The sequence below is a fragment of the Channa argus genome, chromosome 3 (genome assembly GCF_033026475.1).
Source record: "Channa argus isolate prfri chromosome 3, Channa argus male v1.0, whole genome shotgun sequence".
Taxonomy (NCBI): domain Eukaryota; kingdom Metazoa; phylum Chordata; class Actinopteri; order Anabantiformes; family Channidae; genus Channa; species Channa argus.
This window is the reverse complement of record NC_090199.1, coordinates 5,271,623-5,559,980: the sequence shown is the minus strand read 5'-3', so window position 1 is coordinate 5,559,980 and position 288,358 is coordinate 5,271,623. Positions and strand designations below refer to the sequence as shown.

General features: G+C 40.4%; 1 protein-coding gene and 1 long non-coding RNA gene across 2 annotated transcripts; one reads left to right on the top strand and one right to left on the bottom strand.

Annotated features, from left to right (window-relative positions):
• Positions 1-74,274: 74,274 nt before the first annotated feature.
• Positions 74,275-270,722, bottom strand: LOC137124309 (protein phosphatase 1 regulatory subunit 29-like). The gene is made up of 7 exons (XM_067499165.1): positions 270,566-270,722; positions 205,483-205,747; positions 127,742-127,790; positions 85,416-85,923; positions 84,423-84,572; positions 83,020-83,999; positions 74,275-82,807 (listed from the first exon to the last, which is right to left on the bottom strand). Exons 4-7 carry the CDS (start codon positions 85,617-85,619, stop codon positions 81,277-81,279), a joined length of 2,865 nt encoding a protein of 954 aa, XP_067355266.1. The 5' UTR covers positions 85,620-85,923; positions 127,742-127,790; positions 205,483-205,747; positions 270,566-270,722; the 3' UTR covers positions 74,275-81,276.
• On the top strand, positions 221,603-224,305 carry LOC137124159 (uncharacterized). The gene is made up of 2 exons (XR_010913922.1): positions 221,603-221,796; positions 222,835-224,305. It is a non-coding gene; the product is annotated as an uncharacterized lncRNA (long non-coding RNA).
• Positions 270,723-288,358: the final 17,636 nt, after the last annotated feature.

Sequence of the window (288,358 nt, the reverse complement as noted above, 5' to 3'; positions counted from 1 at the left end):
GAATCTTTCTGCCTGCTAAATGTGAACTAGACAGGACCGTGTGCACGGTGCAGAACCACTGTAATTAACAACTGCAGCCGTTAAACCCACGTGTCTTTACTGTACAAGTGTGTGTGCTAAACTCGATCCCTCATTAAAGATCATGTAAAGATACATTACTGCACTTTGCATTCACAATGACTCAACTGCACATATTGCACACACTTGCATCAGTAGTCACAATCATAATGAACCCAATGTGTCTTGTTGTTAAATTAATATAAATCTAAATAAGTTTTGGGCAAAAAGTCTATGAGAATCAGGGATTCAGTTTTAAAATTCTTGCAGTGAATTATGCAGCCGCCTTGATGTGATAAGCAAGATGTTCTGATTAACTTAACACCAATCTTTGCTATAAGTCTTGTTGACAAATGAACTCATCTAAAACCAAGTGCAATCACCACAAGTCATTAGAATCATCCTTGACTTGCTAAATTAAATATGAATATTGTTCATTTGCTCGGGAGAGGGGTTCCTTTCCAAGTAATGAGGGACCATCTGCGAGACTTACTCTGCAGCAGCCACACTTCAAAAACCGAGAGACAGATACTGTTAAAGGATAATAATAAAGATCCAGAGGAGACCAATACCTGTAGCACAACTGCTCTTTGTCCAGCTCCTGATTTAATATTTTTACTGTTTTTAATGAAAAGTCTCATACATCTTGCACAAATGCTGTTTGTTTAGCCAGATTTATAGTCACTAAGAGAATTTGTTTGACCTGGCTTAGCCCGTGCTCTAAACTCTTGATGGGTAAAACAATACGAATCTAACTGACCCCTGCCCCGAAAAATAGCTGTTTTTCACTCGCTTAAAAGAAAAAAAAGAAAGAAAGACCACAAGCATTCGTCTCAAATTTGCAAACTAAAAAAAACATTAAGGAAACTAGAACTCTTAGCACTTGGTGCTAATGTTGTGCTGTCAGTCTGAATTCACAACTTTAATTTCAGATAAATCCAAACTTAATCATTTCTACCAGGAATTTCTATACGAAAGCACGAAAGTCATTTTTTAATTGGGAAAACTTTTATGATCACAGCACTCGCCTTTCCCCAAATCACAGCAAGAAAAGGTCACAGGTGTAGTCACTCCGGACCATGATTGTTGGAAACATACCACATGGAAAATGTGAGAAATAGGAAAAGCAAAAACGGAAGCATGCAAAGACCACGCATTGGCTTAGGAACAAAGTTAATTTCATTTACAAAAACTATGACTGAAACGATAGTTCAGTGCATAACTTAACCACATAAATCTGGTTTAAAAGTTGATTTAGCCAATATTTTAAAAAAGTAGAACTATTTCTGGTACCCACTGCTAATTTGTTGCACTAATTAGACAAAACATTGCAAAAACAGTTGGACATGAAAATGTAAAATGATTTACCATTTAACTATTGCTATTTGCTAAAGAAATATGTCTGTATAATCATTATCAAATGGTTTAATTGGGCCTTTCAAGCTTTTAGACAGAATTAATGAAACTAAAATACCTTTTCAACACAGGCCTAAGACTGAAATAATATCTGGTGCAAAAAAATTAATAGTGTAAAGTATAATGCACCTTTCGGAAGTTACTAGAGGTGCAAAATGTAATCCGCCACAACCTTTTCAAAAAAAAAAAAAAGAAAAACCAAAAAAAACCCTTTGACGCAGTTATTTCAATTATAAACATCCTCTGAAAGTATTGAACGCGTCACCAAAGTGGAAAACAAAAATTGCTTGCGGACAGAATTGTGACGCAGTCAAGGTGGGATATTTCAAATGGATTCCTTTGAACAACACTAACTTTCTAGAAATAATGAGCCTGAAATTACCAGGCTTTAACTTTAATTGGAAAGCTGTCGCATCTTTAGCCCAGAATGGGAGAAATAGTGGTTTTAATCATTTTCCATCATGTCAGCATTTGTTGCTGATGAAGGAAACCTTAACACGTCATTTGAAAATGCAGGTAAACAAGAGGCAGCTTCTTTAGCAAACCGATTTGCAGGAATGAGGCTCGTTATGAATTTAAAAATAGCATCCATCTTCCTAACAAAATAATTGGATGAGATCAAGCCATCTGTGGTTTTGAATATGCAACATTCGTATTATCTTGTGGCACTTTTCACGTATCCAGTTTTTTTCCACCTCCATCACTTTATTTCAGACGAGCAGATTGTTATCTATCACCTGATAACAGTTTCTTTGAACTGGCACCATACATCAGTCGATAAGGCTGCAGGGCTTTTGCGGAAAGTGACAACCATCTATAAATGCTTTATTTCCTTCAGTTAAACATCACATTTTGAAATTGCCATGTTTGTTTTGTAACAGACTGTATTCCGGAGCATTCTGGAGTCCCTGAAACTCGTTGAGAATGGAAAACAGGGAAAAGGGTCCACAACAGCAGCCGCAGTATCAGCATTGTTTTATGGTATTTAGGCTTAGCGGTTCTTGGGGTTGTGCACTATTTTGGCCGTGGCAGCATGTTGCTTGTTTACGAAGAGAAGGAAGAAGAAGAACAGCAAGGGTTAGCAGAGATGCTGTGATAAACATTCAGTATCCATGCTGTTGGGACATGTTGTATCTTGTTTCCATGCCACACTGAGCCTTTGTTCCAAGGTGGCCTAGGAGGCAGATGCTGTGCTATGAGTGGAAACTATGCCAACCTGGCCAGGTTTAAGGGACAAGTATTGTATTTTTATAATCCCAGGCCTGGTGCACATGGGAAGATTTTTAAAATATGGGAGACAGCAACAAATATCTAACTTTTATTTTATCCTACACATGCATACAATATAAGATGCAATCAATGATTTAATTTACAGACTTGCCATTTGCACTAAACGATTTCAGAGTGGCAATTCAGGGAACCAGGAAATTGGAATTAGCCAGACAGGCTGGTAAAGTAAGGTGGAAATAAAGTTTTATTCTTAATCTTAAGTGAGGCTGGTGGAAGCTGCCTGCTACAGCTGGGGCATCTGTAGCTCAGGAGGTAGAGGGGTCGCTCACCAATCCTGCAGTTGTTGGCTCTTCTGGTCACACTCTTCTGAAACCCAACGTAGTTGCTCCCGGTAAGTGTTGGCTGCACAGCAGCTCCCCCATCAGTGTGTGAGTGTGTGTGAATGGGTGGATGAGAAGCAGTGTGAAGCGCTTTGAGTACCACTTCCCAGTCAGCTCACTCTCATTGGCTGTAGATGCTTTCTGTTAAATCCATCGTTGTTCATTTTAAACCTTGGGATCTTACAGTTCGAGATTGGGGAGAGTCCAAGACTGTCGGGCGCATTGAGATGGTGTTGGAAACCCTCTCAGACCACAGGGTCATAATCAGCTCTGACCAGATTCCGGTTGGAATGCCCTTACAAATGTCTGCAGGGGCAAATTGGGCCAAAACTCAAACCCCGATTATCCCCAACCTGAACCATCAAACATCTAACTGAGAGTAGTGACAGCTAAACTGAAGCTGGCGTTATCCAACTGACATACACATTCAAATTTTTTGATCCAGAACAGTCACACGGACAATTATTTGGATTCAGAAATGTGTTGCTGCAAACATGGACAGACTGATAAAATGGGTCCCTGGGCACCAGTGTTGGCAGTTGACAAAATAATCCCCCCAAAAATCTCCAGAATAATCATATTTTAAGGAAAACTATCATGTATTCAAAATCCAGACTGAGGCCAAGCGCTTGAAGATCCATCCTGCTGCGGTCTGCAATAATTGTTCTGCAAACCCTAAGAGAACCAAATACTGTGGGCCTTTTGCTCCTACCCACTTAGCTTTTGTTCAAGCAAGGTTTTTGCTGAGAGCCCATAGTGGTTGAGTTTTACTGCACTGCTCTGTGTGTTTACTCCACAATTGAGAGCTGGATCTTCTCTGTGTCCTGTCATCATTCATAATGATACTATAGAATGTCATCTGGGAGACCGATAGTAAAGCAAGAGAGAGAACAGATTGAGGAAGAAAAGGTGAGAAAGAAAGAGTAGGGCAGTTAGTTAATGTCTATTGTCCTTCTGGTGCAGTTTTTTCCACAGCAGTTTCTAGTAAAGTCAATGTCTGATGGCCTAGTTTGTTGGTCAAGGTCAAGGTCAAGGTCAAAGTCCGACCTGTCAAGTTCTGATGGGTCAGTATTCACTGGGTTACACCCTTGTAGGGGTGGATCTCCTGGATTCCAGAAGATCCACTGGGAGGCTTGCCATCTATGAGATCTTCTTTGCTGGACTTCCAGATGGTTCTCACTCTAATACAAGACTTGACCTGCATTTATAAAGAGGCTCATAGTCTCTGTTCTGTTTCCTAAGATATCTCCTGTGCTTGTTACTGTATGTTTCTATATACGCAACTCTACAGCATAGTACATTTACTCTAGGTGCTGACTTTACCTGTGAATACCAGTGTTAACAATTTACCTCGTCTCAAGTACACAACCCCTTGGTTAGAATTATGATATTTCAGTACCTCTTCAAGCACTTTACATTACAGGGTGGAACATTAAAATGACTAACAACCAAATTTCCATTCAACTGCATTCAACTTATTAGAACAAACCTATGAGTAAAGTTAGTGATGAGATTTACAGCAGTACAGTCAAAACATTTCAACTATTAAATCCTCACAACAAAATTTGTAATTTACACTTTATCATGAAATTACTGTTATGCTCCTTAGATAGTGCGTTTGTCTAATTTTCTCACAGAGATAGTATTTAATATTGCTATCAAAACACTCTTTACACTTCAGTGAATTCTCCCAGACATGTAGCATCGGCACAGTGCCAAAATATCCCAGTAACTTCGTAACTTCCAGTTTCTACAGAGCAAACGCCAAATAAACTTGGGTTGATTATTTTTGGACAATTTGCCCAAGTGCAGTATAATGTATGTATGGGAAACTCAGAGTGGTAAGAGACACAATGACCTGAACATAGTGTGTAAAGGGCAGCTGCAGAGGAGGAAAGGTCATTGGTGTGTTTCGCCCACCTGACAAAACAATGTAAAACAGAACATGACTTGCCTGTAAAGTAGCCACAGTAGATATGTAGTTTTGATTGTTGGGGAGATGGGAGATGGGATGCTGAAAGAGTTTGAGATGCAAGACCTCATACAATATACGCCCCCTTTGTGAATTAGAAAGGTAACATCATCATCGTGGCTGCAAGAAGTCATTGATCAGGGACAACTGACCGTCCTACACATCGCGATAAAACACTGGATCCTTGTTGTCATTCTATCTAACACTATTTAAAACTACCAAATTTTGAATAAGCAAAAAAGCAAAACAATGTGCAGTCATGAGATTTGGGCTAGCTTGATCCAGATTGAGTACATGTTGGACTGCTGCAGTAATTCACCTACCAGCTCTGCGAGAAGCCACAGTGCCACCCTGTATCCTAAAAATTAGGTCACTATACAACTAAATTGCTTTTCCGAAAAACAAATCTCCAACCACATTAAGTTTACTGTGAACATAAGCAGAATATGTTGACATAAAACATAAATGGTGAGTTGCAAATACTGAACATATGTATACAAACATATACATACATACATACATACATGTACACATGGGGCGACTGTGACGCAGGAGGTAGAGCGGTCGACCAATCCAACGTAAGTGCAGGGCATTTACCTTAATGTATTTTTATCTGTCAAAATAACCGATCTTGCATTAGAATATCTGTTTTCGTTTTCTGCCCTAAAATGTGATCCTGCAGTACAACATCCAGTTTTTGTGATTAGAGAACAAAGAATTTTATAGTTGTATTTAGGCTAAAGCAGCTGGTTAGAGTCAGAGGAGGATCGAGGGCTGGTGTAATGTATGAAAATGTTCATTTTAACAGCTAATCTACACAAAATGTGTTCTATCGCTTGTTTTTGCCTGAACCTAACCAGAAACGAGACTCTGAAATCAATCTTGGGTCTTTTGCTTTTTGACAGTCCGGTGCTTTGTGCACCTGCTAGTCTCCCGAACCACCTCCTGGCACCTCTGATTTCCTTAATAAAAGTACAGGTTGTGTCATTCACAAAATACGCTGGATCAGAACAAAATGAAAAACTTTGCTAAGAATCGTAACCACATTTGCAGTTTAGCTGTATAACAACGCAATCATTAAAAGACGGTACAGGGACACATAAACTTCCCTGTCGGAAATAGAGGAAATTGGACTGAGCTTTGGCCCAATTTCCGAGGACCCACAAATGTATATTCTGTTGTAGGCTTTTTAGGTTTAATTTGTATGTCTGCATATTTTAATCCTTTAATCTCTCACCTGGGGTCTAAGTGATACTGTTAACAACAGTTCACTTCGAGCAGTTGAGTTGTTGACATGAGCATATTTGCATGTGAGTGTGTGTTGGCGAGTGCAGTTCCTTTCTGGACCCTGCTCTGATGCAATGCCTCAGAGTCTGTTCCCAAGTGGATTTTATTCATGTTGCTCGGTGTATAGAGCCGCGCTGTGTCAGCTGGATGTAAACAGTCACACGGCCACTGGTCTGCAAAGATTGTGGTACACAAGGAAAAGTCCTTCATTATCCAATCCTGCAGATTTTTGGAAGAAAACCATTTGACAGGTCAACAGGTAAACTTGCTTACATTGGCATGCAGAAGCTGCAGCTCAGTCTTCCATCCAAATCCTACGGGATTTATCTGCAGTCTTTTTCACTGTGAACCCCAGATCCTCCTTACCTCTCTGTACGAATCATAAAGGTATCTCGGCAAGGGTGAGTTTGGAACTCTGACTCTCACTTTCCACCAACATGCCACAGGGCTCAGTTCTTCTTTTTTCTATACTATACTACATCCATTGATTCTACAATCAACTCACACGTCTTTTCCATTGCTATGTCGATGACACACAGCTCTTCCTGTCATCACACATGTCTGCATGTCTCATGAAACCAACATCCTTTGCTTCAATGTTTTCTCCTTGACAGCTGGGATTTTTTTGCTCGCCTTGCACTTCACTTGTGGGTTTCGTTGGATAAAAGCATCTGCCAAATGACTAAATGTACCTGACCTGTAAACAGAACCACAAGAAGCTAATCATGGCCAGGTCAGGCTAAGGTAAATATCCTTTCTATCCAAATTTATCAAATGCATTGAGAAAACATGGTTTATCCCACAAGCATGATGCAATATCAGCATACAGTAAGTTGCAAGGAACTCTTTTGTCAGCTATTCTGCAGACAAATTCACTCATCACAAAGGGTAATAACACAGACCAGGCCTTGTTATTTGGCTGGATATGAAGTTTGTTTATGCAGTTATTGTCACCTTGAGTCCTTTATCTGTTTTATTTCCGTGCTCTATCTGCATTAGGCATAATGGCATCTAAAAGCACGTTGTTGTATAAATTTATTTCATTTGTTGAGGTTCTTGAAAACAAACATTTCACACTTTAAATGTTTTAAAAGCCACACTGCCACTAACAGGAAATCACTGTTTGAGTTTAACTATAAATATGAGAGTTAAAATAAATTACAAGGTGTATGCTTTCACTTTCAGCTGGCTCACGAAGACAAAGCTGGGAAAAGTTGCCCCTGTTATTAATAATGCACTGGTCATCTCTGCCAAACGCACGTCAGCAATGCTCCTGCCAGGATTTCATTCCAAAAAAAATATAAAAAATTTGGCCCCTGCTCTTAAAACCATGTCTGTGTGAAAGCAAAGCTCGGTTTAGTTGTTAGACGTTGTCAATCACTCTAAGTCTAAAACAGTAATCTAACACGTTGGGATATTTTTGAACATAACTAAAGACATTTTGACATGGACTCCTCTTCTCGCTTTGCTAATTATACTGACAAATCATAAAATCAGTTGCTGCTTACACGCAGTTTGGAGGATTCAAGCATGTGCTATACTACTGGTTCTTCAAAACATTCCATGTGCTTCGGCCATTTGCATCCCAGCGTCCCACAATGCAGTGCACAAATAACGTCAACATCCACTGCGGTCACTTCGTACACATGGATGATGTCCTCCAGCCTAAATGCCTATTCAAACTGTTTGTTCCTACGCTCTCAGGAGTTTGTTGAAATAGCAACAGAAATACATCTGCCAAACCAGAGGCTTCCACATCATGGAAATGATCAAGAACACCCAGTAAACATTGTGGATACATCATGATTCGCCTAAGGCTGAGAAACAGAAACAGCTCGGCTAACCGATTTAAGTCTACATGTCCTGCTTCTGTCAAAATGAACTACTCTGTCTAATGACTACTAGTTCCTGGTGAGGTTGGCAGTCTGCCATTTTTGTCTGTAACTGAATACTCCTTATTAAATGGGGAAACGTGGATGAAACAGTCAGTCTAGAATGAGAATCACTTTATTTTTTGAACATAGAAAGTATAACAAACAATTCAATTTGCTTACATTGGCATGTTTATAGCGTGCCACTGGCTTTTGTCATCAAGCAGTTCAAGTAATAGTAAAGGATACACACATAGCAACAGGTTTGCAAGCACAGCCACACAAGGATGTCCAGAATAGTAACTTTGATCTTTCTATCTAAAAACAATGTGTTCTCAGCCTGATATTAAAGAAGTGATTGAGATCTGTGATACACACATCAGAGAAGACTGAGAAGTGTCTGAGCAAAGAGGGACTTGGGTATCAATTATAGCTGGAGGCACGCAAAAGTGTTTCTCTACTTTGAAACCCAGCTCCGGTCCTCTGTGCGAAAAACATTTTCTGCAAAAAAGAGAAAGAAAACAAGGCAAAAATCTGTGAGGAAAAGTGTCTTTCATTGTGTATTGGGTAGACAGTGCTTGAAAAAGCATTAATACCCCTTAAAATTTCCACATTTTGTCACATTATGACCACAAACGTAAACATAATTTAGTGTGATTTTATGTGATGGACCAGCACAAAGGGCCACATCATTGTGAAGTGAAAGAAAAACGATGAATGGTTTTTGATGAATGGTGAATGGTTTTCAAAATGTTTTGCAAAGAACTATCTCGATGGCGTCGCAGCCAAAGTGTTTCACACTGAAGTACGACTAGAGCCTCAGTGACAGGATACACTCTGTACCGAGGAGCGTTACTTTGTGTGTGCTGTCATCATGCTTACCTTACCTTTCCAATTTTGCTGGCATGAAATTGGAAAGGTAAGCGTAGAATCTGTGATTGCTTTTCGTTGTGTTCCATCAGTAGCTTTCGGTTTTTATTATGTGATCACGTGTACATGTGTGACACGCAACCGCAAAGAATACTTACTCGTTCAACACCAGTTTCACTCGGTGACACTGTAAGACTTCATGCTGCTGCTTCTGTACAAACATTACCTTGACACCGATCAGTCGGTTTGCATGGGACCAATATATTGCAGGATATGATATAGTGCTGTCAGCTGTTGTCAGAGATTTAAAAAGCTTTTTGTTTTTGTTTTTGCTTCTTTTGCTTCTTTGCAAGCTCGCATTGTCTCCAAAACCCTGGAATGTCTGGAATTTGTGGTAGTGCAGGTGATAACATTTCTCACAGATATAATGATGCAAAATTAAGAAATATCATTATTTCATGCAGTTTTTGTTGCAAACATTTGCATTTTCTTCAGTTTTTTTGAGCATCTTCTAAGACATATTTAAACTTCTTCTTTCTTCTTTTCCTTTGGGCTGTTCCCTCTCAGGTGTCTCCATCTAACCCTGTCCTCTGCATCCTCTTCTCTCACACCAACTAACTTCATGTCCTCCCTCACTACATCCATAAATCTCCTCTTTGCTCTTCCTCTAGACCTCCTGCCTGGCAGCTCCAACCTCAGCATCCTTCTACCGATATATGCGCAGTCGCTCCTCCGAACATGTCCAAATTCATGTCCTATATTATGAATTCTTACATCTGGATTTTTTTGGGTGAATGAATCTAAACTGCCACAAACATGTGGTTCTCAACATGGTTAACACTGACATACAGTAAATCACATTGTTGGCTGCAAGTGTACAATAGTGCAGATTCTCAATCTATGCTTTATTGGAAGTAGAATTATATTGTTTTATGCTGTTCTGTGCAGATGATGCTTAGCTTACTTTGCCAACTACTGAAGTGAAGAGTAATTTCATATTAAAAACAGCCACATTTGTAAATGTGTAGCTAAATATTATGTGTGTATTTGCATGCAAAAGTAGACATTTCTTCACTGCTTACATAAGGAAAGTGTATATTTTGTAGCTTGTATTAATTCATTGGCAATACTCATATTTACACTGCAAGTTAAATTCGCATATTCTGCATTATTTCATTTGTTTCTGCAGTCAACCTGTGTTTGCATGTGTTTTTATGCTTTAAGGTTGTGAGCTTTGAAGGCAAGGTCCTCATTTCAAAGAACATTTTGGTCAGAAAACAATGTGTGCATACGTGTGTATAAGAACGCCATGTGTTTACCATGGGTGAGAAGCTGACTATCAGCCAGAATGTACTGAGGTAAAGGTAAAGTACAAACCATACTCTCTCGTCTCCTCACTGCTTCTTACTTTCTTGTGTAATCACAGCAGTGAGCGCACCGCGAATGAGCGGTGTCTCACTCTATTTTTCTAATTGGTGTGCAGCATCCATCCACCAGCTGTCAGGAGAGGGCCCCATCGAGGAGCTCCGAGCCAGCCAATTACTGTCTAGGCAGGCTTATGCCATGAGGACTCGGTCAGACATTTGGAACCTCCCGTAGGCTCTCAGCCATGGCTGCCCGGTGATGGGGAGGGCAAAGCAGGTCAAACGCTGGGGCGGCCTCTCTTCAGGTCCTCTACTGCGTGTTCCTCCTAATGGTTTTGACAAACAGGAACAGCTCAGAGCTATGAGGTCTCAAGGGGGGGAGGGGTGGACAGGAGTGTAAATGCGGGGTGGGTAGGGCAGGAGAGAAGATGCAGTGAGGAGTGAGGAGACAGACAAACAACACAGAACAAGGAGTGCAGAGTGTGAGCGGGTGGTAATGTAGCTGATTAAACATCACGCATGTCCACTGAATGTGAGGAATGCAGCAGCCTGGAAGAAAGACATCACAGGATGCTCATAAGCTAAAATAAACAAAGGGAAAAACAGTAAAATGAGAGAAACTTACAGGTGGGAAACGGGTTCACAAAGATCGAGGGGATGGAACAAGATGGGCTGGGGAAGGGAAGGTGTTGGAGGGTGTTTTAGTTATCAGTCTGATGAGACAAACACTTGAATTTCAGTTGATGCAACTGTGCAGACTGGATCACGAGGCCAAACTGCGAGTGCAGATATGTGCAGCTTAAAAACATTGCATTTTATTTCAGGGTGAGCCATGAATTAAAATGGAACAAAGAAGAAAAATTAAACTAGTTAGATTTTTAATTTTCGTGACTTTGCCAAGAGAAGTAGGAGCCCTGACTCTTAAAATCTTCAGTTGTTTACTTTGCTTTTAGAAGTGTATAGTACAAATATCAGTATCGTGGTAAAAATCTGCGAGGCTTCCCTGCAGCATCTCAAGGAATTAAATGTTAAACGGCAAAAGGAAATCAGCAGCACGGAGGAGACTTAAGAGGTGGTAGCTTCAGATTGACTACACAACTATTGTCTCCAGTCAAACGCACAATTGAAAACAATCCGTGTCTTGATTGAGAGCCACTATATTTGGACCTTCCACATTAGAAGTGTATTGCATCACAGAAAGAACAAAACATCCAACAAGGCTGTTGAATGAGTATAAAGGATGTGATGTCACGTTATGTCATGTTGCGTTAAGATTTGGGAACACGGGCGCCATGTCACTGCACGAAGAATCCAGTCTGCATCTGGAAAACTGCAAGTGCAGTTGCGCTGACAAACGGGAAGCAGCGCTCGTCTACTTTCTGTGGCAACTCTGTGCAGAACATGACTAAAAGTCAGCGCAGCCTCCAACTTACCAGCAGAAAGGCAGTGGGATCCTCACAACACGGCACACATGATAACAAAATGGCGTCATGTCAAACAAACATTGTCTATAAAGTGAAGTGTAAGATTTGAAAACAATATTTAAAATCTTTAGTCTCCCAAGTTTTGGAACACTGTATTTTTACTGCTGGACGTGGGAAAATGCAGATATGCGTCCTTTACATCCTACTAATGGTATGTTACCTCATTAGGGCGGGAACGGGTGTCTGTGAGAGGAGCGAGCACCACAACCACTTCATGACTTCAGGTGCAACCTGCCCCTAAACTTTAATAATAAATTCCATTAATCAAATATAATAAAAAATTTTAATCTAATGTAATGTTTCCAATTCCAATCAGTGATTGTGCTCATATAATTCACAAAGACCTGTGCAGGTTTTTGCAGCAGTGTGCGAGTCACAGAAATGCTACACAACAAGCAAATGCATTTGCCTAGTTGCCTAATTATGAATGGTGTCATTTATTCAGCTACAAGACAACCTCAAAGTTTATTGTATGCACGTTCTGAGACGTGGATACTGCTGAGATTGAATATGTACTGTTAGTTATAATGTTGAGGAAGACATGTTGTTGCTGTGTGATGTACATCAGTACCGTTCTGATGGGAGACGAGTCTGTTTCCTCATCACCAGTGTGGTTAACGCTGCGTCAGCTCATACGCCTTGAGATAACACCGTGAGAGTGTGGAGGTGCTATCCAGGCAGCACGGACCTCCCAAGTGCACCAAGTGTTGCTGTGGGGAGCCATGAGGGACAGCAGCAGTTAAAGGAGACATGGTGACAGGACCAAAGGGAAATTTAAATAGAAATCACAGGGCTGTTTCACATACAAACACAAACCTCTGCAACACTGTGAGTTCACCGAATCCGACATTGTATCACATTTCTGTTCGTGTTCTACAAGGTCCCTGTTGGGTCAATAAATAAAGATGCGAAAGGGGGAATGTCACTCCCTTCATGGTGGATTTATTTATGGGGACGTCGTAGTGTGACTGAAGTAAAAATACACAAAATAATCAAAAACAATCTGAAAACGTCCAAAACTACACTTCAAATGACCAGATACAAAATCACAAATCGTACACAAAACTTTAAAAGCAATTTTACCATTTCATGGAAAATATCAGCAGACAGTTCAAAAGCTGCCATCAAATTCTAAATGAACTGATATTTTCCATAAAATGTTAAAATGTCTCAGTTTCAACATCTGACATGTTGTTTATGTTCTATTGAGAATAAAATATGGGTTGATGAGATTTGCAACTGAAATATGACATAAATCAGCCACAAATTACACTTAAATTTCTTTATTGTAGAAAAAATATCCAATCTTGAATATTTGTATTTGGCAAAACTATGTGAACCTGTTCCTTGGGAAACTGGTGTGAGGCCCTTTTGAAGCAATGAAATGTGTCCAGTAGCCAATTGTACATTGACAGCCCAGTTATTTCAGCCCATTACTTCCACAGCTTCAACTCAGGGATGCTGGTCAACCTTCTTTCATGAACTGTCTGCTTCACGTCCATCCACAGCTTTAACCATATCGATATGACGGCCTGTCAGTACTTGAAAAACACCCATCTTTTCTACTGATATTCTATATGCTTCATGCTACTCTCATACACCCTTGGAGCTGTGTTGGACAGAGGTGGGTTTATCCTGGTGCATTCATATGTATGTGTAAAAGCATGTGCACACAATATTCAGCAGAAACACAAATGCTGCTGAACTTCTTTGTTAATGGTTGCAAAGTTTGTCTTAAGTGCTAACTACTGTTCCACGAATCCCACCTACTGTCTTCTACCCACAGCTTTTCCCAGTTATACGTCAAGACAATTTCCACCTCCATTTACCACACACAGCTCGGCAACAAGCATTGCCCTGTTGGCTTGCACACTTCTCCATCGCTCACGAGTGCATGTAATGACATACACATTAGCACACCACAACGGAAGCCATGATTAGCACACTGTAAATTGATTACCTTTACAGATATCTTGCAGTGTAGCCCCGGAGGCTGGCAAAGTAACCGCAATAAACAAGAGAGTGAATGAAGGTCTAAAAGGTGCTTTTTGCCTTGATGCATGCATCTCGAGTAATCACCCGAACCCACGGTTTGAAATCACTGCAGAGGACACACTGCAGCTGGCTGCAGACTTTCTGCTGTGATGAGGAAAGCTGAGCCTCACGTCTGCTAGAACAATAAACCACCTGTTTTCAGAGTGCACATTCATTGTTTGATACTTGTGGATAATTGCTCGTGCCATTGGTTGTCTCTTTAGTGTGACGGTAAGTGGTAGGCAATAGAGCTCGTAATCAAGGTCTGATTATCTACATGATGTGAGCACATTTTAAAAAGGAACATTCTCTCAGATTGTGATGCATTCAGGAACAATGAGGTCCCAGTAACATTTGGCTGTGGGTGGTGATCTGCCGTTTAGCTGCTGCTGAGAAGAGAAGCAGGCAAACTTGTTTCACTTGTTTCAGTCAAAATTCTTATAGTAAAAATTAGATAGTAATAATCAGATATGTGGATCCAAATGGTGTTGACACATGCAGAGGCATCTCCTGAATAAATGTGCTTGCAATCGGTAAAGTCATGGAGGACGAGGGTCAGCAGCCACACAGCTCCTACAAAGCAAAATGTTATGCACAGTGGAAAGAGGTGGTAAACAAACACAAACTGATTATTCAAGTAAAAGTACTGGCCTAAGGAAAAAAAAAAAGTATCACATCAAACATTTTACTAATGTACTAAGCAGGATATTTTTACTATAAGGAAATGAAACTCAGTAAACAAAGTATTTTAAAATAATATGGATTATAGTAATTAGTAATTGCAGTATATATTAAAAATGGGGACAAAGGTCACTGTTTGTAAAGGCTGGTAAAGTCTGCATTTATTAGAATATATATATATATATTTAAGTTTAAGGCCAAATGGTTTTGCTCTTGAAATTGTAAAATGCATATTCTGGCATATTTAGACTGATATACGTGTTTCACCTAGCTGGTTTGTATACTGCAATCCGTCATGTCCCACTTTCCACAGCATGCATCACTTAAAAGTTGACCAAAAAAACTGCCAAGAGCCACAAAGTTATTTGCTGCGACATTCATTGATTAGCATCAACAGCTCTCTTCTTCCCCGTCCAGTTTGGCCGAACTGTTTGCCAGGAAACTTCAGAGCAAACATGATGTGAAGTGATTAAAATGAAGTAGACTGTCAGCTTTATCATTTTCTTTGACAACTGTACTGTCACTTGGTAAATCTGTTGTGCTTCTTGCAAGGACATCATGCCAAGCTGTTGGGTAATAAGTGCTTGGATTTCATCCCCGCATTAAAAAAATCCTTGCTAATCAAAATAAATCATGAAGGCTACAAATCATGAAAGAATGGTTTCACCTGCTCAAGGGTTTATCTGGAATGGAAACGGACATAACAAACAGTTTGAATAAGCTGGACAAAAGTCATGTGGTCTGAAAACTTTTCTAAAACCAGTGTCTACAGTTTTTTTGTCCTCCTGACCGTTGCTCACCCCCGCTCCCGTTTCCCTTGTTCTGCTTTAATGAGTCCTTCCAGCTTCTCTCCTTTGATGCCCTAAGCCGAGCAATTAGCATTCAGCAGGAGCTCGGCTAAAATCCTGTAAAGAAATTGGCCTGTGTGTGTGTGTGTTTAAGTGGTCTTCAAAACAATACACACAAACCAGCGAGTGGGTGTTTCTTTTAAACCCTTTTTAATTAAGACATTTTCTTTGCCCATGCATCTTTAGATACTTCACAACGAGTAACCTCAGGTATGCCAGTCCCCGGGCCTTTGCCATGAAAAGGTTTGTTCTCATTTGATTAAATCTGAGAAGCGACAACGTTTTTGGAGTTGAGCTCAAAGTGCACGGAAAAGAAGTGTAGCCTCGTTGCTCTTAAGTGGATAAAACTGTCGATCTTCCTACAGTAGGTCTTGATTTTTCTCCATGTACACAAGTGACTCTAGACCGTGAAAGCTATATCAAGGACTCCCTGTAGCTGGAAGGGGCCACACTGACAAGGTCTTGGGGCACTTTATGGGGGGTTTAAGGGAGCTTTATAGTTTTCATTCCAAAAGATGTTAATATGAGACACCATTGGCAGCACCTTTTCCTAAAGCCTTCGAGGGGACCTCTGCACGTCGTCTCGATTTAGCGAATCTTATTTCAAATCTTTTGAGACTACAGCTTTGTGACTTGTGGTTCTGTAATCTAAGATAAAATAATGTTTAAGTATTTTAATCCTATGGTTAACATCTCGATGGTTTAGTGGTAAACTTGTGCAACACACTCCCTAATGTGTTTCCTTTATACATGCACGATTCACCCACAGGGAAAGACACAGACATCATAACCAAACAAACGCAAAGCGCATAATCCTCCCTGGTTGGGTGTCACTGGAAAAGCTACCGTTTCCTTTGAATGCAACATAAATTAAGCCAGTTTTAATGAGGATTAGCACACACAGAAAGAAAAGTTGACGCAAGTGATTTTAAAATGCAAAAGCACCTACACACACACACACACACACACGTGGACAAGAGCCAACAGACAAGATTGCCAATAAAGAGAGAAGAGAGCAAAAATGAAGGATTAAGAAGGAAATGATGGCAGATTAATTTTCATAAGAATTAATTTCAAAACACACATTTCCCAATGAAATTTATATCTGAATATTTTGTTGGTAGAGTGGCCGCGTATTGACCTTAGGAGGTCTATATATATATATATATATATATATATATATATAAAGAGAGAGAGAGAGAGAGAGAGAGAGCAGGTAAGACAAAGCAGGAGGGTGTGACGAGTCAGTGAAGGGACTAATTTACAAAGATGAACTCCAGGTGAGGGTAGATGGGGCGAGGTGAACGGAAAGACAATAAAAAGGAACTGCAGGTAAGAAAGGTGAGGGAGTGTGCACGAGTTTGGTCGGCGAGGTATCAGGTGAGAGGCAGCAGCTGAATGTGGCCTGCAGGCGATAAGGGGAGAGAGACGGAAAGCAGAGAACGTAAGTGTATGAGTGAGCGAGCACACTGAGGGCAAACAGATCAATAGCTGAAGAGGTCAGGACCAGGTTCACGACACAAGTACAGCTGGACAATTAGCATGTAAGACGGAGGATGAGATCAAAATTTAAGTTTTGGCAAAGTGACCAGAGGCTGTGAGGGTAAAGATTTTTTTTTTTTGCTTTGTAAATTATGTCAATAAAGTTAATTCAAACCAACCTTGATTCAATGTTAAAAAATAAAAAATAAAACTTTCCTAGACCTGCTTTAGTTATTTAATTCATTGATGGAGCAAAACTACAGATCAGCAAAGCTTTAAATAAATCATGCTGCGAGGAGAGAATCTCATCCATTAACTATAACCGTGATTATCATCCACTTGTTCATTGTTCATTTTTTTAGAGCTCATGGGATCCATAACTTAAGCCGCCATCGATCCAACTTGTTTCTAGAAAATCACCTCCGGCATCGAGGCCCACGCTCCCTGGATTTCCTTCGAGCTGGACCACAGCTTGGCGCGGTGGCGTTTTCCACGTGACAACACGAGACGGAAGTGAGTGTGAAGTGATTAACGGAGGTGATAAAAGATGAGGGGCTGAAAGAGAGACGGATTATGTTTGATTACTCATGTCACATTCAATCATATTCATATCATGGGGCTGATGAACTCGTATAGATATTGATGGCAGTGAAATTCCAATTTGAATATATTATAGTTTAAATTTGAGGGCTGAAAGTATGCGCACGTGCTTCACTTTCTGTCTATTGCTTCCCAGTGACTAATGAATGTTATTACTCTCTCTTTGTCGGAGGGCTTTAATTTGTTCTCAGGTAGACACACGCACACACACACACAACCGCACACACACACACCCTTCAGGCTACAGTACTAACTGCAAAACCCACATAATTAAAATGTGAGAAGAAACTTTAGGTGTTGTGTTAAGCACAAAAATACAGGTCCACTGCTGCTTAAATCAGCGCACTCTTTCTAATTGTCTCTAATGCTAACGTGTGCAGCCTCCAGAGACACTTTGCTTTTTTCAGTGTCAGTTAAAAAATTAGCTTGGTTTACTGCACAATTGGCTTTACTGCAAATGTGGCTATGATGATGGTTTGTCAGTAATATTTTAGTCTGTACGTCAGTTTTGTGACTCATGGCTTTCCCCCCTCCCTCCCCCTCCATCTTACTCTCTATATACTTTACGTCAGGTGTCAGCAACCTTTTCGACATAAAGTGCACGTTTCAAATGTTGGCTTTAAACAGCAGACCTCTTTTCTTACACTCAATCAAGCGTCTTGTGAAACTAGCGCGCTGTATTATTCACATTCACATTTGCGTCAAGTCAAACCCGGCTGCTCTCTTTGACATTATCCGCCATTTCTCTGATGCTGAACACTTCTGGCTGACACAGGAATATCTCTTTGTTTGGCAAAGCTTATACTACTTATATACTAAGCTTCCTTAGTGTATAATATGAATGGTTCTGTGGCAAATACTGTGAAGGGTCTGGCTTGCTACTCAGACCTGGACATGGCATGTTTGGTGGATTCTGCCTGATCATTTGAAAACGTTCTCATGCTTCGTCTCAAAATCCAATTTTATTTCTGACGTTGGGGAAAACAACAATATAAAACTAAAATCTTCTCTCCATGATGTCTTGAAGGCATGATCCTTGAGTTTAATTTTCTTAGCAAGTGACGTTGCCATTATTAATCTCTTTCATCTTATTCACATTCTTTCCTTTCAGTCTCATCCCATCTCCTTGACTTCTTGGACTCTCTGCTTGTTGTCTTGTTTGACTTGCTTTCTGTGGCTTTAGTTTAGAATGTGAATGTACTTTAAAGACTTCCCTTCATTAAAACATTTCTCCGCTTCTAGTTGAAAAACTCCTCGGGATGATGTCATCTGGAGAAGTTTTTTTAGCTAGAAGAGGAGTTTTTCATCATCAGGAGTTCAGATGAAGTCATCTGCAGGAGCTCTGGAAAAGCAGGTTGACCATCATTACCAACTAAAACCAAAAGTTGCCTTTTAAGTGTCCTTTTACGTATCGAAGGAGAAGCCAGCTGTCTTCCTAAACAACCAATCAGATTGCAGCATCACTGTTGGCATAATGACATCTTGTTATTGGTTAATAGGTAATATTACTTGTTACTCTATACGAAGAATCATAAACTATTTCACTTGTTATATTACTATGATACTGCTCCTGGAGAAAGTGCTGGGGGATGATGGGGGCCTGAAGCCGATGCCGGCTGTGAGACAGCAGCACTAACCACTCTACAACCATGCTGCCTGCAGGACAACATAATTGGCCTATTGTTAAGTGGTTTTACATTGTCAGACAGTAATTTTGTCCCCGGACAGCATGGTTATTTTGACGAAATGTCCTCATAGTTAGGTTACACACACACACACACACACACACACACACACACACACACACACACGTTTCACTTGTACTTGTTGTAAGTCACTACCTACCGTAGCTCTCTACTCTGATCTTGACCTCAACTTAATACTACTTTTAAACCTAATCTTTTGTTTTGAGAGGACTGGCTAAAAATCATTGTCCCCGCAATGTAGAAGATTCACACACACACACACACACACACACACACACACACACACACACACACACACACACACACACACACACACACACTTTACCACCACTTTACCATAATGTGGACAGACCTTTGGCCCTGACGGCAGACATTTGTGTTAAATAGCATCATTGTCAGAGTGCAACCTGAACTCCACATTTATCCACAGCACAGCTACACAGTGCTGGTGCAGCAGTAAAAAAAAAAAAAATGCTCCGACATTCCCACCACCTTCACCACTCAAGGCTATGTTCTACATGTTACCCTTGCCATGCCCTCCTGTTATTCTGATTATGTCACTGTACGAATGGCTGCTGAGAATGTGATGCACTGATGCAAAAGCTTTTTGCTGAACCACAAAGCATTATTACCGCAGCCGTGTACGGCACTGCACCTGTTGTACCAATGCAGCGGCCTCATTAAAATGAATGAGATGCAGTATTTCTATCAGTTATAATCAACTGCAGGGATGTCAGTGAGGCACCTTGTTCAAAACAGCTCGTCAGCATATTAATTCCTTAGTAAATATGGGCCAATTTATTTTTCATATATATAGATATAACACATCAAAACTTGTGACCAGGGCACTTTTGTTTAACCTTGCAACTTTCAGTCTTAGAAAGAAACCTGCAATAAGGCTCTAATCACAACTTAGACAACTCAAAATGATGCCATTGTCTTTCAAAGACACACACAGGCTCTGTAGCCGGTCACATGATAAGATTAATACATTGTTACAAGCTGTCTGCACCCGACTAGTATCAGACCACTTAAAAGCGGATGTTTTTATGTGCATAGTTGCAGTGTGAGTTTTGCGCTGCTTTACTGTAAATGCACAGTATAATACAGCATTGCATTGCAGAAATAGTTACTTTGGATGAAAGTAACTCATAGGAATGAATGATATGTTAATAAAATTAACTCAGACAGACAGGGTTCAAAGGTCACAAACAACATGTCACCTATGGTTTCTTTTAGAGAGAAAAATGACTGTTATCTAAAGGGATATTGTTGCAGATGGATATTGTTTAGTACCCCGCTTCATTTTGTTACCTCGGCTGTTGCAGATGAGAACACGTTCAGAGTCGAACTGTCTGTTGCAAAAGCTGTGGAGGAAAACAAAAATAGAACTTGGATGTGTCAGAGTGAAAAAGGAAAACAAAATGGAAATGAGAAGAGAGGGATAGAGAAGGCCCGAAGCTGCTTAAAAAGCAACAGTTGACAAGAAGGGAGAGGAAGATGGATTAGAACAACAATAAAAAAAGATGAAATTGTTTCAGCCACATAGAGTGAGGAGTGGAAGAGACAAAGAGTGACATTCTTAACCTGGATTCATAATTCTGTTCAGAACCGAGTTCTTGAAGTAACCTAGTTTTAGGATGTATACACACCTTCTTGAGTGATGATGATCGCCACAGCGGATCATTGTCTGCATGTTGATTTGGCACAGTTTTTACGCCGGATGCCCTTCCTGACGCAACCCTCCCCAATTTCTACCGGGCTTGGACCGGCACTGCATCGCTGGGGAGGGGGAATGGGCTGTTAGGGGTTCAGGGTCTTGCCCAGGGACACTTCGACATATAGCCAGGGCCGGGGATCAAACCACTCACCCTGTGGTCCGTAAGCAACTGCCTTTACCAACTGAGCTATTGCCGCCCCTATTATACACACCTTGAGTAATCCCGTTTATTATTACAGGCTTGGTACCATTTATTTTCTGAAACAAGCCCCAACTTGATAGATTTTAATCATTTCTGACATTATTTTAATAACACATTACAATACTCCTTATAGCAATTTCTAACTTTTGTGTGTGGCCGCTTTTAATATCTACTAACATCTTTGAAAATTTTAATTAGCAAACAATTCAATTAGTAGTGAATAAATGGTCCACAACAAATTTGAACTATTTCTTATAACGGTTTTAATTTTACAGCTAATTGGCTTGTTAGAGAGCTGTGATGTTAGAAGTATAAACATTAAAAAATGGGTTCAGTCTGTTTTAAAAACATTATTCATGTTCCAATTTGCACATGAGAATAGATCTTTTCCCATCAACCCTGAAGCTTTTCACCCAGAACCCAACTATTATAAGAAATTAAAGTTGCTTCTGTGAAAGTGCACTCCAAAGTTCAGCTAAGTTAATGCGAAGCTTCAGCTAAATTAGGCATCAAAGTCAGTATTCTTTAGACAAATGTCCCTATTCTCTTTCCCCTAGATTTCTTCCTAAAGGTTCTAGTTTAGAGAAAAAAAAAAAAAAAAACAGAATTAATATTACTGCACGTTCACGTCAGCATCCAAAGCACATTATCCGTTCATATCTGCAATGTGTTTGTTGTGAACCACTATCATAGGGAATACTAAATGAGGGAACACTTTTTGGAAAATGGCATTAATTGGGGTAAATTGCACCCGGGAACATTCCAAAGCTTTGGAGAATCCAAAGCCATTCTCCATAGTTATTGAGTTTGAAAGAGAAATCAACAGAACTTGAAATCAACAGAACTTGAATGTGATATCATGCCCAACACTGAAAGACTAATAGTTTCCGAGGAAAGATGCTTTGCAAGATGAAAGAGGATTTGATTCCCAACACACAATAACAAAATAATCCCATTGTTATTGTAGACTTTGATAAATTACTGTTTGTATTAGCCGAATTTGATTAATTTGGGTCAAAATATTTCACTATTATTCTCAATGAGAACACTGCTTTTTTGGGCCAGTGTGCAACATGTGACTAAAGTGGAAGTTGCAATACCCCTGTTGGCCACTGTGCCAAAATTTGTCCAGTTCTGATCCTAAAGGACTCGATGAGAGAAGAAGAAAAACGCTACACAGTTTCTCTCTGGGAAATACAGCTTCCTGTAATATTTAGGCAAATAGGAGCAAAGCGCGAAACTCCACACCAGTGCATGGGAGTAACAGTGTTTATAGGAGTATTCCAACAAGGAAACACAGGAAACACAATACACCATGTAGCAACTTGTCTGAGTGTGAGTTGGTCAGTGCTGAGCTCAAGGCTCAAGGACCAGAAGGCAAAACACAGGTTTTCACTTGCTTAACGAGGGCACTGTGCAAATGCAAGGGGTCGTGAGTTGGTAAGCAGACGCTGAGCTGCCAATCGCAGTGGGGAGGAGGGTGGAGCTCTGTGTGCTCTGACATGACAATCTAGCCCCATGTGTGTGTGTTTGTGTATGTGTACAAATCACCTACAGTGACCTGCAGCACATCTGTACAGTGCATAGGCCATATGGTATTGAAAAAGCAATTTGACGCCTTAGGAAGTGTCATTACCTGATGTTGTGGGCTGAGAATGCGTTGGAACATCGAGGGAATATCAAATAGACGACAGTGCTGTGACAGGATCCTGTGTTTTTTGTTCCTGGTCCATACTCAAGACTAAAAGACAAAAGAACTTGGCCTCTGATGCTTTTGACTTCGATGTTGAAAAAATATAGTTTGCAGTTTTATATACAGTTTAACTGTATAAACTACTCATTACTGGGATTTTACTGCGTTCTGAAGTGGAGGCAAAATCAAAGAGTAGACACATCAAAACCACTTCTTCAAAAAGTGTCTGCACGAAGCCTTAAAATTATCACAAAGCTGCTACATTTGTCAGCAATTTTAATTTGCCGCAGAGTTGCAGAATGTGCAGAATGTGAAACAAAGGCGAAAGCTTTAATGATTTGTTTTGTGCTTTCACTGGAGCTCACAGGAGATTTTTATTAGAAACTAGTTGAAGCGCTGCAGATCCAACTAGTCCTGATGAATAATATAGAGGATGTGACTGTGGTTTGTCAAACCATTTACATTTCCAATGTCAGACAATTAGATGCTGACTGTGCCTCCACTGCCCATAAGGATCCTTTCTCTCCTCAGTGTGTCTTGAATATCATTTCTTTTTAATATCTCTTCCTTGTCCATGCAAAAGAAGCTGTTAGCCCAGAGATAGAGCATAATTACCAGCAGAGAAAGCGCCTAAATTGACATTCTCACCGCTTCTCAGCTTGGAAAGGTCCTCCAAAGAGGCTTACAGCATGACAAACCTGCTGCGTTAATAGGTTAATCCTTAAGCCTCCCTGCCGCCTTCGCTTTCTCTATACCTTCATGTATCTGTTGTGAACGCACTCGTTTCCCCCTTGTTTCTGAACACTTCCTCTTTCTTTCATGCTTACTTTCATAATGCGGTGCCCTGTGCGCTTGCTTTTTGTCTCGGCTTAATTAACATTTAACTAACACATTATTGTCTTTGTGAGATTCTCTGTCGCTTTCCTGTTCGATGCTTTCTTTTATTTTCCTTCGCTCCCTCATTACTTTGTCTTCCTCTTGCCTCTGTTTTTTCGGCGTCTTTGATTTCAGCCCCGTGGCAAACTGTTGAGTCGCTGTTGTCCTCGAATGGATAATTGGAATTGCACCCATGCTCTGAGTAACCGTGGAAGTGTTTTATATATGATTAATATACTGCCAAACCGCTTCCATGACACTCACGCTTGCAAATAGTCCCACAAATTCTTAGCTCTGGATTTTGAACCACCCACATTTCTTGATTGAGGACAGACTTTATCCCTTGTTCACACAGACACTTTTGTTCAGCTGTCTTTAGCTATTGTGCAAGACATGCACTTGGACCACTGCAAGTGAGAATGCAAATTGGCCCCGACATTAAACAGACGTCACCCCATGCGTCCAGGTCCCTACTCTGAGGTCTGTGTAATGTCCCATTGGTGTGTCAATACAGCAGGGAATTGTCCTGACGATTCACATCGAGCGAGCGGCTATGTTGACAATGTTGCCTTAAAGTCAATCTGCTGTCTAAGATGCACAGAGGGGACCAGGGTTGAGAACCCAGATCAAAAACTCATGCGTTCCCCACGATGTACACACTCATACAATTCTACTTTCCACCGCATCAGTTTCTTTTCTCTTATCAATATCTCTCCGAAGTCAGTTCTCTGCTCCTTTAAAAATAAGTTGCTTACATTAACATACACAAGAACATCTGCTCCCTTCCTGCCTAAACTCACTCAGTGACACCAACTCTCTCTGTTGATGGACTGGCTAGTCCCATTTTCTATCCTTCATCAACACCCTCTTTCCTTGTCGTCCTCAAGCTTATGTTCCCAAATGAGGACTTACTACAAGCACCCCGTCCTCAGACTGGTGTCTCAATAATGTGATATCCATGTTTAGTAGCATTGTAGCCATTCCTCAGCCCCCGAGGAAGCTATCTTTCCGCCACCATGCCTCAGGAATCATTGCAGCATGTTAGCCACCTCTCCTCTTGCCTCACTTCACCGAGGGCAGTGATGTTCAAATGAGTATTTTATGAGGGACCTTGTAAGTTCCAGACGGGTCCATGGAAACATGTGGGTTATCATCCACCAGGGCTGCTTTCTGGTGCCAGTGCACATTTGATGTTAGAAACACCTTCCTCTTTGGTATCTGAGTTTTCCACCATTTCACACCAATTCACTGTAGCTATGCACTTGCTTTTATTATCTTCCATTATAATCATAATAATGCTTGAACGACATCAGGAGCTTAAGCTAAGATGTCATATGATTATTTTGAATTCATATGCAGTTTCCAGGCACCTTATTTCAGTTATACATGGATAATTTCAGCCCATTCTCATTCCGGGGTTGTCAAAAAGCATTACTTTGTCCGGTCCCTTCTGTGTTACATGCTGTCGCCTAGGTTGCCCGTTTGCGTCGGTGATCAGAGCTGTCAGTGTAGCGTGACAGAGACCCTGATGCTTCAATGGTTGATGCCTAGAGCAATGACTTAGTATAAAAAGTATAAAAGTCTCATAGAGAGGTGGACAAGGCGGTGGATGGTACAACAAAACAGGAATTTTCCACAGGAGACGGAGGTTTGACTCTAGTGCGAGATGTTTTACGCATTAATGACGATCAAAACCCAACGTGGCGCATGTGGTTACTATAGTAACAAGTACGTGGGTCTCGTTGTCACTGTTTGTTTTTATTTAATATCTCTAGTAACTTTTTTTTTTCCTAATGCTAATGCAGTGTTTGGGTGTATATAAAGTCTTTCCCATGGCATCAAATGGCAGTGCTCCTGGAGCATCCAACAGTAACACAGACACGGCTTTTCTAGTGCATTAATTTCACACACTCTAAATACAGAAACAGCCAAGTCCGTCATGTTCAAGGCCTTGTAATAGTTTGTGAGGCTATAGGGGGAGAAAGGGAGACCCAGGAAGAGTGTTCATTAATTTTGTAAGCAAAATATGGAAAATAAATGACCTCAAGCTGCCTTTTTATGTTTTTATTTCTACGTTGCATAATTGTTTGGATTATGTAATTTTAACAATTGTAGATTAATGCCATCACAGATTTGTGATAATTGTTGTGGTGCTTTAAAAACAAAAGCATGTGTTCTTATTATAAGTCTTATGAACATGTGAGATTTGATATTTGCTTGAAAAAAACAAATTATTCATATCAGATGTGATGTTACTGGTGCTGCAAAGTTGCAAATACACGTCTATAGTTTACAACATAGCTGTTGCTATCATCTGTCCTGTAGCAAGAATAGTTACCACCCATCCTCGAAGCTCATTTGGGTATAAAAAGGAATTTGATATTACAATGCAATACATTAGCAGCCACTGTGGGCTCATTTAGGTCTTAACGTCAACCCCCATTGTTCATATTTCTAACATTTATTCACTGTTTTATTTAATTGATGGTCATTAGTTTACGGTTTGCTACGCGGGAGATTCATCAGCTCTCTCTGGGATTAATTAAGTCTTCCTCATCTCATGTCTTCTGTGTAACAGCAGCCACTTCAGCCTTTTCACTGTCAGAACACACCGAAAGTAAAAGCAGAAGTAAATGTTTCTCCTGAAAAAGTTATGCCTCAGGATCCGCAGCACATTCCCGGTTCTGCTTGTCACCATTTTTTCAGGAATGTCATAAACCAGTACTGGAGCTTAAAGTGTGATTCCTGCAGAGATCATGTTGCAGTCTGTTTGATGCCGTTCATTTGTTTGACTGTGAATGGAATAGTAGTGCAGAAGCAATCTGAACGACTTTAAGATTATTCACATAATACATGATAAAACATGGTGACATTAATTTCATTGAATTAAAATCTACTTCTTGCATTGCTGTTTTCTTCCATTTCCTGTTGTCATCCAGCTTTACCACTCATCACCACTCCTAATCGTTTACACCTGTTAACCTCGCGATTTGAGTTCAGCTTTGCTCACAGTTCTCCGCCAGATCGTTTGCATTCTCACCGCGACTTTCCAGCCCTCATCAAGTTCATCATGGCTATCTACGGTTTGGACCAGGCTACGTTTATTGACCCGACTCTTCCTGACGCTCTGGTCCTGTGAGTAATCACTTCCATCTCTGTTGCCGACCAAATTGCGTTGCTAAGGATTTGGAATACTGTTATCTGCCCATGAAGAGTCAAGATAGTCAAGAACCCTAACCACATCATTACTAAGAGAAGATCTACCACTCCATGTTTATGCTTTAGTCAATCCAAGTACACATTGTTACCAAGCCGTGTGAATACACGAGCTCATACGAATGTCTCCCACACGTTTTATGGTGACGTGTACCAAGGACTTCACCAAGTAAATATCCACTGACAGGATTTTCATGTGTTTCATGGATTCTCATGTACACCAATGTTAGGAACCAAGTTTATGTCCCAAAAGAGAATCATGGAATCCAGAGCTAAGAGGCTGTTGCACTAGTGCACTGTGTCACTAAAAGGGATGTGGAGTTGTTTTCCCTCTCAGGGAGTGGAGATTTACCACAGGGAGGTTCCACACACTCATTACCAGGCCTGCCTCTGTGTTACAGACTGAGACCACTACATATTCCCCAGGCGACAACCCCCCACCGTTCCCCTACCACTTCTTCAAGTTACTCACCCTCGCTGCATCTATAAGGATCAGCCTACACTGCCAGGACCCAACTCGCTCTTCCCCGTAAAGACTCCTGCTTCTACTCCAGATTAAGCTCGTCTACCCACTCACTTTAGTAAGTCTTGATTCATGTTTAGACTGACAGGTCTTTGCTAAGTTACTCATCTGCGTGTTCTCTCTTATAGACTGGAGTTCAGCACCACCTTGTGAGTCGGAGGACTTATTACATCTCCATCCTGCTTTGCCAACTATTAATTATATACTATTAACTATATAATCAACTTAACTGAGATGTTGGCCACTCTCTTTTCTCACAAACAGAGTGTGGATTGCAGACTGGATACCAACAGGTTCCAGCACGTGTCTTGATAACTGATTGTGTCTCACTCTTTGTAATATATCATGTAAACAGTATGACTCTGTTTGCTATATAAGGGGGTCTGGATAAAAACACAATACCATTTTTACCCAATATGGCCACGTGATTTTATTATTACTGGCTTTTGGATCCATCTTGTGTTTAACTATATGCACATCACGATGGCCAGGGCTGAAACTCAAACTAATCAAAATATATAGTGGTGTATTATAACCCTCATAAATTCTTGTTATTCCTCAGGATTACTAGGACATGAATCAATGGAGTCGAGTGGCAAATGACAACAGCATCTGCCTCACATTATAAGATCCAGCTTTTCTCGGCCAAGGGCCCATTTCTTTCCTTCTGCACTCAGGTCAAAACATGCTAATAGCTTAGCTCTAATTCAAGAGAGAACACCAGACACACAATGATCACCCATCGAGGGGCCAATAGGAAACTGGTGTGATGGGCACTCGAAAGATCACTAGTCACGTTTCTGTACACCAAAAAAAGACGTGTGTCAATATGATTCACATAGTTAAGAGCTGGCAATACTAAAATTGTGATTTGAGGTGGATGAAAGTGGAGCTGCTCTGCTGCTAAATTACTAAACACTATTATAGCTATGTTTTAAAAATGTATTTTTGAAACTATGCTCACTGTGACAACCAAGCCAGCCTGAAAATCAGAGACTTTCTTTTACTCAGCTGCGAACAAATCTAGACTAATGCTTTATGTTTGTGGTAAATCTAAGTTGCCCTGCTTATAAATGCATAAAAAAATGGTTTTGTTCAGAAACTTGGACATGATCTTAACTGTGCAGCAGCAGGTTCGTCCCCTTCACATTCAGGATCAAAGTCCAGTTTACAGATATGACTCCTATGTAACTTCTCTGGTGGCTGCTATGTTCTATCTAAGATGCTCTGCTGTGCGAAGACGGTTTACAGTAATCCTGGCTGCCCTTTCCCCTTTTTATCACACAGCTTGCTTTCAGTGTAGTAAACAGTAACGCTCAGCTTGTTCAGGATAAACCATGCATGTTGTTTTATTCTGTTAATTAATGAACTCCACACAGCATCGCAGGTTTAAATTATTTCCTGATGAGATGGCCAACAAAGTTGCTCTCTGATATGTTTGTTGATACGTTTATTCTGCATTCCGGTCAAACAAAGGGCCACTACAACAGAAGAAGGACACTCATTTGTTGCTACAGAACAGAACAATAAAATGTTCCCAGACAACATTTCTTTTTCACAACAATATCCGGTTGCTCAGTACAACATCCAGATTGTCTGACTACATTGTTGGTGCTTTTATAGTTGGGTTTTGGCCATCAGCACTTGGCAAACGTTAGGGAAACACTGTGGCTAATAAGTAAAGATGACATAATGATTTCATACACGTGTCTAATAACTTTCAAACCTAACTAGAATCTTTCTCTAACCTTATCCAAAATGCCTAAACTTAGCTACACGTGGGACTTTGGAGTTAGACTCCAACTCATGACTCACTTTTTATTAGTCATACTGTTAATTTTAGCAATCCAACTTTTTTGCGTTACAGTATGACACTATTCACTATAATGATTTTAATGCATTATCATTTAATTGACATTTCAAATATTTAGTTTGTTCTGTGGAACCACCAAGAGGGAATTAAAAAATCTTCCCTGCAACTGAAGACATTCAGTAGTTCTCATCAGCCACTCAGACAGCAATAACCATAATACCCAGAGAAAACAGATGGGACTGCCAAGCAGAGACATTTTACTGGAAAACCTTTCTCCCAGTAGCTTGTTGTGTGCATTCCTGACTAGACAGGCATAATAAAGACAACACACACAGCTCTAGGAGCTAATTATGTCGGTGCTGTTAATCTGTCTGGCTGCCCGACTGCGTTAGATTGTCTTGTTTGTTGGGACTTGCACTGTCTGCCCTTTGGCTTTGGCTTTCGCATTGATTGGACTCATAAAAGGAAAAAAATAAAACATTTGAGGATCTGATAGCATCTACTGGGAGAGACAAAGAAACCATACAGCGGTCAAAAACTTAGTCCTCAAAGTATCAGGTAGGGGTATAGAAATGTCTTTGGCTTGTCTCAACTAAGAACTACTCAGGAAAGTAAAACGTATCTTTACAATGATGGCACAAAGATGTGGTTATTTAGTTGGAACCACGTTGAAGGTTGCTGACAGCCATCATATATAAATCATTAAATTACAATGAGGTAAGCATTTAGCTCAACCTGTCACTGATCACCACAAGTACAGTGACACTGAGCAGGTGGTAACAGGCTTTCAGAAGTGGAACTGCAGAGGCTCGAAAGAATTACAAGTGGTGAAGGCAATGAAAGCCAAAAAATCGAAAAGGCCAGGGAAACTGACTTTTTATCTGGAAATGGTCATTTCTTTCCTTGAAGGCTCTGTAAAAGTTGTTATTCAGGCATGTGAGACACTGTGTTGAATTTATCTGGTCTATGTCAGCTTTTGAACAGATGGGTGGAAAGGACTCTCTTAATGACAATAGTTGAACTGCCGACCACTGAACATGTCTGTTGCTTCAGTGTCTGTTGCTTCAGTCTGATAGAGGGTCTTTCATCAACCCAAATTTGGGTTTTATTTACAAGGAAATCCATCCATCGCTTTTTTTTTTTTTTGGTAAAGCTTATCATGATTAAGGCTGTGGGGGATCCACAGCGTGGAGCTGTGGGGGAGCCAATCCCAGCAGACACTGGCTGAGAGGTGGGATACACCATGTACAGGTTGCCAGTCTATCACAGGGCTGACACTACAGTACCGTTCATGCCCACATTGCCATTTGGTATTCAGTCATTCACTACCTTTTTGTCTCCCAGTCAATTCAAATGGGACTAAACATGGGGATACGGAAACTAAATTAACTGAATTTGTCTTTCACTTTCTTCTTCTTTTCCTTTCGGCTGCTCCCTTTCAGGGATCGCCACAGCGAATCATGTGCCTCCATCTAACTCTGTCCTCTGCATCCTCTTCACTTCACTTGTCTTTCACTTTCTATAGTTTCCTTTCCTGCCACCATAGACTGCTGCCAATCAAATTAATTACAGACGTTTCAACATGGCTGACAAACGACTCTTCTCACCATCCAAACGTCTTCTATATGGATGAAAGAATTAAGCAAGAAGCAATTACCTATCATCTGCATATTCACGCCTGCTCGCATGTGCTCACACTTAAACACATTGTGTCCACACGCTCATATAATTACACATTTGTGGGATTAAACTGATGCAGACTTGAAATCAGGCATAGAAACTCAGAAAACAAGTGGCACACACTGCATCGTGATAAACATATACATAAAAACGACACTGGCACACACTCATCATAGCCCCGTGTGCTTTGCATGCAATTGCTTTACCTTATAGGCAGTTGCCAACAGCAGACGAACCAACATAAAGGTAAACAATGCAGTAACCATTAAAGTCTGACAGCATGGAGGAAAATCCATTTTCTCCACACAATCAATCCTTTTTCCATTATAGATTATCCCGAAGCTACTGCAGCAGTTTACACACAGAGAGACCATGGATCTCTTCCTCGTACTCTAATTAGTTTCCATGAAATGTTTGTGTTTCTTTCTGCTATGTTACTCATTGATTTACAGAGTGAATCGCACAACTCTCTTACTTTGCAGAGGGATCAATGAACACTTGGTACAGCAATGCTGTCCCCAAATGGATGCTTCTTTACAACTAAACTGATATGCAAACATGTTTTTGTGGGCAACGTCATTGCAATCTGAGGTTGTTTTCTATTAAGTTAAAGAAGATATGTTGACGATTATCATAAAAATTCTCTTTGTTGACATTTAACGTATTTATTAAGATTTTTCTACACACCAATTATTTCCATTAAAATATCCCGTCTGACAACAGCAGCACTGTTTTTATGGCTGTGTTCAGATACGCAGAGCACTCGGATTGTGGCAGACGAGCTGAGTTTTTCAACTCAAATCTTTTCCTGTTTAACACCTTTCATAAAGATAAATGCAATTCAAAGTGCTTTGTAAATGACAAAAAAAAAACAATAGTATGTTTAGTAAAAAAAAGAAAGAAAAACAAAAGGCACAGGATCTAATGGCAATGGGAAATTACAATTCATCTATTTTCAGTTTATACTGGGTTTAAGATCAAAACATAGACATGACAATAAGGTTCAGGATTGTAGCTTGCATTTGGTGGTATTTGTTGTGAGCCCCTCTTGTCGGTGCACCTTCCCTCCCAGTTAAAGTTTATTAACATGTGTGTGTGTCTCCTTCGTAGTGGCTGATGGCCCGAACAGGCTTACGTGGGAAGCAGGGTCACCTGGAGGGTTAAAAGGTGGTAAGGAAGCAGCTGTCGGGTACCTTCTTTTTTTCTAACACCACCAGCACATATTATGTTTTTGGGTTGCAGTGTGTAGATCTCCAGTTCACTCAGCTGCCCCAGATCATATTGTCACCTCCTCACTCTTCTGTGTATTTAAGGACTCCAGTGTGTTTTCCCATCTTGTCAGCTTGTCCCTTCCCAGTGTCTTGCCCAAGGACACTTTGACAGGTAGCTGGGACAGGGGATCGAACCACTGACACTGTGGTCTGTGGACAACTCCATTTCCACTACATCAATAAATATCAGTGGATCTATTCCAGAGCAGCCGTGGCCAAACAACACACCTCCACTATGCTTTAGAGATGAGCTTGTATAGTTTGGATCATGAACAGATTCTTTCTTCCTGCACACTTTGTCCTTTTTTGTCACCTTGGTAGAGGTTAATTTCGATCTATAAAGCTTTTGTCCCTGTCTAAATTCCAATCTGGTTTTCCAGTGCTTATAAAGGATTTGCATCTTGTAGCATGGCCTTTCTATTTCTGCTCAAAAAAAAAAAAAAAAAAAAAAAACTTTTGAAAGGTGAACTGTGATGCCTTCTATCCTGCTTTGTGAAATTTGTTGCTGAGTATTTGTCCTTTCCTGTAAATATGAAGTTCAATAACAAAAACATATTATTTTTAATCCACAGGCTACTCAGCCTCTCTGAATTCTGACTGACGCACTTTACAAGGAGCTGCTCCATTCAAGAGTTTGTGTGGCAAGCAAATAAGCACACATATTTATATATTTCATAAATCATTTCTGCTGAATTGATTGTCTTAGCAATTGAGGTACTTGTCAAAAACTGCTGCTCTGCTCTGTTTCTTGAAACTTCAAAGAAAACCCATCACACAATGAGCTTCTTTTAGAGAAACACTATTTCAGCTTCTGTCTGAAAAAAAAAAAATACAAAGGGCTCCTCCTTTTTATTGGTGGCAGTGCATTAAAATATCTTGGTATGTTTAGCAGACACGTGAAGGAAACTCATTACTAAATCTGCTGTTTATTATTCCACTCTGTAGCTGCTGCCTCTACAGTGGTGCACTTTCAACATTCCTTGTGTCTTTTCACTTGCAACACAGCAATGCACAGAAGCATACTGTAAACAAAATTGCATATTATATTCGCCCAAATCAAGCTTGACTCTTGGTTATTTGCAGTGCCACTAAATTCTCAAGGCTGCATTGCTTCAGCTACTTCCTTCAGCATGTGGGTAATAGCTAATGTGCTTTCTAATAGTACTTTGGGAGGTTAGGCTATATTAGCTTTCTAACATGACTATAGGATGTGGAATATGTTGTTTGGATAAGTACCACATATTTTCCCGAATGAATCGCTCAGTTAAGTCGTCTTAATTATGGGGGAAATGTCATACAGGCTGGTTTCCAAACACATTACCTCTTCTCTGTATTTACGAAGGATGCATGTGAGATCTGTGTGTGTGTATATATATTATAGAAGAGACAGAAATGAAATAACAGGGGGAATCTGCAAACTATGCGCATTTCAGCAATCAGCTCATTTATGTGCAGACAGTGGTCCCTTAATAATCTGAATTCTGTGCCAATTGCACTTCCTATCCAGTTCCTATTCTGAGACAAAGGGGTACATTAAGTGCTTGTATGATATGTGAGGGTGGGAGGTGTTTCCAAAAGTCCTGGTCATCGAAAACACACCCTCGGTTTCAGATTATTAACAAGCATTTTGACAAGTGATTTCTTTATTTTTGCAACGTTTACCTCATCCGTCACGACACTAAGCAGTAGTTTTAAGACACAGAGGTCATTTCTGAATTATTTCCTTCGGGACGATACTAGTACAGATACCAACAATAATGCCTCACATATCTCCAACAGTACAGTATAACTGCCTCCAAGTATCTTTTGTTTTTCTTAGCACTACGTTTAAACTTCATATTTATTTTATTTCTGTGCTGCTTCTTGTGTGTTCTCCCGCCAGGATCAAATCATATTGCTTTTAATGCTGTAAGAATCTTCCCACAGAGCTCATCAATCGTCTAATATGATTCCACTTCCCAGTGCAAAACTCGGGAGTGGTCTGAATTACAAGGATTCAGCCAGAGGGTGATAAAAATGAACCTGGCATGTCCGATTCAACTTAAAATATGACTTGTGTTACCACAGAAAACACATAAGCCAAAATTGACTAGACTTTATTTGGCAATTAGATCCATATTACCCCTGTCTGCAGTGGGGTAGCTCTGCTCTGAGCCCTTCATACTGTATATTCCCCCACCCGAGTAGAGATGCAGGTTTTGAAAAAGTAAACACCCAACTCAAGATCCAGGTAGATGTGATTTATTTCCTTTTAAAAACTTTGCATTCGGAACATAATAAGCCACTAATTACATTCCCTGTAAAACCTAATCATGCATTTGCAACTTAACTGAATTTGCAGTTAATGGGATTTGCAGTTAATGGGATTTGCAGTTAATGGTTGCATGGGACCATCATTTTTAGTAGAGGGACTTGACATTAACACTCGATAACATGCCAAATGTGGGTGGATTCCAGCAGTAACAGTCACCTCCACTAGCCACTTTGGTGGGCTTTGGTGGGTTTTAGATACTTTTAGATGCTGTCGCATATTCCTTTTAGTTTTTGTTAAATTGACCCGCTGCCTCATAAGCACAGTACAGGGCTCGACAGTGCAAGTAAGTCAACTCTCAGCATTTTATTTGCACTTGAAGAGTGCGCTGATTGTAGCACGAACACCACAATTACATCCAGTAGTTTCGCTTTGTCTAACAGAGGGTGTGGCAGCTCCTCTAAACACAGCTGAGCTGCAGCTGTCTGGGGGGGAGAGGAAACGGAGTCCAGCTGAGATGAATCACTCAGGCTGACAATGCGTATTTTGTGATTGCAATTTAAAACCGGCCAAATAAAAAGTCAATAAAAAGTCATTTTAGTTGTCAAACATGCGTTTGAAAGATTAAAATGCCATCAAAGTTTTGTCACCTAATCCCCTAATAGTTTCATTACAACAGCAATACTACACTGCTTCAGATGACAAGAAGGTCACGAGACAGCAAAAGGACAAAGACAAAAAAGAAACAGCAGAAGAAAACAGGTAAATAGTCATATTCAAGAAAATACTGCTAGATAATATTTCTATATAAGGAAATGGCATAATTGGTATGGTGCTGGATCCCCTGACAGACTCCAAAGAGTGTTTGAAATTGGGCTCCTGGTGTGGCAGGCGGCAGTGTACGTTTCACTATCCAGGCAGCAGTAACAAGTTGAAATGAAGAGAAAATGCTTCTTAATTTGGGAATCCATCTTCCTGACACAAATCCCAACACAATAGTATGAGCACGGTGCAGGCAACACCACACCCTGCCTCTTATCACCCTGGATAATTCAATAAATCAGAGTGAGGCACAGTTAGAGGCCCACGCAAATACTGCACAAACATAGACACGTAAACGGATAACGAGTCTGACCAAGACTGATTTCATGTGAGATACATGCATTTTCTCCATCGCTTTGCTTTTCTGTTACATGCTCATTGTCTCTGACACAAATGAAAACACACACACAACCCTGAATGCAATTGTTTTTATGTTTTTCTGATACATACAGTGCATACAGAAAGTATTCGCATTAAAAATCAAAATAAATCACATAATGTACATAAGTATTCACCGCCTTTGCTTAATAATTTGTTGAAGCACCAGTTACAGCCTCAAGTCTTTTTGAGTATGATGCTACAAGTTTGACACACCTACTTTTGGGCAGTTCCTCCCACTCTTCTTTGTAGTACCTCTCAAGATCCATCAGGTTGGATGGGGAGCGTTGGTGCACAGCCATTTTCAGATGTTTCCTGAGATGTTCAATCTGGGCCACTCCACTAGACTGCTGCAGAGATGGTTGTCCTTCTGGAAGGTTCTCCTCTCTCCACAGAGAAACACTGGAGCTCTTTCAGAGTGTCCATCGGGTTCTTGGCTCTCCTCCCTGACTAAGGCCCTTCTCTGTCGATTCCCCGGATTGGCTGGGCGGCCGCTCTAGGAAGACTCCTGGTGGTTCCAAACTTCTGATGGAGGCCACTGTGCTCATTGGGACTTCAATGCCACCCTAGATCCTTGCCTCGATAAAATTCTGTCTCAAAGGTCTACAGACAGTTCCTTGGACTTGGTTTGTGGTCTGTCATGCACTTTTAACTGTGGGGCCTAATATAAACAGGTGTATGCTTTTCATGTTCGATCAACTGAATTTCACACAGGTGGACTCCAATCACGTTGTAGAAACTGTCAGAGCTGAATTTTGAGTGTCGCGGCAAAGGACATGAATACTTATGTAGATTAAATATTTATGTTTGTTATTTTTAATACATTTCAAATTATTTTAAACAAACTTTTTTAAGTTTCTAGATGCAATGTACACACAAATACACACGTACACAAACAGATGCACACACACACACACACACACACACAAACATGCAGAGTAAACACACAAACAGGCAAACACACAGTTTCACCGGTAATTTATAACAGGGAAGCCCTTTAATGATTGATGCAAAAGCTTATTACCTAGTCACTGATACCACTCCGTTTGTTAGCCTACCAGACACCCAATCATCAACAGATATACACAAAAAAGATCAAATACAGGAGAGGGGTGATTACAAGAGGCAGCACATATCATCAGTGGTAAAAGATTTATTTTGTAAGAAGATTCATTTTTCTTGAACACTTTCCCTTGTAGATTGTTTGCCTGGAAAAATAAGGTCCAGTGGTTGTCTGTCTTTAACCATCATACCTCACTGGGCCAGTGACTTACTATTTTCAGGCATCTGGTCTCCTTTTAATGACATAAGCAATGGAAGAAATTGAGATTACCAAACCTAAGAGGAGGTTGGAGTAGATGGAAGTAAACAATTTCCCAGTAGATAACTGTTTGAGTGTAAAAGTCTTCTTCTTATTATTTTTATCTGTGAGCTTTTAGAAACCTTATCCATTTACATATTACGGTAGCCATGGTAACAAAGGCCATCTAACCTTAAAGGGTATTAGGTTTCTGTCTGTCTACAGGCAGATTGACCAATTGACACATCAGCCATGATTCTAAGGGCATGTTAGCCGCTGAAAGATCCTACGGTAAAGTTAAGGACTTGACTTCGCTCTAATTGTCCCCGTAAATGATAATCGTTCCGCACAGCGCAGAGACAAGCAGGAGAAGTCAAGAATTGATAGAAATGTTTTGTTGGTTCTTTTCAATTAAACATGGTGATCTAGAGAAATTAGTTACTAATGTAGTTAGTTACTAACTATGATTTTACTGCCCGGAAATGTGCTATTTCCCTATGAACCACAATAATATCAACCCCTGTGTAAGGTGTTATTATTATTTAGCTATTGTTATATTTTTTTAAGAACCATCACACTTATAAGCATTGTGACCAAACCAAACTGACAGAACTGAATCCCATCATATTCCAACCAAATTCTATGGATCTGTATGTACGAAAGAAAAATACTGTTGTTTATTGTTTATTTATTAGGAACCTAATAGCTGTGAGGTTGTTTATTTCATTCAGAGGATGCTCTGAATATAACAGAGCTTCTAAGAAAAATAGATTTTGCTTTGTATAACAATAAGTAACATTTATTTATTTTGTGTATTTTATTAGGATAGTGCAGCTCAGCAGCAAAGAAATGTGGTAAATCTGTCAATATATCTTTGTTTATGAATAACAGTAGGCCATAAAGAAATGCCAAGCAAGTCCTGCCCTATTCTGAACTAACTGAAGTCTGCTTAGGTCTGTCTTATTAGATGCAGGCCAGATAACTGAACAGTAATCCCAGTGAGATAACACTAATGCATTGATAAGATCTTTCATAACAAATGATGTGCCAGCGCTATACCCTTTCCCATTTTCTTCATAATCTTGTCTACATGCTGAGACCAAGAAAGATAATGGTTTAAAGTGACTCCCAGCAGTTTGAATAGATTTACTTGTTCTAATTTTGATCCCAGTATATAAAGATTTAATTGTGGGTTGTTAGCCAACTGTGGTTGGCTCCTGATTATCATAGAATTCGATTATGATGCATTTAAAATCATTTTTGTCAATCCAATCAAGCACCTTTTACAATTCTTGTTGCAATACATTGGTTAATGCAGAACAATTATTAGCAGCATGACACATAGTAGAATCATCAGCATACATTACAATGCAAGATTACCGCCACAATTTTACTTAAGACTTCTAGAAAATGATTGAATCGGCTATTTGCACCATTCAAATTAGCATTTCTATGTTTTGGTATTGGAATTATTTTTAAATCTGTTGACTGTGAAGCAAAAAAAGCACCTGTTAAATATGTGACATATAGGACAGGACACACATTTAGCTACGGCTTTTAGTAATCTGGCATCTATATTATGTAAACCTAGAGATGTGGCATCAGGCAGTGAAGTTAATAAACCTTCGACTATTTCAACACTGACTGTCTCAAAGTCAAACAAACAATGTTTGTTCTTTATAACTGTATCCTGAATAGGACGGCATGACAGGGTAGAATCGCCCTTGCTCATGATAGACTTTAAATGTATTGTTGTATTGCTATACAAATTAATATTAATGTATTATTATTATTATTGTTGTTGTTGTTGTTGTTGTTGTTGTTTTGTTATTTTTGGATTGCTACTCTGGGAGAAAAAACTAACTTCAATCTAAAACATGATCTTTTCCTAAACCTAATCAGGTTGTTTTTATGTCTAAACCTAACCAAATCTGCAGTGGGTTGGCAATATGAGTCATAATATTGTTACCACGATGACCAAGATCCTGTAGGTGCTATTTGGATGCAGAAACCTCAGATGTACAATGTTGTTTTGGTTGGAATCGAGGACTGATGGTTGTGGGTGACTGCAGCCAATTCTTTAGCATGTCACAAGTTTATCATATAACTCGTGGCCCCGAGACAACAATCGGAACGTCAGACCTAGCAGCAACAAAGGTCAAGTGCAGGACTGGCCCAGGTCACCTTTTCAGGCTCTTGAACATTGGATATACGAACTGGAAAGCAGATAGGAAGAGAATCAGGAACGTCTTGATCGGAATCCTCTCCCACCCTATAGAGTACATACAGAAGATTGAACTGTAATTTATTGAAACCTCTCTATGTTGGTTGGATATGTGTGTAAGAAATGCATTAACTAAGTTTTTTTATTGCTAGAGTATTGGCATATTGAAGCCAGAATAAAATGTATTTGACATTTCCACTGGTTAATCACTGTGTTTTTGCCTCACTCTTCACATTGCCAGGTTTGGCATCCAGAATCACATGACCCACCCACTGTACCTGCACAAAGCACAATCTTTTACCCAGAGAGCAGTGTGTGAAGGCTGTGTCAGCCTCGTTTATCCATTGTAACAGCGTCAAAGTGCATTACTTTGAGATCTGCAATCACTGCTTTCGCTGATTGGCGAACAGTTACGTCGCTGTATAAAGCAACATCAGCATTTAGTTGGAGCTCTGATTAATGTCACGTCATTTTAGTCCTTTTTGATCCACCGACTTTTGAGGAAACTACCTCTCAACTATTAATTTGCCTCTTTCTTATCTGTAATAATGAACTCATTATCTTTATTTTTGTTTCACGGTGATTAAATATTGATAGCAGCTCATTTTAACAGAATATATCATTTAAATATGTGATCTTATCAAGCCCTACCATCCTGTATAGATCCTATGATGATGTAACACTTTGCATTTTACTGCTGACATTTAATATGCTCACTAATTTATTATATTAATGGGGCCATTGTTACATTGTCAGCTTTTCATAATCTGCAGAGCCACAATATTCGATGTCTTACCTTTTGTTTAATTTTTCCACAAGACAACCTGCTTTGATTTCACTTATTACAATCTTTGAGCTGTGGAGTCACAACACCAAGGTCTCAATGGTCAACACAGATATCATATGACTTTATTAAATAAGGTTAGAGCTTCCCTGGCCTTTAGCCTTTGAATCACTTTGCTCATGACTGTAATATAGATTGTTCCGCTTATTACAAGGTTATCTCTGGCGTGTATCACATAGTAATCCTTTAATATTCAGAAATTCACAGTCGTACTGTGACTCTCTCTCTCACATTGTTGAGGGGAGCAGAGTTCAATTATACCATAAGGAGTAGAGAAAACGAGACTTAGAGCCAGGACTGTTATTTGTAGTCGTGAAGGTTTTCTTTCTTCAGGCAGATTAAAGTTATTCAGACACTAAAGCAGCACATATAGAAAGACATATACTTTTCATATATATGTCAATGAAGGGCACTGTTTGTATTATTCTATGCTCCCAGGCTGAGTATTTTGAGAAAGCCCCATAGCAGTACTTGGTGCTCCATGATGTCATCGACGAAGGGCCCACCGATGTCCCCACCAACTGTCTCCACACTAATAAGCCACACTTTTGGCCAGAGTTTAGCCTCTTTAGCTTCCCTGCCCACCAGGGTTCATCTCTTACAAAAGCTTTGTGACAGATCGCCTGTGCGGGCTGTTCCGGAGGACCGCGCCATCCCAAGGAGCCACCTTCAGTTGGAAAAACCCGGGCAATCATAGGTAAAAATAGGCGTCGGTGGCTGCCTGTCTTCAGATCATTAGATGAGTGGGGTCAGTTTAAAGCGCCCTTTTTAAACAGGCACCAATCACTAAGATGAAGGACCTCACCAGCAATGGGTTACAGTCCCTGTTGCTGCCGTCTTCTGTGTCATATGTAACCTGCGAACCACACAGCACCCTACATCTTCCGCTGTAAAGGTTTGTGTATAAATTAGGGACCCAGGAGAGCTGACGGCGAGAGGAGGGATAAATATTAAAAGGGTTTATTTAACAAAAAGGCAACAAACAGAAAATCACTCCAAAGGGAGCACAAGAGAACACACACACACTAACAGGCCACAAACTAATAATCAAACAATTCTCTAGGGTAAAAACTGACAAATAGCGACAACCTAATAACTAAACCAAAATGCGAAAGCAGAATCTAACAAACTGGGACAAACAAAGCAACAAATTTCAGAGCTGGCGAGAAACTAGGGGGAGAAGTGGGCTTAAATAAATAGGGCAACAAGTGAAACAAATCAAGACTAACAAGGTGAGTAAATTGTTGGGAGAACTGGGAAAAGGAAATAAAGTGAGGAAGTAAAGTGACAAATGAAACCAAACATAAGTCTGGAATCATGACATCCCCTTTTAAGAACGGTCTGACAGGTTGAATCATTGACCGCACGCATCACTGTGCATTTCAAGTTGTGGGAGCCTCAAACAGCATTTGCATCCTGCCCAGTTGGCTATTCTCCCCCTGCCAAGTGTTCAGAGGAGATCAGAAAGCTCTCCACCTCCATCCTCACCATGTCTACCATGCTGGCAATTGCTTTAGCATGCATTTTGCCACGGCAGACTGATCACAAGGAACATATGGCTCCACCTTGCCCTGATCCTTAAGGCTGTCAGGAGAGACATGCTGAACAGCCCGATTAGCCCTGACAGGCTGTTTGGACCAAATTTCTAGCACCTGGTTAAGGACATGCAAGTGGCTGCTGAAGTGACAAAAGATGCACTGCCATGTTACGGCAAGCCCTCGTTTCTCCCGTCACTGGTGTGACCGCTGGGATACCGCTCACAAGCAACCATGTCCTGCTGTCATAAACAATCATAATCTATAAACTGGACATAATCATTTGAAAGGGTTATTCTCTCTTTGCCACCTCAGCACCAAGGTTCACAGGGGTTTTGGAACCTCGGCTGTTATCACTGGAACCAGATGACAGCGCTCTCCATGCTCATCGTTGTGATCATGCCAGGAGAAGTGGACCAAGATTTTACTCCCTTTACGTCCTTGTTCCCAAAAAGTCCCAAAGGGTGTGGCCAATTTTGGATGTGTCACTGTTAAACCAGGGGGATTAGTTTATCATGTTACAGACAGGGGGCAAGCAACATGGGTCCCAAGACTTTTATTTTACTATAGTTCCTACAAAACATTAACAGCAAATCCATAACAAAGGATTTGTTGTAGTTCAGTTTTAGCATTTTATCGGCAACAACCAAGCAGATATTCAAAATCAGTGTTCCTGATTCAAAGGAAAAAAACAAGTTGCTGCAAACTTTTGCTGACAGAATGAATGAATGATGTTTAATAGATTGGGTACTAGTTTATAGGTTATGCTTCTTCTTTTGACATTAAATAAACGAGAATGACGCTATAATTTCCATTTCCATTTCCAAAATAAAAAATCTGAAAAGATTCAGAGAAGGCGCGTGCAGTATTTTTGTTAGATGGGTACGTAGACATCTCATTTAGTTCAGGTTGGAAATATTTTTTAAAAATGTGAAACACACACAAAGATTCAGCACCCACTCATATTTAGGCGTCAATACACAGAGAAAGGTTTACAGAGGGGAAGCCTACTGTGTGACTGACATTGACACAAATGTCATTATTTCATTTTGCTTTGTTGTCCCTCAGAAGAGAATATAATATTAAATGAACACAAAGTGTGGATAATTACACATGAAATGAAAGTTATCAAGAACATATCTTTGGTCCATGAACTTTGGGTCAATTCAGGGAAAAAAAACACTTCAAAACAAAACATAAAATGATGGTTCAAAGGTTAAAAGAGGACACAAGAAAAAAGAGCAAAGAGAGTCTGATATGGGCTGAGGGATAAAAGATTGAGGCACTATGCTGTCAGGTCAGCTCTTCGGGGAACAAAAAGATGAGTCGAGTGTATGAGATGAAGAAGGAAGGGCTGGAAGAACACTAATGGAAATGGACACACAGGGGTCAGAGATGGGTTGCGGCACAATTGTCAAGGGAAAGATCTAGGGAGGAAAAGAGGAAGAAAGACACACACGGTGAGGATAGGGGACAGGAAATGGGACAGAAAATAGTGACAGTGAGGTAAGGGGCAAAAAGAGATATAATGAGAGGCGGCTAAAGTGAATACAAAAAAGCAAATAGCTCACCAGGCTTCAAATGTAGACATAAAGGCAGGTAGCCACAGAAGGTCGGGTGAGGTCAGAGAAAAACTAGCCCATTTCATTTATGGAAATTCTACATACAATTCGAATATTTGCAGTGCCAGAACATTTTTGAATAAGCTAGGAAACAAATTCTGGGTTCTTTTTTAGCCTAAAATGTATTTTAAATTCCACAGTAGGTAACAGCATGATAGCAATGCTAGGGAGTATTCTTTTGGCAGTGTTTTGAAACATTGGTTACTGTTCTAGGGGTCGTGGCACTGTGTTCATAAACGGGCTAAAACATAAAGCAGGAATAATTATTCAGGTTCCATTAATCCTGCAATACAAAACAGAACAGTTTTCAGACGGTGACTAAACACACTAACACTTCTATATATACTTTTATGTAAACAAATCACCACTTAAAATTTTCAGAAGTCATATTCAAATCTTTAGCAAAATATGTGAACCCCACAGACATTTTGGTACATGACTAAAAATTTCTGACACCTGGAAGTGAAAGTGAAGAGTGGTACAGTAATTTCTGCTGGAGAATATGTTGGATTGGTGTTGATATCGTAGAATCCAGCATGTTGGAAGTATGGCTCCAAATTTGTTGTAATTGGACCATTTTTGTCTCCACAACATTAAAGGTGCATCGTACTAATAGGGTTTCCCCATTATGGCGTGTTGTCAAAAATGGCCACAATTATGTTCAGAGGAGCCAGTTTTGGGCAAATTAAGCTCTAAATGTATCAACTGCATCAAGGTGACGGAGAGGTTATCAGGGTCACGGTGTATAGAACATAAGCATAACGTCACAGACAAATATTCACATCCAAAATCACATCTGTGGTGTGTTTTAGACAACAAGATCACATTGGGTGCAGTTAGAGAAATATTCTAATTTCAGTTAAATGCCTTGAGTGGATTTGGCACAAACAAACACTTAGACTGCAGGATGAACTGATTACATTTTAATGGTCAAAGACTCTGCTGGATTGTAGAAGCCAAAAGAGACCCACAAGAAACAAAGTCAAGTTGAGAGCCAGTTTCTCTTTAGAAGCCATTCTTTGCTTCTCATTTTGTGAGAAATCTTCTGCTCTCTTTTGATTCTTTGGGGCTATGGGACCATGCAGGAGCAGTCAAATGGGTTAGCACTTCTCCCTTGATTGTCGACTCGCTCATAGTCGACTCGCTGTCTGCTTGTGTGGGTTTCTTCTGGGTGTTCCAGTTTCACCCCACAGCCCAAAGACACGTGTGTTAGTTAATTGCCCGTTGGCTTAAGTGTCTTTCGGTGTCCTCTCTGAGACAGACTGGCGACCTGTCCATGGCGTATTCACCTAATGGCAGCTGGAATAGCCAGTCAAGATAGTGGATTTACTTTTGTTTACTCTATATTTCAAACTGACCTCGCAGTAATGCTTTCTTCTGAGGAACGACGTAGGATCGGTGAGCAGGGGGAAAAAAAAGAAGGGGTGAAAACGATGGATGGAAACACCTGACCTCAGCTTCTGTGGACAGGCTGATTCAGACACAAATCCACGCCCTTAGACTAATGCGCAGACAAATTCTCATGTCAGCAAGACACCATCCATCCAAATATGCAGCCAATACTGAGTGTAGACTCGCTTATACCACCTTATTCACAAACACACTTAGGGAAACATTAGGGTCCACTTCCTGCCTTCATCTGACCATCTCTGAGGAGGCACAAACAAGTACATGATATTTTTTAGCCCATCTGTGACTTGAACAACATCCTATTGCTTTTTAAATTGAGTGTTTCCTGCTGTGAACGTGAGCGGCACTGTCCCTATGGCTTTTGCTGGCTATTGGTCGGTTCTGGTGATCAGTGATGTTGACAATAACGTGACTATAACGTCAACGCATAGGTAATCATTCATACACAAGGTCTCTTTCTACGTGTCTCCTTCACACGCTCACACCCACGCACACATCGGGATAATAAGAAGTAAATTGGAAGGCTGGTTCCAGCGAGACTCAGGTTGAGTCGAACAGTCTGCTGCAGACTGGATATGGCCAAAAACCAATTAGGGTTTGTTTGACCCAGACAGAGGTAAAATTAAAGATGTTGACACCTGTGTGTGTATTGGTTATATTTCCAACCTGACCTATGCTAGTATAATAACTTCTAAGTCAGATGAAAATTGCTTGTCATACAGATGGGAAACACCCTGATGCCAATTGACAATTTCATTTTAAATTACACACAAAAAAAAATGTTTTGTAGAATTTCACATCTAAAGTAAAGTAAAAACAATGAGGTGATTTATTGCTCTAAAGGTGGCTATCAACATCTCGTATGATGGTGCCAAAATTAGATAATTTCAAATAATGTCAGAAAGTAAGACTTTTATGTTTGGTCATTATAATTATGATTATCACTATGCTAACAATTGATTTTCATGGTTGTAGGCTTGACAGAGGCTGACAAGCTCACCCAACCTATAGGAAAACAAAAGAACCTTTTAACAGGGACCTTTTCGAGCCTCGATCCTAAAAAGAGAAACTTTTTAGTTTAGGCAGCTCCATGATTGCATCATAATGCAGGATTCCCACTGACAGATCTGTAAAATAAGATTCAATTCAATTAAACTTTATTTATACATCACAAATTCACAAAAAGGTCATCTCAAGGCAGTTTACAGAAAAAAGTCAAGACAAAAAAATTGTATAGAGAAAAAGCCAACAATTCCCCCTTGACTAAGACGTAGGCAGCAGTGGAGAGGAAAAAGTCCCTTTAACGGAAGAAACCTCCAGCAGAACCAGGCTCAGGGTGGACGACCACCATTTCAACATTAACTGCACAGCTGCAAGTGACATGAAGCCAAAGCCGTTGTAATTTTGTGGCATTTTGGCCAAAAAAACTGTTTCTTCCAAATAGGGTTTGCATGTCTTTGGGTCTATATGAGCCATGAATTAAAAGCATCTCAAAGTGCAACACTCCTCTGAGTTATTTATTATGAGTAAAAGCTTCCCTTTTTAGCAGCAACACTTGGAAACAGCTTGTCCAGATTTTGAAACATGGAAGTTGTTTTCTTTGTCAGCTCAAACCCCCTCACTGTGTTATTTTCCTGTCTCTTTTGGCCTCTGTTCCAAAGCTACTTTGATTGTATTCTGAACTGGGACATCTCAAGTGTCAGTGGAATACAAAACCAACATGCACCATGAAATTTGCATTAGTGTAAATTTAGCCTTTCCTTGTTATATACAGTACATCACTGTGCAAACATCTCTATTTTAAAAAGATTCGGTCTCCTAAAAATTACGTTCACACACAGAACTGCAAACGTGATTATGCTTTTTTTAGCAAACGTATTAAGTTAGTCATTAAGTTCTGATGCAACACATTTTGTCAATGACACAAATTGTAATTAAGGAAAAAGCAGGTGCAAGGAGGTGGTTGTGGGCGGTGGGCGTACAAAGCATTGGAATGTCATGCCAGAGACAAGACGATGACTGTAGAGTCCGGTGTCTGGTTAGGGTTAGACAAAGACCGTGGATGTGTTTAAAAGTGTTACAACACATTTTGTGCAACGTTGTTCGTGTATTACACCAGCTGTTGATCTTACTCTGACCTTAACCAGCTGCTAACTGCATAAACACAACAATAAAATACTTTAAAAATGCTGTAGTTACACAAACTGGACATTGTACTGCAGGATCACGTATTACGGCAGAAAACAAACCGGATATTTTGATACAAGATTACATTTCAATCGCATTTGTCTGTAAAATGTTATTGCGTTAAGTTGTAGAGGAATGTCATTTTTAGTAAACAGAGTTGTTGACTAACCGCAAAAATCATTATTACAGTGATCCATGTAACATCTACAGTGCACTAGGAAGGCAAAGAATTGTAAGAATAAACATGAAACAGATGATATATCTGTAAGAGATGAATATGTATTTCCACTGAAATGATTTTTAAAAAATATAGGCTGTTTTGGGATGAATTTGAGGATGTAAATTTGTGTTCCAGATGTCTTTTCCATTTAAACACATGGTATTAAAAAAAGGAAATAAAACTTATTACTCACTAGCTTCTCTCCATTGGCTTCCCATTAAATTTAGAATAGAAATTAAAACCCTGCTTCTTACATATAAAGCTCTGAGAGGTCAGGTTCCATCACATATAGAAGACCTCATAGCACCGTATCATCCCAGTAGACCACTTCCATCTCAGAATACAGGCCTACTTGTGGTTCCCAGAATTTCCGAAGGTAGAATGGGAGGCAGAGCCTTTAGCTATCAAGCTCCTCTCCTGTGGGACCAGCTCCCAGTTCTGATTCGGGAAGCAGTTTTAAGTCCAGGTACAAAGCCTTCCTCTTTGATAAAGCTTAGAGTTAGTTATAGTTATACTGCTATAGGCTCAGACTGCTGGGGGACCCACCCGCCGATGCACTGAGCTACTTTCTTCCTCTTGTTCCTCTCTCCTCTCCTCTCATGGCAGATTTATTTTTCAGCACTATATGACATTAACTTTTTGTCCTCTTTCTCCTGTAGTTGCCCTTCTCCTTTTCTGTCTCCCTCTCTCTGTCCCTATCTGCAGGTGTCCTCAGCAGATGGTCGCCCACCCTGAGCCTGGATCGGCTGGAGGTTTCTTTCGTTAAAGGGAGTTTTTCCTCTCCATTGTTGCCTAGAGCTTGCTCAAGGGGGAATTGTTGGGTTGGGTTCTCTATACATCTTTACAGGCCTTATTATGTAAAGGGCCTTGAGATGACTTTGTTTTGAGTTGATGATACATAAATAAAGTTGAATTGAATATAATTTAACAGTTCAGGCTTGATCTGATTCTGCTGTACAAATTAAGGGCAATAAATAACTGAAAACTCATTCGGAATCAATGGTATCATGGAATGTGAGCCAACACTCGCTCAGGCTGTTGTTGCTGAATGGGAGCGATTTGCTCCAGCCAGGTTCCAAAACCTTCTTGGATAAGTGGAGGCTGTTGTAATGTCCATGCTCTTGGCCTGAGGTAATGCAATAATCATATGATGTTTATATTACATCATCTCTGATTTAAAAACTTGAACATGAGCTAAACTGACAGACAGTAACCACTGTACCACAGAATAGAGGAAACTGGTTTCTCTTCCAACCAACCACACAAGAGGCTCCATGTCAACACTTGATTCCCTGAAACACCCTTACTGTTAGAAGAGAGGAGAAGAGGCCAGAGTGGGAACAGAATAAGAGAGTGAAGTAAGACTCGTGCAGGTAAAGTGCTTTCAGGATGAGGAGGAGCTGGGAAGTGCAAGTTCAAGATTCTGAAAGAATAGATAAGAGGAAAAAGGGTAGAAGGGACAAAAGTGAAAGATAGGAGGATATACTCCAAACTGATTTCCCCTAATTGGTATTAAAGTCACAGAATCGTCGCTCTCAGCATGGACGGTCTCATTTCAGAGTAAAAGAACAGACGTTGCAGAATAACGAGATAACAAATCAGCAGGAAATACTGCTGGATCTGCAATTAGTGTTTGGGTCAAAGTTCTGTTTAATCCTTGCTCTGTGACCGTGTGTGTGTGAGAGTGTGTGTGTGTGTGTGTGTGTGTGTCAGTGAGTGAGTGATGTTGTGTATTTGTGCACATTACATGTGTGTGTGGAACAGATCACAGAGTCAGGTCAACAACTGTACCAATAAGCCATGAATTACAGGTTTGTGTGTGTGTGTGTGTGTGTGTTTGTGTGTGTGTGTATGTCAAACTGGCACATTATTAGTGTGTTGGTGTGAAATGTGTGCATATCTCTGCCACAGTACTCAAGCATGCAGAATACATACAGTAACTGGAAAAAAAATACAATATATTCCACTATGTGGCGATAACATTCGGACACATCACACCAGCAAATTATTGTCAAATGCATCATCCCAAAACTGTTGGGTATTAATCTGCTGTCAGTTAATCTGTCAGTTCTACAATACTTGTGCTTAGATGACAATTGCGGTCAAACAAAAGGTGCTGTTTTCTAAGCTGTGTATCCAATCCAGATGTAAATACCTGAAAAAACAAAACAAAAAAAAAACTCTGAAATGTCTCTCGTGTCATATTCATATTTTAATGTCAAACTCAAATGACTTCAATCTAAGGCAAAAGGCTTTGGAAGTCCTTAGGTGTGTTCCCAGCTTTAGGGGACAAATATGGACTTTATCCCTAGTTATAACATTTGGGAATTTTTTCCTATTTAGCCACTAGATAATAATGAGGGCGACCAATGATTTTGGACAATAGGACCCGACTCACAGTCAAAGACTCCAGAGGTGAAGGATAGAATTAGACCTTCTTGTGGGACAGTAAAGGTCTTCCAGCATTAATGCAGACAAACTATTCTTTATTGACTTTACATAATCATAAGGGAACAACAAGAGGCCTTTGCCAAACGGCTCCCACAAAGTGGGAACCACATTATTGTCAAATCCCTCTTAGCTGGAGCAAAAACACCAAGCCCAAAGTATAAAAAGCAGCCCTGAAAGTTGACGGGTATAAAATTCAGGATATACATTTTAATAAATCATCATTTCATATTCTCTGTGTGTGTGTGTGTGTGTGTGTGTGTGTGTGAGTGATCGGCTTAGTGAGAACTTTGGAATGAAACTAAATTTGCAGCTCTACTTATAAATCTTGTCTCTCCAAGGACGTGCTCCACTGTTGTCCATGTTGCTGGGCAGTTATTACCTGTCAGCTGCTGTCAATGGAAACACTACATCACGATGAAACAGGGCTACAAACCCCCAAAACAAGTCAGGCTGTAGCAGCAAACCTCTAAGAACTGGCCCTGGTAGACTGGGTGACTGTTAAGGGGAGTTGAAGGGAAATTTGGCAAGAAAATGTACACTTAAGAAAAAGCAAGGATGGGCTGGGGCTCACTAGTTTTTGCCAAACTTCATGACAGAATTGTCAGTTTAAATAGAATATTTCTCAACTTGAAACTGACTCACACACACACAAATCTACATCACATAATATTGTGAAAAGATTCAGGGCGTCAAGAAATTTTAGTCCATGGGTAGAAATCAGTCGTGATTCTGCCTCCTTTTAAAAACGAATGGTGCACCACGAAGAGGCGACGTAGACTGCAGCAGCCGGACTGTTGGGTAGCTGACATCTGACATCCAGCAACAATGAGGAAATTTTAAAAATATTTCAAAAAAGAAGTGATGTGACACACCAGCAAACATTCTTATATCCCCAGCGGTGATCCTAGAGTCTGCTGAACTCTGACTGTGTTGCAGATGTAAAACTCTAAATTGGATTAGATTTTACAAAATATGATTATTTGCCTGCAAAAACACTGTGAACCTTTGTACTTGCTAGAAAGATCAAGTGAATTAATGAACCACAGATTAGAGTTTGTCAGAAATAGCTTCACAGTAGGACACAAAAGCAGGTTTAAGGAAGTATGTTAAGGTCATTGACGATTACATGCAGACCAAAAAAACAACAAACCTAAACAGACTTTAAATCAAAACGCCAACTGTCTGTTGGCTGTGTTTTACTGCAGATTTACTGCAGATTTTTATTTTCTTAACCACGTTGGCCAGCATCCTAAAACTATGGGTTCTTAAACAATTATAACATCCTTAATTTTTCTGCGGTTTGATTCATTGTCGCAGTTTACCCTCCTTCATGTCCGGTCGCCATCTAATAAAAGAATAGAATAAAACCCAAGCCGACTATTTCACGTGTGGCTCAATCTCTCCATGTATTTCAACCTTCGTGAGCACCTTCTAGAGTAACTGCTTAAAAGAGATATATAACATCCCTTTATTAGGCACTTTATTATGCAGAAATGACTTCTTTTCATACCAACACCTGGCCCATAGTGAGAGAAAGTGCAGCTCATTTCCTGAGATGGATTTTGAAATGACACCCTTTATTTTGCCTATTTTCACAGTGGAGGCAATTTTCAGAGAGCAGTCTTGTGTGAGTGGTCATTTCAAACGGATGACCCCATTAAATGTTTCAGTGCCTGGCTTTATATCTGCTGACATAGCAGCGTGAATGAGCAGGTATGCATTTTACCATTAAATTATACAGGCACAGTTCACTTAAAGAAAGAGCCGAGCTCGTGATGCATCTGTAAATATCACCAAATAAAACAATGCTTGGCCTTTAATGGAAGAACCAACAACACGTTATAGCATCACGCATGTACTGTTCACACTTCCTCATATAAACAGCAAATACAGCACATTTGCAGCTTTTCATAAAATTACAAACGAGCATAAAGAGGAAAGACCCAATACAGAATGGGATTTGTACCTCACTGTACCAAAGCGTTGCAAATACAGAAATGCTAGATATTATAAGCAGAAGCATTACATCATTGAAACAATTACGATGATGGGAGCTGAAGCTGTTTCGATTCCTGCTGATGAAAAGTCGCCGAAAATGAAGGATGGGTTTAATCATAAAAAAGATATCTGCCGTTGGAAGCACTTGTGTCTGTTAGTATTTATAGACAGTTTGCTTACATTGTATTTTCCTGGAAGGCAACTGAAACAAAATTACCCAGTAGAATTTCATTGTGGCGCTTTCACCTATCATGGTTTGTTACATCAATAAAAACTAAACCACAGAGACTGAGTAGGAACCTGTAATCAATTGATGCAACAGAATCTTTGAAGAATCCTTTGTGGGCGAAAGAGGTCAAAGCACTTAATTAAAAGAAATTGGAAAAGCATCTCCTCTGGGTTGTCATGATGTTGCGTTGGTTCAATTCTGAGGTCACAGTCTCTAATGGCGAATAAATGTCCGGTTCGGTGATATACAGTGTGTGTTTTGTCTGACCTCCTGCTGCGCGAACTTAGGTTTGGTGACCATCTTTCACAGGTAACACGATAATCACAGTGTAAGGATACATGATACATGATTACAGTTGTTTGGTTCCTTGTGTCTCTTAGGAGGAGCCATTACCGATTTGTGCCACACAAAGCAAAATAAAGTTACTGAAAAGAGCTGTAAGGTAAAGAACTGCAGCCCCTAAAAAGACTGAACCCTCACTGTGCCTGGAAATTCAATATAGTAGTCACTTCTTCCACAAACTGTATTGCAATGTTAGAATGAATTGCAGCGTGCACCTGCAGCACATTTTAAACTTTAGAGCTGCGTTAGACAATTTGGTAAGAGGCAAAAGGTATGCTATTGTTTTCTGTGCACGTGGGCTTTGCTGTTCTGAGGGCATTTTGAATTACTTTGATTTAACTTCCTGCCAACGGACAATGTTGCTTTGTCAAATCAAATGAACGCAACTTTTTTCTGTCGAAAGCCCATGTCGGGCATTAGCCTGATGAGATTAGCGTAGCAAAGCACACTGTCAGGTAGCTCAAAGACAGTTCAAAGTAGAAGCAGACAGACTTGTGAGTCGGGGGGATATAAATACAGAGGTGGAAATATAATAACTTTTGATTTATTGGTTTATAGTGAATAATGACTTCTGAGTCAACTAATGGAAGTCGCCCTCAAATTAAACACCTTGTGGTTCTCATGAAGCTCGAGACAGGCCTGCAATCACACGTATGTGAATCGGTACAAATGAGTAGCCCACATACATGCAGTGACAATTCCAGACTATGAGGGGACCCCAAACCAAGAAGCACATAAAAACCCTCTGGTCTAGGGGAAGCCGAATTGAGGGTTTTTGTGTGGTAGTAGTCGTACACGATATCGGTGGTTTAAGGGGTTTATACAGTACTCGTCATTGCAAATTGTAACAATAGGAGTGTGGTTGGGGGATTTTATGTCATAGACCAACACAAAGTGGGACATAATTGTGAAGTGTGAGGAAAATGATAAATGCTTTTCATAAACTCTTAACAAATAAATACAAATTTCTGAAAAGTGTCAGTCTAGTTAACCTGGGACTTCCCAGGGTTTAACTAAACTAAAATTACATTTTCATTTAAATGTGATCAGTGACTGGATTATGCTCCAGTGTGGCAGACTAACTAATTTTTCAACTAAAACAGAGCTGCAACGAGGTGGATAGTATAGATAGATGGTGGTTGTACAAAGCACATGAGTTACAAACCGATCACAGTTTGACTCCAGAGTCCCATGTTGTCGTTTAGCTTTAGGGAGCAAATGCACTTTGATTTTGAACTTTTTTACTTTACCATAAGCTTTTAGAAAGGAGTGTTTTGTGTGAATTTAATGAAGCTATACAATTAGTTAGTAGGCGAAAACTACAGCTTTTGTTAAAGCAATGGCTTAGCAAATGGTAATGGCCTCTTATATAACGCTTTTATCCAAAGTGCTGTACAATGTTGGTTCTCGTTCACCGATTCACACACAAACAAACACACACACACACACAGGCCGATGGTGGTAGCTACCATGCAAGGTGCTCACCTGACCCTTGACTTGTGGTTCAGTGTCTTGCCCAAGTCCATCATCCTGAAATATTCCATACACAACAGTAGAAAACTGTTTTGATTATTCTTATTATTTAGACATATGGAATGAACCACACAATGGCATATTGATCAAGGTTATTTTCAAGTAATGTTTTCCCCGTGTGTGTGTGTGTCTCAGAAGAAATATTTAAAACCTGTTTAGATTGAAGTTTAGTTTTTCTTTATTTCTGAAACAGAACCTTGAGCAGAATTTTTAGGATGTCTGAGTTTGTTTCACGTAGGAAACTCCAGTTTCACATTGGTGTGTGCATTTTCAATAACATGGCTCCATCCTGGCAAGTTCATAAAGAAAAGTCACAAAGAGATGATGAAGAGATTTTAAAAGATGTATTCCATGTGTCTGTTGTAACACCAACACCTTTGCCCGATCACTGCCCTGTTAATAAATGGAGAAGGGACATGGGCCCATTTGTAGAACACATGGGCAAAAAAAAGCAAAGAATCCATGTGAGAATGTTAGCTTATACTATTCAAAACCATCCTGGATTATGTTCAATTTCATGTTAATCAGACCAAGTACATTCTTTTTTTCTTTCTTTCTTTTTTTTTTTTTTTTTTTTACAAATGTTTGCATAAATCATTAATTAAAGCATGTTCAATTGACACCAACTATGATAATGATTATTCAAATTGATTGTCTCCTTCTTTCTTTCTTTATGCCATTAAAAAAAAACAAAAAACTAATGAAATGTTCATGAACTGTCTTTGGTTTCAATCCTCAGTCCCATCGTCCTGAGCAGCCATTGTTTCTGTGGCCTAGATATCAGGTTTATACAGAGAGAGGTGGTGGATGGTCTGCATACTAATGTGCAACTCTCACACTTCTCTCTTTCTCTCTCTCATTAAAACAATGGCAAAAGGGAGCGAGATAGGCAGCAATGAAATGGAAAGAGAGGGACAGAGCTGAAAGGTAAGAAGGAGAGATAGGAGTGGAATCATTAAACAAAACCCTGATGTCGCTGCAGTCCTTCAAATCAGCTGTCAAGTTCCCGGCCTTCACGGCGAGAAAGACATGGAGGGAGATACCGAGGGACCTTAAAGGTCAGAACACAATGAGTTCCCATCAAGGAGGAGGGCAGAGTCAAGTGCTGGCATCTACCAGCACATCTCTGTTTAATGCTGCGGGGCATTGCTGTCGCTTCCACCACAGGCAGCTTCACACCAGGAAAACAAATCTCTCAAAGCCTCCCAGCAGTTCCGAGTGCAATTCAGACTGCCAGGAAACATTAGCCACATATTCCACTTATTTCATTTCAGCCTGGTGATAGACGTAGTGTATTTCTAATTTGTGCCACCTAATATGAACAGATAATTTCACATGTTGCTTTATTAACACATAACTTTGCATTTATATTTGAATTGTGTTTTCCAGAGTGAGAAAACATAACTCTAATATTGCTCCCTGAACAACACCAGTCATTGTGCAGCATTAAACTGGAAGTAAATGATAACAGTTTCCCTTGACTGCGATCAGCTTATCTCTTAAGCTACAGTATCACTATAAACTGTCTTGTTGGTTCACATGCTGGTTGCTGAATCTTGGGGGTATCAGTACCAGGTACATTTGTTCTAATCACTTAAGTTTTTTTTTTTTTTTTAAGAGTAATTTCACTCATCTATTTCCTAATTACTGTTACCATTTGAGCCAAGTTCTGACAGTAGCTTTTCTTCTTTGGTTATAGCTTTGGTGTTTTTGAAGTGGTTGCAACTCTTTCTCCTAAAAAGTATCTTCCTGTACAGTAAAACTGCAAACATGTTTACATGGGGAAATAATTGAAATAAAATTTTCTGTTAACATAATATGGTTTTACAATTGCTGTAAATGGCAAGTTGCAAATACGTCTGGATTATATCAATATGTTGCCTGACAATGCCCAAATATCTGCTCTTGTGTTCCAACTTGCTGTTTGTTTGACTACAGCCTCATTAGATTTTGACTCTCACAGCAAATGGTTAAGATTAGAGAAAGATCACGGGCTGGCATCATAGAGAAAAATCCAATGTTGTCTAAACCTGATCACTCACGAGAGTTGAACTCGGACTGGGGGCATGACAACACTATGCTTTACCCACCGGCCTTCTGGCAACTCTATTTCTGTTATGCTTCTGTTACGTGCTTAGATCTTGAAAAAGAACGTTGCATCAGAACATTCCTCATTAAATGTAATCATAAAATGTTTCCACATTTTCAGATTAGTTGCATTGGAAAGTTAATTTTTAGGAGACAGGAATTGATCTTGCTGCCTATGGATGGTTAGGTTTGGGTTTATATATTATAGTAACTAACTTTTTTTGTCTTCCATTTACATCTGTCTACTCCACTTATTTGCTCCCGTCATAGTTTATACAACACTATTATTATATACTACACTGTTATTTGTTTTTCTTTCTCGCTCTTTTTTCAGTCCACAAGACCAATATCCTGATTTTTAATGGTTATTACTTGTTTTGCATGCCTTCAGTCTTATCAATACATTTTTTAGCAATTTTGATCAATAGTAAGACAAATTGCATGATAGGTTTTCAAGTGTTTCCCAAGTCACAAGTCAGATTCCTCAATACTGTAAACAATGTTTAATGGTTTTGTGCAAGTTGAATGAGCTATTTATAGCTAAGTGTTATCCTGAAATTTATTGTACATCGGAAGGCATACAAAAGTGACAGTTCAGAACAAAAATCAACAAAAGCAAAAAGTCCATTCCACTTTCTAATTAAAAGCCTGATCTTCTGATACTTCATTCGCCTTCTATAGTTGCCTTTGCTTTTTGGATCCCACAATTTTTTACTTTTAAACTCAGACAAAACTGAAGTCATAGTATTTGGGCCCAAAAATCTCAGAGATATGATGTCCAACCATATTGTTACACTAGATGGCATAAGTCTGGCCTCCAGTACTACTGCAAGGAACCTTGGAGTTATGTTTGATCAGGATCTGTCCTTTAACTCACATATAAAACAAATCTCTAGAACAGCCTTCTTCCATCTACGGAACATTGCCAAAATTAGGAGCATCCTGTCTCAAAGTGATGCCGAAAAACTGGTCCATGCATTTGTTACCTCTAGGTTGGACTACTGTAATTCCCTACTTTCAGGATGCCCCACTAACTCCCTAAAGAGCCTGCAATTAATCCAAAATGCTGCAGCAAGAGTGCTGACTGGAACTAGCAAGAGAGATCATATTTCACCTTCACTAGCTTCTCTCCATTGGCTTCCCATTAAATTTAGAATAGAATTTAAAACCCTGTTTCTTACATATAAAGCTCTGAATGGTCAGGCTCCATCATATTTAGAAGACCTCATAGCACCATATCATCCCAGTAGACCACTTCGCTCTCAGAATGCAGGCCTACTTTTGGTTCCCAGAATTTCCAAAAGTAGAATGGGAGGTAGAGCCTTTAGCTATCAAGCTCATCTCTTGTGGAACCAGCTCCCAGTTCAGATTCGGGAAGCAGACACCCTCTCTACTTTTAAGTCCAGGCTTAAAACCTTCCTTTTTAATAAAGCATATAGTTAGTTATAGTTATGCTGCCATAGGCTTAGACTGCTGGGGGACCCACCCCCCAATGCACTGAGCTCCTTTCCTCCTCTTGACCATCTCTCCTCTCCTCTCATCCCGCAATTGTCACCACTGTATGTCATTAACTCTGTGTGTTCTCTCCCGTAGTTGTCTTTGTCCTCCTCTGTCCCCTTCTCTCTGTCCCTTTCTGCAGGTGTCCCCCGGCTTTGAAGCTGTGTGTCTTCCAGCGTGCAGCTACTGGTCCTACCAATCTGCCCGATGTTTTGTTGTTACTTTTTGTTGCTCTGTTCTTTTCTCTCTCCCCTTTCCACTCACCCCAACCGGTCGAGGCAGATGGCCGTCCACCCTGAGCCTGGTTCTGCTGGAGGTTTCTTCCGTTAAAGGGAGTTTTTCCTCTCCACTGTTGCCTATGGTTTGCTCCAGGGGGAATTGTTGGGTTCTCTTTATATATCTTTATAATCTTGACTTTATTCTGTAAAGTGCCCTGAGATGACTTTGTTGTGAATTGGCGCTATATAAACAAAGTTGAATTGAATTGAATTGAATCTTTTAACACAACAAAACGACTGTCAGAATAATTTGTATACTGCAGTTCCATGAACAGAATGATGTTGAGGAAGCACTCCTCCCCTGTGGCAGCAATTTTAAAAGGGGAAAATCTGCTGTAATGCATTTGCAGGTTCTTCATGAGGAGGTGGCGTTTGAAGACAGAATCCAGAAATGTAAATGTCTCTCTCTCGTGGGAGGAGGTTTAAAAAACGTGGGAAGGGGAGTTGTAAGGGCGGTATGTGAAAGCTCAGCGGAACATGCTATCTTTGGTGCCACGGAGAATAAACAGTGCTGCGGGGTTTAGCATTGTCAAAGATATCACCTTCGCTGACGGAGGGTTCAGATACTTCAGCAGCACGACAGGAAGACCATAATGGAGGGTTCTAGCAACAAGAAGTATTCAGCAACAGCTACTGTAAAGTTCGTCGTAAAAGAACTAGAAAACTGTTTTTCATTTTCATTATTAAACAGTTAGTAATGTGACATAGATACACTCACTCACTATATACATATCCATAAATATCCGCTTGATGAAAATACAGGAAATCATGCAAATATAACACTTTATTTCATTTGTCATAAGGGACATTTTGTTTCACCTATATACTCTGGAATCTCTTAATAATTACAAGTAATCATTGCACAGACCCTGACCATTGACAGAAAAATCTACTCTCTCCTTCCCCACAATAACCCACCACCCCCCACCCCACCCCACCCACCCTCGACACATAAGAGCGCCATCCCTCCCTCTCTCCCCACAGTCACCAAAGAAACATAGAGATAACAGGCTCAGTAGAAAAACAGTCACTTGTTCCTACAGTTTGTACAAAATTCACAGATTTATCTTGTTTGTTTGCCTTCAACATTTTGTTTACACATCCAAACAGGCAACCAAACTGCTGTAAAAATCACAAGAAATAGGATAGAAAGTACACAAAATGAACAGCTAACAAAACGCACATGGCGGTGGACAAAGATATAGCTACTGCTGCTGATATGGAACCAGTCTTGGTGGGTGCTGTACACTGAAGACAGGTGATAGTCGCATTGTAGCACATTGTCTGGTTTTCATCCATCTCCATGCATATCACAGTACATGTCATATGAATGAAAGTCATGGTTTCCCTCTGATCTGTTGCTTCACATAACAAGACAAACTAATACAACAGATGCTTTTGTAAGTGGTTAAGTCTATTACTTGTCACTGTGCCTTTGTTGTTTTGTCTCAGTGTTGACGAGTTGTATATTTTTCTGCTGAAACGTTAGATGCATAAAAATCTGCCTGATAGAGCAGAGTAAAACAAAAGACTCCCAGCGTGTAGTGTTTTTATTTGCTAAACGAAGAGTAAAGCCAACGATACTCAACTTGTCGAGAAGCTGAAATGGAAATTCTGTAAATGAGTTATCATTACTGGTCATGACAAACTCTTCCCAGCGTTCTGCCTACCCTTCATCCACAGACAGTGATTCGGACTGTAAATACCGTTAACAAGACTCAACACCACACTAACGGGCCTTCGAGGCTCCAGTAATCACAGCAATGCGTTGCAGTAAATGAACAAGACTCTGCTGAGGTTTTAGAGGAAGGTCTGAGGGTTTCAAAATGTAACCGTTTCTCTATAAAACGTAGCTTCCTGTGCAGCTAACCCACAATCAAAATGTCTGTAGGGAATATAATGGAGTGCATTGATTTATTTTCTATTGCACTGAGGGAAAGTGAGGCACAAAGAGGTTGTTGGGGTGGGTGAAACTGTCACACTGCTGACCTGAGTTTGACTCTATTCCCCTGTGAGTAGGCTTAGGCAACAAAAGCACGTCAGTTAAGGGTAGAAAATAACGTTTTTTTTCCCCTAAAGTTTAATAAATACGCTATTTTTTAAGCCACAATACCGTGTTCTCTAACCTAAACCGAGTGCTGTAACTAGCTTACTAAACACAACCATAACAAGTGTAACAATGCTGTAGTCAGACAAACTGGATGTTGTGCTGCAGGGCCGGTTATTACGGTGGAAAAAAATATGATGTCTGGGAATATTTTACTAATATGTTCAACATAAAGCTATGTGCAATTTGCCATTTACAAATAGTTTACAATCAACATGTTAACATCTTATACTCATAGAAAAGTCAGTTTCCAACTAAATGTCTTGCAGTTTAGATGTATAGAAAAAATAATAATATAATATTTTGTGACACAGGATTTGTAAATGTATATAGGTTCATCCCCTTGGGAACATGCATTTAATAAACTAATTTAATAGTTACATTTGTCAACTATTGATTTATATCTTATGAACAATGGTGATATTATGGGCTGAGGGTGGTGGTGGAAAAACTGTACTGACTGTCCAAATTCTTCAGGATTCTGGACAGCTTCTGTGTCCTCAGAATATTCTACAGAAATCTGCCCACCTGACCATGTCTGCTACGTTTTTTTAGTTTATATAGCAAAAAATATGGTGGCAGCAGAAATAACAAACTCTCGCTGTGGCAAAGGTCATGACAGTGTCAAAAGTAGGTCTAAATGCTGCTTCTCATTTGCCCGTTCCCACGGAAACACACACAACGATGACAGTGGTTGACCCACCAGGAATACCAGGGTTCAGTGCCTTTCCCAAAATCTGGAGCCTGGAGTAATTAAATAGCAATAGCAGTGGCTCGATGCAAGATCTGTTAAATCACAGCCACCTCACTAACGAAAAGACAGTGGGGGGGGGGGTCCTCACAAGATGGTGCCCACAACAAAGACACGGTAAAGTGGTTAACAGGCTGCAGGCACACATACACAATAGGTTTCACACACAGTGACATGCAGTTATCATGATTAAGGCAATTAACCCAAACACACACTCATATGCACCACTAATATAATGTGACTGCCTGTAATAGCCCCCCATTGTCCACACACACTGACACATTACCAGGGTAATTTGGGTGATCAAGAATTTACTCCTCTCTCTGCTACTAGGTCCTAATCCTGCAATAGTAAAGACCTAATGTTGTTTGGTTTTGGCGCAATAAATCCTTAACCGTGCCCTCCACAGTTGTGTGCCTAATCCTATCACACCCATCCAAAAGGATGTTGGATATTATTATTTCTACAGCCACTAGATATAATCTATGATGACTGATAACTCACTGTTTTTATAGCAAAATTGCAATATAAATAAGACTCCTAGTGCCTTTTACATATATTGCAGATGAAGAAAGAAGAAAAAACATTTTCTCACACATTTACATAAAATTTTTAAATACAGTATTTGTTTAAAAACCTGACTTGAAAAATGGAATTATAGCTTTACAAAAGAAGAAGCAGACTAAACACTAAACTGCTGTGCAGTGTTTGCTGTGAAATGTCGGAACTAGAGTTTATACTATACCCATTCTGAAAAGCTTTGAACTCCCGCTTCTATCCGTGATTTTTGGAAATGAAAACTGAGCTGAAGAGCTTTTGAGCAGCCTAATAGCCGGAATGACATTCTTCGGGTTTAAAATGGCAGTGATTTGCCTTTTTTTTTTTCACAGTTAAACATGAAGGGGACAAAAATGAAGTGCAAAGCCAAAAAGTACAATAGAGGAAATGAGGGGGAGGCAAGAGGGTGGCCAGAGCGTGACACTGCTGGAGAGCAGCGGCGGAAAGCCAACATCTATCTCGGCCTTTCAAAAAGCAGAATTAAGCTTTGAACAGCTGGCAGAGATGGAAAATGCTCCCCAAAGACGAAAGGCGGGAAAAGTGTTGATCGGTTCTTTCAGCAAATGATCACTTCAGACAGACTATTGTTGGCAGCTAATTGAGATGGGGATGATTGCTCAGCAGCGTGAGAAAATGTGGTGGATTTGTAGCCCAGCGTTATATCACCTGGGGCTGTTGCCATAGCAAAAAAAAAAAAGTGCTGATTAGACTGATTAATCATACAAAAGCTCATGAAATGTGATTGTTTTCTGATTTTGGTTTTTATCTGGTGAGGGATTTACTCAAACTGCAGAGATGGAAACCTTTTAATAAGGCATGTACTTTGTATAAATTGACACATGGGTATAAAATTCAAATGGGTCATGGAAGCAGTGAGTCAATTATAAGGCAATATTTTCCCAGGCCTATCAATCGCTTCTAAGTTAACGCACAACTGAAGTAAAACACATACTTTTCATTGCCTTCTGAGACTTTGTAACATCATTGAACATTGGATTGCCCCAGTTAATTTCCCCTAATGAAACCATTTCAAATATTTTATATTTTATTCATCTTATCCCGTAAGTTCAGAGTTGCCGAAACAGATCATTGGTCCGCATGTTGATTTGGTACATTTTTCGTCAGAGCCCCTCCCTGACACAACTCTTCCCAATTTCTACGTGGCTGGGGGTAGGGATTGGGATGGCGGGTTGGGGTTTCAGTGTCTTGCCCAGGCACACTTCGACATACGGTCAGGGGAGAGCGCGGCCACCCTATGGTCAGTTGGCCAACCCTTTACCAACGGAGCCACTCATCACCCGTTTTGGATGATGAGCCACAGGTACCAAGCTTGGGCAAACAACTACTGTCCTGCAGCCTCCTCATCACACACATTTTCCTTTATGTTTCAGGAAAACAATGTGATCTAAGAATATGGATGATGACTGTTAAAGAATAAATTACATGATTTTTTTTTGTTGTGTCTAAACATATGATTATTCCAGTAACACAAAGGTGTCACATCCCCTCGTCCCTGCCAATTTTCTACCCCCTCTGAAGATTTCATGTCTGTTACACGCAGGAAAACCATATGTTTCCTAATACAGTTCAGTCACCCGCGGCTGTTTGTCATGCTGTCACATCGCTAAAATTTAATTTCACAGGTTTCCAGAGGCGGGCGCCAACAGTGACATGTCATTTTTGGTGCGATCGCTGTGGAAAGCTGAGAGATCACATTTTGGTGACACGTTTAAGTAACATCTGTGGGTGACGACAATGTTAATGGTGGCTGAGATGGCAGAACTGCTTTACTTTGCATTTACAATACCATGCTTGTTATATAGTGGACATAGATATTATATACTTTAATTTACTTTGTTTCCCGAGGTATGATATGTTTTGACTTTGTTTTTTTCTATATTTAAATTTCACCCTGGCAGTGTCGTACAATTTTTCATATCCAAGATTTTTTTTTCTACAATGTAATTATAGACAAAAGCCTAATTAAAACTAAAATTCCTTTTTTTCGACTTCGTGTTTTAATGTCAGTTCTACACAGATGTCAGTTTCACACAGATGTTGGTATGTTAGATAATAAAGCCATCATCCATACATCTTGTCCTGTTAAAGGTCACATGGGGGCACTGGGGCAGATCCCAGCTGTGGATACGCCATGGACAGGTTGCCAGTCAAGCACAAATGGAGAGAGACTGTGCACGAAAGAACCCACGCGAGAACAAGCAGAACTCACTTGATTTGAAGCTGTGACATGGCTGCGATAACCCCTTTAATACTGCGCTGCCCCAGACAGTAAAGCCCCCCATGGCAAATCATTTGTGACACTGGGTTAAATAAAAAAAAAAAAAAAAAAAAAAAACAGTGTTAACATCTTCAGTGACACGTGACATTGAAGTTATTAGAGTCCCCTGCAACCTTTTGGACATCAGGTCCGCTTAGACACTGTGGACCATCATTCACATTCCATCTCATAATAATATCCTTTCTAATTAAATGTCATCACAATATTTCGTGCCTCAGGATTTAGTTCCATTTCCTAAAATCCTCTTATTTATTCCTGAGAGGCAAGTGTGTACTGCAGCTTGACACACAATCAAAATCACATTCCCACAAAGGTCAAAATTAAAAAAAAAAAAAAAAAAAAAAAGGAAAACACGAATTAGAAATATGATTGAGTACAAGTATGCAGTGTAACCATTAGTAGTTTTTTAGGTAAAGTACACACCACATCGCCACACTGTTACTGTTTGGATTACAACAGACATTTTTAGTCACATTCCATTTTTGTCTTGTTTACTGAACATACTGATTCCAGGTCAGGTAAAATAAGTGAGTTTGGCATTGAGGAGCTGACAAATCACTAGTTTTGTTCTTGTAGTTTTATTATTACGCTTCAATAGATCTGTGTATATTTTTTTCTGTCTCTAGTGGACAGAGGTGTGTGTGTGTGTGTGTGTGTGTGTGTGTGTGTGCATTGTGTTTTACAGGTATCACTCAGCTAACTATCCCTCCCCTTAAGAACATCCGTTAATGGATCAGCCCACGCTCCACTGCACACTGTCCTTTGGTTTTATCAGCACATGCTCCCCCCTCCCCCCTCCCTCCTCCCATCCCATCCTCTCTCTCCCTCTCTCTGTTCATTTAGTCCAATCTGTGTAAGTAGCCTTCACAACAAGCCCCGTGTCAGGATGGAGGGGAGGATCATTGATCAAGTTAAACACCCACATCCTTGTGGATAAAGAGGAAGCTTGGAATGCTTGTGCACACACACAAACACACACACACACCCATACAATACCTCACTCTGTGATAGCAATGTATGTGGCACTACATTATTTATATTCATAAATTTGCACATGGAAATGTTTTTTTTTTTATGGTTATATAAGACAGAACAGGCACTGTGTTCCCGTTGTTACTACGGATGCACACGTACAGGTTTCTGAACACATGAACATCCGTACGAACGTCCCTTCAAAGATGCTAAACAGGCAGAGATGGGACTGGCGTTTAAAAAGAGTGGGAAAGTAAAAAAATCTTAAAGAGTTAGCCCGTTTTTGGAAAATCTTATCTGTCTCCACATAACTGTCCCGTCCTCTTCCTTACTGTTCATCTCTCTCTCTCTCTTTCTCTGCCTGCACCCACCATCTCTCCTCATGCAAAGTGTACAGTTTTGCCTGCAGCACGACAAGCTCCCTCCAATACGTTAAAAAGCGCTTCCTTTTTGAAATCCCTGAATGCCTCTTCTACTGTCCCTCCCCATCTTTGACACGGTCCCCTCTCCTACTGTGATGAAGAACTCAATTAGAAAGGACTCATCTGTGAAAGTGAGGGATTTCTTTAATGTTAACATTATCAAACCATTAAAGGGTCTCTCGTCAGTTTTAGAAGTATGTGTCTGTATTCAACCCAGTCTCAATATCTGCTTGATAAGGTCACTCAGGATCAAGCCTCACTATTGTCTCTCAACTTCTTTTCACTTAAAGATACAGTGTAGTAAGGTTATACATGTCAACCACCCACAGCTGTCAGACTATTGCACTTGAGCAATCAAATGACTTGTATGTGCACTTTTGGCTCTGGAAGATATTTTCAAGGTTGATCTTTATACACTCATCTCACAGTCTTAGTATCTTGAAAGGCAGAGAAATTTATAACAACTGGCTTCATAACCTTTTGTGTAGAGGGAGAGCAGCAAAACGAGCATTGATTTATATGAAAATGTCACAGCTACTTGAACATTGCCAACTTTCTACAGTAGGTGTAGATAGCTTCCAAAGGCGAATGACAGCAATGATGAGGGGTAGCAGGGGAAACGATCTGCCAATCGACCTGTTAGTAACACACGGCCCACAAGGCTCCCCAGGCCAACTGAGGAACCAACACAGTCCACTATGTCCTCTCTCCTTTATAATGCAGTCCTTTTGTGGCACCCGCCTTTTGCATATTGTACCTTTCTCTACTCAGCTCTGTACCTGGTCAGAAATGATGAAAAGAGGGTTGTAGGGCTTGATGCCGCTTTTCTCACACCTCTGTTCTTGTCAGTAATCTCTAAAACAGATGTCCAACAGGATATCCGTCAAGTCATGTCCTTTTGTGTTATGCCCCACTCATTTCTTTCTGATTTCCTTTGCCCAGTGCCCTCCCCACTCTCACTCTTGTCTTAGAACAATTTCCAAGCTTGCAGCCATGAAGCTGTTTTTCCTTTTCCCGCTATTAAATTTTCTTTAGCTTCTCCGACCTTCTCCAACTACGATTTTAGAAATAGTTGTACACACTGGTGTATCTCATTCTCTGGATGACATTCTTAAGCCAGTTCTTATTTTCGAAGCGTCAAAAAACGTTGCTTTGTCCAGTTGCTTTGCATTACATGCTGGAGCTCAGGGTACCCGTTTGTGTTCCAGATGCTTCCATATTTGACACCTAACGAATTGACGTAGTATATAAAGTAACAAACAAGACACAGGATTTTTCCACATGGGACAAGCGTAGGAGTTCGAAGCTTTGCGCTGACATGATGATTGTAACAAATCGTATCACCGTTTGCAGCATTGTGTTTTAACGGAATTTAGCATCTAGCGTAACCTTAACCTGAAATGTTTTCCCTAATCTTAACACAGTTGTTTTGTGTGTTCCACAGCGCCACATGTTGGTGCCAATAGCAATGCCAAACGGTACCTGTGGCATCAATATGATACGCCAGAAAAAAGTGCAGCAACTTAACAACTTAGGAACTTAACTTTCTTCTGATCCCGAAAACAAAGCATCATTGCTTTTTGGCTCTTATATAGAATTCCTCCACCATGCTTTCCCCGCCTGCTTTACTCTGCTCTTATCTTTTCTTTTCTTTCCTGCTCACCTCCCATCACCTAAGGATTTGTGCTCCAGACCATCTTTTTCTATCTTGGCTTCAGTCTAAAGCCTCTTCATCCCCTTTTCTCTTCATCTCAGCCTATCCCACAGTATCTCTAGCATCTGTGTTTTAGTTTCCTTCTTCAAACCCCTAGACATCCCTGCTTCTGTTACTCCAGAGTTCACATTCATTCTCATTCCTCAAGTGCAGTCCCCTCCAAAAGTATTGGAACTGCAAGGACAATTTCCTACTGCTGTTTTTGTGTACACTGAGGACTTTTACATTTAAGGCCAAAACATGAGATGAAAGCTGAGAAGTTTAAACTTCTTAGTTATGCCTAGGTATGTGAAACCACATAGAACATGGCACCTTTTGCATAAGAGTCCACACATTTTAGGCATATGAAACGTCTCTCTTGTTACCCAGGCATCTTCTGTGAGATGTAATGTTCATTCAGTTAACACTGAAACCCCACATGACTACCCCTGATAAAAGTGACCAGGTGAAGGAGACCAGGATTAAGTGATGGAGAGGCGAAAAGTGTACAGGAAGAAAGTGTAGAGGAAGAAAAATCTGGTCCTGATCTAAATCATACAAACTTATCTGTAAAGCATGATGGAAGTAATGATATAAGCAGAAGATTGAATTCAAACATGCACAGAAACATTTTGTCTGATAATTTACAGATAGATGCATCCAAACTAATTAGAGGGAGCTTTATCATCCAACAAGACAATCCGAAACACACTGACAACTCAGAGTGGAAAAGTGGAGCAACTGGTCAAATCCTGACCTAAACCCAACCTGATGTTAATTCCACCTGCTGTAGAAGAACGTGAAGGAAGAGCCCCTCCAACACCAACAACAACTGAAGCATCCAAGCACAACCTAAGAAGAAACTACTGGCTCAATGCGATTATGGCAAACCAGCCTTGCTGTTCTTATACCTCTGGGGAGGCCTGTGCATTATATGTGACACCCGGCAAACAGTAATCTGAGGTGAGATTTGTGCAATTAAAGCAAAAAGTCTTGAGTTGAGGAAATTGGAGCAAGAGAGACCTGACAGGCCTAACAGTACTTAAAGCGATGCTGGTGTTTATTGGTGTACAACATGCTTAAGACTACCTTTCTGTAAGCCAAAAACGCCAGTCTTCGAGGCTTAGCGTCCTCCCTCTGAGCTCAAGCAAAAAGGTTTTATTGAGCTTTTATCTGGCCACAAAGTAACACCGGCTGTGCGAGACAACCAAATCTTCAATGAGTAATGTGAGGGTCACGAACCGATGATTCATTTTTAACAAGTCAGAACTTGAGAGAAGCTTAGTTGTCTAGTGTTGTGTTGAACTTTTAATAAGGAGGTTTTACATGAGAGAATTACCAGAGAATTGCTCTGTGTTTAATCAGGCAGGTTTATGCGTTATAGGGCAGTAAAAAAAAAGACAGTTGTCTTTTTAATCAGGCCACTTTACACATAATACGGGTTTAGGAGACAACAGATGCATTCCGTTGCGTGCTTAATGAGGTAGTTTATAAATCACAGCCGAGTACAAGAGCAACAAAGCAGCAATGATATTACATTTTTCACAGTGCAGCCTTGATGAAAGTCAGCCCAGCACATGAACACAAAGACTTTTCTTATTGAGTCAAAGTAATCGTAGCTTGGTTGTCAGAGGAGCATGCAGATCATGTCTCTGACCGCAGCTAATGGAGACGACATCACTGCCTGGAAGCTGCAATTTTCAAATAAACTGTCCAAATTAAACTTTAAGTGCAAAAGTAATGATGCCCACATTTCATCTCGTGAGACAGATTTTAGTGAAGCCGAATTCCCCCCTCAGGCACAAAATGTTTGATGTTTACCTCTTTGAGGCTACTGATCCAACACTTTCATGGCTGTCTACACAGGTCAACACCAGACATGCAGAAGCAAATGCAACTTTACACTTTCAGATAATAAATGACGTTGTTGAACCTTTCTTGGCTTGTCGCTGGGGCTGTATGCAACCTCTTCCTAACATTGCCCCCCCGTCTTACTCTCTGTCTCCACTCCACTCAGTCCTCTCGTGTCATGAAATTATCAGACATGTGTGCACCTGTAGGAATACACATACCGTGTGTGTTTTTTGGATGTGTGCTTGCCTGCATCCCACAGCAATATCCACCATCCTGTACTTTCTGTGCCATAGTAGCAGAAGGCAATTAATGGAAGCCTGTGTTCTTATCTGCTACCTAGCAACCTTGACTATTCCACTCGTACCCCCCGGCAACGTCTGCTGCTGCCTGTAATCGATTGCTCAGCAACTGGGGACCATTGGATGGTTGAACCACTCAACCACAGCGCTGGGAGGGATGAAGATGCTCCAATATGTTCAGCCTGAATGGAGTTTGGCACCAAGGAAAACAAAGAACATTTAACAGATTTCTGCAAAAATGGTGGATTTTAATTCATTTAGGGTCAGTGACTGTTATTTAAGTGCCAGCGCCTTATCATTTCTCCCATGACAGTACACAACAAGTTTCCTGTGGGAATTCCACAAAACCTAATGGGCAAAACTATTTCAGAAAAGAGAGGTCACAGATTACATTATATTCTGAATCAATTTCCTGATGGCCCACCATGTATTTTTTCCCTCCCATCTATAATAATTGCTGCTTCCACCTACACATATGGTGGCTACAAGTGCAGGAAATTGCCAAGTGAAAGAGGGAAAGAGAGAATAGAGAAACAAAATATCTATTAAAACACCAGACCTGGTTTTCCAAAAGGTAAATTTATATAATACAACCCCAGAAAGACACAGAACACACTGGACAGGACAGTCACAGCAGCATCCCACTTAACAACATCTCCCAAGCTTTCTAGGCCCAGACGAAAGATTGTTGTACTGCTACCTTCCACATCTCTCTCTCTCTCTCTCTCTCTCTGTGTGTGTGGGATGTGCACTACTTGTTTGCCCCTGGGAGCCAACAAAAGCATTTCCCTCAGATCATGTTCTGGAGTTAGTAACTGCCAAAGGAGTTGTTAGTTAAGTGATGCTTATGGAACAAGCAGTGTCATACTGCTGCTGTTCTCCACTTTTGCTAATATTTTAATACCGTACACTTCATTCAGCTGGTACTGAAGGGCACTGGTGTTGTCTCACAAACTAGATAATACCGTCTTTTGGATAGTGTTTTTCAACATGCACCTGTAACTAACAGGGAGATGTTTGTGAATCATTGCTTTTTGGATGCACCTCTGACACCTGAGCTATGACATGTTCAAAGCAAACACAGGTACTGAATGTTTTACCATAAACTTTCATTTCTGGACTTACACAACTATGAATCTGGATATTTCTGACGTTGTTTCATGTATGTGGACAGAAATTGATAATTGATAATTGGAAACTCTTCAATTCAACTTTATTTATATAGCGCCAATTCACAACGAAGTTATCTCAAGGCACTTAACGGAATAAAGTCAAGACTATAAAGATGTATAAAGAGAACCCAACAATTCCCCCTTGAACAAGCCCTAGGCAACAGTGGAGAGGAAAAACTCCCTTTAACGGAAGAAAAGCATCAACAAAACATCCGGCAGGTTGGTAGGACCAGTAGCTGCACGCTGGAAGACACACAGCTTCAAAGCTGGGGGACACCTGCAGAAACGGACAGAGAGGGGGGGACAGAGAAGGAGAAAGACAACTACGGGAGAAAACACACAGAGTTAATGTCATACAATGGTGACAAATGTGGGGTGAGAGGAGATGAGAGAGGGTCAAGAGGAGGAAAGGAGCTCAGTGCATCGGGGGGGGGGGCAGGCTAATCCTATAGCAGCATAATAGCAGCATAACTATAACTAACTAGCTTTGTCAAAGAAAAAGGTTTTAAGCCTGGACTTAAAAGTAGAGAGGGTGTCTCCTTCCTGAATCTGAACTGGGAGCTGGTTCCACAGGAGAGGCGCTTGATAGCTAAAGGCTCTGCCTCCCATTCTACCGTTGGAAATTCTGGGAACCAAAAGTAGACCTGCATTCTGAGATCAAAGTGGTCTACAGGGATGATATGGTACTATGAGGTCTTCTATATATATTATGGAGCCTGACCATTCAGAGCTTTATATGTAAGAAGCAGGGTTTTAAATTCTATTCTAGATTTAATGGGAAGCCAATGGAGAGAAGCTAGTGAAGGTGAAATATGATCTCTCTTGCTAGTTGCACTCTTGGTGCAGCATTTTGGATTAGTTACAGGCTTTTTAGGGAGTTACTGGGGCATCGTGAAAGCATATATAAAGTAAAAAGTATTGGTCCTAACACAGAGCCTTGTGGAACTCCATAGCTAACCTTTGTGTGCATGCAGGATTCATCATTAACATGAACAAATTGAAATCTATCAGACAGATCAGATTTAAACCAACCTAGTGCAGTTCCTTTAATCCCAATTTCATGTTCCAATCTCTGTAATAAAATGTTGTGATCAATGGTGTCGAATGCAGCACTAAGATCTAACAGAACAAGTATAGAGACTAGTCCTTTATCTGAGGCCATGAGGTCAACGATGAGGTCATCGTTGGTGACTTTTACCAATGCTGTTTCTGTACTATGATGAACTCTAAATCCTGACTGAAAGTCTTCATACAAATTCTTCCTGTACGGGTGGTCACAAAATTGTTTTAGAAGTAAAGGGGAGATTAGATATTGGTCTGTAATTGGCTAAAACACCTGTGTCAATCTTATCAATTGTACCTACAACTAATTGCATGTTTGTACCCTCAGGGACAGAGTTAGAGATTTTGGGGCCCCAGACAAACCCAATGTGGGGCCCACACCTGCTCCACACTCACCGATCTTCTAACTGATATCGTTATTATTATAACTGGTATTGATATCAGGAAGGCTGCTGCTAGGGTCTGTGTATTTTCTCTTGTTTTACAGCGTCAGTGTGCAACCTAAGCTGTCCCCTTAGTCTGAGACTTTGAATACCTGATATTTATTAATCTTTGATAAGACAAATGTTTCAACATGTTTGCACACTCTGACAGTGATATCTTACCTTAAACCATGTGTTTTTTCTTCCTTTTGTATTTCTTATAAAATGCAGATCATGTTCCTGTTATGCTGCGCCTCACAGTTTAAGTGCCCAGGATTTTATGTCTCACTGAATTAGAAAAGTTGGTGTGCACGGAGCTAAAACTAGCTTATAGGTCAGGTAGTTCATTCTCAACTCCTTGCTGCACTCTTTTCACCTGGGGCACAGTAGCTGCTGATTCACTTCAGTTTAACTTTCTGTTTGTACTATTTAGGTAAATCTTTAACATGCTAGTAATAAAATGCCTGTTAAACTGCAATGTTAACGGAACATTTCCTGTTGAAGCTCCTTTAGACCAATAGACTATTTTCAAATGCTGTGTGGCTTTTATTGTGACAGAAACTTGTGTAATCTATTTGTCACTAACACCGGCAGTTTGGGGAACAAACCACCTTCATTTCGCCTTATTTTGGGACACTTTTCAACGCGTATTGTTCTATTGAGCACAAGGAATAGTGTTGGAAAAAGAAGATAAAGTGGAGCTGTTATAGTTTAAGGAACACTATTGGTTCTCGCTGTGCAACAGGAGATGCTCACTTATCTCAGGTAGCTTAAAGTGTGTGGTGTTGGGCTGGGTGATACACAAGGTGCTTTAAGTGCATTTTGTTTGGTATTATATCAAAACATCTGTTTATGACCCCCCCAGGCAATTGCCTACTTTGCCTAATAGTGAAGTTTGCCTCTGCCTTCCCTCTGAAATCACCCACAGGAGGTTGACAAAGCACCCATATGCCGGCAGCACCAAAACACCATTTTTTAAAAATTTCTAAATCCATATACATTTTTTTTTACTCTCCAGGGTTTTGTTAAAATAACTTTGTTTAAACACCTCTTTTTTTTTTAAGTGCATGTTTTTTTTTTTTTCATAGTGAATTCACATGTGGCAGCAGGGAGCATAGTCTGACCAATGTACCCGCATCAGAGACGCTTTGAGCATCAGTATTTGGCTCAAGGATATCTTTGACCGTCAGTGTCCAGCCAGCCAGTATCTGTCACAGTGTTGGGTCTCAAGATCAGTTGCACAAAGGGATTACGATGACCTATGGAGCATCCAGGAGCACATACACTAAGGTGCACAGTTTACTTTGTGGACTTATGTCACGCTGGATAAGCTTCTCTAAACCGTTTTCATTTTTTGTCTCACAGTAAATTTTTGTTACTTTTTCATGACTGTTTGTCTTTTCATTTTTCTTCTGACTCACTAAACCCAAAGGCAGCAAAGACCCGTGATGAAGTCCCTGCATCACAAAAGAGTAAAGGCCAAATCTCAACACCTCCTATTTGCTCTACACAGCTCCGTGTCAGATCAAACAACATGTATTTTGCCTCTGGACCCCGCTGCAGGACAGGAGCTCGGGGCCACCAGCCCATTACACCGTAGTGCAAGCTAACCTGCTGAGCTGGTGTTGGTCAGACACTTATGGGCCAGAAAAAAAGAAAAAAAAACATTTAAGATTGAAGAAATATTATTGATGTGCAGGGGATTAATAGTTGTGTGTCATTTTGTGTGGACCATGCATGAACACTGCAGCACAGTGTCCGTATTATTATTATCTACAAAACATGACAATTACATGTTTGCATTGCAAATAGATACTTGTGAATGAAAGCGTTTAAATGATGGGCAGCATGCAATTATTATTTATGCTTATTTTATAGAGCACAAGAGTTTGTGTGCCAGTGTGTGTGTGTGTGTGTGAGTGACAAGTGAGTGAATGAGCACAGCCTTATTGGAAGGCCCGCAGACTGAATGGCACATTAATTAAAAATTCTTCAGATATCCAGCCTCAGCCGTCACTCCTTCCACAGAGCGGACCTTCACCACAAAATCCTTCAAACGCATGTTCGCAAACACACGCTCGCACACATCCATACATTACGAATGCTACCCAGTGTAATGTTGAGGACGCACTCATGCAGAGCTGCACTGACAGGCACGACAGGTTATTTGAAAGCAGATAAAAATGTGCGTAGACACATATACGGTCACACTCACACTGTCGCAGATAACACTAATTTTCCGCAGAGGAGCCAGTTCAATCTCCCAAAAGGACACACTCAGACTCTCATGCTGTTTTTTTCTCCTCTGTTTCTCCTCTAAGAAGGACTGAGAAACAAGGTCCTTGAAAAGGCCAGTGCTGACAACAGCTTCAGTGTGACAGGCATACTATCATCTCTTCAACCCAGCTCTCGAGGTGTGTGTAGATATTTTCCTGTAGCCATAACCCTAACGGGGAAAAGGAAAATAAAATCTAGAGTCTAAAAAAACCTAGATAGATTTTTGTGTCCAAAAACTCAATTTAATCCTAATATTTACACACAAACATGGATTAAAAATTGTGCTCGTTATCTTTTTTATGCCATTGAGTGAAAGTAAGCGTGGGACTGACCTTATGTGACTATTCCAAGTTGTCAATTTAAAGTCAGACAGATCAGAAGGACCCATGAAAGCTCCAAAAATATGACATTCACAGGAAGCTATTTCATTCTAACATACACAAAGATAACAGTTTTGAACAGATTATAAGCACTGTGACAAAACAGTTGAGAGAAGGAAGGGATACAGAAATTATACAGAAAAGTAAATACACAATAAATAAAACAAAGTGAATAAAAAAAAAAGACACATAGGCTCTTCAGTTCATTTCTACAGATGTTTGGTTCCACCCCACCTGCAAATTAAACTCGCCATTTGGGCACTTTAAGAACATTTGTGTCTGTAAACGTAGAAATAGAAATATTAAGTCCATATTTTTTGTAGGCAGGTGTAAGTTTTGTTAGTGTGCATGTGTGTGTGTGTGTGTGTGTAGAAAGTGCGTGTACAAATGTGTGTTTGTCATGAATATACTCAGTTATGCATGGGAAGTTATATGTATTGTGTGTGTTCTCACATTTCATGTCCATATAGTGTTATTCTAATCTATTCAAACACATACAGTATATTCATTGATTCTCTACATTTGTGTATGTGTGTGTGTGTGTGTGTGTGTGTGTGTATTTGTCACAGTTGGCCACCGGTAGATACTCCTCCACTTTTGTTGTGTGTTGGTCAGTCTCTCTCACTTGGTTGACAATAAGTCAAGTGATCAACGGATCAGGTCAATCCGCAAATGAATCAACAAACTCAGTCTCAACAGCAGACGGCACTGTTTGCAATTAAAGGTCACAGTTCTGCTTCCTCTTTAGGGCCATTTAAACTAGACAGGAGCAAAAAAAAAAAAAAAAAGGTAAAAAAGGATTGAATTCACTTTGAATGTAGCTTTCATGCAGCCAGTAACTCGGGGACATGTGTCCTAAAGGCATTTAATTTAGGCAGAGCCAAAGAGCAATTTAATATCAGAACAGATGGAATCTAAATTAACATGGACCCAAAGAGCAAATACATTTGACAATGTTCTGCAAACTCTAAAGTTAAAAGTTAGAAAACAAAGAAAATAGTGGTCTAGACCTGGTGTGAAGCCTGCAGGAAAACACATACATCAATAAATATGAGATACATGAGCCCCGATTGCACTGCAGAGATAGAAAATACAAATGTAAAAAAATTTAACATTTTATAAGTCACAAATCTTGACCAACATATTCTCCACCTGGTCAACATCTGGCCTAACCCTCCACTAAATTTCACTGTGGGAAATTAGACTCGCTTTTGTCCACAACTACCTAAGTAAAAGGTTTGACAGGTAGTTGACAGGCAGTTGGGCTTTAGTTTGACAAACCACACGTCACAGATTAGGAGAACTCAACTGAGACAGTAACACTAAGACAGACCACTCTGAACATAATTACGTTGCCTTTTCACTGGGTTTTAACTGAATGGAACTTGGACAAAATGTGTGCTTCTTGAAGGGGATTATGCTTGTGGTCTGAACTGAGCCCTTCAAGCACGGTTGTCTCATCAGCATATTACCTCCAGCAAACTGTGGAAACCAAAGGATCCGAGTGATTAAAATGTAGATATGAGAGTCTGCCAGACCAAAAGAGAGATGATCTACCTTTGAGACAATGGAAATAAGCCTCCTGGGCATTTGTCTCTGCCTGTGACACGAAAATCCTTGCACTGTATCTCAATTACATATCCAACAATTGAACTTTGAACCTTTTTAATGCATTCAAGGTGTAAAATGAAATGACAGAATTAGTATTATTGCCTCAATAACAGCACGGTGTGAGAGAAAGTTCTGAATGAGGGATCTAATGAACCATGAATGAAGTCCTGGCCAGCCCATAGTGGAAAGCAGGGCTGTCTCATTGTAGCACAAAAATACTAATCTTCAAATTGCACAAAACTACAGCTTTTCAAATGTGTGTGATGTAAAATATTATATTTTACATGTTTACAACATAAATATAGTCTGTTAAGCTCAATGCACCATTTTGTAAGTGGAGATAAATGCACCAGAGTAAAGTTGGATATTAAATTCTAGGAGGAACATTTGCTGAATTTCTTTTATCACATAACTCCTGTCCCAAGATGCACGTTTTCTCAACTCCAGGAGAAGTGACAAAAATCACAGCATTGGTACTTAAGGTCCTTGGACGTGTTAATAATAAAGGAGGATAGGGGGGAAATGAGATAAGAAGAACACTTCTGAGTTTGCTCCTGCAAGTGCGAAGCCAGGCTCTAACCATGCAATGTTTTAATGATTACATCATTAAAACAAAGCCCATGTTTCCACTGCAGACCTCGTATGGATTCAAAGGTTTAATTAAACAGACCGATCTCTCTGTCATTCCCTGGGAACCATTGCAAGTCTACAGGTTCTCTGCCTGAAGTTTACATTATAGAGCAACTAGAACTCCAAAGGGAGGCAATCAAAAGTGTTGTTCCATGATTTTCCATGACTATTGATTTGTGTTTTTCAATAAGCCCGAACTCCAAAAACTGAAATGAGAAACCTAACTTGTATAGCAATGAGTCCCCGAGGCAGCCAGCAGAAAATGCCCCTGTATTTGTTCAAGGCATATGGAAACTATCCGTCCAGGTTTTGGAAATATTACTTAGCTCACCAGTGTTGGGCTACTAAAAGTAGTTTTATATCCAAGACCATAATTTGGACATTACCTCAGATGTCTTGGCTCTTCTTGGCCATAGCCAAATAAGGCATGGTTGCCTTGTGTCTCATCTTGAAACAGGTCAGAGCACGGTATGCTGAGCCATGCCCGAGCACAGAGCGGAGTGATCACAGCAATCGAAAGAACTGGACTTCGGGGGTCAAATATGCTCGAGCACAGTACAGACTGCCTAGTGAGAGTACGCCCTTCGACTCAGTGTGACCCTAACTCGGGGAAACAGGAGGCCCAGTAAATGGTTTGTTTTAGTTCAAAGCAGACACCACATCCCCAGACAGCACGCTACACGTTATTTGTCTCAACTGTTCCCACCTACTCTGTTCTCCTGAAAGACAGAAATAAAAAAAAAAAATCCTTCATGTTGAATAATCATTGCTAATAACTGGCCAGATTGGAGAGAAGACACACAGGAAATCCCCACTGATCATTGTTCTGGCCCCTGAGGACCGGAGTCAGACAACAGGATTTAGAGAAGGAAGGGAATAGAAAACCTTGCAGTCATTTCAAAATATGTGCTGTATATGATTACAGACTATATAAGGATAAAGAGGAGCAAGGCTTGGCCACCATGGAGGGTCTGCATGTTGTAAGTAAAAAGAATTATGTTCATTCAGTGTCTTAATACACCTGCAGGCCAAATAGGAATAAGGGCTGTTTTCAAACACATTGATCATAGATTTAAATAAAACCAATGGGAATATTGGACACACTGTGCTTATGAATGAGCTGAGCTAATCTTATTCGTTAAATGTAGAGAAAGGACCTTGAGCGTATATACAGGTAACCTCAGCTCGATTCTCTGTTCTTTCAAATGAAGTCATTATTTTTAAATGGCTTCCACCCCTGCGTAGCCTGTGGTAGTAATCTAAAACTAATTGATTTGTGATTCCTTGGCCCTAACACAGAGCGGAGCTGCCAGTGGAATTTGAAGAAAAGGCCAAAATAGAAAACCATGTATTTATTCATTTATTTTTTTCTTTTTTCTTTTGGATCCCACCCACCCAAATTAGGTTCTATTGATCCGAGAGTAAAGTAATGACGCTCCTTTGATATCACACTTTGAATGCTGGTGGGCAACTAGCTGCCACATATAACACAAAGAGGTCAGAAGGAAAAGCCATTACTTAATATGAAACCCAAGGGAATATCAATATTAAAAACACTTGGAGAACAGAGATAGACGCTCAGTTCAGCCTGGTAAAACATATTCATGAGGGTAGCTAGGTGTTCAAGTTGTTTTTAATTCATTTAAGGGTTTTAAAATGACAAATTACTTCCTCCAGAGAGTTCAGTTTGTCCTGCACAGGATTGAAGTGCAATGATATTACCTTTTCATGAGTACCATTAATCTAAAAGGTGTAATATAGACTTATTCCCATGAACGCATTTGTTCACTTTACAACAAACTTAACTCCGAGTACCTGACATTTTAAAGAATGCTCCTTCCACCGACAGATCGTTATAGGCCACAGAGTAAGTGCCACTCTCTATTATCTCTTTTTATTTCACACCTTTGAACAGTGGATGTAATCATAATGATCTCAGGCTTAACTCAGGGAAAATCAAACGGAAATATATAACTTTGAGGCTCGACAGACTGGTCCTGACCGATCAGACTCAAAAGCACAAAGCCCACGAGGTTAAATCCCAGACTAGCTCACCTTGACCTGATCAGAACCTGCACAGTCATGATGGAGCATAAATCTGACTTTAGTTTGTTACACATTCCTGTCTGCAAAAATTAGAGGAAACAGAGAGATGTTCAACGTGGTTAAACATCTGATGATGAATGCAAGCACAGAGAACAAGATAGGCAGCCATCATTAATTTCAATCAGGCTACCAGTCTGCCAGACTTAATAATATCAGCACGGTATTCTGACCTCAGATGATGGTACGACCCTATTAGGCTGTGGTGGTGGGCAGGGGGAGAAAGCACTGTGGGGAATGAATTAATTAGAGATTTCAAAATAGAATTTATACATTTTCAAAGGAGATTTATCGAAGTAGACAAAAAGGGGTCGGGATTGCAGTGGTGAGGACGGAAAGAGTGGGCAGAAGCTAAATAAGATGGCAGATTGAAATGTGTCTTTTCACTCTGGCCACTTGTGCAGTATATTGCTGTATGGATTTCACATATCAAAGTCTGTGCACCAAACCTTGCTCCTGATTGTTTCAATGGATTTCATTGTGTGACGCATAAATTTCCCCCGCAATCTTGAATACGTGTTATTCTCTGTTAACCACGTTGGCTGGAAAACAAGAGCAAAACATAACTAACATATAGGGAAACTTGTGAAATCATACCTCCTAAGGGGCACTTTTGTCCATAGCATCCTTCTACCCAGAGCAAAGCAAGGTCATACATAGTATACTGAGTGGAGAGTCATCCAGAGTATATCCGTCCGCCCATCACACCACTAACCTCCCATTTTATCTCACCAGGGCTGGTGCATGCTCTAATAGGGGCTCTAGGTGAAAAACGGTGGATTTGCCGTGTGCTATAACACCACTAACACACATTAGGTTAATATGCCATACACATACACAGCATGTAATCAGTGGTCACAATATTAAAGTATGCCTGATGCAATGTGCAGCCTTTTCCCAAAGTAAGTTTTACAACGGCGGTTCAAAATGTTTGCAGCAGATTCATGTCAGTGCAGCTAGTTTATCATTAACTTATGCCAATGCATGCACGAAATAGGGACATGCAACTATTTCCTTTTACCACATGATTACAAGTTTGCAAACGACTCATTGAAAACATTTGGATTTCTGTGACGGACAGTGTTTGTTCCCAGCGACAGGTGAGTCAGTGTGTGAAGAGAGGGAGGCTATGTGATCGGAGCGCTGCACGTAACTCTTTGATGAAATAACGTTCCACCAATTTTCTCATCTCACAGCATCACATAATGACGTTTCCCAAGGCGACAAATATCAACTCTTTTCATGCCCTCTGGCACCACTATTTGATGCCATAGGAACAAATGCTCCTGCTTGTCGGACCTGTCAGCATGGCATGCTCTCTAAGGTGTGGCAACATCGCGGTTTAGCTGACTTTACACACAAAAACAACTGGATTAGGCTCGGAAGCTTCAGGGCAACGTTCAGTTAAGACATCAAATTTCTACATTGTGTATCTGTGAAAAAGTTACAGACATATTTCCTAACAAAACATAACAACCATCTTCACTAAAGCACACAGCGCCTCGCACTGGGGTAGAATCACAATCTCCTGTGCAAAATCCATGTGTCTTGTTGTCTCATCCACCAACCTACCTATGAGGACATTTTGTTTTGTTTATACTAGGTCATTGCTTTAGGCATCGCACTTTGAAGTGCAGGGTTTTTTGCTGTGCTTGAACGAAAGCCATGTGTGTCCATTACCGGTGCAAAGTGCTACCCTTAGCTTCAGTATGCAACACAAATGGACTGGACAAAGCAACACTTTTTTTTTTAGCCTTAAGATCTGGTGGCTGCAGCTGTTGCCTGCATTTTTCAGCCAGTCATTTAGTTTTGTAATAGTTGGACCCATATTTTGCTGCCATTGCTGTACGCAGTTCCCTAGATTACTAATATGGATGTACCACCACTGTATCTAACTGTTGTGCCATGTGACAAATTCTGAGTTCCTAGCCTCAGGCAGCCTCAGGTGGAGCTGACCTACGCAGAGTCGAAAATACACGTAACTCTATCTTGTCTCCTTAACACTGGCATTTTCAAACTGAGATGCGTTTGAAGCAAACATCTAACCTGTTCCTAATCTCCCTCTGTTCCTGAATGCGATATCCAGGTTCTTTAACATAGCAGCTGACACCTGTCTCACCAACATGCAAAACCAGCCCTAAATTAATTTCAGCGTGACTTGCACTATTTAAATGCAAATGTCTTAACACACTGCTTCCTCTTATCAAAAGAAATATGCTACATCTGTAAATAAAAAAAGGGCCAGGGGACAAAAATACCTGCAGGTGTTAAAAGGGTTTGCTTCACAATAGACAGGTATGTGGGGCCCACATTAGCACTTAGTGTGAGGCTTAGTGCTGCCATGGAGGACACTGAGAATAATAGACACCTCAGCCCCAACCCTGACCCTACTCTTCCACCTACGCAATCAATCACACCACCATTCACAAACTGTACATACATGCCCACACACTGCCGAACATATGTAGTTAGGTGCCTTGAATCGATAAACATGCTCAACACACAGCCTCCTTGACCTGCTCTTACACTGGCTAACTGCCAGGAAGAACAATTAGCTCCGTGAGTATCACTTAACGTCCTCCTCCGGAGAGCAAGAATCAGGCTATTCTAAAACAAATGCAGGTAATTCCTCATCCTGCACCCTCATTAACTCCCTAAACCATGCCTCTATAGACGGGCAGGTGTTGGCAGTACCATGAAATGATTGTTTTGTAAATGGTGGTTTGATGGGATTAGAGAAAAGACGGATGGGCTTAAGTCTTGAATCGGGCTGCTTCTGGTGAGATAGCTGAGCTACACAGTGCCAGTAATGAGGTAGAAGATATTTCTCACCAACTTTGCTTTGCTCATTATAGACAATTTAGGAGTGTCTATGAAGGTCTGCGAGGACCAAAGTGCCCAGTATGAGGCAGTCTGGTGAACAACTTGACTATTAATTACTACTCAGTATTATAGTGAAATCAATTTCTCAAAATATCAATAAATTACAATGAATAAATTCATAAAATCTGAGGAAATACCTCTTTGACTCAAGCTGTAGAATGACCCATGTCACTGGACATGTCAGAGGAAACATTTTCTGTAGTGCTACATCTATTAAACTCTATACCCTTTAATAGTCTGCTGTTGGCATTCAACCTCACAAACTCCCTTAGGTCATTTTCCATTGCTTTGTCAGCTCACAGCTTCTGCTGGGCAGAAACCCCCTTCCAGTAGTCCAAAATGTCATGAAGGTCCTCGTCCTTGGCAAACTGCACTTTCTTCCGCAGGGCATGGCCTGCCGCTATATAGGATGCTTCCTCTCTGGGGCTTTTCTTGTAAGGTCGGAATCGCTCCCAGATCCGCAGTGTGCTCTCGGATGAATACTCTGGACTGGAGGAGTAGCCAGAGTTGTAGCTGTGGTGATGAGAAGGTGAGAGCTGGGAGTAAGTAGCTGTGGCATCTCTCTTGGAACGCCCCAGTGGCTTGAGGAATGAGACCTTTTGGGCCTGTGAGGGTGAATCATTACCACCCTCGTAATAGAGTGCAGGAAAGGAATGGCGGTGCTCAGAGCTATGGTAGTCTGGCTGAACTTCCAAATGGTGCTGCTGCTGTCCGGGACCCATTGCCCCACCTCCACTCCCATTATTACAGCCTATTCCACTCCCATTCACGCTCACCCCTCCACCATTTATGTTTCCTATTCCATTCCCGTTGCAACCCCCTACTCCACCGCCTCCTCCACTTCCACCCCCTCCACCACAACCCACAGGACTGCTCTTTTCTGCAGGGTATTTGGGAGGATCGCTGCGCTGCTCAGGAATATCCACACTGTACACCCTAGTGCTCTTGACAGATCCTGCGGCTGGCACACAACGGTTCTTCACAGCAGTGTCGGCGCTCAATTGCCTGTGAAGGGGCCGAACTGCGTTGGCTGGTGGCGGGTCACGGTAGGGAGGCGAGAGGAACCCCCCACCACTGATACCTGGTCGCTCAGACAGGGGCGTAACAAGGGACACTGGGGCCATAGAGGGTGGATGAGGCTGCTGGTGCAGCTGAGCATGAGGCAGGGGGTGAGACTGAGGGTGAGATTTTGAATGGATCTTTGGAGAAGAGGCCAGGATCTGATCTCCAGGGTGACCTGGAGACAGGGGCAGAAGATTGCGAGGAAGGGACGGTATGCAAGCAGGAGGCTGGGTGGAGGACACAGAGTTGGCATTGTCAGATGTGGGCGCAACATTAGCAGACGCATCCAGCTTTAGGGCATCAATGCAGTTGTTGATGATCTGGTTCACCTTATCCACCTCCTTGGCGATGGTGGAGATCTCTGATGCTGAGCCATGGCCATCATCATCTGAATCCTCCCCAGCCTCTGCTCCGATCTCAACCCCACCTCGTACAACTACTTCACCTCCTACCCCTGCTCCTCCAGCTATCACTCCCTCTCTGCCTTCCCCTCCCACCCCCACCGTCCTCACATCCATGTAGTTGCTCTTGCCGCCCATTGCCTCAGAGAAGGCAGTGGCCATTTTCTCCACCTGCGGCAATGTTGAGAGTCGGGAGGAGCTAGTATTAGCTGAACCATGGAGCATGCCTGTGCTCGAGGAGGTGGACGTGGGCAGCTTGCCTCCTGCTCCTCCTGAATGGTGGTGCTGGTGGTGAGCCTGCTCCTGGAGACGCTGCATGGCACCTTGGTCATTGGTCACAGCTGCAGCCGCCTCTGGTCCATACCTGAAGAATTCAATATAGAAATATCATCGCTTAAAGCTTCAGGAAAAAAATGTGGTGGTAAAACAAAAGTTTGATTGAAATTCGAACCCATTGGATAAGTGATTTAAATAAACAAATGTCTCATTTTATCATTAATTTTGATAAATCCTAAAGATTGTTGCAAAGCAGTCTTTCATAATTTTAATAAACTAGCATTAAAAATGTTACATTACCTCATCTCCAAAATAGTTTTCTTCACACTTATAGCTTTCTCTTTTTCTTCCTGGATGCGTCGCCGCCTAAGACAGTAATACACAAAGCCCAGCACAATGACCATGCCAAACAGACAACCCAAGATGGTCATGATGTAGTGGGTAGTTGTGGATTGATTGGTTCGCTGGTCCTCTGGTCCAGCTCTTGTAGTAAAGGACAGACAGGTGTGGTTGTAGCGCTGAGATTTGCTCATAGAGGCCACACAAAACGTGTAGTTTGTGTGTGGTTTCAGTTTGTCCACTGTGATTATTTCCTTCTTTTTTTTGAGGGGCATAATGTCTGTGACAAAAGTGAAGTTGTAGTGAGAAAGGACATACATCTTACTGTAGGGTTGTGGGATCTGCACTATGAGAGAAGCAGTGTAGAAGGAGACAGTTTGAAGTTTCATTGAAATCTTGTAGTTGGGGTCAGCCGTGGATGATAGGGTTGGCTGGTGGTACGGACTTTGGTCAGATTTTTCTAAACCCATTCCTGAGCCACCATCATCTGGCGGCTGGGGGGTCATCTCTAATGAATCTCCATGACACTTCGATAGAAGTTTGTAACGGGCGTTTCTTCCGTGTCCAGGCACCGGGCTTAGGAGTGGATAACCAGACATTTCTGGAGGGGTTTCACACTGAAGGCGATCATAGGTGTGGGTGACATTGTTAAACTCCTCCAGCCAGGTGAGAAAACTGTACAGTTCGCACCCACAGTGGAAGGGGTTCCCTGCTAGTTCACACACCATCAGCCTGGTGAGGCCAGTGAAGGTAGATGGGTCAAGACGAGCTAACTTGTTGGAAGATAAATCCAGGCTGCTGAGGCTGGGGCACTCCCAGAAGGCATTAGTGGCAATGACCTCAATGAGGTTGTGTTGCAAGAAGAGGCACTGCATTCGACCCAGACCTCTCAACATGCCCTCCGTCAAGTTGGTCAATTTGTTGTAGCCCAGCTGGAGAACCTGAAAAAAAAAAAACTACCTAATGTTACTATTTGGAAAAGAAAGTGGATTTTTTTTAAAGATACAATCTAAATGAAAGTCAGGGGCAAAGACATCATTCAGTGACATTACTATAACCGTGCAAGATTGGGAATTGTTCAAAAAACATCTTTTAACAGATTCTGGTGTTTTTGGCTTGTGGATGACCATCTTCATTTAGAATAACCTGAATAATTTCTGTTGCCTTTATACTTTAGTAATTACATTTGTATGGATGCACATAAGTGCTATTTAGGAAGTTATTTTGTTCTGTGTCTTATTTGGAATGATAACCAAAGCGTTATTTACAATATAAAAGCACAGAAATGTGTACTGTAGGTAGGTAGGACTCATCTGAATTCTTAGCAAAATTAAAAGCTCCAAATGATAAAAGTCACAGCCCACCTGTAGGTTTGCCTGTCCAGCAAAGGCCCCATCCTCGATGTAGCTGATCTCATTCTTGGTGAGATTGAGGTCAGTTAGGTTTGTGAAGCGGTACATAGAGGTAAAGAGCACAGCCTTAAGTTTGTTCTCATTCAGCCTCAGGTCATGAACCTAAGGGAGAGAAGAGAGTGATTGACTTTCAAGTGGTGCATTGCATCGTCTTGCAACCACAGACGAGGCCAAAAAACAGCTGTCAAGAAAGTATTGCATCTCCAAACATCTATATTTATCACCTAATGAGTAATTTACGCAATTATACATCTGATCAACATTCGTGTTTAGTTAATCACAGCCTGTTTGCAAGCAGCTGAGCATCCCTCCTGAGATATCTGGCAAAGTGATGGTATGAATAGAATGCAGTTGCATGTTAAGATTCCTGTTTGTTTGTTTTTTTAAGGCTACAGTATGTAACTGTTAATTTATTTTTATTACAAATATTCTCCAAAATTCCTCTTAATGTTAAGGGGTGTAAACGAAGCCTCCTGTGACCAAGAATCATGAAACAGCACTTGCAGCAGTGCGTAGATATTTTCTTCTAACAAAGTGTTTAAGCTAATTTCTGCTTGATTTGTATGTTTAAGAGGATTCGCTTATTTTAATGTGGTGCACCCCAAGTTTTTGAGTTCTTTGCTAGCGTTAATTAAAGTTGCACATTGCAGCTGTATGTTTGCAGCAAAGTGCATACTTAATTTAAATATAGACATTGGGATTCTTGGTCTAATAAGGTTATTTCAAAGTAGTAATCTGACTCTTGCAATTTTAGTGTGAAAAATGACCTTGAACGAACACAGTATTGTGATTGGTGCCATGGCTGTAATCACGATCAACGTATAATCATAACCACTGGAGCTGTTTAGCTGGCGCCATCATAGCTCAGAGTGCCCAAAGCCACACACCTTCATAGAATTTATGATTGTGGTGGTACAAAAACCCTACTGATAGGTTCACACTCACCGTGCTGTTAATGTGCTGTGGAATGGTCTCATATGGAGGCTGGTTCTGACTGCAGATAGCCAGCCAAACGTAGCCTTTATCGCCCTCTATCAGCCAGCAGTCCCCTTTCACCACCGAAGGCAGGCGGAGGAGCAACAGTGCAGGGAGCATGAGGGAAAGAAATAGCGAGGGAGACAGGGAGGACAAATGGTGGCTGCTGGCCATGGTTTGGCTAAGGAGTGATTAAGGTCACCTCAGTAAAAATACGTGAAAGGAAGGGGGCGAATTGGAGAAGGCAGATAGCTGCGTTTAGAAATTAGCAAGGGCAGCAGGTCGGGGGCAAGGAGGCCAAATTTAAGTATAATGAACGATGAACGGAAGGTCGTTGTCACGGTGATTAGAGCTGAGCTTGCAGCATGGCAACAAGTCCTGTCCCCATTTTAGGTGTTCCACGTCAAAGGGTTTTGGAGACTGTCCCCCCAACAGCTACTCATGGCCCCTGACAACTGTTTGTACTTGCTCAGAAGGCCTGCACGACAGAGAGAGGAAGACAGAGACAGGGAGAGAGAGAGAATTCAGTTTTATTAGTGATGACAACGTTCACATGTCCCCAGATGGTTTGGATTGACTTTAGGGCTCAGTTCAAAAGCAGTGTAAAAAATAGTACATGAATCTAATTCCCATGCTTCCCACTCCCTTCAAGGTAATGCACCACTGTAATGCTGTAAATCCATTAACTGCCAGAATTATTTCATTAAGTCTTGATAAAGTCCAGAGAAAAATATATTCTGCATTTTCACATAGAACCACTTTTAATGTTCCGCAATTCTTTGTTAGTGAAACGCCTGATAGGAGAATGAATTGCAACTCCTCCATTCAGATATTAGCATATGATGCATCAATAAAAATGTTTAATCAGCAGCAATATGAAAGCAACATTGCTTCATTTTGCCGTTTTTTTTTTTTTTTTTTTTTGTCATTGTTTACAAGGTTCACCAGCTTGCAGCTGCTGTTCTATTATTTCAACTTTGAGGTACATAATAAAACAATAATAAAATGTAATAGCCGCAGTTGCATAGGGGTAAAAACAGGGAGATGGGCTAAGTGGAAAACAGAGGAGGCCTGTTGTAATTTGCATGTTTTAACAGGATAGTAGCTGACATTTAGCTATTTACCTTTCTCAGGGGATTAACCGTGGATTAGGCTCTAATCCAGCGTAAAATATTATGTATCTCATCACCACAGCTCAGACTCGTTTAATTTGTTTCCAAAGTTTTGATTCCCTCCCAGGGAAAAGTTATCAAGCCCCGACATGCAGGGAACAGATAGTTAGAACATCTGAGTAACAGACTCTTCCTAAGTACTCTCTCTGTCTCTCTCTCTCTGTCTCTCTCTGTGTCTTTTAAATTCCAAGTAATTTCCCCTCTGTATGTTCGTCGCAACTAGATGAGAAGATTATCACCTGCTGCAAGAAATGAGCGAATGAAATGGTGGAACCCAGTCTTATCAGCCAACTTTGGATGCTTCTGTCAAAATGGTCCATCCCTCTATCCTACCCTTCCCTTCATCCTCCTCCTCCGTTTCTGTGCTAACTTGCATGTCTGCTGGCCTCTAGTCCCTTCTCATTTCGGTAGCCCCGCCGCCCAAGCAGCTCTCAGTACTCTCTTCAAATTGTTCCATGAAATTGATATTGACAATTCAATTCCTCGACCGCAGGCCTTCAATTTGCCTTTGACCCAGCACCGTGGTCTTGTACGTGTGTGTGCGTAAAATCAAACACACAAAAGCAATTTACACCTTTGTCTACGAATGCAGCAAAATGGCAGCTAGAGCATAGCTTTCCAACCTGTACAATTATGAAACTCGTTCATTAATTGTTTCCTATGTATTCAGCTTTGTAGTCGATTGTAGGGATTAACAGCTTTGTGAACATGTGCATTATACTTCATGCCATGCTGTGATGAAAAGAGGCAATCAAACGTCGATTTGGACATTTGACTTCAATGGCCGTACTCATCAATCATTCTCTTTATATAATCATAACATTTTCCAACATAGAATTAAAGCATAGTACAAAGAGTGGGGCAGCAAAGTGGATATGACTACAAACCTGACATGATATTTATGATGCTCTACATAAAAGAGACAAGACTTATTTGGAAGGGTTTAGTGCTGAGTTCAGTCACAACAACGGTATTTTTTTCCCCCCATTATAATGCTGTAATGATCCTGATCGTGCTAGGTCAGTCTCATCATCGATCTCTCTCCATCTGTCTCTATTTTTGTACTACTGTTTCCTCCACTTTGCTGCCCCACTCTTTCTTCAGTCTGCATCGTTTTATGTCTGCTTATCTCGGCTGCCTTCCTAGAAACAAATGAATATGCTTCATCGCCAAAACACAACCTGATACCTTTTGTGTGCCATCACATTCCCTCGCCCGTGCTTTTATCACATTCTTGCAATTGGTTTTATTTTGACAAGAAGCCAGAGGAAAAGACAGCCTTATTTTTCCCCACTCTCTTTCTTCTCCAAACCAGGCTGTCTTTGTGTTTAATTATTGTCCCTGATATCTGGGCTTTAATTAAAGCTTTGCATCTGACAAACAACACTAATGATGTCAGCTCACAAAAGCAAATGGAACGTTCTCAAAGAAAGACCATAGGGGCTGCAGGGCAGTAAGAAAAAATGAGTGTGGGTTTTGTCCTCACTTGAAAGTCACAGGATAAAGGTTTTATGGATCTTGGAGAGATGTTGAAAATCATAATGTGAAATGTTTAAGCCAATATCTATTCACAGATTCAATCAATAGTTGAGGCACTGACTGGTTCCTGGTGCAAACATATCCCTTTAAAAAATGGTTAGACTGAAATTTCGTTTTGCTTTCTTCTGCAAATGAAAATTACAACAGAAGTCTGTAGACACCAAGATCAACTTGGGGTTCAGTATCTAACTAATCACAGACTCTGATTAGTTAGTGAGTCACTACTTTGGAGGAACAGACGCCCATTAGTCACGAATGGGATTCGATCCTACAATTAGAAAAATCTGGTTGTGCTGCTTATGCTATGGAGTTAAACCACAGGCTACATGCACCTGAAAGTGATGTCATTAATTCTAGAAATCTTTAGCCATAAACTAAAATATAAAAAAAATTAATAACCACCACTTCAATTAGAAAGGGGAGTAAATGTGTAAACTGCAGCTAAATGCATCATGTTCTGTACCAGTCCATCAGACAGCAGCCAACCAGCCAGTCCGCCATCAAGCCAGGTAGCAGCGTGGGAACTACTAGAGAAGTGGAGCTGAGAATGATGCCTATCACTGCTATCTGTGGCTCCCAGCCTGCCAACAATCCTTTGACTTCAAAAGCTACTGCACTGTTCCTTCAAATCCTGTGTATATAGTATATTCCTTCTTATCCCATGTTTTGCTGTCTGTCTGTGGTAAAACTCTCTGTAAAGTCTGGCAGTTACATCTCATACTTTTCTTTATTTTTGACCAAATGCGTTGTTCCTTATTATCTTGATGCACATCACTCCCTGTCTCTTTGGAATGCAATTACAACAATAAACCAGTTTATATCTGGAGGGCACGAGGTCTGAGCTGGGATCAAAGCTCCTGAGGCCACATTCACGGTAGAACCCGGCTACATTTCTCTAGCTGCTTGCTCACTGGTAATATAAAACACTGATATGTGGGCTTGTTACCATGGCCCTCGAGAGTTTGTTCCAAACTGATGTTCCTGCTGTGCCTCTTGATGAGGCTCAGCCACGCTTAGTTATGTTCTCATATACTTAATCCATAGACATGCCCTAGGCCCTTCCCCTTCATCACATGTGTTTGTTTGAGTTTCAGTCCTTAATCAGTTCCTCCATGAATTCGCAATGTTGCCATAACCACAATTAATTTAACCAACCCCCAGCAAATTCTACACGACCTTGCAAATTGAAACATAAAAAAACCACAACTTGCACCACAATTTGTTTTTTAAAAAGGTGTCATGAAATCAGGGATACTATCCTGCGACAATCACAAAAAGGGCTGTTCAGGGTTTGATTTTAGTATTAACTCAAAGACACAGCATCTATTTTATTAATTTATTTATTTTTACCAGAAATATGTACCCAGCATTCTGAGCGTTGAGAGACAATGTCAAAGTCAAAGATAATGTCAAAGACGGTAGAGCAAAGATGTGCTACTTGTATAGGCAAGGCTTCCCTTTCTAACCCAGAGAATTGCACATGCACATGCACATTTATCGTAATATTATAACAAGCACTACCTGAAGTGCTTGTTGCGGCATGTTGGAGCATAGCAGAGCACAGTAGAGCTGGAGGCTGTTGGGCTGGGTGGAGCAAAGTGGATATTTTTTGGGTTTTTTTTTTGTGCTACCTTACGTTGCATATTATAGTTACACCACTCAGTTGTTTGCATTTGAAGGGACTTTTCATCCAAATAAACACTTTTTTCCACTGTTGCTGTGTTTTAGTGATGTGATATGTATCACGAAACAGGGGTTATGATTTGGTATAATGCAACTGCAAGCAATGCAATTATGTGCATTTAGATAATATCTTATCTTATAAAGAGCACGGTATCATATGCATGAAATCAGAGTTTTAAAAATGTTTACTTTTTGTGTAAACAGAGCAGAAGAAAAATCAGAAAATCTGTTCAGTGACCAGGCGTCAAAACAACAGAAAATAAACCACTATCTTCCGTGAAAATTGTTGTGTATCAATATATTTTTTACCCCCTCTTCTACCATTAGGCTACACAATGTGTCCCTGACCCAAAGGACATTTTATTCTGTGTGGTGTGTGGTAGTGGAAGACAACTGGCACATAATGTTGACCCATGGGAGCACTGTGCACAATTCAGTGGACAAATGTAACATGACTAGGCAAAAGAGCCAGGTGGTGGAGCTGTCAAATAGACGATTTATTAATTCGACACATGGGGACTGTCTCATCAGTGCACAAATGTAACTTGACTAAGCAAAAGAGAAGTTGTGGTGGAGCTGTCGGATGAATGATCTATACAGAGTTGTGGGAAAAAGTAGTGCCACTGGTTGCAATTTCCTGGTTTTCTGATCATTAAATGTAAACTAATCTTTACCAAAGGCACACTTACATTTAATCTGGTAAAACAAACAGTCAAGAGTTTTCATGTCTTCTTTAACACAACTTTTAAAAATACAAAGTGATTGTTATGAAAAAGTAACGTCGACAGCATTTAAATAACTGGCTGAACCACCGTTGGCAGCAATAATCTCAAGCAAGTATTGTCTGTAGCTGTTGAATAGACTCGCACAACATTAAAGGGGAATTTTGAGCCGTTGTTCTTTATAGAACTGTTTCAGATCAGCCATATTCTTACGACATCTGGTGGGTATTTTTCACTTGAGTGAACAAGTGAAATGTTCCTCATTTCACTTGTCATTCCACAACATGTCTATTGTGTCGTGGTCTTGCCTCTGCCTGGGCTCTTTCAAAAGGTGGATTTCGAGTCTCTGAAACCATTCACCTCACTATTTAGTGTCATTTCCAAACTGGCATCATCTTGTAGGACACGTTTTACCCTCCACAATGGCAAGTGGTCCAGGTCCAGAAGCAGCATGGATATCATGCCTTTTCAGGGTTTCGCATGCGATTGGCTCATTAATCTTTTAAGTTTTTAAGTTGTTACTCTGGGGTCTTTTTGATGTTACTGAGCATTCTGCCTTGTGCCTTTGGTGTGATCTTGGTTGGGCGTCCATTTCTTTAGAGTAGCCACAGTACCAATTTGTCTCTATTTATAGACAAAATGTCTAACTGTGGACTGTTGTGACCCTTTTCCAGTGAAACACATATCAACAACTCTTGATTGTCTTCAGATATCTTGTTTTGTGCCATTACTTTTTCTCACGACTGTATTCTGAACATCTCATCTCATCAGAGCAGGGAAACCAGTATTTCTTCTTTGTTTGGTTGAAAGGTATGGAAGTACTGTATGAATGCAGTCAGTGTCCATCTGATCGTGAAATAGGCTTTGAGACACTGTCTCCAGCCAATATCTAGATCAATAGGTGTATGAAATGTACCTGTCTTTTGTTTCACATCATTGAAATGGGCATTTAATGACAACTTGTCTTTTCAGACAAAGTGCCTTGTTGCTCCTAATGATCCTCACTCAGCCTGGCCAGAGTCTAAATGTAACTGTTATCAGCAGCATCGGCCGTCATTAGTGAGTTCAGTTTTGTGTGTGCCGCCACTTTTGCCATCATTATTTTTAAAACCCATGCACAACCTCTGCTCAGTTGCTTGGTTTAAGTGAGTGCCCTCTATGGGAGGGAGCGTTCCCTTGCCCAGGAGGGAGGTAGAGATAGGCACAAGCAAGTGATGACTGAGAGTGAGATGGAGAGGGGACATAGCAAACAAGAAACGAGGTTGACCTTTACAAAGAAATAATGTGTTAGGATGATGATGGAAGAAAGTTAAGAAAATGATGCACGTAGAAGGAAAACAGATTTTCCTGAAAAACCTAGTCTTGGTTATGGTCACTAACAAATCCATTATGACTTATTACTTTATTGAGAATTTTTACCCTGATGCCAGAGGGAGGGAATTGTTGCTTTAATGCACACATTCCCAGTGGAAGCTGTTCCAGTCTTCGCAACTAGATGAACTCGGAGCCCAGTGCCTGGCTGACAAGAAGCTTGTTTGTGAATACATTGATATGAAAAGTTGATTTGTTTGGTGAGGTTATGATATGATGACATTTCTTTGATGGCTGCCAAAGGACAAGTTTACCTAAATCAGAAATCCACTGATATGCCAGTGATTTTCCACAGACTTTTTCGCTAGAAAAAATAATCAACTATTTTGTGCCTTGAATTGTTGTTATGGCTGCAGTAATAAATGTGGACTAATCCAAATTTAGGCCCAAAACTACCTGGTTAGATTAAGGTATATCTTTGGTTTCATTTACCTTTATTGATCCCAAAACGTAAATTCTTGCTGCTAGTTAGGAGTTAAATTTTTATCCAGGAAACCTTTAACATATGGTGAGAAAAAACTGGCAACTGGCAACCAAACCAGTGACCCGACACTTCTTGGATGACTGCTTTACAAATTGAGGAACAGCCGCATGCACCTTCTGGTCTACTTGTAGGTGCATTATGCCCCTTGTGAACATTTGAAATGGTTTGCCGAACATGTAAAAGGTGTATGACTGATACACTAAAAATATTATTATTACATGTGCAAGTCTGTCCCTTGAAGCATAAGTGATTTCAGCAAATACTAAAGAAAACAATTTGTATTTACATTTAAAAGACAAAATTTCATCTATGGTTGTTGTCAATCTAATAGTTTGTTGGTTCGGTTTCCACACACATACACAAAGCCAAATGATGCATCACCAGAAGATAAAAAGTCTTGTCTGCTTACAAGTTCAAATAGGTCTTGGCTGGGAACAAGAGGGCAAACACAGGAAGAAGATCCAGTTTTGTTTTGTTTTTTTCAGGTCCATTGTTCTGTGAGGGCAGCGTTTTGAGGAGTGCAGTTGGTTGATGACTATCGGGTAGAAACTGTGATTAGGCCTTGAGGTGCAGGCTTTTATGGCCCTGCAGAACCTCCTAAAAGGAGGCAGGGTGATGAGAGAGTTGGGCTACTGTAGCTGGGCTGTGGGTAGCAGCAAGCTGGTGGCTCTGCGGAGGCAGCTTGATTTGAACACTTCCTTCAGCGAAGTGGCTAAAAAATGTCTAGACAGTGTCATGACTCCCTGGAGAGCTGCCTTGTAAGCCACTGAACAGTTAGCATGACACACTGTGATGCTGTGTGTTAGCTTTCCATGGAAAAGTGCTTGAAAGACACGAGCAGCCACTTAATACCCTGAGATGTAGGTTTGTTGTCCATGCTAAGTCTTCTGTGGGTGGGTTGTGGGTTGCCAGGAATACAAAGCTGTAAACTAACTACTGCGATGTCTCCCTGGTGATTTTCATAGGAGGGTGGTCCTCACAGTGTCTTCTATATTCAATTATGACAGTTTGGTGTTCAATGCCAGGTTGGATTGTGAGCATCATACTGCCAGTTGCCCGCTTTTTCCCTGTAGTCTGTCTAATCGTATGTGCAGTCAGAAATGTAAAGGCAATAGAGGAGTGGATTCGGCGCACGAGCCTTGTGGGATTCCCAAGCTAAGCGTAAGGGTCTGTGGCCAATAAAAGCCTTTGATGCACATGCACTTTGCCTGACTGAGACCCTGACAGATTGTGGGACAGAACTATTCTGTTGGAGACTGCGCAATAATAAAGTCAATAAACAGCATCCTTAAATATGTCTCCTTCTTTTCAAGATCACTGAGTGAAGTGTGGAGGTCAGTGAAGATGGTGTAAGTGGGAAATTGGTGATGGTCCAGGATTCGGCAGAGGTTAGATTGGACTTTGTAAGACCAGCCGTTCAAAGTACCTAATGATAATGGGGACAGAAGGTGATAGATGTTAAGGAGCAGCTGTTCCACCGAACATATTGCATATGTTCATCCTCCTTTAGGCATCTGGTCAGTGTTTTACACAGCTTTATCTTCGTTTCTTCCTGTCCTGAACTTTGCAACCCACTTTACATGGAGCCATTCAGCCTCATCTTCTTGGCAGGCCCTTGAAAATTGAGAATCAAAAAGCCACAGCGGGTCCTGGCGGGAGAGGCCATGTGTGCCATGTACTATTCACAGATTTGGTAGAGTTTATAGAAAACAACAGGAAACCCTGGTGTGACCTGCATTACAGGCAATATGGTGTTTTGCACTTAACTGCCCTTGAAAAAGGTGCTGAAAGTCAGTCAGTTGAAGTGTGGCCCTTTTTGAATGCTTTAAGCCGCAGTAAGAGGTGAAATTGTGCTGAAAAAGCTTGGTTTAAATATTCTTTTAAGCAAAGTAACAAATTAAATAAAGATCAAGGCTGAGTATTAAAAATAATAAAGGAGCAGCAGGATATATGAGATATGCAAACTTAGAAATGCCAGAATTCAGTTGGTTGAAACTCTTAGCACAGCTTTAACGCTATGACTTGAAAGAGAATAAGATCAATTATGGCATGTGTTCATGCTTGTGCATTTGTGTGAACAACCGGGCAAATGACAGACAGAGGAACGAAAGTAAATCCACTGAGGAATGTGTCAGCAGACGCCCACCACAAACTCCTCCAGAAAGTAAAAAGATAAAAAGTGCAGTAAAATAAGCCTGAGAGAGAACAGACTGTGTCAGGCAGACGCGGTGCCGTGAGCTCTGCTGTCTAGGAGTGTGTTTGGTAAATTAAGGACATTGCCAGCTTGTACTTGGATGCAAAATTCCCATCGGATTCAGATTTGCGACAGCACAAACAGAATTGCGGACGCTGGATGGTCTCTTTCACAGTGGGTTTAATTCTCACTGAACAATCAAACTGCTTTGGTGTTTGAAGGGAAGTGCTAACATGTAGGCTGCATGTATGCTGTTAAATGTGCATCAGGTGCGCAATGCTTATTAATTCTCAGATCCTCTTTGAAATGCACATTTTGGTTTTCGGTTCAGAGTCGAACAATGTTCAAGCGCACAGTGAGGGTTTCTTGAGTGCTTTCCTTTGTGACAAGACCCACTCAAAACTTGTTTGTGTGTCCTTTTTTGGTGTAGTGACAGGGGGGAAAAAAGCCTTCAAGTCCTGATCTTTGCCGCATTTGAGGTCTCCCAGCTGATGCAGTGCTTTTGTACTCTGCATGTCTGGTATTTTGTATTGTTTATGTTGTCAAAAATCAACAGCGACGTAGAATTTTTTTGGGAGTGAGCAGTCCAAAGGAGGTTCGTCCAAATTAATTCTTATCTAGTTCTGTTCCTCATTTCACTTAAAACAGTTAACATGCATCACTGTTTATGCTGTATATTATTATTATTATTATTATTATTATTATTATTATTACTACAGACCTCAGACCATCCGTTTCCATTTTGCCCTGTTTGGCTTTATTAAAATGCGTATGTTCCTCTGATTAAAAACCACTGAGAATGGCCATTGTGCATAAAAAAGTGAACCCATGCCAAGCCTTGGCAGCGCCCATCTGCTTTGATAATCCCTTCAGAGGTAGTTGACACAAACCCTGAGGCTCATCTTTCACATTTTCTTGTGAAGTTTCATAAAACTGCGGCATGATTCTAATGAGTCACAGCATAATCACAAGTATAGGTAAATAGCTTGTACCTAAGAAAAACAGGCACAAAAAAGCTGGGATGTTTAGTTACATGGCTCTAAAAAGGATGATAGTACCAAAAGAGTGGACACGCTTTGATTTACAGATTGGTAAGTTAAGTGTTGTAGGTGCATCCATATTTGGGTATAATGTGCTTAAAGAAGTTAAGCATGTGTGAATGTGACATGCCAGGGGTTACATTTGACTCTAGGGGATGAATTTTGGCAGAGAGAATCCTCATGCTCTGCTGTTTTAGTGATTGCAAAGCTCTTCAGCAGTATGTGTTTTCATCCCATGCCAACATAGCAGCTTTGAACTGAAGTGAATTTAATTAGGAAAGTGACTCCAGGAGAGAGAGAGAGGTCCAGACAAAGGCAGACAAGCACAGCATCAGCGCGGTTCAGAAAGCCAAATTCAAACTCAGAACTACTAAGAGTGGCTTCACAGATGTTTAAATTGCTTCCTATAGTTATAGATTTGGGAGGACGTGGAAATAAATGGCATTACACATTCTAGCGCTTTTGATTCTAGTGCCCAGTATCAAAATATTTTTGCTGCTTCTAGCTTTAAAAAATATTCATGAACCACTTCACTAGACTATTTTGACTTCACTTTTTTTTATGGTGCAAAATCAAAAGTTAAAACATTGCTAAAATGAAACTTTATCCAGATTTTATGACAATTGGTTTTAGGAAAGTAACACATCTTCCAACCTTAATTAAATCAAACAAAATTATTTGCATAGCAATTTAAAAACAATGTCACCAAAGTACTTTACACACACACCCACCCACACACACACACACATACACAAACACGGGTGTTAGACTCCACAAAAGCCAGAAATAAAAGAAGAAAAGAATGAAACAAGTCTTAAGCAATAATTTGAAAGCTGCCAGATCTGTGTACCAACCAAATTATGGAATAGTCTACCCCTGAATGTTAGATCAATCACCCAAGCGTTTTAAAAGCCCACAGTATATATTTTTTCTCTTTTCCTCGTGGATGTTTTTTGGCATTTCATCTTGTCCGTATTGTTACTCCTTGAACGTGTCCTTAAGAGCAACCAGTGACCGTAACAAATTCCTTGCATGTGTTAGCATACTTGGCCAATCAGTCGGAATTGTGATTCTGATTTATATCTGGACCTTAACAACCTCAATAAAACTCACCTGATGATCTGAGGGATTGGGGACTCACCCCAGCCGGTCAAGGCAGATGGCCGTCCACCCTGAGCCTGGTTCTGCTGGAGGTTTCTTCTGTTAAAGGGAGTTTTTCCTCTCCACTGTTTTCTATGGCTTGCTCCAGGGGGAATTGTTGGGGTCTCTCTATACAGTTTTATAGTCTTTACTTTATTCTATAAAGTGCCTTGAGATGACTTTGTTGTGAATTGGTGCTATATAAATAAAGTTGAATTGAAATGAATGGAATTTTGCTGGTTTGTGTCACTGTGGTAACTCTATAAGGTCGGCTGGAGCTTCTCCATTTCAAGCCTTAAAAACCTAAAAAAAACCAGCTAAAAATCAAGCTTAAAATGGACTGGAAGTTAGGGAAGAGAGGCCAGAATGGGGGTTATATGTTTGGATTTTCTTCCACTTGTCAATAGACAAGCGGTCGCATTTTGAACAATCGGAAGAGGATTGACACCAGAGTACAGTGACTTTCGGTAAAAGTCCTGGATTCAAAGATCGATGGTGGAACGAGCTACCAAACGCTGCACGCTCAGCTGATTCTCTCCCAATATTCAAAAAACTGCTGAAAACTGAACTCTTCCGCATCTTCCTATGCACTTAAATCTTAAAAAAAAAAAAAACCTTTCTGCTCTCTTGCACTTGTACCTCGTGAACTGTGAACACTTTTCTGATAGGACTTTGCTTTGATGTTTTCTCCTTGACTTAGATTTTTGCTGCCTTGTACCTCACTTGTAAGTCGCTTTGGATAAAAGCGTCTGCTAAATGACTAAATGTAAATGTAAAATGTAAAATGTAACTGCTTTCCTGCCCGTATAGGTTCCTTTTGCCTACCTTCTGATTCAGCACATTGCAGCATTAGTTGAAATACTGCTGCCGATGGGGGAAGCGGGTGAGTCGCACTAGAGTCGAACACTGGTCTCCTGTGTCCTGTTTTTTGTTGTACCATCAACCACCTCGCCCACCTCCCTATGAGACTTTTTGACTTTGTATTTGACGTCATTGCTTCAGGCGTCATGTGTTTTCATTGCACTACAAGGAAAGCGATGCAGATGGGTCCCCTATGTGTCAGTGTGTAATGCAAAGAGACTGGAAGCGGTGGTTTTTCACACCTTGGGAACTCATCCAACCACCCCAACCTCCTCTTGACAAAGTGTTTAAATACTATGGGTTAGTCCTAAGTTCAGCGCAGCCACTAAATGTCACCCAACAGTAACATTTCTGTTGTTAATTGTAAAGTTGCAAATACAAATAACCTACATAGTCGTATGATATGTGACAGGGGAGTAATGTCTGGGAAAAGTCAGGGGATCAGAGTCATTTACTATTCGTCCTTTGTGGGCATGTCCGTACACCATGTCCCAACAATTCATCAGCTATTTGTCATATTTCAGTGTGGTAAAATGAACATCATAGGAGTGTCACGATGGATTTGGTGTCTTTGTCAAACTTAAACAGTCCTATGTGGGTCGCAGAACACAGCAGAAGAACCACGTTTTTGTCTCTAGCAGTTTGACTGCTTGTTAATGTCCCAACAATTCTGTTACCAGAAGATTCTAATGTTTATGGTAAATTTTCGATCACCTTCTGAATTCTGTATTTTATTCTTTATTTATAATAAAATCTCCTCTGCTCCTGTTTTTTAAACTGCCCTCTTGATTTTGCCACGGCGACTTCACTTCTCCATTTCTGCTGTCTTCTCATTCCTCAGTAGCTTCCATAATTACAGTAACCCGTGTGCATCTTCGTCTCACGTCTTTTTTTTTTTTTTTTTACTTTGATTGTCTCTACGCTTCGTAAAAAATGCTCCTTTCATCTTATTCTCAATTTAGACACCGCTACCGCTCCTCCTCCTTTGCCAATCACAATATCCTCACATCCACTAATATGGATGTGAGGATATTGTGATTCATCATGATCGTTTCTGTCTTTCATTGCTCCATATCCTCCATTAAAGCCTTGTTCCCTACTTTCTCTGCCCCAAGATTGCTCTGTTCCACTGTTCCTGCTCCTTTACCTTCTCCCCTGATTTCTTCTCCCTGGCCTGGTAGCTCAATGGGTAGAGCAGCCGGATGTGATGCGGACGTTGTGGGAACAAATCCCAGCCCACCCACCAGGTTTTTCCCTGAGCGATACACTCGGCACTAGCTCCCAGGGCCAGGGGGGATGGGTTAAATGCAGAAAAAGTATTTCCTTGTGTGTACATGTTCCTCTAGGGCAGCACGGTGGAAAAGTGGTTAGCACGCAGGAAGAACGTTAGCACGTCCAATGACCGGATAGGACCAGGGTTTCCTTTGGGTACTCCAGTTTTCCCTAGCGCTAACAACATGGGTGTTAGGGACCAGGTCAGGTTGCCCTATAGTGGCAGTGCGTTCAGTTGCAGCGTCTCAGGACCCTTCATCTGACTCAATTTCGTTGTACACCTTGTATGTATAATGATAAATAAAGCGTCTTACATTTACTTGTGACCACCAAGCTACACTACAAGGCTGTCAAACATCTGAAACTACGTGAAATCGCATCTGCTAAAACGTATATTTACCTCTTCTGCGTGGTTGTCTGGTCATTTACTGTGTGATATGCACCTCTCTTTAACAAAAAGGCTTTAAAACATAGGTACACTGCTCTTTTTTATCCTCTCACACTTTCTTTTCTGCAGAGTTTAATTGATAGTCTGAGTGTGTATGAAAAAGTCTTACCCACCAAAGTAAAACTGGAGGCTGGGATCTTGTTGAAGGGGCAGTGGAGAGCACTCTAGGAGCAGCTGCCAGCCGTTTGAGCACTCTCAAAAGGAGACAGGAGCAGCATTAATAGTCTGGGAATTCACCTATAGTTACTAAGGATTTTTACAAACAACTTTAAGAGAAAATTGCTGCTGTAGCAGTATCACTAAAGTTGACATATATCAGACTTTAACAACTTTAAGAAAATATACATTTGGGTTCAGCAGCGTCAGGTCCCAGAGGGCTGCTGTCCATGACTGTTGATGCCTATTGCAAGCACCACTCTGAAACCAGTCCTGTTTATGAAGGTCTAGTACATGATGCAAAATCTAGAGAGTACAAGTTTTTCATTGCTGTCACACCAAAGCTTTGTGACAGGGTGGAAAAAGATAAAGAGGTACTGGAAGGTTTGGCCCTTCTCCTCGTTGATGAGGTGCACATTGATTAGTAGCTAGATGCCCATTAGTTGAAAATTATGCTTGCAACAATATTTTGATAGATGATTTTACTCCGCAGACTACGCTGCATTAAAAACGTGCAGGGGTCTTAGTATGATCAATCAAAACCTTATCACCACACATTTGATAAGTCACAAATAGGACCACAGGCCTAGTCAGGCCATGGTCTCTTCTCATGCATTGATTTGCTAAGCTGAACAGCCAGTCAGAGTCACCTCCCACTGATGGGACCGCCGCAGATTCGACATGCCGAGAAAACACTGCAAAAACCTGGTCTGATTGATGCTTACCCAACGTTGGCCAAAAGACAACCACTGGCTTGGTGGGTCACGACCCTACAACCTCCAAAAACCTTTCTGTTCAATGCCTCACTGAAGGAGTTATTTGCAGAATTCCACAGCGTGTTTAAGACTGGAGAAATTCTCTCTATAGATGCATAGCAGATATTTTAAACATGAATTGTCTGGTGCCTGGTGGATTATAAACTGACTGAGAAGCATAGATACCTTTCTGGTTTGACATAAACTGTTCAGCTTCCTTAGGATTGTATTATATTGATTTCACATTAGCATTTCAAGTCTTTTTAAAAATCCCTCCCCCCACCTTTGGCTTTGTCACCTACAAGCACATGCTACTGTGGCCTGAAGGGTGTCAAGCTTTACACAAGCTGTCTTGAAAAGAAAGAGGGGCGCAGAGAAGCCAGTGGGAACGATGGAGAGATAACGACAGCCAGCAAGCAGAGTTGAGAAGCAGTGAAGTGGCCCTGAAGATTACTTACCCTGATACCTCACCGCTTTATTTCACATCTCTTGGATATTCTTGCTTTCTTTCTGTATTTATTCTTGGTTCATTCTTTTCTGTTGCTTACTTCTCTAAATCTTCCTCTCTGCATCCCCTCTCCTTTCAAGCTTGCTTTTGTATTGTATCCAGGGAAACTAAACCAATATGGAATGTTTGCTTTTGTGTGGCTGTAAGTCAGCAGCCTATAGAATATGGAGCTATGTTTTATTTTTTTATATCTAATCCTATTTACAGCATACAGTATAAACCTACAGACAATGGAGATCTGATTTGTTTTAAGCCTGCTAGACTTGGCTGGTTCAATTGTTATAATAACTGAGCCTAAAAAAATTTAGTAGTTAAGAAATGAAATTGCAGTATGTAACTTCTTCAGACATTTCATCGAGACATACGTCTTGATTAATGCAACGCTTTGTTGATGGGTTACCGATATCCACAATCAAACCCTTGCAGATGATCCAAAACGCAGCAGCTCGCCTCATTTTTAATCAGCCAAAAAGGACCCATGTCACACCACTCTTCAGATCACCAAACTGGCTTTCTCTAGCTGCTCGCATGAGGTTCAAAGCTCTGTCTCTTGCTCACAGGTTGGTTAACTCGACAGCTCCCGCTCAACTCACTCATTCAAGTCTACAATCCTTCCCGCCCGCTGCGGTCTGCCAACGAATGACGTCTGGTGGTCCCAGCACCGCACAGAAGACACCAAGCAAAACTTTTTAGCGCAATGATCCCACGATGGTGGAACAAGCTACCAAACTCTGCACGCTCAGCAAACTCACTCCCAGTATTCAAAAAAACTGCTGAAAACAGAACTCTTCCAAATCTTCCTATTCACTTAAATCTATTTAATAAATAAATAAATAAATAAATTCCTTTCTGCTCTTTCTCGCACTTGCATCTCGTGAACTGCAAACACTTTTCTGATAGGACGTTGCTTTATGTTTTCTCCTTGACTTAGATTTCTGCTGCCTTGTACCTCACTTGTAAGTCGCTTTGGATAAAGGCGTCTGCTAAATGACTAAATGTAAATATAAACGTACCTGCAGCAGATGAATAAATCTGATTTCTCCTCTAACTTATTTTGGTAGTATGGCTCATACATTTTCCATGACAGAAACACTGATTTCTAGCTTCTTTTTTTTTTAATGTTTGTTTGTGTCAGTGCAGAGTGACAGCACAGGGAGGAGAGACAGGAGAAGAGAAAACAAGCTAAAACGCACTGTATGAGGACTGATTCCTAGTTTAAGTTGCACGGTGCAGCTTTATTGATAATTTTAATCTGTTCACAGGTGGGAATGTTAGTGTGGATGGTTGTGCGGCTGCCTGTCCAGGGTCTGCACGGCCTCTCACCCAAAGACAGTTTCAGCAGCCCTGCAACTTTTAACAGGATAAACTGTTAATGGTTAGATAAATAATTAACAATTAATAGACCTCAGTTGTGTGCACGTGATCCCACCTGTTGTAATTCTTTTATTACTGTGTAAACTCCTAAAAGTAATTCAAGGAAGCTGTTACCACTTAATTAAATATGTGTTTCCAAGATAAAAATCCTGATTTATTCCTTTAAATACTCTTTCGCTTGAGTTGTTTTGAAATAAATTTGTTGGCAATTACACCAATGTATTTTTGTTTGTCATATACAATCAAATATCTGCATTAATGTGAAATGAAAGGGAAGTTATGTAACTTCATAAAATGGACTTTGTTCTACCTTTTTGACCTTGAATGCAGCATTTAAATCCCCTCCTCTGTCCACTTAACACAAAACAAATAGGAAATGTGTGCTTCAGGACCTGGTGAAAATGCCAATGACATTATCAAGATGTGAATAATTCGCTTCACAAATAAATTCTCTTATTGGAAATTCTTACAACCTGTGGACTGATGGATAAACACAAACACAAAATAACCTGTTGTCCTACTGCACATTGTTTGTTGTATTGATCCAAGTAAACTGACCATCCTTGACTTGTGTCAGTGGACAAGATTAATAGGGTGTCATTTGTGAAATATGTTAAGCTAGAGAGGACTTTTTATTTGTGCCAGAAGGAGGGAAAGCATGTTAGAGCTTTTTCATCTATGAAAAAACTAACTGGAAGAAACCAAATTTTTATGAGTAGTCAACTTAAAAACATGTGTTTATATGTGCCAATAATTTAGTAGATGGTAAATAAAAAGATGTTTATTTCTAGGTCAAATGCTAATTCCCTCTACGCACTGTTTCACGACGGTTATGACCGTTACCGTTGGACATTGTCATAAGCTTTTGAGTGTATGCTACTGAACTGTTTGTGCATATGACGTGTGTTTGTCAGTGAATAAATCTGCTAATATGAAAGCAAACATGAGGATTTGTGTTGGCTTTTGTTTTTGCATCATTTTTGTATCTAGGCGACAAAACGCATGCCCGCATGTGCGTTCAGTGTGCCTTCATACGCAAGGACATACAAGCTAAAGGGCTGGATTCCCTGAGTTGGGATTTTTCTGCATAAATGTCAGAGCACTAGGGGACTTTTTTTTTTTTTTCCACCACACATCTGATTACTGAAAATATCACTTCTGAGGGTTGAGTGGGCACCGCACTGTGAAACACCAACCAATGACTTTGTGGATGTTTTCCTACAATGTACTTTATTATTATTATTATTATTTTGTCCTTTCGGCTTATCCCGTGAGTTCAGGGTCGCCACAGCGGATCACTGTCCTCATTTTGATTTGGCACAGTTTTTTACGGCAGATGCCCTTCCTGAGGCAACCCTCCCCAATTTTTACCAGGCTTGGACCCCGGCACTACACAGCTGGGGATGGAAATGGGCTGTTGGGGGTTCAGTGTACTGCCCAGAGCTGGGACCGGGGATCGAACGACTGACCCTGTGGTCTGTGGACGACTACCTTTACCAACTGAGCTACAGTCGCACCTTTTCCTATAACGTATACAAATTCATAAATTCCATTGCTTTTTTACATACTCAAGCCCTTTAATCCTTCATCACTATCACGATAATGCATATGTAGGGTATTAGAGTTATTTCCTGGTGATCACTGATGTAAAGTCTTTAAGTCAGTCTATAAGTTGAAATGACATCTTCATTTAGTTTCTGTGGTGGCAGTTTATTGATAAAACTGACAGTGTTTTAGGTTTTTTATTTTCATCCAGCAAATAACAAGACTATCAATACTTTTTTTTCTGCTGAGAAATTATTGACTAACCAATAAACATCTCAAGCTGGAAAAAGTTTTGCTTTGAAATGAATCTGGTCTAACAGGGTATACCCTATAATGGACCCCTTCCCGCAATGCATTGTCGCAAAATGTTCGATTCACTCTCATGTTGTCACACACCATTGCATTGGTGTGTTTGTTTCTGCTCAAATTAGTGTTTCTGTCTAAATGTATGTCTGATAGAAATCTTGGTATCTACTGCTACAGACAAACAGTTTGTTTGGCAGTGATGAGCACCCATTGAGTTTACGTATGATCTAAATTGCTCCGTTAGTGGATATGCTTCATACAAGAACCAAACTATTGCAACAAGAACCGTCATTATGATCCACTGACTGTGTGCACTACAGAAGAGGATGTTAGCTACATGACAGAGGATCTTGTTTATGCTCAAATTGATATAGAAACAAACAAACACACACAAATATATTCCTTGGCATAACTGCACACACATCCACAAAGCCATTGGTTATAAACAATCAAGCTTGCGTGCACACAAACACACACACAAAATATGCCCAGGAGCCCCAAAAGTGCATCATAGATGAACAGTCCCCAGGTTTAAAACCTAATCCAGCAAGCAAGAACTCTTCAAAGTCGCTCTGCTCTTGAAAGCACCAGCAAATGGCTCATGTAAAGACACGGCCTGAGGCAACAGATGGACAGCACTCCCAATGTATTCATACTAACAGTGAATGAGGGGTAATTCTCATAAGTATAAAGACCATTAGACTGCGTAAAGGGCATGCCATTCTGCTGATTCCTATTTTATCTGGTGCTAAATACTGCAGCAAAAAATGTCTCCTGAGGGGAATCAATTACAGCCCAAAAGTGGGAATAAAATTAAAATCAGCTCTAGCCCTTTGTGGATTACATCCCAGACGTAACATCCAAAAATAAAAAGGGGCAGTGGCTGTAGAGGAGCATGGATGGCTGTACACAGTGACCTATTGCTCCTATTATCGCAGGATAATACAGTATGTATGAACTCCTGCTGTGCACATCAGAGGTGTTCGGCAAACGCCTCGTCTTTATCACAGCACTCGGGTAAGTCCTATGAAAGTATCGCACTAGAAAGAGAAAACCCAATGAGCAGCCCATCAATAATCCAAGTGCTTCAATGGTAGGTGTTGAATATTTATGCTGGTGTAATGAATATTCTCAGAGCCTTAAACAGACAGCAGCTCATTGGCAGGCATCAAAATTACATCTAAGCCACACGAGTGAATAAAGACAAAAGAGGCGGTGATGATTGGGAATTTCTTTTTTTTTTTCCTTATTTTTTGTCAGTTTGGATTCTGTCGCGTGGAGATTTTAAATTGCACAGGCATCAGTTTCAAGGCGCTGAAACTGCTCGTGGGTATTCTGCTCAGGTTTCCAAAGTCATGCATATTCAAAGAGGTGTACTGCTGATTTTAAATCCATAATCTGTTACATTTTTCATACGATCTCTTTATTTTAGACTGCGTAACTAGAAGCAAACATCAATAGTAGATATCAATAGTAGCATAATTTGCTTGAGCACTACTTGGATGCAGTTTGGGGTAATAGGTGCTAAATACAATCAAAACAAACTTGAATGCTTCTCTTTTACTTAAGATAAGCATGAAGGGCTTGGCTCTGCCTAACACTGTAATTCCCCTCTTGGTGGTTCCCTGGTGTTGATATCAGTGAGACAATCACACTCCCAACTGCTTTTCATTTTCTAAATCCTCAAGCACGTAAAACGGCTGCCTTTCAAAAAACATCTCCTCATAGCTCGCAAAACTTTAGGAATAGTGCTGTTGGTGGTTTGACAGGAGATTGAGATAAATCTTGGCTCCAATTTACAAATGCTAACCTGTGGCAGCAGGCGTGTTGTAGAAAAGATGACCCTTTGTTGCTTTTAGGCATTTAATGCATCACACAAAATAAAAACTGACCACTGACACAATAAGAGATGGCCTTGATGATCCACTTCATCACACTCTCGTCCTGCTTCATAGGAACAGAACAAGTCCTCCAACCTTAATGCCCATTTAGGTTCTTGTCCCTTGCCTCTTATAGGACCCACAGAACATGCATTGAAATAGTGTTGCCACCAAGGCAGGAAATCCCGTGTTTTGTAAACCATCCAAGCACCCCAACCTTCTTCTGACAAACATTTGTGGGTCTCAATACTACATGATGGCCTTAAATTCAATAGAGCCCCTCGATGTCATCAACAGGGTCCAACACATTCTCATCCCACAGTGTCAGATATTGACACTTCCTAAGGTATCGACGTATCATATTGACGGCACAGGTTCCCTTTGATGTTACTATTGGACGCTCCAAGACCACCACGATTTGATGCCATGGGAACAATACAGTCTGATATCGATGCTACAGGTGCAATTTGGATTTATTGAGGATTATTTCATAAGTTGGCGTTTTTGTTGTAGTGTAATTTGTCTTCTGACTTAAGCTGAAGTTTTTGTGCCTATCCCTAATATATTTTTTCGTGTGTACATGTAAAGTCATTCCTTTGGCATCATAAGTTGACGCTCCTGGAAAGTGCACCTGTTCCCACAATTTGACACCTTAGAAAGCGTCAATATCTGATGTTGTGGGATGACATTTTTTCTTGTGGCCCACCCACCACTGTTGATAGCTTTGGTTTCAATGAATGGTTTGAGATAAAGTAATTACCATTGAATGCTGCTACTTGCCCTACTTTCATGTAGTGACCAATGGCCAACTCAGTCATATTTTATAGGATGGTATTATTAGTATAAATTAACAAACACACACATTATGACCCTTGTTGCCTGTCAAGATATTGTTTTCTAAGGAAACTAAGATGTGGCTGACATTATATGCAGATGATACCTTCATTTAAATTAATTTTTATGTTTCACACTATATTGATGGCACTGCAGTCACATTTAGCAGTGGTGTTATATAAATAATCTTTTCTCTGAGTAGCTAGACATCTGGGTAGCTACCCCCCCCACCCCCACCCCCACCCCCCACCCCCAAGGGTTTGCCTTGTGATCAAGAAATTGAGAAACGCTCGACTAGCCGGGTCCATCTCTGCCACAGCAAAACAAAGAGATGGCGTGACAGAGAAATGGGGAATGAGAAAACCAGTAAGTGAGAAGACTGTTAGAAAGCTAGAAGTTGGGACAATAATTCAAATGGCACCAGAAAAGAAGTTCAATGAAACAGACTGATGGGGTTAAATGAGGAACAAGAAGTACAATAGATTAATCTCCACTCTTAAGTGCAAACTGTGTGACAGAGAGGAGTAAACTATTGTAGCTTCAGGTAGCAAAGGATACAACAAAACAAGGGGAAGCAAGGTTGAAACTACTACAATGTAACTAAAAGAAATTTGGTAGAACACACAGCAGAAAAAAGGACAAGGCAAAGGTCTCAGGCTCTTGGTTTCCTCTATCTTAACATCGGGAAAGATGAATGAGATGAGTTTGAGGCTTCGTGTCAATTGCAGTGCTTGGATTTATTTATTTATTTTTAAGAACAAAGGGGCAAATTTAAAGGAATATGTTTTTTCCCGAAGACAATGGATGACAAGGACTGTTTCTTTATTCTTTCCACCCTTTCAACCTTGTGTGACTTACAGAATATGTTTTTAATAATAATCTAGCAGAAAATAAAACGTCAAAACCCATTTTTTTTCTCCACCCTGCAACACACCATCCAATTAGTGTCTGTCTTGAAAAGTTTGTTCTCCAAGTTGTTTTTTTTTTTTTAAACCAGAAAATACCCAATAGAACAGCTGTCTTTTCTGGTGTAATGGTGATGCACACACTCAACTAATATCTTTTGTACTGATTGATCACGAGCAGTTATAAAAATGGGTGGGTGAGTATGTGGTAATGTAAAGCTGCAATATTAAACTTTTGAAAATCAGGAGCTGTAGCATGAATATTGCCAGGTGGGTATTAAATGCAAAGGAAACCTGTTCATTCACGTTTTTCTTTTATATTTAGACATACAAATTCAAAATGCTGCTTTTTTTTATTGGATTTAAATGTAAAAACAAAATGGAAACATATTAAGGCAGATGAGCTTCGATATACAAGTGCTGTGGGTATAACATGAGTGCACACAAATGTTTGAAAGTCGCCATCTGGCACTTCACTGAAAACAATGCTAAGTTGCAACTGTCATTCAACCTGCTGTCGAAGGGAAACCTCTGTACGCTTTGTGAAGGGCTGGCTGTGCTCTCTTTCCTTTTCTGTTGCTTTTCTCTTCTTTCCTGCTTTTCTGCCATATTTTGGAGAGTGGCACACTCACTAATTAAAGAGCAAGCGTCATTTTGATTTGACTATCAAGCTAATTAGGACAAAACCTCCTCCTCTTAGACTTTTTTGAAACACATCGGCGCAGACAAATCATCTCTGTTGTGGGCTCCCGGATGCTTTTAATCCATTTCACCACTCCTTTCCCGTATCACCCATCATCCCTCTCTTAACTGTGGACTAAAATGCCCGATTTTGCAACAGCTGTTTTAAAACGTTGTCATGCACGTTGGAATAGTTTTTGTTAGGTCACACAGAATTGATAGGGGGGTTAGTTGAATTCCTTTTTGTAATCACAACACGGAAAAGATCAAACCGCAGATTATTGAACGACTGAAAGATCAAACCGCCAGCAACACCTGCAGATTACTGAGCAACTTTATTGTTACATGATGAACATGTTGATTTTTGGGGGAACAAACATGTTAACAGGTTCCACAGGTTCCTTTTTTTGCTTCGGTGATGACAGCATTGCAAATTCCCTGATGGACGACTGCCTTACACATATACAGTAGGATTTACCTCACCTGTCACTTTAAGAGGCCTTAATCTGATTTTTGACAGGAACATGTGTCTATTTTCACCGCTGCATGGATCAACAACCTCTTCCCGCAGCAGAATACACACTTGTCATTTTTCAATAAGTAAAGCAGCCAGACTCTTTAAAGTGAGGCTTCAGAATATGATTTTTTATTTATTTTTTAAATACATGAATACGTAACATGTGAGGGATATGGTAAAGTTACTGTACTTAAATGTCACTCTTCATGAGAACAACAACAACAACAACAAAAAAAATGGGGGGGTAAGTCTGAAAAAGAAACATTGCATGAAACATTTTGTGGATCTATAAAGAAAACTTTTAAACTCTTGTGATCAAGACATTAGAAATGCTGCAGATTTTACCCATGAATGTTCTCAACCAGCAGTAAAAGGATGTAATTAAAAGCAGATGAATGGAGGAGCAGCTGCAAAGGTGTGCAGACTTTCACATTATTGGAAACATGTGCTACGTGCAACATGTGCAATATATTAAAAGGCAATGATTTCAGATAAATGTGTCATCAATTTTTCAAAATTAAAGCAAACAACAAATCACAGAATAAAAATGTTTACTGGGCAATTTAGATTGCAGATTAGTAAAAATTAGCCACTTGTTTTCAATTACTCTCTTGCTGTCAATTGGTTTTCCTCGTAAAGCCTCTATATCAAATTTATTTTGCATTAATATGATTCAGGAGAGATTGAGAGGTGGAAATTTATTCTTCATCCTTATTCATTTCTCTTTCTGCTAAGTTGAACGAAACTTTTTCCTGTACTGTTCAGTTACGCAGGCAGCAAACCTCTGCTCTACAAGCTTTTATCCATTACGCTCTCTCCCTCCTCTTCTTTCCGCTCTCCCTTTGCAAAACCCTTGACCTTACTCTCAAACCAACTCATAATTGGATGCCGCAGCTAATTTGAATGCAAGAACTAAGTTATTTCCAAGTAAGGGGCACCTCTGTGTTTCAAACTGATGGGTGACATCAAGACTTCATATTCTGTCTATACTTTGAACACCATGTTGAGTTTGGGTGATTCATCTGCTCAGTCGGAGCATAAATGTCCGTCCAAGCATTCACCTTATGGCAATCTTATCTCCTAAAAATTATGTTTCTATACAGCCAAACTGCAAATGCACATAAATGTTTGTGTCTGAAATGTTAATGGCAACTAGATTATTTTTCTATTAAGATACTGAGCATGTGTCGACAGTTAGGAGCAGGTCGCAAATAAATTGACACTGAAAGTATCAACAAAATGCTAAAGCAACAAGAAACCATGCACTGATTATGTCGCCCACATAAAACAGAGTTGTGATTGCAGTTAAGCTACCAGGTCCCTCAGAGCAATATGTGTGCATGTACTATTCAAACTAGAACCAAGAAAAGCAAGTTAAAAATCAGTGAAGGAGTGATGGAAATCAAAGTATGATTAAATAATTAAATTTTAATCTTAGTGTTTTACCTAAATATAGTGCCAACTTGTACTCTGTATGTTTAAAGGATGTTTAAATGTTCTTCAAACTTTGTCTCATATACATGTTTCTTCTTGAAGTGTTTGCAGAACTGCTCCAAGGTCAGTTATTGTCTAACGGCTGACCGTCCCACACTGACCCAGAGTCACTCCATGCTCACAGGTGCTTATCAAAGTCGTGAAAAGAAAAAAGGTTTCAATAAAAGGAGAAAAGGGGCTGGGAGCAGTAGCTTGAGGGTGGAGAATGTTCTGCCCAGCAACAGAGGGTTATAAAACTATGAAGTTTAAAACTGCATGGGATGGAGGCTTAAAACTCTGTTGATGTACTTCTCTCTTGCAAGGTAATAAAACCCTAAAAGTCCTGGATGTTGAAGCTTCTTTACTAATTACACGTGAGGTGTCTAAGACCAGATATTGTCACTTTTGCCATGACAGAAGGCGTCTTTTAAGTCAACTAAATCCAAAGTGTAAAGTAGGTTTAATGCAGCATTTTTACAATGTGCGCACGTTGTTGTTCTAATTAAGAATTACAGAAATGGAAAAAATGACAAAGTGATCTAGTAGATGTAATTTTAGTCACACTCTGGGAGAAACAATATGGTAACTGATAAGTGATAGGACGCAAAGCTCAGCTTCCAGTAGTCAAAGCCTTGTGTTCTAGATGATGCTGCATGTTGAACCAGCTGCTTATTTGAGTTGAGACCAGTCAGCGAAACCAGATCAGCATGAGTCTTTCATTCATCAACTTTATGGTCAAATTTGACTTTTGTTCCTTTGGCTGAAAGCTGCAGGGCTGCAAAATAATGAGGAGTTTCTTTCTAGTGCCATGAACTCAATTTGCTTGATCAGTTATTTATTGGACAACAGTTAAATTCCAGTATCGATGACATTCATTGTCATAAGTTTGTAAGTGATGAGTTGGCAGCTTGTGCTGTGTTTTATATAATTTTTTGTGGATTTATTATTGCTTTAACGCTTGCTTTTATGAGTCTCGCTGCAGAAGGCAATGAAGGAAGAACTGAACAAATAAGAAATAAATTAAGTCCAGGTTTACCAGCAGCCAGTTTTGCAAACAAAATAACACAAACAAGGTTTGACATTAGCCTTTTTGCTCACCAGCCACTGGGACTAGTTGTTTTCTAAAGTTACTAGCCACTCAGCATTTCCACTGGCCACAGTTTTATATAAACGTTGGATGGAGATTATTAGGTTAGATAATACCGACCACTGTTCACAGCCGTTCATCTTGCAATCGGAATTGAATTGAATTGTATGAACAACTCGCACCGAGCCCCTTCCTGACGAAACACAGATGACCTACACTTTGTAGTGTCCTTGAATGCATGGTGCCTGCAAGATGCAGCAGATGCTATAGAGTGTTTCTTTAACATAAACCCCATGAACAAAGGGAAATGATCCAGTTAAAACATCAGAGGAGGTGTCCACTCCAACTACCATCTGAGTTTAAGGTACAGACAAATATTCAATCAGCCGTTTGATCAACTTGCGGATTAGCATTTGTGACACAGTCTCCGGCTTAGGGCACTTTACAAATACGATATCAGCAAAAACAAAGTTTGGCCCATATATTGTACGCGAAAAGTTAATAATTCAATGATTGTGATGGGCCTAACTCCAGGTTTTTCCTATGGTTCACATTTCCAGCATGTTCTCCACAGTGTTTACAGTCACTGGCACAGGATGGATCAGTGAGCAACATGGTGTGCAGGTAGTGCTCATGGGAGTTGTTGTATCGCTGTATCACATTTGACTTATCTCAGATGGCTTTGGAGACAAGCATTTAAAAAATTGTTTGTGGAATTCAACCTGCCTAAGTGGAAGTGGAAGTGTCCGTAACCCGCCACTGCTGAAATCAACCTGCGCTTGGAGAACTAGCGGGTGTTGATGTGAAGCTCTGAAGGTCAAGAGTGTTGGACGCTCTGTCCTGCTGCAGTCGAGTGCTCTACAGGACACACAGCATTTCAGTGCATTAAAAACAGGCTGCAGATCAGTATTTTTTAAATCTTAACAGTGAGTTTCTCGGTTTCTAAGTGGCTGCAGTAGGTAGCTGACAAGATGTCAGCAGATATTTGATTGGATAATTCATGGCAGATCCAAGGTCAGTTCCAGATCAGCTCTACACTGTTTCAGTTTGTTGGAAACAGTGAAACGTCACTGAACAAGACTGAAACGTACAATTTCAACATGTCAATTTGTTTTTTTTTGTTTGCTTATTATTGATGGTACATTATGCCGACATCTAGCTGTCCTGGGGACAAGTAACAGGTTGGGATACAGAAGGGTGCGTGCGATGCAGGTTCCACTGTGGAGACCCCTGAAGGGACGAGCCGAAATCCATTGATTTTTGACACCCTACCACTTTCTTAATGACTGTACAAATAAAATAAATGAAATTAGTTTCTTTACACTTCTATCCAGAAAATGCCCTGGAAAGTCCACCTTTTCTTGTCCATCTCAAAGCATTCTGTCTCTCTGGACCTTTGTGCTTCCTTTTTCCCCTCTCGGTTTCTCAGCTGCACTCAACTTAGTCGCGTATGCATCGTGACTTTTGTCATTTCATATCAAGATTTCAGCCATTCCAGTTATGTTTCCACACAAACCCCTTCCTACTGTAGCACCAGGCTGTTTGCATGCGGCTCAGCATTCTCATGCATCCATCTCTGTCCCTGCATTCAACCACTCATCTTTCATCCATGCGCTGAGCTAAACGTCTGTTTATTCATCCATCTCACTAGCCTATTAAATCTCCATAAATCTCTGTCTTTCTCCATATTTACAATTCATCAGTCACCCACGCACCCATCCAATCGCCTTTCCTTTGAGGCTTTGCCTGCTTGCACACAGAAACAAAAATGTACACTCACATTAAAGACCAGACACAAACACAAATGCTTATCCATAAACATTCATATTTCTGAAGTTGTTTCTATCATATTCACTAAATATCAAAATTCAGATTTCAGAATAAGAAAATTCATGCTGTTACTTAGACTCTCCCATTGATGCCTGAATAGTAAAAGCTGCTTCCTTATTTTAAAGTGTGAGTTAGTAACTTGTTGCTGCCCACCCTGAGCTTGTTCTGCTGGAGGTTTCTGCTATTAAAGGGGTGATTTACTTCTCTGTTACCTAATGGTTGCTCAATTCTCTATAATTGTGTAAAGTGCATGAGATGACTGAGATAATTTGGTGATTATATCTATATCTATATCTATATAGATCTATATCTATATAGATCTATATCTAGATAGAGATATAAATATCTATATCTATATCTATATATCTATATCCATCTATATATATATATATATATATATATATATATATATATATATATAGATAGATATAGATGTATATAAATAAATAAATCTGAATTGGATTTAATGGCCAAAATGAAACTCTTCATAAACTTAACAAATAAACAAGCAACTAATTTATTGTCCAACCAAGAGGCTCTAGGGTCAAAGATGGACTATAAGAAAATGGTGACAGAAGGTCCCCATATATTTTCTATTTGGTTGTAGAGTTTCTTTCTTCTAGATAAGTTTTTTGGGTGTTTAGTGTCTCTTTGTTTAATGGTTGTTGCACATCTTTATGTTGTCATCTTTTACGTTAGCTATTTAAGGAAAGAAATATGAGCGTCAACTTTAGAGGCTCTGGCCCAGAACCTCCTTGAACTTTCAGGACTCCGAGCCTGTGCCCTGGATGCCTGTTCATTCATGTCTGGGCTCACTGCTTTGTACCACATGTATTCAGCAAAAATTTATATTTAGGTCAGACTTTTAAGATAGAGGCTTAAAGGACACAACTAAATTTGCATTTCAGACACAGTACCTCTCATGTCGTTGATGACTAACTGCTGAAAGGACTTGCATTCACATGATATACAGTCAGAAAACCAAACCAAACAAGTAGTAATAACTAATTTGAGAGGAAAAAAAAGCCAACAGCATGCTGAACCACAATGCAAACGTCAGAACTAAAAAGTGATTGGAAAGTGTTTAAAATGTCACGCTAGTTTCAAGCTGAAGTTATGGAGAGTGGAGGAGATCATATTCAGGATATTGCTTTCCTCAGTGAGTGGTTTGAGGCTCCAAATGTCTCACCTGCAGCGAGCCATGAAGTTTCAAATAAGCTTGTCAGCTGATGTGGCTCAGAGGTTGCATTCAGCGGGTTTTGGGCATTCAGTCCTCACCAATCATACCGAGGACTGAGGCAAGTATGTTTTGAAATATCACCTATGGAGTTATTAAAATGTCAAACAGCCTTTTTTTCGGCTGAAATGTGTGCATACTGTGGCATGTCAGAGAAACTTTTTTTTTTTACAACTATTCTCCCAGTAATCACAAAACATGCAGCTCAAAAGGTGTCAAATGTTAATTTCGCTTGAGAGTTAAGTGCTCATGTAATGCTGGGAAAATAAGGATTTTTTTAAAGCCTAACAGCACTGTGGATTTGTCAGACATTTTGAAGACAAACTAACCCTTTTATGTTTAATTTTATTACCTATTTTTACAGTCAGCAGGGATAATAAAATATGAGATAACAGGCTTGGACCTTGGTTTAATGAGGCTAAAATAAATGATATTGCTGTTTGAAAGCTCTGCGTTTTTTTCCTGTACACAATGCACAAGTGTCTGCTAATGAGAGGCCTCAGTTATTAACGAGCTATCAGAGAGAAGTGGTTGAATGCAGTGCAGCTACTACTCTCTGATCAAACACTGTCACATAAGACAGAGTTGTGAACCTTCTCAAACTGGCCAACTCTGACCTGATATCTATCTATCCATCCATCCATCCATCCATCCATCTTCCTGCTGGTCCTCACAAGCTATTGTGCTGTGGGCTTTTGTACCTTACTGACAAGGTCCAGCTCATTACCAATCAAAAAGGAACAAACTACACCCGCACTCAGGGGCAGAAACAACATGAAAAACACTACCTGTTATGCCCTAACAAGGTTTATTTTAACACCTTTTTTTTTTATTATGGTCTCCGAGATTAAGTTATTGGCAACACAGAATAATGGGAGTAACAACATTTGCAGTTCAGTGTGTAGGCATCAATACCAGGACTCAGGAAATTAAGCTTTAGTTGCACCAGGAGGTAAATTCAAATACTAGAGGGGAAAAAGCAAACAAATGAATATTGCTAATAAAAACGACAATAAATACCTCAGCTGACATTGAGTCGAAAGTTAATTCTTGATGTTTGGTGGATGATTTAAAGGAGACCTTCACTGATTTTGAATATCTCTCTACTTCTAGCTGAAAAATGCCTCCAGGTGATGTCACCTAGAGGAACCTTCCGTTGAGATCATGTTATCTTGTTGCTCTTACTATCGAGTGGTCAACCTGTAATATGACTGATAAACATAAAAAATGTGGATAAAACAAAATTGGACTGAGAGCCAAGTTCTAGGTGAATATATCTCAAGGGACATTTTGAAGTTTCACCCAGTAACAACTCCATGTGAAAATGGACAGTCACGTGTTAAGCTTTGTTGTTGGTTCCTTCTGGGAGACAGGCTTTTACTTTTGTTTTGTTTCTTTGTGTGTTTTTTATTTTCTCTGTCCTCACTCATTTTTTAACTTGTCTCTTTCTCTCTTACTCACCTTGGACAAAGTGGTAGAAGTGTGAAAAGCTTTGCAGTGCACCGTGTTTGTCTTTAAATTCGAGTTAGTACCAGCTGGGAATACACAGCATGGACGCTGTGGCAGCCAAACCCTGTAGTAGTTCACAGTACATGTGTTTTCTAGTGTTAACTGCCCCGGAGAACGTGGGAGGATGGGAGAGGAAACGAAAACAGATGGAGAGACAAAGAAACAGAGGAAATGAAAATTATCTGCAAAAGTTAGAGTAATTTAAGTCAAAAATCATGTTAAACATATGTTAAAACTTGCAGCTTTAGGACATAAACTATGGGATTTTAACTTTTATCAAATGTTTGGATAAAACTGAGTTTACAATCACTTTTGACTTTCCTAAGTAATAACACTATATTTCTTTCTTAACACTACTTCAAATTAAAAGCTTGCGAACCAAAATCAAAACAAGATGTTTTCAATATTAGCACAATGTACTACAAGTAACTTTGTTAATTAGATACTGTATATCCAAATATTTACAGGTATAGACAATATTCTATGAAGGTATTTTGATTTTTCGGGGGGGAACAATTAGTCACATACCAATTAGTGTTGGTTAAATTATGTTATGTCAAAGATGAAGGGAAATACACTATAAGCGAGAATAAACTGTGCACGTGTGTATTCTATTATACTAGACTGCTTTAGAAAATACATTGTGACAGTACAGGGAAAAGTGAAAAAGGGAAAGTAAAGTGATGTTAAGATGCACGAAGAAAGAGGCAAAACACTGGACATCAACATTGGAGTCCGTTCGTTTAATATTTACCTTTGTTGATTTTAGCCACAATCTTAATTACTGTAACCAACTAACTAACTTAGAAACCAGAAACTCAGAACCACTGTCTCATCTTCACGGTGCCGAATACGTCCGATCAAATTTACAAAGAGAAACGATTTGGACACATCGTTATCAATCTAAAGGGGTTTCGAACTTGATAAAGTGGTGGAACAGCAGTACTGGATGAATTTTTAATCAGCTGAGCTTTGGGATACCTGGCTTTCGCAAGTCCACACACACGTCTGCTCCCAAAGCATCCTCGATAAAACAGGCAGAGCGAGAACACTTCCTGGTATTTAATCTGTACTCGGTTAGAGGCGAACTGTGGATTGGAACAGTACCTGGGCTTTGACTGATGACATTTTACAAGTTTGCGACGCAGGTACAGAGATGAACACACATTGAGAAGCGGCTTCCATTTAGAAATCTAAATGTCCGTAACTTTTGACTGTCCCCTGGACACACTCCCATGACATTTTGTCTGCAACATTTCTCGGGGACACTCAAAAGTGATGGACATTTAGACTTGTAAATGTATTTTTAGCTGCTCCGGGAGCCATTTCTTTTGTGTTGCACCTTTTCGCAGTGAGTTATGTCATTTGTGTGTGGTGGCTTGTGACTTTCAGTTGGTTTGGTATAGTTAAACATGGGAAATAGCAGTTTTTTTCTCCGGTTTCCTCCCACAGTCCAAAGACCTGAAAGTCAGGTTGAGTGGTGCCTGAAGTGGTGAGTGGTCTTGTCTGTTTGTATATGTCTCTGTGTTGGCCCTGAGATGGACTGTCTGAGGTGGACCCCAGCTCTCGCCCAATGACAGCTGGGATACGCTCCAGTCCCAAACGACGCTACACGGGGTGAGCTGTTGAAGATCACGGATGGATGGAAGCAGTCTTGACAATTGTAAAACTAGCTGTTTGTAGTAACATGAGCGTCAGTGTCAGTATTTATCACACTCTGCAAGAACATAGAGATTAGGTAATTGGTGTGTGTGTGTGTGTGCGTGTGTGTGTGTAGGCCAACGTGCCTACAGGGATACTGTGCAGGACTGATTGGGTTGGTGGCCTGTTCTTTGAGAACCTGCTCTAATGTTGCCAGGATGATTTATACCAGGTTTAAAATGGCTGTTTCATGGAAACACACATGTCCCTTGTCTCTCTTCAAACCAATTTTTCTTCCCGTTTTTCTTTCCTTGCTTACCTTTTTTACCCACTTCTTCCCTTTTCATCTCCCTCTTTCTTATCCTGTAAAAGTGACTTTGGATTTATGTGTTCCTTCTCCTTTCTACTTCCACCTCCCTGACATTTTAATCTGCTTCTCGGTCCCTCACTGACCTTTTTTTTCCCCCCCTCTTTCCACTTCTTTTCTCTCAAGTCTGTCTTCCTTCAGCTTTTTTCAATCTCAGGCTCTTTCTTCTCTTTCCTCCTCCATCAATCCTTTCCTTACTCTGATTTTTTTCATCATCCGATCATTGTCAGTATTCCTTTTTTATCACTTTAATGAAAGCGTCACTTACAATCTCTTGCCTCTCTTCTCTTTCAGCTATTCCTTTTCCTCTGTCCAGTTATCTTTTTTTTCCCCTCTCCCTCTTGGTATTTTACACAATGGCAGCTGACATTTCTGGCTGATGCCTCTGCCTCCTTTTCCCTCCTGGCCTTTTTTTTTTTTTTTATACCACCTTCTGTGCTTTATTCTTTTACATGAGTTCATCTTTATAGTTCCTTTTTCAGGCCATACTCCATATTTATTTGTGTCATCCATTTAGTCATGTCTCCTGCCAGACTTGTCTCACAGGAGGAGATTGTTGGTTTTCCCTCTGGCTTTTTCTTGTTTTGGATCACAAAAATGATTTCTGATTTTGAATGTCTTTGGCTCCTCAGTCTCTCTGTGTGTATTGCATCAGACTATTATTATTATTATTTATACAATTACTAACAATTGACTTTATGATTTCTTCTTCTCAGACTTTTACATTTTTCATTAGTGTGTTCAGTTCTTTTATGGTGGATTTCTTTTATCGATTCTTTTCTTGAATAAACCACAAAACAGGCCAAAAAAACGCAACATATACATTGTACAATACAAAAAATAAAAAAATACTCAACTGCAATTACAGTCCTCTTAAAATACTGGACAAACAAAGCTAATTGATTTCTTATTGCCATACATTGAAGACATCACCATAAGATGGACATGAGATGAAAGGTTAGAATTTAGTTTTGATAATTATTTCATAGTAAACATTTGCCTGGTTCCTCTGTTTCAGGTATCTGCCTTAATCAGGTGTATTTATAAAAACAAAAAACAAAAAACATTTCCAATGCTTGATGAGTGGCACCAGGGGTGTTAAATTAGGCTTGCAGTTTTAATGGGTAGATCTTCAGGGGAACGCTCTGTCAGTTTGCCAAGACCAACAAAAACAATATCAGAAAAAAAAAAATCAACAGTCAAGCTGGAGAGGAATATAAAAAATATTCAAAGCATTTATGTATACTTGTACCAACTGTGAAGATTACAATCCATTAATTGGAAGATACACGGACACACTAAGTGGAAGTTAACAGCAGGTGACACCATCTCTTCAGTGAAGTGTAGTTAGCTCAAGTCTGGATTGTTTGGGAGAAAACCAGACAAGAAGTCACTGCTTGCTTCTAGGCTTCACGTTTGGAGCATTTGAACAAGCCAAGTTAGTTTTGTAACAAGTGAGCAAAGTTGAATTGTTTGGTCAATATTTGAACGGGCATGTGCTGCAAGAACAAAATAAAAATAAAACTCTACCTGGGAAGTGAGGAAAAGTCGGAGACTTGCTGGTGTTTTGTATGTTCATTCCTACTTCCACTTTGTGCAGATCTCCATTGTCTGATGCAAACCAATATCAGCAAATTTCAAAGCAAAGCCTCCTACCATCACAAAAATGTTACCATGGCCTTTCAAGTCTCCATATTTAAATATCATTGAAAACCTGTGGATAGACGTAAAGAAGGCTGTACATAGCAGACAACCAACCATTCTGGTAGATTAGGAACAGTCTTGCCATGACGACGGCTGCGGGTTGTAAAGTATTAGAGGACATTTAATAAAAAGGGATACAAAATTTGACATTGATAGAATCATCAATATTTTATGACCATTTCTTTTTACTTACCGCGAAGATTGTTTTACACTTTGCCAAGTAAGAGGATGCAAAGTTTTGCACTGTATGTGAAACAGCTCCCACTAAGAAGACTTTGGACTGCAGAAACAAGTGTACACGTTTTACAGCTTTCAGATTGGTTTTGCATGAGCCACAGAGAATGTGGCTATATCACACAGCCACCCCTCTTTCCAGCAGCTACATCACAAAACATGACAAATTAAGATCTGCTGGAAGCCAAACAGGCAGAGCAGTTTGTCAGTGTAGAAGTGTGACAGCAGGGGGCTTGAAAATTTTGATTTGATGATAAATCAAAAGAAATAACCGATTCCAAAATGCAGGAGGGTGGGGGGGTTGGTTTGTAGTAGCTCAGTAATGTTATTGCCAGGAGGACCTCCATTTGAAAACAAGGATACAACATGTCTGATGTGGCTGGAATGTCAGGGCTTAATAGTTGCGAATAATTTGAGGCATCCGTGATTTACAGTAACACAAAGACAACACATCAAGTGCTGACCCACTTAAAAAAATATTTTTGGGGGGGGAAACTTAATTTGCACCAGCAATATGTCTCAAAAGTTGGGTCAGAGGCATGTTTACCACTGTGCTGCATCCCCTCTAATTTTAACTACTCTGCGTATTTGGGAAGAAGAGAATTAAATTGCTTTATATTTCACTCAGACTCCATGGAGCCATGATGTCTGCCTGCATTTCTGATCTTGTTTTTATATGGTTGTTTTTTTGTTTTGCTTGGTAGACCTTTAACTCGCATTCATAAAAGCAGTAACCAATGGTGAGATGAGAGCTTTCTTTGCCTGTTGAGAGATTTCCACAACAGAATCACGTCTCTTTTTGGGTCTGAGCATGGGTTGTTGGGTATTTTTTTCAATTTACAGAGAATTAAATCAGATTCTCTGTATTTTTAAATCCCAAAAGTCTTCAATGAATGGATGACAAATGTTATTCTAAATGCACTAAATCACGTCTTCACAGATGGGTGAACTTTGCCTCATCTTTAAGTCAAAAGATATGTCAATACTCATTTTAAACACTATCATGATACTGGCCTGTTACGTATTAACCACATTAGGTTTTTTGTTGTTGTTTGTTCGCTTGTTTTTTTGTTTTTTACCACAATTTTTCAGTCTTCTGTTTCCTAATGTGTTGCTGGCATGAATTGTGAAATTAGTGCATTTATTTTTTATTTGATGTCTGTTTACTTTTGACACAACTTTATAACTTGTATTTGTTTTGAATGTAAAGATCCGTTTATAAAATAAATATAAAATATGGAAACATTTAAACTGGATTTTATTTTATCGGACTCAACTTTTTCCTTCCTAACTTCTAAGGATTCAGTGAAAACTGTCGAACCTTATCCACATGTTCAATATGCTGTGAGCGATGTGGTGCAAAGGTCGAATGTATATCCTTATCCTCTCTTACCCTCTCCCTGGTCTCTTTACTTATCAGACTGAGTGCAGGGATTAACAAGTCCTGCTGAGAAGACGGTAGGTGGGGTAGAAGGAGAAAGCAGAAAACTTTAATACCTTGTAAATTCCAGACTCTTATCTGATTTCCAGCTTTATCAGATTTGTGCGCACTTCGGATGAATCATGCTGACATCAGCATACAGATGTGGCAGATAAGGGAAGCATGCATGAGTACAGGATGGCTAGATGTATTGCTGTATGGTGAATAAGTGATTTAGAAGAGAAGGCAGTGAAAGAAGTGTACAGGAAATTGTACGATCATTGTGATCAAGTTGTGACGTATTCATTTGCGAGGCCTCAGCTACGACTGACGTCAAGACACCCTGGGCTCCAAATGACGGACACCAAAGCTTTTTTTCTCTCTCTCTCATTTCCAGGCCTTTAGCCAGACTAACAATGCTCTGATAAAAACAGCACTAAGCGAGGGTACAATAGACCCTCACACAGGAAGCACTGACAGACCTCATGATGGATCCTGAAATAAGAGCACTCAGGCTCAAGTAGGTTTGTGCCAAGTGCTGGGTGCAAGGAAGTCATTTAAGTGGGACGTTGCTGTTACAGGCCACCTGTGATGCCACAGGCCTGCAGTTTTGGGCTTTGACATTCTCAAGTCACAGTGAAGAAAAAGTGTGTACTATGAAACTTCTTAACAAATGGCAAAATCCTCTTTGGAGGAACCATACAAGTCTTTACAGTTTCCATTGAAATCTATCCAAAAGTTTCCCACAGCATGAACTTTAATACATTTGGTGATGTTTTTACTTTTTCTCTCACTTAAACTGTTTTCAGTATTCTGATTTGTGATTAAATACCTGCTAAAGTAATTGCATATCTATAGAGAACTAAAAAAAAAAAAAAAGTAAAAATCCCATTTGTGTTCCAGATGAAAGAAAACCCGATTCAAAATGCAAATCAAAGATTTGCAGCAGCCTTTAAAGAACATCATTCCCCAAGACCCCCAGACATTCACCGGCTAAATATCGCGCGTAGACGGGTCACAGTGATGTTTGGAATAACTGCAGGATCAAAAAGACTTTTGGATGTGCACAAAACCATTTTTTGTCGTTTTTTGGTAATGGGAGCTATTTATTTTTAGGTGTAGCATCACTTGAGATCCAAATGAACAAATTGACGTTTTATTTCATCGTTTAGTTATCCGGGAATTATCGATTGAGTTACCCCTACAGCTCCACTAGACTGTGTCTAATAAATGCCACATTTCTGTGTGATGAAGAAAAACAAGGGAAGTGGACATGACATAAATGTTGGCTCGGTTATTATTTCAGGAAGGTGCGAATGAGAAGGAACATTAAGGGACATCGAGACAAAAGATGGTGGGGTCATGGGGAATAGTCAATAAATGGACCAAACACGCAGACCGACATTTTTACTGTGCTTATAAAAAAAAGCAGGAGCAAGTAGTGACATTTTCAATCATTTGTCTGTATTTTGCCCTCCTGTTTTAAATGTTTAATGAAAAGATGGATAGTTTTAATTTTGAAACGATGTATTCAGCTTTCCTTTCTTTTCTGTATAACCTTTCCTCCCTTCTGTCTTTTTTTTTTTTTTTTTGTCTGAGTCACACATTTTTACTTAAAGGGAAAAACTCTTTGCTGGCTTGTGCAGTTGATGTTCCTGTCAACAGGTAATACCGCAGAGGCATGTCGCCTCTAGGTGTGAACACCGGCTGCAGTGTGGATGTCACTGCCCTGGTGCTAGAAGAAGGCTTTTATAGGTGAGCGTGGAGAAACAACCTAACACATTTTTGGGGTTATTGAAATTATTTTAAAATGTATTTAAGGTGTGATACTCAAAGTTTTTGTACACCAACCATATACTTTTCTGCTGCATCTGAACACTCGAACTTTTGTTTTTAGCGCTTACTTTTTTTGTACAATTACACAAAGCAACTTACCTTAGGGTCAATTCCAACACTTGCTTAAAATCGCTAGAAAATATTAGTTTCAAACAACATAGAATTATATAAGTTGGTTTGCATTCATTTATTAAACATATTATATATGCATTTATATAACAATGGATAAATACGGGTTTCGATCAAGTAATTGTCATAAATGATACTTCAGCAAAGTGCAGCTGAAACACCTTAAAAGGTTCGGCACAGGGTATCGTGCATAAATACTTTTGAATTACTCTTTTCAAACTGTTGTGGTTTTCTCTGAGGTTTATTCACACAATGGTTCCATGTCAGCAAGAGTTTCATGGGTACCCACTAGAAAAGTTAATCACTTAATACAAGTTGATTGTTGCATGAGGCCTCACTTATGACATTGATCCTTTGCTTATGAGCAAATTTAATGCCACACGGAAGTGAAATTAAACACTAGGAAAATACTGCTCGCGTTTGCTCATGAGAGGATGTTGGATTAATCGGTAAATTTTGTTTTCTTACACCTGATGCATGCGTTAATGACATGCTATCTGGATCACTTGCAATAGAATCTGTGCTCCTGTGGTTTAGCTGCAACTGAAACATGCAACTACTAAAACTGGATGCATTGCAATGCACCTACAAAAATAACGCAGATGATGCTCATAGGCCCATGTTTACTAGCCACCTCCTCCGCTTGTGCCCTCAATAAATTAAAGCTGTTCCAGACTTTCCAAATGATAGGGGACATAATACAGCCCATTTCGATCAGATACATGTTTACTCATTTTAAAACCTTTTGCAGTGATTCTCTATAGAAAAATGCTTTTTTGGACCACGCTGGAAGCTGCAGTACTGTGGCGCGGCCACTATGCTAAAACGGCTCCTTTGCTCAGTACAGATCCTGGGGCTTTGTAACTACAGGCTGAGCTTTGCTCATGCTGTTTGTTTTTCCTCTTTGTTCTTTGGCTGATGCTGCAATGTTTTCCCAGTGTTAAACTTTTTACCTTTAGTCAGCAGAGTATTTCAATAGTCCCATCTTCATTTGTCTCAGATAGATGTTCAAGCTCCCATCTCAACACTTCTATCCCAACACTTGTCACTTATCTTGAGGAGCTGTCGGCTTTAAAAATAGTATCTAACCTGAGGCTGAAGTGACTAGCAGCCATAAATTTAAACAGGAGCTACAGAGCAGGGGGGACCAATGGTATCAGCATCCAGAAGCATTAAAATGCCTTTTCTGTGATTTTAGGTTATTCTGTATTCATAATCTTTTTTTCAAGTTTTGTCACGTTACAACCACAAATGTAAATATATTTTATTAGGATTTTATGTGATAGACCAACACAAAGTTGTACATAATTGTTAAGTGAAAGGAATTTTTTTTTTTTTTTTGCGTTTTCATAATTTTTTCCAAAGAAATATCTGTGTGGCCGTCATTTATATTCAGCCCCCCAGAGTCAATACTTTGTAAAACCCCCTTTTGCTGCAATTGCTCTACACTCTGTATGTTTAGGGTTGTTGTCCTGTTGGAAGCTGAACCTCCTCCCCAGTCTCAAGTCTTTAGCAGACTAACAGGTTTTTTACAGGTTTCTAACTGGATTTTAATTATAGGTATCAGAGTAAAGGGGGCTGAATACAAATGCACACCCAACTTTTCAGATATTCATTTGTAAAAACGTTTGAAAACCATTTATAATTTTCCTTTCACTTCACAATTATGTACCACTTTGTGTTGGTCTATCACGCAAAATCCCAATAATATATATTGTTGTTTGTGGTTGTAACATGACAAAATGTGGAAAAGTTCATACTTTTTCCAGGCACTGTATTCTGGTGCTGTCCCCAGCAGATTGTGTCAATGTAGCCAAACACATTGCATATGTTTAAAAGTTTATACTCATCACATTTATTTTTTAAAGAATAGTTGGGTTACACACCTCACTAAAACAGGTTTTTGCCCACTTCGACATTTTTCCCTTTAATTTTGTCGACCATCTATATTTAAGGGCAACACTCAATCTGTGTAACTGTGTGCAGAGAGAAAAAAGAAAGAGTTACACTTTTCTAATAAACACACACAGCAGTACACAAAATCACAGCAACAATTGGCAAATTTCAGAGGCTTGTCTCATAGCATATGGTAATGCCGGTGTAATGGTGATATCATTTTTCAATCCGGAATATGTTACGCATCACGCATGGTACATCACTGTATATGGTCACTAATGACCTGATCAAACACATCTGCAGCAAACAACTGACCTTTGTCGCTCAAAGTTATATCATGTGAACCATCACCACGGAGTCTCCTGCAGCTCAGAAAGTGATCGACTCCGGATGCATCTCGTTAGCAAGGCCCACTGGAGGCTTGTGCTACTTCAAACACCTCCATGCCGCTGCTGCTACTGCTGAGCCTGCTGCGGTCTATAAATAGAAACCAATCTGCAACCCCACCTAATGAGCACACTCCACTTCAGACCCAACTGCCAACTAACAGCCACTGTGTGTGTGTGTGTGTGTGTGTACAAATACAGCTGACCATGCTGTTTTGATCATGGATCTCCAACAAAAGCACTACTCTGCCAACTGAGTTTAAATGTGGGTGTGGAAAGTACATGTGTGTGCATTTGGTCCTTTATATACTTTGTTGTTAAATATAGACGAGGCAACGTTCTGTCTTGTCTCGATGGTCTTCTGCTGCCTAGTGGGAGCAACGCACTAGGGGCTGATCCACACATCATCCAAACAGACACAACAGAAGGCCTGTCAGCCCATGTGACAAATATTGTCACTGCTTCAAGACAAAAAAACCAAAACAAAATCAGAGACTTTATTTCGGGGTCATCAGGCATAATTTTTCATTCTTCATTTGACATTTAAAGTGGTACCTTCGAATCAAATACAGAGGCCAATACACACTGTGTGAATTTATTATCAAATGAACCCTAATGTGTTCTTGGCCCGGTCCGAAACAAGCTCTGGAGTGCTTCTTTTGTGGTGACAACATGGTCGCCCCTCACTCAGGCAGATTCTTGGTTGGTATATTGCAGAAGTGATTACAATAAGCTAATGGCAAATGTGCAGTTGTTCTTCTGGAGCTTCTTCTTGTGTTTAGGTCGTAGTTGCTTCCCCAACATCTATTTAACCAGTGAACAAGAACGTTCCCCTGTGACTCTTAGGAATACATTTTTCCCCTTGGAATTTATGAGTGCTAAAGTAACCCAAACCAATACCAATTCAAAAGATATTTTGAAACTCGTCCACTATTTCAGACCAGGGCAAACAAACTATGGGTTTAGCAAATTCCCTAAAAAAGTGATCTTGGACATGGCCTGTACTTAAATATCTGCATTTTACCATTATCACTGGGAGCCAAAATGCAGATTTTGTACAGTCATCAAAACACTTCAAAATCCTTTGCCAAAGCATTTCACACTATTTCCTTTGTGCTTTGATCTTTGTGTGATAATAATCATTACAGGGAAAACTAAGGTCTACTAAAAGTAATCTTGTTATTATAGAAGGGAATCTAAAGCTTTTTTTTTTTTAATTTATGTATTTAGTGAAGACTGGCCTGGAGGTTGCCAGAGAACAGAGCACAACTCTTCCACAGCACTGATCGCTGGGGCTTAGAGATTTATTATCATTTCCGCAACATGCTCTCATTAATTGGGCATCGTTTCAAAGACGATTCCACTCCTGTCAACATATAAACCTTTGTGTCACCTCCAACAGGAAATATTCAAAAAAGGCGAGGCATTTGCTGCCAGTTGACTTTCCTACATTTTTGCATTATAACTTAAGAGAACCTGCCTAAGAGCAAACTAGATAATGAGCTGGTCACACAGACACAGTATGCATTTAGCATTAAGTGCCACGGATAAGTCTTAAGAGTTTTTGAAGGCAGTGAAATAGCACTTGAGGGAAGAGAAGAGAAGTGGAGTGAAGGACACAAATGATTTCAATAATACAGTAGGTTTTTATTAAGGTGAGTTTTTATACTGTTTCACTTCGCACTCGTAGCTTTAGTCACAGTACAGATGCTTTACTTTGGGTTGGTTGTATGCAAACAAACAATCAAACCTTTCCTGAAGCTAAAATGTGCATCATTTTGGAATCAAGCGAGCAGTAGCTTTAAGGAGAATAATTGCACCAAATGTCACCAAACAGACTGCAGGATCAGCAGACTCACAGCAGCAGGAAGCCCATGTGTTTTGGTCAAGGACACACTGACAATGATGGACCCTCTTTGGCTTTTGTGAAAACTGTGCAGTACAGTTACTTTACTTGCCAAAGAAAACTCTCTGTTCCAGTTAGTGTACATTGCAGAGGCAAACTGTCACTTTCAGCTAATGTTCCTAGGGATGAGGCAATGTATCCTTTAAGATGGACACTCTGTGGGGCTGAACTGTGCCTCTGTGTATTACAGGTGTGTGTCATCTTCATGCATCAGTCTGTGCCTATACAGAGCACAAGACAATGGGAATAATTACCTTGAGTTTGATGTTCTCAGATCGTCTGCCAGTTGTCAGTGATGAAAGCCTGCAATAAACAGAAAAGCCAAAAAAGAACAAGTTGAATCGAGCATCAGTGTCATACACGGAAGAAGGGGCAGGTCCCTGCCTGACACACAACGGCGAGAGAAGGATAATTAGAAGAGAGCGTCCCTGATTGGTGCGTTTGTCTACATCAAAGAGAGCTAAGTAGAAAACGGAGCAGCTGGGCAGCTTTACATGGAGCAACAAAGCAGCACGGCACAATCACAGCGACGTCACATGAAAAAAATAACTGTCTCGCGATGAGCAAATTGATTTTCTCAAAACAGATTGAGCTCATATGTGAACCAGCAGCTTAAAAGCACCCTCTGACATTTAGCCAAATAGCCTGATCTTGTTCCCTATAAGGAACATATCACTTCAAGCTGGAAAAAAAAAAAAAAAAGTTGAGTGGGTGGCAGCAGCAGATTTGTTAGAAAAATGGGCTTATGACGTGCAGACCATTGCTTGGCCTCTGAGGCATGCTGGGAAGCTCTGAGACAAGAGAGCGAATGCATAATTCTGGCTGTTACTTTGCTAAACAAGCACCATCAGACTGCTCAGTGTGAGACTGCAGCAGCAGTGAGCAACTCCCCAGTATGAATCATTGTAACGGGATCAGTGTGGCACCGAGCACGACGGCAAAACTGGCTGAAAACGCTCACTTCCTCCTCAGGCCCTGTGCATTGGTTAGGATGGGGAGTTGTTTCAGGTGTTGTAAAACCTGCTCCTATTGCTGTCTAGGATGCAAATGTTTAATCTTTTCTAACCAGCCACTAAGACATAATCCGACTATTCAATGGACTGTTCTTCTCTGCCCATAATTATGGTTCAGGAGGCGACCTACTACATCCCAGTAGGTGGAGTAAGTCCATATCATACAGTTGTTGCAGTTTTTTTAAACAATTGCAAAGCTTCAACCCTTTAAGGTTTAGGCAGGAAATCTCTGTGGCGAGATTTAAGTTCCAAAGTGTCCGAGTGAGGATTAAGGAGAGATTCAGTTTTTGAGTTCAAATATGCTGCAAACATCTACTGTCAGAACTGCCCTAAGCGGACTTTTGGCGTTAAAAACGTGTCACCAATAATGTTCCCTCTTTACCAGACCTCTGGCTGATCAAAGGTTGCTTATTGACACCATAATTATTCGCTAAGGAATTGATAACACCCAAGTGAAAAGGTGTCACAATAGCTGTTGTGGCACTAGAGAATTAAAAAAAACCCTGTTGTGGATAAATTGATAACACAGCAAACGTGCTAAGAAGAGGTCAGTTGGTGCGTAAATAATTGGATTTCTAAAAGCTGAAAGCAGTTGGACTGTGTGAGACTTCAACTGTCAGCAGTTGAAGTCTCACAAGTGTCAGTTAAGCCCCATTTAAACCTGACCTGTGAAACTAACAGAGGCTGGTTGAATAAACAATTAAATTTATTGGTCAGTGATTTTTGATCCTAAGCAATTGTAATTGTCCAGGTCACATCCAGAGCATTGTACTCCTACTTTCGGGTGGTTGTTTTTATACACTTCATTTTCTGCTAATTTGATGTCTATAGGTCAGTTCGCCAACAGCATTATTCAGGCATATTTGGGAGGAGCGGAGGAGATAGAGCACGTTTTCCACCAATCAGCAGTTTGATCCCTGAATCCTTTAGTCCCCATGAGGCAGTGTCTTGGGGCAAAATGTTGAACCTCAAGTGTTGTGTGTTCCTTACTTGTGTGTCACTTAGGATGAAAGCATCTTCTAAATAACGAAATGTAGATGTCTTTGTCTTTTCCTCTTGGCTGTTCCCTTTCAGGGGTCGGCACAGCGAATCATGTGCCTCCATCTAACTCTATCCTCTGCATCCTCTTCTCTCACACCAACTAACTTCATGTCCTCTCTCACTACATCCATAAATCTCCTCTTTGGTCGTCCTCTAGACCTCCTGCCTGGCAGCTCCAACCTCAGCATCCTTCTACCGATATATTCACAGTTTCTCCTCTAAACATGTCCAAACCACCTCAATCTGGCCTCTCTGACTTTATCTCCAACACATCTAACATGAGCTGTCCCTCTGATGTCCTCATTCCTGATCCTGTCCATCCTCGTCAGTCCCAAGAGAACATCAACATCTTAAGCTCTGCTACCTCCAGCTCTGCCTCCTGTCTTTTCTTCAGTGCCACTGTCTCTAAGCCGAACAACATCGCTGGTCTCACCACCGTCTTGAACACCTTTCCTTTCATTCTTGCCAATACTCTTTTATCACACAACACAACTGACACTTTTTTCCACCCATTCCAACCTGCTTGCACTTGCCTCTTCACCTCTTTTCCACACTCTCCGTTGCTCTGAACTGTTGACCCTAACAAAGAGAACGAAGAGTAGAAGAGATGACTGAAGTGGATCTGGAAGTAGTAGACCTTCACTTTCTAGCTTTAAACTCATCATCCTGTCAGATCTTCTTTTCACCCCTAGAACATTCCTCACAAACTACTCTTTCAGGATAACTCCTACTCCATTTCTCTTCCTATCTGACCCATTCTAGCCTTGCTACCTTTCCACCTGGTCTCCTGGACACAGTAAATCCACCTTCATTCTCTGCACCATGTCAACCAACTCTCTAGCCTTCCCTGTCATAGTCCCAACATTCAAAGTCCCTACTGTCATTTCTACACTCTTAGCTTTCTTCTTCTCTCTCTGCCTATGAACACGCCTCCCTCTTCTCCTTCTTCGACCAACAGTAGCCCAATTTTCACCTTCACCCTGTAGGTCAACAGCAGTGGAGGCAGTCGTTAACCCGGCCACAACCGATCATTCCGAAGTCAATTTCCTGATTTGCATGTTTAATTTGACATGTGTTTTCCATCTGATGCTCTTCCTGACACAACCCTCTGCATTTATCCAGACTTGAGACTGGCAAAAGAGGACACTTGCTTATGCCCGCTTGTGGTTGCATTCGGTAAATGTGTAACACCCAGAAAAAGGTTATCAAATGAGCTGCTGTAAAGACGGCTTGGGGATTTTTTTATTCGCCACCTACCTCTGTTGCCAATGTCCTGTCTGAATGGGGCTAAAGTGCAAATGTTGAAATCCCTTGGAACACAAAGTGTAAGGTAATGAGGCAGCTCACTGCGGTGATTGTGGAGACACTGTAGTGCTGTGCAATATACAATAATGAGTAAATTGTCAGACTGACGGTCTGCCACAGCAGCAGTGTCAAACCTTCACAAACTGTAATTTGAAATGTCACGTCATCCTAAGATGACGATGCTTGCTGCCACTCTATTTCTCCCATCTTAAAGCCACTATTATGATCAGAATGAGATCATCTTTGCGAAAACTGTTACAGGCTGAGTTGCTTCTCCCGCATTCATCTTCATTCAAGTCTGACGGTGATGAAAGCACTCATGTGAGAGACATTATGAAATATTGTGAATGCAAATTAACTTTTCACATTCAAGTTCACTTTTGACTCTGCCACAAATTCATGAAGTGACACATGCATTAAATTACCCCCAAACCTCACATCTTTGCATTTTTTATAATTGATTCTGTGTATAGCAAAATACATCTAAATTAGAGTATAGTGAATAAAAGTAAGTCATAAGTGATAGTGATGATCTTTGTCTTTACAAAAGATGTACAGTAGCAGTAATCACAAACTGTCTTGGTCCTTTGGGTGAAATTGTGCTCAATGCTCAAATAATAAGCATTGTTTGACTGTAGGCTGCTGTTCAAAGCTTTCGGTTTATTGTCCTGAAGGTTAGCCTTGGAGCAGATCACTTTATCAGCGAGCGTATGGGAATGGATGGGTCTGTATTGGAATCGCTGATCAACCATCAATCAACAACTGCCTGTCAGGTAATTCATCAGTTAGACTAAGTGGAAGTAAACGAAGACTTCATTTGTCTTCACTGGACTTGGATGTGAGTTGGACATGCCGGCAGCTCGAGCAAACATAAGATGAATGGAGATGAATGGACATAGACATACAGTGACACACACACACACACACCCACACTCTCCAAACCCTTGAGCTGTAACACCTGCTGTACCACTGCTCACATTGGCAGGTAATCTGTTCATATTAATAGTAATGTGGTTGGACCTTGATAAAGCTATAGTGAGTAATCTTGATCAGTGAACATTTCAAAATGTTAATGTGTATTTTTCCAGAATTCCTCATTTTTTTGGACTCTTTCCTGCCCATTTGTCTTTTGCCTTTGCAGGTCAGCCTGTAGCTGACTTACACTTGCCATTGTCTTATAGACACCAATAAAGGCGAACAGTTTTTGCTTTTTTTCATGTCTGACTCCAGATCCCAGACATTACATTATCGCTCCAAAATCACCAAAGAATTCACATAGTAGCAGCACGACAACCATGCATTTCTTTTGTGTTTTCAGGTTTAAACTGGTTTGTTCAAAGTAGCACTCCACTTTTGCTATAAAATACAGACCAGTGACATGACATCACATGACTTAGTAAGGTATGGGGCCAACACATGCCACTGGTACTTAAGGCCTCGATCAGACATCATGGCCTGGGGCAGGTTTTTGTAATTGAAAAATCTTTTCACGATGCTTTTGTGTTACTGAGCATCTCGAGCTTTTCTGCTCTATGCACTTCGTGTTGTTTCAGCAAGAGTTCAACTCATAATAGAAACAATGTCAGGTGTCGTCATCATTTTTTTTGTATGGTCCAATTAAATAAATTAAGAGGCCCAACAATTTACAGCAAACGCCCCCCTGACTCATGGTAAAATAAGCCATCCTTGGATGAAGCTCCTTGACCAGCGGGTCGTACCACCTGCGATCTCTCCTTCTTTCTGAGGAACTCACATACCCACAAAAATGTGCGGAAACTGCAAAAGCGATTAATCTGATCAAGGATAGGGTCATGTGCCATGACATTAATCAACAAGTCTCTGGAACTCTATTGGAGGGATGGAACCCCACGCCATGTATTCTAATCAAAATCTCTAGCACTCTCATCCCACAGTATCAAATAGTGGCGCTTCCTGTGGTGTTTGTAATCTATTACTGATCATATTGACGCCGCAGGTACCCTTTTGCATTCGCATTGAATGCTAAAGGAGCGCCGTTATTAATTTAATTTTAAGTTGCAATAATTCAGAAATTGCAATAATTGGTTTTACTTTTTGCATATCTACGTTCTAAGCTATATGAAGTGTGTGCTTTTTAAATAGTTTTTGGCCTGTCTCTATAAACTAAATGAGCGATTTTGGAAGATAAGCAGAGCTTTAATCATGGCCCTGATTACAACAGCTCTCTGCGTTTGAGTTTGCAAAAAGCAAGATATGTTCAGGTCATCAGGTCTGCCAGTCTAAATGACCGAAGGGCACCTGTCAGTCCTCCAAAATCATCCATGAGAGCATTCACAAAGAAACGTGTTTGTTGGAGAAATATCATCATAATGGTTGCAGCTACAGTATGTAAAAATTGCTTTTAAAGATGGTCTGTTATTATACAACAGGGCCAAATCCTGTGCGTCACATGCTGACTCAAAAGGGTATCTTGCTCGTATCTTTGAGATGCCATGGGCTTTGACAAAATGTCAGCATTTGACATTCTAGGTGGATTAATTCTGAGTCCCATCCTACTGTAGCTGGATTCCCAAAAGTTCCCAAAACATCACTGTCATGGTTAAAGGGATCAAATGTTTTCTACAGTATTTACGCATGAGTCAAGCCGCGTATTGACGGAGGCTAAGAAAAGGTAAAAAGTAAGATGGATCCATCTCCTATTTCTCACTTTCAAGGCACGTCACCTCTCCCACAACTACATTTTTAACAACTTCTGCTACTTCAAGAATGTCAAACATATGTTGACGTGTCCATGGGCAAGACGCTGAACCCTAGGTGTCTCTTGTTGTGAGTTCCTCTCTTTTAAATCACTGAATGTAGCTGGAAGGCTCTGTCTTTTAAGACGATCCCTCATTAGTTTGATTTGTTAATTAGTTAGAAAAAAAACATTTCCTTCCTAACTAACTTCACCTGCCGACCTCTTCTTTATGTAAACATATAACTGATTCAGTACTTTCACAGTGGGGGAATTTATAGTTGACATTATTTATTCGCAATATAAATTGTAATCTGCTTGTCAGCTAACAGATGTTTTATGGAATATGGAATCCTTTATCACAGCTCAAAGAGATGATTTGGAGTTTGTTCAGCATTTGCAGAAAAAAAAAGTCTAAACCTATAACTTCACTGCGTACGAGTGAAACAAGTTTGGAGTCTGGTGCATACAATACCTCCCACAGAGCCACACATCACATAGACACCAGCAGAAGACTCCCACTGTGGCAAACTCATAAAGTGCCGAACCCCCATAGAGCAAAGGGTTTGTATCATCCATCACTGAGCCACACACACACACACACACACACACACACACACACACACATGAACACCTGAACCCCCATGTCACTTAAACAGAAGTCCGGATCCTGATATGAAGATTTGCCACAATCCCCTCATTAATATACAGTAACTCTACCTTCTATAGACATGAATTAAAATTACAAAAGAATTTGTAAAAAAAAAAAGCTTAAAATAATTTGAAATGAATAACTTGATTTACTTTACAGTAATTTCAGTCTGTATTTTCTGTAATTGTTCAGACCCACATCCGTCGACCACGTCCTCCTCCCTAAGCAGACTGTCAATCCTGATTCTCTACTTACTACGACTTACTACGACTTACTACCTCATTTTCACACCATCTGGTGTTAGTTGGCTTTGCCAAAACATATATATGGGCTGAATAAAAACTTCCCATTAAATTGTGTTTGGATTCCCAAAAGTAGTATATTGTAATTTTAAGTGAAGTACTTAAATAATTTGTGCTGCAATTTGTCCAAACGTTTCCACAAACAAACATTCTCACATTTTCGTGTAAACTTGTAATTTATTAAAAAAATATTTGGAATTTGTTTAAAAAGCCTCCAACAGTACTTCCAACACAGTCTCGTCCCACAGATATTGATGCTTCCTACGGCATCAAATTTTTAACATCTTTTGGAGTCTCCTGTTGACACCAACACTACCCTTTGGCATTACTAGTGGACGCACCAGGACCAACATCATTTGACACCTGTGAGTGCACTACAGTTGAACCCTGGTCTCCTGTGGAAAAGTCTTCTCTCTTGTTGGACCACCCACCTCGCTATGAGACTTTTTCACTTTTTACAATTACTACGTCAATGCTTTAGGCATCAAATATTGAAGCGTCCGGGTTGTCGTTGAACTACAGAGGTTTCCACTTTCTTTCCCCTTGGTACCTAATACAAAACTGAAAAAGACGCATATAACCTGAGTGTAAAGACATTTTGAAGATACATTTAATCACATCAACATTAAACTTCCACCCTTCAAATATAACAGTTGTGGAACAGGTAAACATTATTTTTGAAATTAGCAAAAATATTATTTAGCACTACTCTCTTCAGTTCATTAAATGAGAGATGTTATTAAAAAAAAAATCAAATCAGGAAAATGTAAGGTGGTTTTAGTCTCACAACACCTGCAGCTCATAAAACAACTCCTCTTTAAAGCATTCGTGCAACACTAAAAGCTATTCACTCTGTGGACAGAGGGTGAGGCATCCTCGGCGGCGAGTCGGCTACGGGGCCGGCAGTAATGACTACGAGCAGCTCTGCCTTCACGTTCCCTCCTGCCACCTCGCAATAGGTTCAAAACATAAGGGTGGACCAGCACATTTTGTTGTCGTGGACCTCCTTTAGAGCTGGCAAGAAGAAGAAAAGCTCAGTCAGGTTTGCAGTGAGCAGTGTAATGACTCTAATTCAACTTCACTTCCTGGATAAGTGAGTGAGAGTGAAAAGTTTAAAGCTTGAATCAATGGGAGTTGGCAAGCAGAGAGAGACCACAGGAGTGGGGTGACCCACACAATTCAGGGGTCAATGGACGAAAGAAATGGAAGGAGTAGAATGGTGGCGAAGTGGGCGAAGAGGAAAACCCATGACAGGAATAATGGAAAGGATTCAAAGCTGTAAGATCTGACAGCACTACCAGGCAGAATGATGGATGTGTGCCTTCTTTACCCCACCAAGAAGACACTGCTTTAGCTGCCTCATTCGCTGAACATCTCAAGGATTGCATACGAGGCACTAGCCGCCACGCCCACACCCGTACACACACTCGATACCGATCTTCTGCTGTGATGATCACAGCCACACACACCACCTCAGCACACACAACATTAATCACTGCTGCAGTCTAGAAGGGAATCCAGCAGTGTATTTCCCTCAGGGCAGCAGTTCTTCTACTGCCTCAGCTCAGTGCCCTCACTGAGTAAATGTAGCTTTTCACCCCGAGACATAAAAGTCTACTGTCTGACTGTGTGCCCGAATGACTGTATATCTCCGTATCACTGTGCTGTGTGGAAGCACTGGCTGTGTCCCCACTATAGTAAATCATACCACATGATATAATGTCATGCTACATATGAGCTGAAGGCAACAGTGGGCTGTGTGCAATCTGTATTTATTTATTTTACAGGGTTATTGCGCAGCGATTGAAACTACGAATGGATTTGTTTTATCCTAGAGACTGAATGACAGGGTGTCAGTCTGAAGCACGGATGCTGTGGTTACTTACAGTTTAACAAGTCATAGAGTTATTTAGACCCACTGATTCCTGAACTGAATTTTCACCTCTGCTAGAAATTTATATTATGTGGCCAATCTTGACAAATTCTGAAAGAATGCATGCGACATTGATTCTTTTTTTTTTTTTTTTAACACTGCAGCAATAGTTTCATTAATTTAGTTTTAAAAAATGTAGCTCACAGAAGAAACTAAACAAATTGATGGTATTTTTTTCCCTTTAGTATATCCAACATTTGCAGAAGCAACGTGTCTCATTTTGTCAATTTAAAAAAATCTATTCCTATTCATTGTGGGAATACAAGCAACAGACATCCTGTATTTAAGGGCTGGTGCAGACTAAACTGCTTGAACCTGCTCAGATCTACTTGTCCCACAATGTCAGCAATAGACCCATGATATCACTGAACAGATATCTGGTTCACCTAGTTGAGAGATCTATGCCGCCCATCTAACAAGTTCGACTGTCTCGTAGCCAAAAACTAAGATGGAGCCCTCTCAGTCTGTTGCAGCACCAAAGAGTCTGTAAAGTCTGTGCCTTCTGCCTCCCAACTAACACGAGTCTCCTTTAAGCACCAACAGTCGACCAAAGTCCTGGACCTCTGCAGCCTCTGCTTTTGTCACTGTGTTTTTTTTACACCTTTTCCTGACCCTCCTCTGCTCACTGTTGTACTGGATAGTGTTTCTCTTTGCGGTTACAGAGTACCTCTTCCCACCTCTTCCGTTCTCTTTCCTCTATTCTTCACATGCAGGATGAAGTTTCATTTCACCCCATTCAAACACCCACTGTCCATTTATTTTATCTATTTCTCTCCCCCTGTATTAACCTTCTCTCCTACTCTCACTCTCTCTGACTTACATCCACTTTGTCCTGGCATTCTGGCTTCACTCTCCTCAGTTGTCCTTTAAAGCGAACCACTGCTGGGATTTTGCATATTTTTTGTATTAAATTCATACAAAGTCATTGGTTCAAACAGTAACTAATTTAAGACACTTGATGTTTGCTATAAATTCAAATGGTAGATTTGCAGTGTAGCGCCCATGTAAGTCAAGTGAAATATAGTAAAATTTATTTAACAGCTTAAGAACGATAGGACAGTCAGATTGGCAGTGGCTCTAGTGAGATATTCAGCATGGATCGATCTGCTCATTTCTGTCTGAGTGTGAAAGCGCGGTGAATTGGCGCTATAATATAATAATATCTCTCTACCAAAGTGGGCTGTGGAAACAATCGGAAGAGTTACTGGTTATATTAGGAAAGAGACCCTTATTAACATCAAGCTTAAATTCCTCTACAATCCCATCACTTAATTTAAAATCAAATGGTTTTGCTGCCTAGTTATACTTTTGTGCTTTGGTGGTACTTGTAAATGCAGCTTAATTGTTAATTGTATGCCTGTTTTCAGCACCCTCCTTCTCGGCCTAAATCTACAATTTCAAATCAAGAGACAAAGGCTCCTATACATGTAATTTTTTTCTATTCACTTTTTCTACAAAATGGCACTGGAGACGTGTTGAATAGATGAATCAAGATGCCACTGATTCATGGATCAAGTAAAACCCTTCCCCAAACCCGAAAATGTATACATTAGAGAAAGTGTAACAATCCAAATTGATTCCGCTGCTCAGTGGCCAACACTGAACATTGTGGACGAGTAAACCTTTAAGCTTAATCAAAGCAGAGAATCCACAAACATTATTCTAATATTTCTCTCATTTTCCCTTTCACAATTAGAGAGACCCTCCATTTTTTTTACCTTCTTATCAGCTTCCGCTCCTTATTACACAGTGCTTCCTCTAAACACAAGACTGTTGTTTGGGTTCTGGGCCAACACACGGCTTTCAGTGAAATTTGCTACAAATTTTACAGCAGGCAGCCCCAGGCCATAAATCATCTTCTGGCACTCTAGATGTATGAGTGTACTCGCACAGTATGATGCTGCTTTTGTGTATTTATTGTTGCTCACAACCACCAATCCAAAGGTCAGGCCTATCAAGAGTAGTGTGCTTTTACATTTGGTGTATTTCCAGTCATTCTATTCAGGAAAGGCTCAAAAAGAGTGTCATTCATTGCATTTGCAATAGTGGCTGTATTCATATTAGAAGAATTAGTTGACACTTTCAATTACAGTCAGTGCACTTGATAATTACAGACTAATTAGAGAGTGAGAGGATAGAGTCGGCAGCAACATTTGCATGCCAGGCATTTAGCTCACGCTGGGAAATGGTGGGGAACGGCAGTAACTCTGCCGGGAGATCAACACATTCCAGATGAGCCATCTTCCCATGGTCCATGATAAGTCACATGCTTGGATCAGATTCCAGAGGGTTTAAGGTTTGAGGTTGACTAAGGTTTAGAAAAGTGGAGTTAAGACCAGTCTCAAATGCAAAGTCTGTTAACCAAACCAATTTGAGCATTATCATGCCATTGAATGGTAAATTATCAGTCATCATCAGCATATAATTTGGCAGGCCACTACCTACTGGCATGGTTATTATTGGTGGCCTGTGAAAATGAATGTGAAAATCTCACCGATTTCTAGACAGTCTGGAAATGGCACACACCTGATCACTGAGTAAACAGCGGGAAACGCGCTTAACGACTGGTCAGGACCCATTGTGCGTTTTGGAGATAGGAAAACTCCCAAATCCCACGAGAGCTGATAATTTCCGCGCGTACTTGTGCCAAAACCGACAGACTTTTTGAACTTAGCAGCTTGTGCATAAAAGAACAAAAGACCATTTAAAATCTTGTAGGTCACATGGTTCAAAAACCGAGATGCCAAGTAAACAGCCAGAACAGCCTTGTTACAAACCTTGTCTTTAAATCAATTCATGTAATATACATATAAAAACCGACATATTAATGATAGAGAATAAAGAAAGCAATATTGATATAGTTCCCTAGATCAGCAGAGGAATTGTCTCTACATTTTCAAGTAGAGATTTCTGAACCAATTTTTTTCCCCCTCTTCACTTAGTGACACATTTCACAAAAACACGATGCACTTTGGCATATTGCTGCAAATTTGTGCCATCTCTCACTGCATTTTGACAGCAGGCCCCAGAGAAGTCATTAGGGTGGCATATGTCCATTTCCAGAGCAGTTTCCTTGACGTGCGTGTTTAACATTCATCAGGCAATGATATTTGGTGAACAAGTCCCCTCAACGTTACCAATAACGACACAACACAAACAGTTTGTTTTGGTGCAGCATTACGTTGCCTTGTTAAGATGCATTTTGCTCAAACTCCAAAGTACTGTAGTAGCGCTTTGTCTGGCAGCTGTCCACAAAAACAATGTCCCTCTGCGATAAAGTGAAAAATAAAGTAAAAGCTACTGTGCTTCCTTCGAAGAGTAAACAACTCGTGCATGCAGGCAGACAGGTTAAGAACTACCACGATGCTCTTGGCCATCTTGCTAAAGCGTGGTGTCAAAACTGAGGCAGATTTCTCAGTCGCTGCACTTTCACAGAATAAGCAAAGCTTGTAGGGACTGCTCCAAGAGATCTCACTGAAAGTTGGGCTATAAATATTTTCCCCGTGTCACAGCTTGGTGTCTGCCCTGAAAGAAAAGAAAAAAAAAAACACAAAAGTGATGTGAACGGCAGCTACTGTAAAATCCTTCAGAGATTAAAAATGTCTGTGGGTGAAATTTTGCACTAAACCGCTAAAACGAATCGTGATAGATAGAAACTGACAGACACACAGGACAATGGACAACAACCTGCACGTAGAACTTGACACATTAATTAGGGACCCACTCTGTCAGACATGAGTGACAAGTGACAAACAGAGTCCGAGTGAATTTTTCATAACAACCACTGGTCTGTGCAGGATACATTTAGTGTAAAAAAAATGTTGCAGTTAGTTTATTCTATATATTTGAAAATTGACAATTCACAATTGGTGAGAGCAAACAGTTTGTGCATGAGACCTAGTATTGCATGAATAGAACAAACTAAATGTGTGAATTGGGGACAATCTGCCTGTCGTCATCCCTGTTTCCTCTAGTAAACCCTAACGCTTCCTTATCAATGACATCAGGCGATCAGACAAACTCTAAATGCAGTCGTAGTGTTCAATTTTCCAATTTACTGTACAAATAGAGGTTAACGGTGTTTTACACAAACCTTTCTTTTGCTGCTTTTTAATACTTAGGTGTCAGGATTTGCAAACCCAGCTATAACTTTCTGATCACAACAAAGCAGATCTTTGCCTCAGCCTTATCTTGTCATCCTTAAAATATGTATGTGTGTATATATATATATATATAAACTTAGGAACTAATTAGTTTCACAAATCTGGCTTGTGTATAAATCCTCTAACTACTTCAGTCTGTATTAATTAATTTGGATTTAGTCGATGGACCCAGACAAATAACTGTATGCAATTTAGTCTGTTACTCTAACTTTGATAGAAGCCTGTTAATACACTAAATGTGAGGAGGATTTCTTGAAAGACATTTTTGGACTTTTACTGGCATATCAGTTGGACCTCATTATATTTAAAAAGTAGGGGTGTTGACCCCCCCACTGCACTACGACAGGAGTTAAGGTTGTTGGTGACAGTGTCTTGGCCTCCGTCAGAGTCTCAATTGGTGTATGAGACCACTGTTGTGTTTCTGGGCTCTATTCTGTTCTGACAGACCTAACTGACATTGAGTGATTACTGTCCAAAAATGAATGATACATTTCTAATAAAAGGCATAGCTTTGTTTTTAAAATTGCTCCGAATACAATTTCATCATCATCTTAAAAAAAAATGCAATTGTATAGGGAATAAAGAGAAGAAGTGGAATTTTCTAGGAAGATACTTCATTTTTCATAGCGCAGTTTATTGATTTTTCTTGCCACCAAAACCTTCGGTTTCTCCTTCACTTCTGTGAATGTGTGTATGTGAGCTTCTTACTGAATAACTGTTTGCTTCTCCTTCTCTCACTCTTCATCACATCCTCTGCTCTATTCATTTTCTTGTCCATCAAACAGGCTGATACATGCCACCCACCTCTCCTCTTCATGCTGCAAGGAGTGCTCATCCACTCGGAGCACAAAAGACCCGAGAAGCAGCTAAGTAATGACATTTACCCATACGCTGTCCTCTCTCCAAACAGCTCCTGTAACCTCTGGAAACTTGTTCCTTTAAAGTAAACACATTGCCACGTATTTGAAAGTCATGTTTAAAAAAAATGCATGTAGACATTTTATGTGCATGATTCTGTCTTTATCTGAAGAAGTCACATAGGTGCATGTTTAAAATCAAAGATTTCTCGCTGCCACGGGTGCTGTGACGGTCACTGTTTGGAAAGAGACTCACAGATACATAGCCTCAATAACGACTAAGTAATTTTTTATTTTTTTTACTTTTTGTTTAACTTATAGTTACTAACTGCCGAAAGGGTGTTTTACCATCCACTGTTTGGGGAGAACTCATCCTCTGCAAGCCCGAACGGACAGTTCGCCTAAAAAGGCTACGTAATGCAAAACAATAAACCACAGTCACAAAAGGAACTGGAGAAACAAATCGCATGTGTTACAAATTACAATCTGTGATCGCTACCATTGTGTTTAATTTCTTACAAATGCTGAAATTACCAAAAATCAGCCAATTTGAGTGTCATCATGCCATTTGATGGCCTCCTACTGAAGCCCGTTCTCATTCCCAAGGCTTCAAAATGCGCCACTTTGTCAAGACCTTCTGCGTTACATGCTGACGCTTAAGGTACCCGTTTGCATCGGTGATTGACGCTCGGAGCTTTCAGTGTAGGTAATTACAAAGCCCTGGCGCTTCAATATTTGACGCCTAAGTCAATGACATAAAAATGAAGTGAAAAAAAAAAAGGCCCAGCATAATGCGCATAATCCCACATTGTAATGACCTATTAAGCCTGCAACCAAGTGAAGCAAGCACCTATTGGTCCTTATCTCTGGTGCTGATAACAAATAATCATCATTGAATAACATGATAACTTGTATATTGGGTGCATTTTTTTTCTTCTTTATGATATATCTGACAAGGTTGATGTTGCAAAGTAATGTTACAGTCCTGATAAAGCGGCATTTTGAGTTTAAGCTGATTTGTTGTATGCAACAAAATTGATTGGTATATTCTGATATGTTTAAGTGTGTGAATAAAGGATTTAACCTAGTCTCTGCATCCACTTCCATATTTTTCTGGTGTCTTTGTCTCTCTTACTGAAGATGTTTGGGGGGATGCAAGAAGAAAGTAATTAAGTGATGACATACTGAAATTGTTTTAGGCCCAAAAAAATGACTTTTATAGGACAGTCTCTCTATGCTCACCGTCCATGTATAAAGTTATTACAGATCAGATTTGTATCATTGGTGCAGAGGAAATTGGTGAGAGTTGCATTGTTATTTGTTGTGATTTCTGCCTAGTCCAGAATTGTTGAACTACTTCAGTGCAGCCATGCGTTAAGGGAAAAACGTTAGGCCGCGCCGTAATGTTTTCTTTGTTAGCAGCAGCGATTTCAGGCTATTAAACATTGTTTTATACACAGAGAGGTGCAATTTATTCACTGCCATGATCAAAGTGGAATCAGTGGAGCGGGATAACAGAGGGAAGGAAGAAGAGAATGATTGTGAGTCTGGGGAATCGAAACAGGGGGAACATATGCACTGATACGTACATCCAGACTGGCTAAACTCAACAAGCGGACAAGAGTGCTGATTTAAACAGGCCTTAGCTGATACAAAGAAAGATCCAATAACGCAGAGAAACGGAAGATTGTGTTCTTTGTATATAATTGAATAAGCTGCCAGCCAAACAGTCTTCATTTTCTACCTGCTGCATCTGTTCACCAACAAATCGCTGGGGGCATAATTATGTATTTGGCCAAGTGTGCAAAGGGGATTTCCATTCACAGGCAATATTCTCTTATGGGGAGCACACTAGAGCATTACTGGGTTGGGTCACAGTATATTTCCTAATCCTGAAAATTGCAGGGAAAATCCAAATTGAATGCAATCCAGTCTTGGGAAGTGTTAACTGTAATACGTTCTTTTGAGCCATCACACTGTCAGGTGACGATTAGGTTTCATAACTTAAGTGACCCCTGATGATTATTGCACTGGCATGTTTTTCACATCCAGACACGGTATAAAGATGCCTTGATAAGCTCTAATGCATTTCCTGAGAAAGTAGTAGAGTGTTGACTGGGTCTTTAAGGAGTGAGGGTGAGCATATTCAGATTCTCTCAGAGACCCCGTAGATCTAACACACCAATTACTTTGAGAATAAATCAGTGGGCTATCAGTCATCTCAGACAGCTAAAGGTATTCTGTGTTGCAAATCCCTTTCAGAAGACCTTTTCCTATTTGCATTATTCAGAGCCAAGCACATCACACGTGGCACTTTACCCTACCTGCAGGGTGTGTACAACAGGCAGCGCCCAACCAACACATATTTAAGTGCCCTGGCAACGGCCAACTGCTGCACTTTGTCAAATGTCTGTCAAACAGTAAGTCATTTGAAAAAAAGTCTTAAGGCCCACTGCTGAGGGTGCAATATGGGGGAGTCTAAAGAACTCGAGCAGTGAACTCATGTAATATGTACGTACACCAGCCTGCTCACTATGTATCATGTACGTAACCTGAACATGCGTACGTACTCAGCTTGCACCTTGTTTCACCCACTGTCCTGACGTCGTTCAACCTTGCTTTAACAGTAATCTGGCATCTTCAGTGACCATGCTATGGGATGCAGATGCAGCCTTCACAAACTTGGTACACACCCGGGAATTAGCTTTATAACATTGTTTAGCGCGGATTGAGCAAGTTGTTTTTAATTCGTTCATCAGTTGAGGCAGAGACACTGTGTTTAGTGACAGTGACCCAAAGGAGCGCTTCGCTTAAACAGCTACTTTATTAGCATAGCCAGTTAGTAAATCCTTTTGAGGGACAGAAGAACACGGACATTTCACTATTAAAAGCTGCATCAAGCACATGCCAAGTGTTGCATCAAGCGTTGAAAATCCCTCATTGCAAAAGATCTTGCTGATTGTGGCTTTCTTTAAAAGGCTGCATTTACTGATGGAGCAAAGCCTCTTTCCTCTGGAACATCATCCCTGGAAATCATTAAGCCTGAAATCATGATACTGTGGATTGCCCACACACACGCAGTAGCAGCCTGGATTGCAGCCTACACTTCAACTCTGTGCCAATGCTTGACTAATTCGGGGCCATTTTGGGTCAGTTCTCTTTTGAGCCATGTTCAGACAGAAAGTGTTCAAAAGTACAACATGTGATCTGGCTTGGGTGGATATTTCTGACCTGGGCAGATTTTGCCTTAGATCATGGTCCAAGTCTTAAAATTCTGACCTACACCAGCTCTGTGTCCTAGAAATTGTGGGTCTATAGAACTAAACTGCAAATGAGAATATTATTTGTAAGCAACATAATTGAATCTCGTTTCGGTCCACACAATAAGGACATGTTGACAATTTATGACAAACGGCAAGTTTTAAATATGTTCACACACTGATCCAGAACATTTCAAAGAACTGCCGACTCAGGCCAGTGGTGACAGTTGAAAACCAGCTTTTTCAGTTATGGTCTCAACATTGGTGATTGGTTTACAAATCACAAAATAAAATTACAGTCTGTTTTAACCCTGCCTATGGCTGTTCAAACAGTCCATCATTATGATTCAGGAGGCTGAGCTCTGAACATTATGAAATCGAAGGGGTTACATATTGGAACGATTTGCTTCCAGCCAGGAGCAGTATGCACGCTGCATATCTGGCAACCTCACAGTGAAACTTGTTGTTTTGTGCACTTAGATCTTTCTCTGCACCAAGCAAACATAACAAATGCATTAATGAGTTTTCTTTAGACTTGTAGCTTGATTTTTATTTAATTTGTTTTTATAGAATGGTCTCCTACGTTTAGCTTAACAAAATTTTCCAATTGGATTGCGATTGTTGGCACAAAAGCAAATTAATACATTTTAATTGGCAATTTTAAAACAATTCAAGTTTCCAAGATTGCTTTCCAAAGGATGACCTCTCACATCATTTTTCCATAATAGCCCCTGATGAGTTCTCGTGTGCACCGAAAGCCCAGAGGGACCTGAACAAACTGCAGCGCATGCTAAATTTACCAAATGATGATGTGCTCATTGTCCACAAGCCTGTGTGGGAACTGACAGTTTCCCGTGACCATATTAAGACATCTTTTCCACTTTTACTCAGCTGGAGTACTGCAGTCACCTGCTAATCTATTTACCATCCATTTACCATCTGAACAGAAAAGCATATTGTTCAATGATGATGTAAGGTGGAATGTCTTTATAACATGAACAGCTTAGTTATAAAATAACAATCAATACTAGACAGATTATAAAGGCTTGAAGGGAAAGGATGTGGAGATGGAGGTCACACAAGAAAGGACATGGAGACTATGGAGTTTGCACACAAAGAACATATTTGTACATCAGGTGTGAGAGCAGAGGAAGGAAAAAGATGAAGAAAAGGAGAATTTATAAAGAAATAACCCAGGGGTAGACACAGCATGTTCCTGTAGACAATGGGATGGAAGGATGGGCATTAAGGAGGGGAAACAAGAACAGAAGCTGTCATGCAAAGTGATCAAAGCAGCAGTTTCAACAAACAGGAGAAGAGAATACAGGGGAGAAGTGAGAGAAAGGCAAAGAATGAAGACAGTGGAAAAATAAAGGACTAATGTGGACAGAAAAGACAGTAATCTACAAGAGAGGAAAGATGAATGACTTATACAAAACTACATGAGGCTATTGTGGTGAAAACGTAATGGAATAAGACTCTAGACTAAAAAATAAATGAGAATTAGAGGAATTTCTAAGAAGAAGGGCTGGTGTTAAAGTGGAGAAGGAGAAAAGCGAGGAAGGGTGGATGGATATGACAAAGAAAGGAGGGGTCGCTATAAAGCTGATGTCATGCTCAGTGTTCTGGGGCTTCTATGGGAGAAATGGAGAAGGGGAGAGGCAGATAACATCGGACAAGAGGTGTAAATAAATGTAATGAGCCTGTGCAGAAAACAGAGTGGAATGAGAGAGCGACATAAAGGAGTCGAGGGGAGAGGTAGAGCTGGCTGACATAGGGGTTTGAGTAATGCCGTGTCTGTGCCACGGGCCTCGAGCGAGATGACAAGGAAGGAGGGCAGGCCGTGGCAGAAATTAGAGCGTGTGCGATGGAAGAAGATGATCAAACGAAAGCGGGAGGTGTCAAACACGGTGACAGACAAGAGCAGGCAAGGAAACCGGGCAGGTGAAAATAAATAGAAGACAATGAAGGATAAGACAATGTGGGAGAAATGTTGCATCTCTGTTGTCAACCTAATGAGAGCCAGGTTTGCTTTAAAGGCATCCTGCATCTCCCAGCAACTTCTCTGTAGGTACGAACCTAGATTAATGAACGAACACACACACACACACACACACACACACACACACACACACACACACACACACACACACACACAAATGTAGGTGCAAATTGCAAACAGGGAAATTGCAAGCAGTCCACTGTGGATAATGCTTAGTACAAATAAAGCTGTCTAGTAATCAATATGGGATCATTTGCATGCTGGCTGCTGTGCTGCAGAGTTTTCTCTTCAGTTGAAATGTTAGACCTTATAACACAGATTATAACGACGCACAACATTACAACTAAGGTCCCAACGTGTTCACAGCAGACCTACGTCGCTTCCAAACAGAGACAAGGTGTCATTTCAGTAACATTCAACACCTGGCACATCAACAGTTGCATTTGCATTTATATACTGTACATCTTAATCTAGAGGGGCTGGTGGCTCACTGGTAGAGCATTGGGATGCAGAAGGCCATGGGCTCAAATCCCACCTCACCAGCCTATCCCTGATATCATTCGGCTATCATTATTGAGGGGCATAGTACACACCTAGGACAGGTCTCCAGTCCATGTAAGTCCCACGTCTGAGTACACAGAGAGACATACACAGACAGACAACCATTCACACTCTCAGGGTTGGCTGGATGGATTGGTCGTTCAAAAAGAGATGGAAACTGGATTAGGTGTAAAAAGGTCAGAGCCTGAAGCAGGCAGTAAAAAACATGGCTGACAGTGCTAGGGAATGGCTGTGGATTAGAAGAAAGCTGTATGGCTAAGGTCAGACCTGAACAAGCTGTAAACCGTAGGTGTAATTACATCTGCACAGATAAGGTAACATGGGGGGGGGGGTTGGCTCACTATCAAGGTAATGGTGCGATGAAGCCTTAGGTTTTGCTGCTGTCTTGCCAATAGATTTATCAATAGATTCAGCTCACGAAACCTCATTTAAGGGCTCATTTAAGAATACTGACATGTAGTGGGCAAGCTTTTTACTGCAGGAGAGGCCTGAGGGAGGTCTGGAGTGGTATGAGGACCATCACATGATTCAGACCAGCTGGCAGAGGAGTTGAGGGTAGTGCGGCCAGGGCCAGTGACTCTGAGGACCTCCCTGATATCTGTCTGCAACCACCGCCACTCCCATTTACTTAATAGTAAACCTAGTATTTGGAGCTAGTTATGAAAGATGTCACATTTTCTATTAATATATTACAATGTTGAAATACAAAAAAAAAAGCTTTAGTCCTAAAATAGTCAGTGTCACTGAAGGGGAAAATGATGCAAGAAAACACTCCGGTTCTTCCACTCACTAATTATTAAACTGTTGTTGCAGTTGTTGGTTCGTCCCCAGCTCTTACAGTCACATGTCAAAGTGTCCGTGACAAGACACTAAAGTCCAACTTAGTTGTTTACGGTGAGTGTTGGCCAGCTGCATAGCAGCTCCCCCATCGGTGTATGAGTGTGTGTGTGAGTGTGTGTAACTGTGAGTGTGAATGGGTGAATAAGAAGCAGTATAAAGCGCTTTGAGTGCCAATAGGTAGAAAAACGCTATACAAGTGCAGACCATTTACCAATTATCGTTTTTATCTGAATGCCAAACCACATGAAGTGTGACTGGTTCACTGCCCCAAACCTTTCTGTGCTTTGAAGCTTTGTTTTGTGTTTTGTAAACTAAATTCCGTTAAGCTATTTCTTGCCATCAAGTCGCACACTTGCATGCCCTTGCAGAATGAGCATTTGTTGGAACTGGGGAGCTGCATTAATGCAGACTATACCACAAAGGCTAAAATTAATTTGCATTTTCACTATCACTAAATGTTGATGACAGAACAGAATTGAAATAAGCTGGAGCATCTTTGTGGCGGTCAGCAGAAGGCTACGGTCGCACTGGGCAGGTCCCAGGTGTGAATGGGTGTATCTATATGCATATAAAATAGGAGAGTTCTTTGAAAGGGAATAGGAGCTCAGCAAAATCCTTCCCTGGATAAATAAGGAAGAACAAAAGAGTGAGAACAAAAGAACAGTGACTGCGAAGCAGGAAGTGTTTGAGAGAGTGGCCTATTGTTCAGGTTACATACTACAGGAAAAGTTGTTTTTTTAAACAGTCCTGGACTTATTTTGGCCAACATTTTTGTTCATCTAGATATTCTTCCTATCAACTTACTGCCAGGCTTTTTTGGCAAGATTCCTAGAACCATTACAACAGCTACATCCTTTATTTGTTCAATACGAATCCCCAGTTTAGCCATTTCATTGATTTATTGTGTGGTTTCACTGTGGCCATCTCAAAGAGGTAAACTTAATGATCGAAATGTAAAAAAATAAAATAAAATAAACCAATCTTGTAGCTGGGTGGTAAATATCTTACCCACTGAGGGTAACGTTGAAGTACCATTACAAATGTTGGTCACATGGTGAAAGCCCTGAGTAAAATGTGATTTTTCTGCCAAGACACTGTAAATCGCATTGGGATTCCTTCCTCATTTTTGTGTGGGGATATTTCTTGACACAAGACTCAGAAATTGACCCTAGAGCAAACATCTAAACATGTTGTGGTTGCTTGGTAACGACTGGTGCGAGGCGATGGTGGAGGATTGTGAAAGTGCTCCGACCACTGCTTCGAGTTAACGTTTCAGGTGACCTAACTGATCACAGGTGAGTAACATTATTTCTGAAAATGTGTTGCATTAATCTCATATTTATATGCATCACAGTCTATTTGCTGCAAGAATTTGTTAGGATTCAGAGAAACCATGACATAAATCTGTTAGGAATTACACTGTCCCACTGGGAGACTGGGTGGCTACAACTACAGTAAACTTGGGCGGATTAGCTGTTTTCCTATAACAATATTAGAAATATTAATGATAATTCAAAGGACATATAATAAAGGGGACCTATAATTATTATAGCTTAGCTTAGGCCCAATTATAAGTTGGGAAGTAGTTTGAGCAGTTCATCAGTGCACAGTGTTGGCAATGATATTTAGGAGACACATGGGTGATTATACTGTTTTGTCAATTAATCACTGGACTAATTTGTTCTCTTTCAAATTGCTGTTTTACTGTGACCTTTAATTGTTCCATTTCTTACAGCGTGTCTATTGATCTATTCTGTAATACATTGTTGAATTGATTGGAGTTTGAACAACTTTAAATGCATCTTAAAATGTATTCAGCTGGAATTAGGATGGCATATTGCAGGTTGGATGTGAGTTAAAGCATAGGTCCAGCCAAAAGCCTCCAGTAAATAAAATGTGGACTCGGGTGGCCATGGTACCATGCCGCAGCAAATGTGTCTGCATAGCTCTATATGACCAGCTGAAAGGAGATCAGGAATACAAAAGTGGATTAGAGAAAACAAAGGCAAGTAATGGGACACAGAAGGAGAGAATTATCTGGTGAAAAGCAGGAGTGGTGGGGTGGAGAAGTGCTTTGAAACATAGTGGGGGTCTCCAGTGGACTGAATAGATAGTAAATTGAGATGGAGCGGGTTATTACAGGAGACAAAAGCTACATGCAGCGAGAAAGACGAAGACACAGTGGTCATGGATGATGTCAGGGTGAGAGCAATATTCCAGGCCAGTGATACTGATGGAGAGAGAACATGGAGAGAGTGCAGCAGGGATAGAAAGACTGATTTAAAAATGTGTTCACGTGCATGTTTCCGTAAGAACAACCATTGATACTGAAAATGTCAATGAAATGTTACCGGACAACGTATTTTTATATGCCAAAATGTCCTGTTTCATTTCCTGCTGTAACCTGTGACCCTTCAGTACAAATGTCAGTTTGGGTGAGTCCAGCCTTCTCAAAGCATTTCATGGTTGTGATTAGCCAGGTAGGATGCCAAAACATCATACCACCTCCTAATATCATGCACAGCCCTACTACTTCATATCCGAGATGTTGCGTTGACAAGAACAGCATGAATGTGAGGTCACAGTGACTTTGACCTTAAAAATTTTATACCAGCAGAATCAACAATGGTGTCAAAATTGTATCAATTCCCGCATATTCCTTTTCTTTTGCTTTTTTGGTTTGGGGGTGTTTTAGTGAGGTGCGGGCGTGTAATGGAGAGTGGCAGCGACATGAACACGTTGTCTGCAGGAGAAAAAGGAGAAGTAGGTATCGGACTGTCAAGGTGTATTTGAACAATCTGTTTCTGTCACCCTTTGTCGCATCTTGTGTTTTTCCTATGCCAACTTTTCCACTTCAGCCAAGACTACAAACTGTTTTGAAACATTTGGCACGTTTCATTTTTTTTTTTTTTTTTTTTTTTTTAATTATTTAATGTGCAAAGTGAAAATGTGCAGAGGTAGATAAAGAAGATGGAAAAGTACTGAATGAAAGAGGATGAGAGTGAAAGCAAGTGAAGACGTAGAAAGTGTCAAATAATGGAGGGGGGTGGGTGCAGGAGCACACAGTGGCAAACAATAAAATAATTATGAGCCAACTGATCCCTAGGAGTCATATTTAGCAGCTGAATGACACAAGAAATTCCATGTGTGTATTAAATGCTAAAACAGCAAAGGGGGAGAAAGAGACTGTAACTCCCTTTGACTCCTGCTGTTCCCCCCCCCCCCCCTTTATCTTTTATCTTTTTTCGCTCCGAAGCTCTTTCTCATGTTAGACGCACAAGAGAGGGAGGAAGGAGATACGGGATAAAGTGATGAATGATAAGTGCAGAAGAGAGTGTGTGTGTTTGTGAGAGAGGGGATGAAGTCTGTGCTGCTCTTTGGCAACTTCAGTGTTTGATGTAGCAGAGTCATTAAAAGTGGGCGATGTACCCCAGCTCCATGTGGGAGCCCATTACACCAGATTGGCTTATAGTGGGAATAGGATTAATTTTTAAACTGGCCCTGCCTCTCTTGCTCTCTCGCGGTTTCTCTCCCTCTTTCACTCTGCTCTTTCTGTAATTAGCAGGGTGATAGGCATGCGGAATCAGGGTGTAGCAGACCAGTGATGTCAGGAAACGTTGCAGGATGAGATTTTCTTCTGCAGTCTTTGGAGAGGGAGAGACAGGCATGGACAGGAACTGAAGTTGTGTTTTATTATTTCATCAGGCTTCAGGTGCATGATAATGCATGAAAGTCAGCCTCAAACCTTATATTAACATCACTGACACATGTAGAGCAAACACACATATAAGAATGCACTCAATTATGAAATATTGTGTTTCATTGCCTTATGTACATCTCCAACACATAGGTACGGAAATGCATTGGATGTGCCCCCATTTTTATCCGGGCTCTGGGTGGCCCTCGGTGAATGGGCGGGGCCACACCTGATTCGACCCTGCGGCCATCTGTATCTCAACCCATTAAGCCCCCAGGCCTCCCAGAGATAGCAAGTTAAACGTTGTTCAAATTGACCCTCACCAAAAAAGGGCCTTCAAAATATTGTAATTTTCTAAAAACATTTGCAAACTACACAACAAAAGCTATTCTTTGCTACCACCTTACATCCTAATCTGACTGGACAACACTGCAAGCCAGCTGATGGTAGTGATGTCATTCCACATAATCGTGTTTGATGGCAAGTTAACAATCAATTGTTGTGCCAAAGCAAAAAGACATCGCAGTGCAGAGAATTGCATGATATCGACCTCCTGAGCTTATTAGCTTGTGGTGCAGGTTCCTACGGGGCAGTAAAGTAAATATAGTTCTGACAACAGGTAATAATGGCGACCGAGTGGTCTGCAGTTTAGGTTTGGGCAGAAATGCTTTATTAAGAGGGCTTTCCAGCCAATTTTTATTTCCTTCTCATAAAATATATTATTTACATAAATAGCTGGTTAGGTTTAAAGGGAATAAGTTGCACGATGTGATAGACTGCATTTGCCTCTACAATGTGGACATAGGAGCAAAAGACATTAAATCTTGATTAAACATCAGTTCAGCAAGCAACTCCCCTTAGATATGTCTTTCCGTGCAGTTAGCTGTAGAGCCCAACCCCAGATGGCCGTGTCTTGCATTTGGTTTTGTTGACTCGGGGATAAATAATGAAAAATGATTTGACTGAACTCGTGTTGATTCGGAGCACTCTGAGCCGAACTGGTTGCCCGAGTCAACGTTCCTCTTCAATGAACCTCTTCAATGATCCCAGAGCCTGTCGTGGTCCTAGGCAAACATTTACGCATCATAACACCACTTTGCTTAAGATATGGAAAATACAATGTTTTTGTAATAATATTTCAAGCAAAACATTTTCCCGGCACTATATCAGTCTCGCACTGCTTTTCTCTTTATCTTTCATATTTTCATGGTCAGTGAATCGCTTGTTATGAAACATAAATATAGGCTGTTTTGGAAGTTTGACCAAAGAATATGTGCTTCCTTTTTCAATTAAGGTCAATCTTCCCAAAACAAGTCTTCACTCTCTAATATAAAACTAGAGTTGGATCCCAAAGTAACCAGGAGACATAACATATTTGCATTCTGTTTCAGTGCAGCATTGCTAGTTTACACGGTGATAAATGTAGTAAAAACACTCTGGCATCATTAACCTCATGGTTCCAGCTCCATTAAGATGAAGGGAATCCATTTAGCTCAGCCCAGCCCTAAACACACACACACACACAGACATTTGAGCACCATGCTGGGAATGCAAATGCAGACAAACACACACACACACACACACACACACACACACACGCCAGCCTATGAATCATAACCATTTTGCAAACACATGAAATTAACATGAACACTTTGAGTCACAAATATACAGTACGTGGTCACGCATTCACCAAAAAAAGCCACACACACACACACGCACAAACATTCTTATTATGCAGCAGTTACAACTATGCGGGGAATCTACTCATTGTCAAACACACAAACATAGACAGAGTTAGGAACAAATCATGTGGGGGGGCACACACAGACAAGCCCATTCACCAGCACACACCATCACTTAATGAATCCCTGCAGCCGACAAAGAACACTGTTAAAAAGCATCATTTGTCATCTGTAGAAACACACACACACACACACACACACACACACTGCATATCCATTGATGCCACTGGGAGCTCTGTATTTAACATCGCTATCACTTCATTACTCCTGCGTGTGCGCACACACACACACGCAGTGGTGCCTATGGGAGCTCTGTAAGTAACATCTCTTTTACTCCCCAGCAGCATTATGCCGTTGTGCACACACTGCGCTGTCTAATCCGGTTAGGCGTGTCGTGGCTGACGTTTCTCTAAGCGAACAGCAAGTTTAAACGGCCACATAAAGGCTACTACAACAGGGATTAGACACTTTTAACCATTTACAGGATTACGGGTGGTATTGAACGCCGCCCTCTCTGAAGATACAAAGTCACGGAAGGTTTGGTTCCTCTGCCGTTTGTAATTGAAGGCTACGCGACCGCTTGGAGCTTAGCCTAGAGTTAGCGCTACTACAAGCCAATATCTGTTTGATTTGATGGAACATTGCATAAGAAGGAAGAACCCCCTTGGAGAGAAGCTGCAGTGTTTTTGGAAAGTGATATTTATAATTCTAAAACTGAAAAAAAATATATATTTTTTTCAGTACAAGTTCCTGTGACCCAATTCATTGAACAGCAGCAGTGCAGTGATTTTCCCCTCTTAACTGGTTTGGCTCTCATGCTATTAACAGCTTGGTTCCCAAAGTTTGTAGTCAAATCAGATTATTTTCTGCTGTTACAAATTGATCCAAATTCACACGTCTGAAAGTCTCACTCCATTTTTCCTTGGTGGCAAAAGCTGTGCCAGCATGTGATGGTAATTTCCGGGCCCTGCCGGTGTGTTTGGCATCATTGTGCTCAGTGCACGGCCTTACCCCAATTAGAGAACAGAGAAAAAGAATTGTCACGCCATGTTAAATAGCGGGGAATGCTGGCGCCATCTTGAGAGGATCCCCTTGCTTTTCTGTTAGGTCAGTTCTGTTGGAGGCCGCGTTGTGACTTTCTGCGGTGACTCGTAAAGGCTTTTATTTACTTTTGCAAATACAGCTGTACTGAATTTGAACACTTTGCATCAATCAAATGGAAAACGCGTATTTATTGATTATTGTAATTTTTTTTCCCATATGCAGTTTCTTACGATTGCGATTAACTTTCTATGGATTGGGTGAGCAGGCACAGGTGATGGGATAAGAAGCCTCAAAAGATGACGCCATGCAAAAGGGCTTGATAGGCCAGGTTGTGGCAATTTGGTGAAAATGTGAAAATTACCACAGAATTGAAAAAAAAAAAAATAATTATTTTATTAAATTATTATTTATTTAATTTGAAAGGAAGCCACATTTTGTAAACTTTAACCATTAACTCAGTCACTCATTAATAGAGCAAAAATCACAAATCGTAACGGTTTTGTGGATGTTTTGGCCAAAAGACACAGCAACAGGGAACTTAGCTCTTCTCAAAAAATGCTTTTCTGTATGTTTTTCGGAAATGTTTGTGCGCTTCTCAAAATTGAGGTGAGTGTGTTGGATGCACATCGTCTTTTAATGAAAAAGTCAAGGGACATGCAACACACAGCCATGGGCTGAACTGGACATGAGTTACCAAGGGGAGGACCGATCTGGTGGATTTTCACTGGCCCCATCTGGCCACCCCAGTTTACCTCCTTCGTCTGTCCAATGGGCCTTCAAAAATGTGCTCGTGACTGGGACGTTGGATGTTATTCAGTAGTAAAAGTGTCATTAGTAAATTAACAGCGTGGTTGATTGAAATTATAATAGTCGAATCAATACCACTGCATCCCCCCTTTGGATCCTTCAAAGGCTGCAGCACCTGCCAAGTTTCCCCTTCTCTCTCCACCTCCTGCTCTCTCTCCTTGCTTTTTATTAAACCCCTTCTCATTTTGCTGACTACATTACAGTGTTTCTCTCTCAATGCCCCACCCCTACCCGCTCTGCGGCTGTCACCCTTAAGACTCTAAATCCTTAGCTTAGACTTAAGTATATTTACCTCCACAAACTCTTTCTGGTTTCCTGAAACAACATCTAAACACAAATGCAAAAAAAAAAAAAGTGAACTAATGAAATAAAGTGACTTCGTTTTTGGTTCGTGTTGCTCATATCCATGTGCTTCATATTTAGTTTAGTGTGGACCACAAATGTAAAGCAACGGAACGAGATTCGAGTGTACCATGCAAGTGTGATGATTCCAGGGAAAACGTGAACCTTCAGGCTGGCTGGAGTCCAGCTGTGCAGATGCACTGTACATGGGGTTTAAGTGGAGCAAAGCTGAAGCTAAGCTTTAAAATCATATTTGCAGGAAGGATCACCTCCTGGCATACTTTGTGTATGTAACTGATTATGCTTTGTGCATTTATTAAAAATAAATAAATAAAGGCAAACCGCATTTTGAAACGTGATTCAAGCCTTCATACCTTAGAGCTGCAGGTATAGAGTTTAGTGTGCATGGTCAAACTAAAACACTTTTTCTACTCTACAGTATCATACCAGGTGAGCAATATCACGCTCACTGGTGTTTTATATTGCTGGTATAAAATAACCCGCCCTGACAGCTACTTTGTATTCAGAGACTTTTATTGCTTTCTAACCCACTGCTGCAGAATTTAGGCTTCCGCAGCCTTCCCAGTCATGTGACCCGCGTATTTGTTCCTGTGAGGCATATGCTAAGCATTGAAATCTAATTTCTGACAACACCAAGTGATAAATGTGTGATGTGATGAATATTAAGCAGTACAGTCATGAATTAGAATACATAATGTACATAGACATCAGGAAAATACACGCAACCATAATCTATGGATGCACAAAAGATGGGTGGACAGGAAAGAAAGCAAAGTAGTTGTAATGTTTCACAAAAATGGCCACACGCAAACAGATGCCCAGGCCATTTTCCACAAATCTAGTAATACTGTGTCTGCTCGGGCATGGTGGCAAACACAACGGTCTTCTCAGCTTTGCTGTTATCCCCCACCCACACGAACAAGTCCATTATAGTGAATTACAAGCCGGCAATTTGAGAAATGCATTTTCTTAAAACATAATCAGAAAACATCAAAACTTTAATTTCAATTTATTCTATTGTCCCTAACCTGAACACATGAAGAAATACACTCACTCACTGTATATTGTTATTATTGTATCTCAGTCCCCTTGATTAGGATTGTTACCATGCACTCACAGTGCGTTTAAATTGAAACTGCAAGGCCTCGTTGTGCCTTATGAGCTCCACTTTAACTCAAGTGAGATTGGGTAGGATTGTAATTTTATTGTATTCTTTTAACTCTACCTGTCTAAGCAACAATGGCTTCATGATTTTCTTTCTGAAAAAAATAATTGTAGCTACTGGAGAAAAAAAAAAAAATCACCAGATCCTCCCCACAAATATCACAGACAGATCTTCATGTACAACAGCTCTAGAATCATCAGTAAGGCCTCAATCCTCCATAGACTGCTTTTTACCCTTAGACCTCGCTGAGTTAACCTTTACAATTGCTTCTTCAAAACTAACATGTCTCTTAGATCCTGTCCTCACCTAATGCATGTTTTACCCCATCTTCAGAAACTGGCTATGTAGTAAAAGAATGAGCACTAGTGAAATTCACCATGTGGATTTGGGATTAAAGGAACCGCACTGCACTGTTGGTGTAAATCTTATCTGTCAGACAGCTTTGAATTTGTTCATGTTAATGATGAATCTTCTATATTCGCAAAGGTTAGTTCCAGAGGCCTCTGTGTTAGGACCGGTACTTTTCAATCTGTGTAGCTCATCTCTAGGCAACATTATTAGGAAACGTTCCATGAAGTTCAACTGCTATGCAGATGATACCCAAATTCAGACAAAACTAAAATGATTTTATTTTGGCCTAACAATGTGAGATGCTGAGGTTGGAGCTGCCATGCAGGAGGTCTAGACGGAGACCAAAGAGGAGATTCATTGATGTAGTGAGAGAGGACATGAAGTTAGTCGGTGTGAGAAAAGAGGATGCAGAAAAAGGAACAGCTGAAAGTAAAAGAGAGAAGGCGGCTTAAAAATATGAGAAATACGCTGTCTAACTATAGTTTCTTTAGATGGCATAACTTTGGGCTGCAGTACTGCTGGGAGGAACCTCGGAGTTATCGTTGACCAGGATTTGTCCTCACATTGCCAGAATTAGGAGCATCCTGTCTCAAAGTGATACTATAAAACTAGTCCATGCATTTGTCACTTCTAGGTCGGGCTACTGTAATTCCCTGCTATTGAGTCCTAATAACTCCCTAAAAAGCCTTCAATTAATTCTAAATGCTGCAGCAGAAGAGATAATATTTCTCCTTAATTAGCTTCTCTTCACTGGCTTCCCAATAGAATTTAAAACCCTCCTCCTTACACACAAAGCTCTTAATGGTCAAGCGCCATCAAACAACCCTTTGGCTTCAGTATGGACACTCACCATTTGACGCTGTGGGAACGACTATATACACAGAAAAAACTGCGTTAAGGTCAGAGAAAACAACCTCAGGCTAAGGTTATGTTAAGAGACATCGGTAACGTTAGGCACAAAAACTTCAGGGTAGTTCGAAGATAAATTCCATAAAAATCAAACGCTACAAACTGCCCTACTATAGTAAGCATGGGCGACAGATTGTGTTAAAATAATCATTAAAACGCACAACATCACCCTCTAGATTTAAACCCTGGTCTCCTCTAGAAAAGTCCCACATCTTGTAAGATCCACCACCCCGTCCACCTTCCTATAAGACTTTTTCGCCTTATATTCGTCATTGCTTCAGGTGTTTCCATTGAGCTACACTGAAAGCTCCAAGCATCGATCACCGACACAAACAGGTACCTTAAGCGCCAGCATGTAACGCAGAAGGGGCTGAACAAAGCAACGCTTTTTGACACCTCTGGTTCCCTGGCGTGTCCCGTCATTTGCTCAATGACAGCAGGGTCCAATGCATGCCTGCAAATATTGTATCTTAAATCGTTTGAGGTTAAATTTCAGTTTGTTCAGCTCACCAGAAACTCACCAGCTCGTTCTCCAAGTTCACTCACATGTCCGAGGTGCCTCTGCCCATTGATGAACCTGAACACTGCTGTAACTCTAATGTGAATCTGCTTTAAAAGAGTTTATTGGCAGACACTTAATGCAATCAGACCCGTAACAGTTCTTATTAAAATTCTACACGTAACACAACGTAAAAGCAACGATTGTTCTTCAAGCACTTCTGAAATCTCAATCCCCAAACTCTAATTCCAATCATAGGTGAAAGCAATAATCATCAGTCAAAAAAGTCCCCAGTGCCCAGAGGCTTATTGCGCTGAGGTAACACTGTCACCATGAATATAAAAATGTCTGTGTTTAGCTCTAATAACACTGTGGCTGAGGCATCGTGACCTGATTTACACCATGTGAATGAAAAGATGACATTTAATAAAACAATCCTCTGGTGTACAGTATCCGAGCTTGTGTTTTCGATTGTTTATTTATTTATTTATTTTTATTCTTTTAAGCTGGGATTACTTTGCGTCAATGTGATGGACAACATTTTCTCTGCCGCATACGCAGTGCTTTCTTAATTTTCCATTTTCCACAGCAGCAGCAGCAGGCTTCCTGCTGAGGCAGTGCAATAAAAAAAACAAAAAACTAAATCAGAGTATTCCCGCACAACATGGGCCTTTAAAAATATTTTATCTCCCTCCCAGCAGTAGGTGTGAACACACTGTTAATGTGCCCAATTTGCCACGTTTTCTCCTATTCCTCCTGGATAGAGGAGTAGGGCCGAGTTATGTAACTTTGCAATACTTTCCAGCAGCTTTTGACTTCACACATTCTCCTCAGTCCCCCTTCGCTTCTCATCCCTTTATCCCCACTGCCTCATGCTTTATGTCCCTCAGCTTTGTTCTCTGGCTTTTTTTTTTTTCCTTTTTCCAAGTCATCCTCAGCCTGTCTCAACCTCTCTCCGTCCCTCGCTCCCACGGTTTTAACGCCTCACTGCAGTCACAAATCTCTCATGGCTCTGCTCTTTCTTGACTTTTCTCCACTCATACCCTCTTTTTTTATTACATCTCCTTTGTCTCCTCTCACTCTAATCTCTCTCTATCCTCCATTCTCTCCAATTTCTTAACCGACTTTTCTCACTGCATTTATTTTCTCCTCCATCCATCTCCAGTTTTTAAGTCAGTCTTGTTATCACTGGGGCGTCAGAGCAGGTAAACCGATCTTATCCTAGTGTGCTCGCTATGTGGAATTGGAAATTTAGAGGCTTTCAGTCCTTGCATTACATTCAGTAATGATGATTGAAGTTCGATTTTCTCTTATATCTTTATACTTTTCAAAATGTCTTCTCAGCATTAGCTCTTCCTGCCGTCTCCCAACAAAATAAAAGCTTTAGTCTTAAAGAGGAAATGGAATCAACCAAAAAGTCACCTAATGTGTCAATAATAAAAATAAGTTCTTTGACAAGTCATTCTGTACACATGAATTTTTACTAGGCAGTATACAGTGGTGTTCGAAGGTTTGTGAAGCCTTAAAAACTTCTTTTAAAAAAAACGTAGTCCTAAAAACCAAACAAACAGAAGCTTTTTTTTTTTTAATGTGGAAAATTATCCACTTTTAAATATTTCTTTGTGGCAAAAGTATGTGACCCACAGTCATAACAATTTATTGCACAGGCAAACAGTGACATGGCCCAATGAGCTGTCCAGGTGATCAAGCAGCCATAATTCCAGTTTTTCATTCAGTTTCTCCTTTGTAACTCTGCATATCAACATGGGAGTTTTTTTTATTTTTATTCCTTGCTTCTTTACAGAACAGCTTCAGCTCAGGATGTTGGTTGGCTTCCTTCCATGAACTGCCTGCTTCGGGCATTACTTTTGGAAGGTAATTCCTCACCTTTCTGTTGTCTTGCTGCATGATCCACCCACTTTCTGCTAAGCTTCAATTAATAGATGGCTACCTTGACACTTTTCTGGAGATTTTGCTTGTAAAACTCATCAGTGACCAACATGGTGTGTTGTAGATAAAACCAGCTGATAAACTACTAGGTACTTGATTAAAACCCCAGTGTCTGAGGACTGATTCTTATTATGTGCAGAGGTCTGTGAGATATTTGAAATCCTTTCCATTACTTGCTCATCACTCATCTCTGGTTCAATTTCCCTGTACATTTGCGATTGAAAGGTCACGTTTGCCATTTGTTTGCTTTGATTTCCCAAGCACCACATGCTCAGCTAATCATCCTTTCCTTCCTCCCATGCCCACCCTTCAGCATCAGCTTTTCCTTGCCCGACATGTGGTTAAGGGGGTGGTGGCCATGTCATGATATTTCAGTTTTCCCAAAGTCTCCTTATATCGCTCATTCATTTTTCTGCTTGTTGCCAAATTTACTTGGAAAGTCTATTAAATCTTAGGGTGTCTTCCATTTGAAGTGAAAAATGGACATTTCACATTCCGAACCTCATTGACACTGACCTCAAAATCCAAGACGGCTGCTTCATGAATCAAGTGTGAACGCTATGGTAATATGTGTGTAATAATTTTTGTATTACTTGTTGTGCTATTTTTAGCATGTTCATTCTCTTTCATGTCATTTTGTAAAACATATCTTTTCTAGTAGTATAAGCATCTTACTATTGGATTGCATTTACAGTTTGTGCTGCATCCAAAGTATCTGCCAAACCCATGGACATTCTCAAAACAAACTAAAACCATCATGAAATATAATTTCGGAAAGAAAAACTGGCCTCAAAAGCCAATTTCTGCCAACTCGTTTACTGTGATAAAAATTAGATAAGTCTCTGCTTTAATTAATGTTTTCTTCGCTTTCCCTCTTCATCAAACAAAAACACAAATTTTGCTTGTTCCTCTGCTTTTCCACTGGCCCTCTTATACAGACTGGGATTGTGTCTTCCATTTCCAGCTCCTTAACTTTTCCCTTTTCTTCCTTTTTTTGTTTGTCTCAGCAACTGTCATTGCAGAAACCTCCACTACTCCACATTCAAGAAGTCCTGTTGGACACATTTACACTTTAAAGGAGGTAGAGGGTAAAAGATTGGGAAGACTGGGAAAGAGAATGGAGAAATGAGACTGTTAAGACAAAACAAGTTAGGAAACAAAAACTGACAGTTAAGCGTGTGAGAGGAACAGAGTAGTAGTATTGGAGAGGCCAAAAATAATAGGAGACAAAAAAAAAATGTATGAGGTGTAGAGAGCATGGCAGCACAAAGAAACGTGAAGGGGTGGGGTGAAGAAAGCTGTAAATTGGCTGGGGGGAGATGATGAAAAAGCAATGTACTGGTGAAACCACGTCTTCAAAGTAGTGAGGTCCAGGAAGAGCTCAGTTAAATCCAAACCAACTGCTTTGCTTATGGTTTAAAAGAGCAGAAAGCAAGAACGGATTTACGATCCAGTCAGTTGTTCTGAGGCTTGCTTCCAGTCTGGTTTCTCCCATTTCACAGGTTACCTCAACCAAATGCTGGGCCTGAATCAATTCTGTGCAGACACTGTTGTGCTGGTGCTGATGTGGTGCATTAACTTATGTAGGGAGGCAGGGGGAACATCCCAAGTCTCTAATAGTCACGTTTGTTTTCCCTCACTCGCTTACTTTCCTTGCGTCTTAGTCCGTCTCACTGAAGATGCATAAGGGGCTCAAGGAAAAGATACAAGATGAGGACAGATGAAATATGCTATTAGAGACATGAGAAGTCCTTTCATCTCAACAGTCATGTTTCTATGGTGACGTTTGGAGCTTATATTTGCCCTTATACACACTGTCCAAATAATATTCAGAATGTGCTGTGTGCTTCCTGTCCAATCTTCCTGTGTTCATAAGAGTTTCACATCTGATAATTCTAAAATGTGCATTCTGTATTTTTACTGTGCTCAGATGCGTAGAAATTCTTCACTGATCACATGGACATGAGCACATAATTTCACATTGTTTGCGTTTGCATTCCCTTGGTGTTGAATGTATTTGCAAATTAAATATTACATTAAAATTGGGATTTGTCCTGCCTTTGTGCGCTTGTACTCCTAAAACATCTCCGATACTGCGCCTTAGCCTCCGCATTTAGGCAGAGGGGGAAAAATGTCTTTGGTTTAGAACCGATTTGAGATAATTGATTACAACAAAAGCAAAACTCTGCTCTCTCAATGCAAGCTCTGCTGTGCCAAAGTCTTATGATGTAGTTACTTACATTCATAGTTGTGTTTCTCAAAAAAATATTATAATATTTGCAACTGGCATCAGCAATACTGAGGGTTATATATAGTTGCTAGAATGTTACCTGGAGTTATTTTACCTCGAAATTCCTGTGTAGACTCTACAGTCCGTGTTGTCCACGCTTCTTCATCCAGGGTCTCACCATAAATCTGTGCTTTATTTGTCACTTTGATTGTTAAACACCAGTCGCCGCCATATTTGTTGTTGCAGGACCATTGAGTTTAAATACATTTTTTAGAAGACACAATCTGCCATTTCATTCAGTTGGGTGTTCAACAATAACAAAACCTTCATACTCACTGTGGTCAGTGTTGGGAACATGCTAAAATTACGTCGGTCACTGAACAAGGTTTTTCCCTAAACTCTGAGCCGCCTGCTCCCATGGACCACTGGTTGCGAACCGTTGTCAATCCTTCTATTACCAAAGCCAATACCCTCTCCACCCTACTAGCAGCACTGTTAGCAGCACAGTACTTTATGCAACACAAAGATTTCAAATCAAAATATTTAAACCAGATGAATGTTGCCAAACACCCTGGCTGACATATTTAATTGAGAAAAATAATTGTTAAACTATTCAATACCGAGTTTGTCCAATATTACCAAGTCAGATTTAGTACATAAGATTCATACACATACTTGAAAATCTACTTAAATGGAGCATGTGCTTGGAAAGTGATTGTGAGGGGAAACATTTCAAGAAATTCTACTTTATTTGATAATATGTGTTTTTTCGTGACAATGGTTTTGCAAAAAACCATTTGTAACACAAAATTGGAACGACATGTGGCACTATGTACGCCCTCTATAGGCCTTGGTTATTTAAATATGACTTACTCAATGCAAGTGTCTTTCATGAATATAAACTAAAGATGATGATGCTCTGAGTATTACAGCATTTGCTTTGGATAATTATACACCTCACTGCCCAAATCCCACTGCAACCCCTGGATATTAGCTAGATTGGTACTCCCCTGCAGCACACAACACATTCTATAGCAGCAGGAGTTAGACAGGTTTACTGATTAATTCCAGGAATCAGTGATTATCTTGCCAACTGATTAAATATTTGACTTCCCAACATTATTATTATACTCTGTTTTGGAAGAACTGCTCTCTGATTATGAATTGCTTAATATTTGCTTTCTGCATTTGGTTTTCTCCCAACATGTCGTGTAGATATAATTCTGTATGGCATATACGACATTTGGCACGTTGCAGCTTCCACACCTCCGACTGTAGTCACGACTTGGGTTGATCTTCCATACGTGGATCTAATCCTGCATATGATGGGCTCGGCTCAGGCCAATTAACTGGCTGGCTTGTTACAATCACAAACTCAGAGAGAAAAGAAAGAAAGAAAAGAAAAGAAAGAGCTTTGTCTCCACTCACCTGTGTGCACACATGCACCTGGGACTGACAGGTAAGTCTGGGCTGGGCTGGGCGGCCCACCCGCGAAACAAGTAATAAAAACCTGCAGCAAAAAAATATAGAATAATAATATTTGTAGATATTTATAGAATAACATTTGGCGAGACTGGAACTGCAATGGGTCACATGGGTCGAGTAATTGGACATAAATACTGGGACACTGTCCACAAAATAGTGTCCTGCTCATTCATCACAAAACAAAGAACATATGCATTTGGTTTTAGACTTTATGTTCACATACTGCACAAGGATTTATGTCCCCCCCCCCCCCAATCTTAATAGATTGGAGTGGAGGAGGATTGCTGATGTGGAGAGACATGATAGATGACTGGCTCTCTGTTTAGGTTATCTGAGGAAACGGTTGAACATACTGCCAAGAAAAAAAATTACTTTAAAGACTATGTCCCGAAACAAACCAAACCAAGTTGTGCATAAAAATATGTATTCTGTCTGTATATCAGTGACCAGCAATGTTATTAGTTTGAACTTATTACCTGGATTGGTCAAATCTGACTACCTATTTTCAATTAACACAATAGGCAAAATGAAATCTCTCTGGACCAAACGGGTTTGTTTTGCTTTCACCAGAAATGGTATTGATGACCACATGTTTCAATATCTGTTCCTTTTTTTTTTTCCATTCATATTCCACCACTTCTATACACCATACACATGTGCAAAAGTTAGAACCCTTTTATTTTGAAAGAGCAAAATGAGTAAAGCTAAGACACATAATATTTATGTTTTCAAAAATGTATTAAATATAATTTCTAATTATCAATTAAGGGGTAAGTAAACTTTTGCCTTTTAAAGCTTGTGATTTTACTATAACTGTACATGTATACATACTGTATACATACTGCTTGCTCCTTTTTGGTAGTTCTGATTATGACAGAACATTTGCGGCAGCTGAAAGAACAAGGTTTAGGGTTAAGTTTGCATCCTCTTAACATGCAGTGTCAGTGTAAGGAGAACCCTTAAATCAGTATAAAAAACATAATAACGATGCAAGTTCAGCTAGTACAAATCATCTTACCATTTTAAAATAAAGGGACACTGACTTTTTGCACAAAACTGTATTTGCAGCACATTGTTTCAAATGCACGCAGACACAAAATCATCAAAATAGGTAAATTACCATACACAAAGATTTAGAAAACAAATGGATATTCATGCTTGTTACATGTACAGTAAATAGATATTGTAAAAATTATCATGTGTCGTTATGCTAAATGCCTCATCAAGTGTGCTGACTGGAACTAGCAAGAGAGATCATATTTCACCTTCACTAGCTTCTCTCCATTGGCTTCCCATCAAATCTAGAATAGAATTTAAAACCCTGCTTCTTACATATAAAGCTCTGAATGGTCAGGCTCCATCGTATATAGAAGACCTTATAGCACCATATCATCCCAGTAGACCACTTTGATCTCAGAATGCAGGCCTACTTGTGGTTCCCAGAACTTCCAAAGGTAGAATGGGAGGCAGAGCCTTTAACCATCAAGCTCCTCTCCTGTGGAACCAGCTCCCAGTTCTCATTTGGGAAGCAGACACCCGCTCTACTTTTAAGTCTAGGCTCCAAACCTTCCTCTACATGAATAAAGGATTGAAATGAATTTAATTAAATCTCGCTTAAGACTTTGTGTGATGAGTCTGTAATTCATATCACAGTAGGTCAGTGCTGCTGCCATAAGAGGCCAGAGGAGAGCTGCCTTTGCTTTGCACCATGTCCATGAAATCTGAACATTTTTAAACAGCTTGGTAACCCACTGTAACAGGGTGAGTGCACAAGATGGTTCCCCCACTGTAATATGAATCTGAGAAGTCTTGTGAGAAGTCCTGTAGTCAAACAAACTTTTTTTGAGACATCTGTTGTGTGTTGAAGTGGTTTAAGGTTGTTTTTTTTTTTTTTTTGAGGTGTTTCGCCAAGAAGCATGTGGGAAATGCCTACTGAGGAATTTTGATAAAGTGGCTTTAGCTTTGACCTATGATTCTTAGCAAACTATATGTATTACAGCACAGAATGTGCAATAACAAAAGCAAGGGGTAACAATTTCTCATTGTGAACTGTGTATCTTTAAAACTTTATTTCGAGTAACTGCCTAAACACCCACAGGTTGGGCACCAGCTGGCAAACCGAGGTAAAGTACAGAAATGAATTACAATCTGTCCCCACCATCCTTCATTTTTGGAGGAGCTGATTGTTAGAGTTTACATGGGTTTGCACTGTGCATCACCCGCATTGTGAATTGCACAAATTGACTTAAAATTAATTCTTTAAATTCCTTTTTTGTAGGTTTTTCAAAAAAATATGCTACGCTTTCTGCACAAAACTCATTCAAGACCTAAACCTAAATGTTAGCTCTGATTTAAAACTCATTCTAGTCACGTTTCAAATGAAGCATCATGATACAAAATAGATTTTTCTTTCTTAAGTAAAAGGGAAATTGATGGTGACATCAGACAGTAAGCAATTTGTCATGTTCAGAAAGTCCTAGAGAGCAAGGTTTACTGAGGCCAAACAAAACTCTGGACTACTGCTGATTGTGATCTGTTTCTTCATGTGTTCTTAACTGGATTTAATATCTTGAAGAACAGAGCCCGTAGAAGTCAATTCTGTTTAGCTTGAGTTACAAGACGTGGAGTCAGATTGCAATTGACTCCACCTTAGTGCAAAAATGCCAAAGCAGGCAGCTTGACAGCTCACTTATGGGACCTTATAATATTTGTTTATAGACATGGTCTTTAATTGATAAACCGCAGAGTACATGTGTTCAATCAATGGCTTGCAAAGATGGTACAAATCTGGTAAAGCCCAGCCCGGTGCACATCTACGTACCCATCAACTGCCCTGATCTCATAATTAACATCTTCGAGTGTTGTCATCGCTTTTGTTTAAGTTGTGGACAAGCGGGAGTTCACAGGACTGGCTTTTATAAGTTTATAATCTCTGTCATACAAACATTGAAGCGATGGGGTTTCCATTGTACTACACTGAAAGCGCCCAGCTTCTATCGCCGATGCAAACGGGTACCCCGAACACTATGAAAAGCAGAAGGGACAGGAAAGAATGGCTTGTTTCGAGTCCTCAGGAATGAGAAGGCGCTGGTAAATACTTAAAGGCTGGAAAATACTAATCACAATTAGGGACATTATCTTCTACAGTATGTTAAATTTGAGCTTTGAACAAACCCTCAAAGCAGGTGTTTTGTTAGTGACGGTCCTTCAACTTGAGGATCCTTAATGTATTGCACTGAAAGCTTTTCCACCCGTTGGTTTGGACCAAACCAAACAAGCTATGATCACATTTTTGTGTTGGACTCTCTTCTTAATGAATAGACATGACTTGGAGCGCTACAGTATCAGTATGTCTTCTTATCACTTGTGTGTAATTTATCCCATTAGAATTCAGTCCCTGTAATCCTCAACTATCATTGCAGGTGGATGCTTCCTTCCACTTTTCACACAGAAACAAGATAAGAAGTTTGGGAGCGCCTCATCTCTATTTTCAAACACTCCCCTGGCTCCTAAGTGCTCAGTGAACAATCAAGATTCTCTGTTGATAGTGGTTTCCCAGCCTGCCTTTATCTTGATTACCATCCAAAAGCTTGTTTTTCTAATGGGACTTCGAATTAATTTGTATCCCCCTCTAGAGCGGAGCAGAGTGAAGCAGTGCAGGTTGGTTGGCCATGGATTGAAAAAGCATAAAAGCTTCCCAGGCTGAGATGGAGACAGACGGCGACGGGGGTAGAGGGGAAGCCACAGAGACTAAGACGGAGACGCAGGAAAGCGAGCGAGATGGGCGACAGACATTAGAGGGTAACAGTCACAGAGGTGGGCCAAGTGAGGAGTGATTCTTTAAATTGTGTTTTACACATTTTCCTCGCTTCCTCCATTTCGCTCCCCCCCTCCGCTGTGAGGAATGTTGCTTCTTGCTGCACGACTCTCCCTCCAAAGCCTTTGCTTAATGAGTCTTTTGATCATATCTGACAGAACAGCTTTCTCTCCACCTACACCTCCACCATCATTAATTCTCCTTCTCATGTGCAATCTCAGTGTCTCTCACTTGTCATCCTCTCATTAAACGTCTTTCCTGCTTTTGTCCTCAGCTTTCTCACCTATTTACTCGCTTCACCTGTCTCTGCTTTACGCCATCTTGTTTGTGTCTCACATTGCCTTTTCCTCCATCTCTTATGCTCTCCTGTGTGTCTTTGTGTGTGTTGAGAGAGATCTGTCTATTAAAGCGTTTCAGTTTGTGGTGGATTTAATGTAATCACATTCAGCTGTGCTGACATGACTGGGTAAAAAAAAACAAACTAGAATTATGCACAATCATTAATTTAAATTTAGAAATATATTAACATATGAAAAAATACAGGAAACTAAAATCAATAGGGAAATCATTTGTTGTCTCAGCATATAATCAGATCACCTCAGTTGTTTTTAGGTTCTCTTTTATTAAATTTCGACTCCCCATCTTCCTCTTTTATGTCTCCCCATCTCGCCTTGATTTCTTTTTGATTCGATTTTAAAGGCATTATAATTTGTGCTTCAAAGCATGAGTTATGCAAAACATGCTGTACACAAGTCAACATCTTTGTCTCCGCTCCATCTCTACCTCAATCTTCTTTATCTCGCTCCTCTTTTTGCTTTTTTTTAGTTTCTAAATCTTACATCACAGATGATTAACAAGGGCAGAACGATTACAAAGGAGAAACAAGTGTCAATGAATATGTCTCCAGGATAAAGACTGAAGGCTTAAAAACATTTTAAGGCTAGTTACCCAATAATTTGACGGTTGTGTGACGAATGTAAAGATGGGCAGAGATTCACCAATCTGCAACAAACTGTGTCAAAAAAATGTGAAACAATTTCAGAAAAATGTTCAAAATAAAAGAGTGAAGATTTTCAAGATCCCACCATCTACAGTATATAATATCATCAAAACATTCAGAGAATCAGGATGAACCTCTGTCTGCCATGGACAAGACCAAAGGGTGAAACTGGATGCGTGTGAACTTCGGGCCCTCAGGCAGCACTGCATTAAAAACAGGCCTGATTCTCAACTGGACATCACGAGATGGGCTCAGGAACACTCCCAGAAATCAGTATCGATGTACAAACCACAAATGTAAATTAAAGCTCATTTTAAATGATCTGAGGCAAAATGGAAAACTTTTGTTGTCAAACGTTGTCAAAATTTGAAATTCTTTTTGGAAACCATGGACGCCATGTCCTGCAGACCAAAGAGGAGGGGGACCATCCAGCTTGTTATCCGGGGACAATTCAAAAGCCTGCATATCTGATGGTATGGGGATGCATTATTGCCTCTTGTGTGGGCAGCTTACACATCTGGAAAGGTCCCATCACTGCTGAAAAGTACATAGAGACCTTCTCCTTTAGAGAAGGTCTTGCATATTTCAGCAAGACAATGTTAAACCACATACTGCATCCATAACAACAGCATGGCTTCGCAGGAGAAGAGTCCGGGTCCTGAACTGGCCTGCTTTCAGTCCAGACCTGTTGCCAATAGAAAACATTTGGTCATAAAACATAACATCCAGCAACAAAGACCCAGGACTTATGAGCAGCTAGAATCCTGCGTCGGATTAAAATGTGACATCAATTCTCTCCTAAAATTCCAGCAACTGGTCTCCCCACTTCCCAGATGTTTACGGACAATTGTTGATAGGAGGGGATGCTACACATGTTAAACGTCACCCTGTTCCAACTTGTTTTTTAATGTTTTGCTGTAATTGAAATTATACAGCAGGTCGTTTTATTTTCAGCCTGAACATACAGCTACACAGTGCTCCCCTTCCTCTCTGGCTGACTGAGCCTCCCCGCTTGCCTGTTTGCCTGGCGCCACTGAGTCAAATGATGGTACTACGTAAAAACACAAGAGGGGGGAGGAAGAGCAAAGTGTGCCGGCTCTGCACTGAGATGGCAGCGGCACTTACACAGACACAGCCACAGCCAGGTCGCCTCTTTGTTGAAACCTCAGCAGTACATACAGGAAAGAAACTGAAACTAAACTATTGATGTCATTGCACTCGTTGGTATGGATATTACCAACAATTTTCCTGGAGCGTCCCAGAGTAATGGCATAGGGTATCATAGGATACCTCAATATGATAAACCAAAGGACATATAAAAGTGGTGCATCTCCTGCAATCTCACTGAAAATCTTATACAAACTAACTGAGATCCACAATGACCCACTGTGAAAGGAAATTGTGAGGATGTTGATACTGACAAGACTACTTTGGGGTTTAAGAGCGGTGGCGGTTCTGGATGCCCTTACAGCCAATGATGCTCTTGGAAGGGAAGAATATGTTCTCATCCATGAGCAGAGTGCAGCACAAAAAAAAAAAAAAAAAAAAACAGGCAAACACATTCAGCTATTGGCACTTTTGCTTTCCTCAGGGTTTCTGGACACATAATGAGCTCAAACCAATAAGTCAAACTTGACCTTTCCTATATTTATATCCATTAAAGAAAAAGGGACAGTTCAAACTTGACCTTTCCAATAGCAGATGGAGTAGTAGATGAGTACCTGTGGCGTGCATTTCTATTCATACTGTAGCTCATTATATTTAAGCAGTTTCTTTCATGTGGTCGCAGTATGTAGTTTGTAGCATCTCTCAATTTATGTGCAAATGTGTTTCATGAGGGGACACAATAAGAACCGTAGGTCTCAATGATGTACACTTAGTGTACTGTAGAACTCTGTCCCCAGTGTTTTAAGAATTTAATGCATTTAAGGCAGTTTGTTTTTTCGTTTAAATTATTATCAAATTACATATTATCAAATTTCAACATGAGCAAAAATTATTATATCTTCAAATTATGGCCTAATAATTTAAATGTAAAGACATTTACAAACACAGCTCGATGTCGCTATATATTCTCCCTACTTTGTGTCTCCTTTTCTTTTACTTTCAAATCCATTGGCAAGAGAATGTGTATCTTGGCCTTCAGGGCTCAGAAACCTGCTGGTTTTCATTATAACATCTAATTGGAGGCTGATTTACACCTGGCATCCCAGGCGAACTAAACTAATTGCAGCTAAAATCATTAGAAGATCAAAAATCCGCTTTCCTCCGAGATTGCTACTTTTGAGAGTTTAAGCCATGACAAAGTTATGACCATCTCTCAGACCATAAATACACCATCTGTTTGTTGTCTTGAAATGGATTAGAACCATTGGAAAGCCATTGGCAAAGCAGGTCAAAGGTCAATGGACGACCACTGGCTTTCACCAGGCTGACAAATGGGCACATAAATTGAACAATAGGTGGCCATTAGCAGTTAAACCCAAAGCAACTCATCAGCAATCTAATCTCAATAATGCTTTCGTAAAGGGGAAGCTAAACTGTTAAGAAGACACTTTGTATATAATCTGTGAAAAGAGGATCCATATCCAGACCCCCAGTCCTCTGGCCACACGAGCTACCTCAAAACATGTCTTTTCATTACGGTTTGTCCCTGCACTGTCACTTGGGATTCCTCTGATGCTAATTTCTTGACAATGAATGCAACCAAACACTTTATGCAAATACAATATAGCCCTAAAGATACATAAGCAGATTTAGTTGAATGGTGAATAATTTCCTCTCCTTATAAACACAGTCCTGAATTGTGCCTTTGCTTGAAAGCGTCTTAGTCATTTGCAGATCCCAGGCTGGATTTCCAAGGCTAACACACCATCTTCACTCAGCCGCCTTCCAGCAGCAAAATGTTTTACTTTGTAGGAACAGATGTCTTGGATGCTTTGGGTGAATTGGCCTTTGACGCACTGTGTAATGGCAGCCATTTTCAGATGGAAAGTCTATAAAAACGTGAGGTGGCTGCTGCGATACACACACATACCGACGCTTTACTGACTCTGCTGCCATCTGTCACTTCCTGGATCGACTGAACAACCAACACCTCAGCCCCAGAAACACTCTGATTATGTTGTTTGTAATTTACAGTTGCAAAGCTTAGTTGATGTGCAAAAAAATGGCCTGAGACAATTAGTCATTGAAGTCATTGAAGAGTGTTATGTTAAAGAAAACTGTACCATCAGAATACAGCAGAATTACAGACAACAGCACATGATTCAGAGAAAGGTACATGTCTTACTACAGACAAGGCAACACTAAAGTGACAGCCATGTCAGAGGAAACAGACTAGAATATATGTAACCTACCCATTATCCATCTGGTGACAATGATTATGTGATATGACAGAAAGTTTCAGCTATTACTTCAATAAAACAGCAAGAACTACTTAAATCACCAAATACTTCTATTCGACTGCATTTTATAGGCACAAACATCCATTTTAAAATTCAACATTTTCTTCAATGTTTGGCTGATTGGTTAGTCGCTGAGTTACAGATTAGCAATACAAAATTCTATGTACCATACCAGCACACTACTACTAGAAGTTGAAGGCTTTGTGATTTGGGGAAATTTAATCATTGATTAAGTTGATTAATTTACTACACAGTCGCTTTGGATAAGAGCGTCTGCCGAATGACTAAATGTAAATGTTGTTGTTTTGCCTAAACCTTACACAGTCTGCAGTCCAATCACCTTCACTGTAATAAACCCTATTCCATAATTATCCCTACAAAAAAATTGCAGTAATGTTGGAATTTTGAGAGACGGGGTCACATCTGCATACAGGCAGTTAAAATCAGCCTCGTCATTAATGTTAACAGATGCAACATTAAAGTAGTGTAGATTACAATAAATATTGTTCTTAATGGGGTTCAGCTCCGTAATGAGAACCAGGGAAACAGGAAGTAGTAATTGGTTTGAAAATGAGTCAAACCATGCAAACGTAAGAAAAATAGCAGTCTGCTGAATGTTTCAACCAGTGCTTCTGTGCAATCTCTGCTTTCCGCTCCGACCTCAACCTCCATCAATTAGCCACTACCCCCCACCCACACAGTTTCCTCACACAGTCGTGACTGAAACCCCACTCCACAGCTCCCCCCACCTCCTTAATTTTTCTTGCTCTCCGTTACCTTCCGTCCACAACAGGACCGGCACGACTCTCAGAGGGAGTCAGCTATGAGACCTTGGGCCATATGCTACAACGAGGAGAGGAGGGGGGTGCGAGAAGAATAGCAGCCACGTTATGATGGGAAAATGAAAGATGGAATAAAGAAGCACGAGGGAAAACAAAGTAGAAAAAGTTATTCAGTCTTTAGAAAGATTTTTTATCCATTACCTTAACCCTCAACTATCACATAGCCACAACGTTAACTGAATCGTTGCATTAACTAAATAATCTAATTTGGATCCAACTACAAATTCCATTTCCTGAAAAGTTGCTATGCTGTTAACAATAAAATAAATAAATGCAACAATTTGACAATGTGAAAGTTACCACTGCTTCAGGTAAGATGCTCCCTCTCCTCTTCTTTAAAAAAAAATAATCAAAAATATCAAAAAGAATTTCCAATTTTGACTCAGACCACAGTTTTCCACTTTACCTTGGTGCATTTTTAAATGAGCTTGGGCTCAAAGAAGGAGGCTGCATTTCATATTTACATTACGGTTGCTGCTTTGCATTTATGGTTGCAGTGACAACAGCAATTTAAAAGCCGTTCCTGAGCACATGCAGTGATTTCTACCGTGTTTCCAATACAGTAGTTGACTGAGCTGTTGCCAATCAACTTATTACTAGTGAGATTTTTCTTTTGTTTTTGCACAACTCTGATGGAATTTTAAAACATGTTGCAGACATCAAATTGCAAATGAGTGTACAGTATATTTGGGGTTGGGATGCAGAAGGCCACAGAACTAAGAACCATATTTACTGAAGCTTCTGGGTTATTTAATTTCTTTCTGTCAAGTGCAGTTGTAAAACCTTCTGCACATGTTCTATCCCCTTTCTCTTTTCAGTGGCTGCGTCACTCCTCATTCCATATGCATTCAAAAGACTTGAGCAAATACCGGGAGAAGCTTATAATGTATTCTGCAGGATTCACTGGGGTCACAGCCATTCTGGTAACTACTATCAATTTTGAGGAAAATTCTCCACCTTTGTAAAGGAGGCGTGAAACACAGCACAGATGGGGTTTACGAGAGCCCCAAGTAAGGTTGTAGTGGCAGAAATAAATTTGCATTAAGCAGGATATATATATATATATATATATATATATATATATATATATATATGCCAATTAGTTTCCTAGTGAAACAGATTCTGAATCAAGCCAGATTGCTCACACACTCCATTAAAACTACAGCTCACTTGCACAAATACATTCTTTCTTTGCAAGTTTTTAGTTCATCTACAAAACTAAGTCAAGTGTGTTTGCTTGTTCTCTTTTCCCCATTTCTAGCAAAAATGTGTTGATCTTTGTAAGAAAGGAATTTCACAAACAGACTGAAGACACCTGCAAGAGCCAAAGTGATACATTACTAAGTGCTGCAGCTGTTGAACAGATGATGCTGAACAGCAGCTTTCTGTTGTTGCCATAGGGAAGATTTGAAGGAAAAATAAATATAACAACATGCATTTTTCAGTGTGTTCATTCATAGTCTACCCCAACAGTTCAGGGGTTGCTGTTTAAACCTATTGCATTTACTGTGAGACAAACATAATAGACTTTGTGTGTAAATGTCTAAAAGCAGCAAATCACTGGTTCTCAAAAACATAGGAGCGCACACAAGCGCCACTAAACTACAAACTACATCTTTTATAAGCTACATCTTGTTCCGTTAAGCTCTCAAAACGCCTGGCGCTTTCATCTATTCATTTTCGCCTCCTCCATCTCACACACACACACACACACACACACACACAGCTGTTTTCCTCGTTTGCCATAGCTAATAGACACACTTCCATTAGTTGTGTTCAAATCAGTCCAATCACAGTTTCCCCTGCAGTCCACAGAAGCACAGCAAGTCTTTCATCTCTCTGTCAAAGTCATTAGCTCTGTTGGACTAGCAACGGGGCAACACAAGTCATAACAACATCAACATTTAAACACACATATATACACATATACACACACACACACACACACACACACACACAGGCGTCAGTCGTGGAAAAATTCTGATGAACCTATTCAAACTCTAATAAAACCAAATGACTCATAAACACATTCATAGACATGTGCACACACTTGCTGTGCACACCAGCATGCGGCATAACAACATGCAGCGGCCTTGTTGCCTGGTAACAAAACTTACTTTACAGAAATCATTTCTTTGAACTAAGTGATGAGAAGATACGGAGATGTGGAAGATGAAAATGAGGCAGAGAGGAGAGATAGAGCGAGAGACAGAGCGAGAGAGAGAGCGAGAGAGAGAGCGAGAAGGTAGGATAAAGAGATAAAAGTAAAATCTGAGACAGCAGCGAATGAGCAGAAGCTGGGCTGGAATATGAAAAAAAATTATCTCCAGTAAACATTTAGAAGTTTGTTTGAAAAACTGAAAAAAGATGAGTTCTCAGCCTCTGATGATCCAGAAAGAAAGTATTTTTTTTATTTTTATTTTTGGTTTATTCCTAACACATGCGCTTTAAACTCACAAAAACTGCACAATTTTCAGATGATTCAAGACATGTTGAAATATATAAACACGCTCAATGTAAAAAACAGTCTAGGTTTTTCAAAGCAGATATGATTTCAGATATAGTATATATTTTCTTATTAATTCAGTTATGACATCATTCTCCACCTATCAAATTGGACCCCACAAAGACACAGGGAGTGCCGAGTACGACCTTTAACACTCTAAAAGTAGATTAACGTCATTCAACACGAGTTAATACATCCAACGGGTCAGTGGACCTACAAAATGTACCCTGTAGTTGAATAGCAATATTGTGTAGTCCTATGTTGGATAAGTAAGTACGTTTAGACACACAAATGCACAGACACGTATGGAATTTGCCCAAAAATGGCGTCAGCAGCTTTAAGGACTTTGATTTGATATTATGTCGTTTTTCCACAGTGCTAATTTTGCAGCATACGTATATATGCAATTCCTCACCCAAATACAGTCATACGACCATGTAGACAACCACGTGCAAACATACCCAATAGATTTACATTTTAGTGAATGCCGATCACACCAAACACTTAAATACATGTACATAGTTATTTAGGATGTTTAAAGTATTAGTTGCCTTATTGCCTGGTAGGCATTGACTTTACACACATGTACTCTACACTTCAAGTCTTGCTGTTAGAAATAAATTCTTCTGAGCCAACCTGTTAGTCCTGGGGCAAAAGACTGACCTCTTTCCAGTTGTCTTTTAACATCATGACCCTTTTCCCCTCAGGACCAATGCTCTTTGATTCAGTCAGAGCCTCCAGTCTCACTAATTGGCTATTAGCTGAGATGGATGACTTTTAATTTATTTAGATGGATGGTAATTGGAAGTCTTTGGGAACCAACATCTCACAAGCTCCACAAGAGAATAATAAATACATGGGTGGTGATACTCCAGTGGGTTCCGGTTTGATTCCTCAGATGGTTTAGATGATATGTATGTTGAGGAATGAAGAGGTAATTCTACACTTACTTTTAAAATTCCACTGAGCAACGCTTTTATTCCTTGTTCTGGTGCTTTAAAGTTGCAAAGTCACATTTCAGTCAGGGAAGAATTTGCCACGTGGAGCCAGGCCGTTACACACTGAATGGGTTTACATGCACTTAAGTAACCGGAGTACTCAGAGAAATCTACTGTGGCCCCAAGAGCTCATGGCCCTGCAAATCGACAAAACACAAGCAAAAAAAAACAACAACTTCCATTTGACTTCACTGCACAACCAAACAAAACACAGAATATATTGAACCAGCAAATAACAATAATAATTATTCACTGTTTAACTGCAATCAAAATTATTATTAAGTGGTTATTTTATTGTAAAAAAAAAAAAAAAAGTTATTGGGAGTTTAAATAATTAAAGCAAATGCATCTGATATGAATCACAGTTTGGTTAATAAAACAAAGCTAATATCTGTTGTAAAATAGTTTACAGTGAGGGCAACAACTGAATCTGTTTTAAAATCAACGTTGTGGCAAGATATGGAATAAAAAATGCTCCAGTTTCCCTAAAAAAAATATCCAAAGGACACAATATTCATGGGAATATAGACGTGCTAAGAGAACAGAAGCAAAGATGTACAAGCCAGTGAGTGTTTGAAGAAACAAGGGAAGTGAGTGGAAAGTAAGGAAATGTTCCACCCTGTTTTCAAGTTTTACCTTTATGTTTAAACATTAGCACTGACTCTCGGTTGCTGAAATATAGGCCATGTTTTCTGCATGAACTTTTAGGGTGCTTTATTTAAACTTTTGGGTCCTTGAATTGCCAGGCCAAGTTAGAACTAAAGCTATTTGAATCTTAAGTGCCGCCCTCTCCAGCCCAAGACCTCCAACACACGTTAAAAGTTCAACCTCCGTGTCAACCTCCGTGTCAACCTCCGGACCTCCGTGGCCGTATGCTGACAGATGATGCATTGTCCCCTCCATTCTGAAACTGTAGTGTGCGATGTTGGATGGATGAATCGATGAATGACTGGTCAACTTTGGGTAATGATTCAAGCAAAATCACAGACAAAATTTTTTTTGCACTCTACTACATTACATTTAAAATATGTCCTGCTGCGTATGCTTCTATGACCATAACGACTGAATGCCAATCTTGCAAAAAACAATGGGCTTGTCCGTCAGACTTTTCAATAATATTTAGAAATGATCCGTAGATGCTTAAATGAAACACAGAAGCAGGACTAAATGTAACTATATAGACGGTTTTAAAGCTGCTTTTCTTTCTCTCTTTCAAAATGAAACAGAGGCCAAACTGGAAAGTCAATGACAGCACAATTAACAGACACATTTCTCAACAACAATATGCAAATGCATACACACGCACATTATCTGTGTAGCTCTCTCAGTACATGTACACGTCCTGATTTTTTTTTTCCCCCAGATGGCAAGAGGATGATTTTTAGTGGGAAAGCGAGAAAGATCATTGGGAGACAAAGCGAGGAGGAACAAACGTAGACCAAGCGAGCGAGGAAACAATAGACTACAGAGAGAGCGGGTGAAAAACACAATGTCTAATGAAAAGAATGTGGGATAAAGAATTAAAAAAAAAAGTGAAAAAGCTAAATAGGATGGAGTGTCAGAAACAGGAAAACCCAATGAAGAGAAATGAAGAGTGTGTGTTTGTGTGTGACCCTGACACACTGTACAGAGAAGATTGGAAAGTAATCAGGCATATGGCAGGTGCAGCACAAGGGGAATAGCAATGGGCTCACACACTCAAATATAAACTTGTACATACAAACACACACACAGCAATGTGACATTATTATAACACAATAAGATGCAGGAAACACTTTGTTTATGCTCTGAGCTGATAGAGATGTGGTCTCGCTCTTCACATTACAAAGCTTTTTTTTTTTTTTTGGAGCATTCAGAACTTGCTGAGCTTCTGCATTCTGCCACACATCGATTACATAATCTCTATTGAGAATAATGTTCTGTTAAACTGTTTCTTTGGCCACGTTTATTGTGGTCTGCATGCAAGCAGCGTTGCATCGTGGCCAGATCTCTCCTGAAAAGAGGGGATTAATGTCAAAAGAAACTACTTGAAATTCCTTTACCAGCATAAACGTCTGACAGGATAATTGCTTAAGGTGCCCTGACAGTATTAACTGACATTTCCTTTTGCTGTGGCAAATATCCTGCACAGAAACACAAACCACATGTTAATGACTACAAGAGTTTTACTGCTTTGCAAATGGCCGCGTGTTTTATGACCCCCCCCCCCCCTCTTGTTGCCCTGTTACACTTTCTTGATGCAGAAAATATGGAGAGCTGCTGTTGCCACGTGTTGCGTTTAAAAAGTTGCTATGTTTTATTGACCTCTTCTTTTACTTCTATGCACACACAGTAATTCACTGTTACACACACACACACACACACACACACACACACACACCACACACACACTTCTGCTGCTCATCACTCAGAGATCTTGTGACCCAGGTCAAAGTGTTAGTGTTGCTATGGCAACTCTGTCGGCAACTGAAATCCTAAATTGTAACTTTTATCATTTTTGAAATATAAAATATGAATGGTGGTTGGTTTGCCTACACAGTCCATCTTAATTTAATATTACTACGGAATAATCTAGAAAGGCGACATGTAAATAAGATTTCAGGTCTGCAGTAAACTGCAGAATAATTCTTACATTAGTGACATTTGATCAAGAGTGAAAAAAATAATGTTAGTTTAATGTTTGGTGTTACTGCCTGTGGTAAAAAAAAAATAATATTGACAATAATTACATTAACTCACATGTTTAGCATGTTGAAATGTCTCATCTGCTTGGTAAGTGAATCTTTAGTGCATTTAAATATTAACACCTGCATGAAATGACGCAATCTAAAATTTTATGGAAACTAACTTTCTCTGAAAGGGCGACTTCACCAGTCAGAGGGCAAAACTGCCCTCTCTGATTTATCTAGATCCAAATATTAATCTGCTTCTAGCTGAAAAAGCTCCTCCATATGACATCACCCAGAGGAGTTTTAAATCCTTAGAAGTTCAGAAGCTGTTATCTGGAGAACCTCTGGAAAAGCAGGTTGACCATCAATACAAACTCCTTAGTTTGGGCAACGAAATGAAACATAATCTGAACCAAACGATCCTCCAAATGCTTTTCAGCTATAAGAACAGAGATATTCTGATATGGGGAAGTCAAAAGAAGTTTATTGGCATTCGTGTATTTTTACTGCCCAAACTTGAACCTAAAGAAGCAAGTTCAGTATCAGTGAAGTTTAAATAAACGTGTTATCAGTGCAGTCAGAAACTATGCAGGGTTAATTCATTTCAAATAACAAATGGCTTTTGACAAGTTTCAACAGCAAGTTAAAAGGGTTTTAGTAACAAAAAAAAAAAGAAAAAAAAAACCATATTTTCACCTAATTCATGTGCAGGGGGCTAATGTTGAATGCCTGATTTAAATTCATAGCTTTAACCTTGCTCCCAGTAGGGAGCCCTAAACTACAACAACAGGCGTCTACTGTTGGACACTGCAAAGAAGTGCTGGGACAATTAGAAGCTAAAGTAGTGGAGAATGTGTCTCATTAACGTTCACTTTATAATTGGCTCCCATCTCGTTTGGGATTTGAAATGGCAACTTTCCTTTGTGGTGCCCCCAGTCGCCACATGCTCGTTCTACTATTAAATGGATTTTTTTTTTTTTTTTTTTTTTTTTAAAACAGGTTATTCTAGTCACATCCACGGATGTAATTTGGAACCACACTCATTAGGGAACAGTGCGTGTTTGTTATACATAATTGAATTTCTTATGCTCCAAAAGCAAGGGAAAAAAAAAAAGGTACACACACACACATACACACACACACACACACACTATCCCTGAAGCAAAACTGAAGTAAACCTGGGATTAATCAAAGTTTGGGCTTTTAGAGACACAAGTTATGACATAATAAATAAAGATTTTACACTTTTGCAAGGTCAGAAATCAAGTTTTAATGTATTGATTCAGTGCAGAGAAAGCTCTTCTTTATTAATACCAATTAAACTAATGACACTTGTGTGAAAATGTGTGACACAGCCATCACTAACAGAGAAGCAATGGGTGCAAATAATTTTTGATTTTACTTATTTTTTTTAATAGAGAAGCATCTGAGTAGATCACAGTGTCATCTGCTCAGTCGTCCCTCTCACTGCTCTCACACAGCTTTGTTTTGGTCCTCGCTCTGCCCTACAGGTCGTTGTTGTAATTAAATCAAAATGAAAAACATTTTTACTAATATAGTAAAAATTGCTGCTCAAAGTTTGAGCAGTGCTGTTGTTTTTAAGATAAGTTATTTCAATTATTAATTATTATTGTTTATAATTATTATTGAGTATTCCTCACTTATCAGTGCCTGTCTTGTTCCTCTATATGAGGTTCAAATGAATTCTAAACAAGAGACACTTTCTTTTGATTTGTCACTCAGCGTAAGTAGAACACGGTGAGTTTTTGCTTGCCACAGTGACTCTCCGGTCATGCACTAGTTGTACTGTAGAATTACTGCAACAGCCATAAGCTTCTTATGTACTGTAGATTTTCAGCAAACCTTGTGTCTGAAAAGATGAGTAAATATATATCTGCTGTAAAAGCTACAGCTTTTGTCAAAGTTCAAAGAACCAGTTCACATTTTTTCAAGGCCGTCTTAAAACAATTGGCCTTTAAAAGCCTCCTCCAAAAGATGGGCAGTAGAATTGTTGAAGGGATCCACTGAATTTACTCAACTCTGCCTGCGTTAGCCTAATTGTAGCTGTAGATACACATTTAAATACATTTTAGCACACAACCTGGACTGTGGATATTGGTCCCGCTTCAATTGAAAGGGCTTTAAGAAGATATCTTGAGTAGTGCTTGGGCAAATCATCGGCCAGCCAATGTCCGTTGACATTTTAAATCAGTGGGCACTGGCCCGATGTCTGAGCGGATGCTGTCCGTTAATTAATAAATGTCTTGCAGACAGAAGGTGTGAACTTATTTGAGTGCATCTGCATCAGTGACTTAACCAGGTGCCTTATATTGGCATTTGTAGAAAGCAGTGAGTGAGATTAGTGGACTTGAACCTATAGTTGTGGTGCTAATGCTGCAGTCTCCTCTCTCTGTCTGCTCTCCGTCATCGAGGGCAGAACTCAGCTGCTCCTCATGCCCGAGAGCTTTTATTGACACCTACATTTTAAGTGATTGCATCTGAATCTCAGTGAACTGTATCTTTATTTACTTAGGCTTCTTAAAGATCTAATATCGATGACCCCACTTATGCAAGAACTAATAGATGGACTTGTCACTTGTTCGAAGGGTTTATCTAGTTCACCTTTGCCCTCGTGAAAGCAACTTTAAATTACCGTGGAGTTGGGCTGTTTTCAGTGCAACCTTGTAAGTTCATGCAGGTAGCTAAAACACATCTCTGTTGATCTTCAATGCATAATTACACACAGTTTTACATAACACGATCAGTGACTGAGAGCAGTTGTTGAACTGTCGACCTCAACTGGGTTTAAATTACCAGATGCTCGGTAATGTCACCACCCTTATTCCCACTCACACTCACTCAGAAGGGCTATGTCAGACCTTTTAAATCCTGTAGCTGAATTTTTACTTGTGGGCGGTGATTCAGCTGGTCTGGCGAAAAGGCTAAAACATGAGGTTTGCTCATGCAGTCGTTCACCAACTCGGCAGTAAATGCAAAGGCCATGAATTGGAAAGCTACGCTGCGAATGTGAGCGAAGGGTATGAGGAGATGTGTGGCTGTGCTGCCGGGATCCAAAAGGGAGCCGTATTGAGCTAATAAGGCATAGAATGGTGATTTAAGAGAAGACTTTTGTGCCTCCCAGGCTAATTATCCAGGTCTCGCTATTTCTAAACCTTTTCCTCTCCGTCAACCACTCTGAGTCTTTCCTTCCGTTTCCTTCCTCTGGCTATATTCCTTCATTACCAAACTCTTTTATTTCCCCCATTTGCCTACAATCTCTACGTTACTGTTCCCCTCCTATTCCCTCCTTTGCTTATGCTCTAAAGCTCCATTTCTGCACTATTCTCTTTTCTCTACCTCTCTGTGTGATCTATCTCCTGTTTTCTCTCATTTTGTTTTGCTTATTATGCCTCTAAGGAACTTTAGGAATTTCATTAGGCTTTTGTTGAACTGTGTGTGTGTGTGTGTGTGTGTGTGTGTGTGTGTGTGTGTGTGTGGATTGCCCTTGTTGCTATGCAGGCTGCGTGCTAGTGTTTCTGCTTTTTCAATTGCACATTCCTTCACATTACTTGTGGTTACATTTTATGAGGCACTGTTATTTAAAAAAAAAAGCTTTGTTTACATTTTCCGTGTTGTCGTCAGGCTTCCTTACTTTGTGCTTTGCTCAGAATATATAGGTCTGTCTCAATGTATCAATTAGATTGATTGGGAAATTGTAGTGGAGGCAAAAACGTGTTATTAAGCCAATTTATTAAAGAAAAGGAAACAAGTCACACGAGCCAGTAAATTCTTATTTTTCCCTCAGCTCAAGATGAATTAGAAATTCGACTAGGTACTTCAATATTTTATGAACACTCCACCGTGTACTGTATATCTAACGCCAGTATTCAGTGTGAGTGCAGGATGCAGTAGGAGGCGGTGTTTTTATTCTATCAAAGACCTAAAATAAATATTAGCATTTTTCTAAACACAGGATCTACTTTGCATTAAACTACAAGTCATTTTAGGTTTGCTATGTTGTCTGTAGCTATCAAAACCCTTTGTAAATTGCTGTTTCTAGTGTATTTGTCTCTGTAACCATTTAGTCCAATGGTTACCATTTGGGGGAGGGGCTTGTGTCTCAAAGGATAGAATGTTGGGGTGGGATGCAGAAGACTGCAGGTTCAAATCTCACTTCACCAGGTGTGGCCCTGCCAGCCACTAAGGGCCACCTTGGTGCTGAGCATAGATAAAAGACATGGGGGGTGGGGGGCATTCGGCATAAAAACGCATGCGGAACACATTCTGCCTTGTGGTGACCCCTGAAAAGGCACAAGCCAAAAGCCATTGACCTTTGTAGTCCTGCGGTTACTATTAGGTTGAGATTTAGGCACAAATGTTAGTCAACATGGGTTAGAGAAGCATTGTGTGAGCGATTGTGAAATGGTTAATTAGTAAGGAGACAAAAGTACAGCATCAGTTGTTTCTGCCACAGATTTCCTGGATGGGGTTTGTAAAGAAGTTTGTATAAATGTTGCCACTCAATGTTGGATGTAGGTTATTTCATCACCAATATTGATCTTTTCTGGAGATGGTGTCAGATACAGGGTCTGTGATTTTCTTCATGAGATCATATGTGACCATGGGTTCACACTGTGCAGTACCTACTGTGTCTGTGAAAGGTTCTTTAATTCTACAGTTTGTGAACAGATATTGGGAAACACAACGTCTCCTCTGCTGTAATTCTTGGCACTGAGTACATCATTATTGCCATATAACTGAATAAATTAAAAGTGACAGGGTTGGGGAAGAAAAAACTGTAACCAGCACTAAGTTGGTCTTCTAGTCCAAAAACATTGACCTACAAACTGTACATCTTGTGTCCCGTATCCACGGCATCATCTTCAATCCATTATCCTCACACTCTTTCCTCTCCATTTCATCTTCCCTATAGCTCCATCCTTCCACTGTGCTTTACTTTAGCCTCTCCACTCCCTGTGGTCTCCATTACAGATGAGAACAGAAGATGTTTTTCTTGCTGCGGGCAAACGCAATCATGTGCTGTTAAAGACTTAGAGCCATGAACAAAGATTTACATGTACACATGCTATATTCATGGGCACTCCGCTACAAAATGCATTATCAGTAATACTAAGAGCCTCTGGTACTGCTAGTGTGTGTGTGTGTGTGTGTGTGTGTGTGTGTGTGTGTGTGTGTGTGTGTGTGTGTGTGTGTGTGTGTGTGTGTGTGTGTGTGTGTGTGTGTGTGTGTGTGTGTGTGTGTGTGTGTGTGTGTGCGCACTTGAGCACATGGATATGTGAGTAATGAAGATAGGGAGCTTCATTAATACTGGTCATTAATGGGTCTTAAGGGCTGAGCCAGCAAGAACACAGCACCAGGCCAAATGAGACACCAAAATGAAACCCTCTTTCTTCCATCTCTCTCCCTCTTATGTCCATTTATCTCTGTTCTTCTCACTGCACTTTTTCGATCTCTTGAGCCTCGTTTTTTTTTTTTTTTTTCCTTTTCTTTTCTTTTTTCTTTTCCTCATTCAAGGTGGAATTAATGGAGAGAGTGGAAAGGAAGTGGAGAAAACCAGAGAAGAGGATGAGGACGAAAGCGAGAGGGATAAGGAGGAGGGGGTGGAAGGACAGAACAAAAGTAGAGAGAAACTGCTAAAATAATGAAGATGCAGTAAGTTTAATCTAACAAACTTTGATGGAAAGTGTTTGACAGGAAGAAACCACAAGTCTCAAGGGTTATTTTCTTCAGTTGGTTACAGTGCATATGATCAAGTTTCTATCTGTAGATTTTAATTTCACATATGCTGCCACTGTTCTTTTCCTTTCAGCTTTTTTTGGTTTATTGATTTATTTATTGGTGCTAATCAAACCTGATTTGTTTAGCCAGTGACAATATGGCTGGTTATGTTAATCTCTGACACATTTAATCATACTACAGTATATTAATTAGAAGTATAATGATGATAGACAGTATAGAGCCAAAGCTCTAATGTGAAATCTTGGCTGCCCTCATTGTTATCCCCTCAGGCTTTTCTGTCATCGGTCTTTAATAAAAAAATTAAGTGAGATTTCTTTCAATATTCTAATTTCTATTGTCCAAAAACATCTACAGTTCTGCAAGCACAGCCGGTTCTCATCTCTCAGCCAAAAAGCCCCACATTGTTCAAAGACACTTACTTAGCATTACATGCTGTAGCTTAGGGGCCTTTTTGTGTTAGTGATCAACTCTTGGGGCCTTCAGTGTTCGACAATGAAAACTCTGTTCTGCTCTGGGGAGAACACTGGGTTGGGATGCAGAAGGCCTTGGGATCGAATCCCACTCCACCAGGTGTTGCCCTGCCCAGCCACAAAGGGCTACCTTGGTGCTGGTCCAAAGCCTGGATAAAATGGGAAGGTTGTGGAAGGAAGGGCATCCGGCGTACAAACACATAACACATCAACTTGAGGAACACGTTCCGCTGTGGTGATCCCCGTAAGGGACTAGCCAAAAGTCATCTTGTTGTACTCCCTAACCCTACCACAGTTTTTGTGTGTATATTAAGTCGTTCTTGTGGCATCGACTGGTAGGGCTCCTGGAACGTCCAATACAATAAACGCCAAAGTACAGAAAAAGTGGAGCAATTTGACGCTTTAAGAAGGGCCATTATCTTATGCCGTGGGATGAGAACGTGTTGGCGAGCCCTCTACTCGCCCGTTGACTCCCCTCTTAAGGCGTAAGGGAACTAAATGACATGACACACGGTTGAGAATGGCTGTGTTCCAAGGCTGGATTTTTAGTCAATAGAAATGTTAGAAATATTTGAGAGTTTAAATGGGTTCCGGTTCCTTTTGAAATGCAATGCAGAAGTTTCGGTTTCACTTTGACCAATTATATGGGGGTATTGTTCAAAAGAGAGAGAAATACTGGTCTTCTGTGTTACAGTACAGTATGTTATAATTCACCCAACCCCTGTTTCATATATGGATTTTGTTTTAAAAAGTAGAACAGACATTTTATGTACTCATGTCATGTCACTATGTACTTTTGAACTTCACAGTCCACTTTGTCTTTTCATTAGTGTACGTTTTTATTTGTCTTTGAGTCTCTTTATCTCAGAGTTTTACATATAAAAGTTGTTGTTGTTTTTTTACTCTTTTGGGGGGAAGAACAGTGGCGAGATGAGGCATGGGTCTGGTCTTTGAAGGCAGGAAGGAAGAAAAGAAAGAAGAGGAGATGGGGGCCTGAGATGACAGGCCAGAGGGAAGGCTTTGGTCCCTATGAGGGCAAGAGATTGACAAGAGTAGGGGGAAAAACAGAGGAAGATGATGGAGGAGGGCCTGGCCTTTGGGGACTAGTGTAATCTGAAGGCAAGAAACCAGCCCCAGGAATGGCCAGCTGATGAAATCTGACAGAAAGTAGAAGGAAGACAGAAAAAAAGGGGGGGGAGGCCATTGCGAACTGGTGTTAGATAATTAAAAAGGCATGCTTTCTTGTTTTTCTATTCTTATTTCTGACATAGATTTGAATTTGTTATCGTAGGAAAGTGCATCTTTATGTATCTCCTCATCTTGCCTGCGTTTTACCACATCTTGATGCCTACAAACGACTCCGTGTTCCCCACCCTCTTACACGTTATTTCCATTTCCGACCACCAGGAAAACATGAGTCTTTGTAGGCCCTGCAGCAATCCTGACAGGGATGACTTTGGCTTCTCTGAAGACTACATGACTATTCAAACCACATCTTGTGAGGGCTGCTAAACCTCATAGACATCAGGAAGCTGTAGTTATTGTAAAGTTCCATGAAACAAGGGGCAAAAAGTCAGATTCGCTAGTATCTTTAAACTTGGAATTATTAAGTTATTATAACACTATTTTTCACGTGATGAACAACAGAGTTATGATCAACAGAGTAAAATATCATGTCAGGTTGTATTGGCTGCACAGTAGTGCATGTCGCTTGACAGCTAATCAATGAGCCTGTAATGAGCAGCCGATTGTCACCACTGACCAAAAATATTTAATAAAGCTGTAAAATAGTTGTTTCCGGTAAAAACATTTGGTTTTCTGCCAAAATATGCCATCTTGCAGTGTCTGACTATGGCATTAATAAAGCATTTTATGGTTGTGTTTAGGTAGTTATCAGCAGCTGGTTAAGGTAAGAGAAAGATTGAGGGCTGGTTCGATAGAGGAAACTGTAACGGTCACGTCACACATAATGTGTTTAAATGCATTTAAACAACTCCACAATCTTTCTCCAATACTAACATCAGTGTGAAATTTGCATTTTAGTTGTATAGGAATGTAACTTATTAGACAGGATTACAGCTGTTGAAAAAACCCTTAAAAAAAATCCTGCAGTAGTGTAGATTATTTAATTATTGCACCTCCCATTTGACATTTTGCAAGGCAACATTTACTGAGTTGATCAGCACGTTTAATTAACCGTAAAGGTCATGTCATGTGACCTGGGCTTTACTGTACACATGTAGAGGTTTGTCTCAAATATCGGTGCATTTATGAGTTTTTGGAGTTTGCATTATCAAATTTATAATATCGCCATTTGTATTTAAATACTAGATGTGGTAGAGTTTCCAGCATTATTGATTTCAATATGCAGCACGCCGTCATGTTATCAATTCTCGCATGAGTTCAAGTGTATGATAGTGGAGAAGTGTTGAAGGTCATGGAAGTTTAATTACTTTCTGTGCACTTTTTTTTGTGACATGCAGAACCTTGTTAAGGAACACAAGTTTCTCATTTTCTCCATCTGTCATACAGACTAAAGGCCGGAGAGGCAGCCTATTGCAGACACTGAGCCCGTCCAGCACCAGGATACACACATACACACACACAAAGCAGTAATCCAGTGTTTGGTATGTTGTAGTTGATAAGCTGTGCCTGGTGAGCCCAGAGACTCACAGTCCATATTAGATCTGGATGGCTGATCTTCCTCACCAATTTACTGGACATCTCTCTGTCTCTCTCTCTCCTTCTCTCACTCATCCCCCTTTTCCGGCCTCTATCCCTGACAGACCATCTCTATAATCCTTCATACCATCTTCTCCTGTCTGCATATTTAGTTTCTCTGCCTCTCATCCTTTCCTGCCAAGCACGGAACAATATGAATGTGGTGGGAAATCTCCCCACTAAATGAAACGCAGACTGAACATAATGTCCGATAAGCAGATCCGTGAAAGAACGGTGTCTTTAGGTTTACAAACTCATGCCTGATTATGTTAAATGTTGAGTAATTCTATAAACAAATAGTGACTTGACTGTTTATTAATATTATGCCACAGAAGTACATAGTGCATATTTATTCATGCATTAGATGCTGATTATTCATGCATTAGTCATGTACTAATCAAACAGAAGCCGTGTACCCTCCTTAAGGGATGCAAGCAGTAATTTTCTTGATTTTCATATGATACCCTGAAATGAGTGAAGATGCTTCAGTTTCTTTTTAAGTTAATTACTACTTACATGATTAGGTTGACAGATAACATACTGTATATTTGCTTTGTTGCATTGCTGCTGATCTGACACAGATGTTGCAGAATCCTGCAACATACTGTACAAATATACAAATATAAAAGTGAAGTATTCATTAATGGATAAAGACAAGTTGAAGCGCAGTCTACTTGTACGAAAAGATTCCTGCATTCAAATTAAAAGACGGAAATACTATAGTACTGAACATTATAACAAATGTCATGTTCAAGTATTTTTTTTTAAACATGTCAAAATATTTAATCTGGTGCAATTTAAATCCTTGAAGAAAACATCTCAATTTTTTTAAAAAAAAAGGTCATGTTACTTCAGCCCAATCGACACTTTCAGTGTAGCACAATAGATACCAACTCTTAATATTTGATGCACAAAGTAATAATGCAGTATATGAAATGAAACAGTTTCATAGGGAGGTGAACAGGATCACTTTCTCTGTTAAGCATGACACAATCAATTACAGTGTAAAGTTGTTTGTTTTCACTAAAGGTTCCTTAAAGAGGACAGGAGGCAGTTTTTAGCTGGTCCAGAGTAATAATATTCTATACATCAGAAAATAAATATGAATCAGAAGCAGACTGACTCAACTGCTGACATAAGAGTTTAAGATGTTGGTGTCCTGTAGCACAGGTCACTTTTGATTTAGCAGAATAAAGAGTGCATACGGAGCTGAGAATAGTAAAAAAATAAAATTGTTGACGGTAAAGAATGATCTAATGTCTTGCAATTGGCTGTAGAATTCCCGTCACAGTGGAGCTGCAGATGAGATTTTTTTTTTTTCCCCCGATTGTGAAAATGAAAACTCGTCCATCCTTTCACCGGTTTCACAGATTGCCCATGGTGTGATCACAAACAGTCATATACAAGGCTTCATCAGCAAGCTGCCTCACCCACGACTCCATTAGCTGTACCTGAGACTGCTGCTGAGTCAAGTTGTTCACCGAGGAAAAAAATAAAATTAGCCTTTTTTATCAAAAAGAATTGCTATTCTCCTCCAAAACCTTTTTTCCAGAGATGGAAAAAACAGGTTTTGTGGCAGAGCATGAAATCATAGCCTGGCGAAGACCATGTTACTGCCAATTTCCTAAATTCTCCTCATGATGTACTTTGTCCGGGAGTTTACCCTCAAAAAGGTCCATCGCTACAGTAAAGGTGTGTAAAATGTTCATTGTGTCCTTTTCCCAACAAGTCCTTCAACCTAAACCAACATTTAAGTTAATTTTCTTCAGCATCTGACATGATTCATGGGACTCAATCCTGAAATCACACTAGTGCCAGCGGGTGCACCAAACCTTTATCACTGTCAATAAAAGCTTCTGTTCTACTCTTCTAATGTTATCATTGAGCCTATTTTACATGTTACAATTTGATCTAAGCCTTTAACTTATCCCACCGGGGTGGGAGCAGTGGGCAGCTGTGGGGGTGACCAAGGAACTAGCACTAAGTGTCTTGTTTAATGACACCTGTTACACGGGCTTAGCATGAAGATGAGAATCCAGATTGATCCACTATGTTCTGCCCAGCCCTCTTTCTCCCTACTCTGCTATGCATCGGATAGTGGCTCAAAATCCAATTATGGTAAATAGGAAAGCTGCAAAACTTCCTAATCCAGCCAAAATTGTTGAAATTTTCTGATTGGTTAGAGGAGCGAGCCTCGCTCGCAGCAAATGTCTCTGTGTCACTGTCAGGTTGAGTCTTTTTGTGGGAGGCTTCAACAGCATCAAACGATATGTAAGATATTGTACATATTGAAACATGTTTCTTCTAAAAAAAAAGAAAAAAAAGGCTCAAAAAGTTCACTCATTTTACATTTTAATTGAAAGTCAAAATGTTGCGTGTGTAAAAACTGCACTACATACTGTAGTGGGGAGTGGGAACATTAACAAAATTTGTGTTTTGGTCCATATCACAGTTCTGGGCTCATGGTCCTTGGTTTGGTTTGTTTGAATAAAAACACACTGCTATTACAGTTACAGAATATCAATGTTCTGTTCATTCTAATACAGTGATTATGTGTCAACAAGAAGGAAAAATATAATATTGCCCCAAAAACTGCATGTGTTGAAAATCCTGCACAACAGGCTGCATGTTCACCTACTGGCTACTTTACTCTATTTAAAACAAACAATCTGCCATAAATTCAATAATTCCTCAGTTTTGAAGTTTAAACTGTCAGAAAGGTGATAATTTGTCTCTGTTTCCTCAATACTGGGAACAAGTGCAGATCGCTCTGATCCATATAACAAACAGTGACAACTGATCAGATAAAACCCCTTTTCATGCCACGCTGGTCATAACATTTAATGTCAAATAACAAATAGCCAATAGTTTTCAATAACTCTTAAAACATTATCAATGTATAGTGTTGACCTGGTTATGTCTGTTACCTGGACCCTTGCAAAGTATGCATCTACATCACATGCAGCAGCTGTATTTATTATTGCAACAATAACCCCATCACCACCACTCAAAAATACACACTTTACATGGAATACGCTTGCTGTTTATGTTGCATGTGATTGGTCATTCATTTAAAACAAAAAAAGAAAAAAACAAACACTTATTGTAAACAGGCTCATATCTGGATAAACACAGCATTACCAGAGTGTTTGAAACCATCTGTGGGATATCAGTCATCTTGGATCATCCCTGTTGGGCTTAGCGAGGCCAGATAACTCAAACATACCCTGACTGTGACAGTGTGTCAGGCCTCTGGCAGTATCAGAGCCACGCTCCCTGAACAACGCGATCATATGCAGAAACATTCTCAAATATTTTATTTACACTTACAGCTTTGTCTTCCCTTTTTGCCACCTGTTTCTGTGTGTTTCTTCCCCTCGACCTGTCTCGACAGATTGAGTTGTTAAAATATCGGCTCACCAGATGTTAAACTGGCGGGCTAATTGTGCTCTGAAAAAGAAGCGTTAAAAGCTGCAGACCTGTTGCTCTGTTAAGATAAAATCTTATTCTCCTGCACAGTGTGATGCATTGGTTAAATGTCATTTCTTTTAAAGTTTGACCTTTGTCTGGTGCATACAAATATGCAAATGTGAACACATGAGATTGTCCTTGTGGATATGTAAACACATGTAAGTGCCATCTCCATTAACTACGGTCTTAACTCCGCCTCAGACATGCCGAAGCCTCCAGCACACTTAAGGTGATAAGTGTGATTTGTCATTTTACAGAGTCAACATTCTCGCCCAAAGCGCTGCAAGAAGGCCTACGCAAGTTCTCACCCAGACACTCCCACAACATGCACCTCCATCATCGCCAGCCTCCACTCACTGTGCCAAAGGGTGGCTGGCACGGGTGTGTTTGCCTCGCATGCTGTCTCGCTCTCCCCCTCTCTGGGCAAACCATGACAACAAGGGCCTGCTGCTCTTTAGATGGATGGTAGTGACCCTGAAGGAGGATGAGGAGGCGGCGCAATGAAATAAAGTGTGAGACGCTCAAAAACCCACCAAGGGAAAACGACAAGACGAGTGAAGGAACATATAAAGAGAAAATACTGTCAGAGTCAACACAGATATAGTAGACTAGGTTTGCATTTTCTTACGGATAATGAGAGGAGAATCACAGCGGGGTAACTGAGGAAATAACACACTAGCCTCCCTAAAGTTTGATTGTCAAGCAGTGTTTCAGAAATTCAGATCACCGTCTCTTTCGGAATTTTTGCAACTCATAGCCTGTGAATAAAAACTAGCTGACTTTAGCAACATCGTCCTGTGATTATTTTCCTATGCCTGAATATAAAATAAAGCAGTCCACTCTAACACTGTAGAACTTTGTATTATGGTAGGTCATGACTAAAATCTGAATCCGTCATTTTTATGAAAGCTATAAGATATGTAGACCTAATAAGAATGTATGTACATAATGGAGTGAGAGTGAAAGTTTTAAGGCTGCTCAATAAGTTCAGTGAGTTTTGTTTTATGCAATAAATGTGGACACTTTCCAGAAAGTTTTGAGTGGGAGCTACTGTACAGGATTAACAACCCACAAACAGGATGAGGTGATTATAGAAACAGGAGATCCTCGGCTAACATTTTTCTGAGGTCAAGTGCCTTGAAATTCAACCACCTCCACTGACATAATAGTTACTTGTAAAGGGTGAGACCGAGACAGGAACCAATCCGGGATCCGGGATCAGGCTAGGGGCCAGTTAAGACAAAACAAAAAGGTAAAGTCTGGCTTAATGGTTTTAGAATTAATTTAAATCCAAGAGAGTTCAAACCACAAGGCCGGAACCCTGCTATAAAATAACTAATAGCTATCCAGGGGTTTGGCAATTTTCTTTTGTTTATAGACAGCTGAGAAACAAAGTGCTAAATTTCAACCATATGTGAAGATGGTAAGTAAGAAGGTCCAGAATACCTTTGGTTACATATTACACAAAGAAGAATAGATTATTCTTCTGGTAAAACTGGCTCTGAATTAAAATTGTGTTGAAATGATAATACTAAAAATATTTCCTATTGATTAAAAAGCTAACTCTTAGATAGCTAGGTAGATATTAAGAGAATTTGAGGCAACCTTCTGCCTAAACATTGCTATAACTCAGTGGCTTATGGTGCAAACTATGTTTAATGGGGTTTTAAAATCCTATTCCATGTGTCCCTGTTTAATGTTGAGCACCTCTAAAGGTTTCTGCGTGGCCCTGTATCAGTCCATTTTCAAAATTTACTCTTTTTAAATTTACTTTCTCCAATGCTAGCGCAATGTAGCCCTTTTTTTCTTTTATGAAAGTTATACTTAATTTGTGCTAACATCTTTTTCCTATTGTTTTAATTTAACTTTTTGATCTGATATCTGCATTGGAAGGGACGCTCATGTCTGTCATTTAAATTACCGTCTGGGAAAAAAACATTCGTTAAAGCAAACACTGGCAAGTTCAAGGTCCCACAAAGGTGTTCCTCAGGGAGCAGTTTTAGGCCCTGCATCTATCTGATGTTTATGGTATTTCTGGTTTCCCCAGAATTTCTACAACAGCGGCAGTGATAGAAAAAATTAGCACTAGGTATAGACTCACCATACACAGTTTTGAGGGAAATGCAGCAAGGTCAAGAAAACCAAAGTTAACCTTTGAAGCTAGAGGACTTTTTTATGCAACTCAGAGAACAATGCAAATCTATAACAAAGAGCCAGGTGGAGCTGGGAATGAAAAGGCCAGAATATGAAAAGTGGGGGGGGACCGTGGTGCAGGAGGTAGACCAGTCGTGCACCAATCCTGCAGTTGTTGGTTTGATCCTCGACTCCTCCGGTCACATGTCCAAGTGTCTTTAAGCAAGACAATGAACTGACACTGAAACCAAACTTAGTTGCTCCCGGTGAGTGTTTGCCAGCTCCCCCATCGGTGTGTCTGTGTGTGAACAAGCAGCAGTGTAAAGCACTTTGAGTACCAATAGGTAAAAAAACGCTATATAAGTGCAGACCATTTACCATTTCACCCAATCTCACACAGCTTTCAGTATTCAAGTGAACATCGCCAGGCCACATGCATGTATGCGACATACTGTATATACCACTTCATGCATACAGCTATTGCTATGTGATTTTAAAAACTTTTTCTTTATGCCAGATCATAGAAGAGTCTGGCAATCACTGCAGTCTAGCTGGGCCCTAGGACAGCAATCAGTTCAATGGTGGTGAGGAGTACTCTGGCTTTACTGAATTTGAATTTACCTTGAACTTTTGCTGAAATGCCACCAGTCGTCTAGGTTTTTTGCAGTAATTTAAAGATTTTTTTACCGCTTATGTTCGCTGCATACTACAATTTATTACTTTAATATATACAACCCCAAATGTAACCCAAAGGCTGGGACGACGTGTAAAACGTAAATAACAGTTTTCCATTTTGCCTCAGACCATTTTAAATGAGCTTTGGCCCAGACAGTGAATTCTGGAAGTGTTCCTGAGCCCCTGCAGTGATGTCCAGTAGAGAATCCGACCTGTTTTTAACACAGTGCTGCCTGAGGGCCCAAAGATCACACGCATCCAGTTTTGACTTTTGGCCTTGGCCCTTGTGCACAGACATTCCTCCTAAATCTCTCAATCTTTAGTCGATATTATGTACTGTAGATAGTGGGATCTTCAAAGTCTTCGCAACATTTTTTCTAAAATTGTTCCACAATTTTTCAGACAGTTTGTCACAGATCGGTGAACCTCTGCCCATCTTTATATTCGAGAGGCTCTGCCTCTCTGAAATGTTGCTGTTATACCCAGTCATATTACTGACCTGTTGCCAATTAAAGTAGTTGTAAAATGTTCCTCCGTTTGTTTTGGATTTGTGGCAATTACGTTTCCAGCTTTTTGTTGCCTCTGTTTCAACATTTTTAATATGTGTTGGTGCCATCAAATTCAAAATGAGCAACTATTTTCTATGAAATGTTACAATGTCTGTTTCAAAATCTGATATGTTGTTTATATTCTATTGTAAATAAAATATGGGTTGATGAGATTTGCAATTCATTGCATTGTGTTTTTAATTTAGGTTTTCACCCAACTTGGGGAAAGACCGGGATTGACTGCGTGGAATAATATGTTGCTGAGCTATACAGTAAAGTTTTTACATTGTTTAATATGAGAAAAAAATTGAATAATTTGAATACAGTAGTGAGATTAAGAGAGAGCACAGGGATGAATCATTATCCTGATGTGACTTAATGCCTGGCTGCATTAATGAATCACCAACCATGACAGGAGTGTGAGGAAAAAAACAAACATGAAATTAGCCAGAGACAGTAGGAAAATAAAGTGAGACAGAATGTGAGACAACAATAGAGGCAATGACAGAGAGAAGGTAGCTGACGTTTGATGCCAACAGTAAAAATACAATAAAGCCAAAGTGTGAAATGTTAAGAAATGAAGCATCCCTGAAATTGGTTTGAAGACTTTGTTTCTCTCAGACTTCATCCCTCTCTGTGTGCCTGAACACTTTTGATGTGGGTACCTGTAAGACCTAACGTACTTTGGGAAATGTGCTACATGGGTTGGATATCCAGAAACAGGCAACACCAAAATTTTCCCATATCACTTGTTCTTACCAGAATTTGTTCCCAGATTCAATTATCGGGAAACTTAATCTTAGTACAACATGGACACCATAGGATGGGCGTCCAACAACTGTCTGACTCACACAAACTTAGTAACTGTTGTCCCTTCCTATTTTTGTCATGTCCTGTGAGCCGTGTTATGGCTACATAAACTACATAAAGTAATAACAGCTGTCTACAAGTACCCGTTACCATTTGGCTATACTAAATTTAGACCCTTATGTTGTATTTAGACCCTTGATTTTGTCAGGAGTAGGTTGAGAGGGTTGAATGAATGACAAAACAGGACACACAACCAGTGTGAAAGCACTGTTGTTGTAACAATCATGTGACACATGCCAGGTGATGTTTTTCATGCCTGTCTTCTGAAAATAATATGCCAATACAAGTCAATTATTATTTTCCAATACAACGTATTTTGTGAATGACGCAAATAAAACTATTATTGACGGATAGTGAGTTGCAAGGAAGTGGTTGAGGAAGTGTGCAAGAATACAGAGGACTGGACTGTCAAGCTAAAGATCTGAGTTTGGTTCTTTAGTCCTGTGTCTGGTTAGGATTCAGGCAAGAAAATCACTGATGTTAGGGTTAGAGGAAGGTTGAGGAACTGTTTAGCAATAAAACGGGTTTTGTGTATAAAGTTAAATTTTCCTGCCTTACACCATCCCTCAGTATTTTGCTGCAACATCTGATATTTTGAAAGACAAAAATACAAAAAACCTGGTAATGTATTTGCAACTCACCATGTTCCCTTTCTTATCTTTAACTTTTGAGAATACCAAAAGGTTTGGGAGACCAAGTTTCAGAACACTTCAGAACGCTTTCCTAGAGCCCCACAATGGCAAGACAACAGCCCTGAGATATGTGTGAGCCTTGTCAGTGACCTCTAAGAGATAGCAACACAAAGGGAATAAAAGGTATCAAGCAATGCACCTGAGACAGATACGCAGAAAGAAAGAGACAAATACAAAAAGAGTGAGGAAATCAAAAGGTAGAGTAAAAGGGAATGGCAAAAAAGAGACAGAGAGTCTTGGACACAGCTAAAGGTCATCAGTGCGACAAAGTGAAGTAAATGAAAAGAGACAGTGTAAATTGGTAAAGGGAGAAGAGTCAGAAGATCGAGGGCCACAGAAATGAAAGAGGAGAGAAAAGATGAGCTGTGTGACAAAGGCAGGAAAGGGATCTCAGAGGGGTCTGTGCAACAGAGTGGCACCAGTTCACCGGGGGCAAATTCCTAACTTGTGTCACATGTCTTTGGTATTAAAGCAATTTGGATGGCGATTCTGACAAGACAACTCGGATAAGCAAATAGGCTGAGAGCTGGACATGCTACGGGCATAAAGAAGAGAAAAGGAAGATGTGGAGGACGGGGTAAAGAGGAGAGAAATGGCAGGAGATAAATGGAGCCATGTAAAAAAAGAAAAAGAAGAAAAAGGTGCATAAAATGCCACAAATCATTATCTTTAACTACTTATGTTCAGGGTAATGAGGGGGTGGAGCCTATCCCAGCTCCCGGAGGGAAGGACGGGGTCCACCCTGGACAGGTCTCCAGTATATTATAGGGCCAACACAGGAAAAAAAAACCTTCCCAGATATCAACAAACAATATTTCGAAGCTGATAAAACAAAAGCAATGGTTGCATATGATGACAGCGCTCGTCAACTTGAGTCAGGTGTCAGCAAACCAATCAATATTCAATCAATCAATAAAATGAGAATAGAGGTATTCTTTAGACGCACCTTGTCATATAGAAGCACTGTCAGTGTGCAGGCAGCGTTTGCCGATTTCTCATAAGAGCATCAATCAATATTTGTTAATTTGCATTTAGCTTGAAAGGGTTAGAGTTATGTCAAAGACTTTAGATATTTCAGTCCACAGTTTGACATGTTGTCTATAAATAGAGACAATTTGATACTGTGGCTACTCTTTATAGAAGTGGGCGTCCATCCAAGATCACTGGAAAGGCAAAATGCAGCACCATGCAGAATGCTCAATGAGGTAACTAAAAAAAGAACTCCCTAGTAACAGCTTGAAGCATTTGTTTGAGTTCACACTAAAGGAAATATTGTACAGAACGGCTTCACAAACAAAATCCACCTTTTGGAGCCAGAACAGTTGCTGTGGAATGACCTGATGTGAACAGCTAAAACCTGATCTAAAGCAATTGTATAAAGACCGGTTCAGAATTCCTCCTAAATGTTGTGCTACAGGAAGTGTTTGCTTGAGATTATTGTTGCCAGTGGTGGTTGGACCAACTTTTAAAAGCACCGTTTTTCTATCATCACTTTTTATTTTTAAGGGTCGTGTTTATCAAAGACATGAAATGTCTTGATTGTTTCTAATTTTATTGGCGACCATGAACTTGAATCTTTGTTTTTGGCTGCCATTACCAAAGAGACATGAAAAAAGTGCCTGTTGTCTCTTACAGTGACACCACAATGGCAGCTAGCGTAACAGTCCTCCACTGGTTTTTAACATCCTAAACATTGAAAAACACTGGATTTCGGCCTAAATCGTATTTATTTATTTGTTTAATTGACCATTTTCTGCTGCTGGTTCAAACAACCCATAGAGACTAATTTAACGTGATAATGCTGATAAATCATCACTATATTCCCCCGTTCAGCATAATTTACATTGTCAATAAACATGAACTAGTCTTACGGATAGGCCATGTTTAATATTTGCTTGTGTGATATGTAATTTATCAATTCTTTCTGAATAAACCGTGATGAAAATATATATAAAAAAATAGCACATTCAAAACTAGCTCACTCTACATTGTAGGGCTGCATATAGATTATTTTTTGATTGATTATTTTAGATTACTTTTTATTAAGCATTTATATTTATTTTTCAATTAATTTCCAAAAAATAAAATTGTATCAATCTTTTATATTGCAATATTTTATTAAATCATCTTCTCTTTAAATCAAACAAAAAGATGCACCGCAGACTTTATTCCCTAAAGAAGAAATAAAGCCAGTCTTAAGTATATTAGTCTGGAAATCACAGATAAAGTCTGTCCACAATATCATTAAAGCAAGAGCTTGTTCCATTCAAGTTAGGAAAATGTGCTGCGATCTACATCTAGCAGTTCAACAGTAAAATAAAAAACAATTTGCAATTTGTTTGGTCTCTGTTTAAAACCCTCCCATATTTTGGATAATTGCAGTGGAGTCATCACATTTACAGTCAGTCATTTAGCAGACGCTTTTATCCAAAGCGACTTACAAGTGAAGTGCAAGGCAGCAAGAATCTAAGTCAAGGAGATCAGTGGACTCATCAGTGGACTCCATGCTTTCATTAGACATAGCCATCAATGTCGCACGTTAGGTAAATGTATTGTTGTAAGCCATTATGCTGACATGTTGCTCTACCGCTAGTACATTTAAGTCCCACTAATGATGAATGTGTTTACTCTATGACAAATGTCCATTTTGGTTTAAGAAACTGTAAAACAGCTACTGTGATTGACAATACAATAAACAGTATGATAGTTTAAACAACTGTATCATACAAAGCTTTCTGAAAGCTCTGCTTGTTTAAGTAATGTGCAAGTTACATTAAAAAACAGAAAAAAACTGTGTAAAAAGGAGAAACAGGGTTTATATAAAGAAGGAGACGCCTCCCACTGAGTTGCAACAGTAAGTAAAGCTGTGGGGGTCCCCGACACCAATGAACCATAGACAGTAAAGTAACAGTCTGCTTTGACTATGACTCTAAAAGTCAAGGAAAGGAAGCCACTGGAGCAGCAGCAGAAAAAAGATGAAACTCCTCTGGGAAAAGTAAATCTGAGGAAAGAAGATGAAGAAAAATATTTGAGTAGGAAAATTGGGGAAGTGGGAGAACTACAGAAGGTTGAAGACAGTGGAGGAAGGGCTTCTTGAAGAAGACAACACCACGGGACACAATGAGGAGGAGGAGGAGGAGGAGGATGTGGAGGTGAAGGGTTTGTTTGAATAGTTCCAAGTTTACAAAAGCACTTTGTGTGGTTTGTTGGAAAAGGGTGAAACTGTGCCGTGGGAGAGAGAGAAAGACAAATCCCCCAAAAAACTGTTACCAAAGCTGCCGTTCACTTGAATGATGCCAGTCATTCATTCCGTGCTTTACTGGCCTCGTCTGCCTTTTGGTTTTCCCATCTCCTCGTTTCAATTTGTCCCAAGAACCTAAAGCTAATCAAAAACTTGTATATTCTATTTCATGCCATGTCCCATTGGTAATCATCAACTACTTGTGGTGCTGTTGCTGCATGACCATAGCATTATCATGTGTTCCACGTAATGCAGTGAAACATTGCTTCCCCCCCCCCCCCCTTCACTCATTTTTCTGCTATTGTAGAGACCAGAATTCAGCCACACGCCACCTGCTTTTTGATAATGTTTGTTGAATGTTGCTGTTTTAGGATGTTTTATGCTGGTTGAACACGTTGTCACACTTGTAGTTGCTGCTCTAATTGAACAATTAGGATGATAAGAGGACACTGCTCTAAAATCTCTAGGCTTTCTGTCACTCTCTGCTACCATATAATTTGTTTTTGTTTCTACCATAGTGACTTGTCCTGCCTATTTTTCTTACCATATCTCCATCCCTGTTGTTGTCTTCTTTGCTGGCTATTCAGTGAACTTCTTTTCAGTTGGCTGTATCTACATAATTTTCATCTCTTTTGCACCCTTAGTCCGTCCCCCTCCCACCTCCCTCTTTTTTTTTTGCCTCCCATGATCCCGTTTCCCAGCCTCTACATACCCTGTGACAGAGCAAACCCTTTAATAATACACAAGATCCTCCATCTCTCCTGGCAGCAGTGGCAGATTCCTACAGGATTCAATCATGGCTGCACTAATGAGATTAGCATGGCTAATGCACACGGTTCATCCTTCCTCCTCACCGCCCTCCTCCCAACAGGTGCTTCAGCTGGCATGAGGATACCCAGGATGCATGAGTGGACTGTGGTGTGGACGAGCAAGGAAAACCCACTGGCTCCACCTGGGCCTCGCCTTAAGGGGCCAGAGAATAAGGGAACATCCCAGGTGAAGGGGCAACAAGGGCAAACTGGCCACGTGAGCCGAGTCTCCTAATGAAATCAGACCCATGATGGGGTTTTTTTTTTTTGTGTGTGTGTGGGGGCAAAAAGGGATGCATTGAGTGTTTGGCAGCCTTCCACACTCTCTCCCCATGTTTGTAAAGCAATGGTAGAACCTAGCACACTAGAGTGGCAGAACAAAGAGGAAGGGGCGGGGGGGTTAGTGGATGAATTGAGGGATGAAGAGGTGATGAAACAGATTCCGGCCTCTTGAGGAAAAAGCTTTGACCACGTTTCTCCAAACAGACACACAAAATGCCATAAATGTCGAAATGTCAAAGAGTACTGATATACCACAGATCTGGTTAATATAAAATCTATGAGGGCATATTGGGATATAGGTCCATCTGGATACCTTATACTATATGAAGTAAATATTGACTTAGTATTTGTCCTTGCACAATGCAAAAACCATGTGATCTGCTCCAGATGATGCACATTTTGCAGTAGACAAACAAATAAATAAAAAGCACCAACAGACATTTCTGGATTCTTAGGGTTCTCTCGCTGCAATTTAGCAGCTGCTTTTATTCAGCGTGATTAGCGTTGCCAACAGGGAATATACCTTAAATGATGCATCACTAAAGTTAGAAGCAGCCAAGGATTAATGCAAGAGTCGAATCAATCCACAAATACACACAGAAAAAAAAAAGAGCAGGTAGCAATATTAGTTCTAGCTTATCTTGTGTCCTTAAGTTGTGTTGAGAGCTAAAGTGTATTCCAATTAAGTGGATGCGATTCTTCACTGCTTTGATTGATTTCACAGTCAAATTAGCGGATTTGTTAATCTATCAGTGAAGTGAAGATGCATTACCCGAACGGCTGTTAAGACTTCCATTCAACATAGACATTTTACTCAGAGGTCTTTCTGTGCTGCCATATGGCTCAAAGGATCCTAATGCCATCAGTCAACCAGAGACAAACACGACCACCTAAACATTTCTAAATCTGCACTTGGAATTAAGATGATTACTCAAAATTAGACTGAGTGAAACATGGGGGAAAGACACACACACACACACACACACACACACACACGCACACAGGAAGTACTGTTGGTTTATGTGCCATCACCTGCTCCCCTCCTCACCTGCAGCCACCCATGCACTTACCTCGACACACACATATTTCACTCCCAACATCCACCTATAGTTACATACATGCATACACACACACACGGTAATGTGCTTCTGTGTAAACTATCCTCTGGCTCCTGCATGAGGAACCGGTAAATCAAGTCACGTCAGGATTACACCAACACACTGCACATTAAAATGGTGGAGCAGATTATCTACTTCTGCAGTTCACACATGCATGATGTGAGCAACCCTATAAGCCATATCTGACTGTTTTTTGTTTTTTTTTCGCCGCATGAAATTTAAATTTATATAGTGCTTATCCCAGATGTCTTAAATTAATGGCACAGTAAATCATGTTTTCCACCTACTGCTTCTACCTACTGTTTAGGTCCAGGGTCTTGCTCAAGGACACTTTCAAATGACAGGAGGACGGAGAATCAAACCACCGTCCCTGGGCTAAGTGGACAAGTGCTCTACCTCCTGAGCTACAGTCACACCATCCATGATTTACAGAAAGGTTTTATAAACTTTGATACAGTGACCTGTAGAACAGTTTTGCCCATGTTCTTTTACCAAATTATGACCTGTTAGTTGAGAGAAGACCGTTATTTTTCTATTAGTGTTTTTAGGAAACACAGCTTTTCCAGCCTTTGTGTTCTTTTAAACCCAATACATGCTGTTAGCATCCAATTAAAAGGGAAAACAAAAAAAAACACATTTCTCAGTTGCAACATTTGATATCTTCTCTTTGTGTTATTTCGAATCAGAAAATAGGTTTTAAATAATTATTACAACTTATTGCAGTCTCTGCATTTGCTTATTACTCAACTAACTTTTCTGGAAATGGGGTTTGTAGAATATGTTGCCACATACACTCGAAACTGTTTACTTAGCAAATCGCAACCAAATTATGCAATAGTTAATAAAATTATATAGATTCATAGGCTTCTAAGCAAATTGGGATGGGCTTTACTGCTGGCTCCATTAAAGTTGCTAAAGCTGAAATATGGGTTGTATGTGCAATTTACCACAGAAAGAGGTTCAGGCTCTGCAACCGAAAAGAATTGCAGTTACTGTTAACAGTAGAGTATCAGCACAGGAAGAAACTGTCACACCAAACTTACAGCAGGTAAGGAACCAAACATTGTGTTCTATGGGAAAACAGATTATCATCATAAGTTTAACAAAGGGAGCTTAAACATGCAGCTGGCAATACAGTGTGTGTGTAAGAATATTTCTTATTCCAAGTAATTTAGCAGCTTCCTCACTGAGTTCTAGATAAGCAAATAGGTACGTTTGATCAAGTTTCGGCCTTTATTACACTCAAGCTCAACAGGACCAAATTCCACCGTGATTGATTAATACCAAGCCACAAGTAGTCTGACCAAAGAGGAATCTGCTGCAGGTTTTATTGTTGAACATTTCAGGAGAAGCTTTGCTGGGTCTTTGTGTCATTTCAATAAAAAAAGCCACACATTTTTCACAGTGGAGAGTTTCACACAGAAATCCACAGCACATCAGCCTGATGTGGTGAACACCTCAGAAAGACTTTATACTGGGTTTTGATGTTAATGGGTTTTTAAATGTTAAATTAGGGAGACATTAACAAATGACAGTGAATAAGTGAATTCAAAGCAAACTGGAATGTGTTTAGCAGATAAGCTTTCTGAGAAATGAAAAAGACAACTTTTATAGGTATTTGATTAATTGAACTTTTTTTAAAAAGGAGATCATTATCACGATTATCAGACCCAGCCACGTAAAAGAGCTTTTGATTCACCACAGGTTCAAAACATAAAGTTATATAACTTAACTTCTTCTATATTTCATTTAATAATATTGCATTTACATTGTTTCTAAGCAAATGTAGAAACCTAGTGAGCCATTTTAACAGCTGCTGTTATTTCCACGATTAAGTCAGTGCAAATCGTAAATGTCAAACATCCACTGAAAGTTCCAATAATAGAAACATTTTCATGTAGTAAAAATGGAAACTAAACACACACTGCAATTTGCCCACAGAAACATCTTCCTGTCTCCCCACGATCCTCCAAACAAATAAGCCTAAATGTGTGTGGGAGGATTGATCGAGTATATAACTGGTGATATTATCTTAACTAAATGTGAGCCATTTAAACGGCAAATGCAAACTTTATATACCATGACAATATGATGGTTTGGGACTCATTATGTAGAACGATGCAGATTTCAATTGTCTATCTGAATGTGCCTAAATGGTGAATGTCTACGGAATCAGCCAGAGACGACAGCCTGTGTGGCAATAGCCCAAAGGCAACCAACACTCTATAGTCAAAGATGTGTGTACGATCATTTTATAAAAATATGTGAACGTCAGTCTGAACAGCTATTAGATGCAAAGAAATCTGTTTGCCATTGGTGCTAAAAGTAACTCCAAAAAGAGAATATTTTAGAGCCCAGCTTCCCACCGCAGAACTAGGACGGGCCCTACATTTGTGATAGAGGATTTTAACCCAGTAATGTCCTTACAACATAAATACAATAAGCTGTAGAACTTTCTGCATGATGCCAAAAAGTGGGACAAAAATCATAGAGGACACAGAAACAAAACCAAAATAACTCCAGTATATGGGGCTGCTGTTGAAAATATGATGCAGACATTGCTGCAGTTTCTTCCAAATGTCAGCAAATTTCATCACCATGCATCATGGTGACACAAAACTTCCTGTGACCTTGACACAGAGACAAAGCCTCCTAAATGACAGATCCAGGAAATCTCAAGACTAAGACATCTTCCAAAGCTTTCTCTCCCTCAGCACACCTTCCTAAAATCCCATTCTGGTCATGCATATGGATCAGCACCTGCTGCTATGGAAACAGACATCTCTCTTTTCCAGCCAGGTTAGTTTGGCCAGAACTGGTTTCTACCATTTGGGAAAGAAAAACCTTCACATACCACTGCTTTTTGCACTGAAATGCCACTGGGCACTGTCAAGTGCTCTTGCTGGAAAGAACTTCAGTGGGTGTGCTTGACAGCTGAGGCTGGCTGTGCTGTCAAACCCACCCCAAAGCACTGGGCTTATTAGAAACTCCATGCCTCACTAGAGTTGAATTGGAGCCAAAATGACAGCTGATCTACACGAAGGGGTTTTCATATTGGGGAGAACAGCTTGAATTGACTCACCTTTACTTTAGTAGATTAAGTTAACTGCAAAGATGGGTCGAAGACACCAGTGTTGGAGTAGAGCGTTGGCTGAGCCTTTTGAGTTCTTCAGCTGTATCAACAATTGGGCTGAGTCTTCTGCTATATTTTCCCAGAAGATGTTAAAGTAGTTATCTGGGTCCAATTGGATCTGATTTCCACTGCATCCACTCAAGCAGGGATAAGATGGTGTCCCAGCCAATGGTTCTTTTTTCACAGTACAAAGCCAGAAATCTGAGAAGTTGGGCTAAAGAGAGAGAGGGGGGGTTGGGGAGAAAGGGAAGTAAATGTTAATAAAACTTTAAATTACATTTGAGGCAGAGAAACACGCTGGGAGAACGGTAGAGTAGGAGACGGAGATAAAGATCAAATCAATGTAAGACTTAAATTAACCAGACAGCCTTGATTAGGTGCGCATACCAAGTGCCCTTTTTCCTGATTGAAAAATTGCGTGTGGTCAAATAGATCTTAATATTTATTAGCAAATTCCATGGCTGATTATAACAAGATTGTGTCTGATTATGGATGCAGGTACAGCTTAATTATTTGACCAATAAACAAAGAGGAATAGACAGCTTCACCTTTCAGATAAGGCCACAGCTTACTCATTTCAGTTGGAAACTGAACCTTAACGCTGTGGAGGTCACGTTTTGTTTCGGTGCGGAAATGCAAAAGTGCAAAATGACGAGGGGAAGCGAGGCAGAGAAAATAAACTTTATTGACATATAGAGCAAGACGACATGAGAAGACTAACAAAAACTCACTCTAAGAAGGAGGACAAAATCTGGCAGTTACAAAAGGCTAAATAAGGTACAAGTCAAGTCAAAGAGTCTAACACTGGCATGGACACACAAACTAAGGGGTTGACGAAAGGCCGAAGAATCTGAATTGGAAATTAACATGACCCAAAATGGTGAAGTTAAAACTGAATGCAAGAAAGGACAAGGAGAAAGACTCAACCATTAACTGGAAATGTACATATATTAAGGAGACTAAGAACAGATGTTTACCATAAACAAAAAAATGAAGAACAAAAGTAAATGAAATAGAACAAAAAGCAAACCTCAGAGCAAATAATCAGGTTAGAGTCCACACACTAGAAACAGGAACAAACAACAAAACTCTGCCAGAGAGCAATGCTTGCTGGGGGTTTAAATAGACCAGGGGCACAGGTGAAAACAATTATAACTAATGATGTGTGTGAAGTGGCCAAATTCACTATAGGACAGGAAATGGCAGAGAGTGGCTACAAAATAAAAGTTCAGGACAGGAAGCGCAGCCTGTGAAGGAGACAACCTGAAACCCAGAGCCATGATCATGGATGTAATGATTCTGGTATTTCTAACGTTGCTGAAATGCTCTAAAAATTATGATTTGATACTATTTTCAATATCACTGGGAAAAAGTGACGACACTGACGAACAAAAATTTGGGATTTTCAAAGTCTCTTGAGCTTCTCTCTGATGCTCTAAAAAACATTTTGAAAGATTTCCCCCCCTCACTTTTAGTGTGTGTGTGTGTGTGTGTGTGTGTGTATGGGGGGGTCAACTCGCTGTCGGAGAATAAAAGAGCGAGAGAATGAAGCTGAGACAGTGGTGTTTCAAAAGTGTGGAAAATGAGCACTGAAACTCAAATAGAACACAAACCAGAGGAAAAAAATTAGACACTAACACTAACCAACAGCACATGTTAAAGAAAAGTATCCTGCACACACACGTCAGCATAAAAAAATAAAAAAATAAAAGAGAAATGCACTTGTCCCTTTAAATGTCAGCGCACACTGAGCTCACTGTGCAAAGGTGGGGCCACACCTCAGTTTTGCAATATTTGAGCTTTATTAAGATGTCTCAGAAGACAGCATAGCTTAATATCTTTTTTTCTTCATCTGCTTGAAAAATCCTCTGGCTTTTAAGCAAAGGTTAGACAAGAGAGGGTTACGGGGAATGTTATGTGTGAGGGAAAGAAAAAGAGCAAAAGAGAACGAAAAGATGGGGAGAATAATAAAAATACTGTAAATGTCAAACAGAAGGTTGTTGACTATAACCTCGTGGAGATGGTGGTCTTCATTGCCAGATGTGTTGTTCGCATAAACAGGAACTTTAAGGCTCGAAATGGAAATATCAGCACAATAATGTTCAATTTATTATTCATTAAAAAAAACAAAATTAACCTGCATAACAAAGGTTCATCAAAGACGGGACATACAGGGTTGAAAGGAAGCGGAGAGTTGAGAGGAAGTGTATTAGATATAAGCCAGATTAAAAGAAGTGGGGGCGAAAGGAAAAACCAGTCCAGCTTTCCCTCTGACCAAGATCTGAGCAGAAAAAGGAAAATGACAGTGTATATTCAGGCTAAAACAAATGGACGAGAGGAACATTTTGATGCACTGCAGCTCCCCACAGTCGGCTTGGGGCTGAAATCCATCAAGGGACAGAGACACAAGCCGAAAAAAGTAAGATACAGAGAGGGGGGAAAGAGTATGAGGAGTCTGGGAAACGAATGAAAAGAAGATAAGGCCTTTAAAGTCACCGGCCACTTTATTAGGTACAGATATTCAACTGCTCGTTAACGCAAATATCAGCCAATCACATAGCAGCAACTCAATGCTTTTAGGCATGTGGACAGCGGTAAAGAGGATCTGCTGAAGCTCGAAACAAACATCAGAATGGAAAAGAAAGGTGATGTAAGTGACTGTCAACAGTGTACTCGGTCTGAACATTACAGTAACTGCTAATCTACTGGGTCTCTCATGCATAACCATGTGTAGTGTGTAGGAAAAAGAGAAAATAACCCGTGAGTGGCAGTTCTCTAGGTGAAAATGTTACGTCGATGCCAGAGGTCAGAATAATGGACACACTGGTTCAAGCTGATAGAAAGGCAACAGTAACTTAAATGCAGGTGGAACCTTGAAACAGATGGGATACAGCAGCAGAGGATCACACCAGGTGCCACTACTCTCAGCTAAGAGCACGAAAGTGAGGCTACATTTTGTCTAAAAGGGTTATATGAGCAGACTATTTCTCAAACACCCTCCCAAAATTGGGACAATAGAAGATTGGAGGAAAAAGTTGCCTGGTCTGGGTCTCGATTTCTGCTGTGACATTCGGATTAAACAACATGAAAGCATTGATCCATCCTGCCCTATATCAACAATCCACGCTGGTGGTGGTGGTGGTGTAATGGTGTGGGGGATCATTTCTTAGCACAATTTGGGTCCCTTAGTACCAACTGAGCATCTGGCCATCTGAGTATTGTTGCTGTCCCCAAATCTTAATCCAGCAGAACACCTGTGATATATATAGTGGAACCAGCCGGTTTGATTCCTGAGGAGTCAAAAAGCGCTGCTTTGTCCAGTCACTTCGCGTTACATGCTGATGCTTTGAGTCCGTGATTGACGCTTAGAGCTTTCAGTGCAGTACAATGGAAACCCTGACGCTTCAATATTTGAAGGCTAAAGCAATGGTGGCGCTACTGGAGCCAAATGGTACGTGGGGCATCAATGGGATTTGCCAAAGGATGTAAAAAGCGGCACTTTTAAAGAAGGAAGAGTCACTGGCTAGTGAGTGTTTGCTCCACTCGAAAGACTGTCAAAAATAAAAATGAAACTGAACAAAACAGAAATTGTAGCAGTGCTTTGCTGTTGGTAATTAATCACTTCAAGTACTTAAATCTTGATGGAAAGAAAAAGCATGTGGTGAGAATCAAAGTGTTGATACCAATTGAAATGCAGTTTTATACAAAAGTCCAAATCAATCCCTATGGTTGTCATTTGTTACCTTTTTAACTGTCAGCGAATCAGATAAAAGGAATTTCAGTGGCTCTTTATTCCGTAGTCTCTTAATTGGCTGCGATGTGGCTCAGTGTTCACCTCCAATGTTTGTTGCTGCCATAATATGAGCTGAAGCCTCGTGTACAATTTTCAGGTGGTGGCACAAGGCCACAGAAGAGAAAAATCCCTTTGGTCCAATTACCCACATTTGACACAGTCTTAGTTGAACTGGAGAAATGTTTTGCCATGTGCATTCATGTGTGAAATATGGTTACTAAGGGAATTCACAGGACTCCCAGACTGTGTTCACTATCGTGGAAAGTGAGATGTGATTATATTCAGCATAGTTTACAGTCCTCTTTCCTTTTGTAATGTTTTGGATGTTTTTTTCCAACATATTTCTGCTATTTACATGTTTGTCTGGCAGCAAACCAAATGTCCATCAGAATATTCATACATTAGAAATGAAAACCTTCACAATGGAATAAATAATGGATGAATGAATAAAAATGACTGTTTTTCATGTCCGAGCCCAACCAGAGCCCGACAGTTGAGTTTGTACAGTCTAGTTTGTCTTGTGCGTTTTGATTTTGCTTGACTCTGACAAAAACCGATGGGTGGAAACATTTAATCTAAGGTGTTGAACATATGTTGACTATGCAATCCACCAATCCAACCAAACTTTTCCTGAACCCCAATGTGATTTGTTTTTTTTACTTTCTGAAAACGTGATCCAAACCCTCGATTCCCAAGGGGTCTCATTGGCTTTGGTTCGGGTATCCACCATCTGTTTAAGGCTCCCGCCTTAGCTGAGCCTTAGATTGTGTTTGTGCATTCAAGTCTCACGTTGATTTATGGAACCTGCATGTTGTGGTTTGTTGAGCCATGGCGTATTTTTCTAAACCAAGTTGCCATGTAATGATGTCATTTTCCAATAAGAAGGTTGAAAAATATTTCTTCAACACTGTGACACGCTCACCATTACTGTAAACTCACGAAAACACTATACTGGTTTTAAATGAAGTCAAGCCATCGGTATCCAAGACAGTGCAGTGCCAGAGCAGCCGCATATGCCTTTCCTGTAGTCCTTGTCTAAAGCAACTTTTCTTGCATTAACTCACTGGATAAATACAGAAAGATCAATGTTTTGGGAATGAACCACTTCCTTTATATGGTAGGTCAGAGGTAAACCCGACGAGGATTCTTAGGGTAGAAATTTACTAGTTCAAATCCTGCTTATGAATGAGGTCTTTCGCTGAATTGCTGCACTCCAAGTTCTCAGCAGTTAATATTTTTCTTACCATAAAATATAGGGATGAAGCATATGAAGACCCAGCTTACAGTGGTCGTTTAACCTGTTCACTTAGGAGAAAGAAGACAATGAAAGCCAGAGTGTAATGAGACAGGAAGTTGAGGAAGGGAGGTTGATCAGGTCCATGGTTCCCATCAGTCCATTATCTCTGGAAACAACATGTTCTTCCTCCGTCACTTTTCCTTTTGCTTCACTTTCTCCTTCCGCTCATCGCTTGCCAAATTCTGTCTTTAATACACATCCTAACTGTTTTTCTTTCCTCCCTACTGGGCCGACTAACTCGCTTTCCCTTTAATCTATGTGAGCGCTTCAGCTTTTCTTCTCTTCGCTTAGCAGTCTCACCATCTTTCCCCCTGATGACCACTTCTCCTCCCGTCTCTTCTCTGCTTCGACACCCTTGCCATCCCTTTGTCTTCGGCTCTTCCTGACTTAAAAAACAAACCCTTACTCTACTCACACTTCTTTTTCTCTGCTTCTACCATCCAGTGTCCTGTTGTCTGTGTTGGAGTCGATGGACGTGGACAACATTCATATGATTGTCGTGCAGCCCGAATCCACTGTTAAAGCCACTGCTTATGTTGCACCACTCTAACCAGCCTGTTTTAATTCCCCCGGCCTGACAACCTCATGCTAGATAAGTGGGTTGTCAATCGGGGTAAAGTCACACCCAAATCGATCACGAACCTGGACATGCACACATAAAACAGACTTAATCTACTGTGGCCAGTGGCTCCAGGGGAATGATCGCTTGCCACTTGTGAATGAATAAGCATTTTTAGTCAGATTTCATACCAAGCAAAACAGTATAGAATCAAGTCTGTCTGACTATAGCATTACTAAAGGTTTTATGGTCATGTTTAGTCCCTCAGCACTTGCTTAAGATTAGGGAAACATTATAACCTGGTTAGAATAACTTTGTGGGTAAGGGAACATTGCACTCAACTAATGAAGGGTCCAGAGTGCATTCAACCAAATTATGTCTTTTTTTTTTTAATGGCACTTTTACTGCATGTTTTGCATAATGTTGTACCTAGTTTGGTAAATCCTATTGTCAGACACCACCGATTGAAGCCTTCAGGTCTGCAAAAGTTCAAATATGTTTATTAACATTTAAACAAAAGAACAATCTTTGTCTAACCTTAAGCAATGTGCTTTTCTTGCCTAACCACGGCCAATGCCTACTCAAAGGCCAGAGAGGCGTAAAACATTATAAGAAGAAAGCCGCAGACTATGGACACCGCTGGCCCAGAGCTAGGGGAGGCAAAATGTGGGTAAAACCATTTTCTTTCTCAAAGTTTATACTACTAAACTACCATGAAAGCAGTGCTCAAGCTTTATCTGCTCTCCAGTTTTTCTAAGTTGCTGAATCTGGTAACTGTGTACTCGTGGGTGTATTACACACAGGAAAAAGCAGTGAAACTATTGGAGAGATTTGGATTGGTATTAATTAGAACTTTGCAAATTGAAGCATGTGCTTTAATGGTGCTTTCCAAGCATTGTGTTATCAGCTTAACGGCTGCTGGGTTCTTCCACTGAAGCATATCTGTGTTGTTGACTAAGCTTGGAAAATTGCTAATTACTGTACTTAGTGCATTTGCTTACAACGTCCACACGGCAATGTCTACTGTTCCATCTTTACATAGATATTTCCCTGATGCCATGGGAAGATACATTTGTGTATCTAAAGTACCACACGGTCTTATCTTATATTCCTGTGGATTAATGGAGGACCAATGTTTAGCCCCGATCTGGGCTCCATCCCTTCTACAGAAACACATCTCAACCCAACACCATTAACCGCTGAAGTCAAAAATAACTTTATTGTCCTCAAGTAGTTTTTGTTGCTGCAGACTAACACAAAGACGCTAAGCGAGATCCAACAAAGACAGAACTTTCATCATCATATCCTCTGTAAATTCACCATAATGGTGGACAAACAGTATTTGTCCTGTCGGTTCTGGGTCGTTTCTAAAGACATAGCCAGAAGGTGAGACGTGGAATTCTGAATATAGGAAATGGAAGCTGTACTACTACACCATCACTGCATATTTACCTCTGCTCATAGTCAAAGAATCGCTGCAAACATCCAGTGGATACAGTGGCGTGGAGATTTGTGCTTTGGTTAAAGAAGGAGAGATGGAGGAGACAGAGGCTGAAAAGGATGGGGGGGTTGGCGGTGAGGGGGAGGGCCCGCATAAGACACCCGCGCACACGCAGCCATTTTAGCGACCGCAGAGCGTGTCAAAACAGATGACTCAACACGATAAAAAGAAGGATTAAATGCAGCCAACGCACCCCTAATGTTGAGAAAGATGTAAAGTAGGAGGGAGGCGCAGGGCGAGAAGAAAGGGGATTTTCTTTTGAGACTGTTCAGTAATGTATAAGCATTTTCTAACAGAACAAGAGAGAGAGAGAATGAAAACAGAGCCAAAGAGCAAGAGGAAGGAAAGAAAGGACAAACGAGGAGAGAGAGGCTTCGCTTCATATCGCTGCACACTTTGAACGTGACTTCCTGTCATTTTCTTCCATCTTCTTCCTCCTCCTCCTCTTTTTTGTTGCTGTTGTTCACCTCTGTCTATTCTCACAAAGGAATTTGGTCCCAACTTTTGAAGCAGTGCATTTCCAAGGACACTCGCTTTGAATTCACCACCACTGTCCACTGCACTTGTTCCTATTGTCGCTCTGTTTTTTAAAATTCTCTTTGCAGCTTTTATGCTCTCTCCCCCGTTTCTCATATTGCTCTGTGAGTTCAGGAAAAAATATGAACAGCCGATAGTTTATCAGTGCTTTCAGCCTTTCTTTCAATGCTTTCTTTCATTCTCAGTCCGAAGGGCCATTGTTAATATGCAGTCCCATTCCTGGTCCAATCAACAAACCCTACTTAGTGTTGGAAATCAGAAAAAATGCCGGAAAACTAGTGAGAGATGCATCGTTCTTTAAAATTCTCATTAACATTAAATCACTACAGGTTCCCTGGCCACAATATAATTTATTTTATTTTTTCTTATTTCAGTTTTTCTAGTTTTCTGCCAGTTAATGTTTCTGGGTCTGTTTTCCTCTCACTCCCTTCGATGGCACAACTATCTCTCTTTCCCTTTCATCTCTGCCAGAGTTGTGCAACTTTTCTTCATAGTTTCTCTCTCAGCAGTCTCATGACTTTCTTTCCTTCTAATGACCATTTATTCTACTCCTTTATCTTCTCTGCTCTGATGCCCCCCCCCAACCCCCCGTCCACTCTCTTCTTACTTCTTCAAAACAAAAAAATCCCCATTCCCTCTTCTTTTTTCCCTGCTTGCATCCTGTCGTCTCTGTCTGAGTGAATGTGTGGATGACAAACAGCTGATCACCACTACCCACAGCGCACCACTCTAACCTACCTGTTTGAATTCCTCAAGCCTGACTGCCTCATGTTAGTTGAGTGGTTTGTCACTGGGTACAAAGTCAGACCAACATGCTGATTAAAAAGCCAATTTGTTCTTTGCACTGCGGACATGCACACTCTTCTAATCACACTATGTTTGGGGTTATACAGACACACATGCACACTACAAAAAGAAGCACTGCTTTGTGTGTTATTTGACTGAACAACATGAAAAAGTTAAAAGTATGTTTCTAAAAGGAAGCGTCAAAGAGACTGAAATTCCACCGCTTTGATGTGGCACATGCAGCCTGCATTGAGCCCCTAGTGGACTAGGTAGGTGATGAGAAGATGTGGAAAATATGAATTGACCTTAACACAAATGCACTCACAGGTTTGCAACACAAACCTTAGCTCTAACAACCAATTTGATAACCAACCTGCCTGTACACACTCATTTGTAAAATCAACATTCAAACAGTGTTCTCCTCTGAAAAAGGTCTGGTCCAGCGCACCTGTCATTTCTTATCAGACAATAATTATGGTCCATTAGACTTAGTACATTAGAGAACGTTCAGTATGTCGGTTGCTTATTTTAATATAACTAAACTTTGTGACTATAAACGATATAACTAAAAAGAGCTAATTATACTAACTATAAACCTGAATGAACTTTCAGTAGGTTCAGTAGGTTTTACATGCCATTCTTGTCATGGTTATAAAATGCAAAGCTAAAGCCTTCTTGAGTTTAAACAATGATCGATGCGGTTTGGGTTAAACTACCAGTTGGAAGTGGAACAGGAACTGAACTGAAGTGCCCTGCCATCCATCTCCCCAAGCAGATTTCACCCTGGAAACATGTCACCAGTGGTTCCTCCTGCTTGCATCAGATTTATTTTTGGCTTCTTGAAATTCCTTAGTTAGCAGACTACTGGAGGATAGGTCACCCACTGCACCACAATTATGGGCTGATATCTGATTACTAGTCCATCCAGTATTCTGTAGGCCTTTTTTGGGATTGTTGTGGCCTAAAATGCATGATTTCACTAAATTTTTTATATAACACTCCCGTTTTTAGGCGGTTTTTGCAGGCCTCATCATTTGCATCATTTTACTTAGTTTTTCCTCATATTTTCTGTTGTTAGTGTCTCTGTTGTCTGTGTATTTGGCTTTTCCTGAATCACTATATATGTTACATTGTGTCTCATTGTATTAAGTTATTTAGAAGAATAGTTAAATTATTTTGAGAATCGGAAATTAGGTAGTTTTCTAGTAACATCCCCTTCAATTACAGTCAAATTCACTGTTCAGCCAAAGGCTCCAGTGGAAATGATCACTTGCACCTTGTAAATGAATAACACTGCTTATTTAGCTTTAAAGCTACAGTAGGTCCAACCCTAAATCCCTGAACACATAGCGACAGAAGCGATTGTCCTTCCAACCAGTTGTTCTTCCAGAAGCATAGCTAAGGAGATTTTGAATATAGTAAATGAAAAATGAACACAATAATTCCATTAAAGTAAGGTTTCCCCTTCTTTCCTCTGTTTCTTTGTCTTCCTTACTTTCGTTTGTCCTTTTAAATTTTTTCACTCTTGATTTCCCCCCCCTTTCCTTTACTCTTTTAGTGATTTTATCTGCCTCTCATCTCACCCTAATACAATCCTCATTGCCCTTCTTTTTCATGCTTCTGAAATCTGTCTCAATTCTAAAAAAATGCATTGACAACCAAACCTCTCCCACATCCACATTATTGAAAAGGTTTGTTGCTGTGTTTGCTCCCTCAGGTCTCAATGGACACACAATCGGACGGTTTCAATGATGCTTCTTTAATTAGTCCTGACCATACACAATGACTAATCTGTGGCAGGAATCATTCTGTCATGTGTCTTGCCATTGTCTGTCTGAGCTAATATAAATCGTGTATACTGTACATCATGTCAGTGGACAGCTTCTGCAATGAGGACAGTGATTCCTGTCCTACAGTACAGTGTCAAGTGAACCCGACCCTGTATCCACTCTGCCTCCTTAACTGCTACCTTGAGAAAAATAAGCCTTTTGCAAATAACCTTTTACTCTCACAGCACTAAATTACTCACAGTAATTACTTTATTTTGAGTCCTTAAGACTTATTTTTGATTTAAGAAATCAAATCCACTGCATTTTTGCACATTTGTTTTGAACCAACAGAATTGTGAGATTAATTTCCACCCTCTCATGTCTCTTAGAAACAAAGCAAATACAGTGCATTTCTTAAAAGGTTGAACTGCTCCTTTAATCTAGCGCCGGCAGACACTTGACAGCTACCACGTAACCAGGATCATCGTCTTTGTATGGGTTAGGTGACGTAAGAAAGTACTGACAATTAAAGTCATACACATACACACACAAACAAATACAGATTCAGAGTACTCATGCAGTACTACACTTGGCTGCTGAGGATGAATTGAAAATAGCGCTGAGCCAACTCCAAAATCTTCCCCAAAATGGACTTAGTACGAAGTGGTTGCTGGATTTGGTTTGCTTAGAGTCAATAACATCAGGGTTATTTTTGTGCATGCTCATTTTCATCAAGGGTTTTCCCAATTAAATGTGTGCTTGGCGTCACACAAACACACACACAAACACACACACACACACACACGCACACACACATAATTTGAAGCCACAAGACATGGATTAATGGAGAGTGAGACAAAATAGGGAACAACAAATGACCATTAAGCCATGTTATATTTGTGCACAGTGCTTTAGTTTGTGTCACCCTTCATTGAGTTCAAATATGTACATAAAGTATATTATTTCTTGTTATTAGTCCACTATGTTTTTTTCACCCCCTCATAAATCACCATGACATGGTTTCTAGCCAATTAGGCTGCTAGGGGTTGAAGTTGGCATAAACACCTCACATGACAGGCCAAGATGTCAGTAGGGGGCAGGATGTGGTGGGCGATCGGAATATAAATACCGCGGAGTATGAAAACAACAAGAGAAACATAAACCTAAATGGTGTCAAAAATAAAAAATAAAAGCATATGGCAGCCTTTGTAGCGCAGAGAAGATGGGAAACATGCACATATTTTTTTTCTTAACTACTTTTAAAATGTTATCTGTTAAAAAAAAAAAAACTTAAAATAAAAAAAAAGGATGACTTAGGGTTATTCATTTAATAGCTTTTGTGTTGCAGCAGAAATGTGGTACGTGAAGAGTTTCCATGCTGGAAAAGAGCATGCAGGCCAGGCTTTCCACCAATAAATACTAATGAAATAAAGCCAAGGCCATCACGGATTTAAAAAGCACCTTTCAACAGATTGTGTCCTTGATTTGTTAAAAAGATTTGAATAGATCGTGAATGTGAATGTATCTCCTGTTAGGGAAACTGAACTGCCTCTCACGGCTTACAATCTGTAAGTCAATTTAGTTTAAGATCTCCTATTTGTTGGTGCTCAGTGTGAGCAGCCCTGTGAAGAACACATGACCTCAACAGATGACAACAGGAAAAATACGGGAAGATCAAACACTAGACTGTTTTTTTTTTTTTTTTTTAGCAGGGCCAGAGTCTGTTGGGGGCATCTACGGTGATATACCTTTTTGTGTTGTTTTGTATTCGTTCCCATAGTGATGGTTGCCAGGGCATTGGGAGGTTCAGGGACCTGCTGAGTTTTTAGCAAGCCTTTAAGAAGAATGAAGTGGGAACAATGCAAGGACGGGCATCACTTAGACAACAGCCAAGAGCACAGCACTGTCACAGTAGGACAGCAGGAGCTTCAGCTGAGAAAGACAGGCTCTTTCTTGCTTGTTTCTTTTTCATATCTGAGTTGTGAAAGGGTTTGTTTGTCATTCAGCGGTTTAGCGTTTTAGCTCATAAGCCTGGGACTCCTCTTTTCTTTCAGTCATTGGATATACGGACTTTTATTATTCATAAAACTGCTGAAAACAGATGTCTTCCACAACTTCCTTTGCACTTAAATTGAAAAAAGAAAAGTCCTTTTTCCTTTTTTTCTTGCACTTGCACCTCATCAAAGGGAAACACTTCTTGTCATTACACCTTGCTTTAAAGTTTTCTCCTTTACTTGGATTTTTGCTTTCCTTGTACCTCACTTGTAAGTCGCTTTGGATATATACGCATCTTCCAACTCACCAAATGTACATCTAAAAATGTCAACCCCCTCTACTTCTACTGCCCTGATTTAGCCCCATCTTAACGCACTCCCACCTCCATTTTTCAAGGTCTGCAGCAGAGGTTGGCACAAAAGTCAAATGACTTGCACTCGAGTCATGAATTTTTCAAAATTTTTTTGTCTGTCTTGCGACTTGAGACTTTGTAATGGAGACTTGGGAGCCACTATGGCAGTCCTGGCCAGGTGTGTGCCAAACTGGTAGACCCCATATAATCCAAACAAATGTCTTTTAGTTTCATATGCAGGTAACATTCAGCAGGCTATGTTTGCCATGTTCTTTGGCAAAGTTTGATTATCCTAGTTTGTCCTGTTTTGTGAGTATTGGTTCTCTTCTCAGTGTCCATAGAGGCTGACTTCCTGCTATGTCCTTTTTGCTCCCGTCTGTGTTTCAATGTAAGATTCTTTTCATGGCAAATTGTGCGTGGAATCACGTAGCCTGTCTGAGTTGGTTGTTTTTAATTAAATAACTTAAAATGACAATGAATTACAATTTCAAATCACTAATATCTCTGATGTTGTGTTGTAACCCATAAGCAGCATGGATACTTTAAGCAATATGCAAACCAGATCTATTGGACATTAAATCTAAGATGGTTGATATCAGGTAGAGAAAAGTAAAAATAAATGTATCTGTGAATGTGCCTGTGAAGTATAAATCAGATACCGTTGTTGAATGTGTTCAGCCACCTCTTCTGCTTTTGGTGCCTGTTTTATGGTTCAGAATAATCCACGGCCCTGCTTCACATAAAATACCTGCTGTTGTACATTTACACCGACCTAAAACATGTACATAAGATACCCAGCCACAGACCTCTATCACCTCTCTACGCTTTTCATACAGTTGTTTGGATGTATTCATTATTTGTCCTTTGTAAAACAATCACCCAAAAAGGCTGATTGTTTGCTGATTGGCCACAATGGCCCTCTGCCTCTTTAATCATTCGTCTGGATGACCTGCGCCGACGCGCCCAAATGATATGCTTCACTTCTCGCGACAGCATCCCACGCCCGCCTTCTAATCAGTGAACTGTTGTGAGTCAATTTCACTAACTAGTTACATATGGAAGATGTCTTCCAGTCGCTTAAGCCCCCATCACTCAGTTTGAGGACTAGATAACAGCAAGATAGAGTGCAGTAACACAAGTGTCCATTTTCAGCCAGCAGCTCCAGGCTTTTTCTCTCGGTGGCTTCCCAAATTCAGTGAGATGCTCTGCTTCACACATGCTGCGTTCATGCATTTCAAACACAAAAACATGCTTCAAATCATCTAAACCATGCAATTAAAAAAATCTGTGCCGAGGTCACAGATATTCTGCAGGTGTCTGGAAATAAATAGACACGATAAAGGTTATTTCTGCTAAGCAATATCACCATGTGAAGACCAATTCCAGCCTTGCTGTGGATTCCCATGAAACACATTTTGTATGGCTGTGTCATTGGTTGCTGTAGTAACTCATGTGGTAACCAGGCAGCTAATAAGACACAATGTTGTTTGCCCCTTTGTCTTTATTGTTAAGGTTTCGCACCACTTTAAAATGTTTCAGCTAGTACGCTGGCACTAGTAACAATTATGTAAAAGGCATTTCACCCCAGGGAGAGCTGTTTGCTGTGATTATGGGGGCATTCATTGCTGCCAGCAGTTGTTATTTGCCACAGCATTTGTACCCATAACCACAACAAATGATGCCCCGTTGGAGCTTATTGTTAACTACAAGAGTGTTTATTCAGCCCTGGATTGTTGAAATGTCTTAAAATTAAATCCTCTGTCTTGAATTAATCACCACTGAGATCCTTTGACCCACAGTAGTGCTCAGTGCCTTGGGTTTGGAAACGTAATTTCTCTGTACATAATCAAAGTACACGCCCTGTGTTTGTGAAAGGCAGTTAAAGCACATCCAATAACATGTACAATATTATATGTACAGTAAAATGTAATATATATTCTGTATGATATAAAAATAAGGCCAGGTTTATTGTCCTGCGAGGTCAAGGTTTTACACGATTTCTGCAGCCGTAACTTGTCATGCAGTGAATTTAATACGGAACTAGATGTGAATTGTGAGAGAAGTTTAATTTAACTTCTATTGCCAATAACGCTGGAAAGATTTAATTTCCTCCTAAAGCTAAATAAATAAATAGAGAGAGACAGAAACAGATTATCGTCTCTTATTGTCTGTCAAACCTATATGTCGAGGTGTCTCTGGGTAAGACACTGAACCCCCAACAGCCCATTCCCATCCCCGGCTGTGCAGTGCCGGTCCAAGCCCGGTAGAAATTGGGGAAGAGGGTTGCGTCAGGAAGGGCATCCGGCGTAAAAACTGTGCCAAATCAACATGCGGACAATGTTCCGCTGTGGCGACCCTGAACTCACGGGATAAGCCGAAAGGACAAAAAAAAAAAAATTCTGTCAAACCAACACATAAACCTACACAGTGGCTTCGTGGCTAACTGAGAAGACCATCAGGCAGGGATGTGGAAGTCTCCTGGTACAAATACAAGTCCATGAACCAGTTGTGTCCTTGAACAAGACACTCAGCGCTAGCTCCCTGGGAGACCCCTGTTGCAGCCCACTGCTCCACACAGGGGGATGTGTTAAATGCAGAGAACAAAATTCATCGTAACATGTATGTTCACATGTATTTGTCTTCAGTGACGTCAGAAAAGCTTCTAATTCAAACTTGTCCCTTCTTCACTACCGTAATTCCCTTTTCATTGGCTTGTTGATGAAGCCTTGCATCACTCTCATTGTAATTTCTTTCTAACATCTGCCTACATAACTGAGCTACTGCAGTCATACATTGCCATTGCCCAAATGTCCTTTGTGAGTTTACGTGTTAGTCATCTCCTGCTTCAGCCTCAAGACAAAAGGAGACTGCACTGTTGAGGTTGCAGCTCCCCAAATCTGCGTAGAGCATCAGTCTTGGATGTAGGAGTCAACAGGATGAAAACCTGGCCCACCCACCACGTGTGTCCTTGAGTGAGACATTGTTTTTACAGAGTGAGTAGACTGATATTCACATTTAAAATTTCGTGTAGTTTCCCTTTAAAAACAATACAAACACTTTTTTAATTACTAATAATTATTATGTGATTAAAAGATCTGTTAATTAGTTATGATGAGTTATTAAAGGGGGCAGCTGAGCACCTTTAGTAATAATAATGTATTATATTTAGGCCACATTGGTTCTAGTCTATTTTGAGTCAACCAGAAATGGGACATTTTTACAGTAAACGACTTCATAGTCAATAACTATAATCTGTGAATCTTAATCAATTAAATAGATTGGACCTGCTTTAAATAGACAGAAACACTATACTGTATCTACTGGCTGTGGCAGGTCAACCTGTTATTTCCAACTTCAGTTTGAGTGCTTCTTCCCTTTCACAACAATGCATTCATTATCACTGACGCTGCATGACAGTTTATTGCATTAGATTGCATCATACTGCTGCCCTCCTGCTCTGCATCGCCACAGAGCCTTTGACAACATGGTGGGTAAACACTGCTGTCACCCACTGAGTGTGGACTCTGGCTTTCACCCCAGAGCAAACTCAAGTTGCTCCGAGAGAGCGGGACCGGTAATTGCTGAATATCTTCAGTGTTTCAGACTTTGCTGCCACTCTGCATCACACTCTAAATCGGATACAACAGCGGAGGCCAGCAGATAGTGTGCACAAGGTGAGAGAACTAAATTTGACCGTCACATAAATAGTAGCATGAAAGCACCCAAAATAACTGCCGTACAAGTATCAGTGGATTAACTGTTCTATTTCTGTATAACACTTCCCACCACTGCATTTCCATCCACGCACACACACACTCAACTCGCATCACTTTTTAACACGCAAAGATAAGGCACACAGACACTGACATGCCAGCTCAGATGAGCCACCTGGGGACACGGAGGATAACACTGAGATAAAAAGTGTGATGCACAATAAGGCCATTTGTTTTATGTGGGTACTTGTTCTCTTTGTAAGTCGTTGTAAAAAAAAGCATCAGCTAAATGCAAATGCGAAGCCGGTATATATTTTTTTTCTCTGCGTGCATTTGTACAGAGTCCAATTCATGCTGGGCTGAAGGGAAATGGGTAAGCAAAGTTTCACCCTGTTGGCAGCTGTGGTGTAAATGTAGCTGAACTAAAAAAATAAAAAAATCCAAAAATGCAGCTCATGCTTTTCAGTGTTCCGTGTGACACAGTTATACATTCTCAACATGAGTTTTTCCGTCTCCGTGGAGCTAAAACACCTGCCCTTAGTACAGAAGGTGATACAACAGTAAACTAGCTCTGCATGACAGCTGACACTCTTGTTTCCAAGAATGGACTAATAAAGCTGGACATGGTGCAGTGGAAACTGTGCCCGAAGCGGCCTTGTTCACTATGCACTTGGGACATGTTTTGGGAATAAATGCATGTAAGTCAGATCCAGAGAGAGATAAGAACATATTGACTGTGTGTGTGTGTGTGTGTGTGTGTGTGTGTGTGTGTGTGTGTAGGTGACAGATGAGAGAAAGTGTGAGGAATAAAGTGAGGGAAGAGACAGCTGAGCTCTGCAGGTGTGAATGCGAGTTGTTAAAATGCAGTCGCCGCCGCCTCCTCATGGTATGACACAGGAGGATTGCAGCACTCATGTCAACACTCGCATTTTGGTTCCAAAGTGTGATTCATCGCTATCATATTACCTCAACCATGTTCTCCTCCTCAACTCCTGACAGTTCACTGACCTTGGGGTAAACCAGCAAGACCAAGCCAGCAACAGTTTCAATCTGCCAATAACAGACTGTTTGTTCTCTCGTTCCTGGCATGATGCACATGGCAGGAGGCTGCAGCCAATGAGTCAACACACTGTGACCGACTAGACTGATGTGCAATATGGTCAACAGTGGCAGTGTTTGGACCGGAGCCTGCTTCACCGTTTCAAAACAGGCTTATGGGGTCAGAGCAGGTAGTTTAGAGCAGCTCACAATAATGAAAAGTCATTTATTTAAATCATATGAATCACATTTTTGGTATGAAAGTACAAAACGTCTCCCTCTGACGCTGATTACTTAATTTTAAATTAAATTCAAATATGCCTTATTACTAAAGGCAGGCACACACTTAACAGCCATAGAGCCCATTATAAATAATTATAATTTGGCTGTGACAACTGGTCCGACTTAGCTGGTGACAGTCAGAAGATAAAATTGTTAAGCGTGTGCAGCAAAAAGATACTGAGCCTTTAGTCTTAAGATCCAGTCATTCTGAGAACTATTTTTTAAAAAAAAACGATTAATATTTACAACTGTTCAATGACATCACAACTGAGGGACCAACAGTAACTACAGTTTTAGCTGATTTAGCATTATTTAGCTCTTTAAAGTTCTATGGTGTCCATTGCCTCTTAATCCAGGGTCTCTTCAAGTTTTTCTTCTTTTGTATTTCTCTGCGCAAACTGCAATGTTTACACAAAGTAAAAGGTATCGGCTGCCATGTTTATCTTGACACAAGTCCAAGCTAGAGTTCCTCATTGGTTTTGTGGATTTGTCTTTCTCCAGAACTTCAAGTTGGTATCAACCAGTCATTCAGTGTGTTGCCCGCAGTTTACACCTTCTCATTCCCAAGGCGTCAAAAAGCGCCTCTTTGTTGTCAGTGATCGACGCACATAGCCTTCCATATTTGATGCCCAAAGCAACGACATAGTATATAAAATCAAAAAGTCTCATAGGGCGGTGGACGAGGTGGTGGATGGAAGACGCAGGACTTTTCCACAGGAGACCAGGGTTCAACTCTAGTGCAGCATGTGCCCTTTAAGGATGATCCTAACACGACGTAAAGAACGTGGCTACTATTAGAAGAAAGTATGTGTGTTACGTTGTCACTACTTCTATTGTTTGTTTGTTTTTTTGTCTGTAATCTATCCTGTAACTTAACCTCACCCTGAAGTATCTGTACCTCATCTTCACAGCTGTTGTGTCTTACCCTGAAATTGTTTCCCCAAACCCTAAAGCCAAAGACTACGCGTGGCATCAATATCGTACGCTAAAGGACGTACACATCTGCACGACTTGATGCTTTAGGAAGCCTAAATATCTGACATTACGGGATGAGAATGTAGCATTTCAGATCAGCCATAAGATTAAGACTAAAAATCTGCGGCAGTTGGTCAAGTATTCATTATAATATAAATAAATGAGTATATGCTGATGATTATTACGACTGGTATGTGTGTACCCTGATAACTTGCAATAAATAAAATGTTGTTTTTTGTGATACACAACATTACAAAATGAACCAATATCACCATAACTCTGAGCAGTCAGCGCCATGTGCTATGTTTCTCAAGTGAACCTGATATAATAACTTCTGTCCATAGAGTTGAATTCCTATATTAATACAACGTAGCATGGTGATGGTGACTGGAAGCAAAGAATGTCCAAATAAGGAATTTGTACATCATCCTCATTTTAACAAGGTGATTCAGATGCTAATTAAATCTTATTGTCAGGTGAGTAATGGTGCTAGAGGTCCACACTGCTTGAGCACCGGAGAACTAGCAACACCGCTCATAGCTAATGATTCGAGATTAAATAAAGTGTATTTGATTCAAATTGGATGCGACTGGAATTCACTGATAGTAAGAAAAGAGGCAAACGGAACTAAACTGAAGTGAAATGATCAGTGTCACCGTCCTGTTTACGGCGGGTGCAGTGGCAAAGTGAAGTAATACTGCTGCATTCAACAATTACCTAATAAATGTGTGTGCGCGTGTTTGTCTTTGTCTTCAGTGGTTGTGAAAACCCAGGGGCTCGACCTGGAGAATGGAGACAGTTTTTGAACAGTGGAGCCCAGTTTGTCTAGTTGACCTGACTTTTTTCAGGGTCAATGGTAGGATTAGGGCAAAGTTAGTGACCGATGAATAGCAAAACAACTCTCATCAATAAATAATTCACTTGTCTTTAATCCTCAACTGAAATATTACATGCAGCAAAGTGCAAATGCTTCTCCTCTTATTTCTCACACTGGGCTCCGTCGCCTGGACGCTTCCATCTATTATAACACAGAAAGATATTTTCAAATACATAGAGCTCATGTTTTTATATCATAGCTGTCTCAATCAGAAATCAGCAGTCCCAGTTCTCAATAAACCAGCCAACAAACACAATCCACAGTCCCTGACCCCAACTTTATGACTGAGTGTGAGTAGAGAAAAAGCATCTCACACACAGCAGGTGGATTTGTCTCGGAGACGGATGAGCTTGTGGCAGCATCTGTAGACGCAGGGGTTACAAAAGGTTGTAAACATTTTATTGTATTGGCCAATAGGAAGACAGAGGTCAATGCAGCAAACAAGAGTTTAACAGAACACCAATAATGTTTTGTGAAGGCCACTATTAACTCTATAAAAGTGTTGGTCTTGGTCAGCTCAATTTTCTACGTCGCTACACTGTTTTACTGTAAAAGCTCAGGATATTAAGAGCCACTAACGTTAAGAATATATATATTTTTAAAAATGCAATAAATTGTACTTATGTATTCGAAATTCATGGTACTTAACCTATTAGCATGGGTCAGTCTCGACCTTGGAATTCAATAAGAGTTGAATAAGAGTTGGCGTAACGGGCACAGTGACGGAGTGATTGTACTGGTTTTAGAGGTCGAAATGAGAGTTTTGACTCTGATTAAATTTGCATATTTGAGCTCCACTCTTAGCTTGAGAATTACTACAGTAGATAAACAGTAATGAAGAATCAGTATTTATTATTGCCTCCTGGCGTTTACTCAGGACATCTTTAAAAATTGCATTTTAAAATAATGTGACATCATCTCACAGTGAATAACATGTTAGAAACACTTTAAAAGGCTCATGATCTTCAGTAAAAAGTGATATTTTTTGGTTTAAATAACAAATCTAAAGTATGTGGTAACTTTGTGGATACGAGTTTCCGATCCTTGTAATACCTATTTTTCTAAAACATAAGTCTATAAAATAAGATATATTGAGTTCGGTTAGCTTGGCCTACACTATTTGAAGGACTACTTTGACCACACAGCTTTGAATTTATATACCCCATCCATCCATTTCCTTAACAGCTTATCCTGTTAAGGGTTGCAGGGTACTGGAGCCGATCCCAGCTGTCAGTGGGAGAGAGTCGGGGTGAACCTTGGACAGATTGGCAGTCTATCACATTACCACACATAGACAGCAACAGACATTCACACCTACGCTCAATCTAGAGCCACCAATTATCTTAAATGCATGTCTTTGGACTGTGGGAGGAAACCGGGTACCTGGAGGAAACCAACACAGGCGCGGGGAGAGGCTTCAAACTCCACGCAGAAAGGCCGTGGTCGACAGGTGGAATCGAACCGGGGAGCTTCTGTCCTAGCTGCGAGGACAACATCAACCACTCCCCCCTGCTGCCCACTTTACGATCATATCAATAATTTAAAACTTTGAAAGGGGACATTTCCATGATATTTTATACGTTTAATACTTTAAGTACTTTTTTTTATTGCTATTATATTTTCCCCTAAGTACAATTCTGATTAGAGGGCATTTTATTGCCCTTTCTAATAAATTTGAATTCTTCTCATACCAATGAAAACGTGTCTCAAACTGTGAAATGTGTCTAAAGCAGATCTCTCAATTGACCCCTGAAAATCTGTACATCTCTACATTCTTATTCTGTTTGATATAGTATTCAAAAACGTGATGTCATATTACTGTCGACTGAATTCCAGCAAGGGGAAAAGGGACCTTTGCGGTTTAGCAACAAACTTGGTTCATAAGGGGAACTTGAAAATATGTCAGTGAATCACCAGAGCCTTAAACACTCTTTCCTCGGTGTCGCAACTTCTTTCGATGTATAGCTTCGAGTTCCACAGTAGCTCAGGCTTAATCAGACAAAACCAAAGCTTTCACTTTTATAAAATAAATATAGGCAGTCGCGTAAAAATGATGAGACTGCCAGAGGTGGAAAGAGACCCGTGTAAACTACCAGGAGGTAGGAAGCAAAGCAATAGTGCAAGAAGTGATGCAGTGCATAGGGGAGGAGTGCAGACAGATGTGAGGGACATAAAAAGCTGAAGGGATAAACAGAGGAAGATCGAAGAGGTGATGATTGGTAAAGAAGGTGGGGCGTGAGGAGGCGGCTGGATTATTGAGTTTATCGTCCAGAAAAGACCTGAGTGACTTTTTCTATTATTTATTTTTTTATTTTTTGCTGTAAAAGACGTTATTTGTTATCCAACAATACGTTAAAGGGAACGAGGAGGATTCTTAGTGCTGCTTAGTGAGTATGATAAAACAATGAAAAGTGCAACATTGGACTGCTGTTGCTGCTTAATGTTAAAATTGCAGGTGTGACAGTGGTCATAGAAAGAGAGAGAGAGAGATAATAGACCATGTGGTCCCGTATACAAAGGCAGCTTAGTGGAAAACACATGAACTGTTTTCATTACGTACGCTTGCGTTTTCGTGACAAGTCAAAGTGTTATCGATAAAGTCAAAAGCATGTGTACAAAGTTGCTCCAGTGGTCTCAGCTTTTCATGTGCGCTAGTCAATTAGTTCAAAAACTTCCTCCATAGCAAACTTCTCCATCCCTCCACCCTCCTCTTCATCTTCTTCCACTTCCTTGAACTCGTTGATCTCCTGCTGCACCTCCTCCTTCCGCACCCGGGCACATTTTGTTTACCACGTTAATCTAGCATCTCATACAGTAAGCAAGAGAAGGGCTGATTATAATGGTGGCGTAATTAGCTGATTAGCAAAGGAGAGAGCTTGTTAAGGATGCTAGCCAGATGAGAGGACACTTGATTAGATAATTATAATCATGTGTGTTTGAATACTGATACAAGTTATAATGCCACCATGAAAATCTATTACCATTCATAAGATACAGCAACTTATAACCATTCAGTGCTGTACCTGAGGTTTCATTTGTTTGTAAAAGAAAACAAAACTTAATCTCTAAAACATTCCTTCTATGGGCCAGAACTACATCAAATGAGGAAGCATTTATTGCCAAAAAAAAAAATCCACTTTCTGCCATTCTGCTCGAAGCAGTTCTTGCCGTGTGATTTCCCGGCAGAAATATCTTCAGACTTCTTCTTTATTTTTTTTTATTTTTTTCACTCGAGACTGCAGCAACAAAACTTGAACCTACTGAATGCCTTTCAGCAAAGAGGCTGGTATACTCTTTAGTTTTATGAATCCCTTTCTGAATAATCCTTTGTGTGGAACTGATTTCCATAGAATTATAATGTGTTTAATGAACTAAATATTTCAGCTTTTAACCATTAACTCTAAAACTTAGACATATACTATAGAACAGAGGTGCTTTAATTTCATTTTTATTTAAGTTGCAACGCCTTTAAGAAAGTGAGAGCCCCAGTATCAACACCTCCTGGTGGTTTTAATGTGATGGACAAGGGTCACCATGGCAAAAACTGAATGCTGGCCATGACCGACAGGTGTCAGAACACACAATATATTACAGTTTGCTGCTTATGGGGCTTTGTAGCTGCAGGCTGATCGGAGTGTCAAGTGGTTTTAATGTCGTAGCTGATCTGTGCATGCTCACCAGACCCTTTCTATCCAGGCCCTGCACGCCCACATGGTTACTCTGGCTGTTTAGTTCTCTGCTCAGGTGGATGCCGCGCAGATCTATGCTGAGAAATGTATGATGTCACCAACCTCTTTGTGCAAATCACATTAGGAATAGTGTAGGTGTAGTTTCCCTAAGAGTTACAACAACAGAATAGTGAGAAAGATGTCAACCAACAGCAGTTTGCACATGCCCACACAGTCACCCTAATGTAGTCAAATCAGGCAAAGCTGCGTGGGTAGAAAGTCAGATTGACAATGCCCAAGTTGGAAAACACCATCAGTGAGCTGGGAAAAGATTTGGAAATTTGGCGAAGCCTTTTACGCTCTTTTTAAAAGCTTTGCTTTAAGTTTCCTTGCATCACATTTTCTGTCCCCTGGACAACATAGATTATTGTTTATTTATCTGGATAAAGTTGTGATCCCTGGGAACAAAGGTTCACAATTACGAGGTAACTAATCTGAAAACGAGGACAGGGTTAGTGTTATCAAGAGCACAGTAATTAATAATGAGTAAGAAGTATTATCTTAAATGTTCAAACAACAAGAGAAAGCTCCTCTGCACATGGAAGCTTCCAGATCTCATTTAAGAGGTTGCACCCTGAGGATGTGCTTGCTTCAGACACTGTGCTATTACAAAGTTAAAATCACCCATTTGTAAAATCTAACGTTTCGTTGAAGATCCGAAGCAGAAAGAACATGCTTTGCTCAGCTGGGCATTTGCATGTCAAAGTTAAGTAGTGTTTCTAAGAAGTGGCTCCCACTTGAATCCACAAAACATGAAGAGGACACCTTCCGTCAGTCCGTTGATTATACATATGCATACATACGTACAAATTGGGGCTGCGAAGGTTAAATCTACAATAATGCACTAACACAAATTCCTTTTAATGCCACTAAGTCTTTTGATGCTGTTAACACAGGTTCAGTTATGATCGATCACCTCAACAGTACAGTGACTCCGAGTACGAAAATGGACCAATTCTCAGCTTTTTTTTTTTTTTTGCGCTCAAATTTCTTGCAGTCTGTCTCTGTCTAACAGAGGGCGGAGCAGCTCCCGCACACACACACACACACACACACACAAACAGACACACACTTACAGCACACAGCAGCAGCTGCTGCAGCAGCAGGGAGACGCATCACAGCTGAGGTGAGACATCCAGGTGGACAACTCTTTTAATATATTGTCATATGCAAATACAACTCCTGCAAGTCAAAAGCCCATAAAAGTACATCAAAGTGGTAATGTCACCTCTGCCGCAGCGCTAAGCATTTAGCCTGGTTTGTCACATACTGTAACGTAATAACTGAGCAAGTTCTGCTAGGGTCTCAACAGCCTCCACCAGCTGCACCGGTGAACCACATCAGAGGGATACTATTTTATGCAGGTGAAAGGATAAGGGATATATTATGTGACTTTCCTGTTGCAGAAATTACTATTTTTTTACTCAGTTGTCATTAAAATTAGCTACCATCAGTACCACATGTCCACTAGACGATAAGAGTATTACATTTGAAAAATGTCCCCTTACAGCCAATTCTGAGTAGATAAAACATGTGTAATTAAATTGCAATTAACATTGAACTTTGAATCGGGCTTACATTTTTAATCGATTGACAGCTCTAATACAAATACAGACATCTCACTCAGCATTCCTGTTGCTTACTTGACTTAAAGACATCATTATTCCACTGTTGGAAAGTCATAGCCATTGAGTCATTTTTCATCAGGAAACAAAAGAAGCTATTTTCCTGAACCAAAGCCTCCCACTCTGCATTCATAATGATGGATTATGGCATCAGATTGATGAGGATGGCTGTCTGAAGGGTATTTAGAGGCATTTCAAGCTAAATGGGATCCTGTGAGCAGCTGAGGGTGTTTTTGATTTTGGAACAGACAGTTTATAACCCACTGCAGGCGTCAAGAAACAGTCTGAACAGACTGTTCGCACAGATGCATTCGGGCATCACTGTCAAGGAGAGATGGTTATGACAAACTCAACTGCCAATTTTGCCAATTTGATGCCTTCAATTCCACATTCATGTTTACTACCCTACAGTTTATTCAGAGTTTTAAAAAACAGTTAAACGACTAGGACTTGAATTGCAAATTATATAAAAACATTATACTTCAGTAAATGCAATCAAATTTCAGCTAAAGTATCACTTTTTCTGCCTCAGAAAGTCCTTTAAATATTGTTTCCCAAACTGTGTAATGCTGTATATAATGTGTGAATTAATATGCTATTTCTTTGGATTTATTATTATCATGTTATTGCTTGCTGATGCAAACATCCAGTTTCCCCATAGGGGACATGAGGGATTCACCTTCTAGTTGCACGGCTCGTTGACGCATAACCACAGACACACAGACACACACACGCTGACCCTGAGAGATGAAAAGGTAATAGCACACAAAAGGATACATTGATCCTTGTGAAGCCCTCCAGGAGCTGTTGCTGAATCACTTCCACAGCATGTTGTCCTGACCTCATCAATTAGGAAAGAAATTGACGAAACTGACCCATTAGTGTAGTGATGTGCAAATTTCATGTTTGTCTGATTAACCTCAGGGAGCCTCCAAAAAGCAGGAAAAAGACATGCTTGAGCGTGGACTTAGCAAACATATAGTATAAAGAATATATTCTGTGTGTTTTCATTAACACTGTGTATTATGACATATGTACTCGTGTACGTGTACTTGTTGTGTTGGTTTTTATTGGGGCACACAAACTCAGGCAATCACACGGTACTTATGTTGCTTCAGGAGTTTTGATGTGATTATATACTGTAGGCAATGCCACACGTAAAGCAAAAATATTAAAAATAATTATTTGTATCAAAAATACAAGGAAGCATTAGAGTCTGAATTTCATACTCTAAATGTCTTAAAGAGCTCCTGCCACTACCATGCTTCTCATATCCGGACTTTTTTCTACTTCTGACACGGATCTAAACATATTCCCTAGAAACCAACAGGTGAATACTTTGATTGTAAAACACTTTTAGCAACTCAAATAAACTCTAATTTTGCTTCAGCTGCAGAAAGCTGGTCCAATGTTAATGTATTCCACACATTTTTGTATACTTGCTGTTTTGTATGTTTCCACGCATTGCAAAGAAGAAGATCAATTGCTGGTTCGGTTCAACTAATCAATCTTGTTTTTTACTTTTAAGATACAGAGGAAACTCCAACATGAACGTATATCCAGATTTATAGCCTGAGTCTAGTCTGAAAAAAGATAATACCTCACCAACTACATGCTTAACTTCAAAACCTAATCTGACCTAAACTGAATCTTGACCCTAAAAAGTCTCTGGTTTTTAGGGAAAAAAAAGGAAAGGACAGCAAAATGTCCTCACTTTTCAAAATGTCCTAACTTTCCAGTGGCAACACTTGGGCCTAAAAAGATAGCAATACAAGAACACGCACACATTCACACAGACATCTCTATTCTCATACATACAAATGGATACGCAAACACCAAAAGAGATGTAGAAACAGAGATAACCTGCAGGACAGGGGCAGCAGAACACATAAACTAATACAATACACACAAGACAAATAGCGATACCAAGACAAAAAGAACTACATGCAAACACAAAAGACATATCACGTCCGCTGTGTTTTAGCCAGAACAAACACATTTTTCAAAAGCAGCAGAAGTAGCTAGACAGACTTAAACATTTTTTTTTTTGTGGCTTTTGAATTTAAAAGAGCTCTGCCTGCATAAACAGATTACAGTATCCTCGGCTTTGCAAACAGGGATGTGATATTAAAATCAAACAAATGCACATGTGAATACACCTGAGTCTGCACACACAGTCACAGTATGTAAAATGGTATCAATAATCACCTCTTAGCTCTCTCTCTCTCTCTCTCTCACAGTGTGTATATGTCGCTCTGCCAGACAGCTCGATCTGGAGACAGACTGAGCATAAGGCAAACGCAGGCTGCTCTCTCCAAATATTTGACCCTGTCATTGCTTTTTTTCTCTGCGCTTGTGTCTTGCAATTTTTCTTCCTCGCGTGTTGTCCTCTGATGACATTCACCTATTATTTGCTGGAATCCTCACCACTCTTCTTCTTCTCCGGCTTTCTTTCCCCAGCTCCTATTCTACAGTAGACTTCTCCTCCCCCCCCCCCCCCCCCCCCCACTTTTATTTCTTACCCTCTTTTTCTTTAGCATTGTGATTTTGCTGCTGCTTTCTATTCCCAGAGGGCAAAGGCATCACACAGGCCAAGAAACCAAGACCGGTTAAGCCTAGGAAGGCATTGGGGTTGGAGTGCATGTGAACAGAGATTCAAAATTTTAGTTGGACAAATGCCTTCATTTTCAGTCACTATTGTGTTGAATATAAAAAGTCAAAAGGGTTCCAGAAGTGCCTGCGAGACAGCTGTGTCTTTTTAGAAAAGAAAGATTAGAATTCGAGATCGATTAAGGCTGGAAAACACTTCACGGCGCCACAAGAATTATAAATATGATTTAGTCGTGGCAACTGGTCAGAACTTGTTGGTCCTGGGCAGTTCCAGATGGCTCTGACGGTCAGCAGAAACAATCGTTAAGTGTGTGCTGTGTCAAGATTTCAGTCTCAGTCTAAAGACCCAGTTTCTGGGATCTGGGTTTTCCTATTTCCAGAACATCCAGGTGGCCAAGAGTTTAACCATAACACCACACAGGAATGTCAATAACGGATGACTCTCCTGCATACAGTTCTTTTCTACCGTGCTACTGACCGGCAATTTTGCATGACCTTTCTGAACGAAATTAATTTATGTCAAACATCTTTATTAACTGCAGAATTTGTCTCTTACTCATCAAGAACAAAAATCTCTCCTTATGAAAAAATCATTGCTGGCCTACGCTCCACTCGTGTTAATCATAATCAGTGTGTTTGGAGTACACTGACTGTGTTGTGGTAATTTTTAGCAATCATCTGCGAGCTGGACACTTTTTGAAAAGATGGCCACTTTTAAAGAAACGTGGGCTCTACTCTTTTACCCCCTAGGAGCCAATCAATATATGGTTCATGTATTACAATCAGCAGCCATTTGATTATCATGTCCTTCATATTTGCCCATAAATATCAACAACATTCATTCTCAGATTGGAAACTCAGCATGATGCACCGAGCCAGGAGTTACTCTAATACAACTATGTAGTCTTTCAAAAAACTGAGCATTGACTACAGATTGAGTAAATGCTAAGATCTGATCTTTACTTAATCAGTAAAATCACAATTTGTTAAAGAGCCCTTATTGTACAGCCAAAGTGCCTAATAAAGCTATGGCTGAAATAAGAGCAATGGTTTGCCTATTGTGAACCTTCCAGTTAACAGTTTAAAAGCAGACACATACTGAGCAGATATCAAAGATCTTGCAACGACAAAGTGCGACTGTTGTGTCCACTCGCATTGCATTAGCTCTGTGTTAAATCCCAGACCACATCTTTTCCCATCCCTCCGCCATTTCCCCTTTTTGACTCTTCACCACATATATTCCTAGACATACATATTTATATTCTCAACTTCTCTTACATATTCAGCTCATCTCAATTTCTCTCTCTCTCCACCTCCTTGGTTCCGGTATTTCTTGCGTGAATAATCCATGTCAGTTTAATCCTTTTAGCTATTCTCCCCTGTAGCCTAATGAGCCTATAGCACTGCTGCCCTCACACACACAGACACGCACACATCTATACTTGCACACATATTTATGCACAGGAGCTATCGCTATGCTTAAGAACATTAATACCAACTTAACGGGATTTATCTTTCCACTGTGCTTCCAACGACCAATCACGGCTCTCCTCATCCCTTATTTGATCACGCTAATATCTTATTTTATTGGCACGATTTGCATTGAGCATTTACCAGAAATAACATTTGCTAAGTGGTTTATTGGGAAACCGGTGTGACAAATTTCCGGTTAGTAACCCCAACTGGTGACATAATGAATGTCCACTGGAGACTTGGCTGAGGAATTGTTGATAAATGCCGCAACTACGCAAGGAAAATGACCACAGAGCCGCTTGAAGTGATTGTTTGTTGTGGGTCTGCAATAATTTAGTGTTGGAATAATATAAAAACACTTTATGTTTGTTTTTATCCCGAGTGATGTTCACCTTTAGATGGGAGATGGCAAAGGACTGTGAAGTTTTAAATACGCTGTCCCCACGACAACATGATGATGTTTTTCAAACACTGACTCACGGTGTCACCATAGCCGAGTCTTACTCCTAAAGTTACAGGAAAAACGTTGCAAAAATATAAATTTATTTTTATATGAATATTTAAAGGCTTAAATGACATCATCAGTGTTTGCATGACTTCTCCCTCTAAATATTTTTCCTCCCTCTGCTCCTCGTCCACATTCACCGCAACAGGACAGCTTCTGCTCTCTGTCCTCTTCTTGGTCTTCATCATCAGCACTTCTTCCCCCCCAACCCCAACCCCACCCCCAGCCCACACATCTCCATTTCACCTTGTCTTTTTCTTGTCTCCCCCTTTGTTTTTGTCATTCACTGACTCCATCATTCTGTCTGTGCTCCCATCTGCTCAATCGCTCCTCAGTGTCAGCTGTGCTCACAGTCGTCTGACAGCTATATGCATTTTACACACTCGCCGAACACAATTACGCTCAGCTAATTAGCCTAAATTGCAGCTAGGTGCCACAGAACTGGCACTTATTGTCTTTTGATAACCAACTATAGACTCTATGAAACTTTAGTTTGTCTAAGGATCACGATAAAAAACCCAACGTGGCTGTAGAAAAGACACATTTAAATGTCTTTCAAGCATTTTATGCATTAACTGGTGGTGAGAAGCAGGGATTGTACTGCTTTCATGTGCCCATTAAGACATTTTAACCCTGATAAAAAAAGAAATTAATATAACTACAGAAAGAAAAATTTAAAGGTTCATTTATGTTTATATACTAGATATTCCCTGTGGCATAATTTGTTTTATCTACTTGATTTAGGTGTCGATGTCCCACATTGTATCTAAGAGTGGACCGATATAAACACAGGTTTGAGCTGCTCTTGAAACACCTGATTGCTGCCTTGTCCAGTCCATGCTGATGCTTAGGGTATTAACCTTTCCAGAACATGTTTTGTATGTGGTGCAACTCAGTAGCATGTCAATAAAACACGGTGCTGACATCGAATTCATAATGAGAATGTTTTTTTTTTTTTTATTTAGTTTCTCAATTTAAAGATTGGATATGTTGTGTTCTTACTATTTTTAATTAAATGTAGGTTTTAAAAGACTCATTCATTAATTCCCAGGGATTATTTATTATGAGATTATGCACAAAGACTTGGATGACCTGCTTTATCAAGACTGCACAGATGTAGTTTGATCACGGAAAGTATGTCATATGCATGTGCTTACACGAACCACAGAGGAATCCAGCATTTGTAACTTTGGCAGGCAAAGAAGGCTCATAAATATCTGAGGCTTTAAAGAAGACATGTAGCCTGCGCCTGCATGTATGAACTGGCCAGAGGTGGAAGGCTACAGGACCTGGGTGAAGGTGAAGCATGATGGATCTGTAAAAGCTTATATTTTCAGCACCCATTCCTTGGATGAGAAGCAACACTTGGCTCTCCTGTGCTGTCAAACTCAGCTGAGTGCCAGTTTTTATAGGGGTAGACTTGAATTTTAAGTGAGAGACAAGGGGGAATGATTGCATGACTTCTGAGTTATCACTTGGACAACTGCCCACAAATCCTTCAAAACAGCGTTCGCAATATGTGGGAAAGGGGACACTAACTTCTATATTAGCTACTTGTGTGAAAAAACAAAACCGCTACAAATGAACCTCTTCAACCAAGGACAGCACATCACAACATTTAGCATTTACATGCCCTCCACTTACACCCTTGAACAAATTGCATCTGATTGATTAATAGGACCTTGAAAGTGTTGGAACACATGTGTCCAAACCCAGCACAAGTAGTGGCGGCAGCCTCATTTTGAGCGATGCGCTGTTTATTTAATAAGCAGGTTGCTTGGAGCATGTCAATTATTTCTACGCTCAAGGAGGGGTGGAAGGAAGAGGGGGAGGGGAGCCATGAAGAGCAAAGTGTAGACGAAACAGTGGGTGTGTATATTAGAGTATGTCAGTTTGTGTGTGTGCGTGAATGGTGATTGCAGACCTCTAATGGCTTCCAGAAGTAGAACCATTACAAACATGAGGGAAATCAAACAGTCGAAATTACAACTCGCTCTAAACAACGCATCAGGAACACGCCAGCAGGTTTGCTGTCTGTCCTCTATCCAATTACACAGCTGAAAAATAATATTCATTTTGTTCAGCTATTCACTACTTAACTGCATTATTGTATCTAGTAGGCGAGAAATTATTCACTACAGGAATGAGACAACAGAAGCTTTAGACTACTATCTGTGGAGCCACATGTCGTCTGCTGGCCTGGGATCAAACCCCTGCAGTATTTGCTCCAGCGTAGACCGTGCCATACTTTGAACAAAGAAAAATCCCAGTTGCATCGACTGCAATGCTGTTTGAAAAAGTCTACACTTGTTATATTCATACTACAGAATCTATTCATTATGCAACCTTTGCCGAGCAGTCATGTATATTTATGTCTCGGGGTTCGACTCATCATTTATTGCTGATGAAGTGCGAGTGTAAACTTAATCCCTGTCGGTCAGAAAGGCAAACAACACACGCTGTTACAAAGAACGGAGCATCTGGATATAGTAGAATTCCAATGACACTTGGAATATTAAAATATTCACATTTCCTTCTATGACAAACAACATTTCCATGCCCGACAATAGCCACTCACAGTTGTCTTCAGGCCCTGTGCTAAGCTACTAGTCAGTCAGAGAGAAGTACCAAGAAGTCTTCCATCATTTAAACCCCTGCAGGTAGTTTGTCCCTAACTTTTCTTGCGACCGTTAGGACCATTTGTCGAAAGAGTGCTGCCATGCGGGCATCTGTGAAAATCGCAAACCTTTCGATGTCCCCGTTGGTGTCAGTGTTGGACACAAGGAGCCAAGTTTCCAAATGGAAACGGTGCAACATACGAACTGTAGCAGTTTGGTTGGGATTAAACACAAAGATATCAAGGAAATGTTTGGACCACAAATAAATATGTTCATTTTTTTGAAGGTGTGTTTACTTTTGTTGTTTTTACGTGTGACTCTTGTAAATGTTGATCTCTGGTTATTTTGTGTGAAAATCAGGTTGTGTTTTGTCACGTTTTTGTCACGTTTTTTGCTTTCGGGGGGGTAATTTCGTGCCATAATTTGAAATTCAGCTTTGGGTTAAACATATTAAAGATTGATGTAAAATTCCAATATGCCTTCACTAGAAATAACTGTAAATTTTGATTATAAGCTGTGAATCTCCATCATATGATCCCAGTTTGGGTGAGGCAGCAGTACTGAGACAATATACTGTATCTCAGTTACGGGAGGTTGTTACAGACAAGCTGTTGTTGGGTGAATGAATGATGCACCCTGCACTGTCAATTACCAGCAGTCTCCTCAGCCAGAACCTTTCTTGGCTGTGTGTGTGTGTGTGTGTGTGTGTGTGTGTGTGTGTGTATGCATGCAAATATGTGTGTCTTCTCCTTTGGGCCAAGCTATTTGTTTTTTTTTTTCAGTCTCTGCAACCATCCATCAGCCTTCTTCCCATCAGCCGACTGGGCCACCCTTTTGATTTAAGGAAAAGCCCCGGAAATAAGGCATGCCTTCTTCTCTCAGCCTGGACTGCAAATCAGGCCGATAGGGCCTTAGCTTTGTATTAATGGGGCAGAAAATTAAATTAAGGCCAAAGTTGGGAAAGAAAAATGTCTAAGTGGAGAGCAGGTGAACCCAAGGGGAGACAATGGGGTAATATACAGTAAGAGGAGAGGGGTGAAAGGGAGGAGAGAGGGAAAGGGAACAAGTGTGATGGAAAGAGGATGGAACAAGATGAGGAAGAAGGAGGAGGAGGGAGTAAAAAGGAAAGGGCACGAGAGAGATGAAGCAGTTTGGGGAGGACATGGGTAATTTCTCAGCTTGACTCGATACAGAAGCCTTTAAAAAAACATTTTATTTTCCCTCAACAAACATATACTGTTAATGGGATTTCTGCTCTCTGCACCTGCTGTCATAAACACACACACACAATGACAAACAAAACTAGTCTGTTTCACACTCACACTACTTGTGTCTCTGTGTTTGTGCATCACATCTTTCTACAGTTGTGAGGACACTCATTGACATAAGTCACTTCTCTGTACCCTAACTCTAACCCGAACCCTATTTTAAACTAACCGATATCTATTCACAACGTTGGTTTCTAATCTTAAATTTCTCCATGCAAACATGGAGACAAGTGCAAGAAAAACACTCGCACAGGCACAAAACAGGATGTGGGAAAATCTCCATCTTTGACTGTGAGATCTTGCCAGTATAATTCTTTACTTTCATTCCAACAAATCATATTAAACTAAACTAAAATGTAATCACAGATTATGAGATGCCACATCCTGTTGTTATTTCACAGCTTTTTAAATGACACAGTATCCTCAGTATGCAGGCTTGTTGCTGCTTCTCATGCCATGGACTCAGACATTTATCAGCTCGGTGGATTAGAGAGTATATGAGTAGAAAAATTCAACATCAAATTAGGAAGAGTTGTTATAATCAAATTAACAAGAGCGTCTCTCTCTCTCTCTCTCTCTCTATTTCTGCACAAGATTATTGCAGCAGAATCATAGAGGACAAAACATCAAGAATAGAGTCTTCATGGAATGATTCTTCTATCTTATATCAAGAGATTTGTTTTTCAAACCCTGACCCTTTGAACGTGAGAGAAGGGTTTTGAGAGGAAGCTTTACAAAAACTGAACAAAAGATCATTAAAGTATGTCCCCAGATGTCAAAAAGTTTCACTTTGTCCAGTCCCTTTGTGCTACATGTTGATGTTCAAGGCCTGACACATTGTACTTTTACTGTTTTAAGGATATTACCATTACATTACCATGTTTTTATTTGTATAACACTTACAAAGGTCTTGTAACATAAGCAAAAAGTCTTATTATTAACTAAACTAAAATTTATTTTACTAAACCTTCTTATGTCCTATTTTTGCCTCAGTATAACAAAACTGAGCAACCAATCTCTCTCCGTCTGTGCTTCCCATCAGAGGTCGGCCACTGCAGATTCTCTGCTCCACACACTAGTTTTGCACAGATTTTTAACTGCCTTTCCTGATGCAGTTCTCCACAATTTGGCAGGTGTTGGACTGGCACTCAGTTTCCATTGGTTTGTGAAACCTCATTGGCTGGAGTTTTATTTTGGACCACTTGGGGGTTGTGTCTTGTCTAGGGACACTTTTGGAGACGGTGATGGTCGGTTAGTCAGTCCTTCCTAGACTCGCAATGTTTTAAGGCATTTGTTCCAATAAACAAAAAAATGTAAATCTAATTGTAGCGAGAATGGATTCAAAAGCAAAGCCAACTGTTCCAGTTGAGCATAAACCTCACTGAGTGTTCTCAGTATCACGCACACACACATACACATGCATGTGTCTGCTCATGATGTGTTGAGCATAGGTCAAAGTTTAAAAGTTGCAATGATTGAACAAAACTGCAAGGTTGCACACAATTCACATGGATTTGTTGAGTTTCTGTTAATTGTTGCAGTTGCAACATGGTGAATTACTGGAGAGAACATATTATTATCTTTATAACATTTACAAAGACAAAGACAAAGTTAACTTCAGTTCAATTTGATTCCCAGTATAAATGCTGAAAATGCTGTCCTGTTAGTCAGCTAAGGGGTCAGGAAATGCATTTTGTCAGTGATGGTAGATAGAAGGTATGTGTTTGTGTAGACATGCAGTCATGTGGGCTAAGTGTCCTAAGGTGTGTTTGCACGGGTTTTACACATTAATCAAACTGTAAAGACCTGAGCTCATGCATCCCGGATATTGCATGTGTGTGAATCTGAAGTCGAATATACTGTAGATTGTATTTCTGTTTAATTGAGGTAGTTTTCACTCAGGGAAAAGTACATGACAAATACCCTGTCCCACTGCAGAAAATGACTCGAATCTATCCAGCCTTTATGTGGTTTTCAACTTATAATGGTGAGTCAGCATTCTTTTATAGAAACATTCCCTTACAAATGAAAAACCCAAACACTCCCCACTTCACAGGTTTACTACCGTTAAGGGATCAAACCAGCAACAAAAAGAAAAGTGCAAACTGCTACGAAGCCTGGAAGGCCTTGTGCTTAAACTACACTAGAAATCCAAACCCAAACACGTAAGGTGCATGTCTTCACTTAGAGACACTGTTCTGTGTCCTCACAAGCCTTTTAGATACAGTAGCTGCTGCATTTCAGTTTGTCCTGGTATATCATCTTTTCAGAATTCGACAAGCAGACATTTAACCGGCACAATAGTCAGGCTCTACTAGCCCTGTTTCAGCCCTGTAAGTACATTTTACAATTGATTGAAGAGTTTTCTTAATTACCTTCAGAGACTTGTGTGGCAGGGCTCCAGCATTTATCTTTGAACTCTCAGCACAGTCTCCACTGTATTTTAAGGACTATAACGTCTTTTAGGTTGTCAAAGTTAACAAAGAAGTCTGAAGGAGAGTGTCCTTTTGGAGTAATGGCCTTAAAACTTTGTTCTATTTGTACGGCTTTGTCTTGTAGTTTTACAGCAACTGAATTTGTTTCTGACTAGTCTTTTCTTAACTTGATCGGTTTTTCTAACTACATGTTTTCTGCACTTCTAACACAATACAGCCAATCATTTGGTTTTCTAAATTGTGTACTGCAGTTACAGAACAACTATCTACAAGAAATCACTGTAGCATTTCAAACTATCATAATACATAATTTATAAACATGAGTTTGCGAGGGTTAAAATATACCATGTATTAAATTGCAAATCCTTTATGAACACAGATAAGGCTTTTGTCGTTATACCATGATGTTTTGTACTTCTGTGTTGCTGGCATCACATTTTTTAGCTTTTTTTAGCTCTATTGTATCACTTTTTATTGTGGCACTTGTCCAGGTCGTACGTGTCAAATGCTTTCTATTTGACTAATTGTGCAGTATTACTCTGTAGCAGAAAAAGTTCAAGCTAAAGTTGCCTGTGTGATCCAACCCAATTTAGTTATGAGTACATCTCAGTACTCAGTACCTACTAAACACGCATATTAAGACCCTGAGCTTCTGAAAAGCCTGTTTAAATCAACACAGTTTATCTGACCTCTTCTTAGGGCTGTGAGAGGGCATTAAACAACATCTCTGTTCCCATTTTGCTAAAGTTGTAAAGGCAACATACACCTTTATTACTTCTGTAACTACATGGAGTTTAATGACCTTAGAAAGTCCCAGTGTAGCTCCAGGCAATTTGAACCTGAGAGAGAAATTGTGCCCATTATAACTGAAAACACCTGTGTGGGTGGCGAGGAACTCTGGAGCGGTAAAAATGAGTTTTCATTGTAGAAAACACAAAATGCCAAAGTGATATTCTCTCTGCACTTCAGTCAAGGACAAAAATCAACCAACCCGCTCGTGTATGTTTACTCTTCAAAATGTCACTACCTGCTGTTCTGCGTATGCATACACATAAGCTCACACATATATGAACACCCGAGGGGGGGGACATTATGAATACCTCTATAATTTATTACAATCCACTATAACAGCCCTTGTTCTTTTGAAAAGTTTGCAACCTTCTTTAGGGGAACTTCTCATGCACCTCTGTCATCAGTGCTTGTGTTTCTTAGTCATCCTCTCCCTGGGGGGTATTGGCAAAAAATTTTCTACGTAGCCTTCAAGAGTCACATAGATGGCAAGAGTGCCCCAGTCTTTGGGCTAGAAGTTGTTGGTTACACTGTGGGTCCACTGTAGGTTTGACAGTAAACTGTGGTCGAAGATCCATAGTAAGAACATGTTTTCATCCCACAGCTTCAGAGAATGATGCTTTCTAAGGGCCAGTTATTTTACATCCTCTGGCGTATCATTTTGACGCCACAGGTACCCCTCAGTTTTACTGTTGGACAGTCCAGTAGCGCCACCATTTGGCGCCATGGGAACACAGGCGTCTGTTATTGCTTCTACAGTTGCCCTTTGTCATTATAGCACACTTCAAGTGCGCCACAATTTGACACCATGGGAACGACTTTATATACGCACGACAACCGCATTAGCATTAGGGAAAACAAATTCAGGGTGAGGCTACGTTAAGAAACATCATGGGTTAGGGTTAGGCATAAAAACTTAGGGTAAAGTTACAAGAAAAATTATATAAAAACAAAAGGCTACAAACTGTGATGTCACACTGTCTCACTCACGAACCATGGTCTCCTGTGGAAATGTCGTGTGTCTTGTTGTACCATCCACCACCTCCCTGCAGAGTCTTTTCACTTAAATCCTACAACAATATACGTAAAATATAGAAGTGTCTGGGTTTCCATTGTACTACAATGAAAGTGTATCATTCACTGATGCAATTGCTACCGTAAGGGTCAGCAGATAACACAAAGAGGTGCTTTTTGGAGCTTTTGGAATAAGAACGGGTTGGTTGGCACCTTGGTATTCACCGTCATTTAAAAGTCACTCAGCAAAAAAATTAGATGAGTTCAGAAACAATTTCACTTTTCTGCTTTGCAATCCGCTGAATCCCTCGCCGCCTTTCCTTAAGAGGCCTTGAAGACCCAGAGCCTGGCAAGGGACTGGCAGTCACACTGAACCGCAAAGGAAGGCTTTCGACTCAGTCAGAGCTTGGCTGGGTCGCTCCCCCTCCCCACTCGCCTCCACACTATTGTTTGCAAGGCCTGTGGGAGAAATGTCACAGCTTCTAATGGGCACAGATGGTGCAGTGCCACGAGCCGGGTAATGTGTGAATTTCTGGTTGCACTGTTACATTCCTTCAAAGACATAAAGTGGAGACTGCAGTGCACCATCGCATGGATAACCATGTGTTAATGTACACATGAGTTGCCGCAATTTATTCCTGTACAGGCTTTGATACTTGGATCTTAAAATTATAATAATAGTGTTTTGGTCTTTCCTAAACAAAAATATTTCACTAATGCACTTATAGCCTGAAAGGTTACCTATGTCCCACTAGCTAGAAAGAAAACCCAGTTTTAAATGAGTAGAGATCAAGCGGACATTCAAATATTTTTATAAACACTAAAATATGAAGTACAGAAATGTGACCATTTCTGTACATGCTGCCAAATGCATAGCCACCATAAATTACCTGCCTGTAAAGTTATCATCACAGATAGTAATTTAAATATGTGTAGGAGCCTAAATGCAGTTTATGTTTGGTTGATTACAGCAATTTAAGTTAATAGATAAAGTCTTAAAATAAGTGGAAGAAATATTTGCCATATTCAGCAAGTTTGGTTAATTTTTTGGATGGAAATTGTGTTTGGTTGATTTCAAAATGCTTTATATCAGAAAGAAACTATAATTGTTATTTTTGAATAAATAAGTACTTTTATTCTGATAGACTACAGGGAGGGGAAGTCAGGTGAGAAGTCACAAAAACAAGGGTTTTTTGGGGAAAATAGTGGAGCCACACAGTTTTTTGACCTCTCTCTTTACGTCTCTCTCCTTTTTTTTTTTGTTTTTTGAGTGTTTCGTGCCAATGATGATGTGTTGAAATTGCTGCATGTTGAAGACTGTTATGTACACATTATACGTCTGTCAAGTAAACATGTAAATTTCCACGAGTGGTTCTTTGGATTTGTGGATGTGGACTGAATGACACGAGAGCGTCAAGCTAAGGCTTCAATTTGGAAACCTATAATATGTATGACACAAACATCAACACTCCTCCAACAGTTAATCTTCTTTTGCTCTGGTTTGGGCTCCATAATTACCACAAGGAGAACTCTGGCTCTTTCTATTGTTTTTATTCGTCCATTTTTGTCCACTGTGGTGCTCAGTAGTTACTGTACAAAATAACGTTAAAAATGTAAGTACAGAAAACCATTAAAGAGAGTTGTTTGAAAAGCCTTCAGTGTGGTCCTCAAATGTGGAGACACAACTAAAATCCTCTGAAACACCATTACAGAAAATTCCAGAGGTCAGGAGATTTCACCAATAAATGACCATTATTTGCTGTTTTTATCACAAGAACTATGGGCGAGTAGATACCTCGTTTCACATGCTGGCAGGCTCAGTAGGCCATTATCATGCAGTATTATGGGCCACGATATCATTTAGATGGCACAACAATACATATAAATGGTTTGGTTTAGGCACAGAAGCAAGATGGTTGGGGTTAGAAGAAGTTTGTGGTGTGGCTCAAAGTACAGAAAGAAGATTGACTAAAGTAACAATGTCAACCCAGACAAATCACCAAGGCCACTTTCTCCACATCTCACTCACAAGAAACATGTCAACAGGCAGTAGATAACCAACTAAAATATAACTATGGACCATTCGATATCATCTCAATGCTCGATTCAGCTACAGAATTATACGTATACACATACAGCAAAAGATTAGATATTAAGGAGTGTTACACCTGTAAGTGTTATTTGGTTTGTATATGTCTGCCTGTCAGTTTGTTAGTTCTGCAATTAAGCAAGATGTGTGTGTGTGTGTGTGTGTGTGTGTGTGTGTGTGTGTGAGTGTGAGTGTGTGTGTATTTATGCGTGTGAATGCTGTGAACTTTTCTGTCACTCTACATCTACCTGCCTGCCAGATGCCTGCTAACAAGGACCCAGCTCCTCGCAGGCTAATACTCTACCTGCCCATCACACACACACACACACACACAAGCCCACACACAGACACACACATGCATGCACAGCATACAAACTAGGCAGTGACTGGGCTGCTTTCACAGACCGGTGCAGGACTGACTAATCAGTGTGACTCACACATCTCTGTGTGCCCAAGACCTGGCCTCATGCTTAATGCAGGATGTCAGGAAGTACATCCACACTCATACACACACAAACACACACACACACTAGCTTGGAGGTGATACCTACTCTGTATTCAGTGTGTGCTTGTCTTAGTGTCACTAACATTGTCCATCTATGGCGCTGAATTTGTCTCAATCAATTATATAGCTGAGATAAGACCATGACAGCTCTGTGTGTCGGGTGTTGTAATTGTTGTTGTTGTTGTTGTTGTTGTTGTGTTAGTGAGGTATTGTCCCTGTCAAATCAGTGTAAATGTCAAACAGTTAGCACTGCTCTCTAAAAAGGTGGTAAGCAGAAAAGAAATATAAAGGGGAAGAGAAAGACATATCCCAAACAGAAGCATAGGTGGAGATTGGGCTAATTGGGTTAGTTTTCCCCTTTCCACTTATGAATCATTCATGTTAAATGATATAGCTTAATGGAGCTTTAAATATCTGTGTCTCATAAAATATGTAACGGAATGATTCTGTGAGAGTTGAAATAAGTGAAAATCAACATCCCAGTGTGCAGCTCCGTGCAGCTTTCAGTCGCTTTCACGGCTTATGGATGGTCATGGAGAACCTGCACAGCACGAAACAGCTGGGAGCCAAAATACCAAAGTGACTGGTGACAACAGTCGAGCAGCTAAACTGTATATATTACCAGCAAGTGTTGGACTTATGCAAGATATTGTGTCGGTGTGGGTTTCTGCCAGGTGATCTCAAAATCCAAAGACATGCAGGTGCGGGGAATCGGTGAGTGTATGTACAGTTTGACTTCATATGCTCTTTGTTCCAGCAGGTTATTATAGGAAGGCACCTAGAAATTATGACAGATGTGAAAAAAGATGTGTGACATAGTATTTAGAGTCACAGGGTCGCTTCCTTTTGACTGGACAATATCTCTGGTCTCCTATGGGAAAGTGTTTTGTTGACCCATTCAACCACCCCATCCCCCTTAGTGCATCCACATGACCATATGTGTGGAGCTGTGTAAAGTTCCATCAACCTAATTCCAGCCCCTAAGAAAGCTACTATCACAGGACAAAATGACTACAGGCCAGTTGCTTTGACGTCTGTGGTCATGAAATCCTTTGGGCAACTAGTGTTGAACCACATCACAGGGCCCCTGCTAGACCCGCTGCAGTTTGCCCACATGGCAAACGGGTCAGTAGACGTCGGAGTTTACATTGGACTGCATTACATTCTGGAGCACTTCAACAGTCCAGGGACATAGGGGACGGGACAATTTACATCCAGCATACGGAAAGCCAGCAGGGATGTGTCCACTCCTCTCTGCTCTTCTCTCTCTAATAAGACCACCTCACCTCAAGACACTCGCGACCCAACATTCAAGTTAATTGTAAAATGTGTTTTAATATTGTGACCTGCAGGAAAAGCAGGACAATAATCTTTGTACTAACCCTGACATCTAGTTTCTGCCCCTTGACATAATCAGTTGTTTTTCTGTCTAAACTGTTGAAGTTCCACAATCATAACCCTGAGTTTAAGACTTTTTTCCATGTCAAAGACCAAAATGCCAGTCGCTATTATGGTGCTAAGACACCTGCTGCCACAGGGGGCCCTGTTGTGTGTGTGTGTTCATGTTCCTGACCCTCTGCTTTGGTACAAGCTCACGTATTTAGGTCCGTCACGTTTATATCAGCGGCTTTGTTTGCAATTGTTCCTAAGTTTTCCCCCAGTACTGCCGAGTTTAACATCTCTACTTATTTATAAGTAGAGGACGACCCTGCTTATTTCTAGTTTTCCTGATTTACATTTCCTAGATTCTCTGTTCCTTCACCCCAGTCTCTGTTTGGTTCCTCCAGCTCAAATGTCCCCTTTGTTAATTTCCCTGCTTATCATTAGACCTTCTAGTCTAATGTTCCCTCAGCTCATCTCTGTTTTACTTTCCCTCAGGTTATTGTTTAGTTGGTCTGACACCAGTTTTGTCGATTTCTTAGTTTCTTGTTTCTCTTTGGATCAGCTTTGTCCTCCCTTCTGGGGTGATTCTTGTTTACCTGTTTTCCACACTTTGCGACCTTTGAACCTTTATTTAGGACACTCTTCTCTCTTTCTTCCTTGGGTCCAGCCTCAAACACTAAACCCTGATAAATTAGCTATTTATTCTGACTAAAAAATAATATTAAAAGATCAAATAGAATTGATGTAATTTCCTCCTCAAAGCATATTTAAAACATTACGTTTTTATGTGTGTGTCTCACTGTCAGCTGCTAGAAGAACTAAAATAATAATAATAAAACAGAAAACTCAAAATCAGGTGTTTCAGCTGTTCTACATTCTGACATAACATATTCTCTTTCAAATGCCAACTGCAGCTTCAGCAGAGTTTAGAGCTTCACTCCCATCAGTTGATTTTCATGTGTACGTCTTTGGCAGGTACAGATGAGTTAGCAGACCAATAATAAAGTCCTTAGCACTGAATATTTAGCAAGCCGCACACTGCTGAGCACACACTCCTGCTGAATATGAATTCAGGAGCAACAAATTTGCCGTCTTGCAGTACTAAAAAAACATGTAAGTACTTTTTTCTGTGTGCATGCGTGTGTGCGTGTGTGTTTTAACATCCTTAGGGTGAGACACAGCAGCAGAGAAAATAAAATTTTGCTTAAGCGCTTGAAGCGTCTTCATCCCACACACAGCCCTCAGGAAGCCCTTAAATGGATGCATGTATGAAGCTACCCCAACCCCTCCCCCCTTCGCCACCCATCGGGTTTTCAAACGACTCAGCCAGCTCACACACATTAACACACACATACAGGCATCCTTCAGCTGTCAGCTACATCTGCCAGGGCGCACGACTCGCCTCAGCCAGGGTGCAACTATGGATTGTTTTATTTATATCTGTGACTTGCCACAGACTGACATACAGATTGAACTGGGTCATACATCCACGCACACACACTTATACACAAACATACATAGAGAGTTGCAGTCACTTGTATTGTACATGTTCACAAACTTCTCCAAAAGTCTGAGACACGCATACAACTCATTTAACACACGCTCAGTGACCCCGAGTGCCCCACAAACTAGAATGAAGGTTGAGAGGAAATGAAAGGATGGAATCAAGAGGAGCCCACAGAACAAAACACACATATGTGCATACATATCCTACAAACTGCACCCGATCCCACGCGCGCCGCGAATAACCGAACCAGCATTTAAACTGAACGTTTGCCGAAAGTGGCAGTAAAAATGCAGTCCTGCTCCTTCTCTGTTCTCTGTTTGTCTGCTAATGCCTAAGATTACATCGAAGGATTTTGGCTCTCTGGCCAGAAGAAATACATTTACTTTTTTAGACATTTGGCAGAGGCTTTTATTTGCAGGGATTTCCAAAGGCAGAGCAGGTAAGGGTCTCGTAAAATGATGTTGAAATGATTATTGAAAAATTGCCCGAAGCCAGTTTTTCAGTCCATTTTCCTGCAGTTGCCATTTGAATGTTATTTATTGTTTTCGTTGAGTACCATCTTTTAAATTGCAGAGATTATCAGAGGCAAAATATGCTGACTTTAAATTACCACAGCAGTGGGTTTGCATATTTTAGCCCATTTGCTACAAATTACATATGATTGACTCCAAAGTATTTTCAAAACCATTCAATTTTACTTCAAATTGAATGTTTATGTTTTCTGGTATTGCAGAGCTCCGTTGGTTTTTCATTCATTCCAGTCTACTAGTATTAGTTTGAGAGTTGTGCTACATCATAGTGAAGTTTCTATATTGATATAATCCCCCAAAAACCTCTGTGGGGAACATTAAGCCTCTTTTTTTTTTCAGAAATTAGGTTTAAATCAGTAAAGACAGATGTAAAAAAACAACTTCTAAACAACTAGGGAAAGAAACCAATATTGTATGAAACAGATTTTGGGAATTTCATGATCAATCTTTTTCACACAAATGTCGCAAGAGCAGATAAAATGTAGAAACACATATGCTACAAATCATATTCCACAAACTTGAGGGAAGGAATCATTAATCAGAGATGCAGTTGTTGTCAAAAGAAAAATTGGAACCACATCAATTTGTAGCTACTATAATGAGCTCAAACTTGCAAACACTTTCTCAGCGTGACTGTTTCAGTTCTTAATCAGGAGTTCCGACTGAGCACATCTGTTCCTGCACGTGTCGCGGCCGATAGCTCGCCTCTGGATTTCAGCACCACGGGCAGATGTCTGCTAAGCTGGGCTCATCTGGCAGTGTAGATATTCAGCACCTTGGACAGAGAAACGCCTCCATTCGCCGGGAAACTTTTCAGAATGTTGCCCTCCATTTCGTCACAGCATCTTCCAACGTATTTTATTTATTTATTTAGCTGGTTTTGTCTTAAGGGTCACGGTCACCTAAAACCTATTTGATGAAATGCAGAGAGACACTTTGGATAGCCACCAATCCATCACAGTACACAGACATGCAAACATTCACGTCCACCCTGTGGGCAGTGTGGAGACTCGGTCCACCTGAGCTGGAGGTAGGAAACCACAAAATCTATGAACAGGACATGAGTAGGTGGTAGTCACATGGCCAAATTTGTCTCTCGTCCTCTGGTTTTATGGCTGTCACAATGAGAAACTATAGAGTTTGTAAGGAAATATATTTTTTCATTTCCCAGTAAAGAACTGTCTGTTAACTAGGCAAAGACAGCGCTGACACCTAAGAATAAAGTATTCACTACATCTAGAACACAAAGTCATTCCAGCCGTCAATGTTTGATTGGTTCTTTCCTTATTTCTCTAAAGGTTCCCCTCTGTGTTGTTAGAAAGATTACAGAGTCATGTACCTGAAAGAAGAGACCTCCAATCTGAGTCAGTTTGACCATGAAATGCCCCCCAGCTGGCTCCAAACCCAAACCCCCAAAAAGCTGATGTCAAAATAGCCTTAGGTGAATTCTCACAAAGTTTCCGGCTTGTTGACAACAACTCAAAGAAACCTTTTTTTTTCCTGGGCAGGTGCAGTTCAACACTAATAAATCGCAGCCACTTCTTACAAGTAAAATATGATCTTCTTACTGAGCTGTGTGAAATGGAAAAAAGAAATGTCAATTGTTTGTTAGCACTACAAAGTAGAGAAATACCTGTTGTGACTATTCAACAGTCTACTCAGTTGTGGCACAGATCAAATTACAGGAAATTGCTTGCGCCTGTAGAAAAAACTCAACGGCGCGTGTGAGTGAGTGAGTTGGCCTTATGCATTGTCTTTCTGTTTGTGTCTTTTTTTCTACTTCTGCAGCATGGTGTTCAGAGAACAGACCTGCTGACATGTTGAGCATAATGGAAAGCCCCCCCCCCCCCCCCAAAAAAAAAGAAAGGGGAAAAAAAAAACTTAATAAACACCACCCGCCCCAGAGTGTTTCAACACAATTCAGTCCTCCACTCATCTGCAGCATAACAAGTACATTTGACCTCGTTCTCTTTCTGTGAGGATTCCTCTGCACAAGGTCATCATGTGCTTTGGGTCGAGAGGGAATATTTTGACCAAATGAAAGACGTGAAGGAGTAGCAAAACATTTCTTTTCTCCAACAATCCAAGGCTCTCTTTATATGGATAATTATAACTTTATTTATTCATTTATTCTTCCCCCATTTTTGTTGGTTTTTTTTTTGTTTTTTTTGTTCCATCCTCTCTAGTATTAGAGCCCCAAAACTTGATGATTTTAATTTGAAATAACAGTTTCGGCTCCTCATGGACTTCTTTCAGAATGACTCAACAGTAGATGCAGCAAGAAGGCAATAAAGCAAGGTTGAGAAAAGACAATCAACAAAAGATCAGACGAGTAAATATCGAATTGGCTATAAGTTGTTGGTGAGAGGTACAAGTGATAAATGGATGCAAGACAGATGCCAAGCTGGTTTTATGAGCTGCTTGCTATGTGTGTTTGTGTTGATCGTTCACACAGAGATTTAGCGAATGTAGCAACCATAAATAACGTTGGAAGCAGTTGCTGTTTAGCTGCGATGTTTAGCTTGGGATTCAACTTTTACTTTTTGTCAAGGTAAGTCAAGTTTTGTACGGTTAATTTTACTTACGGAGTTTTTTCTTGTAGTTAGCGTGCACATCATATCAGACAAGTGCTTCAGAGAAACCCAAGTTCACACATTGTGTCCCTGTTACACTGCTGTTAGTGTTGATCTTCAGTGTGAAAAACATTTTAACTATTTAGAGCCATATTTGTATAAAATCCTGTAATATTACTGTGACATGTGAGTCGGCATCATTGTTCCTGCTCCTGCTTCAGAAACAGCTTTAGCTTGTAAACACACATACCGCTGTTCAAGAGAAGGACTCAAACAACAACTTTAGTTTTGTAAAGCGAATCACACTCAGCAACAAGAGTGGGAGACAAATTGCACTATTACTTATTAAGGTAATAGTGCCAAAGTACTTATTAAGGCTTTTATTTGTCTGTGGTCACCCATTTCACTTGTGTTTCCTTTTTTTTATGGTAATTCTTTGCTTTGTTTCTTGTTCAACTATCTTAGGATATTTGTGGAGTGGTTAAGCCTGAAAATTTCAAGATACATGTTCTGCATTCTGACCCAGGGACTTTTCCACAGGAGACCAGGGCTCAACTCTTTATCATTATTCAAGTTGTACACTTTAATGACGATCATGACACGACGTGGCACACGTGATTACTATAGTAAGGAAGTAGATGTAAGCTTTGTTACCGTTTGTAGCGTTCAGTTTTTTTGTAATTTGTCTTGCCTGAAGTTGTTTTCTCTTACCTTAACGCGGTTTTTGTGTGTATATAAAGTCGTTCTCGTAGCGTCAAACTGTGACGCACCTGGGGCTTCAAATACCAACACCGAAGCGTAGCTGCAATGTCACCATGATACACCAAAGGATGTACAATGCGGCACAATGTGACGCCTCAGGAAGCGTCAATATAAAAAAGCTTTTATAACATCCCACAAATTACATGAAAGCATGTGCAGATTGTCTATGGTGAACTGGCCTGTATTTTTTTTTTTTCAGACTGTTTACAGTTTTTCTTTTTTTTGTCCTTTCGGTTTATCCCGTTAGTTCAGGGTCGCCACAGCGGATCATTTCAGCGGATTCATTTGGCACAGTTTTTACCCTTCCTGACGCAACCCTCCCCAATTTCTGCCAGGCTTGGACCGACACTGCACAGCTGGGGAGGGGAATGGGCTGTTGGGGGTTCAGTGTCCAGAGTCACTTTGACATATAGCCAGGGCCGGGGATCGAACCCCTGACCCTGTGGTCCATGGACGACTGCCTTTACCAACTGAGCTGCAGCCGCCCCTTTTTCAGTGTGTTTACAGTATAATCTTCAAAATGAATGCTCAAATCTAAATGAGTATTGAATGTGAACGTGTGCCCCAGGCTCAAGATGCATCTCTTCTATTCATGCAAGCTGCTAAGAAATCACAAAGATGGAGGTTAAGTGCTTTGAGACATTCTGGGAATATTGATCTAATCTGTCTTTTTGAATCTAATTTTCGACCACCTCTTCTGTCTTTTGGGGCCGACTCAAATGTTTTGTGTAATGGAATGTCCACAGAGACAGACGATTAAAAGTATCAGGTTTATGAGCTGGAGACGGAAAATTAGACGCTTCTGCTGTTGTTTATTTACATCTCAGAAAGTATTTAAGAAATTTTTGTTTTGGTGTCACTACATTGAAGGTGCAGGTGAAGGACATTGTTATATCCATTTAAATAAGTGTTACTATGGAAACAGACCTAATATACAGTCACTGTAAGCTCACAGGTGTGGAGTGACTCATATTATCCCATTCAGTTCATTTTACTCCACTCAGCTCGGGCGTGTAGTGTGCATGCATCGGTTTATTTCATTCGTTATTTGGCAGCTAGTTTAAGCTTTTATCTCAGCACATGACCTCAGTGTTACTCGTGCATACTGTTTTTCTCTTCAGGTTGAAAATTTTGCTCCTATGTGAAATGAGCCAAACCTAAAGTGACTGATGAGAGCTTGGTGTTGCTTATGGTGAGGCTCAGATAAATCAGTGTTTGGCTGCTGGTGGAACAAGCTGTGGAGGAATATCACTTCCCAAATGGAGCCAGTTTTCCGATTGCCAGAAACTGTAATGAGACCCCTTCCAGGAAATGGGCTACTGTGGATTTAAAAAACAAAAAGCGGAAGATGTCTGAATGAACTGCAATCAGGAAAATATTCTGTCTATTTATTGATGTGTGTGCATGTTCATACAGATGCCGCGCGCTTGAGTTCGACTTCAACAGACATTCAAGGGGAAAGCTTGTCTGGAGGCAGCGATAAGCTCACCGAGTTAAACCTCAGAGTGAGGAGGCAAACGGCCGCAGGTTTTCTGGAAATGTGGTGTGAAGCCCAGTGAAAACAGGCTGGGGAGAGCGAGTGAACATCTTAAGAGAAGCAATAGGCTTTCTGGATTATCATCTGTGATAAAAGAGGCTGGAATCACTCTTCTCTGATGATAAACCTGGTCCCCTGCACGGAGAAGGTTGGTATGCGTAGGTTATAAAGGCTCACGGAGCAGCTGATGACACTTCCCATATCTTGTTCAGACCCAATCATCAAGTAAGTTTGAACCAGCTGTCGTTAGTCATACAAACCAGATGTTCCATTGATTATGTTATGCTTATGAGTGGTGGGGTGAAGGCAGGGATATGGTTTATCTTGGCTCTTCCTGTATTTCTTATATAAAGTTTATGTACAAACTGTAAATAATACTGTTTATCAGATTTAAAACTTTAATGCTAAATACCATCACCTTCCATTCTCCTTAACTGTCTTACGAGTGGTAGCTCAAAAACGTCATAAATCATAAAACGCCACAATCAAACTGGTGCTTTAAAATACGTCAGTGAGTTGTATTCTCAACAACTTGTGAAGTTCATGCTTGACCCTAGACATAGTAGTTTCACAGTCAAAGTTCAACCACATCCTACTCGGCAGATGGAGATCAGGTGTTTCTCACCAGCTAACCAACTAAAATGATTCGTTTCCTTATAAACCATTTCAAAGCCAGTGTAAACACTCAGACAACCTGAATAAAGGTAAAATATTATCAAATTCAGAGCAGTTGGTGCTTTGCCAAAGGTTTCAGGTTCAGGCTGTGTACAGCTTTTTTTCTTATCGGCCTTGTCTCCCTCTCTGGCTGCAGTAATGATCTATATCCATTGGTAAAGTATCGCACACTGTATCCAGCATGAGTCTCTTCTAAAGGAGAGATTTTCTGTATCCTTAGTGAATATGGGAAAGTTGTAAAATGAATTTGCCATTTAACAGCCACATTCACCTGCCATGGACTGAAAGAAGGCTAATAATTGAGGCAGATGTTTTGTTATAATATAGAGCCATGTGTGGATTGTTGGGGTGTAATAATAAGACATAATGCTTCGTTGGATCAGAGGTTGGGTCAGGTACAGCTCTTGTTTGGGTCTGAGTGTCACACCCATGCAGACTTTTACCACCGGGTACCGTCACATCTACCAGTTTCCCAGCAGGGTTTCACACTGTCACTGCTAACTCTTAGTAAATGTGTGAACTCGCTGCACGGCAGGACGCCGTTTAGGGACACAATTGCAGCTCTTGGTGAAGTTGACCAGCTTTCAGGGTTTCATTGAGGAAATGATTTGTACAAATAGAAAGAAAACTGGGCAACACATCAATCCTAACTACTGCGGTCGCAGTGGAAGCAACCAAAGCGAGAGGAAAGGAGCTAAAACCAGGCGGCATTTAGTGTTGATCAAAGCGACTATTTTTTTCCGGCACTGAGCTAATTCAACTCGCAGGTAGGAAACTGTGAAAATCACAGAGCACCATTCAACACGGCTTTGGGAAATCCACATCAAAGCCGATAGATCCCACGTGAACACAACCATACTTATTGTTGCCAGATCTCTCAATTGACCAAACACGTGGTTTTGTGAAACTGTGAGACTTTATGATCAAAACTGACCAAGATTTAGCTAAGTGCTACGATTTCTTTACCAACTGAAGCCAGAATAATTCCCCGAGTTACAGAAAAGGACCCAATTAGTTTCACTTTCACGATATTCCTCGACACATTTTATCTCAAGACGTTTTACCTTTAACCAAGTTTACAAGATGCAAAGACTATTCTCAGTTCATCTTTAGCTCTCACACATCTCCTGTCTCAATTGACAGCTCTTTCGGATAATTTAAGTATAAAAAGCCGCGTTCGTTCTCATGTGTCAGTTCCCGATGGAGGACAGACTTCAGCTTATTTTTGGATGATGGATCTGGCTTTTAAGTAAATGATAGGAGACTGTTTTGGTCGGATAAACACTGCACAGTCACTCCTGAGAAGTAGCTGCCATGAAAGTGAGGCTGCGTACCTTTCAAATCGGAGACAAAACAACAAGAAGACAAACTCAGGCAGCTAAAAATGGGCTTTTTAAAAAATAGATTAATTGTGTTTGTAGCAGAAAATGTCATGTGAGACAGCTGAAGTTGCAGGAATCTAAAGCCTGCTGAGTTCAAAAAAAAAAAAATCACAAACTATTGTGCACACACACACACACACTCAATCACAGTCATACATACTGCATATTCAGACACACAATCAAACACATTCTGAAGACAAATACAAAACAGCTACACTGATACAATATGTGCACATACAGTACTACAGTCATACTACAAGCTGCCATTCAACATTTATTAACTGGACAAGAGCCCGTCTCCAGATTCTCACACACACTTGACACAAGCAAGCAAAACACACCCCTCCCCTCCCAAGTGTTTCGATCCATCCACTCATTTACCGTATGTCAGTCATCCGCTATCACAACTTCCTGTTCCTTTGTCTCATTCGCATTTTCCTCTTCACTGTACATAAAGCATATCCAACGTTCCCGCTCAGCCTCTCTTTCATCTCCCTTGTTTTACCACTCCCTCAGCCCTCTCACTCAATTTTTACACGCATGGATGCCTGAGAAATAGGATCTGCGACAAAGGCAAGTGTTGTAAAGATCCCATAAATCCATTCATTGCCGCACCTCCTTTGCCCTTTCGAGTTAATCCTGACAAGAGTTTACAAGAAGCTTGTTGCATTTTGTGAGAATATTGCATCAAGGTATGACTGCAGTAAACTGTTTGGCTGCACAGAGTCAGTTCGGTCGATAGTCAGTATTGTGCAGCCGATGACACTCACTATGACTCTGTGTGAGGCACTTTAGTCTGGAAATGTCTGGATAAACTGTAGCCAGTACAGTGCAAACATGTCGTGCACTCGGAACCCCATCACGCTGCCACTGCTGAGCCGGAATTTTCCTGATTCTTCACCTTGTGGCATAAAACCACAGCTCATACAACAGTGCACTGAGGAATGGAAATCAGACACCGCAACACGTCCTCACCCCGCAGCGTCAGATATTGACGCTTCCTACCGGGTCAAATTGGGCCACTTTTTACATCCTTTGACGCATCATGTTGAGGCCACAGGCTTTTTTGGTGTTACCATTGGATGCTCTGGGAACAACTGCGTTCGATATTGACGCTGCAGGAGCATCAGCTTATGACACCACAGGAATTATTATATGTGCACCAAAAAAACAGACGGAAAAAAACATCTTCAGGGCATCACTACATTAAGAAACAACAACAGTTAGGGTTAGGCACACAAACTTAAGGGTGAGGTTGAGTTGCGCAGGAAGTACAGCAATCCCAGGGTTGTCGGTTCAATTCCTCCGGTCACATGTCAAAGTGTCCTTGAGCAAGACACTGAACCCCTTTAGTGTTGGCCAGCTGCATAGCAGTCTCCTGTTTAAAAGTCCTTTGTCTTGTTGTAACTTCCACCACTTTTTGAGACTTTTTGAGACTCTTCTTATTTTACGTCATCGATTTAGGCATCAAATACTGAAGCACCACAGCTTCTAATTGACTACACTGAAAGCGCCGAGCATCAATCACAGACGCAAACGGGTAGCTTGAGCTTTAAACTTCAAATCCCACTTATTCCACACCTTTTCGTTGCACCTTTCAAATGCTGAGTATTTCTTTTGATTTTGATAAGCTCTACTGAGCTCTACTTTATCAATCCCCATGGGGGGTAAGGGGGAGGTTATACACAACTGCTACATTAAAGGCACTACTAACTTAGTAGTGGTTAGGGTTTAGTGTCTTGTAAAAGAACACTTTACCATGTTGCCAGGAGGAACTAGGAATTGAACCATTGACCCTGCTTTGCCAACCTGATTCACAGCCACGTCGTAATTCGCATATGTGATGAAGATTGGCGTTATTTTCTCTTTTTAACCATAATCCCACAGTAAGAAGCTCTTGCTGCTTATGCTCATCCTTCTCGCATTTGTTACAAAAACACATTTTCAGAGTGTCAGAAGCTAAAGCCTTCTTGACTTGGGAACATACTGCATCCCCACTTTGCTCCATCAATCAACAACAGCGGGCCGAAACACTGAAATTAATTTCTATAAAAACGTCCTGGGTTATTTATTATTTTCAGATTGAGTTTGACATCGGGCTCCGACGTGATTTCAGAGAGCACATCCGTGATAACTGCCAAGGAGCTAGTCAACCATGGTGATTATCTGGCTTTGTCGAGAATATAAACACTCAGGGCCCCAACCTCTTTGTCTGCAGAATTATAACAACAGAGGTGTATCTGCAGCTGAGATGTAGGAAAAACATGTTCAGACCAGCTGAGACACCTGCTGAGCTGAGATGAAGCCATGTATAGATCAGAGGGATGAATGGTTTTAGTAAGCCGAGCTTACAAGCTGCTTACCCAGACAAGGAAAGGGAGGACAAAGAGAAGGAAAATGATAAACATCTGCAGCAGATTTCACTGTGGGAGTTTTGAGGCTCTCTTCTCCCACAACTTCCTGTTTAGAAGTTAGTCTTTTTTGGGTCATTCACACTACCAGACGGAGTTACAATTATACCTAAAAACAAAGAGGTTTTGAGAAATCAGGGGAGAAAACATGCGTACAAACCACTGTCATACACATGTAAGCAATTCTCGACCCCTTCGTTTTATTTCATCGCGAGCAAACCACCAGCTGGATTAAAGCACACAGAGAGAAGGTGAGATGTGAATTACACAGCGTCATGTCAAGGTCACTTCAGCTCAGCAGCTAAGTGCTTCCCAGAGAGCGTATTTTTCTCTGAAAGACTGTTTCCCATGAGATCTCATTCTGCTTTACTGAGGCCGTTCGTAGTAGTTTTGTGCGTGTGAGAGAGAGCGTGACTGCTTTCTATTTGAATCTATCTCTGCTCCGGTTGAAGTGTGTTGAACTGAAAAAAAATGAAGTCTCTCAGGTAAAATGCAATTTGTAATTCAGCTGATTTCCAAATCTTTCCAATCCTTCAAAGTTTAATGCTCTACTTAAAAAGGGGCCAGTTTTAAATTCTCAGTCGCACCCTGCACTCAAAACCCAGCTTAGGTCAGCTATTAGCGCACAATTTGGCACCAAAATAATTATTTTGTTCTTTTCTTAAAGTTTGTACAACTGTTATGTCCCGAGATTTACTTTTGAGACACGTTCAGCAAAACTAAAATTAAAGACCCACTTGTTTGTTTGTGTGCGCCTGTGTTTTTGTGCTTCACTTTATTTTGGTACAGAAACCTGACCTTGTGCAATAGCCCACAGTGCAAGATCTAAATGGACTTGCACCTTATATATATATAGACATAAACCAACCCATTCTCCTAAAAATCATGGGTCTATACAACTAAACTGCAAACATAATTTCAGCCGCATTATGTTTCCCTTGAACATAATGAGAATATAATGCCGTAATATGCGATCCTGCAGTACAATGTCCAGTTGCTATGACTACGGCATTATTAAAGTATTTTATAGTTGTGTTTAGGTTGCAGCAGCTGGTTAAGGTCGGAAGAAGATCAAGGGCTGGTTTAATACAGCAAAATCAAACTTCCTAGATTCTAAAAAGTTAGATTAAAAGATCCAGCTTTTAAACACATCCACTATCTTTTTCTAACCATAAAATCAGCGTTTTTTTTGCCTGAACTTAACCAGACACAGGAATAAGGAACCGAACTCGGGTCTTTGGCTTGACAGTCCATTCAAAATATTGTTACTGGACATATTAATATCCTGTTCTCTGACAAAATATTTCTATCACAAACTGCCTGATCTTGCACACACACACACACGCACACTATATATATATATATATATATATATATATATATATATATATATATATATATACAGTTTATATATATATATATATACAGTGTATATATATATATATATATATATATATATATATATATATAGATGTCTTAGTAACAGAGAAGCAGCACAACAGGCTACACACACCAGTGAATTCCAAACAACAGTACACAGTGTAAACCGCACTGTTGCAGTGGGGGCAATTCCCCTTGATCCCCATGAACACAGGCACTGTAGTTTACTTCGATTCGACAAGCCGGTGCTACTCCCTGTTGTCTGTTTCTCAGGTGCTCACATGGATCATTTCTGTGTCCAGCCTGTTTGAGAACAAGCAGAACCTTTTTTTATTTTTACCATTTCTTAGCAATGTTTATGTACAGTTTTGCAGATGTGTAGCAATTTCACTCTAGCTATTACTCTAAGAACAGAGACTCATGGCTGCTTGTTGGGACATTTGCGTAAAAGCCTCAGTACCCAGCTGTTTCAGGAAATTACCGAGTCTAATTAACTTTATATTGGTAACATCTCAAGTGAAATAGTATGACGAGATTAGCTAGTGCATCATTGGGCTATTTTGACAATATTAAAAATATAGCGTGACCTGAACTGCTTTATGCTTCATCTATGCATCATCTCTAAAACAGGCCTCCAACGTGTTGTGAAACTTGCTCTTCAGCCTTGAACCACTGGGTCTTTGAGGCCACAGGCCCCAGAGGAGCTTCATGTGTGTGGCTATAATTACACACAGCGTGTTGAGAAAATGCAACACCCTAAATAATTTGGTTAAATTGTGCCACTTCAAGCTCGGTGCTTGGCTAGAAAATGTCCAATTCCAGCTTACATGGTTCTTAGATTAGATTAAATTAAAGTTTAATGATCCCTGTTTGGAAATTAGGCCACTTCTGCAATATAAGAAAAAAACAAAACAAGAAATTTAGATAGAGACATAGTAAACTAAGATTAAGGCAGATGCACACACACACACAAATGATACCACGCATGGCCCTTCTCACCTGCTTCCCATCTCACGTCCAGTGGCGCATGAATAGCTTCAGATGCAGAGACCTTTCTCACTGCATACGCTACAGATAACCTTTTGATTTCCGAAGTGCCCGACAGGTAATTAGGTACAACCTTTCCTGGGCTTAATTGTACTGTATCTATCTGACTTACAGTGAGAAGCGGTAAAGGAAATGGTTTCCGAGTTATCCTCACACAGAGTTGAACCGTAGTAGACACTTAATTTGCAAGATAAGGTTAGCCTTCCATAGCCAGACCTCTGTCCTCCCTTCGATTCTGCAGTGTGACAGCATAGGAGAAAAAGAAAATGTTTAAAATGGGAATGAAGCCGGGGAAAAAGTGCAGAGAAAATGTATTTTAGTTTTTCAAACAAGTGGAGGTGTATGCGTCAGATGTTATTGTCCAATCAGAGTAAATTAGGCCGTTGATCAAAATGCAAAGGGTGATACGGGAGGAAATGGGGTGAAACTAATCGTGATCATCATCCAGCAGCTGTAAAGTCAAAATGGAAACTGGTGTGCTCGTCTGAAACATCCAATCAGTGGAAACTATGATCAGACAGTTCAAGTAAAGGCCAATCATGTTTCACTCACCACCAGCTCGGGTGTGGAAAGTGGGAATCTCTTTCCTTTGTAAAACATCCACCGGAGCCAGGCTAAGATCAGATAAATAAAGCACAGCGCGTGTTCTTCAGCTATTCAAAATGTAATTACCCACTACTGTATCTACTCAGGTCTGCCTGCAGGCGAGTATCTCTCTGAATGAGACGAATGAATAGCAAATGAAACGTAGTTGTTCCTGCTGGGTGCAGGGTGCATGGGGGCATAACTGAATGGAGAAACATGAAGTTTTCATTTCTTATATCATGCACAGTATGTGTATCCAGGACTGGGATGAGGACACATTTTGCCAAATGATTTCTAAAAGAATACAATTATTATGTCTTTACACGGATTTTAATTGTACTGTAACACGCGAGTGTAAATTAAAAGCAGTGCGAAAAGAGAAAATATAACATGCGTTTGTGCGATATCAAACCCAGAGGGGGGGTTTCTAAAAACACCTTATCCCAACAGAGGAAACAAATCTGCATGACAAAGAAAAAGTCGAACATGGAAATGCAAACAACAAAAAAGCTAAAAAAAAAAAGTACAATAGTAAAATGTGCGATCACAAAGAGGAATAAAGTGAATTTAAATACATTAGATAAGTTTGAATAAAAAAAACAGCATTAACAAACCCAAAGGGGGGAAATGTAACTGTAGAGACAGTAGCTGTGAACGTTTGAACACATGTTTAATTTTATTTAGAATATCTTAACTCAGCACACATGAGCAGTTTCTCGGCATTAATCAAGTGTGGAGAGTTTTGGTATATTCCATGTGTGGCTGGGCAAATGTTTTACTGTTTTAACCCAATTTATGATCTTTTTCTAAACCTTAACCATGTAGGTTTTGTGCTTAAACCCAAGAAGGTTTTGCATTGATCTTAAAACCATGACAGCAACAGTTAGCTGCACCATAGCTAATGGTATTTGACATTTTGTGATCTGAAATGATTTTTTTTTTTTTTTATCTGAAACTGAACTGAAATGCTGTGTTTTGTACCTCACAGCCAATACAAACCACTGTTTATGGCAACATGTATGGAGATAAATCCACGTGGTAGCACCGATGTTGTGGTGGACAGCAGCCAGCATGAGGAGCACTCTGACACCTGGACAGCATCTCCTGTCCACCACAACATTAACGTTTGCAGCTTTTTGCTGTATACAGCAGTATCACACTATTTCTAAATAATATTTATGTGTTTTCTTTGCAGGCAGGTGGTGGAGTGGTTAGCGCTGCTGCCTCACAGCTAGAAGGTTGTGGGTTTGCGACCTGGCCCACCGCGGCCTTTCTGTCTGGAGTTTGCATGTTCTCCCCGTGCTTACGTGGGTTTCCTCCCACAAACATGCATGTTAGACTAATTGGTGAATCTTAAATTGCCCGTGAGTGTGAATGGTTGTCTCTCTGTGGCCCTGAGATAGACTGAAGACCCGTTCAAGGGTGTGTCCAGCCTCTGGCCCGATGACAGCTGGGATAGGCTCCAGCCCCCTCGTCACCCAAATAGTATAAGCGGTGACAGAGAACGGGTGGATGGATGTTTCTTTGCAGTATTTTGAGTCACAAAAAAACTATTCACCACCAAACACAGATTGCCTTTCGATGTGTCGAGTACAAAATACAAATGTGACATATTTCCTCTGAATGCCAAAGCGTTCTTATTTATCCGACGTGTGTCACGGAGGGAATCTCCCCCACTTCGATTTTGAACTCAAAGTGCCACTCTGAGAAACCAAATTGCTTCTGAGTGGCATTAGCCCTTTAACCTTTGAGGGAAAAATGCCACTCATTCTGAGACGTGTGCCGCAGGATTGTTATTCTCACTCCTGCTGCTCAAACCCGTGGCCAGTCATTTGGCCATTTACAATCATTGCAGTTACCTAATTAACTAAACAATTGGAATGTTTTAAAGGATGACACAGCATCAGTACATAAGTCCAAGTGTGACTGGTCCCACGCAAACCTCACAGTGTCACGCGTGCCCATTGTGGATGTCAGATCAGAGAATCTTTATATATTCAGTATGTCACCACCTGCTCCACCACCCTGGACCACATGTGATTTTCTGTTCGTCCGCTTCAATGAAAAGAGACCAAAGAGATGCGAGAGAGACATGACAAATAGCCATGGCTGGAGCAGCTCTCACAGGGCACGGGGACAGATATTAAATTGCTGGCGAGGCTCTGTTAGAGCATCACATTTGCTGCATTGTGACAGCAAAAGCCACTCTACACTACATCATCACTCCTGAGTCTGGGGCCTTTGATAAACGCCTTCCTCAGATCGTGGCGCACACTAATGCACCACTTCAGCTTGAATTTTTTACGATCTCAGGTGTGAAAAAGCACAGTCCCCAAGGTGTAGCACATGCAGGTGCCCTGAAAGATGTCCTCTACATATTTAAACATCCAAAACTGGTGCCCCCCGCGGCGCTGAACCAAACACAAAAATGCAAAAATATGGAGATAAATGGAAAAGGTAATGTGATCTTAGCTCTTTGGAAGAGGGCGATTTGTGCGGCTTTTGGAGTTTTCCTGGTATGTGAAGTTCTGAAAGAGAATTTAGGGACCCAGCGGACAAAAGAATCCTCTGAAGAAATGCTCCACTTTCTGCTTTGTAACTATTGTAAAAGTCCCACTTTTCCTCGCCTGCTTTGTTACACGTCTGATGTGTTTTGGCTGCAGCTTGACAAAGGATTTGTTTGTGGAAAATCCTGTTTTGCTCCCTTATCAAATAACACAAACTTATCTTCTAAGTAACTGGTTTGAACAAGACAATATTTCTACTACATGAGTGGTTACTTCTCTACACTTTTAAAGTTATTATAGAGAATTTCGGGATTTCACTTTGCAAAATAGGAAATATTTGCTTTGTGTGGCATTTCCCCTTTTTCCTGCTGCACTCTTGCTGAACTTGTGCTGCGCTTTTGACTTGGCTGCAAGAGGAATTCTCAGTGCCATTGGAGATTTCGCTGTCTCTCCAGCTCTTAGACAAATGCTTTGTGCTACAAAACTGTATAATATTCGGTAAAGTACTAATATGACACAGATGCTGGGTAATTCGAGTGAGAGAGGTTTCCAAAAAAAATAAAAATAAAAAAAGAATCTTTATCTGAAATCTGGGACAGTGAGGACAAACAAGGTGCATGAAAGGATTTTGATGCAAAGGCTGAATCAGAAGCAGTTCCTCCAGGCCAAATTGTCTTTCCTCGGCTCTACATGCAGGTCCTTTCATTTTATAACTCTACCGTGATTTGCATTTTTATCTATTTTTCATTCGCGTTTACTTTTTTTCCTCGATTTTACTCAATCACCCAAAGCAACAAGGCAGAAGATTCCAAAGTTTCAGGCAACAAATAAATGACAAAACAGCATTACAGGGGAAGAACAAACAGGAAAAAGGTGTGTGTCTGTGTGTGTGTGTGGGCCCCAGAGAGAGTGAAGAGTCCAGAAGCCAAACAATGACTTTTTATTCAACACATCATCAACCCCCAATGGGTTCAGCTGCCATCACCATAAATAAGTTTTACACTGAGCGGAACTCACAGTGGAAACTTTCAGTCTGTCTGCAGGCTATACAGTACCACACACACAAACCGAAGAAGAACATTAAAAGTTTCTCGGCCGTCTCCATCCCAAGATGATGTGAGTTAGTTGACAATGTGGAGCTGCGAAAGAGAGATGTTCCATCCACCGACACACACACTCACCGGCCACTTTTTTAGGCACAACCGTACAATGTAACGCAATCCAATTCAGCAGCTCTGCCATGAATTCTACTTTTACAATGTTACAGTGTTTTTAAAGTTGAAAATGTCAGAAATGTGACAGTTTTACTCTCTGTTAATTTTTGAGGTCGACGTGGTTGGAAAGAGGTGGTTCTAATGCTTTGGCCCCTCTATTTAAAGTGAACGAGGGGCCAAAATAAGAGAATATATTTGATATACAATTATGAAAAACAAAGTAAACACACAAAAAGACTATTGAAACCAAATGGCTTCATTTGTAGCCAAGTTTATCTTTCTTGTTTCTCTTGAAATAAATTTCAACTCAATTCAATTCACTTTACTTAAAATCAGGTTACAGAATATATTGCAATGAAATATTTAATCTTAAAAATACATGTGCATTTTCTAAATGCCGGTGTATCTCAGGTTATTAGGAAGTGCAGCTCTGCTATTTTCACTTTTGTACAGTACACGTTTTACAGGCCTTCACATACTTTTTCAGGAAACACCCTGTGGCTCCATTACAATACATAGATAAGTGCGAATGTTGCAGCACAGCCACTGACTACAGCGGCTGATGGTGACTTGCCTTGCTCAGAGGCACTACAGTGATAAATGTGCGATGTTGTCTATAAACACTTTAAGTATTTTCTACTTTAAAGCTGTTACGTTCACTTTACATTCCGTCTCTAACATTTCTACTATCACACAACTGTGAGTGAGCTACGGATCTGTCCCATGTTGACAGATGATTTTCAACCTTCGCCACTTCAAGTGTGAAATGATCTGTGCTGAGACAACCACTGCTTGTTGTTGGGGTTCTTTTATAATGCTGTGTATCTCCAGAGAAGCCTGCAGCATTTTCTGAATACCAGCACCGCACTATAACAATTGTGCATGGCGGAACCTCTTTCTCTCCTTCCCTGAGGCCATCCCTCGTTCTTACATCCCTATCTAACCTTTTCTGCATTCATCAAAAAAAAAAAAAGCAGCCAAATGGTGTTTTTCTACACTAACTTATCGCCACCAGCCGCAGTCTGCTTTCTCACAATGGCAGAAAATAAACATTTGGGTGGCGATAAGATTTGTCCTCCCTGTTGCTGGTGTTATTGTTGGAGACAAATAGCGAAGTTAACATTCGAAAGCATCCGTCTCCCCAAACACCGCCCTCCATCTTTCTCTCCGTCCCTCTCATATTTGCGTTGAGGCAAACAGAGCAAAGGAGTGAAAGCGAGGAAGGGAGATGCAGGAAAGAATAGACTGCCACGTATACAGATAGAGGCACATGAAGCAGAGCTGTCAGTTCGCAGATTCGCAGATTGGCTTTTCATACAAACAACACAGTCATACACTCACAAATACAGGAATCAAAAACACACACGAAAAAAAATGTAGAGGTATTATACAGTGTTTTATACAGTGTAATATCATTTTTCAGACAACATCTATTTCACCCCTTTATCCATTTCCCACACAGGCTGAAAGGCCGTCCTATAACGTAGGCTGTCCACAAGGTAAAGACGGGGGAGACAAATGAATGGAAAAACCAACATTAAATGTCTTGGCAAAGTGTTGTGCCACCGTGTTCCACCAGAACCGCATCAGTGCACTTTGGCATTAATTGTCCAAGTCTCTGGAAATCTACTAAAGGGATGGAGCCCCATTCTTTTCCAAAGGATGGACAGTGGTGGAGCTCCACGACTCCAAAACCTCCCATCTGGGTTAACATTTTGTGACTTTGACGCCCAGAACATGTGACTCACATCATTTTCGTACTGTTCAGTGAGTCTATGGATGAGGCCATTGTCATCCTGTCTCTCCACTCGTGGATTCGATTTTTTCACTCATCTATATGGACTTATGGTTTTGTGTCTGTTACTGAAATTGCCAAAACATCCATCCTTCTAATATCGTAACAGCTCCTCCCTGTGTGGAGGCGATGGAGCTTATCCTAGCTGTGAATGGGACAAACGCCCTGGACAGGTTGCCAGTTTTTGCCAAAACATAGATAAAACTAAAATATTACACACACACAATGCTCCAGTTATTTTACTTTGGCCTCTTTAATTCACAGATTGGATTTTCATTTATATTTCCACTAAACAAAAAGAAAAAAGTGGCACAGTCTCTGTAAAGCAACTAGCTCCTACTGCGTGTGTTTACAGGATGCTCACATGTGTTTCAGCACCTAAGAACGCACTGGTTAATACTGCTTAATAAAACCAAAAAAAAAAAAGAGCGGCATCCAGCATTTCACACACTTTATTCAAGATGTGACCCCCCCCCAAAAAAACAAAATATGAGACTATTTTCAATTGGAACAGGAAAGGCACAAAACTGTAAGTTGTCACTGTTATGCAGGAGGGACAATTATTGAACGTAGCCACGTTCTTTTAAATCTCTGTGTTGGTAACTGAATGATTGCTCATTGTCAAAGACGGTTTTAAAACTCGAAATCCTCACTGTGCAATACACAAGGTCTGCACCACTATTCCCACTGTAAAAGAGCAGCAGAAATACACACAATCATATTTATTAGTTTGCCACATTTGTTTCATTTCAGCGGCTTGAAAGGGGCCTTAAGAAGAACTGTATTTGGCTTTTAGGGACCTGCAGTCTCTGTATTTGATGGCTTTCCACCATTTTATCCTCTGGCTCCTCTCGTCTCCCTTCATATTCACCCTCCTTCCGCTCTTTCTTGTTTCGCTAAATTTGCCTTTCATTGGGTTTGGTGTAAACATTAGGGATCTTAAATCCAATCCAGTCTTCATATTCCTTTCCTTATTGTATTGTATTGACACACATACTTGGAGCAACACACGTGGAATGTAGGCTGAAATGGTGGTTTTATGGAAACAATTCATAAATGTGTGCACGTGAAATGTGACAACTGTTTCACTCTTTCTCCAAATATAGGAGGAATCTTGTTAACGGGCCGTTCTGTGTTTTCTCCTTTATTTCATATACGCACGAATGCACATTGGCTGGTCTAATAACCGGCAGGAAACAGAGCCAGACATGAGCTGAAGTTGAGTACGGCTGCATCTCTGTGACTGTCTCTCTTCTACACCTGTGTCTGATTCCAGACTATTGCTTCTTTACACGTAGCTCCTACAGAGGATTTCGGAATGAGATCTCAAGCCTGTGGGCATTAATAGAGCTCTGTTTGCTGACAGTGTGTCAGGTTTCAAAGCTGGACAGGAGAGAGGAGAATATGAATTATTTACGTTTGCATCCATTTCAAAACATTTTTAAATGTAGCTTAGCCCTAAATGATGACTATAATCATCATGAAGGTATTTTGAAAGGTCTGTTCAGAACGAACACAAAGCACTGATTTTACAATTTGTCTGTGCTGAATGATAAATGAAGATTATGATGAGATAAATTAAGAGTAGTGATGTTGATGGTGACATAAATAGTACGGTTGCAACAATATTGTCTTTTTTTGGCTTTGTCTTGCATTATAATAAAATGAACGTTGGGGAGGGGGGAGGGGGGTGTTGGACTGCTGGTCCAAGTTACAAGCAATGACAACAGGGACAATAATGATAGAGAGTAGAGAGAAGTAGGAGTGAAACGGAAATGCTGATGATGATGATGATGATGGGAGGTATAATAATGATAATGATTAGTGATGACAAAGATAAGGATAAAACTGGTGGAGTCAGTCCTGGATGTGTTCCTGAACAGTCCTACTGGGAACAGGCCCAGAGATCAAGGGGACCCATTGGCCAGAGCCTCTGAAGAAGCTACTGTTCATACTTCTTGTTTGAAGATGCTCAGTCAAAAGACACAACATGATGCAAAAAATGACTTTTCCAAAGAAAACACACAAAATGGCCAAATTACTAAAACAGCCACAAAATGTCAAAAAAAAAAAAACACCTAATAGACATCAAATGAGCAGGACACACACACAGCATCCAGAAGTAGACACAAAAACTCTAAAAAGTGTAAAGCTACCAAGAAATGATTGGGGGGGTCTTTCCACTATCTGTGCCCAGGGGCACATGCTCTCACAACTTGATGTCAATGATAACAAGCACAGGATTTATCTAACAAAAGTAATGAGGAGGAGGCTTATCAAGGCAGAGATGATGATGATGATGATGATGATGATGATGATGATGATGATGATGATGATGATGGTGACAAACACATGTATGAATCAGTAAAGTTAAAAAATACTATGATGATGATACGTTTGTGTTTTGATCATGTACAGTTGTATAAAATGTGGCCAGAAGCGTGTAGCACTGCTCTAGTCTCCACTATCCCAGCACGGCACGGGCGCGCTCTCACAATGAGATGCGTAAAGGAATGTATCCAACTTGCAGAGCTACTGGGAAGCAGAGACGAAGCGTATCCCCGCTGGATGTCCATTGGCTCGCTTGTCACATTCTGTCAGTCACGACAGTCCAGGGCGACAATCATCTGTCCTGTCCAAACGTGTGTTTGGCCTGTGGGGGCGCAGAGTAATAACGGGCAAGGGGGCGGTGAGGAGGTCAGTAGGGGGCGGCAGTGTCTCAGTGGGTAGAGTGCTGCTGAATAAGGCTTACAGTGCTGACCCCCCCCCCGCCCCCTTTCTCCCCTGTTCCTCCCTCCCTCCCTCCCCCACTTACTAATGCAAAATCAATCCAAGACACCACTTTGATGTGGAAATTTATCAATCCAGTGCAGGTGCGTGCACGCCCGCTATACGCGCACGCATATTTGTTCAGTGATCAGCGCTCCACGCTACCTCTCCACCATCTCTGCCTGTCTCTTTCACCGCCAAACATACACACGCACGCGTGCACGCACATACACTCATACAGCACACAAGCAGCCGCTGTCTCCTCAGTGTTTGGCACCGAGCATCTCCAGCACCTCCAAGACCAACAGACCGTGATCTTCTGATCTGAGGGCAGCGCCAGAGCACAGTGTCCCCCCCCCCGCCCCCCTCCCCGTTCAACAGCTGTCCTGTCCACCTGAATATAAAACACACACTAGTCATCTATTGAAAATGGATGGTACCACTGTCCACACTTGCTTCGCTAAATCTGATCTGTCCTCTTTTCCTCTTCACATCTTTCTTATCCCCCCATCAGCTCAGTCTCTGCTCCTCTATCTCACAAGTATCTGAGGAGTGGACCCTCCCGATCGATCCGGGACAAACCGTCAAAGCAGCGACATGCTCTGCTGGAAAACGAGTGTGCTTTGGCCAAATAAGCGCAAACCCTCTTGCAATCCACGGATCACAGTCGCTCAAAGTGGCAGCATACATGTGACTCCAGTGCGCACACCACGCATCCCAGTGAACCCACGAGTGTAGATGCCCCCCTCACCCACACCCACACACACACACACACCAACCCACTCAGCGTTGATAGCTGAGCACTGCTTGGACACAACACGGCGGGGTTTGACTTGTCTTACCTTTGATCGGAATCTCGGTTTTGGCAAAAGAGGAAAAGGCGTGCAGCGGCACAGACTGAGGGAGCGAGATTATTATCCCTGGACAGCGGCGGAGGTCCGTGCGTTCCAGCAGAGTGAGAGAGGTAGAGGAAGGGAGGAAGGGAGAGAGAGAGAGTGAGAGAGGGAGAGGGGATACGCAAGAGGAGGGATGAGAGACAGAGGCGCGCTACTGATGAGAGAGAGAGAGAGAGAGAGATGGAGCGGCTCGGTCTGTCACAAGGGTGATGCTGAATCCCGAATGCACGAGTGGCACAAATCCACCTGCACGAGACACTGAAAGGTGTCTCCATTTTTTTCACCTTGGTGCCACTGATCAGCTTTTTTTAATGTCGGTGTGTGCGTCCTTAAAATGCCAAAGCATTTTATTCAAATTTCACCATAATATTGCCACAGGGCGAGTTCCCGCATCCGTGATTCTTAGTTGAGAGTTTCTGGCGACTCAGTGGTGATATGTTTTTCTTTCTCCATCAAGTTGTCGCACACATATGCTTAATTTGTAACTCCTGAAAAGAATATGTTACACTGCAGTATTATGTGCAGATTTATTTACGGAAATTACGGCAGAGTGCGCAGCAGCCCACTCGTGTCTCCAGAGGTGATAATTGCGTAATGTTTAGGCTCAGACAGTGTGTGTGCGTGTGTGTGTGTGTGTGTGTGTAAACTGGGAAGCAACTCAGCGGTCTAAGTCTCCCTCCATCATTTGTGCAACTTGTAGCGGCGCGTAGCTGTTTTCCAATCCAGGCACGTAGCAACGCGCATCTAAAGTGCTCGCCTATAAGCGAAGGGGCAGTCAAGAGGAGAGGAGTTTAAAAGCGGGGGGGTGGGGGTTAGAATCCAGCTGTGCATGTGACGTCACTGCCGGTCAGACGTATTGATGGGCTCCAGTGAAGTTCGCTCCCCTTGGTTCTCCCACAGCTTCACTGCTTGATGAGTCTCCTCTCTGCATTCAACACCAAGAGTGGAGCAGCTCGGTTTTATTGAGATCAAGTGATAGACTGGGAACAAGGGTGTTTCGTGTCTTCACATGTGTTTATTGTCTGTTCTCCTGAGAGGTGTGGTGCGTTGACATGAATCAAGAAGACATGAATCATGCCGCCGCCTTAGAAATATTATTATAAAAGAGTTTATGTGCTCACAGTGTCTCATCACAGATTAAGTTGGGTTTACAAGAAAAGCTCTTTGGCTGGTATGAGAGTAAGATTGTGGCTTTGTTTTTCTACATTGAACCAAACCAGGATCTTTCACTAATCATCATCCAGTACTTTAAAGGCCTAAACACAAGATGCTTTACAACACGATTGTGTTGTACGGCAAAATGTGATGTTTTTCCATTGTATATGCAAAATTTGCTGGGCATCAACGAGCTGTTCGTGTAACTTTTTATCTCTTTTGGTCCTTTTGGAACCTTCTGTTACTAAAAAAACAAACTGTTTAGGACACATTTGTGTTTGCAGTTTAGTTGTTTAAAATGTAAGTTTTGGTAGCTTTGGCTGCATAGTGGCACATTCTTTACCCCTCTGGAGCTGGAACCCCAGTCTCTGTCTGTTTCACAGATTCAAGATGATCCACATGCCTTATGTGACAGTCTTCCATCTTTAAAGTGTCCCTGACCTAATTTGGTTAATCTGACCCTCTAAGTTGCAAAGGGTCTTCCTGACTTTTCATTGTTGTCGTTTCCATTCGCTGTGTTCATATTCATTTCATTTCTTTAGATTTTCCTAACTCAGTTAGCTGTGGTGCCCCGAGGAGGTGATCCAGGATGGCGAGGGCCACCTGTGAAACACCTCTGGTCACCCCAACTCTGACTGGTACCCACATAGTTCCAGTTCCTAAACAAACGTCTGTGGCTGTCACATCCCCTCCAAAAAAAAATGATGTTCCTACACAACTAAACGTAATTATTACATTTCGATACGACGTATTTCTTGAATGAATGATATGGTACTTTCACTAAAGGAAAGGAAGTTGCCAGGAGGTGGTTGGGGAGGTAGGTGTATAACGCGCAGGACTGTCAAGCCAACGACAAGTCCTGTGTCTGGTTAGACTTAGACAAGAAGGGTTATAGCAAGATCATGGATGTGTTTAAAAATGGCGGACAAAGCTACGTTGTCTGGTAACATTTCATTCATATGTTCACCATCAACGCATTTGCAACTCAAACATTTCTGTTACATGACAACATATTGTAATTATATTTACAGGAAAGGTAATGTGGTATAAATTATTTCCATTTCCATAATAATAACATAATTTTTTGGGCCCTCCATCTGACTGACAATGCTGCTGATTAAAACAAATCTAATCTTTCCAGAGAAGGTTCCTGTATTCTGAGTGACTGATCAGGTATGTTCGAAGTTACACTGTAGTGAGCTTTTGCCTTTTAGTAATGGTGTGGATCATAAACAATTTAAGATCATAACTAAATGACAAATTGCAAATGGACTTTTTCCAATGATAGAAATGGGAGATTACATCCAAATCAGCATGTAAATAAGACGAAATCAAGAAGGTAATTGAGAGAACGAAACGTGTTGGAATGCTGGGTATTGAGACAGGTAGCTACTCAAAAGGTAGTGGCCATTGCTATTGAATCCTTCCCATTACTGCACCTGCATCTTGTCCTTGTATCTTCAGTTCCTCTAGGATGTGGGGAAATGATGTGAGGAATAGAGGAGACACTGATAGAAATGAGACGTGCCTTCTCTGTCATCTGAAGTGAAATGTATTTCTAATGACAATTGAATGCACAGCTGTTCTCTGCCTTGGATTTTGTATTTGTTCTGGCATCGCTGTTCACTATTGAAACGGAAGTAAAAGTGCACAGTTTCTTCCAATCAGAGACGTGAATGTGAATCGTCTTTGCACGTTTCCCCTTAAATAAAAACTGAAACCACTGGCATTAGGAGCTTATTATCAAAGTTTGTAACATTACCGCTCAGGCACACAAAGGATAATAGCCTCTGCCAACTGTTGTATTAGTGTCTGCATTTATTGATAGTATGTCATTGATTTATTATCCAGAGTTCATCATACGACTGCTGTCTTTACTCGTTACTTTGATAGGCAAATGTGAAATTAGGTCTATTTATAGTTTCATAATTTACTTTGTAATGCTTTTGTCATTGCATGAGGGAAAAAAAATCACTCTAGCTGCTAGTTACCACTCTAGATAAATCCACAAAATTACATACACCTCGCTATCAACCACGCGTCAGCATTGCTGACAAGTGATAAATAAAATGATTTTGTCATTTACTGTAACGTTGCTGTTTGCTTCTGGTACAGTCCAGGTCACTGTAATTTAAACCCTGAAGAAGACTCTTATAAATGATGCGATGAGTAAAATGAGAAAATGAGCAAAAATGAAAAGAAAAATGTTTTTGATGAAAGACGGACACTACAAATCTGATTTCAGATTAACATAGATCCAACAGTGAATCAGAACATAAAATCCATATTTCTGGACAGTGGCGCATCTAGATATTAGTAGCCTGGGTGGCCATTGCCACCCCACTGGCCACCCCAGGCAGGACAATGTTTTTGGTTGAACATTATTGCTTCGGACAGCTATATTTTTATCACCGCTGCAATTTCACTGGGGACGCTTTTAAACTGCGCACTCAACTGGCTGTAGTGCCCCCACCTACTCTTCTTTCAACACACCCTCTGCTTTAGTCTGAGGGGAGACCAGAATCAGCATGTGGCTGAGTTCTTCTTCAGTGGGAGAAAGCTAAAGTCACTTTCGGACGAATAAACAGCCAAAGACATTTTATGGACAGCAATTGTTTAATAATTGGATCCATTTTATTGACAAAGGGTTTGGCATAAGGTCTATGGGGTTTTTAAAAGACTGGTTTAACTGTAATGAGCACTAGGATTTCCTGAAACGCAGAGATGAAACTGAGTTCAAAAGCCAGGACATGTCTGTTTTTGCACAGAGGATGATGAGGAAGCATCACCTGGATTCAGGTAAGACAGCCCAGTTTGACCGCGTGGTTTACTGCTGTAAACATTTAACAGTGTCACTGTTAAATTATCATTGGCCGTATGATCAATGCTTGTTAAATTGCAGTTATAAGGCTTTTTTGAGACAATATTTCCAGCATAGTGCTTTGTGCTTGCGGCTTCTTTTAGAACTAGTCAAATTGATGAAGTTGTTTGTTTTTGTTTTTTTATTGTGTTTTTCCAATTTGCACAGCTGTGAACTCTCAGGGCCACTTTACATGTTCTCTAATAGAAGAAGAACAACAAAAAAAGAGAACATTTTATCAAAAATTCTAGTAATGGTAATTCAAATTTTGGCCGAAAAAACGGACTTGTTTTTAAAGTTTTGATCTTTTGAAGAACTTCTGAACTCTGATATCAGTGAGGAGATCTAGTGGTGGTGGTAGAGGTAGTTTTTTCCTCATGATGAACAACACATTCACACCTACTAACTGTTCAAATAGGTCTGATTTATCTCCGACTTGGTATTTATACCATGTGGCCCTCATACATATGATTGGCCACCACTTGACCCCTGTTGACAATTTTCTGCAGACATCCTTATGGTTTAGTCATCAGCTCAGCTGTAGGATTGTGCCCGCGGTTTTGGTTACGTAACTCCAGCCTTGCATAAATAAATGTTATCAGCAAATCACTTACATGACGTTGTGAGCCTTTTGCAAACAAGCTCTACTTTATTTGTAATTGGGAAGCATAGAAATTAAAAACCAGTTTTTTTTTTCACTCGCTAACTTGTTCTTTAGGCAATTCTCTGAGTGTGAGCATGTATAGAAAGAAATGTACAATTAACCAAAGGTCTCTTCAAAATGAAAGGTTCTTTGGATATACAAAGGGCAAATGCACTCTGTAGGAGAAAAAATGTTTCAAAAAAAGGCTAATTAGAATTAAAGGCTTTTTTTGTGTGTGTGTGTGTGGGGGGGGGGGGGGGGGGGGGGGGGGGGCATGAGTGAAGGCCAACTGAAGAAGGTTAATGAGAGAAAAAGAGTCTGTCATGAAAAGATGTCCTTTAACCATCTCCTAAACATTCTAAAAGGCCGGTGCAGGGTGTGAAATAGGCAGTAAACTACTTTAATTCAGTGTAGCGCCTGCAGCAATAAGCCAGCTCTGTTGGACGTGCCAGTTTCACCTGTTACAGTTTATGTTTGGCTTTTATTTGGACCCATCTGTCATGAGGTGCAGACTAATTGTAGAGTAATTGCAGTGCATTTGTTTGCTGGGGGTGAGCAATAAGGCTGAAGAGGAGTTTCATGGCCTCTACATTTGTCTAGTGATGGGGGCAATTTCCCAGCACTTCATGGCGGCTGCTGATAAATGAATGCAGAGAGGAAGTGAGGAAAAGGGAGAGCGCATGTTGTACCAATGTGAGCTGGCCTACTAACTGGAACAAAAGGGTTCCTAACATTAAATTGTGCATTTGTGACACCATTTCCTACCTCGTTTTGTCGTCGCTATAATCGCGTGTTCCGCTGTTTCAGCTTTGCTTCAAGTGATAGGTTTAAATGCCAACTCCTTGTTGTTGGTGAGTTTAGCTCACTGAGCAGCTTTTGAGGACAGAAGACATTAATAGTTTCCACAATTACTCCATATTAGCTTTATAGTGTGTGAAATTTTGATTTTGTTCGCAGGCAATGTGCGCAGCCATCCACTCTGACCTCACTCCAATTTATTTGCAGTCTGGCAATATTGCACCTCACAGACTAGAAATGTCGATAGTGAATGTTTCAAGCAGCAATGTTTTCTTCCAAAACTATCTGGGAGAGCAAATTGGCATGAAACAAATGTTTTGCAGAAAACAGGGTTTAATATATGTTCACTGTCAAATTATTTCATGCAAGCTGCACCTCTTCATGGTTATGATTTGCAACAGTGAGATCACAAACAGGCCTGATCTGTGTTCATTATGAGTCAACTAGGTGAGTTACTTTCTTTCTCTGTAATCCCATGAAATGATTTTAAATGGCTTGTTTAACAAGGTGAAAGAGCCAGCAACAGAAGAAAAAACCCAAATCAAACAAATAGAAATGATTTCATTATGTTCCTCTCTGCTGTGAAATTGAGGCAAAGCAAAACTGCCAGAGCAACAACATATTTCGAGGGAATATAAATTTGCACACTAAGCAGTTTTTCTTTCTGTTTTCGGTCATTTGCTTTTTGTCTTGCATAGTGTCACTTATACATATTTACATCCTGTCTTGGATCTGCCCTCCTTAAATTATTTTTTTCCTTCTGACTTGGGATTCATCAGTTAAAGGCTAAACGGAGCTAAAGAAAAGCCAAACCTTTACCCATAAGCACCCTTGGTTCATTTGCTGGACTCTCCTGTGGGCTTGGATCTCTCCCTTTTATTGACAGAACTGACAGAGCCGATATAGATGCTTCTCTGAGGTGTCTGAATTGTTAAAAAAAAATCTTCAGGCTCCCCACAGCTTTGCCCTTTGCCCTGTGTGCACTGCGGGTTCCCCGGTGAGCGAAACACCACAGGGTGATTAAGGTGGGCGGCACCGTGCCAACATCAAGTTAAGTTAGACGTTCTCCTGACCTTTGACCGCCGGGGAAAGGCTGGTTGAATCACCATGACTTTGTAAAATCCTTGTTGTCTGCTGCCTTTGCATACTAAGGTTAGCATGGTTATGGGATTATTATTATTTTTTACTTAATTGAATCCAACAGCCTGAACATATGTGATATATGCAAATGATTAAATCAATGAATAGTGACTTTTTATTTCTGCACTTCCTGCTCCAGAGAAGCAATAGACACACAAACACAGAAATATAGATTTGTGCTGCTGCGTGCTGAAGAAGGCTGCTTGGGGTGAAATGTTACAGCATCTCACTATATAAACATCTCGCCCAACACAAATTATGCAGCAACCCCTTGGGCCGAAGACCAACTAGATCCATCACTCCTCCAAGTTTTATTTAAATCAAACCGCTGGTTGAAGTTATTATGGCTTCTCAAGCTTGTTAATGAGGCCGAAATGTATAATGTGGAGTGTTTTAAAAAGCAAAACACCGTAACACAATTCATCATCCCTTCGAGCTTTGACAAAATCAGAGCAGTGATGTCAATAGTGTGGTGTCAGAGCTAGAAAAAAGATGAAATTCTTCCCTGCTGTTGTTATAAATCGATACTCTTTTAACTATATAACAACCGCTGTCAACTCTTTCTTTTCTGTCTTCTTGCCCTTCGTTTTTGTGTATTTATCTATGTTGGACTTGCCAATGTGCTAGTTTTATCATCTTTGCTCTTTCTTAAGTGCAGCTGCAAGCTACAGCTGTGGGAAATATGACAAAAGGGTCAGAAGAGGGCAGTGATCTCATTAATCTTTGTTCCTTGTTCTTCACTTTTGTTTGTTGCAAAAAAAACTAAAATCACAAATCACAGTCACAAATATCATAGACAAAGGACAGAGGAGTGATATTTAATATTCTGTAAATGTCTCAGGTTCTAGTTCAAAGCTCTGTCCATTTTGGTGGGAATAGGAGGAAATTAGAATCTAAAGCTTTAAAGTCATGTGTTAAATCCACGCCGTAGGTATCGTGTAGTCATGAACCCTACGCTGAACCCTAAACCATTGCCTGACCGAGAACCACAAAGTGATTAGTCCACTTAGTTCAATTGGGTCAGTGGTCTTTCGGAGCATCTCCCATGTTCTCCCGTGTGCTTGCCTGTGTTTTCTTCTGGTTCTTCTGGTACTTTGGTTGGGTTAAAGGATTGATTCTAAATTGGTTTGACAGTGGTGAAGTCCAGTACATGCAATGAAGCAGGAAGACATTGATGATTCTGCAGCGAAGACTTTGTATTCGAACTTGACATGTCAATCGTGTTAATGCGATGCTACCAGCTTCTATAACAGCATGTTAATGCTAAAATCTGAAACATTTGCTTCTGGAACAGAAGTTGATCCTCCAGAATCATCACCATCGTGCTGCTTCTTCTTTGCAAGCACGTTCCTTGTTTGTCTTGTGCAGTCGTGCACCTCCCCTCCAGTTTGAGCGTGATGAGGTGATCAAGCAAAATTTAGTGAGCTGATGGTGCTTGAGGAAAAGACTAAAGATAATAGAAAAGTACAAATGGTTTCCCTGTAGGGACATTTAGAATTTATCCTCTGCGGGGGGTCGTCATTGACAACCAGCACTCTTGGTGCATGGAGATTTTCCCATTACAAAATTTGCCTTTTTGTATTTGCTTCCAAATTCGTCTTGTTTCCGCTATTGCAGTACCAACACTGCGAGCAAACCTCTCCAGATGATCCAAAACGCAGCATCACATTTCATTCTTACAAACTCAATGCAGGCAGGCCACAAGTATCAGCTTCAGAGATCTGAACAGCACTATCTTAACCGAACACCCTCTTCTACTCTGTAATACTCACTACAGAGCCAATTGAGCTCAGGTAAGGCACCTTGCGGGGCCCTACGGCACATACCAAAGTCCCCAAGTGTAGGTCTTGATATCAGTGGTCCTAGTACATTAGAACAAGCTACACAACTCTGCAGGTTCAGTAAAAATTTAAGACACAACTCCTCGCACAGCTTCGTGTGTACTCAAATTCTCCCTTCTTCTTTTTTAGACACCTCTATCTAACAAAATGCAAACATTTGTTCTCATGGCACTTGGCTTTCAGTGTCTTGTCACTGACTTAGTTAACTGCTTTCTTTCTACTTCACTTGTCGCTTTGTATAAACGTACCAGTCAAAGGATTTGGTGTAATACATGTAAATGTAAAACCTCTTGCTGGCTGCAACCGGTGCTGAAGGTGCCTCAACAAAGTATTAAGCAAAGGCAGTGAACATTTATGTACATGTGATTTGTTTTCATTTTTTTATTTTTAATAAATGTGCAAAGATTTCAAACTAATTTCTGTGACGTGGTCATTAAGGGGTATTGTTTGTAACTATTGTTTGTAACTTGCTTTAAGGAAAATATTGAAACGTAACAAAATGTGGAAAAAGAGGAAGCACTGGGAAAACTTTCCGGATGCACTGTACGACCTAAAACTGAAGCAGTCCAAACCATCCTACCGTGAATCTCCTTCATGAGGTTTAGCTCTGTACCTTCAACAGTCAGTATAACAACATCATTTGGTCTCATTAGTTTCCGCTTGGTGTAACAGCTACCTTACAAACTGCCAGCTGAGTGTAGCTGTTGATACATAATTGAACATAATTGTCAACTGTGCTATGATAGCTTTTCATATAACATCAGATGTCTGTAAGCTGAGTGCATTTATGTGAAATAAAATGGTTACTTTAAACTGTCTTTAGCGTAAGAATCCACCAGATCCACCCTGTCAAAGTCTGAGCCTTTCTGAGTTTTTGTGTGTATATGAAGTTGTAACCAATGGGTCAAATAGTGGGGTTTCCGGAGTGACGCAACCTCCACAGAGCAGAGCAGTTCGGGATTTAACCTAAGACATCACTTGGTAAACCGACACAGTAAAGACCGCCACCATCACATAGCAGGTGACTGTAGTGCAAATGTAGTAATTTCTCAGTACTGCCGTACTCCCAGACTGAAGCGAGAGCCACCAGTCACCTTTTTTTTTATCTGTATGTTCCACTCGGCGTCCTTTCTTTGTCAAAGTAGAGGAAAACCCCCTGGCAAATATCCCTGGCAATCTCCTCACTATCTCATCACATCCTCAACAGAAAAACTGAGAGCCTTGTGACGGCAACTGTTTTTCCATCAGCGAGGATTAGCTCAGGTTCTGCGCCCTAGCAGACCTGCGGAGAAATCTGTCCAAGGCTTTCAGAACAAGTGAACAGCATTTAGTACACGCACACTTTTTGCCTCCTAGTACTAATGGAATTTTTGTAAACATGGATCAGACATAGAGGGTAACACCTATGCAATAGCTTGCAATGAAGAACACAAACCGAGAGCTTCTAAAAACACTGTTAAGAGCTAAATCAACACTTGTCTCACAGTCTCAACAGCACAAGCTTCACAGGCGTAATGTTTATCACAGTATGGCTGTTTTGAACCCCATTATATTTCCCACACTACATATATCAAATGTGCTTTACCACCGGGATTTAGAATTTAGAAAGTGTATAATGAGTATTTGTTCTTGACATAACTATAAATATTATTTTGGCTTTAGAACACATTGGACCCCGTTGTCCATTATGATTTGGTCAATTAGGTTTAACAGAAGAAAAAGCTTAAAGTGCTCACACAAATATTAGTACCTCTATTTATTTTACATGTATGACACAAATAAATGCACAACATGAGAAGTTGAAGAAATGTTTTTATTTGATGTAATGGCAGCACTATTAGCTTCAAACTACTTTTTTCCAGTTGCTAATTGTAGTTGTCATTAAGATTGTATAAGTTATAGGATAGCATATACTCTTTTAACACGCTCACGTTTGTTTTAATACCAAAAATGTCTTGGCAAGTTTGTAAAATGCTGTGTGTGTATCCAGTGTTTTTAGGGCTGAGTTTCTCAGTTTTCCTGTCTGGTTATATGACTCATATTTAAATAAGGGTTAAAAATATCTGTGATAGTATTTACCAAATAAAATATTAGAAAAACTACAAGGTGTTGGGGTTGGGTCATTTTAATCACAGCCAATCTGAAGGCTCCTTAAAATATATTGTGCAGTAATTTTTCTTATGCTGTATTTTCAAGCAATGGCTGCACCTTCAAGGATCCTGTCTTAGTTTTGGAACCTTTTTACAGTTTACCTAAAGGAAGTGAAAAGTAAAGAGCGCACACCAACACCGACTTGAAGGTCTGTATCTTGCTGAAGGAGACACTGACAAATGTCTCTTTGTGCAAACTGTTCCAAACTGGTCCATCCATTCATTATCCTTCCCTGCTTGTCCTGCTCGGGGTCGCAGGGGGGCTGAAGTTTATCCCAGTTGTCATTGGGGCTGGGTACCCTGTGGACAGGTCACCAATATATCTCAGGCAATTTAGAGACACCAACTAAACTAATATGCATGTCTTTGGACTGTGGGAGGAAACCAGAGTACCCAAAGCAAACCCACGCAACCACTCCACACAGAAAGGCCATGCTGCCCTCCCCAAAGTGGTCCCCAAAGCAAAAATAACACCATCATCATCCTCGTAAAGCAAATGTATACCTCTCCTTTAGTGGAATTCTTCCAATTTAAGCTGGAGGAAAGGATTCAGTGGAGCAGAACACAACTGTCTGTGGTAGTGCAACATTTACATGCCCTCACACAAGGCAGTCGCCACACTACTACACTGACCCAGTTCAGGGTCGAGCAGTCGAAGTCTGAGATTGCTATCAGATGGGGACCTGACCTATGTCGATGTGTAACAGGGCCTAGCTGAAAAGCGAGATGCAGGCTCAGCAAACCCTCCCTGAATAAATAAAGGTTTAAAAGAAAGACAAGAGTGTGTGTCAGGTAGATGGATGGCAGGGTTAGGTGTTTGGGACACTCAGACGGTTGGGAGTGCACCTCATTGACTGCACTGCAAATAGCTGGAGCTGGAGAAATGAACTGGACCCAGCCTTTATTGAATAGAGCTCAATGGTCTGCATCACCACTGGGGATTACAACACACCAACAAAGATGCATGCACACACAGTTAGGCAATAAGTGCATGTGACCGAACCTGGACTCAAACTCGTGACTAAGTTCACCAAACCTGACTTCAAAAAAGTTCTGAGAAACACCTCAGAGACAAAGATTTTCTCTAAATGTGCAAAAACTGTAGCAGATGATGAGTGTGACCGACAGTTTTCTCCCTGTGACTGGTTTATATTTAGACCCTATTTCAAGAGGTACTGCTACTTTACTGGCCAACTGCAAACAGCCTGACCAATCAAAATCTTCACACTTTGGGTTGAAAGTTGCTTTAAAGCCAATGGCCTTTCCTCCCACTACCTGCCATTAGCCTCTGTTTTCAAAACCCTCAAAAGTGCTAACATGAGAATAATAATAAAAAAAAAAAAAGCACGGTGCTTTCTCAAAATAAAAACTTATATAATATATATTATAATATTTTGGCTGCTACAATATACCTTGTTTATATTATATTATAGCTTGTTTTTTTAAACGTAGATACCACAAGTTGGCAACTAGCAGTTTACAGTTATTCAATGTCTATTATTAATCACATAATGTCTTTAATGGAGAAATTCCTTAAATTAACAACTAATTTCCAAGAAATTGTCTCGAGCTGTAATATAAAATGTTAAAAGCACAACATCTGACTAAATCTGTCTTTAGACTTTTGCAGCACTTGGGTAAAGTTAGAGAATGATTGCTAGCTGGCTTGCGACCTCATATACAACACGATTAATTGCTTTAAAACACAACCACTATATTTGTCTAGCAACTCTCTAAGTGGTTCTTTTGCCTCAACCACACACACAGGGCTCAGGAGTTTATATCATGAAAGTTCTACTGTCTGCAACAAATACTTCCTTGCATCTCGCTTTTCTGTTGTTAAATGTGAGGTATATTCAAAACAAATATTGCATGTAAACATAATAATCCACTAATTACATTCTCCTGGAAACTGTTATTGCGTCTCCAGTTTATTTCCATAGAAAAGTCATTTTTGGGAGATACATTCTGTAGGATCGTCTGTGTGTTGGATGTTGAGATTTTAACTGGACCAATTTCAAAGTAATCCACCCAGTAATTCAGTCTTATGGTGGTGTATTCACTGGGATTTACAGGACGAAACAAACGTATGACACTATCCATTAAATGTAATTTATTTAGAATAAATAATTGGATTTTGAAATGTGCACCTCAAGGAGCTGAGCAGCAAACATAGAGAAGATTTCTTTCTAAAACTGGGAATGTCAAAAAATGGGTAACTGTTGAAAAAAGCAAGAGCTCCGAGGTGAAATTCCCTGGTCAAATAGAAGCTGAAGATACCCAAACACACACAACCCAAGTGGCTCACACACAGACAAACAGATCACACTTGCTGCAATCCCCTGCTCACCTGCCCGAAATCCACCGCACACAAAAAGCAGTGACAGATAATTCTCTTATTTTGCTTCCCTGCAGTTTGCCCATTTTGTGTCCACCTGAAAGATCTAGAGACAATCTCATCGCCTGCTCTGGGGGGAAGAGAAAAGTGAGAATCACTGAAGTGTTTTTAAACCCTTAAACCCAGCAGGGGGGTGCAGGCATGCAGGTGAGGAGGCAGTGGACGTGGAGTTGGGGGGGGGTGGGGGTGGGGGGGGGGGGGGGTCTGTTGGAAGTGTTAAAGATGCCGCTTCAGCCAAGAGGCGCTCGAATAACTAGCGAAAGAGCAGAGTTGCAAAGCAGAGATAAGACCAGCATCTTGGCCTCTAAACCCACTTGTTTTCACACGGGAAAAATGGGCTTTGTCTGTCAGGAACACTCACTGCTCAGTCTCACAATGGTTTGTCCTTTACATTGTTACTTTAACTTTTTATTTTTCACCTACACCAGGACGTGTCACACAAAACCTTCCTCTGGTTTCAGTTAGCCAAACAATACCGATCCTGAACAAATAGACACAAGACAAAGACACCACTTCAAATGCTGCATTCAATGAATCCATGATTTCCCAAAATATTTTCAGAATTTTGTCTGTCATCTGACCGCAGCACAATTTCCCACTTTGCCTCAGTTAATTTGAAATGACATCAGGCTCAGAGAAGGCAGTGACATACAGCCCGTTCTCATTCTTGAGGCGTCAAAAACCGCAGCTTTGTCCAGTTACGGTTAACACAATGACGTAGTATATTAAGTGAGAAAGTGTCACCTGGAGGTGGACAAGGTGGTGGGTGGCACCGTTGTTCCCAGGGTGTCAAATCGTGTTGCTCCTGCAGCGTCCAAAAGTAACCCTAAGCGATGAACAACGCGCCACAATGTGACGCCTTAGGAAGCATCAATATCGGACGCTGTGGGCTAAGAACGTGTTGTGACATATCTGGATCTTGGTTATACATCATACATGCTTGTTATACTTGGTTCTTTGCAGCAGCAAACTGCGCTCACTGAGTGGTTTTCAGAGGCTGAGGTCCCGCAGCCCAGGCCGTGATTCCCCCTACAGAATCACATTTAATGCAGTGCCCACTGAGGCCCACTTTCTTCAATTCATTGTTCTCAAGCTGTTGAATATGCATATTCAGGAACCTATTCTTACTTCCTAAAGCTTCTCAAGATGCAACTTTCTTTTTTTTTGTCACTAGCCCTTACTTTATTAAGACGTGCTCCTGGCACGGGTTTTACATCATTTGCAAATTATTTTATTTTAACCCCTTTTTTTTTATATATAAATTTTCTAAGAAATTAGGTTTGTACAATATGCGCACATGTACACAAAAGGCCAATCACATGCATCCTCAGCACATCAAGAACGGAGAATTAATCTATGAAAGAAAATGCTGGCCCTATTTTTTCCAGATTAGCATGGTGGTGGAGTGATTCGTTTCACAGCTAGAAGGTTGTGGGCTCGCGTCCCCCATTGAAAAAGTCCAAAGACATTTGTGTTAGTCGTCAATTAGTGACTTTAAATGAACAGTTGTCTCTCTTTGTTGGCCCTGGAATAAAATGGAGACCTGTCCAGGGCGTGCCCCACCTTTAACCATGTGACAGCTGGTATAGGCTCCAGCCCCCCTGCAACCCTAAAAAGGATAAGTGGTTATAGATAATAGATGGATTTTCTAAATGGAAACTATGTCATTGCAGACCACAATTGCATTTTTTAGTATGGTACAGTAGAAGAATATATTATGTGACATAAGATGGAGTAAAAATAGTAGAAAGAAATGAGATTAAAGCAAGTACAAAAGTATATACGGAAAACTTTATCTGATTGAAGGGCTGCCGATACTTTTTTAATAAAAAGGCGACATTTATTTGCAACCAGCCGTCTGTCAAGGTGTTTCATTCACAAAGTCATCCTATTTTCCCCTGAGATTCTGTGACACAGTATGAGTTTAAAATAGGCTAGATTGAATTTGTTGCTGTTAGGAATCCTAAGCTCAGTGAAAGCTTTTCATAACCATTTATATCTGACTGGAAATGACATTCGGGATTGGAAGCAATGGTCAACGGCTTCCTGTTGTTTGTTAGGAGCCCTATTTTAAAAGCATAGTGAGCTAATGGCCTCGCTACAAATGTTATAGACTGTCTCTGAACACTATAAGAAAACACGGTCTCTTCACGGGTCCTAAAGGCAGTACAATATGTGACACACATTTTGATGTAATCCTCTGAAATGAACTTTGGGTCAACAAAGCTGCAGAAAAGTGATGTAGCACAGTAGCTTTTTGGATTTACTGCTACTTCATGGTCTAATTTGTGGACTGGAAATAAGAACCGCATAAGGTTGAGGGAGCTGCCAGGAGATGGCATTAAAGGCTGAGACGGGGGCGACTGTGGCGCAGGAAGATAGAGCGGTTGTCTCACAGTTGTTGGTGAGATTGGTGCATAGCAGCTCCCCCATCAGTGTGTGAGTGTCTGTGTGTGATTGTGAGTGTGAATTGGTGAATCAGAAGCAGCGTAAAGCGCTTTGAGTGCCAATAGGTAGAAAAGCGCTGTATAAGTGCAGACGATTCCACTTGCAGGTTCCATGGGTGGAGAAATCATTATACAGCTTGAACCAAAGTAAAATGCATCATGAAAAACACACACTGCCACTCCAGAAACCAAGTTCATAGCAACATTACATTTGTTAGCAACAGGGGGGATGCAGCACTGCAATCACAACTAAGTGTCTGTCACAGGCAAGAATTTCCACCATAATAATCGAACTTTGATCGATTCAATAATGTACAGATTCAATCATTTCTGCAGCAATCATGAAATCTAGTTTTCCCTGGACGCTTCACTCCCATTCGCATTAAAATCATTGTCCCCAGAGATGGCGAGCATGCTTATGCGAATTGAAAACCATCAATCAATCATTATCACACCATCAACAATGATGCCAACATTTTGATTCAGTTGATTACCACCATCTTCTCCCTTGATTCCACCTGTTTGGTGATAATTCCCAGACTAGTCGCTGATGTTCAACAGCAAAGTTCAATGGCGGAAGAATGACGCTACCACTAATAAAATCCATAAAGCCAAAAACTCTATTCTGCCTATGGTTGTTAACCTCAGCAAGTCACATTTGCTGCTTTGTTTAAACCCATTGCGACATTTTTGTATTAGTGGCCACTAAAAACTGATGTGTCACTTCTGCATCCTGACACAATTATCACCAACTAACTGCAGTGCAAATTAACACAAGACCATTTTAATTTAAGTTCAGTGCATAAAGTCCAATACTGAATGATATTGGTGGCTCTTCAGCTAACTGAACACTTGTCTGAGAGGTCGGTTTGGGAGTTAAAAAAAGAACAGAAAGCAAAAGGTTTGACACGTTGTCCTGGCAGAGCTGAGGCTTTTTACAGGACAAAATATTCTGTGCTGTTAAATCTACTGCGCGTTCATTAATATTCACTCGATCCCAGTCGGGGTTATGGTGGGGATGGTAGTGGAGTCTAACAGCATTCATTTTAATATCATACCACTTAGAGCAATAGCAAGAAGCATTGTTGGCTCCATTTTCGCGCCAGGATTTACAGATCAATATGTGCCTTCCTTTGACGTCCAAAATATCAAGATGGTGGACAGCACTCCGTAATTTGATAGAACTCCTTCATCCTTAATAGCTGAGGAACCTATACATTATCCTGATTGTGTTTGGTCGGTCATACACATAAAGAAATCTTTAAGCCCGTGACTGTAATTTAATTTATTCCTGATGCAGTGACAGTTACAAAGCACGTGTGCTACAGACACATAACGCTCACATCTCTCATGTCTTACTTCATTGCCAAATATGATCGAGATGAACCCAAATTATGTCCCAGAGAAGGCATTATTATGATGTCATCATGTATTCAGTTTTTTGCATTTTTATATTATTTACTCCAGTGTCATCGAAATCAAATATTAAATCCATGTTTATTGTTTCTCGCAAATATTGGGGAAAAGAATAACAGTACAATTGTTCCATTCCATCCATCCTAAATCCTAATCGGAGAAAGCTGGAGGTCTTCCAAGCTGTCTTTTGGCACCCAGGACATCCAACCATTCACACTCACTTTAAACACCTACAAGTATCCAATTAGTGCTCGGAGGAAACCCACATATCAAGCTCCACACAGAAATGCAACAGCAGGCAGTTGGATTCAAACTGGACACCTGGTAAACATGAGGCAGCAGTGCTAACCACTCCGACACTGTGCTGGCATTAAAAGAAACATCCTCAACAAGAAACACACTAGAAAAATTGAATTTGCAATTGTTCTATGCTCTAAGTTCAGTGCTGCTGTGTACATAGACATCAAAATCTGACCGAAAAGCAAACAGAATATCAGAAACTATTCTATAAACAAAAAGTAGTTTTGGCTTGTTGATTTGACATCAGGGAAGACAAGAAAGTAGAAATATACTTAGTTTCCCCAGGGATAAAGGCGTGTGTGTGTGTGTGTGTGTGTGTGTGTGTGTGTGTGTGTGTGTGTGTGTGTGTGTGTGTGTGTGTGTGTGTGTGTGTGTGTGTGTGTGTGTGCGTGTGTGACCATTAAGCAAAGACAAACAGCATCCTCTCCTGCTGAAGGCTCTGACTTGTCTTCTTTAATGCTGAATTTTGTGTTAAAATATTCAGTTCTCTTTTATTTTCTCTTTCAGACCATGTGGAAAAACATCAGTTCTGTATTAAATCCTGTTCATACGTTTATCTGAGTCTCTGAAAACACAATGAGACCAATTGTT

Coding starts and splice junctions, on each gene's coding strand:
- LOC137124309 (XM_067499165.1), bottom strand. CDS start 85,619: ATGGCCAGCAGCCACCATTTGTCCTCCCTGTCTCCCTCGCTATTTCTT. Junction 84,573..85,415: donor CACAGCACATTAACAGCACG/GTGAGTGTGAAC, acceptor TCTCTCCCTTAG/GTTCATGACCTGAGGCTGAA. Junction 84,000..84,422: donor CTGGACAGGCAAACCTACAG/GTGGGCTGTGAC, acceptor TTTTTTTTTCAG/GTTCTCCAGCTGGGCTACAA.